Source organism: Phyllostomus discolor, chromosome 1 (genome assembly GCF_004126475.2).
Source record: "Phyllostomus discolor isolate MPI-MPIP mPhyDis1 chromosome 1, mPhyDis1.pri.v3, whole genome shotgun sequence".
In the NCBI taxonomy this organism is placed as follows: domain Eukaryota; kingdom Metazoa; phylum Chordata; class Mammalia; order Chiroptera; family Phyllostomidae; genus Phyllostomus; species Phyllostomus discolor.
The window spans coordinates 99,877,530-100,165,887 of NC_040903.2; the positions used below are offsets into that span (position 1 = coordinate 99,877,530).

The window sequence follows — 288,358 nt, forward strand, 5'->3', positions numbered from 1 at the left end:
TTGAACTGGGAAGAATAGGAAAAACAAAATAATAGTACCTTTATTTGAGCATTAATTTGTCCCAGGCACATTTCTAAACCCTCTTTAAATGCATTGTCATATTTTAATACCCGCAGGGGGATTTCTCAAAGTGGGAAATTATTAATCTTATACAGATAAGGAAACTGTGTAGTTAAGTCACTTGCTGAAGTCATACAGCTAGTAAGCTGTGGACCTGGAACCAAGCTGTTAGGCCCTAGAGCCCAAGCTCTCTTACCTGCTACAGGGCGAAAGATCAAACCTGTATCACTTCCTTGGACAGTGAGTGACAAACATGGGGCGAAAAATCCACAATGGATTACCCCTTTAACTAGTGGACATTTGCCTAATTATACAGTCATTTAGACTCTTGCTGTCTCCACACTCATTTAAAGGAGTAAATTAGTTGTACTTTATTGTGCAACTGAATTCAAGTGAATCCCACAGGGTAAGAGTATGGCCATCTTAGAACGTTAAGAGGACTGAGATATTCTTTTCAGGTTCTTCAATTTTTTTAAATGGAAGAAGAAAAAGAAAAAAGGCAAACAAGATTATAGGAACTGTGGTAAAGATTTACCTTAAACAAATGAATGCTTTTAACACACCCACTATGCCAACAGTGTTTGAAACCTCATTTTGTAGATAACTACGTAGGTCTCAGTCTAACACTGTATGGCTCTGAAGTCAGGCCTCTGGCTTCCTGGAAGCCGGAGATATGCCCTGGTGAAAACTCAAGGCACCCCCATTGAAGCATTGCTTTTGTTTGCCACGTGTAAACGCGATAGAACAGCCAGCTGAGGACACCGGCTGCGAACGGCGCTCTAATTTCCAAGCGGTGCCCCGGGAAAAGCAGTCGGGTCAGGAACGCCCTCGGAACCAAAGCGCTAGCTCCCACCAGTTGGGGCTGCGTTTGCAGAGCACCGAGGGGCGGGGCTTGGCCGGCTGGCTGGACGAGCAGGGATCAGGTTGAGTGCCTGGGCCTGGTGGAGGGCGGTGAGGGGCAGTGGCTGGCAGCCCACCATGCTGAGTGCAGCGTGCGGCAGGCTCGCCTTAGCGTTGCGCAGTACACGCGCGCTGCCGTCTGCGGTCGCCCGTAGGTGCCTGGGCGGGTCAGGGTCGCAGCGGTCAGCTGACCAGAGCGAGAGGACTAAGGAACTGCCCGGCGCCTTCGACCCGGCGCTGCTGGAGTTCTTGGTGTGCCCACTTTCCAAGAAGCCGCTCAGGTGAGCTTCGTCAGCTGCGGCTTCCCTTGTAGCGGCTGCCTGTTGCGGGAGGAGGCAGGTGGGCTGCGCGGCCGCTTACACCCATTGGGGAGTTTTTTAGGTTAGTCCAGGTATTCACTGCTGCCATTTTCTGGGGGCGCGTCTGCTCCCACGCTCCTCTCTCTGTGGCGGGAGGGGTGGGAGAAGGCCGCAGGGAAGCTGAGCCCCAGGCCTCCCAAATCAAACCGCCGACCGGCAGGGACAGATTGAAGCATTTACCGACTTGCCCATGGCTGTGCATTACAACCACCGGGGGACCTTTTTAAAAATGGCGATTCCCGGACAGCACCCCAGGTGGCAGAAACCGAAGGTCTAGGGCGGGGCCTGAGCCATTACCCATCTCTCAAAGGAGTCTACATGATTCTAATGTATAGCCAGGTTTACGCAGTTGTGAGATTTAGGACTAGTCCAAGGCATTAAGGTTTTTAAGCCAAGATGATGAAGAATACTGTAATATCCTGCAGGTCCTTGTGAAAATGCCCTGTACAACTGATACCTGCAGAACTCGAGCGTGTAAGCTTCATGTGCTGCTCTCCGGCTTTTCGTTCTGGACTAGCTGTTTTTTGTAAAGGCCTCTATCACCTTAACTTATAGTCCTTAGCATAGATAGCTCTCAGTTCCAGGCTACCAAAACTGAACGTTTACAACACGAATATTGCAGATCGGATATGCTAAATACCACAGTGTTATGTGTGGTACCATCTTTGGGTGGTAGGTTGCTAGTAACTTTAATTTTCATCTTTTTGCATTTCCCTTTCTATATTTTTTTCATACTGAGCCTATTAAATTTTCTTAAACATTGAAATTATCATTCGTCCTGCCTTTTAGTTAATTGTGTAACTAGCTCACTGCGGATTTGCAGTTTTCCAGTTTTCTCATTTCTGCCCTTTTATCTTTCTCAGACTTTTTTTTTCCAGTGGTTTCCTTCTTATGGATCAGTTGGTTTGGTGTCAGGTATTCTAAAATGAGGAAGTTGAATTTTTCTCTAGTATCTTTCCAGTAGTAAATTAACTGGGTTAGTTTTGGGGGTGACCAGAGTAATGAAGAACTAGTTGGATTGTAAGGGGAACCTTTTTCTGAAATTTTTTTAATTAAGATGTAAGTTGAGAATAAAGTGAAAAAACTGGGAGAACTAAAATAGGAACAATTAGAAATTCATTTTCTAAAAGAAATGATTCAGTTGGCTATCACTGCTTTTAGAATTAAATTTGTTCAATTCTGCTTTTCTGAGATTAACTCTGTATCAAGAATTGGATAAGTGGTGTTATTTATTGAATATCAAGCTCTTCTAAGCATTTTGTTTTTCACAATCCATTTTTTCTTTTTCCTTCCCTCAGATATGAAGCATCAACAAATGAATTGATTAATGAAGAGTTGGGAATAGCCTATCCAATTATTGATGGGATTCCTAATATGATACCTCAGGCAGCTAGGATGACACATCAGAACAAGAAGAAAGAAGATACGGAGCAGCATTAAATCATAATTAAAAACTACATTTTAAAAACTAAATCTTCTTAATACTGTCTACCTTTTTAAGAAGTCAGGGTGGCAAGTAATAAGTGGGAGAGAAGAATGTTTCTGTCTCTTCCTACATTGACTGTCCTTATTCCATTGGTCTCTTTAGCAGGACTGTTCTACTCAGCCTCTATGGAAGAAAACTTCCCGCAGGGCTGCACGAGCACAGCCAGCCTCTGCTTTTACAGCCTGCTCTTGCCCATTACCATACCAGTGTATGTGTTCTTCCACCTTTGGACTTGGATGGGTATTAAACTCTTCAGGCATAACTAATGCAACCAGAGTCAAGATGGTATATACATTAATAATAAGTCTTGAGCATCTGTCTCTGAAAGCTCAACTACATGGAAATACTGGAAACCAACTTAATTTTCAGGAAAAGATCCTATACCTTGCTTCTGTCAAAGGTTTAGAGCTATGGGAGGCTTAAGCTGCAGAAACTTCTTTAGTATACTTTGGTTCTGCTCTTATTTATTGAAAGTTCTAATTCATAACTGCTGTATCAGAAGCAATTCAACACTGTGGCTTGTTGGAAATGAACAACTCTAACCATCATCTAATGACTTTATTTCATTTCCCTTTCATCTAAAAGTTAATAATTTGAAATTTTATGTTTGTTTTAGAAACTCTGGTGAAGTCACATGTTACAGATAACTGAAATAATTCCAAAGGACCTGTGTTGCAGCAGTTGTAAAGAAATGCATTGGAACTACTGTGATATAAAACTATAATAAAATGGAAATTTCATGAACTTGCAAAAGTTCTGAGTTTGTAAAGTGACCTTCATTTCTTTGGTATCGAATGCTTACATTAGTAATAATAATACAAGGTGTTGACACTTTTCCATAAAACATTTTGCAGGGTTTTGTTTTTGGTCATAAGAGTGTGGTTCTAAGGAGGGAACATGTAAAAATATTGTAAATTTTAAAGTGTAGGCTATTATTAGACAGGTACTTATTACCCAAATAGAATACCGTATTTTGCCACATACAATGCGCTCATGTGTAATGCATACCCATGTTTTTGGCCCAAACTTTCAGGAAAAAATCTTTCAAATTTTTTAATTCAGATTTTTGTATTTGGAAACAAAATGATACACATATTCCAGGGTATTATTTTGCATATGGATACCATTATTGCTTTCTAGCATTACACTTTTAATGCATAAGCATAAGTAGAAGACTTAAAAACATTTATATAGATAATAGAATTATTCTACCCGTGTATAATGGTCATCCTTATTTTGCCCTAGAAAATTTGGGCAAAAGTGTGTATTACACATGGTAAAATATGGAAGTTTCCCAGGAAAGTATTTGCCTTTGGGTAGAGGTGGGGTATTATAGAAATCTAGCTGATTGTGTCCTCTTGAGCTTAGAGCTATGTTTTGAACCACATTTCAGTTTATTTTCTTGCCTTAGGAAACCAATTTAGCACTATGGACATGAGCATTTGACATATCAATAGTTCACAATTTTCCAGAGCTTTCAACAAGAATGACTGAGGTTAACATAACCATTTCAGAGGTATAACAAATATTTTTTGTAAAAATTTGTTTTTAGAGAGAGGAAGGTGGGGAAAAGGAGAGGAAGAGAAACAGCAATGTGTGGTTGCCTCTTGAGCGCCCCCTAATGGGGACCTGGCCTGAAACCCAGGCATGTGTCCTAGACTTGGAATCAAATCCATGACCCTTTGGTTTCCAGGCTGGCACTTGATCCGCTGAGCCACAACAGGGCTAACAAATATTTCAGTAGTTACCTATAGAAACCTAAGAATTGAATATACTAAACTTCTTACTAAAATCTTAAAACTAGTTGAACAGAAGCTTTAGATAGATTCTTATAAAAAAATTAGAATGTGATGTTAAATTTTGTATTGCATTAATTTCATATTGCAGTACAAACCACATTTTATAAATTTATGACAATCTACAAATAACCTAGAATCCTATAGAGATTCCTATCATTTCCTGAAATTACTATTAATTTACCCTAAATCTCCCTGTGGTCAGTGTAAATGAAACAACTTTGCTGATAAACATTGTATTCTGAAAAGTATTTCAAACTTTTGCAAATTCAGCATTTTATCAGGAAACAACAAGTATACCCCTGCAGGAGTTCAGTATTAACCCATCCCCTAATAGAATTTGTCCAGCAATCACATAGTACAAACTGTATACTAGGTAGTTTTAAGCATATTACACATAATCGTACAATCTAAGGGGTAGGGTAGGTAATAGCACCATTTTATAGATGAGGGAACTGAAGCACAAAGAAATTGAGTGACTTACCCAGGGTAACAGCAATAACTGGACTGAAATTGAAATATGGCAATGTGGCTTCAGTCTAGCTTCCTAATCACTAGACAGCGTTTATTTTGAGAACATTCATCTTTTATAAGAAACAATTAGGAATCAAAATTCTTGGATTCCAATACTTATTCAAGGCTAATGCCCTTACTGTTTTCCTAAAAACACTTAACTGTTTTACTTCTATTCTAGCACTCTGCACTGTAATTGCCTTTTTCTGTCTCATGTAGACAGTAAATTTCTCAACATTTTTTTGTCTAATGCTTAGCACAGAGCAGGCAGTAAGCCTGAAACTTAGAGGGTGTACTCATGGCTCTGACAAGTAGTATAATTTTAGGCAAGTTCATTAACATCTGTGAACCTCATCTTAAGGGCTAGAAATCCTTCCCCTGCTGCTTTTATACACTTGTGGGGAACAAATTAAATTACATGTGAAAGCATTTTGTAAAGTGCTTTCTAAAGTGCTTTCTAATTTAGACTAAGCAATAGTAACAACTGAAATGGCAGCACAAGGAACCCTGCAGTTTCCCAGGAAACAACCTAACGTGAAAATTCTAAACAAAACAACCATGTACAGTTTCTGGAAATTGTTCTAAGGGCATACAGCCAAATGAGGAACCAAGACAATCTAAAACTCGACAAGTAAGTAGAATTTGTGGCATTTGAACTATCACTCATCTTTCCCTTCCTCTCAGCTTAGAGTGAGAGACACTCCAGGAGGGTGCAGCCAAGAAGACAGGCTCCCTCTTCCTGTCTCCTAGTTGAGAGTTATGTATCTTTTCAGGAGGTGCAGGCCGCCAGCAGAGGAAAGGAAATTACATGATTATAAAAGTAAATGGATATCTTCTCTTTTTCTGAATTGTTTTGTAGAGCACCTATATAAAACAATATGTACAAAATTGTATTTTGGGGTCTATATCATATTGCCATTAACAGAACAAAGGAAATGGATGGGAACAAAGCTGTACTGGAGTAAGGAAATGATACCAAATGGTTAACTTGAATTCACAGCAACAAATGAAAAGCAGAAAAGGCACGTAAGATTAATATAACAATGTTATAAATATATACTTGTTCTCCTTACCTCAGTTTGAGACAATAAATAAATAATAAGAAAGTATTGTTGGGCAGTAACATGTAGGTGAAATATGCATGACAAAGCACAAAAAGGGGGGTAACTGCCTAGAAGTAATATTTGTTATTTCACTGGCACTCTTAAAAATTTTACTTATATTTATTTTTTATTTTTAAATATATTTTATTGATTATACTATTACAGTTGTCCCATTTTCCTGCCTTTATTCCCCTCCACCCCGCATACCTCTCCTACCCACATTCCCCTCCTTAGTTCATGTCCATGGGTCCTACATATAAGTTCTTTGGCTTCTCCATTTCCCATACTATTCTTAACCTCCCCCTATTTTGTACCTACCGATTATACTTCTTATTTCCTGTACCTTTCCCTCCATTCTCCCCTCCCCATCGCCACTGATAACCCTCCATGCCATCTCTATTTCTAGGAATCTGTTCCTATTCTAGTTGTTTGCTTAGTTCATTTTTTAGTTCATTTTTTTAGGTTCAGTTGTTGATAGTTGTAAGTTTGTTGTCATTTTACTGTTTATATTTTTTATCTTCATTTTTTAGATTTTTAGACAGAGGGGAAGGGAAGAAAGAGAGGGAGAGAAACATCAATATGTGGTTGCCTCTCTCGTGCCCTCTACGGAGCAACTGGCCTGCAACCCAGGCATGTGGCCTGACTGGTAATCAACCCACAACCCTTTGGTTTGCAGGCTGGTGCTCAATCCACTGAGCCACATACACCAGCTAGGGCTCACTGGCACTCTTAATAGATTTGCAGTTTTTAAAATTTCTCAGGCCCTCATACACTGCTGGTGAGAATATAAAATGCTACACCTTCTTTGGTAAACAGGTGATCCCCCCAAAAGTTACAGAGTTATGGTATGACCTAGCAATTCCTCTCCTCTAAGTATATGATACTCAAGGAAAATTTAGTCCACATGAAAACTTGTGCACAAATGTTCACAGCAGCAGCATTAGTAAGAACCAAAACCAAGCAAAATGTCCAAGTGATGAATGGATAAAATGTTCCATAAATACAAGAAATAGTATTTGGCAAAAAATAAGAATGAAATACTGTTGCATGCTACAACCTAGATGAATCTTGAAAACATGCTAAGTGAAAGAAGCCAGTTAAAGAAAAATCACATGGTTAACTTTATTTATATGAAACGTTCATCATAGACAAATCTATAAACAGTAGATTGGTGGTTGCATAGGGCTGGGGGTGAAGGGGAGATTGTGTTATGGCTGAAGAGTATAGGGTCTCTGGGGAGATGAAAATGTTCTGAAATTGTAGCAATCATGGCACAATTCTGAGTATACCAAATCCACTAAGTTGTATACTTTTGGGCTGAATTACATGCTATGTGAATTATATATCAATAAAGCTGTTACTGCCCCCGCCCCCACCAAAAAAAAAATATTTATCTAAATGTCCAGTGTATGGCACAGCACAGTGGTCCCAAGCTACTTGCTGGAAGTCAAATGCTAGTTAGAGGCATGGCCAAAAGTAGAATTAGCTCTTAAGGCTTCTAAATTTTGTAAGATATAACACCCTTTCTTGAAAATTCTCCATGTTTTCTGGTGATCTTCCAAGTTGAGTTCTTCACTAGCAAATCATCCTGGCTTCCAACCATTAATGGGGACTCGTCTTCCCTAGCTTCTTCACATAGCTCATGCCACATACACATTGACTTCACTATAAACCCACCACAGAAATGCTTATTCTTTCAAATTGTGACTCTTTCCCATTCCCCCTCCCCAATCATTAGCTGACTTCATAATGATGAGACCTCTTGATTCCTTAGAGCAGGGGTGTCAAAGTCATTTTCACCAGGAGCCATATCAGCCTCGCAGTTGCCTTCAAAGGGCCAAATGTAATTTTAGGACTCTATAAACGTGAACTACTCCTTAACAGTTACAAGAGAGCTCAGTGCTGCTACCAGGTAGAAACAAGGTGAAGGGCCGGATTCAGCTTGCAGGTCTTATATTTGCTGCCTGTGCCTTAGAGCCTCTTAACAAGACTATCTTCCCTAGTGTCCTTATCTGCCGACACTGACAGGGATCATCTTTAATCACCTCGTAAATAGCATCCTTCCCACTAACTTTGTAAGTGACAATTTCCCACACTGAGGGAGGGAGCAAAAAGGACTTATCATAATCTACTTGCTCTTCATTTTCTTACAGTCCTGCAAAGTGAGCTTTTAAGGAAGATTCTTTGAACTTCAGACTCTAATCTTTAAGATGAAAAGGGTGATACCTACTTTCATATCTGGCAGAAGTTTTAAGTGAGGTAGAAAATATGAAGTCACTTAACATAGCCAAGAAATAATAGTGGATTATCACTATGTGTAGTTGTGGGGAGAAGGGTCTATCTGCTTTCCAAGTTTTGTCCCTTTTAGTGAAGTGTCATTGGAACTATCTTTTGCATATGCCACTAGGTGGCACTTCTGGCTAACTGATGGAAGCACTGACAACTGAGCATGCAGAGGACTGTACCTGCAAAAATGCTGAGCTAGGTAGCCATATTCCACAATCACTAAACTCATTTGCATGGCATCTAAGGTCATGATAGCTGAAGTGAATCCCAAGGAACAAGTGGGGATAACTCAGAGGGGGAAGTGGAACCGAACACAGAAGGTGAAAGAGAGATGGGGGTAGGATGAAATGAGGGTTCCAGGCAGGAGAAAAAGCATGTGTGAAAAACAGGAGACTGGCCCGCTCAGGAAACTGAGACTGTTAGAAATGACGAGAACGAACTCTATGTATGCAGGGCAATGGTTGTAGACGGGGTTGGAGCTAATAGGAGGCGCATCAGGAAGGATTTTGTAGCTGGTCTTCACTGCCTAACTTTTCAAATCATTTAATTTGTGCAGCTGATAATTATGATGGCTCCTCTTTCCAGGAAAAAGTAAAAAAACATATTCAAAATTACAGGGGTTTGTATGTTATGAACTCCTGTGGTGGCGCATGTTCACATTTGCTTGCTGGTACAGTAGCTACCAATCATATGCAGTTACCGAGCACTTGAAATGTGGCTAGTGTGACTGAGAAACAGAATTTTAAATTTATTTAATTTTCATTAAAAAGCCACATACTAAACAGCATAGCTCTAAACTGTTTTTTCCGCTATTGTCAATGAACCTTATGTACACAAGGGTCCCCCTTACTGCACAGCACTAATATGGGAGATTTCCAGCCTCACAGAATGTTCTCCTGGAGTGTTGGTCTATGATGTAGACACTGACCCGCAGTGTCTGAGTCATTATGGATGAAATGAGACATTTACACCGACTGAGTCTGGTGGAGGAAAAGGGACAGCATGGCTTTTCTCTCAAAGAGAGCCAAAGCCTTGGCCCTTGCTGTGACCAGCCTTTATTAGGTTTCTCCGCCCATTACATGATGGTCCTCATTTACTACGCACAGGTTTGCTTTAGGTGATTACCTTTTACAGAAAACAAAGGAGCCAATGCTGCTAATCACATTACAGAAGAGGGATATTTGCAAATGAAAAGGCAAAAATGGTTGGCCTGGTTACACTCATCCTTGGAAGGTTTAGCATGGATTTTAGGAAGTTACTTTGCAGTAAGTGTCCTCAATTCAGGGTGAGGGAGTTTTTTTAGCAAGAGCAAGACTCAAAGCAGCCTAGGTACATTGCAGGCCTGATTCCTCACGGGAGAACCTATCCCATGAGCATGGATCCTGAGCATCTCTGAGTGGGAGCTGGGCCCATGCCATGCAGAATGGTCTCCTACAGGTCTAAATACAACACCATTTGAGAGATGACTGTTGCAGTGACTGGACAGATGATGAGAGCTTGTACAGTAGTGACAGACATTTAGAACAAGAATTGTTCGGATATTAATGATTATTAAGTGTGGGGGGATGAAGAAGAGGGAGGAAGGGAAGATGATTGTAGGCTTCTGTCTGGAGATATTGGTGGTACCACCCCAAATTGTGGAATACAGGAAAAACAGTAATTTTCTCCTTGAACATGTTGAGATTAAGGAGCCAAGAGGCACATAGGAAGAGACACAGGCTATGTAGAAAAACGGCTGTGGTGCTGGAACATACCAATTCTTGCAGATCAGAGAGAGAGATCTGAGTATCATCAGCAGGGAAGTATTAACTGAAGCCATGAAGTTGGTAATCAGTAGTATGTGGAGAGTGAGAAAACAGGACTGCACCAGCATTTTAGATCAGGGGAGTGTAAGAAAACATGCAAAGGAGACGAGAAACAAGCCAAGAAAAAGAAAGCCACAGTCTAGCAGTTCATGCCAGTCGAGGAGAAAGTAGTCAATAGTTTCAAATGCAGTAGATAAAAAATGGAAATGGGCAAGTGTCCACTGAAATTTGCAACAGAGAAATCACCTATAACTTATTACAGCAGTTTGAGTGGGAGAAGTACCACTTCAGTCCAGAACAAACTACCAAGATGTTTATGAGAGAAAAATAAACTTCTGTCTTATTAATGTACTATGCTTTGGGGTTGCCTTTTGTTTTAACAGCCTAATCTATATTACAACTAGTAGATCTTACATGCAAAACCAGCTAACCAAAAAAAAAAAAAAAACAAAAAAAACAAAAAACCCCCCCCAAAAACCCCACAGGTTGAACATACTGAATAGTTAGCAAGACTTTTAAGTTAATAAATTTGAGTTAAGTTTATTTTTTTAAATATTTCCAAAAGGGCATAGAGTGTGAGGTAGGGTCAGCCAAATCCTCTGTTGTTGTTGATGGCTACCTGAAGCGCTTCTTCCACTCTTGCCATTGTAGAATATTTAGGGAGGCAGAGGATGCTGAAACATGTCTGTGCTCTCATAGGATCTTTTTCATTCACATCTTCAGGACAACAGAATGTTATTGCCATGTTCTTTATACCTTTTACTTGGATTCTGTCAGTTCCTGTAAGAAATACTAAAAAGCAGAATAAAATTAAGTGATCTTCACAAATCACCAAAATTTATCAAGAAAATATATTTATTCTAAGCATTTATTGAGGGCTCATGTACAGAGCCTGACATCATACTGCACTGGGGACCATATTACAACTAAGTCTGACAGACAGTCACTGCCCTCAAGCAATTTACAGTCTGGTTGGAAATATTAGATTCCTGGGCAGAAAAAGACAAAAACAAGAGAAAAAGAAAAGGCGGTAAGGCAGCCAAATAAGGTGTCATAGAACTAAGTGCCTCTGAATGTAAATGCTGTGGGGTTCAGAACAGGGAGAGAGAATCAGTTAGGGATAATTAAGCTGGACATTTTAGGGAAAAAAAAGGGCAAAGGAAGTGGGTGAAGGTTCAAGGCAGGGCAAGGAGATTCAGAGAGAGCCTGGAAGTGAGAGGGTGCAAAGAACCACAGGGCCTGAGTAACTGAATGATGAATTGATTGAATTGACAACTACAGATGAAGAAAAGAAAAATTTTAAAGCAACAGACAGGGTTCAACTCAAAGGAGAAAAAACCTCTATTAACATTTATTTTTTGATGTTGCAACACCTGGGCATAGAGGACATTTAACTAGACTAGGAGTGGCTGCTATACTAAGTATGACTTGTTGCAAATGGTACCTAAAACAAACAAGATTTTCTTATTCCATGAAAAGGAAATGAGATTATATATCTATTCCTGATGTAATACTTACCAAGAAATTTCTTCTTTTCTTCCAAAGTCAATTTGCGTAAAGCCTTCCAAAACATGACTATGGTTGGATGCGAACTGTCATCATATCCTGGCCCACACTGTGCATTCTACAGAAAAGTGCAAAGAAAAAGTATTCAGGAAACAGAAAAGAAACTCAAGTTCAGACTACTTGACCTTTATAATGTACCTTTTCAAATGTTTCCCAGTCATAATCTGTATTTCCGATAATCACATCCTTTAGTTCTTCAGGATGGAAAATTTCAATAACCTCCTTGTCACACACTTTGTAAAATCCTCTTTGAAATTCTTCATATACTGCCCTTATGGAGGTGTTGAAGATGTAATCAACATACTTAGAAACATAGTCTGTCCTTTAATAAAACAAAAAATTATTTCAGATTACTGCAATACCCTGAACAAAATGGGAGGAAGGGTAGGAAGGAGGAGGCTAAAGAGATAGTACACTTAACAACTGAGTCCTTACCATGTACCATAGACTATTACAGATATTTTTCATATATTATCTAATTTAATCTTCAAAAAACTCTTTGAGGCAGATTCTTATATGACATTTTAGTGAGACGGAAACTCATTAAACTCACAGCAAAGTCACATGATTACTCAGGATCACAAAATTAAGAGAAGTAACAAAGGTTAGAATAGAAAGAGATTGGGAATCCAAGATGGCGGAAGAGTAAGTGGAAGCTACACTAACCTTCTCCTAGGATCAATCTGGAATTACAACTAAACCGTAGAGAAATCATCAATAAACAGCTGAACACTAGCTAGAAAGAAGCCTAATAACCAGGAACAGATAGAAGAAACTACTTCACCACAATGAGACTAGACCACCCAGCACTGGCCTGTGAACCACAAGGTCACTGGTTCAATTCCCAGTTGGGGCACATGCCTGGGTTGTGGGCCAGGGCCTTGATAGGGGGTGCTCAATAAGCAACCTCATACAAGTATCTCTCCCTCTCTTTCTCCTTCCCTTTGCCTCTTTCTCTAAAAAAGAAAAGAATAAAGATCAGAACAGAAATAAACAAAATAGTGTCTAAAAAAAACAATAGATTAATGAATCCAAGAGTTGGTTCTACTAAAAGAAAACATGATTGACAAACCTTTAACTAGACTCATCAAGAAAAAAAGAGAAAGGACCCAAATAAATAAAATCAGAAATGAAAGAGGAGAAATAACAACTGACACCAAAGAAATACAAAGCATTGTAAGAAAATATTATGAACAACTAAATGCCAACAAATTGGATAATCTGGACGAAATGGATAAATTCCTAGAAACATACAATCTTCCAAAACTAAATCAGAAAGAATCAGAGAATCTGAATAGATAGATTACACCTAATGAAATTGAAGCAGTAATCAAAAAACTCCCAACAAATAAAAGCCCTGGACCAGATGGCTTCACAGTTAAATTTTATCAAACGTCCTGAGAAGGACTAACACCTCCCCTCTCAAAATATTTAATTAAAATTAAAGAGGAGAGAAGGCTCCCAAACTCATTTTATGAGGCCATCATTCTCCTGATTCCAAAACCAGATAAAGACACTACAAAGAAGGAACTTACAGTCCAATATATTGCTGATCAACACAGATGCTCAAATCCTCAACAAAATATTAGAAATCTGAATAGAGCAATGCATCAAAACAATCATACATCATGATCAAGTGGGATTTATTCCAGGAAGGCAAGGTTGGTACAGCATTTGCAAATCAATAAATATCATGCACCACATAAACAAAATGAAGGAAAAAAATATACTAGGTGCCAAAGAGTAGTTTAGTATGGTGCCACTTAAATAAAGTTGGGAGTTCCAGCCAAGATGGAGGCATAGGTAAACACCTCACTTCCTCACACAACCAAAAGGAGCATAATCACCAATCTAAAAATCAATGAACAACTAAAAGTGCCAGAAAGCCAAAATGCATGGAACTCCGACAACCAAAGAATTAAAGAAAAAATCAGCTAGAACAACCAGAATGGTAAGGCAGCGGATCCCACCAGGCCAACTCTGAAAAACCTCATCGAGGGAACTGAGGGGCAGGGCTGGCTGCAGAGCTTGGCTGGGAGGGGCTGACATAACAGGAAAACCGAGACTCAGAGCTCACTGTGAGCTAAGGCTGGGGTTGCTGTGGTGGGAAGTACTTCCAGTCCGACATAAGAGTCTGTTGGATAGTGTGCTAGAGACAAGCAGGTGAGCTGCATGGTTCCCTCTCTGGCCCCTCCCCCACAGGCAGCACAGCAAAGAGGATTGCCCTGCCTGGGTGAACACCTAAAGCTCCACCACCCCCTTACAACTTATCAGGTGCGCTAAGGCAAAGAAATATGACCCAAATGAAAGAACACAGCAAAACCTCAGAACTAATAAGCAATGAGGAGATTGCCAACCTATCTGATGGAGAATTTAAAGCCCTGGTAATCAAAATGCTCACAGAACTGATTAAGCTTGGTCAAAAAATGAAAGAATAAATAAAAAATACCCAACATGAAATAAAGCACAATATTCAGGGAACCAACAGTGACAGGAAGAAAACCAGGATTCAAAGCAATGATTTGGAAGAAAGAAACAAACATCCACTCAGATCAGAATGAAGAAACAAGAATCCAAAAAAAGTGAAGAGAGGCTGAGGATTCTCTTGGGCAACCTGACATTCCAATATCCAAATGATAGGGGTGCCAGAAGGAGAAAAACAGCAGCAAGATATTGAAAACTTATTTGAAAAAATAATGAAGGAAAACGTCCCCAATCTGGCAAAGGAAATAGACTTCTAGGAAGTCCAGAGAATCCCAAAGAAGTTGGATCCAAAGAGGAACATACCAAGGCACATCATCATTAAGTTACTCAAGGTTAAAGACAAAGAGAAAATCCTAAAAGCAGCAAGAGAAAAGGAGACACTTACCTACACAGGAGTTCCCATTAGATTATCAGGTGATTTCTCAAAAGAAACCTTGCAGGCAAGAAGGGGCTGGAAAGAGGTATTTGAAATCATGAAAGGCAAGGACCTACATCCAAGATTATTCTATTCAGCAAAGCTTTCATTTAGAATGGAAGGCCAGATAAAGTGCTTCCCAGATAAGGTCTAGTTAAAGGAGTTCATCATCACCAAGCCCTTATTATATGAAACGTTAAAGGCACTTATCTAAGAAAAAGAAGATAAAAAGTATGAACAGTAAAGTAACAACAAATTCACAACCATCAACAAATGAACCTAAAAGAAAAGAAAAACAACAAAAACAAAAACTAAGCAAACCACTAGAACAGGAACAGAATCAGAGAAATGGACATCACATGGAGGGAGTTCAGTGGAGAGGGGGAGGGGAGGAAGGGGGGGAAGGTATAGGGAAGAAACAGCATAATTAGTAGGCATAAAATAGACAGGGAGAGATTAAAAATGGTATAGGAAACAGAGAACTCAAAGAACTTATATGTATAACCCATGGACATGAACTAAGGTGAGGGGAATGTGGGAGGGTTGAAGGGGGCAAGGTGGAGGAAGAACAAAGTGAGAAAAATTGGGAAAACTATAATAGCATAATCAATAAAAAATACTTAAAAAAAGATCCAGAGAAGTGGAACTATAAGTGGTTAGTGTATTTTTCATTATATATTTTTCTATTATCCAAATGGGTAGTAATGAGTTTATATTACTTTTACCACTGTGAGGAAAAATGAATGGAATAAGAGAATAGTATGCAAGAAAAAATAATAAATAAACAAATAAAGTTGGAATCATGGACAAAGAAAACAATAGAAAAAGTTGGAAGGCTCTTCCTTAAATGAGGCTCTTCCAGAGGTGACCTCAGAAAATGGTTCACTATTCGCTTGACCCAGAAAACCCACAAAACCATGCAAATCAACTGGTTCAAATCTCATGTTCACGTCAAGAACATTTATGAAACTACCCAGGCCATCAAAGCATGCAAATCTGAAAAGCCACCAAGTATTTTCAGGATGTCACTTTATAGAAGCAATGTGTGTCCTTCTGCCATTACAGTGGTGGAGTTGGTAGGTATGCCCAGGCCAAAGGAGTTAGACACAGGGTCAGTGGCCCAAAAGAGTGCTGAATTTTTGCTGCATGTGCTTAAAAATGCAGAGAGTAATGCTGAGCTTAAGTGTTTAGATGTAGATTCTCTGGTCATTGAGCACATCCAAGTGAATAAGGCTCTCAAGATGTAGTGCAGAATTTACAGAGCTCATGGGTTAACCACCCTTGAGCTCTCCCTGACACACTGAGGTGATCCTACTGAAAAAGAGCATATTATCCCTAAACCAGAAGAGTAGGTTTCACAGAAGAAAAACATATCCCCGAAGAAACAAAAACTTATGGATTAGGAGTAAATTCACTGTAAAATAAATACTAATAAATTTTTTTTAAAAGTTTGGAAGAATTAAACCTGACCTGCTAATAGTCATGTCTGGGAAATGGGCTTGGAGGTGGGGGAAATTTCTTATTTTATTTTATACTTTTTGGTATTGTCTGAATTTGTTATAGGGAGTAATTAACATCATTTGTGGTTAATACAAATAAAGAAGGGATTTATACTTCCAGCTCTGACAGAGTAGTTTGTAGCAAATGCTCCCAATTAGAAGAACTAGAACAGCAGAAAGAAAGAAGGAGCTCCTACCCTTTGCAATAGCATGGATGGAACTGGAGAGCATTATGCTAAGTGAAATAAGCCATATGGTGAAAGACAAATACTGTCTGATCTCACCTTTAAGTGGAACCTAATAAACAAAACAAACAAGCAAGCAAAATATAACCAGGGACATTGAAATTGAGAACAAACTGACAGTAACCACAGGGGAGGTGAGAGGGGATAATGGGGGGGAAAGGGAAAAGGGTTTTCAGGAACATCTGTAAAGGACACAGGGACAAAACCAAGGGGGAGTGGAATCAGGGGAGGGAGATGGGTATGGCTGGGGTGCCAGGGGGAGTGATAGGGGGAAAAGGCAGACAACTGTACTTGAACAACAACAACAACTAGAAAAGGGCAGCTAATATGCAAAAACACATGTAGCTTTAGGCTTCCAAATCTGAGGCAAGACTCAAGAGACCTCTGGACTAAAGAGAAAAGGGAAACTCACTGAGGTGAGTGCAGCATTTTACTTGTAGTTTTCCACTTTGGACACATTTGCCAATTCTTTCAGGGAAAGAGGCTGAGAAAAAAGTAGCTGAAAGAGGCAGAGAACCTTATTATATTCATGAATAATACTATGGATAAATTGTGGTATATTCATAAAATATACTATAGATCTGGAAATGTTCTATTTCTTGATCTGTACTCTTATCACTTGTGTACTTTTCTGTATGTTACACTTCAATACAAAGATTTTTAAAATAAAGATTAAAAACTAAAGGAAAATATTTGGCTTAGGCTATAGTGCTCACTAGGTATCTATTTGCCATTCTGACCAACTATCAAGGGAACATTCTATAATCCCACACTGTATTCCTTTAAATCCCACAAAGTGTTGGGAAGTGAAGATACCACAATATCATCTAATAACATTAACAAACACTAAGTGCTGCTTTGGACCAGGCACTAGTGTAGACAACTCCAAGTACTGGATACACAATGGTGAGTAAGAAAGACCCAGTCCCCATCATCATGTGGCTCATCATTGTGGGGAAAACACAGATAAGGAAATAAGCAAGTAAATCCTAAAGGCAGGAAAGTGTGATATGAAAAGAAAAAGTAAAGCAGGGTAAGGGGGTAGAGAGAAAAGGTGGTGATATAATAATTCTAGACAGGAGGATAAGGGAAGGTCTCTATGAGAAAGTAATTTTCTTCCCCATCAGAATATAAACTCCAGAAGACATGCATATATATATGCAACACAAAGCAACTCTCTATCCCATTAAAAAATTAATTGGCAACAAAACAAACAAGCAAGCAAAATATAACCAGACACATTGAAATTAAGAACTGAGAGTAACCAGAGGTGAGCAGGGGGGAGAGAAAATAATAATTGGGAATGAAAAATTACAATAACTATAAGAAATATTTAGAGCTCAGTGAAATATAGTGTATAAACAAAACAAATATTTACACCTTTTTTAATTTACTTACTTGTTAGTCTGGTTGACAACTATGTAACTTCCATCAGGAATTAATTCTACATCAGTTTTGTCCCAATGCACCTGTAACCACAAATGAACTCAAATAGCATCTCCAAAACAATCCTGAACATTCTATCATCAACAAAAACACTTTGAAGCATACCTCTTTTCCTCAAGAATAGGTAAAAATGTACATTTCTGTCACAAAGATTAGCAATGAGTGTACAAATAAAAATTACCATCTTCTGCAGAATGAAAAATGACTTAAAAAACTTGAATTATATTTAACTCATTATACTAAAAAAATTAATTAGAAAATTGCCACATTCAGTATTTACTTTATCCTGTATAGACCTAGTATGGTAGATTTGTGAAATTGGCCATAAATCCCTTCCATCCTGGTATTCACACCCCTTTGCAATGTGACTCTGCAACAACTCCCATCAAGAGGGGAGTCTGTTTTTTCAGCCCTTGAATCTGGATGTGACCTTGTGAGGTACTGTGGCTAATGGCATCTGACAGAAGCAAAAACATGAAAAGAAGCTTGTGTGTTGGGGCTTCCCATCTCTTTGCACACTGAGATCATCCTGTGAAGAAGCCTAACAGAAGAGGCTGTTATCATCTAGCCTGCTGGATGATAACAGACAGAACAGAGACAAGCTGTTTCAGCTGACACCTCATAACCAACCAGCCTGACAATAACCAAGTATGTGGGCAAGACCATTGTAGACCATCCAGCTCTGCTAAGTTGGCCCAATCCAGAAACGCAAAGAATTGTGTTATTTTCAGCCACTAACTTTAGGTGTTACCTGTTACACAGTAATATCGGATACACTCAGCTCATGAAAAATGAGGGAAAAAAACTTTAGCACTATGAACTTAATTTAGAAGTTTGTTTTTTCATTAAAGGGTGACATATTTAGGTGCATATGTAAAGGGTCAATAAGGATTAAATTTGATCTGTAATCTAGTTTTTATTGTTACTCACATTAAAATAGGTATAAAATTCTTCTTCAAAGTCAGCACGTTCATCTTCCAGAAGTGTTTGCAAACTCCTAAACAACAAATTTTGTTTTTTAAAAATCAATAATCACGATCACTAGATACATCTTATAAAATAAATTTCAAGTGCATGACTATCTTGAAGGCAGGTCAGATACAGCTCATTAACACCCACTTTTCCCTGTGTTGATAGTCTAATTAGCAGAACTCAATTATCTGTAATTGTGAGGTCAGAAGTTCATTTGCAGTTCTGCAGGCTTCCCACCTGATTCCAACTCTCCTCCTACTACCCTCACTTCCTTTACCTAGTGATTGTAGGTTTCTATTTAGAAAAAAACTGAAAACATATTTACTAACACAAACTCATTGAAACTGGTATTATCTTTAAGCTTTGGGACTTTACTTACAGAACTAATACTAGATCTCGTTTTAAATAGCAGGTACTACTTAGGAAATCTGTGGAGTAGATAGGTCAAAGGACCTTTTCTCATCTGCTATTCCAGTATTATCAAACTTAAGACAGACCTGAAATTTGACTACCTTGGAATCTGAGAACATAGGTTGTATCAGAATGATTGCAGCCTGTCTTTTTATATTTCCATCTTCTGTCAACCTATGGCACTTTATAAATACATTTAATGTAATATGCCCCATATTATATAATTTACTCCTTTGCTTCTTTATTCATTCAACAAACACTTATTAAGTACTTAACATGACACAAGGGATGTAAAGCTGAGACTAATTCCTTTCCTGTCAGTAAACCCTGAGACTAGTAGGAAAGGTGAGGAAGGTCTCACCCACAGTGAGGTAAGTGCAGTCAGAACCTATGTAAATAGTATAGGTATAACTTGTAAGAATTTGGTTTTGATTAACTCTTTCTGAAAGGAAGCGTCATTGGGAAGGTCTCCCTCTGGGAGATGGTGGAAACAAAGCTGACTCTTTTCCTCTTTGGATTTTTAATTTCAGTATTGTGACATAGAAAAGACAATCTTTTATTTGTTTTTGGGCAGGGGTAAAAGAGAGTAATGGGAACTCAGCTGACAAAACTGGATTCACCATTATACTCTCATTACATGTCCATGTGTGGCTTATTTATGGGTATATTTATGAAGAACACCTGGGAACCTGACCCCCAAAACAAGAACTAAAACATTGCTACTATCTTATACCTATCTATAGGAGAGACATTCTCTATCTCATTTTTCTTCAACCCCCAAAATGTGTTACAAATATCTACCAGTTGAACAAGTATATTTTCTCTTTCATTAAGGTATCTTTTGATGAACAGAGACCTTGTTTAATCTTACTGAAATTAAATTTACCAATCTTTCCTTTACTGTTGGTACTTTTTATGCTTTACTTAAGAAATCCAAAAGGTGAGAAAGATATTTTGTCCACATTTCCATCATTTTTACGTTTAATATTTAAGTCCTTCATCCACATAGGTTGATTTTTATATATAACATAAGGTATCTTCGCTCATTTTTCCTTGGATGCATTAAGTGAATGGTATTCCCATTCCCAATGATCTAACACACTGCTTCTAACCAAGTTCCACGTGTGCATGGCTCAGTTTCTGAACTCTCTATTCTGTTCCACTGGAAAACCTGGACCAATACCATATTGTCCTAATTATGCAGCTTTCTAATAATTCTTTTTTTTTTGAGATTTTTATTCATTTTTTTTAAAGAGAGGGGAAGGGAGGAAGAAAGAGAGGGAGAGAAACAGCAATGTGTGTTTATCTCTTGCACGCCCCCTACTGGGGACCTGGCTTGCAACCCAGTCATGTGCCCTGACTGGGAATCAAACCAGCAACCCTTTGGTTCTCAGTCCAGCACTCAATCCACTGAGCCACACCAGTCAGGGCTAAAGCTTTCTAATAATTATTGATATCTGGTAGGCCAAGTCCCCCATCCTTATTCATCTTATGGATTATTCCTGGCTATTCTTGGTCCTTTGTTTATCCACAAAAATTTTATAATCAGCTTGTCAAGTTTTATAGTAAGCTTGCTGAGATTAAAACTGGACTTTTACTGAATATAGAGATCAGAGCTTCTCAAAGCATTGCCCAGACCCACAAAGGATTTAAATAACAAAGGAATTATGTTTACTTACCTTCCCAAAACAGGACTGAGTTCTTTCAAGTCTTCCAATGACGGTGTTTGGTCCAAAAGTTTCTTAAACAGAGCCAGTGGGAAAGGGATGTCTGCAACATTGTAGTTGAAGAGAGAAAGTCCACACAGAATCCCAAAGTAAAAATATCTTTTCTCCTCAAATTTAGGCTGAAAAGAGGAAAAAAAAGTCTTATCATATTATGCATTTTTACCAGTAGAATGACATATTTGCATTAGGTAAACCAGTCTTTCCTCTGCCCTTTCATACAGTCAAATCACAAATTAAAACCAAGAATCTTGAGATAAAAATATTCAGGGCTTATCTACAATTATTAAGTCAATTTAAATCCCTTTCACAGTTCTGGTCACTAAAAGCATTAACAGACTAAGGGCTGAGGGAAGAGGAGAATGTTTGGTGGGAAGAACTGTACTAAGTAGTAAGTCCTAGAGATCTAATGCACATTGTTTATATAATATAAACAACAATATAATAATCACTACAGTGTTTGTATTATTTAATATTATATTGATTATAATATTGTTCAATATTAATTTTATATTAATAATTTGAATTATAATAATACAATGTGTTATGAGACTAAATCTTAATTATTCCAACCACTAAAAAGAAATTATAATTATGTGATATGACAGTGGTGCTAATTATCACTTTAATGGCAACCATATAATAATATATAAATATCAAATCAACAGGAACACCTTAAATTTACGTAATGATATATGGCACTTATTTCCATAAAAAGATAAATGAAAGAATGAACAAGAATAGAAGCACATTAGGCTCAGTAATCCTTATAAAGTTTTCCCAATTTCCTTTCACAGCCTTTGTCTTCAACTTTATCAGGAAAAAATGTAACTGTAACAAAGAATGAGTGCCTGAGAAAGAGGTTCATATCATCCATACATTCCATAAATGGTCAAAACATATATTACTTAATTTCTACTGTGTGGACATGAGAAACCAGGGAAAGTGGACCCCATTTTAGAAAAAAATCACCTTTTTAGAATTCAAATTTATCTCCACAATTATATCATCAATTCTTCTCCTAATACAAAACAGTCTAGACAACCTAATTTTCTTTGGTATGCAACATACCTTTTCTGTCAGGAATACCATAAGCAAAGTAAGACTTACTCTAACAGGAAACCACATGTAGGAAGACTCTTCAGGATACATGAACATCCCATATTCTGGCCGAGTCATCTCTTCAAACAGACAGTGGAAAAACTCTGCCCTGACTCCACCAAAGTCATGTTCAATTTCTCCCCTAAATGAAACCTGAGGAAACAGAATGAATAATGCATCGCTTCCAAGGCTGTGTATTGCTATGTATTAAATCTCATTTGACAGTAAGAGCTAACATTACCATGGGCCCAAGTATTTTGTGGGCACTATGGTAAGCATCATACTCATATCATCATATTTAATATCCTATTAATTCTACGAGGCTTGAAGAATTTAAATAACTTTCCCAAGGTTCTACAACCATTAAATGGTACAGCCCAGGTTTAATCCTATGTCTGTGAAACCTCAGAGCCTGAAGTCATTAACACTAAAGTGACTTCAACTGACATCATTATTAAGAGCTATGCTAAGTATAATAAAAATAAACATAAGGAAATTAGAAATACTAGGATTGTTAAAAAACCAAAAAATCAGAGCACACATAAAGCACTCACGGGCTTGTCTGTACTCCTTAAGGAGACAGCACCCATTCCTCCCCAAGATGATTCTATCATCTTTCCTTCTTCCACTATGCGCTCCATTTCCTTCTTAGAATCCTTCCCTTATGTGTGTTTTTTTTTTTTAAAGATTTCATTTATTTATTTTTAGAGAGAGGGGAAGGAAGGGAGAAAGAGAGGAAGAGAAACAGTAATGTGTGATTGCCTCTTAAGTGTCCCTCACTGGGGACCTAGCCCACAGCGCAGGCATATGCCCTGACTGGGAATTGAACCAGCAATCCTTTGGTTTCCAGGCTGGTGATCAATCCACTGAATCACGCCAGCCAGGGCAGAATCCTTCACTTGTGTTTACAAATGTGTTAAATTCTCCCTTATCCTTAAAAGTGGGGGAGGTGGGGAACCCTCAACACCCTTGTTTCAAAATTAGACATCACTGGCTCCTCCTACTCTAGGTTGCCAAATTTCAGAGAACAGTGTCATCAATTTCCAAGCCCATTTTTCTACTTAAATGCTTTTCTTCAACAGGACCAAGAACCAGGAATTCTCAATTCCAAGGACCTTTTCTGATGTCTCATCTCTTTAATTTTGCTAATTCATTTTATACTTGTGACTACCTCCTCTTTCTTCAAACTTTTTTCTCCCTTGCTTTCTCTCATGAAGCACTATTTAGGTTTTTATTTTTCTCTCCTCTTTTTCCTGCTCCTTTAAAACCACAAACTCTCTCTGTTCTTTCCCCATATTCTATTTTTTCTCTTTAAAACTACATTTATTACTTGCAAGCATATAACCTTCACACCCACTCATCTTCTCTCCTGATTAACACACACTCATTTCCAAAAGGCCTCCTCAACATTTCCATATGGATGTTCCACCAAAAAACTCCTTTCACTGGTTTATTTGGATGAATGCTTCTTCCATTTTACAGAGACGCAAATTTCAAACTTCAGTAAAGTATTTCAAATGGTTGTAAGACCAGGTGTTAAACCTGCCCTTGCCTATGGACAAGTTCCCTGATCTCACAAAGCTTTAGTTTTCTCACAAGATCATTAAAAAGCCTAAGTAACACATGGAAAATGCCTTACACCATTTGGAAAATGGTAACTGCTCATCGAATATTACCTAAATTTAAGTAATGAAAGAATGAAATATAAAAGTGGAACTAAAATAGCTGAGTAGTAGACTCACATGAGTTCATTAGATTTTTAAAAACTATTTGTGTGTAAAAATATATGGAAATCACAACTTTACCTGCAAATTCCACTGCAATATACTTTTAAAAATAGTATTTTGAAAAAAAAAAGTATTTTGAGCTTTAGTTAAGTCAATCTTCCTTTAATCTGAATAGGGTAAGTGAAAAACTATAGTCTCCCATCAAAAACACTCTAAAAATATTATCAAACAAATCTTTGTCTTAAGTGGAAGTCTAGTACCCGATAGTTGGGCCCAAATCCTGGCTGACCCTTATCAGTTGCATTACCCTTGGATTAATTCGCTAATAGTTTTGTACCTCAGTTTCCCCATTGTAAAATGAAGGAATAACAGAATCTTCCACAAAGCATTGTAGAAAAGTTTACACAAGTAAGTGTAAAGCCTTTACAACAGTTTCTGGCACAAGAAAAACATTTGCTAGATCTACCAGTCATTATTATTATTATTTTGTGTCAAATATACACTAGTAAGACAAGTTATATAGTTACTGTACCAAAGATCATTTGTAAATCTTTAGAACATGGTAATATCTACAGTTATACCCTCAAAAACTATGCAGTCAATAAACAGGAAGTTCCCTCCTCCCACAGCAGAATTTGGATTTGGGTCCCATATTTGAGCAGAAACAAACCATCAATTCTCCTCTGCATCAACCCCATCTTACTGGAACCCTTAAAAGGTGGTGACTAGCCAGGCTAAGTTGGGCGTCAGGAGAGACTGGACGAGTTAGGGTTAGTACTGTACTTTCTACCTGACCAGGTTGCGGGGGGGTGGGGGGGGGGACGGGACCATTTTTCCTACTGCCCCTTAGCTCAAGTGCACTGATGAAGTACCTACACCTATCACCTGAAACTGACAGGTAAATTCTAAACCAGGGGAAGTCTAAACCAGACCATCTCGGCAGCAAAGGAAGATCATTTCCCCTCTGTAAAGCCCACTGTTACATTATTTTATATTTTTCTTATCTTGGCATCGAATTATTGAAAATTGTACTTTACCATTAACTCGCCACTCAGATCTTCATTCTCAAATTGATTTAGTTGGTTCAAAACATCTTCAATTAAGTGACTCCTTCTAACAGTTAGATTAAAGGTAGGCAGCAAAGCTAAACTGGATCCTCCATCTTCCACAATCCCAGGCCACTGTTTATAAGCTTTAATCTTTTTGTCCTAGGTAAACAGAAATGATTCACTTCATTTCACCATGTGCTTTATTAAGTAGAAATTTATAAAGTAGAATAACTGGTTCAGTTTACTGTAAGTGCACGTCACAAACATTCGTATGAAGAGTCTTATATACACCACTGGAGATAAGCTGTACACTCAGCATTCACCCTCAGTGAGCAGAAGAATTATGGAACCTAAGAAATGGGAGCCAACAAGTGAGCAGGAAAGTGACCAACAGCAGGCTCCAATGGACCACTTTATGTTATAAACACAATTATTAATACTTCAGTTACCAAAGGTAATTATAATCAGGAGGCTAAGAGATTGATTTGTAAAATACCAAAATATAGTATTCTCATTTGAAAGAGAAGTTCAGAAGTTTAGAAAAAACAATCTGCAGGAAAAGTTCAGATATGAGAGACTTCTCCAAAGATACCCTATCCTAGGAAGAAAACCCAGACAGAAGATTTCAGGTGACAGGTAATGTAAGAAAGAAGTTACAGGGAGAGACAAAGAGAAAGACAGACAGAGAGACAACAGAAAGATAACAGACGAGGCTATCTAACTGAAACCAAATGGCAAGTTGGGATCATTAAAATCTATGGCTCTTAGCAAACCAGAGAGAAATCAGTTCTATAAAATTATTACTGGAAGCCTGTTTAAAGTCAGAAGAAAGGCATTAAGAGGTGAAGCAAAATGAAATTTCTTGTATCTTTTATTTTTTGAAAATACATATTTTATTGGTTATGCTATTATAGTTGTCCCATTTTTTTCTCTCCTTTAATCCCCTCTGCCTTGCAACTGCCCTGCCACCAGAATTCTCCCCCTTAGCTCATGTCCATGGGTCATACATATAAGTTCTCCATTTCCTATACTATTCTTTTCTTTTTTAAAAAAAGATTTTATTTATTTTATTTTTAGACAGAATGGAAGGGAGGGAGGGAGGAAAACATCAATGTGTGGTTGCCTCTGGCACGCCCCGCCCCCTACTGGGGACCTGGACTGCAAACCCAGGCTTGTGCCATGACTTGGGAATTGAACCAGCGACCCTGTGATTTGCAGACCAGCCCTCAATCCACTGAGCCACACCAGCCAGGGCACCTATACTATGCTTAACCGTGCCTTGTTTCTTTTGTATCTACCATTTATGCTTCTTATTCCCTGTACCTTCCCCCCTTCTTCCCCCACCCTCTCCCCACTGAGAACCCTCCACGTGATCTCCATTTCTGTGATTCTGTTCCTGTTCTAGTTGTTTGCTTGGTTTGTTCTTGTTTTTATTTAGGTTCAGTTGTCAATAGTTGTGAGTTTGTTGTCATTTTACTATTCATAGTTTTGATCTTTTTTGTTAGGTAAGTCCCTTACATTTCATATAATAAGGACTGGGTGATGATGAACTCCTTTAACTTGACCTTATCTGGGAAGTACTTTATCTGGCCTTCCATTCTAAATGATAGCTTTGCTGGGTAGAGTAATCTTGGATGTAGGTCCCTGCTTTTCATGACTTTGAACACTTCTTTCCAGCCCCTTCTTGCCTGTAAGGTTTCTTTGGAGATATCAGCTGATGGTCTTATGGAAACTCCTTTGTAGGTAACTGTCTCCTTTTCTCCTGCTGCTTTTAAGATTGTCTCCTGATCTTTAATCTTGGGTAATTTAATTATGATGTGCTGTGGTGTATGCTTCCTTGGGTCCAACTTTTTTTGGACTCTCTGAGCCCTTACTATATGAAATGTTAAAGGGACTTACCTGAAAAGAAAGAAGATCAAAACTATGAACAGTAAAATGACAACAAACTCACAACTATTGACAACTGAACCTAAATAAAAACAAGAACAAACTAGAACAGTAACAGAATCACAGAAATGAAGATCACGTGGAGGGTTCTCAGCAGGGAGGGGGTGGGAGGAAAATGGATGGAAGGTATATGGAATAAGAAGCATAAATGGCAGGCACAAAAGAAAAAGGGGGGGGGGATTAAGCATAGTACAGGAAATGTAGAAGCCAAAGAACTTATATGTATGACCCATGGACATGAACTGAGTGGGTGGAGAATGCAGGTGGGAGGGGGTATGCAGGGCAGATGGGAGTAAAGGGGGGAAATGGGATAACTGTAAGAGCATAAGCAATAAAATATACTTAAAAAACAAACTTAAGCCTTAGAAAAAGATAATGAAGTACAATACATTCATTGATGATAGTTAATTGAAAAGGGATACTTTCTACAAATCTTTATTATGGCACCATCACAGGCGTTCATTTGGGTCAAAATTTCAAGAATCCTCTGTCACCTCTATTCCTACTGATATGTTTCCATCACTAGATTGAACCTGCCTAAATGTTAGTGCTGATTCCAATCAAGTGCAAGTCTGCTATCTGTCTTTGAGTGTCATTCAGAAGACTACAGGGACCAACCTCAAGGTCCAAGCTCTACAACTAGGTCAGCTGCTACTAGGGCCCTAATATGCCTCAAGGCCACACCAACCCAAAAGACTCTTTCTTGCCTTCTTCATTAGAGTATAAGCAACTTGAAAGCTACAACCATTAGTTTCAACAGCGAATGACTCCCTTACCATCCCTAAAACACCATATGCTTAAGATATTTATCATTTCATTTGTTAATGAAGACAAAAAAATCAGCATACATACCTGCATTTTTAAATGTGAGTCTGCATGTAGTAGTTTAATTTTTGACAGAATATTAAAGATAAATGGAAAATGACTGAATATGACAGGATACTGGAGGTCTACTGGAGTGTCCTAAAAATGGAAATGAGAATAATTCTGATAGAGGTATCTTACGTCTTACCTCAGAGTCTTAAACCCCTAATGATTTAAGGTCTCAGTACTTACAATCAAGGCAATTCAAACTGCTTGTCAGTACATAAAATTCTAAGAAAATATTTTACATGTACCAATGAAAGGTATACAGACCTAGTATTTTTAGTGCTTATTTAATCTAACAACTAACTATAAACTCTGGACACTTTCCCAAAGAACCTGTTCTACTGTAACTTGCACTTCTGAAATGTAAATTAGTTCAGATATATTTGGTGAATATGGGAATAAAATAATGTGGGTAGCTGGTGAGCTCATACATTTCTGCCAGGCAAGGGTTTATGTGCTAGGAGTAGGATTATAAGCTTCAGAGGAAAGGAAAAAACCTTAAGTCAGGCAGCAAGGGCCTTTTACCTGTCTCTTAAGAAAATATAAAAGGAGTGCTTGCACACAGGGTACCTTCCCCAAGGTTGCAGCCCTATACTGCTGGCTCCTGGTGAGTCACCCTGCTGCCTTCTATGCCCAACTTAAGCAGAGTTCCACTTTCATCTCTTATGTCAGTACCACCAGTCCTCTAATTACAGCATGGATAGATTTCTACCCTTTTGTTTTTGCACATTTCCATATTTGCATAGCACTCTCCACAACATACTGGTCTGGTAGATCCAAGCTATCCGCCAAGGTTTTCTGTTAGTGCTCTGGCTACAAAACTGCATAAGTTTTAAGAGGCCTATCTTGCTTTTTCCATAAACCCTATTATTTCTATTACACAATTTTGCAGACTACAAAGATTTCTGGAAACTCACATATTATAGAAAGTTATACCTCAAATGCCTATATTAATTTACTGATGATCAAACTGCCATTTAAACATGCCATACTTACTAAGCTCATTTTCCAACAGGATCTTCTACGTGCATCTTCATAAAAATCAAGGCAGTGTGTGAGTTCACTTATTTGGAAAATATTTTCAGGCAGTTGACATTTAGTCTTGTTGACCTTAAATAGAATATAATCTGTAAGAATATGTCATACATAAAGACAATTTTAGGAGATCTGGACAGCTACATGCAAAAAATGAAACTTGATCACCAACTTACACCATACACAAAAATAAATTTAAATTAGATAAAAGACTTAAATGTAAGTCATGACACCATAAAAGTCTTAGAGGAAAACATAGGCAAAAAATCTCAGATATTCTACACAGCAGTATTTCCACCTATAAGTCCCTTAAAGCAAGGGACATAAAGGAAAGAATAAACATAATAGGACCTCATCAAAACAAAAAGCTTCTGCATGGCTAAAGAAAACAGCAGTAAAATGAAAATGGAACCAATCATTTGGGAAAATATACTTGCAAATTATACTTTGGACAAGGGTTTGATCTCCAAAATATATAAAGAACTCACACAACTCCACTCCAGGAAGACAAACAACCCAATTAAAAAGTGGGCAAAGAACCTGAACAGACATTTCTCCAAGGACATACAGAGGGCCCAGAGATATATGAAAGGATGCTCAGCATAATTAACCATCAGAGAGATGTAAATTCAAACCACAATGAGATACCACTTCACACCGGTCAGAATGACCATCATAAACAAATCAACAAACAAGTGCTGGAGAGTTTGTGGAGAAAAGGGAACCCTACTGATGGGAATGCAGACTGGTGCAGCCACTGTGGAAAACAGTATGAAATTTCCTCAAAAAAAACCCAAAAAGACAAAAAAACAAAACCCCCCAAAAAACAAAAAACAAAAACAACTAAAAATGGAACTGCCTGTTTGTCCAGCAATACCACTGCTGGGACTATACCCTAAGAATACCGAAACACCAATTCAAAAGAACCTATGCACCCCAATGTTCACAGCAGCACAATTTACAATAGCCAAGTGATACAAACAGCCTAAGTGCCCATCAGTAAATGAGTGGATCAAGAAACTTGTTCATTCACACAATGGAATACTATGCAGCAGAAAGAAAGGAGGAGCTCCTACCCTTTGTGATAGCATGGGTGGAACTGGAGAGCATCATGTTAAGTGAAATAAGCCAGAGATGAAAGACAAATATATGATCTCACCTGTAAGTGGAACCTAATCAACAAAACAAATAAGTAAGCAAAATATAACCAGAGACATTGAAATAGAGAACAAACTGACAGTAACCAGCAGGGAGAGGGACAATGGGGGAATACAGCGGGAGGGCCATCAAGGAACATGCATAAAGGACATATGGACAAAGCCAAAGGGAGTAGGTTTGGGGGTGGGAGGAGGGGATGGGTGGACAGGGGTTGTGGTGGAGTATAAATGGAGACAACTGTACCTGAACAAAAATAAAAAATAAATAAAAAAAAAAGATAATTTTGCTTAATGGCTATTAGATTATCAGGATAGATGCAAATTAAAGACTCTTAATAACCAGAATAAAAATCTACATCCAATTCCTCTACTGTCAAATCCCACACTTTCAGGCAAGCCCTCCACCACTGTTCATGTGTACGGGTCAAGTGTATAAGCTCTTTGGCTACTCCATTTCCTATGCTGTACTTTATATCCCGCATCCCCATAGCTATTCTTTATTATATATTTGTACTTCTCACTCCCCACACCTCTTCATCCATTCTTCCCCTCCCCCTCCAATCTGGCAACCACTGAAACACTCTCTGTAACCATGATTCTGTGTCTGGTCTTCCTGTTTGCTTAGTTTATATTTTAGATTCAATTGTTGATAAATTTGCTTTTTTTTTTTTTTTTTTTGCCATTCTATTGTTCATAGTTTTGATCTTCTTTTTCTTAAATAAGTCCCTTTAATATTTCATATAATCATGGTTTGGTGATGATGAATGCCTTTAGTTTTTTCTTGTCTGGGAAGCTCTTTATCTGCCCTTCGATTCTAAATGATAGCTTTGCTGGACTGAACAATCTTGGCTGTAGGTCCCTGCTTTTCATGACTTTGAATATTTCTTGCCAATCCCTTCTAGACTGCCAGCTTTCTTTTGAGAAATCAGCTTACAGACTTATGGGAACTCTCCTGTAGGTGACTAACTTCTTTACTCTTGCCCCTTTGAAGAGCTTCTCTTTATCTTCAACCTTTGGCATTTTGATTATGATGTGTCTTGGAGTGGGCCTCTTTGCATCCATCTTGTTTAGGACTCTGTGCTTCCTAGACTTGCGTGTCTATTTCCTTCACCAAATTAGGGAAGTTTTCTTTCATTATTTTTTCAAATAGATTTCCAATTTCTTGCTCTTTCTCTTCTCTATCTGGCACCCTCATAATGTGAATGTCAGGCCTCTTGAAGAATGTCAGGTCTCCTCTGGGAAGTTGTCCTGGAGGCTGTTTATATTATCTTCATTTTTAAATTTTTTTTCTTCTTGTTGCTCTGATTGGTTGTTTTTCAGTTCCTTATGTCCCATATCATTGATTTGATTCTCGGTTTCATGCACTCTACTGATGTTTCCCTGTAAATTGTTCTTTATATTTCAATTAGTGTATCCTTCATTTCTGACTTCTATGGCTCTTTTATGCTGGTGAGGTCCTTACTAAGTTCCTTGAGCATCCTTATAATCAGCATTTTGAACTCTGCATCTGATAGATTGCTTATCTCCATTTCTGGAGTTTTGATCTGTTCTTTCATTTGGGCCATGTGTCTTTGTCTCCTCGTTTTGGCAGCCTCCCTGTTTGTTTCTCTATGTACTAGATAGAGCCGCATTGACTCTGTGTCTTGGTAGTATGGCCTAATGTAGTAGGTGTCCTGTAGGGTTCAGTGGCACATCTTTCCCTATCACCAAGCTGGGTACTCAAGGTGTACTCTTTGTGGGCTGCATACACCTTCCTCTTGTAGTTGAAACTTGGTTGCTGTTGGCAAATCTATGGGAGGGATTTACCCAGGCCAGTCAGCTGCAAAAAAAGAGGTTGGCTATGACCACCAACCTCTGCTCTCCGTGGAGGATCAGCTGCATATGTGGCAGGATGGTGGGGTTCCAGCATGGTCTGTAGCTGTCTACTGAATGCACTGGTCCTGGGGTTTCTCAGTTGGCACAGGCCAAGGTCAGCCCCCACCTGTATTTTTCCCCGGGGGCTACCCTGCCTGAGCTATAAAGTCATCTGAGATGGCAGCTACTTGTGCTGGGCTTGGAGATTCCCCTGACAAAGACAAGCTGTGAATCTAGGCTGCCTGCTGCTTGTGTCTGGCCCCGGGGGTCACTGAGGCTAGCTATTGCTTATTTGAGAGGATTTAGGAAGTTGGGAATCATGAGCCAAAACCAGCCATTCATATGGAAAAACAGCTTAGGTGGGTCTGTAAGTTGGGTGAGGTAGAGTCTCTGGGGATCTTCCAGGCAGGTCAAACAGTGTTAGCCAGGTTGATGGAGTCTCAGATACAGCACCATCTTGCCAGGGTTTAGGAAAGTGACAACGGCCTCTGTTGGACTTGAAGACAGACACTTTAGTCTCTTCCTGTGTACCATTAGTGCCTTTTAAGCTGCTACTCTGGTGCTGGAGCTCAGAAGGGAGGGAGTCTTAGTAGGTGAGTCTGTGTGTGAGTTCTTTAAGAAAAACTGCTTGATGCTCCAGCAATTTCTTCCACCGACTCCATCCCCTCTGGTCTTTGCAGCCATACATTGTGGGGACTTATCTTCCTGGCACTGGAACCCTGCACTGAGGGGCCTGTTGTGGGGTTGGGACTCCTCACTCCTGAGAAATTCCTCTGGAATTTTTATCTACCACACATGGATGAGGGACCAGCCCATTCTGTGTCTGCGCCCCTCCTATGAGTTTGGATGGATGTGGTTTCTTTGTTTCTGTAGTTGTCAGGCTTCCACTCAACTCAATTCCTGATGGCTTTGAGTAATGGTTCTACATTTTAGTTGTAATTTTTATGTGTTTGTGTGAAGAGATGAGCCATGTCTGCCTATGCTGCCATCTTGACCAGAAGTCCTCCTAGTTATTTTTAATTCATAGAAAAGTTTTATTACACAATGGAATTCTATGCAGCAGTAAGAAAGAAGGAGCTCATACCCCTTGCAACAGCATGGATGGAGCTGGAAAGCATTATGCTAAGTGAAACAAGCCAGGCAGTGAAAGACAAATACCACATGATATCACCTTTAACAGGAATCTAAACAACAAAACAAAACAAAACAAAAAAAACTAGCAAAATATAACCAAAGACACTGAAATAGGGGATAGTCTGACAGTGGCCAGAGGGGAGAGAAGAGGGAATTTCAGGGGGGAATGGGTAGGGTTTACAGGAACAAATTTGGAGGACACATGGACAAAAACTAGGGGTGGGGGGGTAATGGGGGGAAGGGGGGAAGGTTGGGTGGGTGGGCTGGAATGGGAGTAGGGGGGAGAAAACTGTACTTGAACAATGATTAAAATAAAAAAAAATTAAAAACAAAAAACAACAAAACAAAACAAAACAAAAACAAACAAAAAAAGAAAAGTTTTAAAGAACTTTAAGCCAAAAGAAAAATACAGTGCACTATAAATCCAATGTACTGTAAGGCCCAGCACTGCATGTCATGTTATTCAGAACTTAACATACCATTTATAGATGTTTTCTCCAGCAAGACATGCATACACAGCACTTTTCCTCCTAAATCGTGGGAGAATTTTCAGCCTGCCATCCCGAGGTAACCAGGGTTATTATGAAATATACATGAACACCGTGGCATAGTGCAAATCATCAGTTAGTGAAGACATTGATAATGACACAAGTTGCTCTAGGCCTGAGTGAACATCAGTATTTGACCTAGATGAGCACAGTCTTGGCCTCATTAATTAATTCTGAGGAGGTCTTCTAAAAGCCCCTCCTTGGCTATATAAGCTAAGACCATTCATCTGGAATAGTCTTACACACTCTGGGTCACATGCCAAATGGTACAGGCCTCCCAGTACCACCACCTGAAGCATGGTGAAGCTTCTTCCCCTGTGACTATGCTCCTCTGGACCCTGCTGATCTCAGCCTTACCCTGTCAACAGCCTCACAATTGCACAGAAAATGCAAAAGGATCTACAGGTAAATCACTAGACATGTGAAAATTTAGCAAATCCACTAGCTATAAATTCAATATTCAAAAATCAATGCATTCCTACAAACCAACAGCAGATAATTTTTAAAATACCATTTATAAGATGCAACCTGAGAGAAAAATACACAGGCATTTTTAAACTACTAGAAATGCTTTCTTTTTCAACATGGGCAGTAGTTACACTGATGCCTGTTTTATTACTTTTCTTACAAACTGTCCATAGACGCTATGTATACTCCTTTAGATGCACAACTTAATTCACACACAAAAAAACAAAATTAAAAAAATAGCAATATAAACTTCATGTTTCAAGAATCTGCTTAAGATTCAGGCTACCTGAAAACTAAGGGAATTTTTATTATAAAATAGGGATATATAGGTTTCCAAAACAGCGAACCCTTACCCGGTGCAGCCTTTTCAACATTTCTAGGAGAACTCTGATGTGACAGTTACTCTCAGCACTTTGAGTACAGTGACACAGTTGAGCAGTGATGACTCTTTTAAACATCTGCACCAGTGTAATGAAGGCAGATTCTTGCAGAAACGCCCAATATTCCTCTAGAGAATATGAAAATTAAATAAATGTTAGCACGAAATTTCTCTTGAATTCTTAAAGGTAAAATGTGGTCCAAAACTGATAAGCATATTTTCTATATATATTTCTATATTATATTTCTTTTTATATATTTCTATGTTATATATTTTCTATATATATTTCAGTTACAAAAACGCATTTGTAATATATTTTTCAGTAAATATGATTGCAATTAAGTTTAGAATGTAATGTCTTCAAAAACAGATCTTAGAAGCATAGTCTTGATAATTAATCTGTGAAAAAACAGATATTAGTCATATTTTTATCCAGATGGAAGAGCATACTGTATTAAAAACTAGATTAAGAACTATTCCTAGAGAAAAAAAGCTATTCCTGATTGCACAAGTCTGCTTTTCATGCTCCCAGCATGAATTTTTAACTCTTAAAAGCACCTTTGGCATTGTAAAACAAAGTTTCAAACTAGTTTTCCATCATTTAAAATATTATCTAGATTTTACAAAATATAAAAAAAGAAGAGACTTAGTTGGGCTGAATATGCTATTTATTAAAAAAACCACAACTCATTAAATCTAATCAAGCCCTCAGAAATAACTTTCAATGTACTGGAAACACAAAGGAGGAAACAATTGAACAAGTCTATAGGTGGGACATCCTACAGGACACCTGACCAGAAGTTTTTAAAAGTCTCTGAAATACTTTTTGCCGAAATTTGAGTATGACCTGGATATTGGATATTATAGAATTATGGCTAATTTTTACTAGGTGTGATAATGATATCATGATAATGAAGGTTTCCATATTGTTACATGATGCATGCTTAAATATTATAGGTGAAATGTCATGATGTTTCCAACTTACTTTCAAATAGTTCAGCAAAAATATAACCTGTACTTAAGGAGAGAGGAAGCGCATATGGCAACATATTAATTGTTGCTGACTCTCAGGTAGGAGATATATGGGTATTCACTGTACTATTCCTCCAACCTTTGCATATGAAACTTTTCATAATGAAAAGTTGAGGAAAAAGGACCTCATAGCCAACCCACACATAGATCATTATAAGAACTCTAAAAAAGTACTAAAACAATCAAAATATATTTTGGATAAGCAGAGTAATTATTAAAGCACTGTTAGAATATACTAATACAAAGTAAAAAAAAAAAAAAAAAAAGAATGTTTCCAATATTTACCTAAGTTTTGCTATAACTTTACTAGGCACATCTTTCCATTGAGAGAGTGGTAAATATTTTCACATGTACATCATCAATCTTACCCAGAGCCCCTGAAGATTTATCACTCATTTTACAAATGGCCTCCGCAAATGGAATCACCAAGTTCTCCCAGTTGTTACAATCATGCATCATGGGACATTCTGGGAGAAGGAAGAAAACTCCTAAAGCTTCTTGGTGTGAAGGAAATGGAAGATTTTTGAGCAGATTATCCCTGAGACATGTGGTTATCTGTAGTCAAAAAGGATCAGGGAGAAGACACTCAAAACACAATAGGAACTGGGTGCAATTTACTGTAAATACAATAAAGTGTAGAACCTGAAGTTTCATTGCACTGTGAAACTGGACTAATCCTTTAGTCTAAAACCCACGTTTACATCCCATTTCACCTAGTCTCCCAATACCTGAGGTGTAGATACATGATAAGTATTATCCCCATTCAATTACTGGGGGTGCATGAAGGAGATAAAGAAGAAATTACATGTATAAGTTACACTGGAGGAACAGTGGGTTCAGAACTATTAAACAGCCCTTCCAATAATAAATACTACATTGTACCCTCTGGTTCCACAGTCACACCTAATTTTTTTAAAGAGAGGAACAATGTGTTAAAACTCCCAAAAGCAAAACAAAAATAAAACCTAAAAACAAAAACAAATGCAGTAAAAACCAACATGGTTTCCTGTCATCTTCCCAGAGGATCTCATCACCAACTCTAGTTCCAGCCCTTCCAATCTCCTTAGTTTCCCCAATTCAGAATTCAAGTGTTCAGGAAAAGTTCAAATGCAATTCTGAATTTTTATTCATCACATGTGCTCAGATAATGTTAGTAATTTGTTTAAAAACCCACTAAGAAGATAAACTAGTAATTTATGGAGTATTTGTCAGATGCTAAATGATTTACATAGGATTAAATAGGTCATTTAACCCCCTTTAATAGATGAGAAATCTGTATTTCAGAGAAATTAACTTGCTCAAGGTCACACTGCTAAGTGGGAATCTCTCCTGGATCTGACTCCAAAGCCCTAGTTCTCAGTCATTTCATAACTACTGTTATGAAACAGTAGTTACATGGTATCCCTAAATGTTTACATTTATAATTACTTTTACTTGTCAAAACATACTGGGCTCCTACTCTGTGATTCAGTCTTTGGAGTTACATATACCTGACACCTCTATTTAACAGTCTCCATAGCACACATCCTTCCTACCTCTTTGCTCATGACGAGCCACATCCCCAAACCTGCCAACCCACTCAGAACTATCACAATACTCTCAAGCCAGTAACACTGTTTTACATACTATGCCTTAGTCTATAGCTTTCCTCACTGCCAGAAATGCCCTTCCCCATGTAGGTACCTGGTAAACTCCTCCTTCCCCTGAGAACCTTGTTTTGAGTGCTCTAAGTAGAGCTGACTATCAACTGCCCTAGTAATGACTGAACTCATCCAAAATATAACGTTTGCTAAATAAACAAATGAACGCCAAGTCTGTGAATCCCTATCACAGAAACCTCAAAATAGAACCATTTCATATCTTCTGACCCAATTATCCTGTTTGAAATAAGAGTGCTCTTTGATTATGTCAGTTACACTTTATATTGTTCTGGAAAAACCACGGCATAATCAGTCTTAGTGATGAACTGATCCAACATCTTCCCTTCACAGATGCAGAAGTGGCCTTCTATTTTTGGTGACACTTTTAGTGCTGCAGAGTTCTGATAAAGATATATAATTAGGGATCCATTGTACCTCAGATCCCTAATTTTGCCATGGTTCTGTCAAACAAAGTTAAAAGAACTGAACCTTCCATCTTCCCCTAAGATACAGGAATGGGTGTTAGGGAGAATTGCAGCTAAGATACAGAATGCTAATTATCACAGAGCAACAGAGAAGTGAGGGAGTTGACAGGGAGGGAGGGAGATAAGAACAAGATTCAGAGGGAAAGAGAATGAGAGCTATAGAAACAGAAGACAAGATGAAAGGAGGGATGGAAGGGGAGGGGACAGAAAGAAGGTACATAGAGTGGTTAAGTAAGGAGAGAAGGGAAAGGGAAGAAAAGAAACGAAGGAGAGAGAAATAAAAAGAAACCAGAGACCCAGAAAGAAACAGATTGAGAAAAGTCCATACCAAGTACCACCCCTAGATCAACCAGCACAACAGAACAGGGAAATAAAATAATAAAGGCTGAATCAAGAAAGACTAAATTAATAAAGGAAGTATGTCTGTAACATCTGCAAGTGGGAAACCTGAAGATAGTAATGATAGTGCCATAAACAAGGAAGCTACAATCTCAAAAGGAACAAGAATATTCTAAAACCTACAGAAAAGGAGCAATGGAACAAAACGGACAGGAAAAATCCAGGCAGTCTTTGGTAAAGAGGATGTTCAAATCAGAAAAAGTGTCCTCATTTCTACATTCATGTTGAAAATAACTACAAATAAAATGCTCCTATTCTAGTGTACCAATCTCAACAAATCCTTTAATCATCTTCCTAAAGCTCTGAGTTGAAACAATTCCTTCTACAAGAATGTGTGCATGTGTGTATGTGAACTATTTAGACTATTTTTAACCTATATGATCACTATACCAACTATTTAGCCCTGTGTGAGCAAACACTTGAATACTTTAATATGGATATACTAAAGAGTCTCAGTCTCTCAGAACAAAATATATCTTCTGAAATTCTTAGTTCTTATAAAAACTGTTTTAGTGACTTTCTTTTCCAAACAATGTGAAGAATACCACCATGTTGGTAATACAGTCCTTCTGGGTTAACTCCTTAAAGGCATTTCTTGCTTTATTTAAGTCCAAATGAACAGACATCATTTCTGTAGCTATTCTGTGGAAGATAAATTTTAAAAATAGATAGATGAATAAGTAAATAAAAAAGAACAATTCAAAATTACATATTTTATTAGATTATATATCTAGATAAGGTTTTTTCTAAAGTTTGCTTTCATTTCAATAAAGTTACATTTTTTTCTCAACTTTACAATAACTCTAATAATTTGGCCAAATACAATTAAAAATATAGTGACAACATGATTACTTCTAAAATGCCACAACTATCAAAGATGCATTAACAATATATTCTATCCAACTTTAATTCAGACATTATCTTAAATGGGTGATCAAGAAATATTTATTTTCCAGGAAAAAAAAAGCCACAGTAAAAAGGAAATGGGTTTTCCTATTCCTGGGAGAATAAAAAAGACATTTCTCCCAGTTATATAAAGTGAAAGTGGGGACTAAAAAGCCAAAGATGTCTGAATAGTAAATTATTTGTATTCTAATAAAAACTACTAATGATGTATATTTTAAGCCATGAATGATATAATAAACGGAACACAATCAGTGCCTAAAAATACACATTCTTTGTAAAACAATCTATTTAATGTCTAAAAAAAGTCTTGCAAATAAAATTATACAAATGTTTAGGAAAAGAATTAAACAGTTTTTCCTTCATATTACTTAAAAATTCAAAGAAATCTTAATATCTTCTAACAAGGACATTTTAAAGAAAAGTATGTCCTTCCCATGAAATACCATGCAGTCATTAAAATGATGTTTTCACAGCCCTGACCCACGTGGCTCAGGTGGCTGAGTGCTGGCCTGCAAAGCAAAGGGTCATAGGTTTGATTCCCAGTCAGGACACATGCCTGGGTTGCGGGACGGTCTGGTTGGGGCATGTGCAAGAGGCAACCAAAATTATGCTTCTCTCTCTCTCTCTCTCTCTCTCTCTCTCTCTCTCTCTCTCTCTGCCTCCCTTCCCCTCTCTCCAAAATAAATAAGTAAAATCTTTAAAAAATGGTATTATAAGAAATGAATATGGAAATTGACATGATTTTCATTTTTTGTATGTGTAATACTGCTGTTGGCATTTTCTATAGCGATCATATAACAATAATTTTTAAAGTGATAAACACAGAGATAATTATTTTATCCTCAAACCATTTCTTTACAATCTTTCACAGTGCTTTTAAAATAGAGATATAATTGACATATATTAGTTTCAAGTGTATGACATGATGAGTCCATATAGGCATATATTTCAAAATGATCACAACAAGGAGTCTAGTTAACATCTATCACCACATAGTTACAATTTTTTCCTTATAACTTTTAAGATCTACTCTCTTAGGAACTTTCAAATATATAATACAATATCATTAACTATAGTCATAGTTAGTTTTAACAGAATTTTATAAATTTATTACAAATATTATATACATTACCTTTCCTTCACAAAACTTCCAGTCAGACAAGCAGGAGATGAGAATATCTCTCTGATTTCCCTATGTTAAGGAATAAAACAATGGTTAGAACAAATCATGATTGTGCCTCCTTATCGCCTGAGACATGATAAATAAAACATAACTGTCCCTTTCCCTCTCTCTCCAAATTGTTTGTTATTGCCTTGGGTATCTATTGTTCATTCCACTTATTAAATCTCAAAATTTCAGTGGCTAACATGGAAAATAAAAAGATACATATTCAGAGAAGCCACAGGGAAAAAGGAAAAGGCTTGACCTAGGGTATTTTCTTTGACAGATAAAAAACTCTCATCGTACCCAACTTTTCCCAGCTCTATTTATTTCTGTTCCACTGAAATGGAAACCAAAAAATTACCAGAAATTAAATTGGGGGAAGGGGGAGTATACTCAGTTCCATCTTACTAGTAATTGCACAAATAGTTCTTGATTGTATATGCTGAGCAAATTATAATTAAACTTTCCGTACAACTACTTTCCAGACTTAGAAAGCCATACCTAAAATATCTCTAAAATGGACATTTTTGTAAAAATTAAGTATAACCTTTATAGGTGGTAGTTGTTGTTCAGCTGTGAATACGAGGTCTACAAACAAGTGGTTCCATGGTCAAATAGGACTGGGAAACTGTAAGCTGTGCTTCCTTCTCAGGTAGTCAAAATACACACAAACATATCAAAGGCCCAGAGAAGTTCTGCAGTAAAGAAAGCTGCTCTCATGGCTATTACATGCTTGTTGTGATGATTAATTTTATGTGTCAACTTGACTAGGCAACAGTACTCAGATATTTGTTCAAACACCAAATTAGAGGGTAGGAGCTGGGTGGAGATAGGTAAAGGGAGGAAAAATGGGGGACATCTGTAATAATGTCAACAATAAAAAAAATCTAAGCCCCAGCTGGCGTAGCTCAGTGGATTGAGCATGGGCTGCGAACCAAAATGTCGCAGGTTCAATTCCCAGTCAGGGTAAAAGCCTGGGTTGCAGGCCATAACCCCCAGCAACCGTACATTGATGTTTCTCTCTCTCTTTCTCCCTCCCTTCCCTCTCTAAAAATGAATAGAGTCTTTAAAAAATATTTTTAAAAAATCTACATGTTGTAAAGCTATTAAATTAGATTACATTTAAATCAGCAGACTTTGAGTAAAGCAAATTATTTTCCATAACGTGGGTGGGCTTCACCCAATCAGTTGAAGGCCTTACGAGAAAAAGGTTAAGGTCTCGGAAAAGAGGAAACTCTGCCTTCAGACTGCTTTGGGACTCAAGCTGCAATATCAGCTCCTCCCTGGGCCTCTCCTGTTAGTCTACCTTCCGGGTTTTGTCCCTACCTGCCCTCTTAACCCCCGAGCCAATTCCTTAAAAATATCAATCAAACAAACAAACAATCTCTACACACACACACACACTCACACTCACTCTTTATTGGTTCTGTTTCTCTGGAGATCTCTGGCTAATGGGCCACTTAGTAGACCACAAAATCTTCTATTTGTGTATTGTGCTGAGCAAATGAAAGGGGGTGGGGGGAGATATAATTTTAGGGAACTGCATAAGCAGACACACAAAGTGTACCTTTTTGTATTTTGCCATTGCTTAGTCCCCACATCAGCAATCCACCTCTTTACAGTCCCTTCATTTAGTGTGGGAATTTTCCTCCTCAGATTAACATAGGGATTCTGTACACAAACAAGAAAAGTAAAATATAGTAATTTAGAAACAACAGAAACAGGAATCCAACTTTTAGGCATATTCTAAGGATAGATGGTAATATTGATTTTTAAATACGGATAACATAGCTCTGGGAAACTGTAAAGTGAAATTCTACCAATCAGTAATCCATCATTTGCCTGGTTGCCAATTTGGATCCAAATTTAGATCCAAGTAAATTTCTCTGAGTGCCCCCAACACTCAGCACTTCATACAGGTATGACTAGATTAAAATGAACATCACACAAGTCTGAGAGGAAGGAAAGGTCCTAAAAGGGCTGTGTATATAAGTGGGAGGAACGTGATTTGCCTTCATAAAGTAGGATGAGGACGTTATTCATAAGCCTGTGAACCCTCAGGTCTTTTTCAGTACTGGCTGGCAGAGCTACATTAGAATGGCAACATTGACCAAATGCCATTCGTTGTCAGGGAGCCTCCTGAAACAGTAAAGAAGAGTCTAAGGAAATCTCTCTAATTTGACATTTACCAGGTTTAAATCTGATTCTTGTGGGTATTTATGTAGTTTAGACAATAAAAGATCAGTAATATCTTACCTATTTCCTAAAAGTCAGCCTAGTTACCTGATGACTTTGGAATTCACCAAACTTGGATTCTGGAACTGTTTTACTTAAAATACCAAATTACAGAATTTCTAGAGATCTCTTTTTACCTCTTTTTTCATCCAGAGCAAAATGCTTTGATTTCCCCCAGCAATTAATATTAACTCCTTTTCTGAGTTATGGCTTTCTGAAAGGGACATACAGAAAGAGTTTAGAATGTCATTTGACACAAACATGCACACTCAATTTGATTTCAGATTATTTTTAAATTTAGTCCTTTTAGCTTTCTAATAGGCAAAGACTCAGCACATTTCCTATCCATAAAGCAGAAATATATATATATATTTACTTCAGGGTAAAGTCTAATTGACAAACAGGTGATTTGCAAGGTTGATATGTGACATCAGTTTAATATACATAATATAAATATTTATATATATATATACACACAACACAAATCAAATCTTTGATTAGTTAACTGTTTCTTGGTGTAATTTGGATCTTATTACTAAAACCTATATTCTACAACTCAAGATTTGATCAATGACTATTGGCTGTGAGGAAGGTAAATAAGTTATTTTAAAAGTCTATGTAAGTGGTTATAAAAATAAATATATGCACTGCTTAAGGAAATAATCCTACTGTTCATTTTCCCAGGAGAACTGAGAGAATTCTGGTATTTTAGGTTACCACTAAACTTTCAGAAACAGTAATAACCAAAGTGCTCCAAAGAACTACTTTTTTAAAAAAAGATTTTATTTATTTATGTTTAGAGAGAGGGGAAGGCAGAAAGCAAGGGAGAGAAACATCAGTGTGTGAGAGAAACACTGATTGGTTGCCTCTCACACATGAGGGACAAGGCCTACAACCCAGGCATGTGCCCTGACTGGGAATGGAGCCGGTAACCTGAGCCATGCCAGTCAGGGCCTGAGGCACTTCTAGAGTAGAGGGTTTCATAGCTCAGGCTCTGAGGTTACACAGGACACAGTTCAAATCCAGCCAAACTATTTACAGGCTAACCCTTTGCTCTCTAAGTCTCTGCACCTTTCATTAAAATGGGACTGAGAATACATGTCTCCCTGAACTGTCCAAGGAGAGGTAAGACAACACATCTTTTAAGTGTTCAGCACAGTTACCTCACATATGTCAGCTACTCTCATTCTGAGGATGTTACATGATTATGAGTCAATTTAACCAGGTAAGAAAACAAATCACCGTGAAACTAATAGGCCCCCCTACAAACTGCAATCAGAGGCCGCATATGCTTTTGAATCCATGTAGTCTATTTTTATGTTGTATCATTTTAAATCCAAATTAATCTTCATCTGAAGGTGTAAGAGGAAACTAAGTTATTTTGACTCAATAAATTAGACTGGATATTTTAAATTCTAAGTAAAATATGAAACCAATGTTTAGAGAAACTCCTTTCACAGGCATACATTTCTTTTCTTGCCACATTACAGTTTCTTGACAAAGATATTTATGCTAAATCCTGTGCTCCTATAGAATTTACCAAATCTGATTTCTTCATTTGATGGCAATTTCATGGGAAGTGGTATCAGCTGATTATGTGTTCCACCGTTTCCCAGCTGTCCTTCTTTTCCAGAACCAAATGAAAAGACCTTCCCCAAATCAGAAACATAGGCAAGTGTGTGCCACCTATTTAAAAAAAAACACACATATGGCCAGTTCTCAATTATCTACAACGAAAGTTCACAGCAATGCAGTAAACTGATAAAATTAGGTTATCCAATGAATGAAACTAGCTAACCAACTGCCAATGCATGAAAATTGCCATCTGGAAACTTAAGAAACCATCAATGTGTGATTGAGATGACTTTGGAATCCTTAAGTCCACTCAATACCATGATGCTGCACCTTGGCAAACGGTATTCCCTTCATCAGGAACAAGCATCTCCCTTTGCCTTTTCTTTCCTTTTTAAGCCTTGGCTTGAGAATCCCCACCTCTTAGAAGCCACCTGAGTCCCTCCTCTTTCCATCCTAGAAAATGGAATTAGGTGATCCTCTGAGTTTTCACTCTATTTCCCAAAGATTTTATCACACTGATTTTCTTACAACTTTGTTCAATGGTCTCTCCCACTGTATAGAATTTGGCCTTACTCAAAAAGAGGCTCAGCCTTTGTCCACAGTGCCTGGGAGGTAACCTCTAAACCCTTAGAATTAGCCAAGTGACAAGTATGTCTTTATTATTCCTGGCAGGCCCCTGAGACCACACTTAATAGTTTACCCAGACGGCTTATGGAGGGCCCCTCTGGCTGCATATAAGGCAAACCTAACAAGGGAGGGAGAGGCTGGACTTTGAATTCTACCTAGGCATGACTCCATCAATCACAACTAAGCAATGAAATTGCAATAACACTCTGGACTTTGGTGAGCTTCCTGGTTGGCATACTCTGCACATTATCATGTATCAGGCTGGGAAGAGGTAACACTGTCAAGGGGAGCAGATGCCTGAAGTTCCTTATTTGACCCCTCCTAGGCTCTGTCTATGCATATGCATCTCTTCCTTGGGTATATTAATGTGTATCTTCCTCCTGTAATAAATGTGACCATGACTATGATAGTTTTCAGTGGGTTCTGTCTTTCCAGTGAATTCTCCTGTGTTAGTAGGGGTACTGCCCTGGTTTGCATTAAGGCATCTCTAATGTGACAACTTCTCTTCAAACAAAAGAAGGTGTGTTATGAAGAATCCAATATGGTGATTTGGATAATAGTTTCTTTGAATAATGCAGACATCAGTGAATGCAGGAAATTATGCCATCCCAATAATTTGTGGTCTACCTTCACAATATTCATTTATGTAATTTCACTCTGAGATCATGAGTCTATTTATGTAGACTGAAAGTACATACACCAGTTAATAGCAAAGGTTGAGTAAACAAACAAATGAACCTAAAAAATTCAGTACAGTATGAATCTGTTTGTGGTTAGTGATGAAAAAAAAAACTGTTCAAAAGAATAGGTGTATCTGGGTGAAAATATTTCTTAACTCCAAGAACCAAGACACCACCCCTGGTGAGAAGTGGATTGAATGATGTTCAAGGAAGAAAATAATTACATAAACCAAGGAGTTTGAGAAAGTTTTTCTACTTTGTTTTTAAAAAGCTGTGAAAGTCAAACTTCTCAATATTTTACTCAAACCAATGACAAATTTGTCTTTGACTTGAAGGTGATCACTCTGAAAGAATTATGGTAATGAAGTATGATGGCCCCTGAGGGGTTGTGAGAAAGTGATAACAATTAATGGATTGATCGTTTGAGATTCATGCTTATTTTTTCACTGAATTCATTCAAATAACATTGGTTAAAATTATATAGGTTTTCAAGTGTACATTCTGTAACATATCATCTGTATATGTAGTGTATGTTCACCCACTCCAGTCAAGTCTCCTTCCATCACCATTTATCTCACCTTTGTTCTCTCCTACACCTCCACAACCCCCTTCCCTCTGATAATCCCCAAGCTGTTGTCTGTCTATGAGGGTTTTTGTTTGTTTTTTTTGCTTAATCCCTTCACCTTTTTCAACCAGCTCCCAAGCCCCATTCCCCTCTAAGAGCTGGCAATCTGTTCTCTATCTGTAAGTCTGCCTCTGTTTTGTTAGTTTATTTTTCCTAAATAAATGACATTTTTCTTAAAGACAAAATGCATTTGAACAGATACAAAGACATTTCACTGAAGGGGCGGCATCTTAGGAAAAAGGACTCATGGACATGGACAGCTGTGTGGTGCTTGCTGAGGGTAGAGGAATATAAAGGGGAAAAAAATACAATTAAAAAAAGATTTAACTAAAAAAAGAAAACAACTATGTGTGCTAAAATAAAAACTATGATTATCTATCAATAATAATGTAAATTAAGCATTTTCACCCATATGAAAATGTTTTAACACTTTTATCTCAACGAATGAAATCAATGGAAATTTTATTAAACTTCCCATCTACATTTATCTTACGCATTTGATCAACGTTCATCGACACTTTACAACTTACCTTCCACATGCTATCTGGGTCACTCTATTTCCAACAAGCTCAGCCACCAAACAGGGTTTTAACTCATTCTCTGTTGAATTGTGACCGAGCTGCCCGTATTTCCAGCACCAAATGTAAACAGGAGCCCATCCTAAGGAACCAGAACTTTGTATGAGATTCTAAAGAAATAAGACACAGAAGTTGTATCCACTGACACAAAGGCATCGGTGAATAATTAAAAAGCACTGTCAAGCAAAACCCTCAGTTATCAGGAAGACAGTCCAGTTTGTGGGAAATGATGACCCTCTCCTCCCTGGGGCTAATTTCCCTAGCTGCCCACACCTAGGTGTTCCAGTGCTTTCCCCACTACAAAGTGTTCTTCCAAAGTACAGTCAGGGAAACATGAGGACACGCACCTTTGTGAGCACGGCAGTATGAGAGCCACCACAGGCAAGGAACTCAACTTTCTGACTGTCTAGTGCTTCAATTAGGGAAGGAAAATCTTCATCTATACAAAGGAAAGAATAGTTGAAGTGACCAAAAGGAAATGCTGAATTTCACACTAGAGTTCTGTGCTACTGGTAAAAATACCTGGACTACTTCCTCTTAGAATAACAGCAATCGTTTCCAACACATTGTGACAAGAAAGGCTCTATGTAGGTGTATTTAGGCTTAAGGGTGGGATTAGGCAATGGTAAAAAAACCACATTTGGGGGTACTCACCTGTGGAAGTATCAAGCCACTTCCCAGAGCCCATTGTCCTCTTTTTAACTTAGCCTGATTAAATGTAATTGCAAGATATCTGATATTTTCAATTACCATCGAAAATTATCCTTTTTAATGAAAAGGAAATATCCTTTTTTTGTTTTAAATTCTCTACTATGGTGTCCTTGCCTCACCCTATACCTTCTTTCTTTCATGATTATTTTCTTGTCAAAACACTTAAGAGATTCAGGGAAAACAGTTTAACTGCCCTTTATTCCTTTGCCTCCTTTGAATATTTTTCTAACACTGACTTATTACTCTCCTGAGTAATTAGCATGGGACCACATCAAGCAGAAATGCAGTGTTTTGACCCTAACTCGGGAGGATAAGTGTACATTACCAGAGTTGATAAACCAATGGAGTCTCCTACATCTGAAAACTCTAACAAGGTATCTGGCATTGTAAGTTGTTCTGTCATCTACTATGTGGAGGTAGTTCAATATTGGGAATTATTGTACATGTTTTATTGTGTACACACCAATGTGTGTATGTGTACAGATGTAATTAATGGCTTATAGGATATGATTGGGATATGTGAGTTTCTAAGATAAAATGTTAGTACCTTTTGGTCATAGTATAATTATATTAATAGACACTTAAGTGCACATGTACCTTGAAGGTCATTTCATCCAAACTCATCACTTTACAGAAAAAAATAAGGCCTAGAGAAAAACTGTAAGTGACCAGATAAGGCCCTGCAGTTAGTTAACTGTGAAATGGGAACCACAATCCAGGTGTTCCAATTCCCAGTCTGAAATTCTTTCCCCCTTACCACAGTCCTAACATGTGTCTCAATTATAGCAAGGACTTCTTCCACACTATGCATGACTTTTAAACTGATTCTGTCCTGAACACAGAGAGATAATCAGGAAGAACAGTAAAAATAAAAGTAAGGACTTAAACCATTTTTAAAAGGAATGTCTGTGTTAAATTCATTACTTATCTAACAAATATATCTGTTGATAACATGAATTTCAAAATATGTTTCCATACTGTTGGTGTGGCCCAGGCCTAGTTGTCCAAAATTATTTCTTCCCCATGAATAATGTTTCCAGACATGGATAAAGCCATGCTGTGGGCTTTTCCCTGCAGAAATTTGAGCCAAGGGGACTCCAGAGAGGCGCTCCACAATCTGTGGTGTAGGGGTTGAGTCAAGTACTTTTCCAAGTCCAAGCTGGCCATGTAAGTTCTGTCCCCATGCAAAAAGTTCACCACCTTGACATAAACAAAGAAAATGCTGTCTTATTAAGTTTAAACACAGCAGAGGGCATTACCTATGCAATCCATATTACTGGTATACTATTAGAAACTCTTATATTCAAACTGACGGGACTTCTTAGATCCCATATTCTGAATCAGAAAACCAGAGAATCTTATTAGCAGTTAACAGTTATATTTCCTTACCTTGTACCTCAAAGGGTAGGGTTATAGACCTAAACAGCGGTGTCTTCCTCAAATTCATACACTGAAATCTTAACCCTCAATGTGATATTAGGAGGTGGGGCCTTTGGGAGGTGATTAGGGTTAGAGGAAAATTGTGAAGGTAGATAGATCTCTTATGAATGGCATTAGTGCCCTCGTAAGAGGGCACCTCAGAGAGCTCTCTTATCTTTTCTACTGGATAAGAAGATGGCTCTTCATCAGTCACCAATGTGCTGGCACTTTGAACTGGATTTCCAGCCTCCAGAACTATGAGAAGTTTCTTCAATATAAGCCACCCAACTTATAGTTTGTTTGTTACAGAAGACAGGCAGAATGAAGAAGCTATCTGAACATATTATAATTAAATTCATGAAATACTTATTTTTTAAAAACCCAGAGGATAGGCCTCTAGAAAACAAAAACATTTACATTTGGATAAAAACCTAAAACCTAAAATCACTCTTTTTTCTCTGTGTGAACCCCCTCTTCTTAATGTGCCTAAAGATCCTAAATAAACAATTAAAGATATATTTGATGTTACATTCATCAAAAGTCCATTCTTTTGTACTGTGAAGTGGTACTCCATAGTATGATATGGCAGTTTTTCTTCATTAGCTAGCCAAAGTACATTTGGGTTGTTTCTCATTTCTGACGATTCTGAATAAAGGTACTATAAATATTCATTTAAAAAATACAGTTGAAATTACACACAGTATCTTAAAAGAACCAGCACCTTCTTCCATTAGTTGAATGTATGAAATATATTTTTAAAGAAAGTTTTTCAGCTAATATGTAATAGAGTTAGTTGACAATAACTAATGAAGTCTGAAAATATATCAGAATTAACTCTTAACTAGACACCTCTTTGCAAGATACTATGCAAGATCTAGTGGCAGAGCCTGTCCTCCTAACATAATTATCATGACGAACCTTTTGGCCACCAAGAATATGATGATGAGCATGCAGTTTCATTTCTTCTTCCCCAACTATCCTTTTTCCTAGATGGGATTTACCAGCTATAAACCCTGAACATCCCCTTCCCCCCTACATCACTAGACCCTGGAGTTCTAGAAGGCACAGTGTGTCTGCATCATCTTCATAACCTGAACGTGGTAGATACTCAAAATTAAATGTGTGTTCACCAATGGATGAAGTCAAACCATCAGGTCAATTTTTTCCAATACAAGTTTATGCCCTGAAATTTCCATAGGGCCTTCAAAACAGGTCAAATAGTTGATTATTTACTTTCTCTGAATCCAGCTTCCATTCAGTTTATGTCTGTCCTATACATGAAAAAAAATGTTCTTTGATCCAAATTCTCTCTATCACCCTCCTGTCTTAATCATTCCTCCATGGTCAAGTGTCTTTAGGAAATAATCCATTATGGTGTCTGATAAGAAACAGGAAATAATAAAGGGCTAGGGAGAATGCCTGAATTCCAAAGGCAATATGAAAACCTATCAGGGGTCTGCTAACTGGCTACAGAAGCAGAGCCCAGGGATTCTGAGCTACTGCCATGGGTGTTGGAAGAGCACTAAGAAAAGGGAAAAAGGTTCTGGAAAAGGCTGGCCAGTGTCTGGTCATGAATCCAGAGAGAATGATTTGACTATTCAGAATATTTTCATTGTTTCATTTTTGAAAAATAAAACATGAAACTGTTGAAACAAATCTCCAGACCCAAGATGCAGCCACTCCTATCTGGGGTGCACGTCAATCAAATTTTCATGTTTCTATACATGCTCCACTTGACCAGAAAAACAGTCCATCCAGGCAGTTGATCCCCAAATATCAAGCCAACTCTGGGCTCTATACTTATTTCCTTGACCTTCCAAATAAGGTCAGATACACAACCCTAAGCAATCACTCCCTATTTCCAAATTTGGCTTCTAATGCTCTATAAAATTGCTCTTGCCCAAAATCCTTGGGAAGAACGCTCCATTGCTTGTGAGGAACTGTACTCCCCTATTCATGGATCCTTTTCCCCTAAAATAAAGAACATCAAACTCATTACTAAATTGTTTTAGTTTTTTTAATTTGACAGAATAACATATAGGAATAGGAATAATGGAAACCTAAAGACTTTATAGGTCCAACAGTTCTCTCATTATATCTCCTTTAAGAACAGTGCTCTGAACCATATTAAATTCAAAACCATATTTCTGTCCTGTTATAAAGTAAGCATTTCTATTACTTCTACATATACACGCATTTACTCCCTCTAAATACAATTAATATTGCAGAAAAGTACCTTTTGAGAGTGCAAGAGAATGATAATCTCCACATGTGATCTGAATTATATATTTTTCTGGTAAAATGCACTGAAGCCTGATGAAAGAAAATATATTTTATATCACCTGTGAATTAAAGTCACAACATCAATGTTAGAATTATTAACTGTGTTTAATTAGAATTGAAGCTCAAGAAAAAATTTACAGTGTTGTGCTTCACATTTAGTACATCTAAAATTATTATTAAAATGATATATTTTAATTAGTGGTTTCAAAGGAAAATAATGTGCATTATATAGTTATAACTGTAATAAGATGATTCTAAGATTTTTACAAACAATATAATTTTATGATGCAGGAATTATACAAGATAAAAAAGTTCTAATTCATAAGATTTACTAGGAAAAAGTATCACAAATCATTTCACGATAATGTATTTTTCCTAGGTTGAAAACTTTTATTCTAGAAATTTAACTGCTAGGATTATTATGAGTTAATAATTTGAAAAAGTCCAATTTGGGGCTAAGCAGACTAACCAAACATTTCCTTTAAATATCAAAGCAACACATGGTAAGTGCCCTAGCAACATAAATTGGTTCGTAGTTTACGAATGGTCAATTCAGAATTCATTGTTATTTACAATGCCACTATATACAGCAGGGGGCCTAGAATCACATAAATTAATATTTTACTACAGAATTATGATTGCCCTTTTAAGTAAAATTTAAACAATTTTTAATTAAAAACAGTTCCCTACCTTTCACATTCTATGTTATAGTTGTACTCAAATGGTTTTCCATCTGAGGATAGAATCAGCATGTGCTCTGCTCCTTGGTCCACGGAATGTATCTTCATTTTTTTTTTCCTAACTTAATGCACTCTGCAGAGCAAATCCAACCAGGAACTATCATCACTCTGATTATTACCCACTATTATCATTGATTTCATTGCAATAGACTTAAACAACTGGAAACAATTTCAACTAATGACCTTTGACTTAACATGATCTTGTCTTTAAAGAAAATTCCAGTACAGAAAGCAGACACATTAGCAAAGATTATTGCCTTGGACTTTTTTTAAAAAGTGGGAATGCATTGATCCATACTTTGTTATTGAGTATGTCTTTTAAAAAGCCAATTAAAATTTGATATTAGATTCCTGCTTAATAAATTGAGATGGAAAAACTAAATTTTAAGTGACAGCAATGAAAAACTCTATTAAGAAAATACAATATTTAGACAACATAGTCATTGTAGGAGCGAACGTATTGTATATCTAAGATATACTCTTACCAAAAACACAATGCCTACATTCTTAATATTATGTTTGAGGGTCCATTTTTAAAGAGGATGCTGATAACAATTTTTTTATTGGTATTAGTGCATATTTAGCTCTTTCTAAAAGTTAAGAGATTTAAAATTGTTCACTAGTTAACATTTACTCTTATCTCATTTAGTCTATCACAAAAATTAAAGTAGGATACAGTAGATTCGGGGCCTTGTTTCACAGTCTAGTTCCAATGAAGCAGGAAAACAGAACCTATTCATGTAAAATATCAAAGCACAAACCACCTCACATATACATGCTAGAAGAAACAAAATACTGTGGTAATAAAGAAAAAATGGTCTAACAGACTAACGATTTTTTAGAGACGCTGCACTTCAAACCAGTCAGAAAAAAAGAAGGATTATTCAAAAAAAAGGTATTGGGACACCTAGGTGGCCATTAGGGAACACAAATAAATCTACATCCACTACCTTACTTTCTTAAATTAAAATAACAGCCAAGATTATCAAAAATGTTAACTTTAAACTAAAACTTAAAATTTCTGTAGAGATGAGTGTATTAAAAAACGGTATGGATACCCTTCTAACATAACACAAAATCCATAAGCCTCCTTAAAATAACTGACTGATGACGCAGACGATAAAATAACATCAACTAAATGCAAGTTGAGAGAAATATTACAGCGTATATGATTGACAAAGGACTATTATTACTTAATGTTCATATAACTCTTTCAAATTAGTAAGAAAAACCCGACTTCTTAAAAGCCAGGCAAATACACGAACAGATGATTCACCAAAAAGGATAGCAAATGACAGAAAAAAAGAAAAGATGCTCCATTTCGCTCAAGTTAAAAGCAAATCAAACCAAAAGAACATCATTTTCTTCCCTCAACAGAGGGGCAAAATTTTTTCTGAGTGGGAATGCGGCCATTTGCTTTGGCCCACCTGTAAATCGGAGCCACAGTGCCCAACCCAATCTCTACGGAGACTACCCCCTCGGATAAGTGCAATTGCAAGCACTCTGTGAAGTGCTTGCTAGTGTAAGACACTACCGTCGAGAACAAGGTATTCTACAAAGCTGACAAATCGGAGTCGCTACGTTCTAAACAGGGGCAAGTGAAAAACAAATTTTGAACAGAAACCAACGAAAAAGGCAGACTGGCTAAAGTGAAAAATTCTGCCTGTACACGCTCTCCCTTCCCGCGGCTACCCTGCGGAAGAGGACCGTCCGGTGGTCGCGGTCGCCGCCAGCCCCGCAAACTCGACGCCATTGGAAAAGGGGACCTAGGGGAGCTCTCGGATGCCCTCAGGCACGGAACGCGAGGAACGAACCCGGCTCCGCGCGTTTCTGCGGCCACCACGGACCACTGCCGCTCCGGGTCCACTCAGGAGCTTTCCTCATTTAGAGAAGAACCTCACTCCCCAACTCCGGCCACCCTGGAGAGAAGTTTCGTTGCCGCTGCGGGCCCCAGGCCGCCTACCCTCACAACCCGTCCCGAGGCCTGAGGGCCGAACTGTCGTTGCCCGGCCCCACTCACTTGGCTTCTTGGCGCCGTTGCTCCTCACCGGCAGCTGGGCACCTGGACGCCGGCCCGCCGCGCTCCAGCACCGCCAGACGCCCGAGCGCACAGCACAATCTGGCGCGTTCCTCCTCCGTCCTCAGGGACAGCGCGATGCTGAGGCCGGGGGCGCTGGGAAAGAACCAGAACTGCGCGCCTTTCGGCTCTGCTGACGGCCGGCACGCGGAGGCGGGCGGACGGGACCCCGCCGGCAGACGGGACCCCGGCCTCGAGCCGCCCCGCAACATCCTCGGTGGCCGCTGTTCATCGCCGCTTTCCCGGTCTCCACGCAAGCACCTTCTGCCGTCCCGACCTTCAGTGGAGAGGGAAGGTCAGCAGACCCACCGGCAAAAGTAAAGAGGGGGTCGCGGTGCGAAGCCGCAGAGCTCACCGCTCTGCAGCGTCTAAGAACCGGAGCCGCTCTTCGTCTGCCGCGGCTCGGACGCAGGAATCCCTACGTCTTGTTTGGGGGCGGAGCCGACCGCTTCAGTGAGAAACGAAAGGGATCTCTGTGTTTCTTAAGGGGGCGGGTCCAAAACCGAAAAGGAAAATGAAACTGAACCGCCTTGGAAAACCAGGTGTGGAAGGTGTTCAGGTTGACGGTCAGTGCAGAGACAGTGTCCTTTGTCCCCGGGCGGGAGTGACCATTTGAATTCCTGAATCAAATGGCCTTCGAAGAAGAAACACTGATTTTTCTTTTAGACGGAGCTCTGACACTGCCGGGCTTGCAGAATTTCCCGGAACTATTGAGGTAAAGAAAGCTCAACTTTGAGTTAAACGTGAAAGGGAGAAATACATGTGCAGCCTGTCTGCAACCGCGGCGCCTGGCAATTAGTTCTTGTATTTTCCAGAATTTCTTGGAAGTGCAATAAAAAGTACGAAGGTGTTTGTGTATGCCTTTTTTTCATTTTGCACAATGCTTTTGAGATTCATCCTGTGAATTTCGTTGAAAGTTCTCTGTTAACTGTTGAGTGGTATTCCGTTATATGGGTAGACCACAGTTTATTTCGCAGTCGAAGGGCATTTCAGTCCTTTAGTTTTGACTACAGTTAATAGAGGTGCCCTGAAATATTTGTGAACAAATCTTTTAGTGGATAAATGTTTTCATTTGGAGAGGAAATACCTAAAAATGGAATTGTGATTGTGTGGTAAGTACATGAATGTCATTATAAGAAACTGCCAAACTTTTCCAAAGTGCTATACCGTTTTGCATTACCTCCAGCAATTTATGGGAGTTTGGGTCACTCTGTATCTTCACCAGCATTTGGTATTGTCAGTCTTTTTAAATTTTAGCTATTGTCTGTAGTGATCTCTTTACTGTAGTTACATTTCCATTTCCCTAATGATTAATGATGTTGAGCAACTTTTCATGTGCCGATTAGTGCTGACCTCTTCTTTGATGAATTGTCTGTTCCCATGGTTTGCCCATTTATTAATAAATTGCTTATTACCTAAAAGCTCTTGATAAATATTCTTTATGTTCTAACAAATTGTCTTTTATTACATGTTTTGAAATGTTTCCTATCAATGCCTTTTAATTTTATTAAAAGTGTATTTTGAAGAGCTGAAAATTTTAATGGGATGCCAATATATTTTTTTCTTTATAGTTCATGTCTTTTTTTTTTTTGTCCTGCTTAAGGAATTTTGCTTAAACCAAGGTTACAAATATTTCCTTAAATATTCAAAAAGTTTTATACTTTAGGTCTGTGTAACATTTCACATGAGTTATTCGTATGGTGTGAGAAAGGGTAGAGGTTTATTTATTTTTTCCTTAAAGATTTCCAATTGTTCCATCTTACCTTTCCTTCATTGAATTGCCTTGGCATCTGTGTCAAAACTCTGTTGATCCATATGATTGGATTTATTTCCAAACTTTTTATGTGTTCTATTGATGTACATGTTTATTTTTATTCCAGCCTTACCCTGCCTTGATTACTGTAGATTCTGAGTAAGTCTTAAAATCATTCAAGTGCTCCCCCATTGTCCTTCAGTGTGGTTTTAGTTATTCTAGGTCCTTTGCATTTTTCATATACATTTTAGGATCAGTTTATCAATTTCTAAAAAATAGACTGCAGGGATTTTGAGATTATGCTAAGTAAGATCAATTTAGGAAGAAATGACATGCCAATAATATTGATTCTTCTGTCCATGTGCATATGTATCTCCCTCTCAGTTAATTTAAAGCTTCTTTAATTCTTTCACCTGTATTTTCTAGTTTTCAGTGAATATTCTAACATATTTTGTAAATTTATCCTTAACAATTTTATCCTTTGGTATTTATTTTTGTTGATAATGCAAATGATACTTTTTCAAATTTCACTTATAAATATTGTGAGTACATATAGGAAAACATTTTATATATTTACCTTGAATCCTGATACCTTTTTATTTTTATTTAGTAGTTCTAATAGTTTTATAAATCCTTTAGAATCTTACACATAGATGACCAGGTAGTTTATAAATAAGATAGTTTTACTTCTTGTTTTTCAACCAGCATGCCTTTTCTTTTTTTTCTTTGCCCTATAGTACGGACTAGTACCGAACTAGCACAATGTTGAAGTGTTCAGAAGACATCCTGCCTTGTTCTCAACTTTAGTAGAAATTCAGTATCTTTCACCCGTAAGTATAAAGTTAGCTGTGTGTAAGCTCTAACAGGTTAAGTTTTCTTCTGATCCTAGTATGCTAGAGAATTTATCATCCATGAATAGCTATTAAATTTGTCAAAAAATTTTTTCTGCCTCTATTGAGGTAATTATATGGCTTTTTGTCTGCTATGGTAAAATACAATAGCTTTCAAATGAATTTCTGGATTAAACCCCACGTAGTCTCAAAGTATTTATCCTTTTTATATCCAAGGATAATAAGGATAATACTTATTATCCTTGGATATATTTGATATGTTACAGTTTTATAAAGGATTTTTGTGTCTATGTTCATGAGAGATATTTATAGTCTCTCCCCCCCCAAACACACAATGCCTTTGTCTGGTTTGGATATTAGGATAATGCTGGCATCATATAATTAATTAGGAAGTGTTTCCTCTTTTCCTGTTTTCTGAAAGAGTGTATAAAGAATGTTTAGTACAGTTCACCCATTTGCATTAGAAAAGTAATGTTGGGGATGAAAGACCTGAAGAACCACAACCCAAAAGTCAGAGGCCTGGGGATCCTTAAGACGTAAAAATTACCTTTTCCCTTAAAGTCAGGAAGAATACATCTCTGCCTTCATTCCAATCTGCTGTAGAAACCAGATCTGTCAAATTTACCCTGAGGATTTGCTGGGGGCTTATGACCACTTCACTAGTGTCTTCGGTGAATTCTTTATCTCTATTCTGTCTATCCTCAGGTGACCCTGTCCTCTTTCCACATTAGCACCTAATGTGGACTTCACCCTATAGGCTTTCCTTTCCCAAAACTACCATCAATACAAGGTTCTCTGTGTGGATTGGGATAACAGTAGGCATTCATAGTACAGCTTACAGTTTAAAACTTAAAATTTAATTGGTCCAAAAAATTCACTGGCCATAACCAACCATACTTATATCTTTTCTTTATTCTATAGCCATGATGCTGAAACATATTTCAGGTTCTTCTCATTTCCCTAACTATATTTAGGCAAGAGTTCCTTATTGGGCTCAGCCTTTAACCAGAATAATGATATCTGCACTTAGAATGATTCTTGACCTGGCTGGTGTGGCTCAGTGGATTGACTGCTGGCCTGTGAACCAGGGGTTGCAGGTTGGATTCCCAGCCTAGGACATGTGCCTGGGTTGTGGGCCAGGTCCTCAGTAGAGGACATGCAAGAGGCAACTACACATTGATGTTTCTCTCCTCTCCTTCTCTCTCCATTCTCCTCTCTAAAAATAAATAAATAGAATATTTAAAAAGAAAAAAGAATGACCCTTGGAACATAGTATTGAGCATAAGTAATTATTCAATGAATTAATGAATCTCTTAACATTTAGATTTTCAAATAAAGTATTCAGCAGTTAGTTAAAAAACTGGAGACATTTCAAAATATAAAGTACACATATATGTGCCTCAAAATTGAGTTGAATTAGTTTACATTTTTTATTATTTTTTCAAATTTTCATATTTGCAAGCTGTATTTATTAGATGCACAATATTTTTAAAAACAGCTATTAGCTTCTAGTTGGCTTATTTTTAAATGATAATTATTTTTCAGGAAATAATTCACTAAAAGACAAATATTCCAATAGCAATTCAGGAATTAGGAAATGATTCATTAAAAATATTATCTTGATTCATCACTTTGTTGCATATCTCAACATTTATATATTAATTCTAATTAAAAATCCATCAATCCCTTGTACTAATTAGACCTAAAGAAGAACATCAGAATGGAAGAGTGAGAGAACCTGAGAATCTGAGGCCTCATTGAGACTCTCAGAGGTCACTATTACTCCGTAACAAATCCTCTGTTGCTGCTGATGACTAATTTAAGTGCTTCCTCCACTCTTTCCATTGTAGAATATTCAGGGAGGCACAGAATATTATGACATACAAGTGATTTGGGGTTATCTCTTTCACTGGAAGTTTCAGGACATTGAAATATGATTCTCATTTGTTGTAATCCTCTTACAGTCTGCCTATCATTTCCTGTAAGAAAAACTGGAAAGGAGAAATCTTTGGTTAAAATATTTCTTAGCAAGAGCAAAACATTTTTAAAAAGGAAGAAATTAATCACTTCATTCAGTAAATATTTATTGGGTACCCTTGTGCAGAGAGAACTACACGGGACCATGTGGAGCATAGAAAAATCATGACATCTGGTCTTTGTCCTCAGAGAGTTCATGGTCTATTCAGGGGGAAATTACATACAAGTTGACCCTTGAACAAGATGGGTTTGAACTATGTGGGTCCACATATATGTAGATGTTTTTCAGTGAATACCATAAATGTATTTTCCTTTTTCTTAATAACACTTTATTTTCTTTAGTTTACTTTATTGGAAGAATACAGTGTATAATACATATAATATACAAAGTATGTGTTGATCTGTTGTTTATGTTATTGGTAAGGCTTCCGGTCAACAGTAGGCTCTTAGTAGTTAAGTTTTGGGGGAGTCAAAAGTTATACACAGACTTTCCATTTTGTGTTTGTGTGTGGCAGGGGAATTGGCATCCCTAATCCTCAGGTTGTTCAAGGCTCAACAGTACATAAAAAGATAATAGCAAGATACAGGAAAGTTTATTTTAGCTCAGCCAAGAAGTATGAGGTGAAGATCTTAATGAAAGCCCTAAGACTCCAGGCAGGGGGAGAGGTGCTGTGCTGGGGAGGCTTTACAGAGGCCACATATGGCTGATTAATTCTCAAGGAGAGGAGCTGAGTGACCTTTCAAAGCAGGGGAGGAACTCCTAAGGAAAAAGCTTAAATTAGGAAGAAATATGTGAACTTACTTGAGTGTACAGATATGAAGGTACACACAGTGGAACCACTAGGCTGAAGTACACTTTTCCCATTAAGAGAGAAGATTTTAAAAGTAGTTTGGGAGTTCCAGCCAAGGTAGGTAGAAACCCTTTGCTCCCTCACACAACCAAAAGGATAACAACCTATCTAAAATCAATGAACAATCAAAAACACCAGAAAATCAAACTGCATGGAACTCTGACAACCAAGGAATTAAGGAAAAAATCAACCAGAACAACCAGACCGGTAAGGAGGACTGCAAAGACCAACTCAGAAAAACACAGCATCGAGGCAGCTGAGGGGTAGGGCTGGCTGCCCAGCTCCACAGAGCTACATAGGAAGGACTGACTTAAGGGGAAAACTGAGACTCAGAGCTGACTGTGGGCTAAGGTTGGGTTGCCATCGTGGGAGATACTTCCAGTCTGACACAAGAGTCTGTTGGAAAGTGTGCTAGAGACCAGCAATCAAGCTGTGCATTTTTCCCTCTCTGGCCCCTCCCCCACAGGCAGCACTGCAAAGAGGGTTGCCCTGCCTGGGGGGAATACCTAAGTCCTGCCCCTTACAACCTATGAGGTATGCCAATACAAAGAAATATGGCCCAAATGAAAGAACACAGCAAAACCTCAGAACTAAGCAATGAGGACATTGCCATCCTACCTGATGGAGAATTTAAAGCCCAGGTAATCAAAATGCTCACAGAGTTGATTGAGCTTGGTCGAAAAATGAAAGAACAAATGAAAGATACCCAAAACGAAATAAAGCAAAATATGCAGGGAACCAACAGTGACAAGAAGGAAACCAGGATTCACAGCAACGATTTGGAACAAAAGGAAGAAATAAACATCCAACTGGATCAGCACAAAGAAACAAGAATCCAAAAAAATGAAGAGAGGCTGAGGATTCTCTGGGACAACCTGAAACGTTCCAATACCCAAATTATAGGGGTGCCAGAAGGAGAAGAGCAACAGCAAGAAATTGAAAACTTATTTGAACAAATAATGAAGGAAAACTTCCCCAATCTGGCAAGGGAAATAGTCTTCCAGGAAGCCCAGAGAGTCCCAAAGAAGTTGGACCCAAAGAGGAATATACCAAGGCACATTATCATTAACTTATTCAAGATTAAAGACAAAGAGAAAATCCTAAAAGCAGCAAGAGAAAAGGAGACAGCTAGATTATCAGGTGATTTCTCAAAAGAAACCTTAGAGGCAAGAAGAGTCTGGAAAGAAGTATTTAAAATCATGAAAGGCAAGGACCTACATCCAAGATTACTCTATCCAGGAAAGCTATCATTTAGAATGGAAGGCCAGATAAAGTGCTTCCCAGATAAGGTCAAGTTAAAGGAGTTCATCATCACCAAGCCCTTATATGAAACGTTAAAGGAACTTATCTAAGAAAAAGAAGATCAAAATATGAACAGTAAAAATACAACAAACTCACAACTATTAACAAATGAACCTAAAAGAAAAGAAAAACAACAAAAACTAAGCAAACAACCAGAACAGGAACAGAATTAGAGGAATGGAAATCACACAGAGGGAGTTCTTTGGGAAGGGGGAAGGGAGGAATAGGGGGAAAAGGTACAGGGGAGAAGAAGCATAATTAGTAGGCATAAAATAGGGAAAGATAAAAAGTGGTATAGGAAACAGAGGACTCGAAGAACTTAGTGAACTAAGGTGGGTGGAATGCGGGAGGCAGAGTGGAGGGGGGATAAAGGAGGAAAAATTGGGAAAACTGTAATATAATAAAAATACTTTAAAATAAAAAACGATGTTAAAAAATTTTAAAATGACAGTAGTTTGGCCTTGTGGAGAGGTTGGTTGGGTTTATGGAGAAGTTGGAATTGTCCTCCAGCATCCTCAGTAGCAACACAAATAGTGAGAAGAAAGTTGTGTATAATGGAAGGAGCTGAAAATGGGATGAGGTGGTGACAGAATGTCATTGTCTATTTTAGAGAACCCTTATGGTTCCCACTAAGAATTCTTATAGCCCAAGGCCACAGAACTTATTGGTCAATGGCCTAGGCTTTGGATCAGCCTTTTGGGTTCAAATTCTGGTTCTGACACTCACCAGCTATCTGAACATAGGCAAGCTACTAAATGCTCCAAGCCTCTTTTTCCTCAAACCTGAAATGGGAAAAAATAAGTACCTATCTCATAAGGTTGCTATTGGGATAAAGGGAAATAATAGATACAAAGTGGTCAGTATAACACCTGGCAAAGAATAAGCACACAATAAATGCTATTATTATTATTATTATCAGTGGTCACTGCTATTATTATTTCTAAAATATTATTAGAGATAGTTTACATTGTCTTAATTTCATAGGACTTAAATAATTTAATGAAGATGGGAATGTAAGATAAAAAGGCTTGATTAGGAGCCAACTAGACTGAGGAAAGTGGATGCACACTAAAATTGAAGGTGGAATTAGAGTCATTGTTAAGAATGTAGTAAAATAGTGATATCTTTAGTACCATTTTTTTATGGGGAACAAGCTTATGTAAAAGATCAAACATTGGTCTAGAAGATAGGGAACTTGGGTTATAAACTTGGGAACTTGTTTTGCTGTTAACAGAAATGAACCACCACAAATAAGATATTTACTTTTTCAAAAGATATATCTGGGAATGTATCTGAAAAAAAAAATCAAAATACTAATTCCAAAGAACATAAGCACTCCTGTGTTCATTGCAGCGTTATTTACAATAGTCAAGATCTGGAAGCAGCCCAAGTGTCCATCAGTAGATGAATGAATAAAACAACCATGGGACACTTACACCACGGAACACTACTTGGCCATAACAAAGAAGAAAACATTACCCTTTGCAACAGCATGGATGGACCTGCAGAATGTTACATTAAGTGAAATAACCCAATCAGAGAAAGACAAATACCATATGATTTCATTCATATGTGGACTCGAAGGAACAAACTGAACTAATAAGCAAAACAGAGACAGACTCATGGAGAGCAGGCTGACAGCTCTGGGTAGGGGGGTTAGGGAGTGGACGGGTCAAGGAGAAAGGATTCATGGACATGGACAACAGTGTGGTGATTTCAGAGGAGAGGAGGACTATAAGCAGAATAAATGGTAATGGAAAAAATACAAAAAAATTTTAAAAATAAAAAATATACATTTATAGATCCATCTATTACTGTAATACTTACAGAGGAATTTTTTCTTTTCATCCAGAGTTAATTTGTGAAAAGCTTTCCAAAACATCAGTATAGTAGGATGTGATTCATAGTATCCTTTCCCATACTTTGAATTCTTGAGAAAAAGAGGGAGAAAAATGGGTTTGAAGGGGAATATATAGCTGTTGTTCAGAAGAATTGGGGGCACTTTAGCTATTACCAACCTTTTCAAATTGTTTCCAGTCATAATCAGTATTTCCAACTATTGCTGTCATTAGTTCTTCAGGATGGAAAAGCCTAAGTATCTCCTTGTCACAGACTTTATGAAATCCTCTCTTAAATTCTTCATAAATGTCTTCTATGGATGTGTTGAAAATGTAATCAACACACTTAGAAATATAGTCTTTCCTTAAGAAAAACAAACAAAAAAGGCCAATAATATACTTTATCAGTGACTATTGAGAAAGAAAAGTAAATTACATCTGCATACCATACAACCTAGTACTACTATCCAGGGATATAAAAATATCTGCTCAGCTAGAAGAAACCTTGGAGAATAAATATAGCAGAAGGATTAAGACTTTGTTTTGCTCCCATTTTCTAGTTGCAGTCAGGATGATACTTTAAAAACACTAATCTGAATGTGTGGTTGTCCTACTTAAAATCCTTCAAAGGCGGAGCCCAAACTCCAGGGCAGAATGAAAAAGCCCTCCATGATGTGAACTTTGCCCTACTCTACAGCCTCTTCCCAATTCCATTTGAATCTTTGGCCTCAGGCTCTTGTTGTTAGGCCACAGCATGCAGTACTTCCTCTTTACCTGGCAACTTCTATCATTCATCAGAGTTCAGTATGCACATAACTTTCTCAGGGTGGGTCCTCTGTTCCTCTTTCCCTCCACGCTTACAATACATATCACTGTGTGAAAATTATTTATTCAAAGACTGTTGTCTCCACTACATGAAGAATTTCCTGATGGCGGGTTTGCTACTAAAGGTATTTGTACTAGATAGCCACCAGAAACATGAGTCTCCCACCCTTTGAGCATCCTTCCTGGACATTCCTATGGAAATCAACCCCTCTCTGCCCTCTCCTGTAACCAGTGGTGTGCTGGTGAATGTTTAACAATCAGTTTTCCAAAATGAAAGAGAAAAAGGGAATGCTCATTGGCACCACTTGCCCATTTCTGTGGTGTAAATATTCCCACCATGGCTGATTTCAAGCTACTAACATTTTAATAATTAAACAACTCCCAACATTTCCAAAAATTTAATAATCAGCTCTCAAGCTGGTATCAGTTGATTCCAGCATATTTCTACCTGTAACTCCCTAGTCTCTTAACTGGATTTAAGTTTCTTCAGAGTTTCCATCCTTATCTGATATTCTATTATGTAATCATAATTTATTCAGGTATTGTTTTTCTGTCTTACTGGAATTTAAGCTCGAGTCCTTTTTTACTGCTATATCTCCAATACTTAGAGTAAGGTCAGTTACAGAGTTGGGGCTCAAAAATAATCGTTAAATGAGTAACTAATGAAAAGTGCTGCAAAGAAAATACTTAATTCTGATCCTTTCTCCACTTCTCTTACCCTGTAACTTGTTTCTTCTTTCTAAAAGATGAGCTAAAATGATCATCTGAGAAACTAAAATACATTTATAAAGTAAAGTGATATAAACTTTGCTTAATGTGTATTCAAAGCAGGTATTCTAGTTCTCAAAACTTACTTATTGGTTTGGTCCACAAGTATAGTGATCTCATTTGTAGTTAAATTAACATCCTTTTGGTCCCAATGTATCTGTAACGAAAATAGATTCAGGTAGCAAACATGAAAGTAAGTCAAAATAATTAACCATAATACTATTATTGCCAATATAGTCTTCCCTATAAAATTTTAAATAACTTGGAGCTAAATAATTATTTATGTAGTTCAGCCTTTTAAATGCACATAAAAATTTTAAATCCACCCCACTATATGTTGTAAAATACTTTAAAGCATACATCAGTCCATTCAATTGTTTACATCAATAGAAAAATCACCTTGTATTTTTAGTTTGACAGAATACAGACATAAGGTATACAATGAGGAGCAGGTAGGGGGAAAATCTTACAGTACAGAGGTAAAATACATTAAAAAAAGGTATCCCATATCTGAGACATTGCTGTAAAATTATGTTTTAAAAAGATTAATGCTAAACTATAAACTGGTGTTCATTAGTACTGTGAACTCTGAGAAAGAAGGTACCTCCTAAGAAGGGCTCCTTGTGGCTAACTTTAAAAACAAAACAGCCTAACAGCCATTTCTACACAGTGGCCTGACCCACAAATGGCACTTCAGGGAGAAGCCTGCACTGAGCTAACCTACCTCTGCACTGAACTGCCTACTTACTGTGTTTCTGCCATCTGAGCCAGACCTTATGAAGGAGTTCCTGGAATCATATTCTAAGCAATAGGACTGAGTTTTCCATGTCTAATCAGAGCCACCGCAACTAAATCCCTATCAACATCTTTACCAACCAGTCAGGACAGTGCCTTTTGAACCAATCAAACTGCGATGATTTGGAGTCCTCTGGAGTCCTCATGTGCATAAGAATGGATCAATCAGGGACTAGGGGCTGGGACTTCTGTCTATACAAGCCACCTCCTGTGTGGTTCAGAGAGGGCGCTTTCCCTTTCCACTGAAGATAGAGTTTCCCTGGTTGAGTAGAAACACTAAAGATGCTTCACTGGAGCAGAGTGGAGCAGACCAGCACGGCACAAAGCAGACCAGCAAGAGGCAAAGCAGAGCAGAGTGTCTAGCTAGAGAGAGGCCTGGCCCCAGGGCTGCCTCGCAGCTGTGCTATATCACAATTGAGCTGTTTTGCACCAAATAAAAGTTCCCTTCACCACACCCCAAACTGGGAATTCCTGTTGGCATTGAATTGGCACCAATGACAATCAGTGGACAGTACTCACAGAAAACTGTAGGTTCAGTGCTTCTCCCATGTCATCAGCCTCATAATTTAGAATTTCTTGCAAACTCCTAGTGAAAATTTTGGTTTAAAAATTATATTAATTTTTATAACATTTCAAAAGTAATAAGTGTTCAATGGAAAAATTTTGGGCTCTACAGAAATATATAAAATTCCATGTAAATTTCTCCTCCACCTTCCTGCTCCTTCTTCCTAGAGTTAACCTCTATTTACAGTTTTGATTGGTTGGACCACTGCTAACACAGACACTGCTGTGTCTGGGTGGAAATGACAAAAAGGAACACCTTCCCCTAAACTGGTGATTCTTAACCAGGGGCTATTTCGCCCCCGGGGACATTTGGAAAAATCTGGAGACATTTTTTGTTGCCACAATTAGAGGGTTGCTACTGGCATCTAGTGGATAGTGGCCCCATGTGCAGTTCCACATCCTACAATACTAGCACAGCCTTCCACAACAAAGGATAATGCAGACAAGTGTCAGTGGTTCCTCAGACCCTGCTCTAGATTGTCAGGGCACAGTGTAAATCTGGCCAGTTTACTCTTCCACTAACAGTACATGAGAGGAGAATCCTGTTCTCCACTCTGTTGTCCACTCTATATTTTATGAAAAACTTTTTAATAGCTGTCAATCCATAAACGGAAACATATTTTTATTTGTATTTCCTTGATTATTAGTAAGGTTGAAAATATTTTCATTTTTTGATTAACTATATATACATATATATGGTAACACATATATAAAGGTTTGGCAAAAGCAGGTTTACAGCTGTGAATACACAAAACAGTTTTTTTGGGTATTATTATTTGTTAATTATTGTATGATTTATTTGTATTACTTGTCTTATTATTGTTCTTATTATTTCACATTCTCACTTATGATTTATCTTTTAGGTAATGATGGCAGGTAATTTAACCTACTTTTGCCTACCCCTTTATATTTATACATCAGAGATACTAATTCACTGTCTATCATGTTGCCAGTATTTTCATTACAGGATACGAGGTGGAACCAAAAATAAACCAAGAATTTACTTATTAAAAATTGTGTATTTATTCTTACATGTTTAAACTTCAGTCACCTTCAAAGTACTCTTTATTTGATGCAATACACCTATTGAGACATTTTTTTCCACTGCTCAAAGCAATTTTTGAACTCGTCAATTTTGATGCCTTCTAGTGCTTCTGCTGTTTTTTATTTCACCTCTACCACATTGGCAAAATATTTCCCTTTGAGGACTTTTTTCATCCAGGGAAACAAAAAAGTTACTTAGGGTGAGATCAGGTTAATAGGGAAGGTGGGGAATGTCGGTCATGCTGTTTTTTAGTCAAAAACTGCTGAACACTCAGCACATTGTGGACAGGTGCAATCATAAAGCACCCATCATGAAATGGGCAAATACTTTGAAAGAGTTAAAAAAGATTCACTGAAGCCAAATGCAGCCTCTTACAACACCACCAGCTGGTACACTGATACAGATGGGTTCCTAGAACACTCACCTAGTGGGGGCAGTCTGTACTACAAGGGGCCCACCCACCAAAAGATAATTCTGATTTTTCTGAGGGTCCCCCCTCATGTAGTTTGCCTTTTAACTTAGAACAATTTAATCAAAATCTGTGAGCATGCAGGATTTTCATTAAGAATATCGTGTATTATCCAAAGTAACTGTTTCCATCTGGATATATTGAAAAGACCAAGCTCTGTTTATTTTACTGGTTGATAATTAGAGGAACATTTGGCTTTTCTCTATTTTTGAAGGTTTACTTGACTATTAGTTATGCTAAAATTCAAATTCATCTAAACACACACATACATTATTGAAATTGAATACCTTGTATGTTTCTGCATGTGTAAAATCATTTATGCCTAAATAACTAAGACTCACTAGATAAAGTCATGGAAAGCCATTTACTTACTTCCCCAAAACAGGACTGAGTTCCTTTAAGTCTTCCAGTGATGGGTTTTGGTCCAGAAGTTTCTTAAACAGAGCCAGTGGGAAAGGAATATTGGCAACATTTAAATTGTATAGGGAGAGTCCACACAGCATCCCAAAGAGGAAATATCTCTTCTTCTCAAATTTGGTCTGGAAAAATAGAAGGGAAAAAAAACATAATGTACTTAAATCAGTTATCCAATGGGATAATTATATTAGTAAAACAATGTTTTTGGTTTCCTTTTCTAAAAATCACAAATTAGAAACAAAATGGACTTCAGGAAAATAAATCTGAGGTTCTTTATTTATTTATTTATTTATTTATTTTTAGACAGGGAAGGGAGGGAGATAGAGACAGAGAGAAACATCAACATGCGGTTGCTGGGGGTTATGGCCTGCAACCCAGGAATGTACCCTGGCTGGGAATCGAACCTGGGACACTTTGGACACTTTGGTTCCCAGCCCACGCTCCATCCACTGAGCTACGCCAGCCAGGGCTGAGGTTCTTTTTTTTTTTTTTTTAAAAAAAAAACATTTTATTTATTATGCTATTATAACTGTCCCAGTTTTTCCCCGTTTGGTCCCCCCAGCCCAGTACCTGCCTTAACTCAGCACCCCCCCCCCCTTAGTTCATGTCCATGGGTCGTGCATATAAGTTCTTTGGCTTCTCCATTTCCTATACTATTTTTAATATCCTCCTGTCTATTTTGTACCTACTAATTATGGTCCTTAATCCCTGCACCTTTCCCCCATTCTCACCCTCCTCCCAGCTGATAGACCTCCAAATGATCTCCATAGCTATGATTCTGTTCCTATTCTGGTTGTTTGCTTAGTTTGTTTTTTTACATGCAGTTGTTGATAGTTGTGAGTTTGTTGCCATTTTAAAATTCATAGTTTCGATCTTCTTTTTCTTAAATAAGTCCCTTTAACATTTCATATAAAGGCTTGGTGATGATGAACTCCTTTAGCTTTTACCTTGTCTGGGAAGCACTTTATCTGCCCTTCCATTCTAAATGATAGCTTTGCTGGATAGAGCAATCTTGGATATAGGTCCTTGCTTTTTATTACTTTGAATACTTCTTGCCAGTCCCTTCTTGCCTGTAAGGTTTCTTTTGAGAAATCAGCTGACAGTCTTATGGGAACTCCTTTGTAGGCAACTCTCTGCTTTTCTCTTGCTGCTTTTATGATTCTCTCTTTATCTTTAACCTTTGGCATTTTAATTATGATGTGTCTTGGTGTAGTCTTCTTTGGGCCTAACTTGTTTGGAACTCTGTGCTTCCTGGACTTGTATGTCTATTTCCTTCACCAAATTAGGGAAGTTTTCTTTCATTATTTTTTCAAATAAGTTTTCAATTTCTTTCTCTTCTCCTTCTGGCATCCCTATGATTTGGATGTTGGTACATTTGGAGATGTCCTAGAGAGTCCTTAAGCTATCCTGTTTTTTAAATTCTTTTTTTCTTCTTGATGTTCTGATTGAATGCTTATTTCTTGCTTATGTTCCAGATCATTGATTTGAATCCCAGCTTCCTCCCCTCCACTGAAGGTCCCGTGTAGATTTTTCTTTATTTCACTTAGTGTAACTTTCATTTCTTCATTTATGTTGTTGCTATACTCAATGAGTTCTTTGATCATCCTGTGTTTTGAAGTCTGCATCTGGTAGGTTGATTATCTCCATTTTGTTTAGTTCTTTTTCTGGGGTTTTGTCCTGTTCTTTCATTTGGGCCGTATTTCTTTGTCTCCTCAATTTGGCAGCCTCCCAAAGGCTTTTGTTTCTGTGTATTAGGTAGGCCTGCTTTGACTTCATCTTAGTAGTGTGGCCTATGGTAGAAAAGACATGTGGTAGAAAATTGTGTGGGGTGAAGACTTCGGTTTGCCAGAGTGGGCCAAACTGCTTCACTGCTCTGTGGCTCTATGTGAGCAGAGGGCTCAGAAAGGGGAAAATGCCACTGCCTGGCTTTTGGAGATTGCCTGGCACTCACCCCATTTCTAGTCACTTCACCCATTTCTTGTATACAACTGGTACCTTCCAGCTGTTGCTCTGGTGGTGAATCCCAGAGTGGGTGGGTTTGTGTACATTTTAATCTGTGCAGGCCCTTTAAGCCAAATCTCCTGAGAAACCTGAAGTTTATTCTGCCACCTCCACCCCCACTGGTTTTTACAGCCAGCAGTTATGGAGATTTATCTTCTCAGTGCTAGAATCCTGGGCTGTACCATCTGGCCTGGGGCTGGGATCACCTGCTGCCAAGGTATCCCTCTCAATTTTTGTCTACCATATGTGAATGTGGGATCATCAGTTCTGCCACTGCCTCTCAATGCCACACCCCATATTCACACCTCTCCACCCATCTCCGTGACTCCCCCCCTCCTACCCATCTGGGTGACTGTGGTTTCTTTAAATCCTTGGTTGTCAGACTTCTTCACAGGTCGATTTCCTGATGGTTCTGGGTATTAATTTGTTTTGAGATCTAGTTGTAATTCTTTCTATGGTGGTGTGAGGAGGCAAAGCATGTCTATTTACACCTCCACGTTGACCAGAAGTCACCAAAATCTGAGATTCTTAAACAGGCAATAATACAATTCAAAATTCTTCCATAAATTAAAAGAAACATTAAGAATTCACAATACTAAATGAATGAAGTTACTTTTTGTTAGTAACAGCATATCTGGCATATAAAAATATGCTCAGATAGCCTTATAAAGTAAGGTTTTCAATATTTAATTTTACAGTCTTTGCCATCAAATTCATGTAGAAAAATGACACTGTGGGAGGAGGTATCATGCATGTTGGGTATGTGCCAGATGAGTGGTATCCCTATGGCAATATAGCTTTCAACCTAGGTGTACTTATGGGGACAAGCATATGAGTCAGGGAAGGTGACTGATGCTGTTGACTGTGAAGTTGGTTGAAGAAAGAAGAGTCGTGATGATATTGGCTTCACTCTCCTTTCTGCACTGGCCACATCTGGCCAGGCCATCACTGCAGCCCAGCCATAGATGAATAGCCTGCTAATTCCTTTAAGATTTCTGTTCCAGTACCAGCTTTGCTGTTAGTAGGTGCATGACTCTGGGCCACTCACTTAATAGTCTGTGCCTAAACCTACGTGCCCTATTTTCTTCGTAGAGTAATTGTGAGGATAAATGTTAAAATGCCTTTGTATTTTGAAAATGCATTAAAAATACAACTCTCTCCAAAGGTGGCCTTTTCTAACCTATTTAGTGTTATTCCATGTGCCTGTAATGTATTCCCTGGTTATAGTTGATTTGTCTCTTCACTGAGCCATAGACAAATCAGACTTTTGTCTGCTTTCTCTCCAGCAGTATAACACTATGCATAAGAGTGAGGACTTTGTCCAGTCCTGAATTCATATCCTAGCTTTATCACTTACTAGTTGAATGTCCCTAGTTTATTTAATCTCTCTGAGCTTCCGTTTATCTGTAAAATGGGGACAAACCATCCACTTCACAGAGTTGATGTAAGGTTTTGTTTCCTCCTCCCCATCCCTCCCTTGCATCTCTTTGATCTATTTTGTCCCCGTCCTTCAATATCAACCTCAGATCTCCACTTTTCCATTACACTTTCTCCAATCACTTCAGTTCCCCTTGATTTCTTTTCATCCTAACAGAGAATCCCTTAAATTTGGATAGTGCCCTAACATTTTCATGGTGCTTTCACACTTAGATATATGCCTTGTCTTGTTTTATTCGCACAACAGTCCTGTAAAGCAGGCAGCACAGAATTTATGACAGCTATTGTATAGGTGAGGAAACTGAAAATTCAGAAGAAAACTGAGAAGCTAAATGACCCATCACTCAATTAGAATTCTGGGCTTCTAATTCTGCATCAGTGCTTCTTTCTCCACCCTACTGTGCTCAACAACTATTACACAAAAAGTCAGCAATCCCTAATTTAGAAACAGTTGCTAAAGTTCCTGGTGTTTTAGTCTTATTGCTCCATTGACATATACAAAAGGAGGAAAGACATTGTGTCATACTAATTTGAATCTCCCACAATATTCAGTATAATGTAGAAGCTCAAGAAACAGTCAATAAATGCTTGTTAACTGACCCATAAAAATCCTACCACTTGTATACCTTGGCCATTCCTATCTTTTAGAGGTTTATTCTTTCTCAAAAAGATACACAACACTTTTCAGTACTTTTTCACCCCATTCATCTTTCTCCTCCTTTTCTCTGTCCCATGGCTTCCAAACTTCTGCTGTAGGAAGAACATTTGGAAATTTATCAGAAAGGGGATCCAGAAATTGAGGGTCAACATGATTCTTTTCAGAATTTACTTATTCTGTGTCATTAATAGAGAAATGAAGATGTGTTTGTTGTTACTTTAAGGAAATGTTTACATTTTGAGGATTTTTGTAAAACTATAATTATTGCAGAAACAAATCGCCCTATGAGAATTAGCAATTATCTCTAGGATTCTATTAATAATTTCTCTCCTAACTGAAACATTCTAGATTACCACCTCTCAAAATTTAGGGAAACACCCAAATATCCATCAGAGGTGACGAGATAAAATATAGTACATCCACACAATGCAATACTACTCAGCAATAAAAGGCAATGAACTGTGGATACATGCAACAACATGCATGAGTCTCAGCATCATTCTGCTGAGTAAAAGTGGACAGACACAAAGATTACTCATGATTTCATTCATATAAAATTTTAGAAAATTCAAACTACTCCATAGTGACAGTTGTTGCTGGGACGTGAGGTAGGGGGCAGAGAGCGAGTAGTGAGGTTACAAAGGGATATGAGGAAACTTTGAGGGATGATATTTATGTTCATTATTGTGATTATGGTGAGAGTTTCATGGGTATATATGTCCATCAAAATGTGTCAAACTGGACAATTTATGTCCTGTTTATTGTATCTCAAGTAACTTCATTTAAGCTGTTTAAAAGTGTAATGTACATATGAATTACCTGAGAATCCTATAAAATACATGTTCAGATCTGGGGTAGGGCCTGAGATTTTGCTTCTCACACAGCTCCCAGGTGTTTGTGGAGCTGCTGCTCTGTGGACCATATTTTGTGTGGCAAGGTTCTCTATGACCTAATTTTACATTATTATGTATGGTTCTCATGGTGCAGTATATGGCATACTTTTTTTCTGTTCTGAAAAACTGTAAGAAAATAAGTAAAAACTCACATTGACAGGAAACCACATGTAGGAACCCTCTTCAGGATATATGAACAGTCCATATTCTGACTTGGTCATTTCTTCAAATACACAATGGAAGAACTCGGACTTTACTCCTGTACCCACAGAACGAATTTCTTTAATAAATTCAATCTTAGGAAAGAGAACAGTGCCAGGATTAAAATATAATGCCTTGACCTTTATGGAAAAGTTTCAAACCTCCTGCAGTTACCAGAATTCCCAGAATCCCACACCCCATACCTCACTGCAATCTGTACTCCCTCAGTTTGCTACTGAGCAACTGTGAACCTTACTGTCAGATTATTGTATATTGAATGCACAGGTCCTTTACACTGCCGCATGAATCAGTGAAGGGGGATTCCAGCAAGAGTCAGCATTCAACTGTTATGTTGACCAGCATCTTAAACCAGATTTTGATATGCTTCAATCCCCTGAGCCACCAAATCCCCTGATTCTCTTATCTCGCTGCCTTCATCCCTTCATTCAGACTTGTACAACTTTGGCTTCAGACATCAAACGTTATTTCTCCTGCCTCTCCCTCATTAGGACTTCTGATAAACAGCCCTTTGCAGGAACTATCAGACCTGACTATCCAGACCCCTGTTGTGGGAAATTGATATAACTAGTCCCTGTTTTCTGAAGTCTACTTCCTTTTCTGGCTAATTTCTTTTTATCTCTTTAGTATCAGCACCACTAACCTTGACTAAGCATTCTCTTTTTGCCTGGAAGATCTTATCTGTGGCTACTTTGATCCAATGATTCCTTGGCCACAGACCATCATCTCCAAGGGCCTGCCTCACATTCCATCTGGAAATTCTCAGTAACAAATTAAGCTTACTTCCGATGTTCTTATTTCTGCTCATTTACTCTAGCAGGTCTACCTTCAGTGTGGTCAGGACCCACTCATAACAGGCCTTGACAACCTTGCTTTGTTCAGTTTGTATTTTGACTGGATCTGTCTTGAAGTTTACCTTCTTACCTGATTGCCATCTACTGTAGGTAGGCCCCTTTTCTCTTCATTTCCTCATAATCAAGATTTAAAGGAAAGTAGGCACACCGGGAGACATAAAACTAGAGAGTCTGGCTTACAAAAGAGTTTCTTTGTTTCCCATTGGAGTCCCATGCTGGGAAATACCCATGCTGGGAAGTCTCACCCTCTAAGTTCTGGTTTCTTTGAGAGCCTAACTCTTCCACTCATGGCTGATACCAGGAAAATACTCTCCCTTCTGAAGACTATAGCGATAATCTACAGAGTTAGTCATTATTTTATGACCTCAATATGGCAGATAATCTGGGGCACCACAAAATAAAATTCCTCCATGTGCCCACAAAGGATGAAGTGAAGCATAGCTAGTTAGAACCAATACAGTAGTAGAAGGTCTATAACTAAAACTAGAGCCAAAATATGCAGGAAAAGTATTTGTTTCACCTGCTGCTTGTTGATTGTATTAACAGCCCCAATCTTCATTCCTTCTTGACCCACGTCTTTTGCATGTGACTTTGCAATTCTTCTCATTAAAGAGGCTAAGTATATTTTGCCAGCCCTTGATGTAGGTTCAGCCATGTGACTTGCTTTGACTAAAGCAATGTTTGTTTTGTGACTGGACTTGTTTTCTCATACCTCTGGCAGTGCTGTGAGAAGAACATGCTTGCTAGTCCCAGGAAGAAGATGAAAAACATAGAAAGAAGAGCCAGACTGCCCCAGCCAGGCCTAGCTTACATTGAGTTCAACCAGATGAATTGAATCTACATCAGCAAATCCTCAACTGAATTACAGATAAAATAAATTATTGGTGTTTTTAAGTAATTAAGATTTAGGATGGTTCACTATGCATTGTTATAGCCATACTAGTTAACTCATAATTCCAATGTTCAGTTAAACTCCCATAGCTTTTCTCTGAATGGTAAGTGATGAATTCTGGAAATCGTAAGGTTGATAACTATAGTTGCAAATGCATGCTCTTCCTTTGCTACATTATATAAATGTTTCCCTCCCACATTCGTAAAAATGTCTAATGAGACTTTTTACTGTACCACTAATTCTTTCTGGAGGTCAGTGTCTTCAGCTTGGCTTAACTGACGCAGGGCATCTTCAACTAGGTGACTTCTTCTGACTTTAAGTAAAAATAGGGGAGGTGTAAGGAATCCATTCTCTCCTGGTGGAATCATTTGCCCAGTCTTTTTTAACTTCAAGAAAAATAAATATTTTAGGAATCCTCGGAGGAATATAAGCAAGTATTTAATATTTCAAATAAACCTATTTTGTTTAACATACAATTATGCCTACCATTGCTATAGATACTTATAGTGTAATTATTTAAGGAAAAGAGCATCATATGTATACCATGGAAGATAAAAAGATGGTAGGATGTGTGAAACTATGGTACCTGGTAATTGTGTGTAGGGTATTAATCATCATGGATGTACAACCAAGTAATTAAAAGCTATCTCAGATCACTTAAACATGATCCTTCAAGGCAATAGGAGTATTCAACACACTGAGACATTTATCCACCAGTCTTAAGAGGCAGAGTGTTCCTCAAGAATGTTAAGGGCATTTAGGAGCTTAGGGATAATGTTAGGTGTGGGAAAAAGACTAGAGGAAAGACTTACTCAGAGAAGATTCACTTTTCTCCTTCAAATAACTATGATCCACCTGCTAAACATGCATGGAAACTCCCTAGAAACATGCCACTGGTGGCCTCATTTTGTACCTAGCATTGTTCTCTGTCACCCTATATAATACTTCATTCAGCTTTTCTGATTCTCAACATGTCCTCACCACTTTAGTCCCCTACCTTATTTCTGCTGAACTCTCTTGAATGAGATATCTAGCTTTGGAATTAGTATCCTTGCTTTGACTTTTAACACTTCTCTAGGAGGGCTTCAGCTCTATCACAAGGACAATGAAGGAGTATTTAGGACTTATAAACCAATACCACCACAGTGACAGCAAGACAGGTGGATATCTCTCTTATTCCAGGTTTCCACACTGGGTGTGGTCACCCATATTAGCACTCTACAAGCATCTCAAAGAAGTGTGCATGTGGTTCTAGGCTTGGAAAAACCCTGTCCCAGATCTCTGCCACCACTATATACTAAGAAATTGTATGTAATTCCACGGGATTTTTCTGGCTTATCCCTGAGATGTTTATTGTAAAGAAGCTCCACAGTTTGTAGGGGATGGAACAAGTGCCATTTCTGGTCTTTCTTGGTAGTGTGTCATCTCTTCCTATGGCCCAGGAATCTGCAGCTCTGGGACACTTCAATACTGACTGCTAAGCAACATGTTCTGTGCCTCTGAGAGACAGGGAGGCCAGCAATATCCTGCACTGACTATAGTAGGGAGAGGTGTAAGTGTCCTGCTGTAGACCCAGCCTTTTCTCACTTAATTAAGAATGGACTTGAAACCTGTATATCTTATCTTTCAGTTTCTCTACTCCCATTCTCCATGTATTGCTTTCCCATTTTTACATTCGTACATTTGAATTCATAATCTAGTTTGGAGCTTACAGTTTTAACTATGTCCATTATCTGTCCTCTGGGGGACAGGATTCTTGAGTCTGCTTGCTGACCTCACTCATGACAACTACAACTAAGAGTCTTCTTGTCCTCAGACATTTCCTAGTCCTTCATGATATGTAACCTGCCTGGGTCCACTCTCTACTCAACCCTTACTAAGAGAGTAGATGAGTTATACAGAAAATTGCTATAGAAGAAAATAATATAGTGGGAAAGATTCACTTAAAGGAAATGTAAGGGGAAGTTAGGTTTGGGAAGGAAAGAATGTATTTTCTCCCATTACCAGGAATGTTTGGGCAGGAAAAAAAGAGGTGGCTGAGAAATAGAAGAGATGAAAAAGTCAAATCTGAGGACAGATACTAATGATAGTAACTAGAGGGAGAGTCCTTACTGATGGAATGCTTTTAGCAGGATGTACCTTGTCCCTCTAGCTTGGTTACTATGAATAAATGTTGCATTTACCAATTTATCAGGCATGGCTCATTGGAAAATGCCATATAAGCTCTATAATTAATAGGGTATAAAAAGGAAAAGTTTTGTTACTGAAATGACTCCTTTTGTGCATGTGATATCTCAGGCTTTTCCATGTTTCACTTAGATGGTCCATGTCCTTTGAATTACTAGCAAAACCAATGGGTATATTTCTGATTCCTGTGAGTCTTTAAAGTATAAACATGTTGGGAACCGCCCTGACTGGTATCAGAAGCTGAAACCCCCACCTAGGCTAAAGCTAAGGGAATGCCCTTGGAACCGTAAGCCAGCAAGGAGACAGAAGCTTATCTCCCTGGCAGCAATGCTGCTTCTGCTGCTTTATTCATAACTGAACCCCCAAAAGCTTGGTCGGTTAGCCAAAGACGGGTAAGATTCCCCACGGAGGGAATGACCTAAGACAGGCATGATCACTTTGGGAGGCCCCCCAGAAGAAGGACTTTGGGGGCTGCAGCAAAAGGGGGTGATGGACCCTCGCTCCTTGGCTTTGACATAGCCTGAGTTCTCATTGTCTGGGAGAAAATCTCCTTATTGTCTTAGTTCCCCTGCTCCAGCTAAGCCTGAAACAATGACAGGGTGGTGCAGCTCTGTGCTGAAAAGGGCGGATTCCCAGGGTGATCAGGCCTAAGAAAGAATATGTAAATTACTGTGAAACCTTCTTTGTTTAGAATGCTCTCAGTTGAATGAGAGGGGTCCAAGGAGGAAGTTAGTTTGTTCCTCAAAGTCTTACAGCTCTTTTACCCTGACTCAAAATAGACCAGCAGAATTCCTCGTTCCTTACTTCCCCCTAATGAGTACTGTACTTTACCTGAATTATTATGCAAAATGAGCCCAATAAAAGCAGGTATGGACTGTAAATCAGCGCGCTCCCCACTAGGGGGGTGGCCATTTCATCCCTACTTCCCCACAGAAACTAGTTTGTCTCTGTGCATGTGTTTGTTTCTCGCGTGTTTTTCGGCAAGCCATCAGCAGCGTTCCGTGGTCACTGCTGGCCGGTGACCCACGTGCAACATAAACATAATAGAAAATAGGTACGAACCTTTCCAAAGGAATGGCCTAGAAAACAAGACTCAGCAATCAAAAAATGGTTGGAAAATCTTTAGCATAATGTCTGGGCACAGGGTGAGCATAAATGAGAACTAAGGCTGCTGGTGATGGACAGAGAAAATAGCATGTAAGTGTTATATGGGAATAATACAACTACAAGAAAAAGAACAGAAGGGAGAGAGTAAATGGAAAATAGAATAAAGTCACTGGAAATAAAAGAATATCAGTTGGGGTTTACAAATCATCTCTAAGACTCAGCAGATATGAAAATCCAAAGACTAACAACTAAGAACATAGTATAGTCACTAAAACTGGATAGAGGAGAAGAAAAGAGCAGCTCCACAATTATTTCAGTATCGCTCATAGTAGGAAAATAAGGGATATTACCTAAAGAAAGTGAGGACTCAGGCATCATATAATAATGGGGAATGCAAATTAAAATTAAGTTGAAGTATCATGATTAGCCCATCGAATTGGAAAAGATCACAGAGCTTGGTAACATTGCATTGGTGAGAGAGTAAAAGAAGCATTTCATACATTGCTGGTAGTAACATAAATTGGTACAAACTCTATGCAGAGAACATTTATTTTTAAAATTTTTTAAAAAAATATTTTATTTTTAGAGAGGGGAAGGTAGGGAGAAAGAGAGGGAGAGAAACATCAATGTGGTTACCTCTTGAGCGCCCCCTACTGGGAACCTGGCCCACAACCCAGGCACGTGCCCTGACTGGGAATTGAACTGGTAACCCTTTTTGTTTGCAGGCTGGTGTTCAATCCAGTGAGACACATCAGCCAGGGCAGAACATTTAATGATTAAAGAAAAAGGATCAACCATCGTTCAGCTTCCCCATGTGAATGATTTTTCAGGGTAACCAAACATCCCTGATAGATGAGGAAAAGTTCTATACAAGATTCAATACATAACTTTGGAATAAATGGTAAAAGAAATATTGCTATTTTGCAAACTTCAACCAAAACAATGGATGGAATTATTAAATAAAAGGTCCATGGCCTGGCTGGTGTGTCTCAGTGGACCAGTACCAGACTGCGAACCAAAGGGTCACTGGTTCAATTCCCAGTCAGGGCACATGCCTGGGTTGCGGGCCAGGTCTACAGTAGGAGGTATACAAGAAGCAACCACACATTGATGTTTCTCTCCCTCTCTTTTTCCCTCCCTTCCCCTCTCTAAAAATAAATAAATAAATAAATAAATAGACCATGGGAAACGTTACAATGGAAAAATCATGTGGTCACCAACCGAACCCACTGAAGAATCTCAACATAAATAAGAGTAAAACAACCAGAAATAATGCACTGATGCATGGAGAGGTGAAAAGAAAGTGGGCCTGGGATTTGCTTCAAAATAATTCAGCAAAAATACTAACAACTGCAAAAACAACAAAAGTAATAAATTGAAGTGTGGCAAAATGTTGGTGACTAAAACTTTGTGATGGGGTTCATTAAACCATTATCTCTATTTTGTTTATGTTTGACATTTTACATAATAACAAAAAGGTAAAGCATATATTACCACCTTTTTTATGTTGGAATCAGCTTGCCATAATTTCATTTTGGATAGAAAATTAAAGATAAATGGAAATTTACTGAGAATGTGACAGTTTCTTTCAGGTATCTAAAAAAAACACACAAAAAGTAACAGTTTTGATAATTAAAAGAAGAGAAAAACTTCATTCCTTTACTTTATCACTTTATTTTCCTTTAAACTTTTTTGGAATCTGTTTTTAAGACTCCAAATTACTTAGAAATAAATTTCTAAGAAAATGTATTCATTTTGTGAATGAAAGATATTTAAGTTATCAGTGATTATCTGATTTAGAGAATTTTGCTTTGCAATAGGATATTTTCAGATATTGATTTATCAAAGAGATACCTACATAGTTACTAATATGTCCCCTTTAAAATGTGAAAATATTCAGAAGTAAAAATGTTACTCTTACCAGGTTATTACACATAATGGACATTATTTTTATGATTTATAATTGCTCACCCAGTCAGAGAGTTCTTTTATGTTGAAAGTATTCTCTGGTAGTTGACAGTTAGCTTTGTTTACCTTAAAAGAGAATATGAACTATGAATACCATTTTCTATCAATAAATTATGTTATCTATTATATATGTGGCTATTATATAGGTAATCAGATAGAGCTCAATAAACCAATGCATTTATCAATGATGAAGTAAAGTTCTATAAACTTCCATTTTTTAAATCTATTATTTCTTCACTTTTTGCAAGTATTTAAAAAGATGTAAGATGTTGCCACTGGAGACAGCAAAGCAATTCTTAGGGCACAGGTTTACTGGATACAGTTTCTAGACTTTGAGAATAAGAGCACTATAGAAATCCAAGGTACTTTTGACAAATTCAGCCCTTTTCCACTAATTGATGAATATTAATTTAGCATACACTATTTCCCAGGTGTGGGACAAAACATAAGCTAAAAAATTGTCCTGGTTACACATAGTTTAGTGTCTAATATAATAATCAGCAAACTCTTAAATCGAGATAGTAAATATTTTGAGATTGGGGCCATACAATCTCTGGTGCAACTATTCAACCTTGCCATTTTGTAGCACAAAACAGTCATAGACAATATATAAACAAGTGAGTGTAGATGTGTTTCCATAAGCTGTCTATGTGCCATAAACTGCCAACTGGCAAAAAAAAAAGTAAATCAGGCATCCAGGATACAGTTTCTCATTGGAGTAGTACTTACAGGTTTCAGGAAGGCCTCTTAGAGGAAGCATGCTGGAAAATCAGTAATCTAAAGCTCCGTCAGATCAAATGAATTCAAAAGACAGAAGGCAGGAAATAAAGAATCCAAGAACATAAATTAAGGAGAGGAAAACCAGATATACAGGGGAAAGGATCAACAAATAAAATGGGGGATTCTTGGGTACTTGAAGCAGTAAGGCGGGGAACCACTCTGTAAAGTACATGATTTTCTGACCTCTTTGCTGTACATCTGAAACTCATACAGAATAATATTAAATGTAAACTAATCAAAAAAAATAATAAATAAAAAAAAATTTAAACGTCGATTCTTAAAAAAACAAACAACAACAACAATAATAAAAAAAAACAGCTTCCTGATAAGACTAATCCAGGAAAAAAAAAGGGCAAATAACTAATATCAGAAATGAAAAGTACACATCACAGAGAGAAGTTTTATAAAACATCTTAAATCCTCATGGTGTTTCTCACTTTGAAATCCCCAAGTATTTTATGCCAAACATGTCCCTTTTATACACTACTTTAAAAAAAATATTCAACTCCACTTGATTCATATTTGTCTTCTTAAGACTCTAACTGGCCATTCACAATAGCATCAAAACAAATGAAATACTTAGAAATCAGTTTAACCAAGAAAGTGAAAGATCTGTACACTGGAACTATAAGACTTTGATAAAAGAGCTTGAAAAAAAACCCCAGAAGAAAATGTAAAGATATCCTGTACTCATGGGTTAGAAAACTTAATATTATTTAAATGTCCATACTGCATAAAGTAATCTATAGAGTCAATACAATTCCTCTCAAATTCTAATGGTGCATTTCACATACATAGAAAAAAAATCCTAAAATTTGTATGAACCACAAAATACCCTGAATAGTCAAAGCAATCCTGAGGAAGAACAAAGCTGGAGGTATCACACCTGCTGACTTATAACTATACTACAAAGCTGTAGCATTAAAAACAAAAATAGTATAGTACTGGCATAAATATAGACACACAGACCAATAGAATAGAATCAAGAGGCCAGAAATAAATACTTGCATATTTTTAAAAAATATTTATACTTCAGAGAGGGGTCGGGAGAGAGAAAGAGAGAGAAACATCATTGAGCCATTGGTATGTGTCCGGACCAGGGACTGGAACCCACAACTCTGGCATGCGCCCTGACCAGGAATCAAACCAGTTACCTTTCGCTTTGCAGAATGACACCTAATCCATTGAGCTACACCAGTCAGGGCTAAATCCTTACTTATTTGACAAGGGAGCCAAGAATACTTAATAGGGGAAGGAGAATCTCTTCAATAAATGCAGCTGGGACAAGATAACCACATGCAGAAATTGGACCCCTATCTTATAGCACTCAGAAAAAATTAACTCAAAATGGATTAAACTCTTAAACATAAGACCTAAACCCAAAAAACTCCTAGACGAAGAATGGAGAAAAGCTCCTTGGCACTGATCTTGGCAATGACTTTTAGTTTTTTCCTTATTATTGAATTTATTGGAGTGACATTGGTTAACAAAATTACACGGGTTTTCAGGTGCACAATTCCACAATACATCATCTGTACACTGTATTGTGTGTTCACAACCTGAAGTCAAATCTCCATCCATCACCATTTATCCCCCCCATACCTTCTTGCCTCCTCCCTCCACTCCCCCAATCAATCACACTGGTCTGTGTCCATGCGTTTTTTTTTTCATTAGATTCCACATATGAGTGAAATCAGATGGTACTTGTCTTTCTCTAGCTTATTTCACTTAGCATAATGCTCTCCAGGTCCTTCCATGCTTTTGGAAAGGGTAAGATTTTCTTCTTTATTACGGCTGAATAGTATTTCACTGTGTAAATGTACCATGGCTTTTTTATGCACTCATCTACTGATAGACACTTGGGCTGCTTCCAAATCTTGGCTACTGTAAATAATGCTGCAGTGAACACAGGGTTGCATATATGCTTTAGAATTAAGTGTTTCAAGATTCTTCGGACATATTCCTAAAAGTGGAATCCCTGAATCATAAGGCAGTTCCATTTTTAATTTTTTGAGGTAGCTCCATATTGCTTCCCACAGTGGCTGTTCCAATCTTCATTCCCACCAATAGTGCACAAGGGTTCCCTTTTCTCCACAACCTCACCAACACTTTTTTATTGATTGAGTGATGACAGTCATTCTGACAGGTGTGAGGTGATATCTCACTGTGGTTTTAATTTGCACTTCTCTGATGATTAGTGATTTTGACCATCTTTTCATGTCTGTGGACCTTCTGTATGTTTCTTTGGAGAAGTGTCTATTCGGGTCCTTTACCCATTTTTAATTGTTTTTTTTCCATGTTCAGTTTTGAAAGTTCTTTATAAATGTTGGATATTAACCCTTTATCAGGTATATTGGCAAATATATTCCTCCATTCAGTGGGTTGTCTTTTTATTTTGTCAATGGTTTCCCTTGCTGTGCAAAAATGTTTTAGTTTATAGTCCCATTTGTTAATTTTTTCTTTTGTTTCCTTTGCCTGAGGAAATATATCAGATAAAATACTGCTACAGGCAATGTCTAAGACTTTACTGCCTATGTTTTCTTCTAAGATTTTTATGGTTTTGGGTCTAACATTTGAGTCTTTAATCCATTTTGAATGTATTCTTGTGTGTGGTGTAACAAGGTGGTCTAGTTTCATTTTTTTGTACATATCTGTTCAATATTCCCAGCACCATTTATTGAATAAATTATTTTTAACCCAAACTATCTTTAACCCATTGTATGTGCTTGCTTCCTGTCGAATATCAATTGACTGAAAAGACATAGGTTTATTTCCGAGCTCCCTATTCTGTTCTGTTGACCTATATGTCTGTTTTTTATGTCAGTACCATGTTGTTTTGAATATTATTGTCTTATAATATAGTTTTTTTTGATATTACATAGTGTGAATCCTCCAACTTTATTCCTCTTTCTCAAGATTGCTGTTGCTATTTGGGTTTTGTTTTTTTTTTGTATCTGGTAGGAATTGTGTTGAATCTATAGATTGCTTTGGGAAGTATGGACATTTTAATGATGTTAATTCTTCCTATCCATGAACAGTATATGCTTCCACTTGTTTGTATCTTCTTCAATTCCTCTCTTTAGTGCCTTATAATTTTCCAAGTATAGATCTTTTACCTCCCTCATTAAATTTATTCCTAGGTATTTTTTGAAGCAATTATGAATAGGACTGTTTTCCTAGTTTCCATTCTGATAGTTCATTATTGGTATATAAAAATGTGACTGATCTCTAGATATTTATTTTGTATCCTGCTACTTGACTGAATTTATCAGTTCAAGTATTTTTTGTGTGTGTGGAATCTTTAGGGTTCTCTACATACAATATCATGTCATCTGCAAATAATGACAATTTTGACTCTTTCCCAATTTGAATGCCTTTTATTTCTTCTTCTTGTCTCATTTCTTCTTTTTATCCAGTACTGTGTTGAGTAAGAGTGGTGAAAGTGGACACCTCTGTCTTGTTCACAATCTTTAAGAGAAACACTTTAAGTTTCAGCCTGTTGGGTGTGATGTTAGTTGTGGGTTTGTCATATATGGCCTTTATTATGTTGAGGTATGTTACCTCTATTCTCACTTTGATAGAGTTTTTATCATAAATAGGTGCTAGATTTTACTGAATGCTTTTCTACATTTATTAATATGGTCATGTGGTTTCTATCCTTCATTTTGTTTATGTGGTGTATCATGTTTATTAATTTGTGGATATTGTACTAACATTGCACCCCCCAAATAAATTCATTTGATCATGGTATATGCTTTTTTTAACATATTGCTGGATCTGGTTGCCAATATTTTGTTGAGAATTTTAGCATCTATGTTTTTCACGGATATTGGTCTATAATTTTCTTTCTTTGTAGTGTCTTATCTGGTTTTGGAATTAGGATAATACTGACCTGGTAAAATGAGTTTGGAAAGCTTCCACCCTCTTGAATTTTATGAAACAGTTTGGGAAGGATAGGTATTACTTCTTCTTGGAATGTTTGTTAAAATTCACCTTCAAATCTGTCAGGTCCAGGGCTTTGGTTTGTTGGGAGTTTTTTTTATTGCTACTTCAATTTCAGTAGTTGTAATCTGTCTATTCAGATTCTCTGATTCCTCCTGATTTAGTTTTGGAAGACTGTACATTTCTAGAAATTTATCCATTTCATCCAGGTTGTCCAGTTTATTGGCATATAGTTGTTCATAATATTTTCTTACAATCCTTTGTATTCCTTTTTATTTATTGATTTAATTTTTATTTAAACATTTTTATTGTTCAAGTACAGTTTTCTGCTTTTCCCCACACCCTTCCTCACTCCCCAGCCCTCCCCACTTCCCTTCTCTGTTTCCACCTCCCCCTTGTTATTCTCCATGTGTCTTCTATAATTGTTCCTGCAAACCCTTCATCCTTTTTCCCCTGTAATCCCCTCCCCTCTCCCCTCTGGTCACTGTCAGCCTGTTCTCAATTTCAGTGTCTTTGGTTATATTTTGCTTGCTTGTTCATTTTGTTGATTAGGTTCCTGTTAAATGTGAGATCATATGGTATTTGTCCCTCACTGCCTGCCTTGTTTCACTTAGCATAATGCTCTCCAGTTTCATCCGCTGTCACAAAGGGTAGGAGCTCCTTCTTTCTTTCTGCTTCATGGAATTCCATTGTGTAAATGTACCATAGTTTTTTGGTCTATCATTTACTGATGGGCACTTAGGTTGCTTCCAGCACTTGGCTGTTGTAAATTGTGCTGCTATGAACATCGAGGTGCATAGGTTCTTCTGCATTGGTGTTTCGGGGTTCTTAGGATATAATCCTAGCAGCTGACTTGCTGGGTCAAATGCAGTTCCATTTTTAGTCTTCTGAGGAAATTCCATACTGTTCCATAGTGGTTGTACCAGTCTGCAATCCCACCAACAGTGTACTAGGGTTCCCTTTTCTCCACAATCTCTTCAACACTTGTTGTTTGTTGTTTGTTTATGATGGCCATTCTCAATGGTGTGAGGTGGTATCTCATTGTGGTTTTAATTTGCATGTCTCTGATAGCTAGCGATACTGAGCATCTTTTCATATGTCTCTGGACCCTCTGTATGTCCTTCTTGGAGAAGTGTCTGTTTAAGTCCTTTGCCCATTTTTTAATTGGATTGCTTGTCTTGTTAGAGTGGAGTTGTGTGAGTTCTTTATATATTTTGGACATCAAATCCTTGTCTGAGGTATCATTGGCAAATATGTTTTCCCATAGGTTGGTTCTCTTTTCATTTTAATACTGTTTTCTTTAGCTGTGCAGAAGCTTTTTATTTTGATGAGATCCATTTGTTTATTCTTTCCTTTATGTCCCTTGCTCTAGGGGACATATCAGTGAAAATATTATTGTGTGTAATATCTGAGATTTTCCTGCCTATGTTCTCCTCTAAGACTTTAATGGTATCATGGTTTATATTTAAATCTTTTATCCACCTTGAATTTATTTTTGTGTATGGTGTAAGTTGGTGTTGGAATTTCATTTTTTTGCATGTAGCTGTCCAGCTCTCCCAACACCATTTGTTGAAGAGGCTATTTTTACTCCATTTTATGCTGCTGCCCCCTTTGTTGAATACCTTTGTATTTCTTTGGTGTCAGTTGTTACTCCTTTTCTTTCATTTCTGATTTCTTTTATTTGGGTCCTTTCTCTTTTTCTCTCTCTTTTTTTTTAAAGATTTTTTAAAAGATTTTATTTATTTATTTTTAGAGAGGGAAGGGAGGGAGAAAGAGAGACTGAGAAACATCAATGTGCAGTTGCTGGGGGTCATGGCCTGCAATCCAGGCATGTGCCCTGACTGGGAATCGAACCTGTGATGCTTTGGTTCGCAGCTCGCGCTCAATCCACTGAGCTACGCCAGCCAGGGCTCTTTTTCTCTTGATAAGTCTGGTTAAAGGTTTGTCAATCTTATTTACTTTTTCAAAGAACCAGCTCTTGGTTTCATTGATCTTTTGTATTGTTTTCTTTTTTAGACTATTTTGTTTATTTCTGCTCTAATCTTTATTATTTCCTTCCTTCTATTCACTTTGGGCTTTGTTTGTTGTTCTTTCTCAACTTTCTATAAGTATAAAGTTAGATTGTTTATCTGAGATTTTTTTTTCTTGAGATGGGCCTGTATGTATGAATTTCCCTTTTAGAGTGCTTTTGCTGTGTCACATATATTTAGAGTTGTTGTATTCTCATTTTCATTTGTTTCGAGGTATCTTTTTATTTCTTCCCTGATCTCATTGTTAACCCATTCACTGTTTAATAACATGTTATTTAGCCTCCATGTCTTTGTGTGTTTTTCAGTTTTTTTCTTCTGATTGACTTCTGGTTTCACAGCATTGTAGCAGAGAAAATGCTTGATATTTCAATCTTCTTAAATTTACTGAGGCTTGTTTTGTGTCCTAACATGTGCTTTCTCCTAGAATATGTTCCATGTACATTTGTAAAGAATATGTATTCTGTTGCTTTAAGTTGAGATGCCCTAAAGATACCAATTAAATCCATCTGATCTAGTGTGTCATTTAAGGCCACTGTCTCCTTGTTCATTTTTTGTCTATCCATTGATGTCAGTGGACTGTTAAAATCTCCTACCGATCAGCACGGGAGTTTTGACCTGCTCCGTTTCCAACCTGGGCCAGTTCACCTTTCCTTAGGCAACCTGGTGGACCCCAGCTCCTGGAAAGTCACCATATTGATGCCGAACTTAGTGTGGACACCCAGTCAGCGTAGTGCACTGCAGCCCAGAACTCCTGGGCTGAAGTGATCTTCCTGCCTCAGCCTCCCAAGTAGCTGGGACTACAGGCATGCGCCACCATGCCCGGCAGAATCCTCTACTATGACTATTACTTTCAGTCTCTCCCATTATGTCCATCAAGATTTGCTCCACATATGTAGGCGATCCTTGTTGGGTGCATATATGGGATATATTGTCTCTTGGATTGCTTTTCATCATTATGTAGTGGCTTTCTTTTCCACTTACTATAGCCTTGGTTTTAAAGTGCATTTTATCAAATATAAGTATTGCTTCTGCATCCTTTTTTAAAAATTTCCATTTGCATGCAATATCTTTTTCTATCCCTTTACTTTTAATCTGTACCTATTTTTCATTCTGAGTTGGGCCTCTTATTGACAGCATATATCTTATTTTCTTATCTAGCAGCTACCTTATATCTTTTGATTGAAGCATTCACATTTTAAAGTGATTATTGATAGGTATGTGTTTATGGCCATTTTATTCTTTTAACTATGTTCCTCTGTTTTTTCTCTCTTCTTCTCCTTCTTAAAGCAGGTCCTTTAATGTTTTTTGTAATATTGGTTTGGTGGTAACAATTCCTTTAGCTCTTTCTCATCTAGGAAGCTCTTTATTTCTTCTTGAATTTTAAATAACCTGCTGGGTAAAGTAGTCTTGTTGTAGGTCCTTGCTTTTCAGCACTTTCAATGTTTCATGCCAGTTCCTTCTGGTCTAAAACATTTTTGTTGAGAAATCATCTGACAGTCTTATGGCAGTCCCTTGTAGGTAACTGTCTCTTGTGGCTTTTAAGATTCTTTCTTTGTCTTTAACTTTTGCCGTTTTAATTATGATGTGTCTTGGAGTGGGCCTCTTTGCATCCATCTTGTTTGGAATATTGTGTTTCCTGGAATGTGTGTCTTTTTCCATCACTGCCAAGTTAGGAAGTTTTCGGTCATTATTTCAAATAGGCTCTTGGTCCCTTGCTCCGTCTCTCTCCTTATGGTATTCCTATGATGTGGATGTTGTTACACTTCATGTTGTTCCAAAGTCCCTTAAATTATCATCCTTCCTTTTTTTCTTTTTTTTTTTTTTGCTGCTCTGATTGGGTGTTTCTTTTCTACCTTGTCTTCCAAATCACTGATTTGAACCTTGCCTCACCAAACCACTGTTTATTCCTTTTCAGCATATTCTTCATTTCAGATATGTTTTTTAATACCTGATTGGCCCTTTTTTAATGGCTTCTATGCCTTTTTTAATGTTGTTGAGTATACTTATAACCATTACTTTGAACTCTATATTTGATAAATTTAGATGATAAACTGTACATAATATTTTCTCCTATTGGCTTTTTATCTGGAGATTTCTCCTATTTCATTTAGGAACCGCCTCCCTATTTTGCCTGCCTTTTTGTGCTTGTTTCTATGTGTTAGATAAATTTGCTACAATTCCCAGTCTTTGTGGGGTGGACTTATATAGTAGGCATTTTGTGGGTTCAATGTTGCAGTCTCCTTGATCATCTGAGCTGGGTGCTCCAGGAATGTCCCTTGTGTGGATTCTGTAGGCCCTCCTGTTGTAATTGAGTCTTGATTGCTGTTGGCCCATTTGTACATGGGATCGACTCTCAGGCTGGTGTGGGGCTCATTCCCAGCCACGGTGTGCAAAGTACTGACCACATGAAGCAGAATTCACCTCTGCAGTGTTTGGTGCCTGCTGAGATCTCACTTTGAATATGCTGTTTGTGAAGCTTACTGGATACTGCTTTGACGTTGTCTGAAGCTGGCCACTGTGTGTTGGTTCTGGGCCTCTTGGGAGGTATGCTGGTGCAGACCAATGAAAGATGCTGCCTGTGAGTGGCCTTCAGCAACTAGTTTGGAGCTACAGGTGGTGCACAGTTTGCAGCTGCCTCTGCTGGACCTGGGTGTGTGCAGAAAGGACCAAGCTGGTCACCAAGGCATGCTTTTACCAGCACCAGGCCTGAGGACACATTCACCTGCTGGCTGGTTGTTAGGTTCAGTTACCCTTCCATGTGGATTCTGATAATACGTACAAGCCTAAAAGCTTGTCAGTGAATTTCTTGATATGACACCAAAGCACATGCAACAAAAGAGAAACTAAAGAAATTAACTACATCAAACTAAAAAGCCTGTGCACAGCAAAAGAAACAGTCAACAAAATGAAAAGGCAACCTGTGAATGGGAGAAAATATTTGCAAATCATATATCAGATGAGGAATCAATATACAAAATATATACAGAACTCATGTAGTGAGCAAAAAAAACAATCTGATTATAAAATAAGCAGACGAACTGAACAGATATTTCTATTCAAATGGCCAACAGGTCCATAAAAAGGTGCTCAATGACACTAATCATCAGGGAAATACAAATTCAAAACCACAAGGAGGTGTCATCTCACACGTTAAACTGGCTATCACCAAATGCCAAGAGATAACAAGTGGTGGTGAGATGTGAAGAAAAGGGAACTTTATACATTGTTGATAGAAATGTTAAATTGGTGCAGCTGTTATGACAACAGCATGGAGTTCCTCAAAAAATTAAAACAGAACTACCATGTGATCCAGTAATCCCACTTCTGGGTATATATCCAAGGGAAATTAAATCACTGTCTCAAAGAGATATCTGCAACCCCATGTTTATCACAGTCATGTTTACAGTAGCCAATACAGAGAAACAACATAAGCATTCATGGATTGATGAATGGGTAAAGAATATGTGATAAACACACACACACACACACAACACACACCACACATATATATTATTTAGCCATGAGAAAGAAGGAAATCCTTACATTTGTGACAACATGGATAGACCTCAAGGACATTATGTTAAGTGAGATAAGGCAGGCAGAGAAACAAAATTGTATGAATTCACTTATATGTAGAAGCTAAACAGGCTGAACTACTAGATACAGAAATTAGAATGATGGCTGTCAAGGGTTTCAAAGTATACATACTTCCAGTTATAAAATGAATTAAGTTCTAGGGATGTAATGTACATCATGGTGATTATAGTTAACTGCACTTTACTATATACTTGAAAGTTGCTAAGAGAATAGCTCTTAAGTATTATCATCACAATAAAGAAATGGTAGTTATGCGAGGTGGTAGAAGTGTTAGCTAAAGCTATGATTGTAATCATTTTGTAATACATAAATGTATCAGATCAACACACTGCACACCTTAAACTTACACAATATTATACGTCAATTATATCTCCATAAAGCAGGAGAAGAAATATACTTAGAAATATCAGTAATATATTAGTACTTCTGAAAAGCACTAACTCTTGTACATATTTTTTCCTATTGAGACTGATACTCTGTGGTGAAATTTGCTTTGATTGCCATTTAGCAAATTATATTTGTAAAAGCATCTTATTTGGCTAATTTTTTAATCGAACATTATCAACTTAAATCTCGTTTTATTTAAAATGCTCTGGCTCCTTCTTACCTCCAACAGTCATTAAGTTTATTAGTAGACTAACCTTAGGTTACTTCTAGATTATGCTGTGTACTCTATTGAAAATGCTAAATCATTCTCACATTTGAGTACAGAATGGGACAAAAATAGGCTTACAAATTGTGAGTATGTGGAACACAGAGTTTATTCTTGCTTTATTATTTATTAATTATTGTGTTTTTTTCAATTCAAACAACTGTTAATCTACTTTTGTACCACTCTATATTTGTGCACCATATATATTATATATAATAGTATATGTTATATAATGGTATAATTACATATTATACCATGGTATAATATATATGATTATTATAATAGCATATATTACATGTAATATATAATGATATATAACATATATACAATACTATATAATGTGATCATGGTATTATATATACAATATATAGTATAGTGTGTGTATACATGCATACAAAATATATGTGTATATATACACAATATGTATTGTATATTGTGTGTATGCAATATTGTATACAATACAATATTGTTATATATGTATATTATATGTCATATTTATTATGTACTACATATACACTAATATGTATAATATATCCTAAATTGTTGTATTATTGTATTGCATATAATATAATATGTAATTCAATATAATAATACAATATAAAAGTATATATTTTTCCTAGTCTATCCTGTTAGCAAAACAAGCAAAATTTTGAATTATTAAGGGCTAAATAACATATTTTATTTCTGTTGTGAAAAATATAATAAAACAAGATTCCAACTGGCTGAAACCTAAGGAGATGTTGATTTAGTAAGTGGTATATACATCCCTTTGGAGATGAACCCTTACCTTATACACTATTTTCATTACTTTTAGAAGATTTTCAACATTGCGGTTACTCTGATCTTTGGATCCCATTGTACAACTGAGCAATGACGGCTGATTTAAGCATCTGGACCAGTGTGTTGAGAGTAGATTCTTGCAAAGATGCCCAGTATTGCCCTGAAGGTGTAAAATCAGCCATGATAAATATATACTCCTCCAAAGGCCCCAAAGAAAACTTCCTCAGTTTCTACTGGGTTCTTCATGTGAGAATAGATAATATTTTCCATTTCTGATAGAACACTCCATAAAATATGTTTTCCTAAGGTTATCATCCTGGGACATTTGTTAATCACAGATAACATTTTTTTCATGATTAAGTATCATTGGAATTAAAAGCTCAAATTCAAGATTTTGAAGAATGGTATTTATGCCTGATTACTTGATTGATTTCATGATTTTCAAACTGAAATTCTATGGGTTATTTATAAAATCTGAAACATACATAGATGAAACACACACACATATACATACATACACAAAGCATGTCATCAAAGGTATATATTTTAATCTGTAAAAAATAATACCTATGTCTTCACACTTTATGAGCACCTGGTATTTATGGATATATTTTTAAATAATATCAGATAACAATATTTTAATAAAACTGATGTTAGAACTCAGATATTGTACCTTTAAAGGACAATTCTCAGGAAACAAACCTATCAAATGTTAAAATATATTGTCCATCTAATGTAATTAAAATAGTATGACTGAATGTACAAATTCCATACATGGATCCAAATGCACATGAAACCTTAGTATATGACGAAGGTGGCATTGCATATTAGTGGGAATGAAACAGATCATTCAATAAATGTCTGTGTACAGATGGAAACTGATCCAGAAAAAAATTTAATCAAGATAAATTTCATATGGATCAAAGATTCAGACATAAAATTGAGACAATAAAAATTCTAGTAAGAGCATGGGAATGTCTTTTTTGTTTGTTTCAGAGTGAGGGAGGAGTCTTTTTGAAGTATGACCCAAACTCAGAAACTATAAAGGAAAATGTTAATATAGTAGGTTTCATAAAATGTTTAAAAATTATGCATGGCAAAAAATACCACAAAGTAAAAACTGTTTTAAAAACCTAAAAAAAATTTGTAACTCATGTTTATTGGTAAAGAAACATTTGTAGCATATTGTTAATAAAGGATTAGCTGTCTTAGTAGTTTAAAACCTCCTAAAGATAAAAGAAATACTAACAACAAATGGAAAAAAGGGCAAGAGGAGAGAACTGATAGTTCTCAGAATATGATATACAAATGGAACTGAGATACAAGAAAACCAGCACAGCCTCATTCACAATGAGTAAATTAAAATTAAGAGATTCTTTTCATACTGGAAAATACCAAAGTTCAATAACACTGTAGAAAAATGCATGGGCTAATGCTCTCATATTTGTTCATGGGACATAAACTGATAAATCTGTCAGGCCTGCCATGTTGCCCAAACTCCAGGGGTGCAATTTACTTAGACTATAGTGTAAATGGTGGCCACTTAATGTTGGGCAACATGGTGGCCCAGACTTCTGTGGAAGTCTGGCCAAATCTCTTAAAATTTAAAATGCACATAAAACTTGACTCAGTAATTTCACTTTCTAGAATTTTCCCTGCCTGTGTAAATTTATATATGTACAAAGAAATGCATGTTAGCATTATAATAGCAAAAGTTTAGAAACAACAATTCATAGTATATCCTCCCAACAGAATACTATTCAGCCATTAAATATTATAGAATAAGGCAGTTCCATAGGTCTAATAACAGAATGCTCTCCGTGATATACTGTTATACAGGAAAAAGCAAGTTGCTAAATAATATGAATGGTATGCTACCATTAAAAAGAAACAATACATTCTTTCAAAGGCTGCACAAGGAACTACATTCTGTAATGGCTTTCTGGGAAGGGAACTGGGTGGCTGATATTTCACAGTGTATATCATTGGTACCTTTTTAAGCTTTGGATCTTGAACATTAGCTTAAACTTGTACAAGGACATCTTATAGCAGTGAATAAAAAAATAACACGAAGCTTAATATTTCTTTTCATCACCTCTTTTAAAAATGTTTAAAGTTTTATTTAAAACAACATGAGCAAGAAGTTTTAAAATGGATTGTCTTAACTGGATCCTCTGGTTATTAAGCTCTGATGTCAAAGCCATATCTAAGTCTAAGAATTAACATGCCTTGTATGATAACAGTAATGTTTGTAATAGTTTTAGGGTTATCTTTTCAGTAATTCACATATCCTGTACTCAAATATTTTTGCATTTTGAAATCTTCTATCCAAAATTTGCTACAACCTGTACTTCAGACAGTCTATTGAGAGTACAGATAAAGTGACATGAAAGTAATCAGACTTACTCAGGATGTCTAAAGATCTGTCACTCATTTTACAAATGACCTGTGCAAATGGAACCACCAGAGTTTCTGAATTCCCAAAATCTTGCATCACAGGACATTGTGGGAGCAGAAGGAAAATTGATACTGCTTCTTGGTGTGGAGAAGCATGTGGAAGAGCTCTGAGTAGATTCTCCTTGAGACATGTCATTATCTGCAATTGAAACATGATCAGAGAAAAGCCCCTGGTAAGTTTTGGGATCTTGGATTTGATTCCATCACTTTCCAATTGGAATGATTACTTTAGTTTTCCTGAAACCTGTTGTTCAGCACTCCTTACGTCCCAAATGTTTCTAAAGTAGTGTGTGAGAGCCATCCGCCCTATTTTATATTGAAGTGCATGAGGAAATAAAAGTGAATCATGTGCATGTCATACTGAGTGAGTCATGAAGGTGGCTCAAGTTAGAAAGTGGCAGAGTAGGGATCCATACCCAGATCTATCTCACCTAAAATCTACATGGCAGAGAAAATGCCATATGTTCACCTCACCAATCACATTTCATCTTCCTCCTGGGTCCACAAAAGATGTTGTCTTTCAGCCTCCCCTGCAAGTAGATGGGTCCATGTGACTGAGTTCTAGCTGACCCAATGTGAATGAAGGTGATATATGACACTTTCAGGCACAGCGCCCCTACATCCTCTCATATGACCTTATATACTCTCTTTCCTAATCTGCCAACCAACATAAAGATCTACTGAAGGATTTAGTGGTTCCAGAGCCTAGAACTCTAGAAAGAAGGAGCCCAAGTCACCCCTGCAGAGATGGGAAGGGTAACAGAATATGCCATCCCAAAATATGCCCCTCTGGGATGAGGATCATTTTGAGCTGAAGACAAGTAAAAACAAAACAAAACAGACAGCAAGCTTCCGGCTTCCCTCTGTCTACCTGAAAACAGAATAGAGATTCCTTTTGTGAAGATGGCTACCTGCTCCCAACTTCCTGTACCAGGAAGGAAATAACAACCATATCAGCAGAGATGATCTGGATGATCTGTCACTGAAAAAGAGTCTACACAAACAAACCTCACTAACCCTTTTCTACCATTAGTGTCCTCATATATTTGCCTTTCCACAATTTGGTGCCTCCAGAAGCTCAAAGTCCTTTTCCTTTGTCTTGTCACTTCTCTACAAAATTATTGTACTAAGAATCATATAAACCAAAGTTCTAACTGCCTTTAAATTTCTTATCATTAAGTATATATGAAGGATGCACCCATGAACAAACTTCTGTTTGTTTTTCACCTATTAATCTGTCTTTTCTCAGTCTAATTTGTAGGGCCCCAGCCAATGAAACTAAGTTTTCAAACTGTTTCACTAAGAACCCTTTCTCATGGAGCATTCTGTGTAAATAATGTTCTTTGGAACACACACTGGGAATATAGCACTGCAAGTCATCCCCCTTATCACCTAAAAAAATTTGGTTTTAAAATACACTTGATAAAATCTATTCTTTATCTTGAAAATAAAAAGGTAGTGTCCACTACACATGAAGGAACACCCTCCTCTTTCCCCTTCAGATGTAGGGACCCATGATGATATAAAGATAACTTTAAACTGAAGACATTTGAGATACAGCTGATGCAGAAAGAAGCCTTCAGAGGTTCTCTTATCTGACTAAAGGCTTCCAAGTGTAAAACAGCCATAAACCCCAAGCTTCAGTTGCACTTGGATGAGAAATTGCAAAAACAAACACTATCACAAGCTGTCATATCTTCCATTTGTCCCCCCAGAAGCCCATTTGTCTCCCCCCAAACTCCACTTATTTTCTTTCTCCCCCCTCCCTTTCCCTATTAAATTGGTATATAAGCCCTCATCACTAGCTATTCGTGGAAACTTTTCATCCAAACACTTCCGCATGCATGGGAATAAAGCTTGTTTTCTGTGTTCCTGTTAATCTGTCTATTGTCAGTTCTCAAGCGCCCAAACATACTGAACCTAAATTGGTAGAGGGAAGATTTTCCTTCCAACACCACCCACAACCAGAAAGTATTACATTGGAATAGACCTTAAAGATGAACTCAACTTATATAGGTAAATAAAGTGTGACCCAAAGATTATAAAGGACAAAGGATTTTGTTATCCTGCTTCCCAACTAGTGTTCTTTTCATGTTATGCTAGAAGTTATTTACCTCTCAAACACTAGTTTTCTCATCTTGAAAATAAAAATATTGTCATGTGTACATTTAAGTGCTCAAACATAAGAGCCAGCGCCTAATGATGGGGGGCTCAAGAGTTGGGAAATTTCAGTTTTAGGAAATAGTAAGCTTAGTAACTAATGCATGTAAAAAGCTATTGATTCAGGAACTGAGGGTATGACCCACTCTGACTCTGGGAAACCACAAGCAGTTCCACCTGTGTGCCCCAGGAGGCCTGCAAATGATGAAGATGGTATCTGAGCCATTGCGTTCCAGGGAGAGATGCTCACTGCCTAGGTAGACAGATAAAGAACTACCCATCAACAAATGAAAGAATGCTGCAGCTTTTTTTCTGATTAAATTTTTCCCTGAATGCCAAACCCCTTACTTACACCTTTCTTCTCCTTATAAAAAGGGTTGGTTTGAAATGGAATTTAAGATGGTCTGTTAGGGTACATAACCCACCATCTTCTCAGATCTCTGGTCATCTGAATAAAGCACCCACAGAGATTCAATCCCTGTCTCTGCTTATTGGTCTGGTAGCGATAGGCAGCCATGAAAGCCAGCTTTTCTGGTTTCCCACTAATACAGTGTCTGAAATACAGCAACCACAAAATGAACACTAGCCCCTGCCTATCAGGTCCCCTGACTCAGTTCCCAACAAAATTAAACTATAATCATATTGGTTTCTATAAGGAAATCCTATTACTCTATTTCTCAAGTAAATATGGACAATTACCATCGATGAAATCCAATCCTTTTTTGTTAACTTCTGGAAGGTATCACTTGCCATTTCTAAGTCCACATCAATGGAATTTATTTCTCCAGATTCTCTTTGGATTAAAGAAATGCAAAAAACCACATAAATAAATGGAAAGGAACATTTTTACACTTCATATGTCATTATTTAGTTTTATTTTATTACATGTCAGATATAAACTTTTTTTCTTAAAGTTTGCCTTTCAAAATAACCAATTTACTTGGCACAAAAAAACACATGAAATTTATGTTCTGCTAAAAGAGAGTAACAATGTATTACCTCCAGAATAGCTGCAATAACATCAAAATTTTATATGCTGGGTCCGAGAACTGAAAGCATTTACCCCCACTCTCATCTTGCAAAGAACTGAAACTACTTACTCCCCGACTCCAATACCCCCACACATTCCTTACCACGTACATTTACATTACTGTGGGATTCCACTGTTTCATTAGCATGACTTTACTATTTCAAGAGACACTTGCCCAAGCAAATGGTTTGATTGTTCATTATGGGAACTTCCTGAAAAGACCCATTAACTCTTCAATGAAAAGCATCCACAGTTTATGCCAATTCTTTGATTCTCTTGCTTCACAAATCATATCCTTGCTGTTTCCATTCATCTAGGATCCTAGTATCTTTTCCCAATCATAATCAAGCCCTCCCCTTCCCATATTGTAAAACTTGCCTTAAGCCAAACTGCCAATTCTTTTTTTAAAAGATTTTATTTACTGATTTTGAGGAGAAACAGGGAGGGAAATATCAATGTGTGGTTGCCTCTCACGTACCCCTACTGGGGACCTGACCCACAACCCAGGCATGTGCTCTGACTGGGAATCAAACTTGCAATTCTTTGGTTCACAGGCCAGCACTCAATCCACTGAGCCACACCAGACAGGGCCCAAACTGCCAATACTCAATAAATTCCGACCTGGCCTCCCCTCTCAGAAACACTATTAAAGCTTTGTATAGGTGTGGTGCTGTTCTTCCCTGGGTCATGTTGGTGATATCTGAGAAACCTGCATTCTGCCAAACAATTTGTCGTTATAATGTTCTATCAAAAAATACTTTATACTTTCTGGATTAGCCAACAATAGTAACCTCAGGGCTAAAATGTTATGCAAGTACTAAATCAAAGACTATATTGTTAAATATACTCTACTTTTCAGCCTTTGACATTGTAAGACCGCACCTTGAGGTTCATCACTCCTGTGAGGATACATGTCTACTTTAAAAGATGATATTCTCAGTGTAGAAAAAGACTAGAGCAGAAAAGAAAGAAGGTACTTTGTATGGTAGAGCCCTTAATCCCATCCTGGAAAGATGGCAAAAAGAGGACAGCAAATGGGAGAAATGGCAGAAATTAGGAAGCAGTGTCCTAATTTCTCTTCTCCTGCCTTTGTCCGGGATATGCAGATGTGGACAGGGATGCTTTTTTGAGCTCTAGAAAGATAGTGCCCCATGAGCTACCAGTGGGAGGCCATGACAGTGAACTTCCCTGGGCTTCTCTGGCTCCCAGATGAAGTTGTTGGAGTGGCTGAGAATGCATTTGGCTTAGGAACAAATGGGACAATAATACAAAACAATATTCAGTGTAAACTGTAATTTTAAAAATTAAAAAAAAAATACAGTAAATGTGGGGTGTGTAGGGTCAAGGAATAGCTGCAACAGGGGTTAAGCCAGCACCACCTAGTGGCCAGGAGGGGTTGGTTACCAGATGTGTATCATTTGAACCAATGAGCCAACTTGAGGCCAGCTCAACAAGGGGAGGGACAGGACCTGACTTGGTGAGGACTGAAATGAGTTATATGGGCTGCAGATTGACCAGCAGGGGACCAGCCTCCAGAGAAGGCAGAGGGCAACCTAAGGGCCCCTTCATGCTGCTATCTTCTCATTCATCTTCTCCTTTCTATACTGTTAAATTAATTAAACAAGGAAACTGTTAGACTGTGGAGGCTCTAATGCCATGGAGGCCTACATAAACAGACTAAAACCTAAGCTTGTAAATGCTTTAAAGTTATGAAATCAAAACCTAAAGACAACAGTCACAAATAGCTAACAGTTAAGATGCTTATGCTACAAAGCTTTTCTTATGCTTAAAGCTATAGCCAATCAAATAATTTCCTTTCTTTGCTTCTGCACTATCACTACACCAATCTCTCCCCTGGCTCCTATCAGCAGAATGCACCTAACCACTTCCAGTTTGGCACTATCCCATTTGAATCAATATTTGCTCAAATAAACTCTTAAAATGTTTAACATGCTTCAGCTTATCTTTTAATCGTTCTTAGTCACAGTACTGATGAGTATAGAAGGAGGGGAAGAAATATAAGACCATATGTTGAACATTATGCAAAGGAATTGTTTAAACTACTGGGTTATACCAACTCTTAAACCAAACAGATTTTCTTCTATAATAGTAAGACTAAAGATAAATAGGGAACTGCAAAGTACACCCTTGGACTTTAAGTACTAAGGCAATGAAATGATACCCATAGAAACAAAGATCCAGGAAAAAACCACCATTCCTCCAAGTTAGAGAACAAAGGAGGGCAGGATAGAGGAAGTAAACAATGTGAATTAGGTATTACAACTTAATAGTGGTCTGATATATAATTATCTTACAATATGGAAGAATTCTGTAATAACCTGTGGAGTTTTGTGTTGGGCTTTTTGTTTGTAGATAGCAAAATGCACAAATTGAACTGGCTGACTTCAAAGATTTCATTTAAAATATTCCCCAGTGCTTTAAATGAAGGTAAATCTCATGTAAATATTACCTTTTCTTTAAAAAACTTGCAGTCAGACAAGCAGGAGATGAAAATATCATTCTAATTTCACTGCAAAAGTAATAACATAAAGATTAAGTCATAACATACTCTAAAGCTTGCCTCCTCTCATGTCTGAAGATAACTGATGATGTGCAACCATTAATAATGAAAATAACAATTCTGCTAAGAGCCCTCCAAATGCTGGTTATACTTTGTGCATGTGACTGCTGAGTCTCACAACGGCCTTCCTAGCTGATTTGGTCAAGTCACCTAGACGTAAACAAAATCCATCCTTCTGAAAACATAAATTATGGAGCTCCAGAGAATAAACTATGAAGATATTTCATAGTTTAAAAAGTTCACTTTAGGGAAGATTTTGAGAGTCAGAAAGCATTTCTAATTCTCTCCTACATCTCCCTCACCTATCAAGGTGCCTGGAATATTGTGTGTCCTCAATACAGAATGGGGTAAAAGTAGGTTTACAGTTGTGAGTATGCAAAACACATAGTTTATTCTTGTATTATTATTTATTAATTATTGTACTATCTTCCATACGAACAACTGTAAACCCACTGTTGCCCCACCCTGTATACCTCTGTTAAGTGAACAATGAATCAATGAGTAAGTCAATGACTTTTTCAAACTAAGAGGTGGCTGAAAGGAATCATGGGAAATGCAAATGCCTTCATAACAAAGCCAAGCCCTCTCTCTTATGTCTAAGGTAAAATGACCATGGCTTCAGAATTAAATAAGAGTGGTTTATAATGATCTGACAGAGCCACCTCTTAGCCACTTCATGTCCAGTACTTCCAATTGTCACTGCCATCCATTGTTCCACCTGGGACTGGTTAATTCGGCTTATTTCTGGCAAGGTTTTCCTGGAAACATCTGTGGAACTAGTATCCTTCAAGGAAGAAAAAAAAAAGAACAATCAGGAACACACTCACACGTGCAGAGTAACAGATAACCCAGTAAAGCTGGTAGATAGGACCAGTGCTCTTAGACAGTGGGGTTGGTGGGAGGAGATATGGTATCAGATTGGTCTGGTTGTTCTAGTTCCTAGCTTTGGCCACTTTGCTTGGTCTGAACCTTAATTTATCATTTAAAAAAATGGGATAACACAAATGTATTAAAAACAGGAACTCAAACAGATAATCTGTAGGCCAATATTTAGTGCAGCATTATTTACAATAGTCATGTTCATTAACAGATGAATATTGTATATATACATACAATGTAATATTATTCAGCCATAAAAAAGAAGGGAATTCTGATACCTGCTACAACATGAACTTTGAAAATATGTTAAGTGAAATAAGCCAGACACAAAAGGACAAATATTGTATGATTTCACTTATTTTAGTAGAAACATTTACATGTACACAAAAAGTAGATTACAAATTACCTTGGGATGGGGGTGGGAGGTAATGTGTTACACATTTAATGTGTTTTCTGTTTGTGGTGAGGAAAAGCTTTGGAGATGGACAGTGGTGATGGTTGCATCCAACAACATTGTGAATGCAATTAATACCACTAAACTGTTCACTTAACATTGGTTAAAATAGCAAAGTTTGTTACACATATATTATAGATATAGATATGTAGATATATATTTTACCACAATAAAAAAGTGAGGTTACAATACCCAATACTTACCTCCCTGGGAGGTAAGTAAATACTAGTTTCTTTCTCCTCTTTAACCAGCCACAGATTTTTACTTTTATATCAGTAGTTTTCAAACTTCAGTGTACAACAGAATCATCTGGTGATCTTGTTAAAGCATAGATTGCTGGACCCATCCCCACAGTTTCTGATTCAATATAGCAGGGGTGGAGCTCAAAATTATATATCTGGTGAATTCCCAGGTGATGCCAATGCTGCTGGTTTGGGGACCACACTTTGAGAACCATGGTTCTGTACAACACTTGAAACCAAATGGTTTAGCCAAAGGTGTCAGAAATCACCATCTTGGAAAGAATAATCAGTCTCTAATATAGTCTTTCAAAGACATTAGTGTTCCCCTCTATGTTATACCTTGGTCTCTACTGAACTTGTGATGAGTCAGGAAATCCTGCATCACTTTTGTTTAAATAAAAATATTTTGAAAAAAATGTGTAACCATGACTCCTCAAGTTCCCTCCAGTTTCTTTATTTGAGTCCTGGGTATCCCCTGTAGTTCAGTCATGAAGAAGCTTTTTTTTCTTCCACGTGCCAGGAACTTTAGGACAATAAGGTACTCCCTATTGGCACCTACATATCGTTTCTTCCACTTTTGCTTCAAAATTCTGACTCCTTTGGAGGGCATGACATCAGACTATATCATCTGCCTCTCCTTCTATAATCATCTCCCAATGTCCTCGTCACTACCCTTCAGTCACTGAAAACTCTAGCACCTTGCTGACTGTCTTTCTCAACACCACTATGCCTGCCATCATTCTTCCTGTCATTCTGGGCTACTTCAGAATTGATTAACTCATTTCCCACCTCAATCTCTTAGTTCTTGATCTCATCTCCAATCTTCTCCTCTGCTCCACCTCAGCCACTCATGCCCTGGATCAGGGTTCCTAAAATGGCGCTACTGGTATTTTGCATCAGATAATTCTTTGTTGTGAGGGCCCGTTTTGTGCACTGTAGGATGTTCAGCAGCATCCCTGGCCTCCACCCACTGGATGGCAGTAGCAGCCACCCCCAACACGCATGTCTCTCTCTACAGTTACGACAGTTGTTCACTTTTTCTCATGCATCATTACTTTCTCCATATGAAATGGATCATTCTCACTGGCACACAAACATACGTTACTGTTACCTCTCTAGACAATAACAAAACCCTCCCACAGTTCTCTATTCCCCTTCAAAATAAAACTCAGAATTGTCACAGCCATTGTTTGTACTTGTTCCTCTCCTACTCTTTGTCTATCCCACTAAGTCAGGTTTCATCCATTCTCCCTTGAGATGGCTCAGTCTTAACAACGTAAACAGAACTCTGCTCATCTTCCTCCATTCACTTCTCCGAGGTACGTGACAGGACTGGCACTTCCTCCTTCTAGAAATAGTTCTTTATCTGCTCTTGGCTTGATAAGGCATCCTCCCCTGGTGTTCTCCTACCCCAGAAACTGGTCCTTCTCAGTCTCTTATTCTGGCTCCTCCTCACTGCCTAACCTCTACCTGGAGAAGCCCTCAAAGCTGGATTTTGTTCCCTTTCTCTTCTCATTTTTACTTTCCCTCTAGGTAACCTTTTATCCAGGCCCCTGGCTTTAAATATCATCAAGAGCCTTGGCTGGTGTAGCTCAGTGGATTGAGCGTGGGCTTGCAGACCAAAGGGTCACTGGTTCGATTCCCAGTCAGGTCACATTCCTGGGTTGCGGGCCAGGTCCCAATAGGAGACATGTGAGAGGCAACCACACATTGATGTGTGGTTCTCTCCTCTTTCTCCTTCCCTTCCCCTCTTGCTAAAAAAAAAAAAATTAAAATTAAAACCTTTATAAAAAATAAATAAAAACTATCAGGACTTTGATACCATATTTGTATTTTAGTGCTGACGTCCTCCCTGAGCTCCAGATTTAGACATCCAACTAAACTCGTAAGTCCTCTCCAAAGACATTTCAAACTGACCTCATCCCACATACTGACCCCATTACATCCCTGGCTCCATCTCATGGAATTCTTCATCCTTTCCTATCAAGCTGTCTGACGGGCTTTCTTTCGGTTCCTCACACAGACTAACTGTATTCTTACACTAGGGCTTCCTATGTGTCCTCCTCTCTACCTAAAATGCTCTTTCTCTGAATCTAAGCTTGGCAAAGATTTTTGCTCAAATGCCACAGCCTCTGTGAGGTCTTCCCTGACTGACATTTCTAAAGAAACCCACCTCAAACGACCCATTTTGTTTTCCTCAGAGCACTTGTCACACTCTAACAGAATCTTATTTATTTTGCATTTTCATGTTTATTATCTGTCCTTTCGTGTAGACTCCAAACACCATGAATGAACGCAACCTTATCGGATACAAACAATAGAATCCTTGTATTATTTACTTTCACCCCAAGCACCTTAAACACAGGAGACATTTTTGATTGAATAGCTATGACAGCAAGTACAATCTCCTGACTATCACCAGCAACACAGACACCTCCACTTCTCACCATTTTCTGTCCCAGGGAATATAGTAAGGGTCTATATGAATGTCAAATTTAAAACATTCCTCATCATAGAAAAAAGTACAGATTAGGAAAATAACAATTACATGTATGCCTTTGTCTCCACAAAAACACTTCAGAATTCACCCAGAAATATAATAATAAAGTCCTCTCTGTTAACAATTAACAATTAGCAAAGCACTAGTATGGTGGGCAAAAGTGTCAACTTTGAGGCTGGACTGCCTGGCCTCGAATCATCTCTGCCACTTGTTAGCAAGGCAACTGTGGGGGAGTCTACTCTCTGAGACTCAGTATTTGTCATCTGTAAAATGGACGAAAGTAACACCAACTGGAGTTGATATGAGGATTAAACCCATTGATCCATTTGGAGTACTCAGATTGGTGCTTAATTCATGATGACGACAACTGACATTATTCATTGCCTTTATTATCATTTTTAATATTCTTACTTAATAATAAAAAGTTAGTGGGAAGGCAATGAATTTGGGGGTCTCAGCTACTAGAAAAGCAAAAGAGAAAGTGAGAATTACATAATATTTTTTAAAAGCATTCTATGAGAAGGTCTTATTATTTAAATAAGAACTTGAATACATACACATGATACAATATTTCAAATACTACTTTGAAATCTAGAGGAGAAAATTGATTTTTAAAAGAAACAAAGTATAATAGATACCTGATAAGTTGTCACAAAATTGGCATACGTTCCAGCAAAAATGTGTTTGATTTGAACATCCACAAGGTCTAAAAGAAAGTCATAAATCCATGCTTATTGTTTTATAAGTAAAAATTTTTTGTTGTAAACCTAAAACTACTCTTAAAAATAGTCTTTAAAAAATCTAATGTATTCCCAAGCCAAATTTACTTATTTATAGGCAACTTATATTCTTCTAAATGGACATGGACTACGAACAGGAGAAAAGATTGTGATCAGGTTACATATCATATATTCACTTAGCCAAAAGCTTAATTTTCATGCACTTGCATCATGAAACCATGCTGATGTGCTTTAAAAGAGGTTTGATTAAATATATTAAAGTGTATTGTTCTGATGCTTAAATAGCTATTTTGGGACCTTCTTTTGTATTACCTTAATCTTTAGACAAGATTACCAAATACTCCGGGAATCACAGCATAAGTAAAAATGTATATTTTACAAATGAAAAAAATAAGCATACTAGATGAACTATAGTTCTGTGCACTCCTTTGAGAGAAAGCTGAATAATACTTTTCTTCTCCGGGGGCATCAATGAACAGAAAATCATGAGTTAGTGGGACCACTCATACCATCAGCAGTAATCAGGCAGCTAATGCCAAAGTTTTCCATCGGGGCCTCCGGATGAGTTAGGCTGTTTGTGCAACTTGATCCATGACCAAAAGATACCACCTGACCAGTAGTGTGGACGTATGCAAGGGTGTGATAACTGTCAGAGAGAGAATACATAAAGCAAAGACCAGGATGCTTACACTTTTTGAGAAAGATGATGTCTCTTAACACACACAAAAATAGACTTATTTTACACTAAGTATGCAGATCCCTTATCACAATGTCAGGGTTAGAAGGTACCAAATGGTGTGGCTAAACAAATGGTAGGTGAATATTAATTTATTACTAACCTTAAACATAGAACATTATCGATGGGTCTTTACTATGGTTTCTATCACTTGTGCATAAATGCAGGTGTTTTATTTTATGAATTAGGTAAATGATACTCAAAGTGTCCTCATAATTAGGTTATATGAAGCTCTGAATATATATGCAAATATACATCATCTTCTACATGCATGAACATGAGATTAATTTTTTTAATCACCTTAAGTAGACAAGTACCACTATTTATGTTATAAACCCACTCCCTGCCCTTGCACCTAGTTGGGCAGCCCATATACAGTAAACTTCCAATAAATTCCTATTAAACAAATTAAATGCCTAGGATGAAAAAGAAATGGGAAAGTTAAACTTTATTTGAAAAGTAAATTTCAGAAAAGAAAGTTATCTATATTTTAGGGTTTTAAAAGTTTTGATAACATTCCATATGAGTTATTTCTAAGTCATAAAATATAACAGTTTCTACTCATGCTAAAAAAAAAAGCCTATTACCTTCCACAGTCTATCTGCGAAACTAGACCATTAATTCTTTCCACCTGTTGTGGACCACTCTTCTTAGCAGTGGGGCTGTGTCCCAGCTGTCCCCAGCTATTGTCTCCAAATGTGAACACTTTCCCATTCTGTCCAAAAAAAAAAAAAAAGAGCAAATTTCAAGAAAGTAACTAAAAAAAGATATGTTTCATAACAGAGTTATATGAGAGCACAGTGTGAAATAATGAGTATATGAGCCCTGCAGGAGGGGCACTGTACTTACTATTTCTAATGATGAATGTAGAGTTAACACATTATACACAAAAAAATCACTGGCACTCCATTAAGAATTAGGAACTTAATACATGTTTGTAGAATAAATGGATGGACAAATGAACCAGTTCAAAAGTAACACTAACATTTATTTATTTGTGCATTCCTCTGAAAATAATCTTTTTTAAAAAGATGATTTTTTTAAAAATTTATTTTTCAGTTACATTAGACATATAATATTTTTAAAAATATTTTATTTATTTTTTAAATAAAAAGGGGAAGAGAAGGAGACAGAGAGGGAGAGAAACATCATTGTATGAGAAACAGTTGACTCTCACACGCCCTCAACCAGGGACCTGGCCTGCTTCTCGGGTATGTGCCCTGACTGGGAATTGAACCAGTGACCTTACAGTTTGCAGGCCAGTGCTCAATCCACTGAGCCACACCAGCCATGGCAGGTCATATGGTAGTTTTCAGTATATCAGCTATCTCCTGCTATTGGGTTCTAATGGGTAGAGGCCAGGGGTGCTGTTTACCACTTTCCAATGCATAAGACAGCCCCATGGCAAAGAATTATTTGGACAAAACATGAATAATACCAAGAAACTGCCCTGGCTACTGTAGCTCAGTGGATTGAGTGCGGGCTGTGAACCAAAGTGTCGCAGGTTCGATTCCCAGTCAGGGCACATGCCTGGGTTGTAGGCCATGACCCCCAGCAACTGCACATTGATGTTTCTCTCTCTCTCTCTCTCTATCTCCCTCCCCTCCCTCTCTAAAAATAAATTTTAAAAATAAAATCTTTAAAAATAATAATAATACCAAGAAACTTTGCAAATCACTTTTGACACATTCAGTCAGTCACAGTACCTTCTCCATATACTGCACAAGCTTTATATATGTTTCAGTTATGTTTTTACTTTCCTTGAGACAATAAAGCATAATATGCCAAAAATGTTGCATATTTTTTTCCGTCTTCAATATTAAAATGGCTGCACAAAAATTCACCAGTTTTGATGTTTTGTTTAATGCACGGTGATATGACAACTGTCACAATACAATCTAACAAAATTGGCCCTGACTGGTGTGGCTCAGTGGATTGAGTGCCAGCCTGTGAACCAAAGTGTTGCTGGTTTGATTTCCATTCTAGGGCACATGCCTGGGTGGCAGGCCAGGTCCCCGGTGGAGGGCATGAGAAAGGCAACCACATATTGGTGTCTCTCTCCCTCTCTTTCTCTCTCCCTTCCCCTCTCTCTAAAAATAAATAAATAAAATAAAATAAATAATCTAACAATATTGTTTTGAATGAAGTTAAAGACAACTAAGTGCTACTAGAGCCATCTTATGGAAAAAAACAAACGAACTTTTTGGCCAACCTATTATCTGTCCACTTTCCCCAACATCATTTATTGAAGAGACTATCTTTACCCTATTGTACATTCTTGCCTCCTTTGTCATAGATTAATTGGCTATATAGCCATGGGTTTATTTCTGAACTCTCTATTCTGTTCACTGAAATATGCATCTGTTTTGATGCTAGTGCCATGCTATTTTGATTATTATAATTTTGTAGCATACTGTATTTTGTTATGTGTATAATGCCCTCCCATGTATAACACACACACATGTTTTTGGCCCAAACTTTCATGGAAAAAATCTTTCCTTTTAATTTCATAATTCAATTATTTATTTATTTATTTATATTTAGAAACAAAACCAATTATGGTATTCCAGTGTATTATTCTGCATACTGATGTCATCATTGCTTTCTAGAGGTACACTTTTAATGCATAAACATAAAAAAAGAACTAAAAACATTTATATAGACATGGAGTTAGTACTACCTGTGTGTAATGTGCATCCTTACTTCCCTCAAAAATTTGGGCAAAAAGTATGTATTATACACAGCATAATACAGGTAATTTGATACCAGGTAGCATGATACCTGCAACATTTTTCTTCTTTCTCATGACTATTTTAGCTATTCAAAGTCTTTTGTGGTTCTACATAAATTTTAGGATTATTTGTTCTAGTTCTATAAAAAATGCCATTGGTATTTTGATAGGGATTGCATTGAATCTATAGATTGCCTTCAGTAGTATGGACATCTTAACTATGTTAATTTTTCCTACCACTAGGACAGTATATACTTCCATTTATTTGTATTTCCTTCAGTTTTTTTCTTTACTGTCCCACAATTTTCTGAGCATAGGTATTTTACCTCCTTTAAACTTATTCTTAGGTATTTTTTTGATGCAATTGTTTTCTTAATTTTTCTTTCTTATAGTTCATTATTGGTGTGTAAAAATGCTACCAATTTTTGAATATTAATTTTGTATCCTGCTAAAACTGAATTCATTTACCAGTTCTAATAGTTTTTTGTTGGCATCTTTAGAGTTATATCTATATAGTATCATGTCATCTATAAATAATGACAGTTTTACTTCCTTTTTTCTGATTTGGTTAAGTTTTATTTCTTTTACTTGTTTGATTGTTGTTGCTAGGACTTCCAGTAATATGTTGAGTAAGAGTGGCAAAAGCAGACATCCCTGTCTTGTTCCTGATCTTAAAGAAAAAGCTGTCAGCTTTTCACTACTAAGTATGATGTTAGCTATGGGTTTGTCATCTATTGTCTTTATTATGTTGAAATATGTTCCCTCTACTCTACTTTGCTAAGAGTTTTTTATCATAAGTCAATGTGGATTTTTTAAATGCCTTTTCTGCATCTATTGATACAATCCTATGATTTTTATCCTTCATTTTGTTTATGTGGTGTATCACATTAACTGAGTTGCAGATATTGAACCAAGTTGGCATCCCAGGAATAAATCCCACCTGATCATGGTGTATGATCTTTTTAAGATATTGCTGAATTTGGTTCGCTAATATTCTGTTGAGGATTTTTCCATTTATATTCATCAGGGATACTGACCTATAATTTTCTCTTTTTTTGTAGTGCCTTCGTCTACTTTTGGTGTCAGGGCAATATTGGCCTTCTCACCTTTTCAAATTTTTGCAATAGTTTAAGAAGTACAAGTATTAATTCTTTGAATGTTTGGTAAAACTCACCTATGAAACCATCTGATCTAGGACTTTTGTTTGTTGGGAGTTTTTTGATTACTGATTTGATTTCATTCGTTGTTATTGGTCTGTTCAGATTTTGTTTCATCCTTGAAGATTATATGGTTTTAGGAATTTATCCATTTCTTCCAGGTTATCCAATTTGTTGGCATATAGTTGTTCATAGTATTTTCTTATAATCCTTTGTATTTCAGTGGTGCTACTTGTCACTTCTCTTTCATTTCTAATTTTATTTGAGCCCTCTTTCTTCTTTTCTTAATGAGTCTGGCTAAAAGTTCATCAGTTTTACCTTTTATCTTTTTACCTTCCAAAGAACAAGGTCTTGACTTCATTGATCCTTTTTATTGTTTTTCTTTTAATATCTATTTCACTTATTTCTACTCTTACCTTTATTATTTCCACCCTTTCTACTCATTTTGAGTTTTGTTCTTCGTTTTCTAACTCCTTTAGGTGTAAGTTTAGATTGTTTATTTTAGGTTTTTCTTGTTTCTTGAAGTAGGCCTGAATTACTATAAATTTCCCTCTTAGACTGTGTCTCATAACTTGGGTCACTGTGTTTTCCTTTTTATTTGTCTCAAGGTACCTTCAAAAGATGATTCTTGATTAAAACAACTCTAGCTTTCCCTTGTCAACTAAGAATAATGTAATCCAAACATGCCTTTAAAATAATAAAACTTGTTTTAGATATTTAGTTTTTAAATAAACATTACAACTACGCAGTTTTCAAATTTATTCCTTATGGCTATGGAGAAAATCTATCACAACGGAATATACTGTATGGTCAGTACCCGAGGAGGAGGAAAACTTTCAGGAAGCCAGCTCATATCTAACGATTGAGAAGTGAAACAAAATATGTTCTAGTCGGTAATGTGGGTTATTGAAAACTGTAAAAATTACTTTCTGCTTCTATAATCTTATCTGTGAACTACATTATGAATAATTGCTAATAGGACTATCTCCTCTGTTAATCTAATTTAGTGAGTACCTAAAAATATACTCTAAAGCTGAAATTACCTTTTGTTATAGGATCTTGAAAACATGGTTTATACTGGGCTAACATCTTCTCTCATATATTTGTACACTGAATGGATATGCTGAGATACTGATCCACATCTTGTTTTCAAAAATAATCAGTAACTGTACCTTATGGTAACATTTGTCTTGGGTTTTAAAAAATAGCAAGACATTTTTGATTACCTGGGTAAGCACTGCAGTGTGTTCATAGCCACAGCTGATATAAATCACACCTAGACTCTTCAGTGCACCAACTGAATAAGGCTTGTACCTTTGCACTGCTGAAAGAACGCAGAATTTTTAGACTATAAGAAGCAGAATCAGATATCATGAGTTTTTATATTATTATACTTTTCATAGTTTTATTACCTTATAATTCATTAACATAATTTTTAGAAGTATTTTTAATCAGAAGTATTATAAAACAAAGGGAAAGCCCTGATTTAGAAAAGGAAAGGAAAGAAAAGAAAAGCAGTCTTTTAGCATTTATTTCTGGAAACTATTGGGTTGGCCTAAAAGTCTATATGGTTTTCTCTGTAAAATAAAAGACACATATTTCATTTTCACCAATAACTTTATTGATTTGGATATTTTGAGATATATTGGCTATCTACCACATGGTATAATGTTGATTGTTCTTCATTAATGTCTCGATTTGATCCCTATCAGTTTCAACTTGTCTACCTGACTGTAGACCATCGTCCAGTGAGAAATCTCCACCAGGAAACTTCACAACCACTTTAGACACGTTTGTAGTCACAGCACCTTCTCTACACAATGCACAAACTTTTTTACATTTCAGTATGTCTTTACCTTTCTTAAATAATAAATAAAGTATAATATGCCTAAAATGTTGTGTATTTTCTTCTATCTTCAATATTGAAATGGCTACACAAAAATTCACCAACTTTGATCAGTTTTTTTAAAAAAGCACACTGATGTGACAGCTGTCACAATACAATCCAACAAAATTGTTTTGAATGAAGTTAAAGACAACTAAGAACTACTAGAGCCATCTTACAGAAAAAAAACAAACAAACTTTTTGGCCAACCCAACATTTACTCTTCAGGAATGCTTGAGTCTATTGCCCTGGAGAGCCAAGCTTCAAGACCTTTTTCCTAATCATAGTGTTATCATGTTGTATTCATTTCTGTCACACAGTACATATTCTGTGAATATATAATAATAATTTAGAAAATACAAGAACCTAATTCATTTTGACAATGTTAAATGAAATTAGATGTAAGTGCTCAGCATGGTACTAGCACTTAACCGGTACTAGATATATGTTAGCTAAATGAAGAAAACTGAACAGGGAACAGGGTCCACGGGGAAGAATTCACAATAAGTTTTGTTTAAAGTACAGGTGACAAACACAAGGCCTGTGGGCCAAGTCTGGCTCTCCACTTTGTTTTATCTAGCCCGGCACCTTGTTTTTGCTTGGCAGCAGTGTTGAACTCTTCATTTAAATGTTAAGCAGTAGTTACATTTATACAGTCCTAAAATTACATTTGGCCCTTAAAAGGCAACCGTGAGGCTGATGTGGCCCCGGTGAAAATGAGTTTGATACCCCTGGTTTAAAGGTTTCCAGAGGAACTGGTTGCTTCCCCTACCGCTAGCAGGCTTCTAACCCAGCGGTTCCCAAACTTTGCTGCACATTGGAATCCACCTGTGGGATCTTTATTAATGATTGATGCCTGGCTTCCATCCCCAGACATCCTGATTAATTGGTATAGGGTCCAATGCAGACATTGGGATTTTGGGATGCTCTTGTGGTAGACAGAATAACAGCCTCCTAAAGATGTCCACATTCTTTTCCCAGAGCCTGAGAGTATGTTAGGGTGCATGTCAAAGGGGAGTTAAGGAAGCAGATGGAATTCAAGTTGCTAATAGTTGACCTTAAAACAGGGAGATCACAGGGTCATTTCACTGAAGAAAAGGGAAGTTGAAGAGTCAGTGTTAGAGTATGTGACTTGAGAAAGACTTACCCAGCCATTGCTGGCTCTGAAAAAGAAAGGGGGCTGTAAATGAAGGAAGCAGGTAGTCTCCAGAAGCTAGTCTAGAGAAGGCAAAAAAAATGACTCCTGTCCTACAGCATCCAGAAAGGAACACAGTCCTGCTGACACCTTGATTTTAGCTCAGTGAGACCTGGGTTAGACTTCACACCACCAGAACAATAAGAGAGTAAATCTGTGTTGTTTAAGCTACAAAAGTCTGTGGTAATTTGTTACAGCAACTATCAAAAATTAACATCGCACTGGCTGGTGTGGCTCAGTGAATTGAGTGCTGGCCTGTGAACCAAACGATCACTGGCTCAATTCCTAGTCAGGGCACATGCCTAGTTGTGGGCCATGTTCCCAGTAGGGGGCGTGTGAGAGGCAACCACACATTGATCTTTCTCTCCCTTTCTTTCTCCCTCCCTTCCGCTCTCTAAAAATAAATAAATGAAATCTTTAAAAAAAATTAATATAACCCTCCAGGTGATTCTAATGTGCCATCAAGTTTGGGAACCATTGTTCACACCATCGATACTGCCCCTTGCAGAGTTGGTCCTCCAACCAAGAAGAAAGAATAATTTAGTGCAGGAACAAGACTATCTCCTTACCTGGGGCCTTTCCCGTAAGGGCCAGCTGCCCTGCATTGTTGTTTCCCCAACCAAATGAAGTCCCAGAGAGAGACAGAGCAAAGCTGTGGCTCCCTCCTGCAGCCACCTGAGCCAGTGGGATCCCCTCCAGGGACCTCACCCTCTGCGGGCTGGCCTGGGAGGGAACCTCCCTCCCCAGGCCCAGCTGCCCATGGCTGTTTTTCCCCCATGAAAACACTTGGCCATCTACAAAAATAGAGAAGAGAAATTCAGAATTGCACACACTTTGGAATACCAAATTCAAATAGAAATTACCACCCTAATTCTAAAAATCTTTAAAGAATAAAACAGGGATAAAGGTTAAAGTGTTCTGATTAGAGGCAAGGGGGATGGATGGTCAAGATCACCTTCAAAAATCTCTTCCAACCACATCTGCTCCTCTTCTTCCAAGTAAAGGGCACCTGTGCTCTTTTAGGTGCTCTGGCCAAAAACCTTGGGAGTCATCCTTAACTTTTCTCTCTTTTACACTCTCCAACCCAGCAGATCCTAAGCCTCTACCTTCAGAGTTTATCCAGAATCCAACCACTTCTCACTTCCCCACTGTTAGCATCTTAGCAGCCAGGTCACCGTCATTTACATCCTGGAAAATTACAATAGCACTTCGCTGGACTCCCAAGTTCCACCTTTGTCCCCAGCAGTCTGTTCTCCAAAGAGCAGCCAGAGTGATCTTTTAAAAATATGTCAGATTGAACACTTCAGGAATTTCTAGTTTATTCAGTAATAGTCTGATTCTTACCATGGCTCACAAGCCCTGCGTCCCCATGACTCCCCACAACCTCATCTCCCCCCTTGCTCCTGACTTTCCAGATCCCCTGCTGTTGCTGATCACACCACTTGGCATCACCACCTTTGTGTTTGGATCATTTTTCTGGATCACGGCCTTACCATCATGTTTCCCTCCCTCTCTTCCTTTTAGTCTCTGCTCATATAAGAGCTTCCCTGACCTCCTTTATAAATAGAAAGACCTATTTCCTATAACTAAGTACTTGCGCTCTGTCCCTTACTCTGACTCACTTTTTTTCATGCCTCTTATCTCTGTCTGTTAAACTATATAACTATTTTTCTCTGTGTTTAAGGTTCATTTCCCTACTTCCCCTCAGAATGTTAGCTCCACAAAAGCAGGATCTTAGGTTTGTCAACTGCTATATTCCTCTTTGCTGGAAACATTGTAGGCATTTGATAAATATTTGTGAAATGACTTTACAGGGGGGGAAAACCAACATTTTATGTTGAATTTGACCAGAGATGGATAATTAATATCACTTCAAAAATAAAGCTGTTCTAATGCTTAATTAGTTGCCTAGAGAAATGCCAACACATCTCAGGTTTTTATGTTATTATATCTAATTTTTATTTTGAACTCTTCTAAGTTACTTGTATCACTGAAAAGAATTTTTGACAATGCACCGAAAAGAATTTTTGACAGTGCACTCTCATGAAAGTGTATGAGAACTCACAGTTCACCATCGCAAATGCATCAGGTGCTGGGTTCTACACAGCTTTTACATTCCAGACCAATGTGAAGACTAATCAGTACTCCAGGGAAATAATTCAAATCATTTCAGTAAGTAAGAAGGACCATTTGTGACAACATGAATGCACTTTGAGGACATATGCTAAGTGAAATAAATCAGACAAAGACAAATATGGTAATCTCACTTATAATGTGGAATCTTTTTTTAAAAAAGCTCAAGGATGCCAAGAAAAAATTAGTGGTTGCTGAGGGTTGGGAGTAAAATGGGTAAAAGGAGTCAAGGTACAAACTTCCAGTTGTAAAATAAGTCATGAAGATGTAATGTGCAGCATAGCAACTAGAGTTAATAATACTGTATTGCATATTTGAAAGTTGTTAAGGGAATAAATCTTAAAAGTTCTCATTATAAGAAAAAAAATTCTGTTACTATGTATGGTGACAGATATTAGCTAGACTTACTGTGTACAAAGTCTTATTTGTTTACAGTGTGTACAAACTTTAAATTGTTATGTTTTACACCTGACACTAAATAATGTATGTGAATTATACCTCAATAAAAATATAAATTTTCTAATTTTCAAAAAGAAGAAAATAAACTAATATTTATTGTATTGTGTACCTTCCCTCACTAAATCTTTTTTTTTCTTTTTTTTTTAATATTTTATTTACTTATTTTTAGAGAGGGAAGGGAGGGAGACAGAGAGAGAGAGAGAGAGGGAGAGAGAGAGAGAAACATCAATGTGCGGTTGCTGGGGGTTATGGCCTGCAACCCAGGCATGTGCCCTGGCTGGGAATCGAACCTGGGACACTTTGGTTCCCAGCTCACGCTCAATCCACTGAGCTACGCCAGCCAGGGCCTCACTGAATCTTCTTAACAACCTTTAATTAGGCATCAATTTTCCTACAGATGAGAAAATTGAGACTCAGGAAAGTCAAATAACTTGCCTTAGGTCAAAGAGCTAGAAATGGTTGGTAGAAGGAATCACACTAAGCCGTGGATTGTCCTGGTTGCACAGTCTACATGGCACAGTGATTAAGCACTTAGGGTTGGGATATAAACAAATATAGGTTCAAATCCCACCTCTTCTATTAGTGTGTGACATTAGGCAAATTAGTGCATGTCTCTGAACCCAAATGTCCTCATTTCTGAAGTGAGGATATGAGTAATACCTAGCTTCTATGTTTCAGGTGATTACATGAGAAACACATGGAAAGCATTTAACAGTGACTGTCACATAGAAGGCAATGGCCCCTGCAGTACAATTGCAATTATGCATAAGAAACCACCCAAGGGGCATGCAAATGATACATGTCTCTTGACGGGGAAAAGAATATGCCACTTTGGGATAAGGATTATTTTGAGCTGAAGGCAATTGAGAATTAATGGATGCAAAAACAGTTCTCTGCCCTCCCTTTATCCACCCAAAACAAGGCACCCATTTCCTTTTGTGAAAGTGTCCTCTCCTGTCCCAGGAGTGGGAGAAGGACTCATCACAGAGTTGAAGAGTCAGCACTGACATGAGGGTGCACAAACAGTCCTGACCAAAATAACTCTCACTTTCCATTAGTTTCTCCCACATATTTCCAAGTCAGATGCCCAGTTTAGCTCTCCTAACCCAAACCTCCTCTCCTTTGTTAAAATGGTATATGAGCCCCAGAACTTAACCACATCTTGAGTATTACTTCTTTAAGAAGTAAAGTACCAATAAAAATTTTATGCCTTTTCTGTTAGTAATCTGTCATTTCTTAAATTTGTAGCCCCCTGGGTTCTCAGCCTAAGAAGGTGAAGGAAAGTGTTTCCTCCCTGGCACTCTCCATTGAGAAATTTGGCCAGAGAATGGTCAAAGGATTGGGGGTGTTGATAGAAAAGATGTAGAGTCGTGAGTTTGACATCTTGACCTCTCTTTCTTTGATCCAAGTATTGTACAAAATATAAATAGGCCTTTGCCCTCTGAGTTTGCCAGTGTAGACAAGCATTCAGCATAAAGGGCAAAGTGCTGGAAATAAAACCACTTCTGAGTTCTGAGAGAATCAGCCAATCAGGTCATATAAACAGAGACAGCAGTGAAATATGAATTAGGCACTACCTAGAGTATAACACAAAGAAAATTGAAAAAATATGAAGAACAACACATCTTATGAAATCTGAAAAGTTAAAATCTTCTTAATGTGTTAAAATGAACCTCAATACATCAAAAATCAACAGATATCATTTGTATTCAAAAAATTATTTTTTAGTGACACTTAGGAGATCCAAAAAGCCTTTTTTTTACCTTCTGATAATGCCAGGGAATGGTAGTCTCCACAAGAAACTTGTATTATTTTTTTATCAGTCAGAGTTTTTATCTTCCTATAAGAAAAATGATATAAAATCTATTAATCCTTCTTTAGATTGGATTGTCAAGTGAACTACAGATCTCAATACATTTGGTGTAGGAAAACAATTTTATGTTCCTGTATTTCTGTAGTAGCTTTTTTCCAAAAACTCTGAACTATTTTTTTTTAATTTATTGATTTGAGAGAAACAGAGACATCACTTTGTTGTTCTACTTTATTATGCATTCATTGGTTGATTCTTGCATGTGCCCTGACTGGGGATAGAACCAGTAACCTTGGCATATCAGAACAATGCTCTAACCAACTGAGCTACCCAGCCAGAGCAAGCTCTGAACTGGGTAGTTCCAAACACTGTTTTTAATACAACATCAACATGTACAAAGGTACAGGGCAGAATCCAAAACAGTATGTAATGTATAAGTGATTTTTACTGGACTTTTAATGTATTATTTACTGTACTAACTTATATACTTATTGGCCTAAAAGAATAAATTTCTTCACACACATATAGCACAGAACTTTAGATTTTAGAGACCACTGTCACCTATGTCGCCTAATCTAAGTGCTGCAAGATAAATAAACCATTGGGTTGAATTGTCATTTTTATGGATCAAAACATAACTATCAACTATCAGCACTTTCATATGATTGAACCTAGTAGAACTCAAAGAGGTCAAATAAGTTTTAAACTATAGAACTAGACTCAAACCTTGTTCTTTCCATTTCAAGTTCAATGATCATTCTCCCAAGCCACAGCGATTTCTCACAAGATATTAATAACCACAGGGAATAAAAAGGTAACTTCATAGTATTAAAAAACATGCTTTTGAACACTTTCAAAGCATGTAATTCATGAACACAAAATTCAGACTGCTTGTCATAGTATTTGCCCTGGAAATCTCTTTGTGAGGATATAATTTTTTCTCCATTTTACTAAGTAAGATATTGGGACCCAGTAGCTTATAACAAAAAGGTTACGTTGGGAGAAAAACTTTTTCATTTCCAGTCTGGGTGCTGTTATTGGGGACCTGCAGTTAATTGACCATAGACAGATTATCAGGAGAAAAAGACATGGTTTATTTATATACACATGTGGGAGCTCCCAGTAGTAAAAACTTTGTGGAATAACCTGAGTAAAGGTTTATATATTTCAACAGAGCAAAAACAGGGGTTGGGGGTTAGAACTTCCATGGGAGAGTGTTGGGAACTGCCCTGCCTGGTTTCAGAAGCTGTAACTCCCCCATGACTAAGGCTGAGTGAGTGACCTTCGGACCAGAAGCTGGTAAGGAGACAAAGCTTATCTCCCTGGCAGGAGTGCCACTTCTGCTTCTTTTACTTCATCCATAACTGGTCCCCAGTGCTTGATTGGTTAGCCAATGATGGGTAAGATTCCCCAAGGGGGGAATGACCTAAGACAGGCACAATCCCGGGGAGGCCCCAGGGAAAGACTTGGGGAGCTATGGAGAATGCGGATGATGGACTCTTGCCCCTTGGCTTTGACAAAGCCTGAGTCCTCAGTCTGTCTGTGAGACATCTCCTAATCTCACGGTTGCCTTACTTCCCCTGCCTGACTTAAGCCTGAAACAATGACAGAGGATGGTGCAGCCCTGTGCTGGAAAGCGGGGACTCCCCGGGTGATCAGGCCTAAGAAAGAATGCATAAAATCCTGTGAAAACTGCTTTGCTAAGAATGCTCTCAATTAAATGGTAAGGGTTGGAGCAGGAAATGAGTTTGTTTCCCAAAGTTTTGTAGCCCTTTAGCTAACAGACCCTGACTCAGAATAGGCCCTCAGAGTTCTCTGTATGTTATCTATTGTTTGATCCTTACTGCCTGACAATGACTGATGAGCTTTACCTGTATTCCTGTGCAAATTGAAAGCCAATAAAAACCTGTCAAGGCAAGGATGGGGGCGCTCTCCTCTTGAGAGAGTGGCCAGGCTGCTCTGAGGCACTCTCTGCTTGAGAGAGTAGCTGTGCCATCCCTTTTCCTCCACAGGACTCAGTAGTCCGTGTGAATTTGTCTCATATCTCATCCATAACGCCGTGGACATTGTGGGCCGGTGACCACATCAGGAGAGTATGGAAGGTTCCACTGGGCTTTTGGATGCTGACTGGACAGTCTGTCTTCATAGCTGCTGAATTCACAGGAAACTTCCTGCCAGAATGGTTAGGGGCCACTGAATTTTAGTAGGTACTGTTTTTAGTCAGAAAGGGAAATTCAGATAAGATTGCTTTCTGCATCTTCAGTAGCTCAAATGTTTTCACTTTAAAATAATCTTCACACAAACTCTGGGAGTCCAAGTGGTATAAAGTTATTTCTAATAGATTAGATTATGTTCAAAGGGTCACAGTTTCTCATTTCTCCATGCCCTTCTCCATCATAGGACTCTAAATAATAATTGGTGTTTTAAGTTTTTTCCTGCCTCCTTCCTCACTACACTGTAATGGTTGAGGTTAAAGACTGTGTTTGTCATGGTCATCTTTGTACCCTGGCATCTTGCATGCTGCCTGGCATGTGGAATTCAAAAATATTGACTGACTGACTGGATGGATGGATGGATGGATGGATGGATGGATGAATGAATGAATGAATGAGTTGAAATACTTACTTAGGAGTAAAAATTATTTCCTTAAATTCTTCAGTCCCCAGCTGTCCTTCAGAACCAGCTCCCCATGCAAAGACCCTTCCTTTGTGACAAACAGCCAGGGAGTGCTCCTTCCCGCAGCTCACAAGAACAACCTGTAGAGTTTCTAATGCCTTAATGAGCCCTTTGGGAACAAAAACAAAACAAAACAAAACTAAAACTCCACAGATTAATTTAATAGTAAGTTTAAGACAGTACTTATCTTTAAAAAGAAGGGTCATTCGGATTGCTTGTCTCTTCCAATGGGCTTTTAAATCAAGGCTAAAGTCCATGCTAAAGGTGGGAAGGAATTAACTTATTGTGTGTTATACTGTCTTTATAGGAATATAATATACCTGATATTCAGAAGAGTGGGAGTAGTGAAGGAGGGGAACCTGTAGGAACTAGGATACTTGAGCTAGTGTTTTTTTCTACCATGGTGGTAGCAAAACCCAGCAAAATAAAGGGAGCCGGAGAGAAGATGGGATTGATTCCACCCTACTCTTCAGGATTCCCTGCCTTGAATAGTGAGAAGAGGGAATCCCTTGCTCAGCAGGAAGCAAGCAGGATGCTTGTCTCAGGAGTATGGAGAGGTAGACACCAGATCTTCTCACAACAAAGAGTGCAGTAACATGCCTCTAAATGAGCCAGATGTGCCCGCCAATGAAAACCTGATCACATTTCTCGACAAGCCAGTCTAGACTGTCTCCCAAAGTGTTGTCTCTGAATTATCAAAGGTTTGTAGTTAAGTATATCATTATCAGTAAAGTTTTAGTTAACACTTAAGTTTTCTTAAAAATTTTGTGATCTTATCCTTTTCAATGGCTTACTTTCAAACTGTGCAACAGTAAAAAAATTCCCAAAGATTTATGCACTCACCGAGGTAGAAACTGGTACCACCTTCCTGAAGAACACCTTGGCATTAAATACCATGTTGCCCCTCATTTCCACCTGAAGGGGATCAGGGTTTGCCACACAAGAATATGCCACTTCAGCATAAGGATTATTTTGAGCAAAAGGCAATTGAAAATCAATAGATGAAAGGAGTGTTCTCTTCCCTCCCCTTATCCTCCTAAAAGAAAGGCATAAATCTTCCTAGTGAAGGTGTCCCCCTCTCCTGCACCAGCAAGAGTGACTCTCATCATCAGAGCTGGCACTGAGATAAGTCTGTGTAACAGCCCTTAGTAAAATAACCTTTGTCTTCCACCAGTTTCCTGCATATACTTCCCCACAATTGATCATCCCTCAAAGCCCAAACCCCATATTTTTGTTAAAATTGCAAATAAGCCCCTGGGTCTAACGATTTCTTGAGTTTAATTTCTTTTCTGTGAACTTCTGTGCACCAAAAATATTAATGAAATTGCATGGCTTTTCTCTTGTGAATTTGTCTTTGTCATTTTAGTTTGCAGGTCCTTATGACCTGAATTAAAAGAATGGAGGAGAAATTTTTGCTCCCAGACAGTACTCTTAAACTTTATTCTGAGTATGTAATCAGAAATTTTGTCAAATATTTACCTACACTAATGTCGAACAGAGTATTACTTATAAAAGCCCCTCATGAAAAAACAAAACAAAACAAAACTAATTTCCACAAAAGGACAATAATTAGGCCCTGGCTGGCGTAGCTCAGTGGATAGAGCGCAGGCTGCAAACCAAAGTGTCACAGGTTCGATTCCCAGCCAGGGTACATGCCTGGGTTGCAGGCCATAACCCCCAGCAACCGCACATTGATGTGTGTGTGTGTGTGTGTGTGTGTCTCTCTCTCTTTCTTTCCCCCCTTCCCTCTCTAAAAATAAATAAATAAAATCTTTAAAAAAAAAGGACAATAATTAAATTGTACTCTGAGAGCCTGGAATGTTATGCAACAATTTAAAATACATTTTCAAAAATACATAATGAAAGGCAGTTCATGATACTATATTTGGTGAAAATGCAGTTTACAGAATTGCAGAAATGCAGTATACAATATAAATACTGAGTATACAAACTGTATAATGACATGATATTATAAAGATTAAATATATAATGCAAAGAAGCAAAAAGGTAATCCATCAAAATATTAGGAGTTGTTTTTGGGTGTTGGAATTATAGGCAATTTCTTCCCCTGTGTTTCTACAATTATTAGTAATGATAAAAATGCTATTTTGTACATTTTTTTAATATTAAGAAAAAAAAACTGGGAACCAAAGTGTCCCAGGTTCGATTCCCAGCCAGGGTACATTCGTGGGTTGCAGGCCATAACCCCCAGCAACCGCACATTGATGTCTCTCTCTCTCTCTCTCCCCCCCCTTCCCTCTCTAAAAAAATAAATAAATAAAAATTAAAAAAAAATATTAAGAAAAAAAGGCGCCCTAGGGTATTTGTGAGGGAGTTACAGGTGCAAAACCCACAAACCACATTTGAAAGGTCACTGCTTCAGAGATTCGCCGCAGGCAAGGATTAAAAGGCAAGTGGGAAGTACCACATCGTTGATCAGGGGAGAGCGGTCCTGTTCGGCTGGGCACACAGTTCCTCTTTCAGTTTTTCTTTGAAGAATTGGAAACCGAAACTAACCCGAGGATTGCCGGAAAGTGAAACTGCAGGAGTTGCGCTCCTGCCGGAGTTGGTGCTGAGAGCGGTTCTGGCCAGCTGTAGCCCCAGAGGACCCAAGGGTCCCAGCGCCCCCACCTGCCTGGCGCCGCGTCCCACACCACTGTCCCGGTGCTCACCTGGATGGTCACCACGCTCCACGCCCCTCCGGCCCAGCTGGCCCCGGCTGTTGTCTCCGCACGAGTGGACCGTGCCATCACTCAACAGTAGCAGCGAGTGGCGCTCCCCGCAGGCCGCCTGCCGCAGGTCGGTGCCCCGCATTGGCGCCCGGCGCTGCAGCTTCCTGGAGCGGGCGCCCCAGTAGAAGTACATCCCGCTCCCGTGCCGGGCTGCCTGCTCGAGTCTGGCTGCTCGGTCTCCACCGGCTCCCGAAGACTAGTGACAGGTGGTAGGATGAGTCAGTCCTACCCTGGCCTCACCCTGTGGTGGACCCTCCCCAAGAGGACTGCCCTGGCGCCCTACGTCATCCGGACACCTCCCCGCTGATGACTTTCGGGGCACAAATACTTAAAGCCAGGAGCGCCAAGTGCTGAGGAGCAGCAGAGAGCGACTCCGGAGGAAGAGTACCTCGAGTTACACCCTAGTAAGCCACTTATGAGCTGTGTGACATCGAGCAAGTGACTTCATGACTCTGTGCCTCACCTACCACGTCTGTGAAACGTGGACAGTAAAACAGCAAGTCTAATATGCTAGGACAATTTAATAGATAATTAGTAATGTTTTGGAATAATTACTAGAATGCTTAATAAAAGCATCTAAGTGTCAACGCCTCTTGAAGGCCGTTTTTGGCAATGGAAATGCAAAATCTTCATCGTGCTTACATTCTCCTATTTATAAACAGATAACTAAATACTTAGCGTAAGGTCAGGTGGCAACATGAAGAAAAATAAAACAGTAAAGGAATAGAGGGTGGGGACCGAAGGAACTATTATTTTTTATAAAATATCAAGTAAGATAGGAAGTGACATTTGAGTAGAGAAGGGGGAACTTGGGAAATGCGAAAATGAGTTATGTTGTCGTCTAAGGGCAGAGGTTGCAGGGGAGCAATGGAAGGGCTTTGAACAGAGAAGTTATATGATCTGACTTTAGTTTTAAAAGAAGCATTTTGGCTGCTGTGTAGGAGATAATAGAACAAATGTGGAAGCAGAAAAACCGTTAGGAGTCCAGGTCGCAAGGATGATGCTGGCCCTAAGGTGATGTCCTAGCAGGAGGAGAGAAGAAACAATTTTTAGGATCACGTTCAAAATGTTTTTAAAGTCAGAGTCCGCAGACTTGCTGATGGACTAGAAATGTGAGGAAATAAGGGAGGAAAATTAGGGTTTCTGCAGGGTCAACTTGAACAAGTGGGTGACCAGTGGGGTACCCTGAGGGAGGTACAGTTTGGGGCTGGAGGATGGGAACTCCAGTCTGGTGATAACTGAGAGATGCTTGGTATGAAAGGAGGAAATAAGATTAACTATTTAGAGTTATGGAGAGAAACCAGGGTGGAGTCATAGGCAGTCCTCAATGTAGAGGTGATACTTAAAGGCAGGTGGTTGACTGAGATCCTCCAGGGGTGTGAGTATGGCTCATATACAACAGAGAATTGATCCTAGGAGGAAAATCCAGAGGGCTGGTGTGCACAGAACAAGTGAAGAATAAGGGAACGACTGTCAATTGTTTGTCGAGCAGGTTGATCTTTAGTTGGGCAAAATGGAGGTCACTGGTGACTGACAGTGTTACCCCTTTTCAGCATTATTATTTTTACTTTTATAGTAGCCACTTATATACTCTCAGCTCATCTCTCTTTACTACTGCATTTTAAGTTCTCTGAAGATGAGAATAAATGTTGTTTGTTTTTTACTCTTAAGAGTGCCAGGCCCGTGGTAGATGCTAATAGGTATGTATTAGACAAATGGCTTGATGAGTGGTGAGTAAATGAATAGCCTTCATACTTCTGGCTCCATTTTACAATATACCATTTACTACCCACCTTTTTCTGAATAGTAATTTCCTAAATGTTTGTTACTTTCCTCAGTTGTAAACTGTGAGGATTTGATATTACAGCCTAAGACACTGAGCCTTTATTTTATTTTTTAAGAAAAATTTTACTGAACTAAAATGTATTGTGTTCATTTTGTATCCCTACCACCTAGTACAGTGTCTACCACATTAAAAGAATTAATTAAATGTTAGTGGGTTGAGTGAATAAAACATAAATTAAAGAAATTGTACTGTTATTGCTTGAGAAAGATAAAATTATCCATTCATTTGTGTTTATGCACTTGGAAATAACAGCTCCCATTTATTGAATATTTACCACATGTTGACTATTTTATATAAAATATCTAATTTAATTAGTCCATCTGCTTTTCTTAGTTAAATAGGTTCAGTTGCAAGTGACAAAAAATATGACCTAAGCTCATTTAAGCAAAAGGGAAATTTATTGATAGATTGCATTGTTTTTCAAAAATATTTGCTGCTGCGCTCCTCCCTATGGCTTCAAGCTTGAGCATCTGAATTTGTTCTGGCCAATGACATGCAAGTAGGAAGCATCTTCCAAGCAGATGGTTTAAGGACCATTACTTACTTTCCCTTCTTCCCCCTCTATTACAACAACTGGTGATTATACAGATAGAGATTACTCCATCATCCTGGGTCCCAGATTAAAAACAATAATTTAGCAAAATTGCAGCTAATCTATGTAGCAAGAGTGAGAAATGAATCTTTGTTGTTGCTGGGGAGATTGGGGTGGGGGGTGTTTGTTATTACACAGGTAGCATAAGTTAGCCTCTTCTGACAGTCACGTGTCAGCATGGCTGATTCCAGGAATTGCTTCCTGGAATAAGGACTTACTGTCCTAATGACTCCATTTCTCGGTGTTCCTTTACTCTGCCTCTCATTATGAAGGCTTCATCTTCAGGCTCCACAGTGTACTCCATGGTTCCAGAATCTCCTCTGAGGTGGCAAGTTTAGCTGTGACGACTTCCATGCCCCAGTTTGGGTCACATGCCTACTCCTGAGCCAGTCACTATGAATGCAAGAAGATGGGAGTCAGTCACTTGGCAGGTCTCTCTGCAAGGTGGGGATGGACTAACCCATGCTCAGGTTCTGAGAGTAGGGGTAGGCAGACTCCCAGATGAAAACTGGGCCTGTTGCTAGAACAAGTAGGAGATGGATGCTAAGGACATAAGCAACATGCATCCTCTACATCAATCATGTAGAATAAGTATTAATGTAATTTCCATTTTGTGGGATGGAATCAAGGGTCCAAGACTTTTGGTAACTTGCTTGAAGTTCCATGGCAGGTGAGTGGCATAATTTTAACACTAATCAATTTGACTAGGAAGCCTATTTAATTTACTCTTTTTAAAACAGGTTTTATTTATTTATTTTTAGAGAGGGGGAAGCTAGGCAGTAAGGGAGGGAGAAAAACATTGATGTGTAAGAAATACATCAGTTAGTTGCCTCGCACATGCCCCCAACTGGAAACCTGACCCCTGGCCTGCAACCCAGACATGTGCCCTGACTGGGAATTGAAACCCAGTGACCTTTCAGTTCGTGGGGGTGGCGCTCAACCCACTGAACTAAACTATTCAGGGCTAATTTCTATTGGTCCCTGATTTCTAGTGTCTTCTTCAGGTTAATGGCATATTTTCATAACCATCCTATCTAGAAAATGTCAATCCACCTTATATTCCTTCCCCATCGCAAAACCCTCCCCTAATCAATTAGCTGATGAAGGATGTAGGCTCATTTCAGCAATACATCATTTTCTATGTACTTTATATCTCCGCCACTCCTACCCAGTTCAGGTGTTTTGCAATAATTTATGGCATCTCTAATTGATCTTTTATGCTGTCCTAAGAGTTATCTTCAGAAAACATAGGTTTGATCACATCACATACCCTCTTTAATGATTGTAGGCCTGTTGATTGGAGAGACCTGGTTCTTCTTGCTGATGCATGTAAAAAATGACAGATCAGCAAATTTATTAGCATGTACTCAGTTTATTAGTGATCTATTCCCATGGGAGAGAACGGGACTGGCTAGAGTGAGGGGTGAAAGGCAAAGTTTCAGGGCAAAGTAGGGTGGCAAAAGTAAGAGCAGCTGAAGACCAGGGTGGCAAGCCCCCAGGTGGCCTGAGGCCAAGTGGCTAGAGGCCCAGTGGCCAAGGAGCCAAGAGTGCCAAAAGCCCCCCAGAGAGAGCAAGACCTTTGTTCTGAGGACCTATATAGTTAGTGAAAAAAGTTACATATTGATTAACGGGTAAATGTGGTGCCAGCTTTCCTGGGGAAACGTGACTAACTACACTTAGGTATGTGTGGGGGTCTGTTAGCCCGAATCCTTATCTTGCTCCACACTCCATTTGTTCATCTTGTTGTAAAACAAATATGTGACAAGAGGTAGTTAATTAAAATTGGAGCACTTTCCAAAGTTATTTATGGGCTCTTTCTGTAAGCATCAGGGACTCCCTCGTAAAACAGTGACCAGAGGTAGACAATTAACCAAAGTTGTTTTATGGGCTCCTTCTTTGGGCACGTGGACCCTTTCCCACATTCCAGGGCCTGGGATGAAAGCACACATTCAAGGCCTTCTTTCCCAGATAGTGGAAATGCTACATAGAATTTCAAGGACTTCCCTTCTTTCTTGCTAACATAGTGTTTCTTGTGATGTTGGAACACCTGGCAGTATTATCAGACCAGGCTCAGGACTACTGAGTTAATGTGTGAGACATGTCTCCTTCCTCCTCCCTGCCTCCCTTGGTTTACTATTCATTCTACTTAAGTGGTAAAAAGCATTTCCTGGCAACCAGGATGCTAGACTCTGGCCAGTAACAGCAGTGCAGTCTCGAAGTTCTTCCTATGCTGTCTCCTGCCTCAGGCCTATTACTACAGAAACAATAAATACAAAATCCTTTGTGTATAATTTAAGGCCCTCCATGATCTGCTTCTGACTGATCTTTCCAGCTGCATTTCACCAACAATTACAGGCATCAGGTTCACACACACACACTACTGTTATAATGAACAACTTGCCTTTTCCTACTTGCTTTTTTCCATAGCCATGCCTTTGTTTATTCTGTATCTTCTGCCTAGAATTTCCTTTTCCCCATTTCTGTTTGCAAAAATACTAACATCTCAAATACCTCACCTCTGTGAAGCCTTGGACTCCACACATCAATTATTCCTTTCTGAACTCCTCCAGTAAAAGATGTCCTTATGTCACAGGTGTGCACAGGTAACCAGGTTCTTAGTGATCGAGGACAAAGAATTGAACCGAACACACAAAGTTTATAGCACAAAGAAAGAGGGAAGAGTTATTAAGCGATAGTACACCCCACAGGACATGGGAGTGGGCCAACTCTGAGCAGAGAAGAGACACGTGGGCTGGGGGATTCTATTCTTATAGGGCAGAAGCCCCCTTGCTAATCTTTGGCAGGCTTTTCCTACACAGGTACAAGGAGTTGGATTTCAAAGCTACTGCGCATGTGTGGTTTCCCATGATTTTCTTGATTGGCTACTGGAGAAGGGAGTCCCACAATGGTATTTCATTATAATGATATTATAATGAATCAGGGGTAGTGCGCAGGCGCATTCTGTGATTCAGAGTTATCCCAGAAAACAGGAACAACCCGTCTTAGGGGGTCTTTGTCATGTATACATGTTTTCTACCTCAGCCCTGTGGGGCCTCTGGAGCTTCCTTCCTGACTATCTCCTGCCTCAACTTCCCCCTGAGAGACATGGTTCTCAAAAATCTTTTTGGGGTTGTTGAAGGATGAAGATCCATCTTCCATAGCTGCTTCAGGCTTGGATTGGACAGTAGACCCTGCCTATTGAGAACCACGGAACTCTCACCCATTCTATCTAACGGTTGAAGAGGAATTCCTGAGGCCACCGCAGATGCTGTATGTTGGTCAGCTTCGACATCGTTCTCAGGGATTGGTTGGAAACCTTGGAGCATCATCAGTTTGACGTGGAACTGCTTAAGCCTAGAAGAAACAAATTTAACAAGTAAATTAAATAAGCAAGGTCCTAAAAGTAGTAAAAGCAGCAGTGTTATTAAGGGCCCTAAGAAGGGTAATAACCATGTTAAGCCAGGGAACCAGGAGGTTAGGGCTTCCTAATCCCTTGGCCCTGTTGATTATACTTATGTAGCCATTCTGCCTGTTCATAAATTTTCCTTATGTTAGTTTCAATCATTCCAGAGTTATTTACATAGGTGCAGCAGGTTTTATTGATAACAGCACATACCCCTCCTTGTTCTGCTAGAAGATATTCAAGGGCAAGGCGGTTATCCATGACTACATTTGCCAATGAGTCTACTAATCTTGAAAGTCCAGCTAGAGTACCAGCAGTATCTTTGGAGATTTCTTCTATAATCTTAGTGAGTTCCCTTAGAGTGGCCTCATGATAGGCAAAGCCTCCCCAGGGGGCTGCAGTGGCTATAGTGGCAGCAGCTCCAGCCACTACTAGACCAAAAGCTCATTTTTTTCTGCTGAGAGATGGACTCCCAGGACCCATGGTTATATTTATAATGGTAAGGTCTTGGGGTGCCAAGGTCCCTAAGGTACAGTCACTCCCATGTTTAGAGTTGCTGAGATGAGTATAAGCAATAGCTTCTTGAAATTCTGAATGATCCGTTAGCCAGTTATTGGGAGTCCCACATAGCCAGACGAGCCCCAGGGGTGCTGCAATAACTGTGGCATTAGTGGAGATATATTTGTTAAGGAGGGCATATGGCAAGGGGGAAAGGCAGTCCTTAAAAGGGCCTAAGTTATTTCCCTGATCTTCCCCCCTCCAGGAGGTGGTAGAAATTTTGCTAATACTCCTTGAAGAGATTGGTTTAATTTCCAAGTAACACATTTAGAAGTATTGTTTGTATCTGCATTGTGAGTTTTGTCAAAGCAACAATGGGTACTATTAGGAATACAGTTAGAATCATAATTCGGGTAGCATACTATATGTGACCAATTTAAAGGTTTGAAAATTTCTTCCTCAGAAAGATTCTCTAGAAAGCTGGAACTTGAAAGAGAAGCCAGGGCTTTAAATGGGTCAATGGTCCTTGTATGAGTATTATTATAACATGAGGTGCATCCCATCATAATGTCGCACTTAAGAGAGGTGCTGGAGTAATTAAATGGCTTTAATTCTAGTGGGGTCATGCGGAAACACAAAGGAGGATTTCGCTCCCATCTGACTCTTAAAGAAAAAGAGGAACGTGTGTAATTGGCAGAGGAATTCAAAGCACTGATTAAGGATTCATTAGCTATTGGGTAGGCTTTTTTATGAGTATTATATCTGGAAGGAGTTTCCGGGTTAGGATGACATATCCAACATTGGGCCAGGTTTTCTCCTGCTGCTAAGGTCCGAGAAGCATTCACTAAAAAATTTTCATCCCATTCCGTTATACAGGGTGCAGGTGAATAGAGAATGGCTAATAGAAACAACAAAGACATTTTCATTTTAGACAATCATAGATATGATTCCACCCAGAAGGAAGTAAGCAAGCCTTTATATGAAGCAGAGGACCAGTACGAATATGAAGTTTTCAAGAAGTGCAACTATCCAGAACAATGGTGATCTTAGTGCACTGTTATTGGTTATTATCTTTTTAGGGCTTCCTCCTTTTGAACAGGAACCTGAGGTCCTCCAGTGGCTCGCAGGTATAGTCTGGGCTTTGGGTCTCCAGCTGGTCCTGAGTCAGATTGGGATCCGTGGGGGCTAGTTTTACCCTGGAAATATGAACCCAACTATCGACCCCTAAGAGTTTCACAGCCATAGGGGTACTCAGGGCTACCTGGTAAGGCCCTTTCCATTTAGGGTTGAGTTGGTCTGCTGGTGATCCCTCCTTCCAGGTTTTAAGGAGTACCCAGTCCCCTGGAGATATGGCAGCTTGAAAATTCCCTTTTGGGGCTGGTAAAACTTTATTTCCATATTCCTGTAAAGCTTTCTGCACTTGTCCTAAGTTTATTATATACTTAATTGCTTGATGGGTTTCTGTATCAAATATTAGATTTAGAGTCAAAAAGGGCCGGGCATACAACATTTCAAATGGACTGAGTTTAGTATTGGCCTTAGGGGAGCCCCTAATTCTCATGAGGGCTATAGATAGTAACTTAGCCCAGTTTTCAGAAGTCTCTTGACAAAGTTTTGCTAATGTCCTTTTTAAAGTTTGATTTGCTCGTTCTACCTTTCCAGAGGACTGTGGTCTCCAAGCAGAATGAAGATAATATTTTATGCCTAGAGCTTCAGAAAATGCTTGAGTGATCTTAGAAGTGAAGGATGGCCCATTATCACTTTGTAGGGATCGTGGAAGACCAAACCTGGGTATTATTTCCTTTAGAAGAGCCTTTACTACTTCTGTGGCCTTCTCTGTCCTTGTCGGAAAGGCCTCAGTCCATCCAGTAAAGGTATCTACCAGGACTAGTAAGTATTTGTATCCTTTACAAGGAGGCATTTTGGTAAAATCAATCTGCCAGTCCTCTCCAGGATAGGTCCCTCTTCGCTGAATAGGTTCTATCAGCGGGGGCAGGGATGGCTTTTGCCCAGGGTTGTTATAGGCACAAAGAGTACAAGCCTGGCAAATATTCTTTATGGTAGTAGCTATTCCCCTACCTATGAATAATTTGTTAACCATTGTCATTGTAGCATCCCTTCCAATGTGGAAGGAGTCATGCAAAGCCTTTAAGAACTTCCACTGGGAGGCTTGAGGAAGGAAGAGCCTCTGGCCAATATATATCCAGGGTCCTTCATGGACACCTCCTTGCTCCAAAGCCCAAGATATTTCCTCAGATGTATAGTTGGGCTTGATATCTGAGACATTTACAGGGGGGAATAAAGCCATTTGTCTATCAGTCCCTAGTGCTGCTTTCTTTGCTTCTTGGTCTGCTCTCCTATTTCCCTGAGAGATATGGGACATATCCTTTTGGTGGCATTTGTAATGCATAACTGCCACTTGTTTAGGGAGCCTAACTGCTTCCAATAAATTTAAGATTTCTGGTCCATGTTTAATAGGGGAATTCTTAGCGGTGAGGAGCCCTCTTTCTTTCCATATGGCAGCATGAGCATGCAGAACAAGGAAGGCATATTTGGAGTCTGTATAGATATTGACCCTTCTTCCTTGTCCTAGGATGAGAGCTCAGGTAAGGGCTATAATTTCAGCCTTTTGGGCCAAGGTTGAGGGTGGAAGGGGTTGTGCCTCAATAGTGTTATATAAACTACTGCATATCCTGCATTTCGCTGCCCATTCTGTACAAAGGTGCTCCCATCAGTGAACCACTCATCATCAGGGTTTTCTAAGGGCTGGTCTAATAAGTCAGTCCTGCTCGATTGAGTAAGACTAATAACGTCTGAGCAGGAATGGATCAAATCTGGGGATGATTCTGTAGGATTAAAGAGGCTGGGTTTAGGGTGTTACAGGTCTTTATAGTTACTTTAGGATTGTCTAGAAGAAGGGCCTGATATTTGGTCAGTCTATTTCCTGGTAGCCAGAGGTGCCCTTTCATTTCTAACACCCCTTGTACCTGATGTGGAGTTAAGACTTCTAACTTCTGCCCGAAAGTTAGTTGACTAGCTTCCTTGGTTAGCATGGCTGTAGCTGCAACTGCTCTTAGACATGGAGGCCACCCAGCTGCTACAGTGTCCAGTTTTTTTGAGAAATATGCAACTGGTTGAGGTTCATTCCCTAGTCGTCGGACTAAGACCCCTAAAGCTATTCCTTGCTTCTCTGCTATGTATAGAGAGAAAGGCTTGTTTAAGTTGGGGATGCCTAAGGCTGGGGCTTCGACTAGAGCCTGCTTGATTTTATTAAAAGCCTGATCACATTCTTTTTCCCATATAATGGGTTCAGTGTCTGGACCCTTAGTAGCTTCATACAGAGGTTTGGCGATTAGCCCAAAGTTGGGGATCCAAATCCTACAGAATCCTGCCATTCCCAAAAAGGAGGGAAGCTGCTGTTTGGTAGCAGGTGGAGTTAATTCAGTAACCGCTTTAATTCTCTCCTGTGATAACTGCCTACATCCAGGAGTCAAAATATACCCTAAGTAATTTACTTTTTGTTTGGTAATCTGAGCCTTTTCTTTGATACCCGATATCCTCTTTCAGCTAGGAAATTCAGAGTCTGGATGGTATTTTGATCAGAAGCCTCCTTGGAGGGGCTGCAGATTAGTATGTCATCTACATATTGTAAAATGGCCCCTCCTTGTAGCTGTAAATCTCTAAGATCCTTTTCTAATACCCTAGCAAAGAGATGGGGACTGTCCCTAAACCCTTGCAGCAATACAGTCCACATCACATACAATACACATATTGCTGATGTGTCATCGTCTTTGGATCAGTCCACTCAAAAGCAAATAAATACTGAGAGTCAGGATGCAAAGGGATGCAGAAGAAGGCATCTTTCAGATCTAATACTGAATACCACTGAGCATCATCTGGTATCTGCGAGAGCAAGGTGTAAGGGTTAGCTACTATTGGATGTAAAGGGACTACTGCTTCATTGACTAACCTTAGATCCTGGACTAGCCTGTATTCTCCTGTAGGCTTCATCACTGGTTAGATGGGAGTGTTGCAAGGAGACTGACAAGGGACTATGAGCCCATGTTGTATAAATTTAGATATGATGGGCTGTAACCCCTCCAAAGCTTCTTGTTTAATAGGATACTGCTTCCTGTGAGGGTAATCTGACCTGGGTTTTAACTGGATTTTAACCGGTAATGCAGTCTTTGCTCTTCCAGGAATCCCTGACTCCCAAACTAGTGGGTTTACTGCATCTAGAACTGAACTTGGGATTTCTTCCTGATGTCGAACACTACTGATTATCATCACCTTACTTAAATCAAATGGCACTTCAGGGAACAACAAGATGGTTCCCATCCAAGCTAAAAGGTCCCGGCCTAACAGAGGAATAGGGCACTGAGGAACAATTAAAAAGGAGTGTTTGAATATTCGACTCTCAAATTGGCAAGTGATAGGGAATGTATAGCAATATGTCTTAGGATTTCCTTCAACCCCCATTACCTTAGCTGATTTGGAGGAATGAGGTCCAGAGTAAGAGTTAAGGACAGAGTAAGTGGCCCCTGTATCAACAAGAAAGATGATTTTCTTACCTGTCACATCTAGAGTTACCTGGGGCTCCTTGGTAGAGATGGGAATATGAGTATTCCCTGGGGCCGACCTGTTCCCCGGGCACCTTCAGTCCTCAAGAGTAGCCATGGCCTTGGGAGATGACCCCTTTCCACTATGGGAATGGGGCAATCTACCTTCCAGTGCCAGGGATCAGAACTGAAGTTCTTGCATAGAGGACAGGGCCTCAGAGGTGGCTGAGTGCAGTTCTTTGACCAGTGTCCAGGGTGTTTGCACTTATAACAGGTCTGATCCTTTTGCCCCTGATTCTTTTGAGGCCTCCCCGAGCTCCCCTGATGGGGCTGGTTTCCACCAATGGCACTACTAAAGGCTAGTACAAGGAGCTCTGCTTGCTTCTCCCTTTCCTTCTTTCCCTGTTTTCTTTCCTCCAAATCCCTATTGTTAAAGACTGAAAAGGATGCATCCATGAGCTGATCTAAGGGGGTCTGCGGGCCCATTTGTAATTTCTGAAGCTTCCTGTGAATATCAGGGGCACATTGACTTATAAAATGCTGTCCTATCAAGATTCGACCCTCCGGGGATGAAGGGTCCAAGTTTGTGTATTTTTGGAAGGCTTCTACTAATCTGTTTCTGAAGAGAGCTGGGTGCTCGTCCTTGCCCTGAAAGATTTCCCTAACCTTTTCATAATTTACAGGTTTCTTGATGCAGTTTCTCATTCCTGCCAGTAAGCAATCTATCATTGCATCCCTACTCCGGATCCCTGCCTGAGTATTGTATCCCCAGTCAGGTTCCTGGTCCGGGACAGCTTGGGCAGCTGGCTGGTTAGTGCCGGGGCTGGGTATGCAGCTGATCTGCATACTTACGGGCCTCCTCCCAGATCCGCTGTTTCTCATCTGGGGAACAGCAGGTGGTCAGAATTATGTACAAATCCCTCCATGACATACTAAATGCTAGAGTAAGAGTCTGGAAATTACTAGTAAAACGTGAAGGGTCCTCTGAAAAACTCCCTAGCCTGTCTTTACATTGTTGTAAATCAGTTATAGAGAATGGCACTTGTACCTTTATAGCACCTTCAGGGCCTGCTACCTCCCTCAAGGGTAGGAGTGCAGGAGTGGTAGGGAGATAAGAAGTACCACTTCTAGTATGTCCTGCAGGGCTGGGTTTTTCCTCAGCTGGTGGCTTTAGGTTGTTCATAGCATAAGGTGGTGGAGAGGTTGTTCCCTCTAAGGTAGGGGCAGAGACTCCAGAACTCTGGAGTTCCCTTAATCTCCCTTGAGAGACAGGTGGGGAGTTAAGGAGGATATCTTCTAATTGATCAACACTTGAGCCTATAGGTTTTGTCAGGGTGGGGCTGGAGCAAAACGAGGGATCTCGGTACAGAGCCATAAATGCCTGCACGTAAGGAACTTCAGACCATTTGCCTTCCCTCCGGCAGAATAGATCTAGCTGTAGGATAGTATTATAATTTTTGCTCCCATTCTCAGGCCATATTTCTCCATCCCCTAATTTATACTGGGGCCAAACAGTGTTACAAACGAAAACTAATTTCTTCTTTTTAAAATTTTTTGGGTCAAATTTATCCGAGTTGCTAAGAATGCAACCCAATGGTGATTTGGAAGGGATGGAAGATGTAGTTCCCATCTCGACTGCGGTGATCCTAAGAGAGAAGGAAAAGAAACACAAAGATACTCCTTTGCAGACTAGAGGTGCCCCTCTCTTTGCTGCCCTTAGGAGATTCCTGGTGGGCCATGGGCGTCCCCTGGGATCCCACCGAACTACCAGACGTCTCTGGCGAAAGAAATCCTAGTGAGTGTCGGCCGACAGAAATCTAAAAGACTTGCGAGAATCACCACAGTCTACTTTTGTCTCTAACTATTGGGAAGGAACTAGTCCTGCATTCTTGAGCAATTGCCTATAATCCCGACAATCCCAGACTCTACCCTCGTGGCCCTAGTACATTTCCATTTCTGTATTCTTCATCTATGGGGACCCTCATTTTCCTGTAAGCTTTAAGATCTGGGGCAAAGGAAGTGTCTTACTAGAAAAATAATTTCTGGCCCTGTAAATCATTAAGAGGAGCACCAAGATGATCTTATTATAAAATGACTCTTTTCCAGATCATAAAGAAGACCCTTAAATATTCCATGTAATTTTCCACAGCTTTAAGAAATTGCACCTGCATCTGAAATCTCCCAGAAGGGACCTCAAGAGGTGTCTAAAACACCACCCTTCATACTGGAGGCAGATCTCATAGAGGGACAATGAACTGAGAGGGGGAAATTAAAATACCCTTATAGGAACAAGTAAACCACCTTAGAATTCCAAATTCAATTAATTAGGTAAGAGTGGCTCTACGCAGCCATTCTAGTAACCAGCGACCAGCAGGCACCTGTTGTGCAGTTCTGAGCGATGTTGCTGCTTACAATGATAATATACATGTGGCAAAGATGGGAGTGGCTCATTCCTGCAACTGTGCTTAGCGCTAGCCTGTCAATGACCCCAAAGTAGATATCTTAGTACAAAGACAGCAGGAACCCTTCATACATAAAAGGCAAGTAGGGTATGAGTGAAGATATAAAGACCAGAAGTCAGTGGGGGAGGAAAAGCATAAAAGACTATCTGTGGGCCTGATGAGGAGACTGCAAAAGGAAGTCATAGCGCAGGTGAGGTGGTGACTGATATCCCGCATGGAAGGTCCGACTATGCCTATTGGGGGAGTGGCCACGGGGTGGGGCAGTGTTTTGTTCTTTCCACAGTGTGCCTGACCGTTGTGCGGACATTTTCTTGTACCTGGCGGGGACTAAGGCTAACCCCGTTCCGCATCCAAGTTATCCTATCACAGGAGTCTTCAAGAGGCAGGCGCCCTTGTGGCTTTTAACTGCCCGACCTGTGCCCACAAATTAGAGGCCGACCTTCCATCATGGAACATCAGGGTCACCGAAACAGAATAGGTGATAATGGAAAAGGGCATCCCGGGTGTCAGAGCAGCAAAGGGGGCTTACCACTCCGGTGTCTTCTCCTGGCTGGCTCGCCAAAAACTGTCACAGGTGGGCAGAGGTAACCAAGTTCTTAGTGATCGAGGACAAAGAATTGAACCGAACACACAAAGTTTACAGCACAAAGAAAGAGGGAAGATTTATTAAGCGATAGTACACTCCACAGGACATGGGAGTGGGCCAACTCTGAGCAGAGAAGGAACACGTGGGCTGGGGGGATTCTATTCTTATAGGGCATAAGCTCCCTGGCTAGTCTTTGGCAGGCTTTTCCTCCACAGGTACAAGGAGTTGGATTTCAAAGCTACTGCGCATGTGTGGTTTCCCATGATTTTCTTGATTGGCTACTGGAGAAGGGAGTCCCACAATGGTATTTCATTATAATGATATTATAATGAATCAGGGGTAGTGCGCAGGCGCATTCTGTGATTCAGAGTTATCCCAGAAAACAGGAACAACCCGTCTTAGGGGGTCTTTGTCATGTATAGATGTTTTCTACCTCAGCCCTGTGGGGCTTCTGGAGCTTCCTTCTTGACTATCTCCTTCCTCACTTAGTCTGAATATGCTCCTCAACATGATATGAATTACACTCTACACTGCTGTTACTCGGTGCCCAAAACCATCTCTGTAGCCTCACCAAAGCCTAGTGAGGTGTCTCTTATACAATACATGCTAAATATATAGTGCCTGGCTGGAAGAAGGGGATGGGTGCTCAGGAGATACTTAATCAGCACTCAGTGACTATGAGGTGAGTTAATTAGGTGAAATTTATGGTTAATACATTTTTTAAATCCTTACTGAATGCCCACTATGGGTATGATGTGAAGCAAACAAAATATAATAATTGTTGATATTAGTATTTTCTTTAGACTTTGCAAAATCCTTCCAGCTATTTTAACCTCATAAGCTTAGAGGAAGTGGCATGAAAGGGAACACTGTTCCTATTCAGGGATAAAGAACTTAGGCTTGGAGGGTGAAAGTGATTGGTCTCAAATTACAGATGAGTGAGTACAATAGTCCAGTGGCTTTTCTTTCCACTATATGTATAACCTTGGCTGATAAACTTCTCCTTCTTGGAGAACACCCAGGTTTTCCAAATGGACTGTCGTTATGTCTTTAAAATCAAATTTTGAAGATTATTTATACTTAATATTTCATGTAAATAGCCTATTTTTCTTTTTTACTAATTTTTTTCCTAATTGTGATTTATGGAAGACAGGAGAATGAGAGAAGAAAAAGAAAATACAATTTTCTAACTACCTACTGCACACCAGTTTCTTTTACTGAACATTTCCCCATTTAAGCTTTGCAACACCCTCTATGATGCATGTTACATATCTGTTATATACAGATGTGACTAAATCGAAAAACTGAACCAACTGGATTAAGAAAACCACACCTTCCTTCTCTACTTTCTTTCCACCAACAGCACTGACTCTAAGTGAGGTGAGGATGTTGGAAAGGGGATGAGAGGAAGGAAGAGCTTACAAAAGGTCAATGTGAAACACGGTGGGGTTCAGGAAAAGACCAAATAAACCAGAGAGAAGGTGGGGAAGTAGGTCTGAGGTCAATCCTTGAGGGTCAGCTGGAAGGACCTCTGAGAAGAGGTAGAGACCTTGCAGCTCTATTGCTTTCCTCTGCCATCCCTTCATAGACCCACTTCTGCTTTAACTCCCTTCTGAGTTCAAAGCCCATCCTCTGTGCTATTTAGCCAAGACAGCCCATAGACTGACAAACGAAAAGTGGAACGCACTCCATGTCTTAGCTTGATTTATGAGGACACTTCATCTGCCATCCCAGTTACCTCCTGGTGTCAACCAGCGATTCTTCACAATGAACGATAAATTAGGATAGCCAGTACAAGTTAGCAGGCAAAAAACAACCTGCTCCACCCGACCTTTCAGTCTCCGTATAGATAAGAAATAGTAATTTTGATGTTTAACTCTAGATGGCGGTATTAGTCATCTTGAGTGCTTTAATCTTAGGAGACAACTTAATTTTTTTTCAAGGTTGATAGATTAAGGTTGACACCTCTTTTCTTTATGTAGTCTTATAATTATCCACAAGGATTTTTATGATTTTCTTTTTCATGCTCATTGGAAGCTATTGATGTATAAATTACTTAGAAGAATACAAAATGCTATACCCACACGTTATATTATTACTATATCATTATCGTAACACATTGCATTATAACACTGCATTTATCTGTCAGCAACCTCAAAGCTCCAGAGCACAGCCCTGAACTGGGAAAAAAGACAAAAGTACCTCTGAATCTTAGAAATGGTTGCCACTCAAGCCCAGGGCTTCTAAACATGTTACCCAATAACAAATTGAGGACTGAGACTTGTATTTAAACATTGTTTAACTTAATATATTAGCTTATGTGAACTAGTGGAGTGTTCTTTGTAAATTAGAATTCATTTCACCCGCATGTGATAACACCGTGGTAATGGTTTAACAAGATGCAAGTTTATTTCTCTCACACATAAAAAGTCTTGGGGTAAGCATCTAAGGCTCATGCAGCAGCTCTGTGGTTTTGCAGGGACTCAGGCATCTTTTATCTGTTCATCTGAGAACCTAACTTCCACCTTCAAGCACATCTTCAGGAACCTAACTTGGAACATCACCATGTTCCACGATGACTACTGGAGTTCTAGCTACACAACTCTATTTTAAGCAGCTAGAAAGGAGGGATTAGGCTGCTATTCAAAAAACCCATACAACACTTCTGCATATATCTGATTAACCAAAATTTGTTCATGTGTCTATAGGAGCTTCAGAAGATGCCAAAAAAAAAGTCTTTTTTTTTTTTTAGCTGAGTACCATATAACCCCAAATAAAACGAGTTCTGTTACCAAGGAAGGAGAGAATTATTAGGTTGCACTGAGCAGTCTCTCCACAACCAGCAAAGAATTTGAGATGTTTGGTCCCAGCACGTGGGAGGTAGGGTGGCTTCCAGTGTGTGATCAGTGTAGCTGGTCACATAGGCCCTGCTTTCAGAAGGCCTATGCTTAGTTTAATGTTCTTCTGTCTGTCTTGAAATGCTTAACAATTTTACCTTTGAACTTGCATTTTATAAATGAAGTTTGATGGGACACTAGATCATGTGTGTGAGCAGAGCAGATATGCCCACCGTGTCTGCTATTTTTGGCCACCCTATTTGCATATGGTATTCAAGATGCCCTGTGAGCACAAAACTATTGCATCAACAATGTGTGAGTGTTCAATGAGACTCCAAGCTAGTATAGGTAAGTAGGTTACATCTCCGACTGAGTAAGCAAGGACAATGACAACCCCTAGAGGCCACACTTTTTGTTTGAATAGAACTTGGCTTCCAATCCAGAAAGAAGGCAAGGGACCATATCACACCCTTTCTTACTCCTGTTATTTCTCAGTATTGGCCATGCACTTGTGCCAAAAATAATGAAATAGAAAAATAAGGCAACCCATAATTCTTTTTCTTCTCAGGCTCTCTTTATCATTAAGCCAAAATTACAGTGTTAGTAGCACATGCAGGTATCAAGAAGTGGAATAAAACCATTGACTTAGTTTTGTGCAGTATTCCATCATTCTGATGAGGATGAAATACACATGTACACAAGAACTACAGAATATAAATTGCATAATTTTGATGACTGCTTACAAATTAACAGCTTATGTTTGCATTTAACACAGGCATTGCAATTTAAAAGTGAAGGTAAAATTCACACTAATAACTTAAAATTCTAATGTTCTTTTAGTTAGAACATTAAATAGCAAATAAAAACACTATGACAAATTGAAAAAGAGGCTGTAGAATAGAAAAAGCTTTATATTTTAATAATTTTAATTTCCTTTTCTTCTACATTTTGAACAAAGAGCTCTGCATTTTCGTTTTGCACTGGGCCCCACAAATTATGAAGCTAGTACTGATGGCAGGGTTTAAGAATTCAGTCATACTACTCAAAACATTTATTTTCTAGAACTTATCCAAACTTATATTCAAGCCTCTGTGCTAGCAATTGGGCAGGGATTTTAAATTTAGCATTTAACACTCTCCATCCTTTTTCATTTGAACTGTTTATTTTTTCAGGTAAATACTCCATTTTCCAGATGTTTTCTTCCTTTCCACTCCCCTTGCCCTGTTCATTATGGGAACTACAATGAAAAGTTGGAGGGAAAGGATAAAGCAATGTATTCAATTTGAAATAAGAGACTGTATTATAGTGTCTACCAGGAGTGTTCATTATTGTGTCATGAAGTTTACAATAATTTTCTTCATGTCTGTGTCTCTTACTACTACTTTCTAATATGTAGGAGAAGTTGAATCAGACTACAGAAATTCTGAAAGTTGAGTTAATGGAAAAATCATTGAAAGGATATATAGAATTTTTTGGACTGTAAGATGCACTTAGGTTTCAGAGGAGGAAAATAGGAAAAAAAATTGAAGCAAAAAATGTGGTAAAATATTTAATAACATAAATAACATAGGTCATCACCCCCGACCCCTGCCCCCAGCAAGCCAGTTCAGCTACATTCAGACTGTAAGACACACCCCCATTTTCCTCCCAAATTTGGGGGGAAGGTGCGTCTTATAGTATGAAAAAAATACAGTAATAAACTGCCTCCTGTTGAACTCCGAGGAACTCAAACCATGATATATCTTACTTCTGCCCACTAGTTAATATTTGTCAAGTGCCTTCTAAGTGACAGGCACTGTGATCAGAGTGTTACATGAAATATTCTGGTATATCATGCAACACTATGAAGTAGATACAATTATTATTCCTATTTCACGAAAGATGGAACTGAAGACATTCAGGAGTAATTTGCCTAAAGTCACACAACTAAGTGGTATGGCTGCCATATCAACCCCAGCAGTCTGCTTCTAGAACCTTCGTCCTTGAAACGCATAAAGCATCCTGATTTTCTCAAGGAAACACAGGAATTCATTTATAATTCAATTAAACTTTTAGAAGTCATTCCCATTAGTGAATTGCCTTGACTGCAATGGAATCTTAAAAGTCTTGCAGAGGTATTTGATGGGTATGAAAATTATGTTATCGAAAGAGTCAAAAGTGACTCACATTTTTAATTTATGGGAACTTCCATGAGAACGCAAACTTCAAGATGCACTTAAATCATCAAGCATCTTGGGAATTTTGGACTTCAGGAGTATCAGTGAGGGCCTGAGGGTCCCAAGGAACCAGAGTAACTTTGAACTGATAGAGACAAATATGGAACTGCCTAAAAATTCTAGTGTGTTTCTAGTTTCATAAGAATTACATTATTTTTCTTGAAATTTCTTTAAAAACACTAAGAACCACTACCCATGAGATAAATGTGGATTCAGAAAAGGAATGTGCCTGCATGTCTCAAGAACAAACCAGTCTTTTAAACACTACTACCTGTGTTGCATAAAATTAAGCCTAAATTGTATAATTCTATATCAAATAATGGATTTCTAATAAAATACTCTAGGAAAAAATTGGGTGCCAACAACATACATACATTGGAACAGATGTGTAGGTAATATAATTATCCCCAGTGACAATACAAGTGGAAACCCCCAAACCCTGGAATTTATTTATGAAAAATTGCACATTCTTACATGTTTAAACTTCAGTCACCTTCAAAGTACTCTCCATTTGATGGCAATACACCTGACTTTTTTCCACTGCTCAAAACTGTTTTTGAGCTTATCAACTGTAATGCCTTTTAGGGCTTCTGCTGTTTTTTTGTTTCACTTCTTCCACATCAGCGAAGTGTTTCCCTTTGAGGACTTTTTCATCCAGGGAAACAAATGAACAAAAAAGTCACTTTGGGCAAGATCTAGTGAATAGGGAGGGTGGGGCACGGGGGTCAGGACAGGACACTTTTTTTTTGTCAAAAACTGCTGAACCCTCAGCAGTATGGGCAGATGGGCTCATAAATTCCCCATCATGAAATGGGCAAAGACATTGAAAGTCTTCAAAAAAATTCACTGAAGCTAAACGTAGCCTCTCACAACAAAGCCAGTTAGTACACTGGTACAGGTGGGTTCTTAGAACACTCACCTAGTGGGGGAAGTCTGTACTACAAGGGGCCCCCTTCAAGATGGTATTCTGGTTGGGTGTCCTCCCTGGTATGTATACTATGTTTCCTGGCTTCAACTTCAGTTATGATTAGCACGTGTCTCCTCCATCTTGGATCTCTCTCCATGTTCAGCATAACTCTGTTTACTCTTAGTTATAAATGAGTAAAGAGAAACAGAATGTGCCACCCCAAAATATAACTGACAGTTCAGGACATGTCACCTCAAAATATTGGCACTTTGGCACATTATTTGGAGCTGCAGGCACTTGAAAAATGGCAAATGCATGGAGGGGCTCTCTCTGAACTTGCTAATCTGCCGAAAGACAGACCCTCCAGAAAGAACCAATTGTTTTAAATCCCCCTCCCTGAAGTTTCACCAACCAGGGAGCATTGATTCTCATCACAGGAGAGACTAGAAGGGGACACCACATCCAGATAAACCTTGTTACAAACTATCACATCTCCTTTTTGGTCTCCTCAGTACCCATTCTTGTTTCCTGAAATTCACTGACTCTCCACTAACAGGCCTACATTCTCCCCTCCCTTTCTCTGTTAAGATGGTATTCAAGCCCAAATTCAAAGCCACCTCAAAGAGTTACTCATCTTCCCCTGGGTATCTCCCATGTATATGTGAAGTGTACATGGTAATAGCCCTATTTTTGTTTTTCACTCATTAATCTGTCTTTTGCTACAGGTGTCTCAGCTAACAACTCAGGGGGGTCAAGGGGAGATTAATTTTTCTTTGTTACATGAGCACATAACCCAACTGGACAAATTATGATGCTAACTCTCCTGGCCTCTTTAGTTGGTTCAAAGAATGGATACAAAACCCAAATGAGGCCAATCAGAGTATTTTTTCTTGGGATTTGAAAAACTTAATGCTGGTAGGGAAGTGAACATTTCTCCTAGACTGTAGGACTTGCCTCAGATTGGCTGCCTGCCAGGAACACTAAAGTCCCTGGGATTCCATGCCCAGGGGCTGCCCTTAACTAAGGACTAGAGAGAAGAAAATACTTCAGTTCCCTTAGCCTGATCAGTGTTGCTGAGGAATCGCCTAGACTTGTTCTGTCCAATACAGTAGCCAACATGTGTGGCTACTGAGCCCTTGAAATGTGGAGGGTCCATATCATGATGTTCTGAAGGTATAAAACAGACTTGATTTCAAATAATTGGTACGAAGAATGTAAAGTATCTAGCTAATAATTTTTATGATGATTACATGTTGAAGTGATAACTTTTTATGTAGGGAGTTAAGTAAAACATGTTATTAAAATTAATTTCACCTTCTTTTTGAATTTGGATACTTCAGCATTTAAAATGGCACAGGCACCTTGTGTTGTATTTCTTTTCAGCCGCCTTGGCCCCTGGTGTCTCCAGGACTCCTCATGGGACTGAGCCAAATTTACCCTCCATTGGACCTGGGCAATATCTGTCCCCTCTTGGCCTCCCATTCCCATTTTGTCTTTCACCTTCTCATGGAGTATTCCTGGGACTCTGCCACAAGTCACTTTCACACTCTTGATCAGAAACTGCTTGCAAGACAGGAAAGAGAGAAGTGGGATGGATTTGAGGACTCATCTAAAACCAGTCATATGTAACAAGCACTGCCATCCACATTGTGATCAGAGCTCAATTTCCTTAAAATAATGTTCCCAATACCCTTGTCATCAGAAGTAGGTTTGTGTTTCCCTAAATTGTTACATCAAAAGCTGGGAATTATTTCTTCTAAGACCCACCTGTTTGAAGTGCGGTCTTATTATTATTTACTCTTCACTTTCTTCTATTTTAGAAGTAATGCTAAAAACTGAAATATCCTTGCATTCTGATGAGCTGACAAAACAATGCGGTAACTTTACTTATTGCAATTATTTGCAGTAAATAAACTGGTCGACACTTATTCTTTTTTTCTCAGCTCCTAAATTGAACTTTAAAATATTTCCCCCAAAATTTCAGATTCCATCAAAGATTGTTTCGTAGTTAAAAAAACAAACAAAAACAACCCCCCACAAAACCCCATCACTCTCTCCTTAAGGAACTATTGGCCGTCAGGAGTTTATAGAGTAGTTTAATATCTTTTTTCTAAAAGGGGGAGAGAACTGCAAACATCATTTTTGTGTTCACTCTCCATTCATTCATTTAATTCTCATTTGCTGAATTACCCACTTACACAAGGCACCGCTTGAGAAACTTTATGAAAGTTCTGCTTTGAGATGATTAAATCTAACAGACCAGATGAAATAGGGACACTAATAACTATGGTAAAGGTTGTATATGAAATCTGTCATGACTGGGAGCAAACAGAAGCTCTGGGCCCTCAGGGACAGGATGGGGGATTATTTTTTGCCAAAGAGGTCAGGTTAAGTTTCATAATGTTGCCACTGCAAAGTATGTTAAGCAGTATGCAGGATTTCAACTGACAGAAATGGATGCAAAGAAATTAGAAATGGAGAAATGGCATGAACAAAGAAACACAGGTAGTGAGATACATAGAGTGGTTTCCTAAATAATATTTAAGCCTCAAAGTAAAAAAGTCAAAGATCTTTAAACCCTTCTGTCTGAGGAGGTTGACTAGCTAGACCAGTTTGTCTGGGGCCTAGAGTAATTGTGTTGCAGGTGACCAGCTGGGAAGACAAGAGGCCATGGTAGGTGTGATAGGCCAGGTCCTCAACATGAACTTTATTAAACCATAGGGAACCATTGAAAGGAGCAGAACACAAGAACACCATGATTCAGTCAAATGTGAGACCCAAGTATTTTATATTGTAATCTAGAGAAGTTTCTCAAATGTCAATTTAGGTCAACAAGAATTTGCAGAGCAAATGCTGGGTTCTGGGTTATGTGCTCTGGTGTGTATACGTTTAAATACTTGCCCTTTTGACTTCCTACCATAAATGTAATTTTATGATCATAATATGAATTACAATTTAGATATGGGTTTGAAATAGCCATTCAATTTTTAAGAGGTATATAGAGTTTGGGGAATAGAAGTGGAAGAGATTAGGAGGAAAAAACACTTTTAGAGTATTTAGAGTATCATGTGTCAAACTCTGTGCTATGAACCTTACACGTCATCTCATAATGCAGCTGTGAGATGCTGCATTTTTTGAGGATAGGAAGGCCAGATACAGAGATCAGGCAAGAACAGGAAGAGAGCTGACTACCTCAGTCCTATCACTGATGTTAAACCTCTTAAAATTCCTTTATAGTTATGTACTGAGTCATTCATTTCCTATCTACCACTTAGGCTCAGATGACTTACTGAAGGTTTCTGAACCTCCATCTCCTCCTCTGAAAATTAGGAATAACATTCCTACCTTGTGTAAAATTGCTAGCAGACTGCTTGCCATCTAAATGGTGTTTAATAAAATCACTACTTCTTTTTCCTTGTGTATTAACTAAAAGTGGTCAAACAAGTCTTGTTTCAACTGAGGGTTTCCTTTTTGTTGATTGGTGAATGAGGGGAAAGTAGGGCAGCACATCGAGAGGCAATGTGACGGCAATCGAGAAATGACATGGAACAAAAATGCCACTAACCACAGGATGAAGGTGCAAAAGAGCACAGATGATCTATGCATCCAACCAAAATGATCACGCCCAAAATTCAGAGTGGTGAGATGTGAGCTGTCCAGTTTGACTATTCAATTTTAAGAGAAGAGATAATACTACTAGGTAGTATTAATTAGCTCCTGAGTGAGTATCAAGCTTCTACCACGTGCTCAGCTCTGACCTATGTACTCTAAAGGATTTACAGAGGATAAGTGGTCTCATCTGGAGCACAACCCATACACATGTAAAACAGAGAAAAATGAAAATACACTACAATTAAGACAACTGCTGTAGGAGTTCAACAAAAAGAGGAGGCTGCTAGTGACTAGTGGAGTCAGAAAAGGAGGATGACCTCGCAGGGATGTTGGAGAGAGAAGGGATGGTGGGTGCTAGAGAAAAAGAACCACAAGGTCAAAAGCAGGTAGCAAGCAGTGAACCTGGTTTGTTTAGAGGATATTGAAGAGACGAATACCTATTCCACACAGAATAGGTATTTGCCGGAGGAGAGGTTAACAGATTTCAGTAGAAAGCTTGGGCCAAAACACAGAGGCCCTGAGTTTGCCTTCAGCCTGGTTGAGTGGAGGTACTTGAGTAACTACATGCAGTGAGAAAACAGTATTTTGGGAAGAGCCTTCTCAGGCTATCTACAGCTTAGACTTAAGCTTCCCATCCTGGTTTGCCCCCTGCTGTTGTATGGCCCCAGAGCTAGGAATTATTTTTACATATTTAAATGATTGGGGGAAAATACAAGGAAGAAAAATACTTTAGGACACATGACAATTACATGAAATTCAAATTTAAGAAAGTTTTACTTTGCTGATTTGCAACCTCAGGAGCTTCCCAGATGAAATCTGCAACTGGCTCCTGTTCACAGAGGGAATAGGGAGACTGAAGAAAAAGGCAGCCACTCCGGATTCAGTAGGTGGCAGGTTTGATAAGCAAGGGAACTTACGTACAAGGCTTGTATTGGACAATTGCAAGACAGTAGATTTCTACACCAAGAATCTCCAAAGCTTATTTAGAGGCTATAAAGGGGTTTAGCTGCATGTATAGTGCAGGTGATCTCAACAACACATTGATCTCTCAGGGTTGCATCCTTAAAAACGGTTCTCACAGTGGAAACAGTGAGCAGAGTGTACATTCCAAGGACAGGGGAGGAGGTCAGGAGCCTCAGATTGCCCTGGTCTGGCCAGAGGCTCAATGTCTTCACAATGACCTTCTCCAACATGCTGGAACACAGCCACTCTCATCTGTTTGCTTATAATCTATGGCTGCTTTTGTGCTCCAATGGCAGAGTAGGACAGAAACTGACAGTCCAAAGAACCTAAGCTGTTTACTATATGGCCTTTGCAGAAACTGTTCACAGGTCCTCAGTTGAGACTGATGCTGGGGAAACCAGGAGAAGAAACGACGTCAGAGTCTCTTAGAAGAGACTCTCTTAGCCTGGGACTAAGATGAGGTGAGTGAGGCACAGGCTTGCGCACAACATTTAAGCGGAAGGGGTGCCAAAAAAAACCCAGTACTCAAATAATGTTTAATGCTATATTTTAAATATAAAAATTAATGTCTATTGTCCATGATTAACAAAATACTAAAATTTACACAAAGATAGGTTCAGTAACCGGGCTGCGCTATGCCATATCAGAAACCGAGGCAGAAGGATAATCAGTGACAACTGAGATTTTGGGCACACCTTTTGCCCCTTACATTTCACATGGGAGGCAAGCGCTTCCTTCCTGACTGTGGCCCTGGTGATACAGTGATATTCTAGAGGGGGGATGATTAGGGACAAAACAGAGTGACAGAAAATATGGAGATTTAGAAGTGGATTTCAGATCTTGGATCTCAGATTTCCACTTAAGGAAGAATTTCACTCCTTTTGCCCAAAGTAAAAGCCAAAGCTTAAGAGGTTCACAATCCAGACACCAGCCCCTGAACTCTCCAAACCCTTCCTAAGTACTCTCCTCCTTGCTTGCTCCCCTCTAATCACCTGGACGTCTTATAGGCTCTACAATGCCAGGCATAGTTGGCATCTTAGGAGCCTTTGCACCAGAGCTTCTCTCTATCTGGAGTCTTGTCCCTGACATGCACAAAGCAAAGCTGTCACTTTCTCCATGAGGCCTCTCCCCACCATGCTATTTAAGATTAGACCCACTCCTTCACTGCCATCCCTCCCTGCTTTATTTTTTTGCTATCGCATCTATCAGCTTCTAACTATTGGATGTTATAGAATGTACTGATTTACTGTGTTAATGGTTTCCTTCTCCCACCCAATTGCATGCTCTGAGAATATTGGCTTTCTGGCTGCTATGCTACTGGGACTGATGAGAACTGGCACCCCATCAATACGTGTTAGCCATATGAACACATCTAGAGCACCTTATGGCAATAGGAAAGGAGGGATTGTTCTCTTTTAAAGTCTAGGCTAGGGTATTACTTATTAATTTTTATGGAGAGGGGAAGGGAGGGAGAGGAACATCAATGTTTCTGATGTGTGAGAGAAACATGAGTCAGTTGCCTCTTGTACATACCCGGTCCAGGGAACAACCCTGAAACCCAGGCATGTGCCCTGACCAGGAATTGAACCAGTGACCTTTCACTTTGCAGGACAATGCCTGACTAACTGAGGCACACCAATCAGGGCTAGGGCATTACTTCTACTTAGAGTGAACAGATAAACTTCTTAAACAAAAATGACAGGGTCCAAAATGTGAAAATTCTCACAACTGCCCCCTCTGACCTGTTGACCAGTTCTCCTATATACTCATTTTTCCTGATTCTTGATATTCTTAACTTTCTGTAAAATCTTAACTTAATTACTTTTTTAAATTTTGTTTTTCAGTTGCAGTTTACATTCAATATTATTTTGTATTCATTACAATTGCTTGTTTGAAGGACAACTGTAATCACAACAGTCAACATTAGACACTTCTAAGGAAAAAGGAAATCAGTTATTTTTCTGTTTAGCTATTAAAAATATGGATTTTTTCCCATTGGCATTCTCCTTGGCTCCATTATCATGCACACTTTTGTGTTCAGAGCTAAGGAAATTCATCTGCAATACAATATCCTCTTGCTGATTCTGCCAAGTGTTAGTCATCAGTCAGTCAGTCTGCTAACTTACGCTTTTTAACAAGTGCCTTCTCACACTAAGTCCCTGTTTATTTTTGCCTGGTGTGCAGAGTAACCACTGGATGGTGGCCCATCTCCAGGAAGCTAAAGGCATTATGGGTAGAGCAGACACAAAGGAAGAAGTAAGCTGAACTTGACTCTGAGATTTCTGTCCTTATTCCAACAGTTAAAGAAACAAAATTTTTCTTTTCTAATTGCAACCTGTTCAAAGAACATACCTTCCCATCACCATACATATTATTCCTATGCTGATAATTATTAAATCAAAATTATTTTTATACAGAGGGAATAATTAAAATATGTACTTTTGCAATATGTCCTTAAATATATCCTCAAATTCCTTAGCTATTATTTTTTCTCTCTCTTGCTCTAAATATATATACACACACACACATATAGTATATATATACATGCATGCACAATGGTTACTATGCTCATTTAATATATATTATATATAGTGTATATGGTATAATGTATAGTATTATAGTATATATAATATTGTACAATACTATAATTATAATTATAGTATATGTATTATAATATATGGTATATATGTATAATTATAGCATCATATACATAGCATTATATATAATATATAATATAAAGTGTATCTACTATATATACATATATGTATACACAATGATTACCCTGCCCATTTAATAGCAGTAAGAGAACTCTACGTCAGGGGTCCATAAACCTACTTCTACGTACTGAAGACTCAGATATAGGACCAGATAGCAAATATTTTGGACTTTGCAGGCTATACATTCTATGTCATAATTATTCAGCTCTGTATTGGTAACATGGAGGTAGCACAGACAGTATATAAATAAATGAGTATAGCTGTGTCCAATAAAATTTTATTTATACATGGAAACTTACATTTTGTAAAAATTTCATGTGTCATAAAATATTATTCTTTTTTAAAAAATTGTATTAACAATTTAAAAAAACCCATTCCTAGGTCACATGCCATATAAATATGGGGAAGTGGGAAAGTGGACAGATCTGACTTACGGGCCATAGTTCGCCAACCCTTGGCCTAGGTTTAAAAGTCTCACAAGACAACCACCTCAGGGAGTCTGTTCCGTAGAAATACAGGCGTGTTGTTAAGTAAGAATATTTGTATAAGGATATTGATTAGAACTTTTTTGAATTATCAGGAGAAAGAAGAAAACTGAATGAAATTTGCTTTAAAGAGCAGTGATTGGATATGCCACAATAGATGACTGTGAAGTCGTTAGAAAGTGAGTTAGAGCTGTACCACTGCTGTTGGAGGGATTTCCATGGCATATTTCTACGTGAGGAGAGCAAATTGGAGAGAAGTGATTTCTCTTTCCTGTTTTTGTAAGATAAACAATCCAAGGTTTTATGAAATAAATAATGGACCTCCTGTTCACTTCCAAATACAAGATATATTGGAGAGGCAGAGAATGAAGAAAAGAGGCAGAGACATGAGATTCCATTTATGTGAAATAATATACATTGTATATGTGTGGTTGAATAAAAAGGGCATAAAACTGTGATCAGCAAAGTATTCATTAATGGTAGTTAGTACAGGGCAGTAGAATTTCAAATGATACTTTCTTCTACATAATTTCATGTATTTCTTGATTTTTTTAAAATAGTAAGCATAGTTAGCCCTGGCTGGCATAGCTCAGTGGATTGAGCGTGGAATGCGAACCAAAATATTGCAGGTTCGATTCCCAATCAGGGCACATGCCTGGGTTGCAGGCCACAGCCCCCAGCAACCGCACATTGATGTTTCTCTCTCTATTTCTCCCTTCCTTCCCTCTCTAAAAATAAATATAATAAAATCTTTAAAAAAAGGTTTAAAGAGACTTTAGAGTATAGCATATAAAAAAATAGTAAGCATAGTTTACTTATGCATTCTGGGGGGAACAATAATACTATTTCCACTTCAAACAAAAAGTTTGATGTTATTCAAGTGCTATTTCTAATATTTAAAAAACTGGAAACAACCTGAAAATCCAATAATAGAGAAAACACTGCTAAGTATTTTGGTACAGCTATGCAACAGAATACTGACTGACTTTTAAAAACATGTCAGTGGTAGAGATTGTTGGCATTAGAACTGGATAGACCGGAATATAAACTCAGATTTACACATTCCAGCTAAGGATCTTAAGAATGTCTTCTCAGATCCCAATGAATTTCCTTCATCTATAAGATTGCCATAGTAATACAATGTTGTTAGTTCAGCATTTCAATATGGTATAGGCTCTTTATATGTTATCTGTACACTAATTATTTGGGGGGTTTGTATGGAATTTAAAAATATATAATGAATACATATTTTTCATAAGGGAAAAGAACTATTTTTTATTATAATGAGTTTACTTCAAATAGAAATGGTTTCTAAAAGTCCTATTTCCTATGGAATCTATAGCAGGCTACTTGTTGCAATAAATGGAGGTCAGGCTTGGGAGAGAAGGGCTTGCTTGGGATATCAGTAGCAGGTGACAGTAGCAGGTAAAATTTGTGTGTCTGTGTGGAGCATCATGGAGAGAAGCACTGGACAGGCCGGACTATGGAAGGAGAGAAGACAGGAAGATGCCAGCTTACATAGTCATCAGAGAAAAATCAGTCCATTCTGTAGTAGACAAAGGCAAGACACACCACTCTAAACAGCTGTGGGATGGACGGATCATTGTCAAGGTTGTGCATTTATGATTGTTTGGATCATCGAAAATGAATTATGAAGAAAATCCTTCATTTAACAATTTTGGAGAGGATGCTAAATTCTGGAGAAATTGTATGGGGGAATATTTGTAATCCAATTAAAGACTGTATGGCAGTATAAATAGTGGGTGCCATTCATTTATTCAATAAATATTTACCGAGTGCCTATATTGTGCCAGCACACATGGTGTACCAATCACACATCAAGACACGTCCTGTTTTGAATCTGGGTAACTTTGCCATCTTACCCAAGGTACATGATGTCCTTGCTCACAGTGTGTTTGGAAGTTTAAGAGAGTCATTTAAATGGTCTTTGGTGCTTACCCAAGTGGATGAGAGGCTAGTGAGTTAAGACCAGTAAGACATCACTGGTGGTTCCTAAGCAGTGTGATGCCACACCTAAAGGTGTGGGCCATGGCATCAGACTACCTGGCTTCAAAAATTGGGCCCTATAGCATTAGGTAAGTTTCTTTTTTTCTTTTTCTTTTTTAATGGTATTTAAGCCCCCAAGTCTAGTTGCTTACATCGATTGGTTGCCTCTCATATGCACTCTTACTGAACCAAACCTGCAAACTAGGCATGTGCCTTGACCAGGAATTGAACCCACTACCTTTCAGTTTACAGGACGACCTTCCAACCAACTGAGCTACATTGACCTGGGCACATTAGGCAAGTTTCTTCATCTTGCCAAACTTCCACGTTCTCAACTATAAAATGAGGATAAGCATTTACCTGAGATGTTTCCTTTCTCTAATTAAGAATTAGTGAAATAATTATATAGAGAATGAATAGCATAGTGCCTGGCAATAGCAAACACTAATAGCCAATAAATGTTAGCTCTTATCATTTTCTCAGGCCTGAGCTACCTTTCACCCTTGTGTAGCACTATAAAGAATGAGCAAGTTAAAAATGGGGCAACCTAGAGCCAGGCCTGAGAAAAAGGCAGTCAAAGTGCCAGTACATCAACCTGTCTGACATGCCCTGATCAAGGCACACTTCAGTGATGAAACTCTCCTGCAGAGATACTTCCAGTGGGCATTACTGTTTTGTATCTTTAGGTTTGGCCATATGTAGGGGCATGGTTCTCTAGCCATATATCTACTAGAAATAGTCCTCTCAGGGAGGACCTACACAGAGAGAAGGGGATAATCATCAACATCCTAGAGAAACTTAGTAAGGTGTCTATGGTCAGGAAGGCTTCCTTGAGAAACACCCATTCTTGCCTTCTCACTAAGTACTGCTGTCTGACAGAGGGTAGAGGCAGCTGCGGACCATGTCAGAGAGCCCCAGTGCTTTGGAACTCCTCACAGGGCACAATAAGAGTTCTTTTCATTCATTCAATTTGTGTTTTTTGAATACCTATTTAGTGCCAAGCAAGATGTTGTGGGCAAAGACAGGGGAACAATGATCCCATCTTCCCTATCTCATGCATTTACAACCAAGAGAGAGAAAAAGACATTAGTCATGTCGTTCTTACCTAAATAAATATAAAAATATAACCATGATAAGTGCTGTTAACAAAGCCATAGGTTGCTCTGAAATCATGTAATAGAAGGACTTGATCTAGTAATTGAGACCATAAAGGCTCCCAGTTCATGATGGGAGGAATCAATGTTAAAGAAAACACAGTGAACATACTGTGCAAAGGTCCTGTGATAAAAGGAAGTATAACACTTCTGAGAGAAAAATGAGTGACTGAAAGAACTAAGATGTGCTAGTAAGAGCTAACATTTGTCACACACCTACTAAGCAAGTCCTAAGCACTTTACATTAATCCTCCCAACAATCCTAAGTGGAAGATACCAATATTATTTTCATTTCACAAATGAAGAAACCAAGGAACAAAAAGCAACATATATCCAAGGTTAATACAGTTAGTAAGTGGCAGAGTGGAACAAAGGTTAGTTTGGAGAAGTAGAGCAGGACCAGAACATGCAGCAATTTATAGGCCACATTAAATTTTTTTATTTTTATAAGAGTAAAAGAAGTCAACTAAATGTTAATGAAGGAGATCTGTGTGTGTGTGTGCGTGCGCGTGTGTGTTACATGAATATATCTGCATTTCAAAACAATCACTGGAGTGGTAGTCTGAGAACCAGTTGGAAAGAAAGAGAGTCATGCTGAGCAACCAGGTAGGTACGAGGTAGCTGCTGTTGCACAGGGAAGAGCAAGAGGTAATTGCAGCAGGACTAGGGAGCTGGCCCTGGAGGACAGAGTGAATGTGTTTGAGATATAATCTGGGGAGAAGGTGGATGAGGAGTGATGAGGGGATGAGGGGAATAACATGTCAAGAGTGATCCCTTGGTGTCTGGCTTGTGTAACTGAGTGGATGGTGGCATCATTCTCTGACATAGCAAACACACAAGAGAAGCAAATCTGAGTGTGGTGAAAAGGTCATGAATTGGAGGCATTTCAGACATGTCCACTTGGCAACGTCAAGAAGACAGTTGTATGTATGGATCTGGAGCTCAGATATGTCTGTGCTTAAGTTTTATTTTAAGTTATCTGTGATGAGTGGTAATTGGAGACATGGAAATGGGTAAGATACAGTAAAAAAATAAAGAGGAGACGATTGCTCAATACACAGTGAGGAAACCAAGTTTTCCTTGGCTTTGATTCAACCTGTTACGTTTTCTTTCACTCACTGATCCAAACCTTATCTTCCATAAGAGCAAAACCAGTCCAGCAGTAATCAGAAGGAGAGCCATATCAAGAAAATGACATAATAAATTGAGTTAACACTTGGGATACTTCCATTTGTTCCCTTTTATCCAGTTTGAAGCATTCCTTCTAAAAGGAAATAATTAACCTAGCAATACTACTATGCCTTAATCCCTTTCGTATATGCTTAATACACACAAAAAAATTCTTATAAAAAGAAAACATAGATTAAGCATACACAAAAAGTAACTAGCCAAGTAATGCTCCCAAAAGCTTGGAAGAATCACTTCAGTTTCTACAGGAGGTTTGTCTAAAAGATATGTAATAACTAGAGACCTCAGACAAGCTGTTTTTTTCCCCTCAAAGTTGTGAATACCATAGTTATTGTTTCATCCATTGTCTGCCAGGCACAGAACACACACTAAGGAAAAATACACATTAATCTCCTATGGCACCTATTTATGCTATTATTAAAAGAACTCTGGCACAGATACTTATGTAACATAAAAATTTTCATAAGATAAAAATTTGAACTTTAAAAGAAAGCAAACTCTTTTCGTTTATAAGCCTCTGAGGATGAACTTTGTCATCTAAAGTCATTAGTGAAGTTTCTTTCTCATTCTTTTTTTAAATGTTATTTATTTATTTGTTTTAGAGAGGGAGGGAGAAGAGAGGGAGAGAAACATCGATGTGCCAGAGAAACACTGCCTCTCACACGCCCCCAACTAGGGATGGAACCTGCAACCCAGGCATGTGCCTTGACTGGGAATCAAACTAGAGACCTTTAGCTTTCCAGGATAATGCTCAGCCCACTGACCTACACCAGTCGGGGCTCTTTCTCATTCTGACAGGGAATTGTGAAGTAACTGAGCAATGCAGTGATGAATACTAGAGGTGAGCTGGGCGCCTCCTGCCAATGTTTTCTGGGCCATATAACCATCAGTATCAACAAGGCAAATGCTTTTAAGTCAAGTTTTGTAACAGTCTGGTTACATTTAGTACCTGTATGTAGACTAAATCAGCAAAACAGGAAACAGATGGGTTGTTTAAATTAAAATAGCCCAAATAGGGTCATGAACAGAACAGGGACAGCACAGTATCTTGGGGCTATTACCCACAGGCCTGAAGGGACCTCCAAGAGATTGGTTAACCAAACTCAGAAAGGAGAACTCAAGTGTAGTAAAGGTCACGTTGAGAGGAGCTATGACCTTTAATGAAGTGGCATAGCCAGCTTTAAGTGATACTGCAGGGAGACAACCAGGAGAGTAAATACCCTGCCTCCTTACTTCTTCCCTGCTGGGGGCTCCATTAGCCAAGAGCTAATTTAGTCTATTCAGGCCAGCTTCCTGGGTCAGAAAGCAGGGTGGGCAAGGGTGGGGAGGAACTGGAGAGAGAAACAGGAGACAATGAGCACAAAGAGGAAGAATGGCAAATAAATAACTAAAATCAGAGGACAGAAGTTACTGGAGTGGGGGTGGGGTGGTGGCAATTGTTTCATAAAAGGAAGCCCGAGGACCTGGCTCAAAAACTCACACATTAGTTTTATGTATCCATAATGAATATGGCAATAGCAATTCTAAAACCAGTGGAGTGATCCTACTACAGGTGGATGGCTGTTGTTATCAACCCAAAGTCTGTGTGCCCGCTGCTTAGAAAGGGCAAAATGCAAAACGCCAGTTTGGAGGAAGGAAAGTTTTATTGGTCCAAAAAGTGCCAATCGCACCAACCAAAAAGATGGTAGTTCCTCACATCCATCTTAAGAAAGTATAGAGTGCACACTTCTTTTATGTCAAAAGAAGAGCAATGGAAGGGACTGTTTTGTGAAACCTCAGGCGGCAAGCAGGAGCTACTAGCCTGAAGGCCATGGCAACAACACAGATTTGGTGAAATTGAAGAGATGGAGCACTTCACTGTGTTATACTATCTCTTGGAAATTTTATAGAAATTAGGCAAAACTGTTACTTCCAAGGTCCCTTTCAGGCTTTTGTACTGTGATCCTATGTTGGTTGAATAGAAAATCAATGTCTTGACAAAGGTCCCGTAGGAGCTCAGAACCACTCACTCCAAGATGTGCCTCAGTGATATGTGGATTATTTAGTGGTAAAGACCACCGAGCCCCTGCCCTCAAATGTATTTTGAAGAGTTTAATTAGGAGCCGGGGCCATGATAAGAGCAGTCACTAGAACTGACTTTGCACCTATCTTCTCTATAGCAGGGCAAACTTACAATTACTGACCAAGTGCTCTTCCTACAATTACCTTCCGAAGCTGCAAGGTGCCATCCTTCAATCCTAGCTCAGTGTCCTCAGTTCCACTTCTGTCCCTCTGGTGCACGTGGGAGTCTCTGACTCTCACGTATGTGGGGTTCCCATACATACATATACATTAAATTGGTTATTTTCTCCTGTTAATTTGTTCATGTCTGTTTGATTATAGACCAAAAGTACCCTAAAGGTAGAGGAAAGGGTGCTCCCTGGTACTAAAAGAAAGAAAGACTGGGTTTTCTTTTTTTTAGTAAAATGGGTATTTGAAAACCCATTTACCACACTGAAAAATCCCCATATACCAATGTGTCATGACACCAAAGAGCAAAATGCTAGAACAAACTTCATTTCTAACAGTTGGGAAGTAATTAAGAAAACTGTAGTATGTTTTTCAATGTGCTATTATGTAGGATCAAGTAATTATAAATGCAAGGAATCATAAAACAGCATGAAAAATACCTATGATATTGTTACAGAACAGACCTTGTAGGGGGTGAACTATATACTATTACTGAATGGACCCACCCTTGTGCTCCGGGGATCCCCTACCCCCATACTAGGTTCACCTTGCCCGCTGCCAGGGAAAGACATCTCTCAATACCAGAGATTGGTGAAAAAGAAAGGGATTATTTAAAAAGTTATACAGACTTATTAGAGTAATGACTTAACATCTTCATTAAAAATACTAAAGTCCTTTAGAATACCCACAAATGCACAGTCCTTCCTTCTCCCTCTGCCCAGTCCAGGGTACCATGTCTCAGGAAAAGAAGTAGAAGTCTGTGGTTCAGGCAGCCCCTCTGTTCCAGCACCATCAGCTGTGTCGCTGCCGAGATCTCCAATTAATCCAAAATCATTCGGCACCTTCTCATGGCCTACCAGCAAGAATCCTTTCACCCCTTTTCTTCCAGGCAAAGTCTCTCCTGCTTCCTAAGCCATGTGGCAAAAAGGGTGCACCCTGAAGCTGCATAGTTCCAACTTTCGCCAAAGCCTTATGATCCCAAAAAGCCCCAGAATGGCTGTTGTGCCTGAGTTTTAAATCCCAGCACAAATCTTCCTCTGCAGCCCCATTTCCAACTCCTCCCACAATCAGTCATACCTGCCAGCATTCCTGTATTCTGGCTTTACTGGGCTGCCATAGTAAGTCCGGGCAGGTGTGGTCCCATGGTGTGGAGCCAATCATCTCCAAGCTCTCCTGCAGGTGCTGTAACCAGGGGGAGTTGCCTCCCAGTTGCATCAAGGGTTAAAGTCACTCCCATCCCCCTGGCTCAAAGCATGGCCACAGCTATCTATGACACCAGTTAAAGGTTATAGATATGTTAAATGACCATCCTAGAGGTTAGCTGCAAAACTGTTACTATGCAAAACAGTTCTCAATGGCCCTGCTCCATGCGTCCCATCAGACTGGTGGGGGTGAGGGCATCCTATATATGTATTTTTCTAATATTTCCTGGACACCGAGTTCTGGACCCCATTACAAATCCCTATCTGGGACCTCCTTGGCTGTAGCCTGTTATAATATTATGTTAGGTAAAAAAGCAGGATTTGAAATTTTATATATACTGCTCTGCTTACAACTTAAAAATGCATATATGAAAAAGACTTGAATGAAGTTATTGGAAATTAAAATATTTTTATTAAGGTGGCAAAACAATGGTTCATTTTTTTCTTCTCTTAAATTTTCAAGTTTTCTGTATTGAGATAGAACATGGGAATTTTTTAAACATAGTTGTGAGATTCAGATATGCTAGCTACTCTGTGTTTGTTTCTTTAAAACGAGAGTTCTCAAAAATATCAGTCTTCTCAATGGAAGTTTTTTTCTTTGTTTAGTTTAAAGTTCCAAACTTTTGATGTCCATTTTAATTTCTTAGTCATTACTGGAGAAGGCATGTCAGATATCTTAGGTTATGAGTAGAAATCTCATCCAAAGGCCACTTGTTATGTGGACCCTGGCTCATGGGGTCCACCACATTGTGAATGATATATGAGACAAATTCACATGGACTACTGAGTCCTGTGGAGGAAAAGAGACAGCATGGCTTTTCTCTCAAGAGGAGAAAAAAGCCTCAGCCCCTGCCTCAATGGGCCTTTATTTCCTTTCTCGGCACATGACCTGATGATCCTCATTTACTATGGACAGGTTCACTTTAGGTGGCTACCTTTTACACAAAACAAAGGAACCAATGCTGCTAATCACAAACATCACAAAAGAGGGATGTTTGCAAATGAAAAGGCAAAAGTGGTTGAACTGGTTATGGTTACACTTGCCCTTGGAAGGTTTAGCATGGATTTTAAGAAGTTACTTTGTAGTAAATGTTTACTGCCTCAATTCAGGGTGAGGGAGTTTTAGCAAAAGCAAGTCTCATAGCAGTCCAGGTGCAATGCAGGCCTGATTCCCCATGAGAGAACCTATCTGTGGGTGTGGGTCCTGTGCATCGGACCTTGCTTTCCACTGGGAGCTGGGCCCACGCCACGCAGAATGATCTCCTACACACTTGACTAGAGATATTACCTGATGAGTATGTTCTAGTTCAAACAAAATGTGAATTTGAGGAATTGTTTTCATGCATAGCTTAGTTTTCTTTCTATGACCTGGAATAATGCCCAGTTGGAGATGTAGAGTGTCAGCATAAAATGAGAAGTCATTCTGGTCAGTAATATCTCAAGGGAAGTTTCACAAAAATCAAGGGTAACTTGGGCTCTTTACATATGCCGAGTCTTCAAACAATATTATTGATTAATATTTTCACTTGATCTTAGCCAAAGGGCTTTGAAGCAATTAGTAACTAATATTTTTAAACATGTTGTACAATAATTGTGAAGAATGAGAAACATGGGAGGTAAGTGATTTTTCTTTACAAGCTTATAGTGAAAAAGTCTTAAACTTACAGTGAAAACCAAGCCAAAGCTACACTGATTTTCTGTGATCTTCTTAGGGAAAGTATGGGGAAAAGAGACCACTTTTCCCTCACTTATGTAATTATTACCATCATTCATTATTTATCCATTTTTAAAGATTTTATTTATTAATTTTTAGAGAGGGAATGGAGGGAGAAAGAGAGAGAGAAACATCAATGTGCAGTTGCTGGGGGTTGTGGCCTGCAACCCAGGCATGTACCCTGACTGGGAATCGAACCTGCGACACTTTGGTTCGCAGCCCACGCTCAATCCACTGAGCTACACCAGCCAGGGCATATTTATCCATTTATTTAATAACTGTATGTCAAGTACCTATGTTGATGGGAGACTTCTTCTTGCTGGCGCTTGTGAAGAATTACAGATCAGCAAATCTATTCACCTGTGCTCAGTTTATTAGTGATCTGTTCCCATGGGAGAGAATGGGACTAGCTAGAGTGAAGGGTGAAAGGCAATGTTTCAGGGCAAAGCAGGGCGGCAAAAGTAAGAGCAGCTGAAGATCAGGGTAGCAAGCCCCCAGGTGGCCTGAGGCCAGGTGGCCCAGGAGCCAAGAGCATCCTGAGCCTCCAAGAGAGTGAGTCCTTTGTTCTGCGGACCTGTATAGTTGGTGGGATGGGAGAAAAAAGTTACATATTGATTAACAGGTAAATATGATGCCAGCTTTCCTGGGGGAACGTGACTACCCACACTTAGGTAAGTGTGGGGGTCTGTTAGCCCAAATCCTTATCTTGCTCCACACTCCATTTGTTCATCTTGTTGTAAAACGAATACCTGACAAGAGGCAGTTAATTAAAATTGGAGCACTTTCCAGAGTTATTTATGGGCTCTTTCTGTAAGCATCAGGGACTTCCTCGTAAAACAGATAGTGACCAGCGGTAGACAATTAACCAAAGATGTTTTATGGGCTCCTTCTTTGGGCATGTGGACCCTTTCCCACATTCCAGGCCCTGGGATGAAAGCACACATTCAAGGCCTTCTTTCCCAGATAGTGGAAATGCTACATAGAATTCCAAGGACTTCCCTTCTTTCTTGCTAACATAGTGTTTCTTGTGATGTTGGAACACCTGGCAGTATTATCAGACCAGGCTCAGGACTACTGAGTTAGTATGTGAGACATGTCTCCTTCCTCCTCCCTGCCTCCCTCGGTTTACTATTCATTCTACTTAAGTGGTAAAAGGCATTTCCTGGCAATCAGGATGCTAGACTCTGGCCAGTAACAGCAGTGCAGTCTTGGAGTTCTTCCTATTCTGTCTCTTGCCTCACCTACTCTGCAAGAGGAATCCCACTTGGGAAAGAAGGTAAGACACAATTATAATATAGAGTAAATAAGAGGGCTAGAATAAGGGTAAGCAGGGGCAAAACTATAAGTGATCCTCCTAACCTGCAATATAAGGAAGTATGGAAGTTAGGGAAGTTTCCCAGGAAAAATGACCTCTAGAATATTCTCATTTAAATTGGTTGAGCACAGAAGTACATAAAGGCTGTTCTGACAGGGGAATTTAAATCACACTCACGCACAAGTCTGAATAGGCCTGGGATGTAATTGTGAAGTCATAATTGCATATTTATGCAATTATGTCATGGAGAGCTAAGGAAAGCCCAAGACTCAAAGTTATTCACTCAGTGTCAGGTGGTAGAGGGCAACATGAAAGGTATGTCAGGATTCCTGTTGTGAGCTAAAGGAAGCCAACTAAATTGTTTAAATTAGAAAGGGAATTGGTTGGCTTAATACCTGGAATCTTACTGAATGAACTTCAGGCAAAGTGTGATCTAGGCACTCAAATGATGTCCTCAGGACATTGTCTTTCCCACCCATCTCTAGCCTCTATTTTCTCCCTTGATAGCTTCATTCTGTAGTAACTATGAAGTGACTTCAAGTTATAAAATTCCAGTTTAGTGACACCAACAGAAAGGGCTTACAATAGTGCTAGGAATGGCACCCTGCCCATCCCTACCCTCTCCCACTCCTATCTCAGCTTAGCATATATGCACACCTCTGAACAAGTAATTTTGGCCCGCATTGTTATCCTTCCAAGGCTGGCCTGAATAGCATTCTCACTTGTAGAGCCAAGAGGTAGAGTTAACTCCATCTGAACTATGTCATGTAATACAGGGAGGGAGCAGTTTCCACAGGAAATAAGGAAATTGAGGTGATTTTAGCACAAGTAGGACTAAACATTAGCCGTGCAAAACAAGCAGTTGTGTAATACACACAGATTAAGAAAAAACACATTCATGTTTCTGGTATACAGTGAGCTGTGTTGCTCTATTCAAGGTGTACTAGGTATTGAGAACTAGGTGCTGCAAAAGATGTGAAGACAAGCAGACACAGCGCCTACAGCTTCAGTAGCAAGTCTCTAGATTAGAACTTTGCCCTCAAACTTTAGTATCCATCATATCTTGTAGGATCTTAGATGCAGATTCTGGACCCTGTTTTAGATTTATTAAATGAGTATTTGGCCCTGGGGTCTGAGAATCTTCATTGTTTTAAGGGAAGTGATTCTAATATAGATGATCCCTGAATAATATTTTGAGAAACACGTGTCTAGAACACGTGACCCATAAACACACACACACACACACACACATGATAATGCAAGGCAGATGAGGAAATACTTGAGTTTTGAATTATGTGCCAAGAGTGTAGAGCAAGCAGGGTTTAGTCTTAGCTGTGAGAAATTAGTGAAAATCTGGTGGCCGTGGAGAGTTATAGAGGGTCCGGCACAAATAACACCCCTTATTTATTACAAAACCTTTTATTATAAAATCATAAGTATGTAATTCTGTAACATAACCATATCACAGTCAAGCACAACATATGACATTTTTTGTGAAATGTTCAAATTAAAAACTGTAAATTATGAAGAAACAAGAATTCAAAAAAAATGAGGAGAGGCTTAGGAACCTTCAGGACATCTTTAAATGTCCCAACATCTGAATTTTAGGGGTACCAGAAGGGGAAGAGGAAGAGCAACAAGTGGAAAAGTTATTTGAACAAATAATAAAGGAGAACTTCCCCAATCTGGCAAAGGAAATAGACTTCCAGGAAGTCCAGGAAGCTCAGAGAGTCCCAAAGAAGTTGGACCCAAGGAAGCATATCATAATTACATTACTCAAGATTAAATATAAGGAGAGAATCTTAAAAGCACCAAGAGAAAAAGAGAAAGTTACCTACCAAGGAGTTCCCATCAGACTGTCAGCTGATTTCTCAAAAGAAACCTTACAAGCAAGAAGGGACTGGAAAGAAGTATTCCAAGTCATGAAAGGCAAGGACCTACATCCAAGATTACTCTATCCAGCAAAGCTTTCATTTAGAATGGAAGGGCAGATAAAGTGCTTCTCAGATAAGGTCAAGTTAAAGGAGTTCATCATCACCAAGCCCTTATTTTATGAAATGTTAAAGGGACTTACCTAAGAAAAAGAAGATCAAAAACATATACAGTAAAATGACAGCAAACTCACAATTACTAACAACCACACCTAAAACAAAAACAAAAACAAACTAAGCAAACAACTAGAACAGGAACAGAACCACAGAAATGGAGATCACATGGAGGGTTATGAACAGGGGAATGGGAGTGGGAGAGAGAGGGGAAATGTATAGAGAATAAGTAGCATGGATGGTAGGTAGAAAATAGACAGCAGGAGGGTAAGAATAGTATGGGAAATGTAGAAGCCAAAGAATTTATATGTATGACCAATGGACATGAACTGAAGAGGGGGAGTATAGGTGGGAGGGACTGGGCAGGGTAGAGGGGAGTGAAAGGGGGAAAATGGGACAACAGCATAATCAATAAAATATGTTTAAAACACTGTAAATTATTACACCCATATTGTTACCCTACCAACCATACTCAAGCAGGCATTACTTCTGCCGGACCCTGTACTCAGGCTTTAATAGGCAGGTGAAAGAGCAAAGCATTCTAAGTGAAGGAAACAGTGTGAGCCAAAGCACAGACGTCTCAGGCCCCAGGGTTCTGTTTTCGGGAATAGTCCGAATAGTGTAAGATTTGCATTCATGGCAATAAGGCTACAAAAATAACTTAATGCCACTGAACTATACACATCAAATTGTTAAATGGTGAATTCTGTCATGTACATTTTACTACACTTTTTAAAAAGTAAGTTAAGGCCAATTGATGGAGGGATGCTATCTATACTGTAGAAACCTGGTTTGAGTCAGAAAGCCTTGATAGTTGGAATCCTCTCAACACTTAACACGTGACAAATGATCCAGGACAACGATTTTCAGCCAGTGTGCCACAAGAGTTTTTAAAACCTGCAATTCCTGACTATTTAGTCAGAGGTACTGATCTCTTTTCCCTTAGATTGTCAAATAAAAATATAGCAACAACCAATAAAACAATAGCCATTCAATGTGAATGAATCAAAATTATACCTATTTTTTATCAGATTGGCAAAAAATAATAGTTTTTGGTGTGCCACAGAATTTTAGTGATTTATGTGTGCCTCGAGATGAAAAAATTTGAAAATTTGCTGGCCTAGGACATCATCTTTATCAGCAAGGACAATATGCAAACATTGGCTTCTTGCTTTGGCGCAGTCTTCAGAAAGGACCCAGGGGCCCTGTTTCTAGGACAGGATTCTGGAAGGTCCCTGAGGTGGCAGCTGTAACCCTTCTGGCAGAGGTCCCAGGGGAGGGACAGGGCAACTGGCCAGCTCAGGGGAACAGCTGCTTTACCAGCTGCAATGGAAATGTTTCAATATTTTCAGGACTATATCAGTGTAAACGCTTCCGACAACATTCATGGGTGTTTGTAAGCATTGTGTTCTACATAGCACAGATTTAGCTGCAGGAAAACTACAAATAGAGAAGACTAGATTTGTCTTTTCCTACCTTACAGAAATTTATCTCCTCCTCTGAGGTTTCACTTTTCCTCCTCTCCAACCTTCCTACCTGTCAACTACCCCCACACACGCACCTCTAGGCATCCAGCTCCCATGAGCACACCTGGATTTCCTTCAACACCACAGCCGGAATATGTCCCCACTTCTTCCCTATCTTTCCAAACCAGTCCTTCAGCCACTCCCTTACACACCTACCCAAGCCTTTCCTTTTTAACCACTTGCTTGACAATCCACTGAACAAACAGACCTTATAAATTTAGATGAAGATTTGCAGTTTTAATGAAGACATATGGAAGCATCTTCTGTCCAGAGCGGTGAGCAAATCCCTGTGGTTGTAATATCCAGGAAAAGGGTTTTTGGGTAGGAGTAATTTTTGGAAATGGAGTCATGTCTAACATCACTCACTTCTCAAATCACAATATGATGATTTACATTAACAAATGGTATTTTGGTACAGCCACACCTCAAATAACTTTGAGGTAGAAGGATGATTAAGTAAAATAACATTCACCAAAAATCCCCAGATTCCAATAACTGCAACTTCATTTTGCTAACATTATCTTGAATATGTGTTCTTCCTCTAACCCATTTTACTTCCAACAATCTTTCCTGGAAAGGCAATGATACAATGGAATTAAAAAGGTAAATTAACTAAATGAAATCATTATAGGTAGATAGTCTGTCTGGAGCATTGGGGAGTCTCCCCCATTGACCAAGATGGTGACAACGGGAGCATCTTACACTGAGCATGTGGCAAGTTAGAAATATCAATGGAGAAAGACTGAGCACAAAAAGCTAACAAGATAATTGGGTAGAGAAAAAAGGCCTCCTGCTTTCACCACCAGATTAGGGGTAGAACCAGGATAAGGCAGGCACATGGACCCAAGAGGCCTATCAGACCAGCCTGGGGAAGGAAGGTATTTGTTGGGAGGTGGACCCATCTGAAGCACATGAAAGTATAGGAAGTTGATTGGTCATTTTGAGAAAGCATGTAATTTGTCCCACATACAAACTAATATAATCCCAGAGGAACAAAGAGGCTTGGGGCTTGTGACTCATTCTTGCTGTGACATGAACTCACATGGTGTGCTCACTTGTTCTCTCCATGGGGCACATAGCTATTAAGACCACATGGCCCCTGGCTGGCGTAGCTCAGTGGATTGAGCATGGACTGGGAACCAAAGTGTCCCAGGTTTGATTCCCAGCCAGGGTACATTCCTGGGTTGCAGGCCATAACCCCCAGCAACCGCACATTGATGTTTCTCTCTCTCTCTCTCTCTCCCTCTCTCTCTCCCTCTCCCCCAGGTGGCCCCCCTCCCTTCCCTCCCTAAAAATAAATAAAATCTTAAAAAAAAAAAAAAAAAAAAGACCACATGGCCCATGGCCTCCAGCAGGGAGCCTCTCTCTCTCGCTTACCTGGTGACGCACTCCCAGGTGTGTACGAATGTTCTCCCAGGGGTACGCAGCCACATGGCCCATGACCGTGCAGGCTCCACACACAGACTCCTGTGGGGAACCTGAAATGAACAATAGCCAGGAACAAGCTAAGCTGCCTGGATGGGGACTGTGACTGCTTAGCAACCGCCTGCAGGCTCCAAAGGACTGTATTTTAAATTGGAGCAAGAACTCTGGACACTGGCTTTTGTCTAGGTCATGCTGAGGATGGTTGGGCTTTTTCAATGGCAGAAAGAGAAGATGGACTTCGAGATAGAGTCTGCCATTCTCCCAGATCACACAGCACCTGAATAAAACCCTTTCCTTTTCACCAGCATTTGCTTTGACTTGGGCTTTTGTGGCAACAGGCAGCCAAACTCCCGTTTTTTGTTCAGTTACAAAATGAGGTATCTTGAATTGGATTCTTCCTGAAACATAAAAAGAATTAGTGGAAAAACTAGTAAAATCCAAATACAGTTTGTAGTTAATACTATTATACTAATGTTAATTTCTTAGCTTTGATAAACATACCATGTTTACATAAGATACTAACATAGTGGGGAGCTGGGTAGAGTATATGTAGGAAGTCACTGTATTAACGTTGCAACTGTTCTGTAAATCTAAAATTATCCCCAAACAGTTTGTTTTGAACAAAAGTCAAGAAAGAACATCTAGTCCATAATTAGCCTCAATTCAAGGAGTGCCTATATTCCGACAATACCACTGACTCCCTCAGTGTAAAATCTTCCTCTAGTTAATTCAAAGCAAAGGAAACTGGCATTCCAGTGTTTTAGCAACATTTCACCATACATAAATGGTTTAAAAACATTGCACACACACACAAAAAAAACAGTCTGAAAAAACCATTAGAGGCTCATTTGGTACATAGTACCTCTTTTGTGTAGCAGCAGATGAGGAGACTCCAGTGCTCACCGTGGTCCACAAAAAGCCCAAGGAAGGGATCAAGAATGAGAAAATAATCATATTAATATGAAGGTGGTAGGCAGGATGGTTCTATGGTGCAGTTTAAGATTCAGAGGCACACATTGTCCCACCAATGAAAGAGACACACCCGCACATTTGGAAATGGTGGATGGCGTGTGCCAGCAGCAGACAGGAGGTGTCTACTAAAAGGTGACCTTGACACTTTACCCTGCTCCTCCAGACTAAGAAGAGGTTCTCAAGTACAGCACTATAATTTGAGGCCACCGCATTGACTGCTATGGTACAGTTTTTTCCTACTCTTTCATGTTTTCCTCCCCCATTCCTTTATTGTGCATAAAGTAACTGATGTACGTGCACAAGCATTTGCATTTTTTAAAAATAAATGGACAATGATACGTTTTGATCGGCATTAAATAGGAATAAGATGGGAGAAAATACTGGTTCTGTGAAAATACCTTCTTTCTCCGTAGTGACATGCTTGTTCGGCACTTACTTTTATATTCCAGTAAGTGATTTTGCTCTCACTGCTTAATAAAAAAATAACATAAAAATCCTTGCATACCTTGTTTGGTTGGGAAACAAAATGTTTTTCATTTATCATTATAAAACCAAGGATAATTTTATAACTTTTTTGTACATAGCTGCTACATGTAGAACACTCTGTCTCTGAGTAGCGTAAATAACTCTACAAACAATGACTTCTAGACAATTTCCCTTCAAGTCAGGCATTTGTTTAAATATACTTCTTGTTTGAAAAAAGAAAAAGAGAAAACCATCAGAAAAAAACACTAAAACATTTTAGAAAAATGTGTTCATTTTTATTTAGATTACAGGTATGAGAGAGAATAAGTAGCCCCAAGAATTGCTTTACTTTGGGAAAAACTTGTGGACTTAATCAAACTGTTGCTTAAATGACCTTGGGGAATGGGGCCAGGGAAAGGAGGGTAACATGTTTTTGCTTCTAGACACTTTGTTACTGAGTGACTTTAAAAAAAATGTTTACATTGAGGATGGACTACTTTTATAATTTTTAAACAATTTTTTAAAGTAAGAGGTTATGTAGAAGAAATAACTATGTTTGAAACACCAGAAATAATTATAACTGTAAAATAAAAGAAATGCAGTGATCAAAAAAAAAATAAATAAAAGGATGGAAGTTTGGAAGAGAATACACCTAAAATGTTCATGGTACTTATATATAATATATTTTAGGATGAACTTTTTAACTTCTGTATTTTATGTTGTCAATAGTCACCACGCATTTTTTCATAATTAGGAAAAAATTTAAATAAGATTACAAACTTTTCATGCATGTGTTTATCAAGTTTTTTGTACATATATCATGATACACGTTCCTATGTGGGTCTTACTCATGAGCAAATGGCAAATTCCAGAATATGGATTGTAAACTACCTTCAGAGAAAAAGCCCATAAAAAATAGGTCTCACAATCTCAGCCACTGATGCATAATTGGTTTAGTTTCTTTTTCAAAGTTATTTAGAAAAAATATTTAGCTGTGTACAGGGCTACTTTTCAAAATACCAAAAATAATGACCAGGGAGATGCTGTTGGACAATTCCTGTGTAGTGTCTGAAACCAAACATTTGTTAAGTATTTTCAGAAGAACTTCAAACCTCTGAGTCACTCTCCCTGTATTTTCTTTTCTCAGCTCCACTGGATTATCCTTGAGTAACCACAAACAAAACAAGCCCCAAATCAAATCCAATATCTTAGCTCTTTCTCACTCCCAGACTCCTCCTTCTCTCACATCTTCCCCCTGGAATTAAAATCAGAGCTTGATTCTCTCCAGAATAAACAGGTCTGGAAAGGATTTCGCTTCTCCTAGGGAGGTCAGGAGGCTAGGAGGGGCACATTTTCCAAAGTGGAACATCAGCAGCCATGTGGAAGAAGGAAACAAAAAGAGCAGTGTAGCAGTCATAGCCCAGTAGAGCAGAAGAGAGAGATTAGCAACCACAGTGAGTGTAAACTTTGGAAAGAGAGAGAGACGCTGAAAGGGGATTTGTAGGAAAGTTGCCTTCACTCAGTCCCACCCCCAGCACAGCACTCCACCCTCATTCCCAAAGGCTCCAGCAGTGTGCAGATGGACTGCTGGGTTTGAGACCTGACTCCATCCTCTGGCTCAATGGCTTTAGACCAGTTAGTGTACCTTTTTGTTCATCGACTTCCTCATCTGTAAAATGCTGGTGTGGTCATGCGTACTTTAGGGGAGATGTGAGGATTAATTGAATTAATCCTGCTTCATAATTGAAACAGTGCCTATGTTGTAAGTTATATAGCTATTTATGTGTAAGTTAGCTATCATTTTTCTGATGTCCAACTCATGTTGCTTCAATGTAACCTGAGCAAATTGTTGCTCAAAAGAAATCTTGTAGTATGTGAGATACTTTTGGCCGTCACCACTATCTACCCTGTCACTCAGTCACTCCTTTCTCCTAGTCTTAAATAATCCCTAAATTCTGTTGTTTCATTTTCCTAACTATCTCTTAAATCCATTCTTTCCTCTCCAATGCTTTAGTTGATTTCTTGACTTTCATGTTTAGATGGTTGCAATAGCCACCAATTGGTTCTTCCTTCCTTTAGGAACTTCTAGTCATGGCATTTTTCAAAATGGGACCAGATTCTCTAAAATACAGAACGTATACACAAATCTTCAGCTTCAACCCCTTTGAGCGTGGTTAACAGTCCTTCTGTTTCCAGCTCAATCCCTTATCCTTAAACCCTTCTGTTTCTTTCCCACCCATCTACATCATCATGGCCAGTACCACTCCTTGCACTGACATGACTCCAGGCCCTTCCATGTGGTCTCACCTTTCTTTGGATTGTTAAGTCGGAGTCGCTCAAGAAACCAGACGGATGCAGCAAGCCAGGAGCAGGGTTTATTAGCAGGAATAAGAAGGGAAGTAGAACCAACCAAGGGAGGTTAAGACTCACTTGGTTGTTCTTAGGGCAGGATTTTCAAGTGCAAAAACCCGCAGAGGGTAACTGGTCGGGGTGTCAGAGTCTGATTGGCTAGAGCTGGTTGCTGGGTGCCGTCTCTGTTGACCATTGCTCTTAATACATCTTGTCAAGCCTCGGGTTAAAGCTGCATCCTGTTATGCTGGATAGGCCGGCCCCAGACCCCAATCTTAGGCGAGCATCTGTTTGTGCTGAGTAGGGTCGGCAGGCAGTTTCCCAGGGTACAGTTTCCCGCCTGGTGATTTTCCATTCCTCCTAGGCCTGCCTAGGTCTGTCATGGATTGATCTTCCTATTATTCTTTAACTAATGAGCTACTATTTAGCTTTAAATACACTAATAATAAAAATGTTCTCTTCTGTGAAGTCTTTCTCAGCAACCCCAGGCAGAGTTAGTCATTACCTCCTCTCTGTTTCCATTTTACTTGGTACATAGCCCCTTCTTTGCACTTAACAAGTTGCGCTGTAATTATATGTTTAAGGGTCTGACTTTCTCAGTAAACTGTAATCTACTCAATGACAGAGACTGTGTCTAATTCTTTGTTTGCCCTGAACCATGCCAACAAGTCTGGCACATCAAAGATATTTAATAGCAGTGTGATGAGTGAGTGGAGTAATAAAGGAATGAATTAGTATAGCATCTCAGGTGACATCTATATTGGTAGGAAAGTAAGCAGAGTAAAGGAGAGGCAAATAGTCCACAGGTTCCACTACTGTAGCTGTGTGACTCTGGGCACATTTCTTACTCTCTCTGTACTAGGGACTTCTTTTCCCTCAAGGTCTCTAATCTTTGGGCAATGGCATTGGGAGTAGCCCACAGCAATGCCGGCTGCTTCTTGTGTGGGCCTGCAGCAGACTGGGGGTGAAGGACAAGAAGGAGCAGGGAACAGGTGGTCTTGGGTTGGAAGATGAAGTGCTGCGGGGCCTGGAAATACGATGGTGTGTTCCTCTCAGATTATGGCTTTACCACCTTTCTTTCCTTCCACGCATTCCAACATGGATGTGTCTGCTTCCCTTTTATTTCCACCATCTTGTGTTCTGACCAGAGTCTGTCTCCTCTGTAACCCACTGGAGGACAGACAAAATAAAGTTTCACAGCTTTGCCTATCCTTGAAACACGCAGTCCATGGAGGACTTTTAAAAGGGTGCAGACTGCGAGTAACGGTTCTGTGAATTTGCGGCAGTGGTTGGGGTACCAGATATTTTCTAGGTATCCAGGGTGTTCGGTCTGAAAGATCTGGTATTGGTTTGCATTAAGCTCACCTGCATGTAACAGAAATCCCAATATGATTGTTGCTTAAATGGGAGAGGTCATTTCTCTCATGCATCATAGATGTCTGGTGACGGGCAGTGCTGGTGTGGAGGCTCTGCAGTCATGAGAGAGCCAGGCCTTTCTGTCTTTCTGCCCCAGCCCCAGCACATGAACACCAGTGGCAAAATCATCTGGCATCTAAGTTGTAGGGAACACCCATTGGCAGCTTTTCCTGGGCTCTAATTCTAGAAGCCAGAACTGGTGCTCTGGACCAAAAGTGTGGGAGGGGGTGAAATAAACAGCTATATGGCTAGCACATTCCTGCTCTCTCCAGGAATATTTCCTTCCTCTTTCTCTGAACTCTTCCAGGCTGGCCACTGAAGACCAGTCTGAGCCACCAGGCAAGCTGAGAGGTCACTGAGTATTGGGTGTGGGCCAGAGAAGGAAGTGGGAAGAAAGGAGGTAAAATTTTTCAGAAGCAGCAGGGATGACTGAAAGTCTCCAAACACCAGAGTAGTTTTTCTGGGGACTGTTTTGGTGTAAGATCTGTATACACATCCGGTATTTGCCTATTCAGCATTATACTTGTCAGAAAACTGGAGCCCTACTCTGCCAGCACCTGGATGTGTTCAACTCAGGGGTTTCATTATGTGAGCATGGCTGATGAATCACTAGCCCCTGCGATTAACTCCATCTCCAGCTGAATCCTCTGCCGGAGGTCAGGAGGTGGGGCTGAAAATTCCAATCCTCTGATCATGCTTTGGTCTTTCTGGAGGCCAGCCCCTATCATAAAGGATCTAGAGACCGTACAGGGTGGGTCAAAGCACGGTTTAAACTGTGAGCACACAAAACGCAGAGTTTATTCTTGTATTTTTATTTATTATTGTATTATTTTCCATATACACAACTATAAACCCTACTTTTGCCCCCACCCTTAGCACACCCAGCTTCAACAATGAGAGCTCTGGCCAATCTTTTTTTTTTTTAATTCCTTCACCTTCATGACCAGTTTTGCTTCATCTATACCTCTGCCCACTTTTCCTTCACTCCCACCAGACTATATGGAAACAAGCCAAGTTTCAAGATTTCATTCGTAATATTTCAATATTTATTTTTTAAAAGATAAGAACTATTTAACAGAACAACAATTCTATTACCACAGGTTTTAAAAAAGTCAAAAATAACCCAAAGGGTCTGTGCGTTGAAACTGTTGTGCTGTTGCCACATGTTGCTAACATTCCCTCTTGGAAGACCAAGACCAGCCTGCTGGCAAGGACCTCAATTAGGAAGGAAAACAAAACAGAACTCACCCATTCTGCAGCCTTGGGGCCACATTGAAATTAGGTGAATTTACTTTCTCTTGTTTTCACAGTGGCTGATGTAGAACGTTCTATTCCAGGAGGAGGATGGATTTCCATCTGCCAGTGGGAAGGCAGGGCACACAGGGCTGCGTGTTTACTGTAGATAAGGATCACAGGAGAGCAGCTTGTCGACCGGGAACCTTTGCCGTCCCGGAACCTTTCACCTTCCTTCTTAACTCTCGGACTAGACTGGCGGCTCAGGAGAGGACGGGCCCAGGAGTCTTTTCGCTTGTCCAGAAGTTAATCTGACCAGAGGAGTTTAGAGCTCAGAGGTACCTCTTGTGAGGGTTCAGAACAAGCCATCTCAAAATGTGCCTCAGTGGTATGTAGATTACTTTACACTAAAGGCAATTTTAGCTTCAACTCAAGAGAAACTTCTGACCTTCCCTTTAACTACCTAGAAGACTTGAATTAGGGACCTTGCCCATAAAGAGAAATGCTGAGTAACTTTTTTTGACTTATCTATAAGGCAGGGCAAACTTTGTTTACAAAATGTCTGCTTTTCTTAACTTCCTGCAATAACTCTCTGAAACCCCCAAGACACCTTACCTCATCCCTAACTCAGAATGTCTCATATACCCATGTTTCCTTTCTGTCTCTGAACCTGTCCTGCATGTGGGGTTTCTGACTCTCTCATGTATGTGGGGTTCCCATACACATGCATGTATTAAAGCTGGATATTTTCTCTTGCTAATCTGTTTTGTGCCTATTTGGTTATTAGACCAGCCAGAAGAATCTTGAGGGTCGAGAAAAGTTCAATCTTCTACACTTTGAATTCATTTCATCCTTTTCTCCTTCATTTTTTAGAACGTTAAATGCAAACTCTGAGAGGTAAAGAGACTTCCCCAAGACCATAGAGTTGGTAACTACAGTCTGATTATAGGCCAAATTTCCAGCATCCCAAGCAAGCCCTAATTCCACCTCTTCACACCACATGTGATCATAACTCAAAAAAAAATGGCAGTAAAGCTAGGGATTCTATTATAGACTTGCCAATTTGTAGGAAAGCTCTGCAAAATTAGAGGTATTTCTTCTGCACTACTTGTAGGGAAGGCACTAGGACCGTAGGAGGATTGGCTCTGGGCAATATTGTGAAGTAGGTGAAGTGTGAGTTCAGTGGCCTCATACTTGCCTCTTCTGAGAGGCTGCGTAATGTAGTGGTGGATGAGAATATGACTCTAGAGACACTCAGTCATTTATAAACAGTGACCTTGGGCTGGTTTCCTAACCTTCTTATGCCCAATTTCCTCATGTAGGGATGGAGATGTAGTATTTCTCAAATCATGGTTTGGGGGACTGTTAAATAACTAATGTGTGAAGTATCTAGAGTTGTTCTTGGCTTTAGACAACCTCATAAATGGTAGGAATTTTTATTAGTTGCTGTTATTTTCTGGGACCCTACCTTGTTTTGGGCTTGCTCTCCTCTCAATGTTGTCTCCTGCTCAGAATACGTCTCTTCCTTCTCCTCTCCTCTATTAAAACTCTCTTTCCTTATTTGTTCAATAGTGGCTGTTTACTCACTCAAATACTATTTATTTAATGCATATATATGGACAAAGTAGCTTTCCATATCAATATAGATAGATTAATAGATAGTAGCTATTGCACCTGTGTCAGGGTAGGAAGTATGTGGGAAATCTCTGTACCTCTCACTCAGCTTTGTGGTGCACCAAACTCTGCTCTCAAAAATAGTCTATTTAAATAATATTTAAAGTTGATTCAACAGTATGATTTAAGAATTTAAAAATACATGTTTACAGAATTGAATCTAGGATTATACTTTGTTAGATTATATTTACAACATATTTTCATAGTGTACTCAATTAAAAATGATCTAAATATGAACATTTAATATATAATTTTAGATAAGAGCTAAGCATGTCAAATACTTTTTTAAAATAGACTTCTCTTTAGAGCAGTTTTAGATTCTGAGCAAAACTGAATGGAAAGCATAGGCAGTTCTCACCGAGCCCACGCCCTGCACACACGCGCACCCTCAGTCTCTCAATCATCAGCATTCCCACCAGAGCAGTACCTTTGTCACAGCCAATGAATTTACACGGACACATCATTGTTGCTCAAAGTCCATAGTTTACATTAGGGTTCTGTGGGGGAGGAACAAACTTTCCTCTACCCTCATGGTTCTTCTGGCTGGTCTAATAATCAAATAGATGTGAAGCAGGGAAACAGTTTAATAACAGAGATGTGAAACAGAGACATGAAACAGTGAAGCAAGAGAAAATAACCAAATTTAATACATTCATGTGTATGGGAACCCCACATGCAGAGACCCCACATGCAGGACAGGTTCAGAGATAGAAATGGGCGATTGAGCTAGGGATGAGGCAATGAACCTTGGGAGCTTCAAAAGGTTATTGCAGGATGAAAATAAGAACAGAGGTTAAGTACATAGAAGTTTGCCCTGCTCTATAGATAGGTCAAAAGAGGTCACCTCTGATAATCTTGTGTTATCAGAGGCAAGGTCTCTAACTCACGTTCTTCCAGGTAGTTATAGGGAGGGTCAGACATTTCTCTTGAGATTGAAGCTAAAATTGCCTTTAGATCAAAGTAATCTGCAGAGCACTGAGGTACATCTTGGGGTGGCTTGTTCTGAACCCCCACAGTTTATTCTTGGTATTGTACATTCTGTGGGGAAATGGCTGCATGGATTACCATAATATGGATTTGCCATGAATAGTTTAAATAATTACTTGAAAATAAAGTTCATTTGAAAGGTTGTTTCAGTTGTATACAATACAGAATGAAACATGTTGAAATTCTCTCTGTTTCAACATATCAATCAACATAAAATGGATGCATAGATAAATCAATACAGCACATGAATAGGCAAGTTATAGAAGAAATATGTGACTTCTTTTTATAGAAGAAAAAATGAGAAGTTGCTTGATCTCGTTTGTAATCAAAGAAATGAGATTTAGAACAAGACCATTTTCAAGAGACTTAGATTGGTAGCGATGAAAATGACTGACAATATCAAGGCTGGCACTGCTATAAACTGAAGCTGGAAGGGTCATTTGCACATTGACCTCTCAGGTGCAATCTGTAATCTGCTCTTCCTCTCACTTTCTGCCACTCTCATCCTTCAGAGTGAGGGATTCTCCCCTTGCATTTTCTCTAAACATACAGGCCCCAAACAGATGATACTATTTAATCTCTACCTGATAAGACATGAAATGACCTTTTTTCATTTTTTAGCTGCAATCTATGTTTATTCTTGGTATATGAACTACTAAGAATTTATGTCACTTGTGGAACATATCAAAACAAACAACCAAATTTTTAAAAAGTAATTTAAAGTCTTTGAAACAGAAATGAGCAGAAACATCTTAACATTGATGAACTATGTACAGTGAGACAGTGTGGTTAAGGGGATTGTCTTTGAAGATCGAGGGTTCTGGTTTTAAATCCTTTCCATTCCACATATTACTGTGTAGCCATTCACCTCTCTGTGTGTCAAAATTTCCTTGTCTGTGAAACAGGGATAATACCACCTACACCAAATAGCCACTGTATGGACATATGTAAGTTGACATCTAACAGCTGTTCATGGCAGGCAAATGAAGGTGTCTATGGGGCAGTGGGAAGAACACTGAGTTCAGCTTTCACTTTTTTTCTTGAAAGTACAGTATTTAGCCCTGGCTGGCGTAGCTCAGAAGATTGAGCACGGAATGTGAACCAAAGTGTCGTAGGTTCGATTCCCAGTCAGGGTACATGGCTGGGTTGCAGGCCATGACCCCCAGCAACCGCACATTGATGTTTCTCTCTCTCTCTCTATCTCCCTCCCTTCCCTCTAAAAATAAATAAATAAAGTCTTTTTAAAAAAGAAAGAAAGTACAGTATTTAAAATAGTACAGTATTTAAAAACATAAACTCTGGAGCCAGGTGGAAGGACTCAAGTCCCAGATCCATCATTTATGCATTTATGTGATTTCAGGCAAGTTACTTACTCTCTCTGTGCCTCATCTGTGAAATGAGGATGATAATAATAATCCTATCTCATAGGGTTGTTAAGATTACTGAGTTAGCAGTGGCTGGTGTGGATTGAATGCTAGCCTGTGATCCAAAAGATCACTGGTTCAATTCCTAGTCATGGTACATGCCTGGGTTTCAAGCCAGGTCCCCAGTAGGGGGCATGTGGGAGGCAACTGATGGATGTTTCTCTCACAAATGGATGTTTCTCTCCCTTTTTTCTCCCTCTCTTCCCCTCTTTCTAAAAATAAATAAATAAAATTTAAAAATTACTCTCCATTTAAAAAATTACTGAGCTAATATAAGTATCTAGCCATGTAATATGAAAAATAGAGACATTTATTGGAGAAGATACCAGATACAAGAAATATTGTACATAGAACAATGGTGCCTCTGTCCCATTGAAAGTAGGCAGCTTGGGACCTCACATAGTTCTCCCAGTGTCTTTTCCACTGCTCAAAACACTCTGCAAAATCTTTTCTTAGAATCTCCATCTTAGCTGCCCTATCGTATCTTCCTGATGGTATTTTCCATTGATGGTATGAAATCTCTTCCCTTTCAAAGGTGATTTTTAGTTTTGAGAAAAGTCAGAAGTCACAGGGTGCTAAATCTGGGCTGTAGGGATGCTAAGTCACCTGGGTGACTTGATGTTCGCCAAAAAACTCTGCACAAGATGTGATGCATGAACGGGCATGTTTCGATGAAGCTGCCAATTACCAGTTGTCTATAGCTGTGGCTGTTTTCAATGTATTTCATCTTTCAGCTGTTTTCTCTTTTTTAAAAATATAGGTTATTGATTATGCTATTACAGTAGTCCCATTTCCCCCCTTCATTCCCCTCCACACTTCACACCCTCTTCCACCCGCATTCCCTGCCTTTAGTTCATGTCCATGTGTCATAAGTTCTTTAGCTTCTACATTTCCCATACTATTCTTGCCTTCCTTCCATCTATTTTCTACCTACCATCTATGCTACTTATTCTCTATACCTTTTCTCCCTCTCTCCCACTCCCATTCCCCTGTTCATAACCCTCCATGTGATCTCCATTTCTGTGGTTCTGTTCCTGTTCTAGTTGTTTGCTTAGTTTGTTTTGGTTTCAGGTATGGTTGTTAATAATTGTGAGTTTGCTGTCATTTTACTATACATGTTTTTTATCTTCTCTTTTTTAGATAAGTCCCTTTAACATTTCATAACATAGGGCTTGGTGATGATGAACTCCTTTAACTTGACCTTATCTGGGAAGCACTTTATCTGCCCTTCCATTCTAAATGAAAGCTTTGCTGGATAGAATAATGTTGGATATAGGTCCTTGCCTTTCATGACTTGGAATACTTCTTTCCAGTCCCTTCTTGCCTATAAGGTCTCTTTTGAGAAATCAGCTGACAGTTTCTTGGGAACTCCTTGGTAGGTAACTCTCTCCTTATCTCTTGCTGCTTCTAGAATTCCCTCTTTCATTTTTACCTTGAGTAATGTAATTTTGATGTGCCTTGGCATGTTCCTCCTTGGGTCCAGCCTCTTTGGGACTCTCTGAGCTTCCTGGACTTCCTGGAAGTCTATTTCCTTTGCCAGATTGGGGAAGTTCTCCTTTATTATTTGTTCAAATAACTTTTCCACTTGTTGCTCTTCCTCTTCCCCTTCTGGTACCCCTATAATTCAGATGTTGGAATGTTTAAAGATGTCCTGGAGGTTCCTAAGCCTCTCCTCATTTTTTTGAATTCTTATTTCTTCATTCTTTTCTGTTTGGTTGTTCGTGTCTTCCTTCTGGTCCGTTCCATTGATTTGAGTCTCAGTTTCCTTCCCATCACTATTGGTTCCCTGTGCATTTTCCTTCATTTCACTTAGCATAGCCTTCATTTTTTCATTTAATTTGCAACCAAATCCAACCAATTCTGTGAGCATCCTGATGACCAGTGCTTTGAACTATGCATTTGATAGGTTGGCTATCTCTTCGTCGCTCAGTTGTATTTGCTCTGGAGCTTTGATCTGTTCTTCCATTTGAGCCATTTTTTTTTGTTTTTGTCTTTCACTCCTGTTAAGTATGAGGGGTGGAGCCTTAAGTGTTGTTGGGAGCCGACCAACAGCTGACCTTTGACACAGTCAGGTCGGATGAGACGCATCTGTACAGCAGAGGCGACTGTGGCCGGATCTCCTGTCTATCTCTTCCTGTATGCCTGTCCCTGCTAGCAATAGGTAGTAGGATTTTTGGATACCTGTGCGTTATAACAAAAAATCTGCATGATGCCTCTGATTCTGCATGAAATGACTTGCTGACCACAGAATAGAGACCCCTAGCAACTCTAAGGTTGCCTGCTTCCCCCACCTGGGAAGTTAAGGACAAAATTAAACTTGGGCAGACCAACTGCCAGAACACTGAAGGAAGCTGTTGCTAGGAATGTTTCTTAGGGAGTCACCACTTGAGAGCTTAAGATTTATTAGAGCCACTACCCCTCCCATACCCTGGACAGGAGTGTATAGAAGCAAGGAGTTCTAGTTGAAAATAATAATCTTAATACATGGAAATGAACACAAAACATGGCCTCCCCAAGATGTATAATCAAAAAACCTAGGCAAAAAAACAGTTACCTAACCAAGATAATTTTAATCTCAATGGATAATACTTGATTTCTATATACCTACAAATCACCCCTTGCACCCTTTTAATTTAGACCAATTCCTAGAATTTTAATAGATACCTAGTTATTAATTGCCACCTGAAAGTTTATCCCTGTATAGCTTCGTTGGCTAACTGATTAATGACCCTCTTGGTCAAAATAACCTTTGTTTAATATGGTTAATTTGTGGGACTTCCTGTACTTTTCAGTTATGTCTTTGTTTAATATGATTGATCTGTAAAACCTTCTATGTTTTTAGAAATTATTCCTGTGGTAACCATTTTTGTTTTAATAATCACACTATGCATTGAATGTTGTATAACCTCCCCTATAAAAATAAAGATTGATTTTTCTCGGTGAGTCAGTCAAGCCCAGAAAGCCTGGCTGTCCTCCGGCACCCCACCGGGTGTCTCGCTTCAGTTTCTTTGCCTCAGCTGTGCATCCTTCGGGGACCTTGAGACCCTGCCAAGGCTGGACCTCAGCAAGGTGTTCACCAGGCTGAGGCAACCCACATAGCTGGGTTGTGACACTATATGTTGGGGCGGGGTCCGAGAGGGAACAAAAGCGCTTGCTCCGCTGTCTGTCGGATTTCAATCCCTTCCACCACTTTCTTCAAGAAAACTGGGCCTTTCTAATGCTGATTCCATGTGGGTGGGCTTGTGTACATTCTAGGACCCTGTGGGTCTCTCCAACGCACTCTCCTGTGAGGCTGGGAGTCTCTCCCCGTGCCTCAACCCCCACAGGTGTCCCCAATCAGTGCCTTGAGACTTTATTTCCTGGTGCTGGGACCCTGGGTTTCAAGGTCTGTCTCGCTCCCCAGCCTTGCCTGGCTTATCTGCACTGGAATGTGGGACTGCCCAGTCAGCCAGCCACCTTGCATGCAGTGCCTTGCTTCACAGTCACTGCGTTGCTGGGTCTGCCCATTGCCACCCCGCATCTGGGGTCTGCCAGCCGCCGCTTGCATGCCCAGGTCCACTAGCTTCTGTCTTGTGTGCCCGATGCCACTGCTTTTTGTGCCGCAGCCCCTCTCTGCCTGGCCGCCCTACTCCACCCCTCCTATACCAGTCTGGATGAATGTGTCTATTTTAACTTCTTGGTTGTCGGACTTCCATACAGTTCAATTTTCTATCAGTTCTATCAGGTTGTTATTTTGTTTCTAAGTTGTTGTCCTTATTTTGGTTGTGTGAGGAGGCACAGTATGTCTACCTACACCTCCATCTTGGCGGGAAGTCCTCAGCTGTTTTCATCACATTTCATCTTTCAACCGACCAAGAACATTGAGGTGGTACTCCTTATTAATTGTTTGGCCTGGAGGGGCATACTTGTGATGGACAACACCCTCCCAATCAAAAAACATAGTTAACATGGTCTTGATCTTATTGCAACTTTGCCGTGACTTCTTCAGTCATGAAAACCAGATGACTTCCATTGGGACGACTGAGTCTTCATTTGAGATCGTAGACATAGACCTACAATTCGTCTTCAGTTATGACCTTCTTCAGGAAATCTGGTTCATTGGTGATGGTTTGAATCAAGTCATTAGCAACTACAGCACAACGTTCCTTCTGCTCTGGTAGTAGAAGCTGTGCCATGACACATTTCATGCCAAGATCTTGTGTCAAACTCTCAGATCTACTCTCTACAGTAGTTTTTGGAATCCCCAGATCAGTTTCTAGTTCTCACATTGTCAGTCGTTGATCTTTGTTGATTGCAGCCATCAACATGTTCATCATTCTCAGGTGTTTTGTTTGCTGCAGGCCTCCTAGAACGTGGATCACTTTCAACAGATTCTTGGCCGTCCTTGAAGCATTTGTGCCACTTTTATTTGCGCTGCACTCATTGCATCATCCCTGAAAGCCTTCTGAATCATCTGAATAGTTTCTGAGGAGGAATGTTCAAGCTTAACTAAAAATTTGATGCAAATTCGTTGCTCTACTCATTCAGTTATTTTTATCACGATGGCCACACAGTACAATAATGTCTACTGCACCCATGACTAATAGTGAAATAATCATTGTTTATGTGTCCATATTCCAGTACACTCTCCTTGGCTGCTAGGTTACATTGATGTTGTACAAACTGTTCTCATTATATTAACAATGGCTGGAGTTTTTCCAGACAGACATCATATGTAAAGCTGTGCCTGATCCGAATAATCAGTTGTACAGGTTAAGGTAATGGTTAACTTTATGGCAGTTTTACCAGGCCAATCCACCCACACATTTGGTCAAATATCAGTCCAGATGTCTCTGTGAAATTATTTTTAGATGAAATTAACATTTAAATCAGACTTTGAGTAAAGCACATTACCTCCCATGGTGTGGATGGGCCTCATTCAATCAGTTAAAAGCCTTGAAAGAAAAAGAGTAGTAGAGGAAGGGATTCTGGCTCCAGGCTGTGTTGGGACCTGAACAATAACATCATCTCTCCCCCAGTCTCCAGCTTTCTACTCTGCTGCAGGGCCATTGTGCTTGCCCCTTCCTCTGCCAGAACACTTTTCCTTCAGATACATACATGGTCTGTTCCCCTGGTCCCTCATTGCAGATTCCAACTTGCCAGCCCCTACATCTCCTGAGCCAATCCCTTACACACTTGTCTTTCTCACTATTCACACACGCAACCCTCTGGAGGACCCTAATACAGGTAGCAATTATGTTTGTTTGCAGCACAAAGTGATACTCTATTGTGCTTCTTCAATAAGAGCACAAGCAACCGGTCATCACGAGGCAACCTTTCACTTTAACCCTCCTGATTCTGAAGATTTAAGACAACTGAAAGGAGAAATATTAAGTTTTGCCTTGCAAAGAGGTAAGGAAACAAGGAGGCAAGAAGGCTCATGGCACATTTAGGAAATGGCGAATGTGGCTGGAATGAAGGTCTGATTAGGAAAGTAGTGGTTATAAGGCTGAGCAGTTGATGGAAATGTTTGACTACCAGCCTTACAAATTTTGGATTTTTTCCCTCCTTTTGGAAGTGGAGAGCTAATGAAGCATTGTGAAACAATACTGTAAAATGAAAAAAGTATCAGTGTGTATAGAATTAGGAGGAAGGAGGAAGCAGAGAAAGAGAGAACAGGTAGAAAACAGTGTGCAGCCTTTCATTACGCCGTTATACACAGAGTATGAGTAAAGAGCACCAAGCATCTGTTTCCTTACTATTTTCACTGGGTTACATGTCAGGCCACACAGTGGTCCCTCAGGTGCACAGGCTGATATCCCTCTCTTTGTCCCCTTTCCTTTTTTTCTTTTGTCGTAATTCTGCCCTCTCCTAGGTTTTAGTTTCTAGCCCCTTCCCTATGATATGTACAAGGTTGGGTGGGGGCAGGGAACACCATTTTGGTTGCCCTTAGTAACCTGAGAAAATCCAGCCTTCAACCTTGGAGGACTGTGAATTCTGTTTTCTTTATATTAAAGTATTTGTAACAAAACTGATCTCTCTTTTTTACTTTTCATAGCATAACCATTATGTGCTATTAGTTTACTTAAATTTTTAAAACTTTTCCTGGGATATTTTTGTATATACAATCTAGATTACCCAAAGCCAAAGTAACTTTTAACCCGTGTACTGCTAATTCTGTTTTTAAAGTCTATATTTAACACTGCAGCAGGTGGGGGTAGTGGAGTGGAGGGTGGGGAACATATTTGGATACTTTCCCAGAGTATGCTAATTACCTCAGAATACTTTCTTTTCTGCCATTGGAAGAGAAACTAACCAATAGAAAAGCAATTCAGCACCTACGCCCACACTGTGGACAAAAAAGGGAGGTGTGTTTGTGCATACCAATAACTCAAGCTTTTGGTTGCCTGACAAACAGTGACAAATGTGCCTTTCATCATCTCTTACAATATTACCTTGAGATTCTCAACTTTACATGAGACTCAGAATAAAAAGGTGAGTTTCAAAAATCACATTATTTTCATCAGGTCAAAAGTGTACATACACACTTCTGAAATTACAGATTTCAAAGACAATGGTAATTTTTAATACTGCATGCATTTTCTGTTGTTTATTCACTTATATAAAACTAGTTATTTGTACATTCACTTCATTATACTGACAAGAAAAGTACTGAATATTTTTTATGAAAATGACAGGGGAATTTTTGGCCTGTTTCTGCCACATCCTAATAGCAGTATATTAGCAGATATGACTTGGCAAAAACACTGATATTTACATTATTGAAGGCATAATTTTCACAATGTCATTCTGTACCATTTCCCAAAGTGTACAATATTAACTTTAATGTGTTTATATGTTGCTTTATAGGTGGGCCAAATATTTTCATTATTTTTTTTAAACGGGCTATTCATAGGCTCCTCCAATGCACTGTAAAATCTTTAAAGAAGAATAACACTATTTTTATGGGAACTTACATTCTCTGCCTAATTTAATTCTTGAAGTAATTATGTAAGTCAGCCAGGGAAGGTTGTATTTAGTACTACTTTACATCTACTGAGACGAGGCATAGCAAAGTTAGCTACTTGTCTGATGCCATACATTGGTCAAAAGCAATTTTGGAGGCCAAGTTCAAGGTGCAAGCAAGGTACATTTCTATAATGCCAAGATACTTTTTGCCCTGGCTGGCGTAGCTCAGTGGATTGAGCTCGGAATGTGAACCAAAGTGTGCAGGTTCGATTCCCAGTTAGGGTGCATGCCTGGGTTGCAGGCCATGACCCCCAGCAACCACACATTGATGTTTCTCTCTCTCTCTCTCCCTCCCTTCCCTCTCTAAAAATAAATAAATAAAATCTTTAAAAAAAAGATACTTCTCAAGAGTTAGAAATGTGTTCTTTTCTCTCATTCTTCCTAGGTAGCCTTGCATATTCAGTTACTGAAAAAGCCCTAATTTAGAAGAGAGGCAGACAGAAATAGAAAGGAGAAGATGAACCAAGAGACTGCTAGGTTAATACTTAGAGAATGCCATACTTTTCCAGGTACAGCATTCATCATATTCAGATATATGCCTACTGTCCCCTTCTCAATTATCCTGCTAGCAGAGACCAGTTATATTGTTCATTCATTGCTATAAACCTAGAGACTAACTACATAGTACGTGAAATACAGTAGAAACTTCATGAAAACTTATTGAAAAAAAATAAATAAAAAATTCTCTTTAACTAAAATTGGCCTATGAAAAATTTAACCAAATAATTTTGAATTGGAGCTGTTGTCTGTATCAGTTGTGATAAGCTAAGTTATGTTAGCTCAAGATACAGTATTAACAATATCAGTAACTTAAAACAACAAAATTTGTTGTTTGCTTGTGCTATACAGCCATCATGAATTGCAGCAGGATTCTGCTATTCATAGTCACTTATGGACCCAGAATGAAGGAGCAGCCACTCTCTGGAATATTGTTGGTTGCAATGGCAGAGGGAAGTGGCCCTTAGAAATGTTATCCATGAAAAATGAGTTCTTATGGTGTCACAATGAAAATAATTTCCAGAGAACTCCATGGGAGGATGGGGTTCTGTGGTGAACTTTTTTGATAATGTAAGGAGGTTCCACTCCTCACTTCCCAATGCACCATTTCATCTGTCTTGCCATGGAAAAGATCTAATCTTGTCTTCAGTAGGGCCAGGATAAAGGCCACTGTCCAGACTTTCTGTTCCAGCATCTGGCTAGCTTGGCATGTGTTTCATGCTGCACTCCATTGCTATACTGCAGGATTCTGGCTTCCTCCTGGAGCCTGCATGCGGAGTCTGCACAGACATGGAGAGGGAACATGTTAGTGCACAGAGCAAGTGTGTTATGGGATAGAGAAAGAGAGCTTCTTTGTTCCTCTGGGGCTATATTAGCTTGGGCTTGGGACAGACCAGCATCTTTTCAAAAGGAGCAATCAGCTTCCCAAGCTTTCTTCTGGCTTTCTGTTGGCCTACCCCTTAGTTATACGGACAGGCCTCTTTGGTCCAGCACGTCCCCCGACCCCAACTATCTAGTACTGGATGGGAACGGAAGGAGTGTTAATTCCCTTGGTGGAGAAATGCTGTGGTCTCCTCCAGTGTGAAGCTGCAGCTTTCTGGTGGTGCAAACAGGCTTATGCCCCAGTTTATTAAACTCAATGTCTAACTCTCTTGGCCCCCTTTCATTTGTTAATATCTAGCTAAATCCTGACAGTAACAGAAGGTCTTCCACAGAAACATTGAATGCTCCAGATCAGAAACCCTGTCTGCTCCACACAATCCATTGACCTTAACTCCTCACAGGTGCCCCACCTTCTCATAGCGCCACCCAAAAGAGGACCAGAAACTGCCTGGATGGTGGAGAGCAGGAAATATTTGGCTAATGGTACTAATGTCTATCATATTTCATCTCCTTGATTTTGAGCTTTTGTTATAAATAACAAAGAACAATTTGTTAAAATTTTTTCTGTAATATGCACTTATACAATACAATTTTCCTCATAACAGCCTTATATGAGAATAGTGCATAGTAATGTTAAATACTTTAATAAGGTCAAATAGAAAAAGTCAGAGATGGTAATAGAAAGATAATTCAAATATTTGTACCACTGGTATTGGATGAATCCATTCATTCCATATTCATGGAGGTAAATTACACATAGGAATAAAACAATAATTAAATTTTAAGATAAAATCATTGTTACAAGTTTTAGTTGGGTCCAAGAAAAGATTTAAATTTTTTCTGTGTTCCTGTTTTGGCAATTATTCTGGTGACACAGAGAAGCAGTATCTGACCTAGAAATTCTGGCTAAAACAGCCTGAACTGTGGAAAAATATATCCTAATATCCTTGGCCTCTGTGTTTAACATGAGGCCAAATGTAGCATACAGATATTTACCTGGAAAATTGCTGATTCTAATGTAGAAGAAAGAGAAATATTTTCCGTCTAACATTCTCGGTTAACTGGCTGGGACCCTGGAAATTAAACTGATAAAAGACAAATTAAAAATAATTTAATTATGTAAGTATGCATAGAAATTTCACAGAAAAAATAAGACACTAGCAGGCAGATGATTGACGTTAATATACCTTAGACTAAACAAAGGAAGAGGGATTTGGGACTTCTGGGTGAGGAAGACAAGTTATGGAAGTAAGGGGAGGAAATGTATGGTAAATAGATGTCTCATTATGCAGATAAGAGTCTCTTGGGTGATAAAAAGTTATCTCTGGGAGTAGCTCTCTTCCTGGTACTTCCTAGACTCACCATTATAAATGGAAATTTCCTTCATAAATGTAAATTTACTTTACAAAAGGAGAAATTTATACTCTATCCTTAGGCAGGGGGTGGTAAAGAACTTTTTCTGCATCTCCTGGTTCTGAATTGCCTTTATCTCAACATAATCCATATGTCAAAGAGGCATATTTCAGATTGCATACTGTGGGACACTTCATGAGTATACAAAAATATCCATTTCTAATTTTTACGTAAGAAAAAAATAATTATTCACTAGTGAATTTTAATTAAATTACTGGTCTTGATAGCCTGGCCGGGCTGCGGGGAAAGGAGGAGTCCGCCAGCCGCCCAAGGCTTCAGGTGAAGTTTCGTTGCCAGGGTAACCAAGCCAGCGGAATTTTCCGCTGATCCTGTGCTTCCCGCTCCTGAGGACAGATCGCCCCACTCCTGGGCAAGATGGTGGCAGGGGGAAACATTGCACTGAGCTCACGCAAAGCCAGCAAAAATCACTGGATAAGGGAAAAGCCCTGCCATCCCCTTCCGGTCCCTGACTGGGGGCGCGACCGGGGAAGGCAGGCACAGGTGTCATAGAGGTCAAAATGGCCGCAGGGGGGAGGTGCTGTACCAGAAAAACCTGTCAGTCTAGCCTGGGGCAAAGAAGGGATTGGTTGGGGGGCCGGGCCCTGCTAGGGCGCGCAAAAGTTTGGGCTGAGAAAAAGCCCCTGGTCTGGCCCACATGGGTAATTTATATAAACTCAGGGGGAGGAAGGGCCAGGCTCTCCCCACTTGGTGGAGGTTTAGGCCGGTGTTCGTGGGATCTTCTGGTCCTGGAAGCCACGTGGCCAATGGTGGCGCCGGCAACACGTGTAGCCTTTAGGAGGGAGCCCTAATGGACAGCTGCCCGCTTAGCGATCTCGGGCTCTGAAAGACAAGGATGGAGCAGAAAATCTGTGCACTGCCTTCCGTTTTGGTCTTGCTGGGGCCTGCTCGGTATTGCCTGTGTTTTTGCAGAAGAGATGAGCCTGATAAACGTGGAGATGGGAGTCCCTCCATTCATTGACCATTTGAATAAAGACCTCTTTCTCATGAACCCCTACCTCTGGAAATTGCCTATTCGTGGCAGCAGGCAGCCGACTCCCACTTCGGTTCAGTAACATTATCAGTTTATTATTACATACTATATGGCTTCCGGTAATATTAGCAACTAATTAGGAAAATGGGTAGTGTTAGCTTATAAAACAAGGGGCCATTAGACTCAGATGACATTAATGCCTTAGTAGCTCACTTAAGTAAACCAAAACTTAAGCCTATATTGCCTTAGATTGAGAAATAGAAACCTAAGGACAACCAATCACAAACTAGACTTTCCTAAGTAAGATGAAGAAGAAAAGCTAAGAGTTCTTGCAATGAAAAGTACTTTCTTAAGATGAATCAGCCCTGAATTCTTAGCTGTAGGTTGGTCCAGGACAGTTATCAGTCAGATGTTCAATGGTCTGGATAATGGATGTAAAGCGGATGTTAGGTGGTCTGGATACTTGAGTCCTTCAGGGGGTAATCAGGATTATCTGGAAGTCTAGTATGTGTCCAGGTATTGACACACACGAGCGCACACACACATACACACACACAAACTAAATAGAGGCGTGGAAAGTTCAAACGTTTAAGTTTCCAGGCTAGTTAAAATAGGAATAGAATCAGCCTTGGTCAGTGTGGCTCAGTTGGTTGGGTGTTACTACACAAACCTAAAGGTCACAGGTTCAGTTTCTGGTTGGGACACATGCTGGGTTGCAGGTTCTGTCCTCAGTTGGGACATGTGCCAGAGCCAGCAAATTGATGTTTTCTGTCTCACATTGATGTTTCTCTCCTTCTTTTTCCCTCCCTTCCCCTTTCTATGGAATCAATGAAAGAACAAAATTTTTTTTAAAGAATAAAACCATTTTCCCATGCCTCGAGCTATTTGCTTTTAGTAATTTAGCAGCTTGACTACAGTGACTCCATTTTATTTTTTTCACTCTGTTCTTCAAAGGTAATTGCTTAGGCTCTAGCCAATCAAATAATTTCCTTGTTTTGCTTGTGCATCTTCTCTATAAAATTTTACTTCTAGCTTCTGTTGGTGCAGTGCTCCTAACCACTTCTGATTTAGTGCCACCCAATTTCAACCAATATTTGCTCAAATATACTTTTTAAATGTTTAATATGCCTTAGTTCATCTTTTAACAGGTTCATCATGGTAGTTCATTAGCCTAAATCTCAAGTGGTTTACTCAAAACTTATATGTCCTCATTTTATTTTTTATAAGCTCCCATGCCATGCACCTACACAAAGCCTTATGACTTGTTCTAGGTATAACTTCTTGAGAGTCACTATTATAAAGTGGTTCAATTCTTTAAAATATAAGTGAAATAAAAAAGGAGCTCAAGTTTTAAAAACCATGGATATCAGGTTCACTTGTTTCTTTGGACATTATATGGTGATCTCTCATGCTGAGTAGATGTACATTTGCACTACATTAAGCTTTGGTGCAGAGATTCGAAGAGCAGAAGAATAATTCAAAAGAAGTAAACTGCTGGCTTCATTTGTAATAAACTCTGGTATGATGTGGAGTGGTATGACTTTCAAATATAATTCCAAAAACTGTATTAGCATCAAACATACTCTATATTCTTAGGATGCCTAACTGCTCTTGCTTATCATATGACTGTGGATTGTATATTATAGTAAAAGAATGTAGCAAAGTCATGATGTTCTCAAATGCTGAGCATACAGATTGCAAGTGCTTTAAAGGGAGGTCAAACAAGGAAGGATGATTCAAAATGTTTATACTAAGAAGCTTAAAATTCACATGTTTACAGTTTCTTATTGTTGCCAAGAAGTCAAACACAAAAGAATTCATATTGTGTGATTCTATATGTACATATATATCAAGTACAAAAACAGGCAAAACTAATTTGTATTGTTGAAAGTCAGGTAGGCAACGACTGAAAGGCAGCATGATAGGGTCCCTGGTGTTAATAGTTTTTTTCTTTCTTTCTCTTTCTTCTTTTCTTTCTTTCTCTTTCTTTCTTTCTTTCTTTCTTTTCTTTCTTTCTTTTCTTTCTTTCTTTCCTTTCTTTCTTTTGTATTCCTTCTTTCTTTCTTTGAGACATCAATTTGTTGTTCCACTTATTTATGCATTTATTGGTTGATTCTTGTGTACCTTGACAGGGAAAGAACCTGCAACCTTGGCTTATGGGGACAATGGTCTAACCAACTGAGCTACCTAGCCAAGGCCAATAATGTTCTATTTCTTGATCTGGGTGCTGGATACACAGGTGTATTCAGACTGTGAAAATTCATTGAGCTGTATAAACCTGGGATATGCATACTTTGCTGTATATGTATACAAAAGCACACATGTAAAATACTTTAATAAAAAGTTAAAAACAGAAAGACAATTTCAGAAAGCCCATGAAAAATATATTTCAACACATGTAATAAGTCTCAAATATCATTACTACAATTTGTGAGCCATCAATGTGGGAATCACTCATCTAACAGAGTATTCAATGAGCTGGATTCAAAACAGCTTTGGCCTGTGGTGGTAAACACAATATATATACAGATGATGTATTGTAGAATTGTATACCTGAAAGCTGTATCATTTTATTAACAAATGTCATCCCAAGAACTTCAATAAAAAAAAGTTGTCTTGGAATCAATATACCTAATATGTCAAAACAAGATAATAATTATCTTTAAAATCTCGAATCTCTCTTTTTAAAGATTTTATTTATTTATTTTAGGGAGATGGAAAGGCAGGGAGAAAGAGAGGAAGGCAGACATCAGATGTGTGATGTATTGCCTCCCCAAATGGGGACCTATCCTGACCCAGAGCCCTGACCAGGAATCCAACCTTTTGATTTGAAGCCTGGCACTCAGTCCACTGAGCCATACCAGTCAGGAGGAATCTCTCTGCTTTTCCCTACCTCCGGTGAACCACGGGTTAAGACAGGTCATTTCGTACATTGTGTCTCATTTGATATAGTCTCCTACTCAGTCTCCCAATAGCCTAGTCTACCTGTTCTCAACACAGTAACTGAAGTGATCTGAATCTTAACCAGATTATTTTATTCCTTTCCTTAAAGTGCCTCAATAGAGTCCCATTATATTTAAATTTTTGAAAAAATATTATTTATGATGTGTTTGTGTGTGAGAGAGAGACATTGATATGTCGTTCCACTTATTTATGCATTCACTAGTTGATTCTTGTATGTCCTAAATGGGGGATAGAACCCACAACCTTGACTTATGACACTCTAAAACTGAACCCAGCCAGGGCAAATTTAGAATTAATGCAAACTCCAAGACTTGGCTACATGGTCTGGCTTCTGTCTGCCTCATCCACCTACTGTCATACTCTCTCCTTAACTCTATACTGGAGCCACATTGACCTTCCTTCTGTTCTTCTAAAACGGCAAGATGTCTTTGCTCTGATCTCCCCTCTTTCCTGATTTTGGGGTTAACTGATTCTTTCTTACTCTTTCAATTTCCATTTAAATATTATCTTGTAAAGTTCTCTTAGAACAACCCTCCATATCTAATGTCAACCTCCTAATATTCTTTATATCCATACCATGTCCATTTCCTCCCTTGCCATATGTTATTTTATTTGCTTGCTTACCTGTTTGCCCATGAAGGCAGCTATCATGTCGATTTAAGTTGCGATTGTATCTCCAGGGTTTAGCACAGTGCCTGACATGCAAAAGATCCTAGATAAACAAATACTTGTTCAATGAATGAGCGGACATTCCCAAGGGGTCACAAGATACCTGTTTAGTTATGCCGAACGCTGCATGTTTTTCAAAGAATAATAATAAACCAGAAGCCTTTCAAGCGCCTTTGCGCAGGCAAAGTGTTAGCATTCCGTTTGCAGTTTTCAAGTTGTCACAACCGCCGCCCCTTTGCCCCAAAGTACACCCCGGCTGCTGGAGTCTTCGACACTGTCTTGGTACTAGTCTCTTGACCCCACCCACCACCGAGTTCCCTCTTCATTGGCCGGCGCGCCACGGCCTTGGGGGATGTCACTGCGAGCCGCTACTGGTCCTAGTGGACGTCGCTCCAAAGTACACAGTTAGAGGACAGCCAAGTCAAATTGTAGTTACGGGGAGGCTCGTTTCCGTCGTAATCTGTGATTGGTGTGCCCCTCGTCAGGAGCACGGCCCTCCCAGCGCGGATTGGCTGGAACTGCTGTCAGTCGGCGAGAACAAACTTCCCTCCCCTCTCTCCTCTTAGTCCTGCGGACTGCGGGAGACACATTCTCCGGAATTTCCATCCAGGGAGCCAGGGACTATTCCAACTGCTTGTTCAGGGGTCTTATATATCGGAGAAGGCTATTTTATTTACAGACCAAGAAAGCCCTTCCCCCGACCTCCGTTAGCTAATTAAAAATTTTCCAGGCACATAACCATCACTAGGTAAGAGCCTAGAGTGCACTTCATTTATTTCTCTTTATCTTTTATAATATTATTTATAGGCCGGGTCGCACCCCACCGCTTCTGGACCGTGGAATGGAGAGTTAATCGGGCAGGGTTTCCCAGGGAGGTAAGGGGAAATACAGGTTTAGGTTTCCCAGCCCTCTCAGTCGAGCCCCATCGTCAGTGTCTGTGTTTTCTGCGCCGCTTTCTTTCCTTTTGAGGACAGAAGCATCATGTCACGGCAGGGCCCACCCGGCTGCACCGCAGGCAGCGGCTGTTTCCTTTCGATACCCACCGCTCTGCCTTGACTTAGACCGCTGGCTGGAGGCGCCAGCCGAGCAAGTGCTGTGGGCTGTGTCCGAGGGGACCACCGAAGGTTTGGTAGAAGGGACGCAAGGGCTGCCCTCAAGCTTTTCTCTTTAATGAGGCCTTTCGTCGCCCTACGCAACCCGGGGACAGCGGGGAGAGGGAGACGCGGGCGACACCCCGGATCTGTAAGTTGAGGGGGTGGCTGGGAGGTCGAGACCCCGCGGCGGACTGTGCTGGGGAAAACCCAGCCGGCCGCAGTGCTACGCGGGCAGGAGGGTGTGCTTCCTTGTCATATGTCAAACTGGACATTCATTTGTTACGGTCAGCGAGCCGAGCCCATGATCCTGAGACGTGCAGGTGCTAGCTTTTCAGGGGCTTAGAATAGAGAAGCATGCAGACAGAGCCTTGGTTGGTGTGTGTGTAGAAGTGAAGACGTGGGTTTTACTTTGCCAGGAAAGCATTGTAACCTCAAGGAGTGTGACTGGTGATGTCTTTTTTAGCTGCCGCTTTAGATTAGAGTTTTCACAGGAGGTGGCAAAAGACGATACTATGGGTGGAAATAGCCAGGGAATTTGGAGTTTCTGAAGCTCCCTTAGCCTTTCTGAGCTTTAGAATAGAGATGTGCAACAAGGCCTTTTAGTCCGTTTCCCTCCGTCAGTGAGGTGGAAAGAAGGAGGTTACCTGGTGGATTCTGAATAAGCGATTCAAGTGACAGGTTGTAATTTACCTGGAAAAAAAAAGCAATGGTTTTGTTGTATTCTAGGGAAAGAACAGATGCAGCTCTGTAATAAAATACCTTAGAAATCGTTTTTGAGCAGTGAGATCTCGCTAATGATTTTTTTTTTTTGTCTTGCAACCTTAAGGAACTCTATCGACCGCTAAACAGCATCTCCTTTGGCTGGAATCTTAGAGAAGGGGAAAGAAGAGGGGAGAGGTGCTGGGGGTATAGAATAGAATGTAAAGGACAATTCTTCAATGGAGTGTAAAGGTACAGGTTTGAAATAGTCTTTGAGTTATATCCACATTAACTAAAACGGTTTAAGAGATATCTGTGGAATTAGAAAGAGTACTTTTCACTGCTCCCATACTCTTTTCTCTATTCACACATTAAAGGTTCCCATCAAACCTAAGGGAAGTCACTGGAGTTTTTGTTGTTTCTTTGTCCCTTGGGTAGACATTGATTTTTTTCCTTTCCTCCTAGCCAGTGTACTGATAAAGAAGATATTAGAATCCAAGTTTTCTGAAATACACCCTGGAGCGGTCCGTGTCATTTGAATTTATTGTGGTGTATTGGTTGATTTTAAAAGAATTAATAAAGAAACATTTAGCTCAGTATTGAAATTAGCTCATTTCCATTATGGAAGTTAGGGATGTAAAGATTACCTAAGTATCACTTTATGATAGATGGATTTGAATACTTAAAAATATTTTTGCTGGAAGGATAAATCTAAGCAGGCTTCAGTAGTACTAATTCTTAGAACTCCTGAATAACTTTGGCATGGATTTAAAATGACAACATAAACCACCCTTTTGACCTGCTTTCAGCAGTCAAGAGCAGTGTAACCCAAACCCCAAGTACACTCTCCTGCCAGAGACAGTGAATGCCTCTCTTCTCCAAAAATAAACTTGGACTACCCTGAGGTGTTTAAACCATTGAGGGATTATAAAATGGGAGAAAAATGAAGTGTAAAATTGGCATAGCTATCTTGTAGTTTGTATGTGTGGATTTCTTCACACCATCCCCCCACCCCTTGGATTTGTAAATCAAATATATGCTTCAGAAGTTTACTACAAACTAAATGCATTTTTTTCTCTTTCTGGTGCTTTTCACCTGAGGTTTCCTACTCTCAGGATGTGGGTTTTCACCAGCAATCTTGTGTAGAATTTGTATGCTTCTCACAACTTATTGCACTTCCATTTAACCTGTTGATGAGAATATCCTCCCTCCCTCCCACAGTCAGAATTGTTAAACCAACCCTTTTCACTATTCAGAGATCTGTGTGAGGACTTCAAAATATCAGATTAGCTAGCAAAGGCACTGAGGAAGATGGGGCAGGCCTGGCCACAAAAATCAAAGTGAAACTGATGAAAAAGGAAAGTATTTTCAGTTTATTTATTGACAATGTATAGAATATACAGGGTTTTGTGTGTGGATTTTTTAAAAATTCATATGATTACAGTAAACTTGTGCCATACATAAAAAGGATTGGAAAACAGCTTGGGCTAAGTGGAAGACTGCCCTTGTTTCCCCCTTTTGATCTGTGGTGATCGAACAGTTTATGTTGTTTTATCTTATAACATCTGTTATGTAGCTAGGATTCCAATCAATTTATTTATCTTTATTTTCTTGCTTAGCATAGTTTTTAAATTTTATTTTTGCTAGTAGAATATGGTGTATTAGCATAAGGTGTTCTTGTGCTCCTAGTCCATTTAATTTTTTGTGACATTTCTGTGTCTTCAATGGCTTTCAAGAAAAAGTTAACTTCTGTCCTGTGACCCTTTTGGATGACCTTGACATTTGGAGGTTGAATATAAATGTTAAAATGGTTTATAAAAATGAACTTGCATTGATTTTTGATTGAGAGATTGACATAAAGGATTCCTGAATAACTTTTTTAGTTAGCAGAATGATAAATTCATGCCAATTTATAATTGCTGATCTGACAAATAATAGAAATGTTTCTTCATTTGTCAGTTTGCTCTCCATTCTTTTCATTTTAAAGAACACTGATTTTTTTTTAAAGATTCTTGTATGTTGTTCACTTCATAAATTCTACCCTTTGCCTGCTAGTTGGTACATAGACAGTTCCATGGGCTGTTGGAGAGCTGGGGTCTGTGTTGGCTGATTCCTGGTGTGAAGCAATGGAGGAAACATTTTTTGATTTGCAGATTTAGTTCAAAGCTGCTATTTAGCTTGGGAACACAGGTCCCATTTAAATAGCTTCCTTGGTAATATGGGGAGATTAATATGATTTAGTTTTTGCCTATGGAAAAGAAGGTGGAACCACGTCTCAGACAAAGTTTCTAGCTTGCATAATTGATGCTGACCTAATTATGTAAACTAGCTATATATTGGCCTCATATTTCATCTATGCCAATAGTAGGCCTTAAAGGAAATGTTTGTCTATGACTGTTCTGCTTACTTTCTGAGATGATTGTGCAGATAATCAATGAGGAAGGAGACCAGGTTGATGATTAATTGTAGTAAATGTGGGCTTAAAGAAACAGCCCAACTTGCATTTCTCATTTCATTCTTTTGTAATGTTTCCAGTGGGTATTTGTTTCCTGCTGAGAATGCAGGTTTGTTTTATTTTGTTTTGTTTGTTTGTTTGTTTACTTGTTTATTATATTTGGAGGACAGAGATGGGGGCAATATCCTATACAAACTGAAGAAGAACTTTATCCAATATTTATTGTTTATAATTTTAGAACTATTGTTTAAGGTAAGTGCGTGGGTGCAAAATGGCTTAAGGCTGAATATGGCATACATGCTTTCAGACTGAAGCCAAAAGAACACTTTGCAATTGCTAGTGCACTCTGAAAATATGAATGAGTTTTCTAATCAATGCATTTAAAGTTTTTACTTTTCCTCCATCAATAGTTTTTGAGGAGGAAAAGTAAATTATCTCCATCAATGATTTTGTGCTTTGTGAATTATCTCCATCAATAATTAGTATTTAGTTCTCTTGTTTGCTAGATTGCATTGCGGTTTGGCATTTCTCTGCAACTCCTCACTTTTATTTGACATTTATTATTGCTGAATAAAATATAATCTTCAGCAGAAAGAAAGAAGGAGCTCCTACCCTTTGCGACAGTGTGGATGGAACTGGAGAGCATTATGCTGAGTGAAATAAGCCAGGTGGTGAAAGACAAATACCATATGATCTCACCTGTAAGTGGAAGCTAACCAACAAAACAAACAAGCAAAATATAACCAGAGACATTGAAATTAAGAACAAACTGACAGTAACCAGAGGGGAGGGGAAGAGGGTAATGAGGGGAAAGGAGGGAAGGGTCAGAACAACTGTAAAGGACACATGGACAAACCCAAGGAGGGGGGGAATCAGAGGAGGAGGGGGGGAGAGGGCGGGGGGGGAGCGGATGGGGGGGAGAAAAGGCAGACAACGGGACGGAACAACAAGAAAAAGGGGGAAAAAGAAAGAGGAGAGGAAAGAGAGGTAGAGAGAAAGAAGAGGAGGAAAGAAAGGGAGGAGGGAAAGAAAGAAGAGGAAGAAAGAAAGAAAAGAGAGGAGAGAGAGGAAAGGGAAGAGAGGAGAGGAAAGGGAAGAGGAGAGGGAAAGGGAAGAGGAAAGGGAAGAGGAAGGGAGAGAAGAGGGAGAGGAGAAGAGAAGAGGAGAGAGAAAAAGAAAGTGGAGGAGGGAAAAAAATAAATTATAAATAAATAAATATTATATATAATATATATAAATATATATTTCTTTATTTATATATATATATCCTGCAATCAGAAGCTAAGAGGTAAACACCTTTTTTTTTTTTTTTGGTAATGGAATATGTTACTTTTCTTAGATACTTGATAACCAGAGATGGTGTCTCCACCACCTTTAACATTGTCATAAAAGAAGCGAGTTTCTTTTTTAAGCACGATATCAGCTAAAAGACCAAGAAGGGATGGCCTCCTCAGTCTTTTATGATAACAGTCATTGTCTGGGCGCCATCTTCATTCTAAATCCTATGAAGGCAGGGCTCATGACTTCCATTGCTTAAGTATCTACAGGTGTACTTTGGAACCTTATGTTTTCCTTTTACTGCTTTACTCACTGAAAGGAGTAATGACTCTTCTAATACATAGCTACACTGATTTCCAAAAATGTATTTGAAAATGATTGTTTGAAATCTGTAACACATTTTCTTACAGATTTACCCAAACTGGGCTTTTTTTTGTTGTGTATGTACATTTTGGGGGGGATCTATTTTTTCAGGCTCATATTTTTTTGTGTGAAATAATTCAAACATACAATTGAGAAGAACATCTCATACCCTCCACTAGAATTACCAAACCTTAACATCATGCTATGTTTTCAATTCATGAAATAACTAACTAAAGTACCTGGATGAACTTCTGCTTAGAAGCTAATCTGTATGGAAAATGGCCAGAAACAGCCCTTCTAGCAGGAGGGGCTACCCTAGCAGGGATATAGGAATTCCCCCTGTCCACACACAGAAGAGCTTTTAGGATTTAGCTTTGGGGCAGAGTCCAGAAGGGAGGGTGCAGAATAATTATTTCAAAAAATGTAGTTCATACTCTGCTTTGATCTCCTGCTGGAGGTGTAGGCAGTGAGTGTGGGTGGGCTCCTGGGGCTATGTGAGAAAAGGGTAATGGCGAATGTAAATGCACAGATCTGTTGCTCACAAGTCAGGGGTGCTTGTCAGAAATGCAGTGCCCCTCAATTCCTGAGTTCACACACCTTCCCCATGAGGGTCTACCGCAAAGGGAAACATCTGAACTGGCTTATCCTTGTACTTCTGGGAGTGTTTGCGTGAACCAGTTTACATATGTAAAGTTTAGTAAGTGGAGAAATCTTGAAACAAAACAAAGTTTAGATCCTAGGTGTGTCTTTGCTAAGACTGGGATGCTCTTTGGGTACAGAACTATCATAAACATTCTATTAGCCAGTTATCCTTTCTTCTTTTATTTCTATCTCTTGTAAGAAATTTTGTTAGTAATATTTGCCTCTTTTCTTCAGAGCAATAGCATTAATAAAGGGAAGAATATTAATTTATACCTGTATTTTATATTCTTGCTACTCAAAGTTTGGCCTGCTAGACTAGGCAGGCATCACCAGGAAGCTGTTAAAAATGCAGACAGAGTCTCAGGCCCAATTCAGACAGATTCAGAGTTTGCATTTTAACAAGATCCCAAGGTGATCATAAATTAAAGCTTGACTATATGATGTGTACACATTGTCAAATTTTTATAGAATTTAAACTCTGAATGGCATGGGAAATAGTGAATTGATGTTGATGCACTACCCTTAGAAGCTGGCTGTTAGGTGCCACATTCTTTAATGTCTTCAGTTTTGGTAATGTCTGATAATATATGCTATATTCAAAATTACTGATGGAGTCTTTCTTTCTCTTGATCTCTCCCTCTTTATTCAGTTGCATCATTTTTTTGGAAGACATTCCATTATTGTTCCATTGGCCTTTCCCTGACTACCGAGTCCTTTGGATTTGAGTTATGTCAACAGCTGCCTTGATTACTTTGGTTAGAAGTGGTGGGAACCAGGTGAGGAGAGTGCTGCTAAGCTCCCGCCTGCTACAGGATAACAGTCGGGTGACACCCACACGCCACAGCTCCACTTCGGAGCCCAGGTTTTCTCGGTTTGACCCTGATGGTAGTGGGCGTCCAGCCACCTGGGATAATTTTGGGATCTGGGATAACCGCATTGATGAGCCAATTCTGCTGCCGCCCAGCATTAAGTATGGCAAGCCCATACCTAAAATCAGTTTGGAAAACGTGGGCTGCACGTCACAGATTGGCAAAAGGAAAGAGAATGAAGACAGATTTGCCTTTGCTCAGCTGACCGATGAAGTCCTGTATTTCGCGGTATATGATGGTCATGGAGGACCTGCCGCTGCTGACTTCTGTCACACCCACATGGAGGAATGCATCATGTACGTACAGTGACTTTCAGTCTTGACTTTGCAGTTGGCCTTATGCTTCATGTTTAAACTTCCACTTTTTGGCTGAGATATTCAGTCTTAATGTAGTTATTTGAGTGGTTTTATAATTGTATTATGAACAAGCAGTAGCTTCTGCATGTCTTGTATTGCTGATGATTATTAATACTGATGATTATTACCATTCAGAAATAAATGTTTCAACTCCTCTGGTGGAGCATTGATGGTGTTAAATAACAGAAATTCAACCAAGCACATTTTAAATATCTAATTGGCTTTACTGAATAATTCCTACATCTAGCAACCCATCTAGCAAATGGAAAGGAGCTTGGAGGAGCTCAACAAAATGGAAGGCTTTGTAGGCAGAGGGGGAAACAAATAGGGACAGAGCTCATTGCTTCTTCCTCTGAGGGATGGGAAGGAACTGTGAGACAGGTTATCTCACTGGCGCTAACCAGAAAATTCTGGGCCAAGATTACTTAGCCCGGTTAAGATTACTAGTAATTTGAAGATTACCGGTTAAGATTACTATTGCTGGGAAATGTTGGTACTGCAATCAGGTAAGGTATTAAACCTTGGTTTGGTGATGTGGGTGGAGCACAAGTGACTCCACTTTGGTCCTATTGTTTCATTTTAACAACCAGAATCCATGGTACTTGATTTGGGATCATTCAAGGGTGTCCAACCCGCAGCCCACAAGCCTCATGCGGCCCAACACAAAATTGTAAATTTGCTTAAACCATTACGAGATTGTTTGTTTGTTTTCATTAGTGTTTGTATATTTAATGTGTGGCCGAAGACAACTCTTCTTCTTCTAGTGTGGCCAAGAGACGCCAAAAGGTTGGACACCCCTGGGGGATCTCATGTACTATGAGAATTTATGAGAAGCATTTATTCCTTACTCAGTGCATGGCTCCTAATGCATCAATAAATGGTAATTATATTCTCAAGTGGCATGTGAATAGCTTTGGATACTTGTTGATAATAACTTTAGATAGTTATCATTAGTATGGGGAAAATGCATTTAATATGGGTATTTTGGAGGTTTTTACATAGTTTAATGCAATTATTACAATGTATTTTTGAGGATCACACTACAGCTAGCATTAAAAGAGGGGGAGAACATGTGACAGAGTTGTAGCCATGGCAATTTCTTGCTTTCTTGTGTATAATTGTTCATACTGTTCGTTAGTCGATTTAAGTATATTTTGCCTTATTCCATTCAGTGGCTTAATTTAATACAAAGGAACTCTCGACCTCTAAGAGTTGCAGTAGTGAGGATTAATCATTTAATATGGGAACTTGGACTTTTTTTTTTAATTAGAGAGGGGAAGGGAGGGAGAGAGAAGGAGAGGGAGAGAATCATCAACATGTGGTTGCCTCTCGAGTGCCCCCAACGGGAGACTTGGCCGCAACCCAGGCATGTGCCTTGACTGGCAATTGAACCGGAAGCCCTTTTATTCATAGCCTTGCACTCAGCCCACTGAGCCACACCAGCCAGGGTGGAACTTGGACTTTTATTTTAATGTCCTTAGTAGCTTATCACTATGCCTCTAAATTAGTAGACACTTAATGAGCACCTAAAGGCAAGCCACAGAGGGCCATTGTGTGGAGTGTGCTCACTAGAATGACCAGGAGGAGAGGAGATAAGAGGAAGAGGAGGAGACATCTATTATAATATGATTTGGGGGGCTTTTTTTTTCTCCCCATAAAGGGATTTGCTTCCTAAGGAGAAGAACTTGGAAACTGTGTTGACCTTGGCATTTTTAGAAATAGATAAAGCCTTTTCAAGACATGCCCACCTATCGGCTGATGGTAAGTAAAACAATCACATTCCTTAGGATCCTGGGGAATGCCTGGATAAAATGGAAACAGTTTAAGCCTTTTGGGGGTGGAAATTTTAATGTCAGTTTTTTTGTAAGAAGGTTTATGTGGAAAATGATTTTAGATAAAGAATTACTTTAAATGCTGTTTGGAATCCAAACTAATGTTAGCACCTTTTAAATGAAATGTATTACAGAATTTTTCAGAAATTGAAACTCCAAAATGGTTTGTATATTGCATTTCAATTTTAAAAAGATTAAAAAAATTTAAAATCTGTTTGATTGCACATTTTATGGATAAGATATCCATACTATGAGGGTGTTTATTATTTTTGTTTCTTTTTTTTAGATGAATCTGATGAGCAAATAATGAAATACACTACAGGATAATCTCATCTAGCTAGGACAGTACTTGGTCAGGCAAGGAGAAAATTACTAATTGGTCCTAGGCAGGGAAGGATAATCACTAATATATACTACTTTGTATAATTAGAATGGGTATTTTTTCTCCTACTTCTTAAAAAACCTTGCAGCTTTCCTGCTGTAACTAGTGGTTTTTTTATTTGTTAAACACAAGGTGGATTTATTTATTTATTTTAATATAATTTATTGATTATGCTATTACAGTTATTCCATTTTCCCCTCTTTATTCCCCTCCACTCTGCACACCTTCTCTCACCCACATTCCTCTTCTTCAGTCCACATCCAACGGTTGTACATATAAGTTCTTTGGCTTCTACATTTCCTATACTATCCTTAATCTCCCCCTGTCTATTTTCTACCTACCATTTATGCTTCTTATCCCCTGTACCATTTCCCCCTTTCTCCACCCCGCCCACTCTCCATTTCTGTGATTCTGTTCCTGTTCTAGTTGTTTGCTTAGTTTGTTTTGGGTGTTTTTTTTTGGTTGTTGATAGTTGGTTGTTGATAGTTGTCATTTACTGTTCATATTTTCATCTTCTTTTTCTTAGATAAGTCCCTTTAACATTTCATATAATAAGTGCTTGGTAATGAACTCCTTTAACTTGACCTTATCTGGGAAGTACTTATCTGCCCTTCCATTCTAAATGATAGCTTTGCTAGATAGAGTAATCTTGGATGTAGGTCCTTGTTTTTCATGACTTGGAATACTTCTTCCTAGTCCCTCTTGCCTGTAAGGTTTCTTTTGAGAGAGTAGGTGATAGTCTTATGGAACTCCTTTGTACGTAACTCTCTCATTTTTTTCTCTTGCTGCTTTTAAGATTGGCTCCTTATCTTTCATCTTGGGTAATGTAATTATGATGTGCCTTGGTGTGTGCTTCCTTGGGTCTAACTTCTTTGGGACTCTCTGAGCTTCCTGGACTTTTGGAAGTCTATTTCCTTTGCCAGACTGGGGAAGTTCTCCTTCATTATTTTTTCAAATAAGTTCTCAATTTCTTGCTCTTGTTCTCCTTCTAGCACCCCCTATAATTTGGATATTGGAATGTTTGAAGTGTTCTGGAGGTTCCTAAGCCTCTTCACTTTTTTTTTTCAATTTTTCTTTCTTCATTCTGTTCCGTTGAATGTTTATTTCTTCCTTCTGGTCCCAAATCATTGAGCCCCAGTTTCCTTCCTTCCCACTGTAGGTCTCTGTACATTTTCCTTTATTTCACTTTTCATAGCTTTCACTTTTTTCCCTATTTTGCAACCATACTCTACCATTTCTGTGAGCATCCTGATTACTAGTGTTTTGAACTGTGTATCTAATAGGTTGATAAGTTGGCTATCTCTTCATTGCTTAGTTGTATTTTTTCTGGAGTTTTGACCTGTTCTTTCATTTGGGCCATTTCTTGTTTGTCTTGGTGTGCCTATTACATAGTAAGGGGCAGAGCCTTAGGTATTCACCAGGGCAGGGCAACTCATGTCACTGTTATGGTGTTGTATGTCAGGGGTAGGGGTCCCAGAGGGAACAATGCCACTTGCTCAGCTCTTGACCTGCTTTCAGTCACTTCCCCCGCTACCCACAATCAAATTGGGCTCTTCTGGGCTGATTCCTGTGTGGGTGGGCTTGTATAGTTCTAGGACCCTGCGGGGTCTCTCCATTGAACTCTCCTGTGAGGCTAGGAGTTTCTCCTGTGGCCTCAACCCCCACAGGTTTTTTTTCAGTGAGAGATTTTGAGGCTTTAGTTTCCTGGGGCTGGAACCCTGGGTTGCATGGTCTGTCTCACTCCCCAGTTGTTCCTCCCAATTTATCTGCACACAAATGTGGAGCGCTGACTCTGCCAGCTGCCACTTTACCCCCCCTGGTTCTCCAACTGCAGCCTTGCCTCAAGTCCTGTCTTCTCGGACTGCCCATGGCTCTGCCCCTCCTAGAGGTCTGGATGAATATTTCTTCTCTTAATACTTGGTTGTCAGACTTCCATACAGTTAAATTTTCTGTCACTTCTGGTTGTTTTTGTTTGTAAATTATTGTTGTCCTTTTGTTGTGCGAGGAGATACTGTGTCTACCAACACCTTGATCTTGGTTGAAGTAGCACAAGGTGAATTTAAAATTTTGTGGTACTGGACTGCCTTTCCAGCTGACCCTTCACCTTATGAAAAATAGGGGTTGAGAGAAGATAATTTTAGGCATAAGATTTATCTCTTGTTCTCAAAGGGTAAAATATATAAAGGAGAAGAGGACATTAAAACATTTTCTGATCATTTTATTTTTATAACTCTGTCCTTAAATTTTGAAAGTAAAATTTCTGCTTTTGACTAAATTGATCAAAACCATTTCAGGAAAATGTAGTTAATGTTTTCTAGTTAGCTGCCCCCCATAGCTTTTGCTCACAAAATTAATCTTGAAAACTTCTGCAACAACTATATAAATGTATGCATACAGAATGAACATGAATCATGCAATAATATTAATCTATGTTTCATTCATCCTTTTGTTTAAAGGAGGCCAAAGGGCACCACAGAAATGTCATTTTCACAGTTTCAATTTGAACGCTGGTGGGAATCCTCCCCAATTCCCAATAAGGAACTGAAACTCAAAGAAAAGTAAAGGGTAGTTGCTAGGGTTTTCATGGCACCCACTGTGGCCTCTCTCAAGGGAATATTTAATGATAAGAATTAGAGAAGATGTCTCTAGGATAACTCATTAAAAGGCTTCCTGCAATTTTTTGAGAAACTTCCGTTATCATATGCCTCAGAAAATCATTAGAGTCAATTTCTTTGTTCAGATTCATTTTCTCGTTTGTATATCACTCAGGCCCACTTTCTCCTTCATTCCTTTGGACTTCCTTCCAGCTGACCCTTCACCTTATGAAAAATAGGGTGAAACATTAAAACATTTTCTGATCATTTTTTTTTATAACTCTGAATATTGGTATCCATATTGGTATGCTTCTTTCTCTCATAGCCAGGTTGGTTGTGTCTCATGCCAGGATGTTTATCAGCTGTAGTGCAGGTGGTGTGCCCTAGCTGTTCCTAAACAGGCAGGACTTACTGGGCAACGTTTCAGAGGAAATGTTAAAGTTCATCTGGGAATGTGGCCTCAATCCAAAACATAAACCCTTCATGGATGCAGTCATCCCTTTCTTAAAGGATCTCATCAACAAAGATACTTAAAACAATGATAGAGTCAGTGTTAAATAAAGGACCCCTGTCATTTATTGAATAATAAATTATAACTAAAGGAAATTTGAACTGAGGGAGAGAGTTTACTTAACTTGCTAATTTTTAAAAAACTTACTAAAATGCCTTTTTCACATAAACAGAGATTGTTCAAAGAAATTAATTATAAGAATAGAATCCATTTCTAATAATTAAATTAAATATATTCATTTAATTTAGTTCATCTGTCACATGCTTTGAGTTAATGATCAAAATTTTCATAAGATTCTAAAATTTGTTTTTCATTTAATGGGCATTTGTTTGCAAGTATGATGGAGTAAGACAGATTATGCTTAGTGTATTAAAAAATAAGGTCTAGATGATATTGCTGTTCTTAAATCTTATTTTGTATTTTTTTAAAGATTTATTTTTTTATTTTTAGAGAGCATGGAAGGGAGGGAGGGAGAGAAACTTGTGTGGTTGCCTCCATGTGCCCCCTACTGGGGACCTGACTGCAACCCAGGCATGTGCCCTAGACTGGGAATCAAACTGGCTACGCTTTGGTTTGCAGACCAGCACTCAGTCCACTGATCCACACCAGCCAGGGCTTATTTGTATTTTTATAGATCAATTAGTTGTTTTTTTTTTAGTAAGTATTTGAGAACAATTTAAAATTTTTCATAAGTTTTCAAAAATTTTTCTAAAGCTTTAAAAAATGGCAAAATTTGCCTTTAGATATTTAGGATCTATTTTATCAAATATATTAAACCCACTAAAGATATAATGCTTAAACCATTTAGATTTCAAAGTTACTTAAATTAAAACTTTTTTTAGGTTTTCTTTTCTTTTAGTTTTCTGTAACAACTAAAACAGTGTCAGTATTGTAAGAGTAAATAATATTCTTCTTGGCATAGACAGGAATAGTACCAGTTTTAGTTAAATAAAATTGTGAAGTAATTGCAGTTTGCACTCGCCAGTTTCTTTCATCTTTCTTTTAGCAGCAGCCCCCCTTTTCTCCTAGGACAGTTCCTGTGAGGACCTTGCAGGCAGGGACCATGCTTATTGAGTTTTCAATCCATCGTTCAGCATCCTGCATAGAATCTGGAAGGGGCTCAGTTGGTTGAACTGCCTACTTGTCCTCACCAAAGTTATTATAGTTTAATCCTTGATCATACTATAGCCTATTTAACAAAATTATTAGTGTAATGAGTATATTTCAGTGAGTTATACTCCTGAGTGGATATGAATTTTAAGCAGGAAAAACCTGAAAAAAGATTGGTTTAAACCATGTGAATGAGTCACCATTAGTGGAATTTCAGGAATTGCACTATAGGGAAAGTAAAAATAAAACATTTTCATCTTTTCAGGACTTCAAAACTGTCACATCTGGACTTCCGGCCAACATAGACGTGTAGGTAGACACACTGTGCCTCCTCGCACAACCAAAATAAGGACAACAACAATTTAAAAACAAAAAAACCAACCAGAACTGACAGAAAATTTAACTGTATGGGAGTCTGGCAACCAAGGAGTTAAAATAGACACATTCATCCAGACCAGCAGGAGGGGTAGAGTCAGGGAACCAGGACAGAGGGGGTTCTGGCAGGGTAGCTGGTGGACCCCGGCACACAAGGTGGCAGCGGGCAGACCCTGGGCATGCAGGGCAACAGCTAGTGGACCCAACCCAGTGAGGGAGCACATTGTGGAGGGGCACAGTGTGCAAGGTGGCTGGTGGGCTGGGCGATCCCACATTCTTGTACAGATAAACCAGGTGAAACTGGGGAGAGCAAGACCACACAATCCAGGACCCCAGCGCTGAGAAATAAAGCCTCAAATCACTGATTGAAAACACCTGTGGGGGTTGATATGCCAAGAGAAACTCCCAGCCTCACAGGAGAGTTTGTTGGAAAGACCTACAGGGTCTCAGGATGTATACAAACCCACCCACATTGGAATCAGCACCAGAAGGGCCCAATTTGCTTGCAGGAAGCAGAGGAAGTGACTGAAATCCAGCAGAGAGCAGAGCAAGTGCCATTGTTCCCTCTCGGACCCCGCCCCCACATACAGTGTCACAACCCAGCTACATGGGTTGCCCCTCCCTGGTGAACACCTAAGGCTCTGCCCCTCATTACCTAACAGGCGTGTTAAGACAAAAAAAAGAAAAATGGCCCAAATGAAAGAACAGATCAAAGCTCCAGAAAAAATAAAACTAAGCGACGAAGAGATAGCCAACCTATCAGATGCACAGTTCAAAGCACTGGTGATCAGGATGCTCGCAGAATTGGTTGGATTTGGCCGCATATTAGATGAAAAAATGAAGGCTATGCTAAGTGAAATAAAGGAAAATGTACAGGGAACTAATAGTGATGGGAAGGAAACTGAGACTCAAATCAATAGTAGACAGAAGGAAGAAAGAAACATCCAATCAGAAAAGAATGAAGAAACAAGAATTCAAAAAAATGAGGATTTGGAACCTCCGGGGCATTTTTAAATGTTCCCGGAGGTTCCAGAAGGGGATTATAGGGGTACCAGAAGGGGAAGAGGAGAGCAACAAGTGGAAAAGTTATTTGAACAAATAATAAAGGAGAACTTCCCCAATCTGGCAAAGGAAATAGAATTCCAGGAAGTGCAAGAAGCTCAGAAAGTCCCAAAGAAGTTGGACCCAAGGAGGAACACACCAAGGCACATCATAATTACATTATCCAAGATTAAAGATAACGAGAGAATCTTAAAAGCACCAAGAGAAAAGGAGAGAGTTGCCTACAAAGGAGTGCCCATAAGACTATCAGCTGATTCCTCTAAAGAAACCTTACAGGCAAGAAGGGGCTGGAAAGAAGTATTCCAAGTCATGAAAGGCAAGGACCTACATCCAAGATTACTCTATCCAGCAAAGCTTTCATTTAGAATGGAAGGGCAGAAAGAGTGCTTCTCAGATAAGGTCTAGTTAAAGGAGCTCATCATCACCAAGCCTTATAACATTTTATGAAATGTGAAAGGGACTTATCTAGGAAAAAGAAGATCAAAAACATGTATAGTAAAATGACAGCAAACTCACAATTATTAACAACCACACCTAAATAAAAACAAAAACTAAGCAAACAACTAGAACATGAGCAGAACCACAGAAATGGAGATCACATGGAGGGTTAGGGACAGGGGAGTGGCAGGAGGAGTGGGGGAGAAGGTACAGAGAATAAGTAGCATAGATGGTAGGTAGAAAATAGGGGGAGGGTGAGTATAACATGGGAAATGTAGAAACCAAGAACTTATAAGTATGACATGTGGACATGAACTCAAGGGGGGGAATGTGGGTCGGAGGGGGTGCGCAGGGAGGAGGGGAGTGAAGGGGGGAAAATGGGACAACCTGTAATAGCATAATCAATAAAATATATTTAAAAAATTCACATCTGTATAAAGTACTTCAAATAACCTCATTGGCATTTAAAATATTTACGATTTCTGTTTAGACTGGGGGTAGTTAGAGGAGAGTAAGATCAGAATACCACTTATCAAGAAAGGGTGAGTCTTACCCCTAAGAAATTGCTCAATATTCTTATTGATTTGTTAATGAATTTTGAATTTGTCCTTATTTATAAATAGGTAATTTCATCACCTTTGAAAATTTTTATATTCAATTTATACCAGTCATGTATATGTTTACAATTAAACAAACAGCCAATAAATTGAAATGACCCTATTAGTGTATTGCATATGAACAAACTGTCATGTAAACCAGATGGTAGGAAACTTACATTATAATCCTATATACCCTATAAACTCTTCAAAGTGTTTCTAGATAGCTTAAGGTTTGAAAGCAACAAAACTCAAGAGACAGAAGGACAAAGGAGAGAAGATTTCTCTGACGGTCAGAGTTGGGGATGGTGGCAGCATTGTGAGTCCCCTGGAAACTTCCGTGCTGTTCACACTATGGGATCTCTGTGGGCGAAATTAAACTGTAAAATAGCCAGTGTTAGACAATGTTTTTGAGTACCTGTCTTATGCTGGAGGGAACAAAAAAAATAGAGATGGCACTGAAGAGATATTCTTGTGCTGCTACTGCTCGCAGCTTGTTACTTTGAGCTCCGTGCTCGTGAGTCACACCTGCCTGGAACACCCATTTTTAATAAATATCGAAACTGCATTGTTTATACACATTGCTGTTTACATAGTTGAATAAGTACTGGGGGAGGTGGGTGTTACACCTGGAAAAGTACAGCTTTTACTCTTTCTGTTGCCATTCATTCCAAACCGTGATCATTTTTGTTGTGATGTGTTGGCCTGCAACACTGGGGGAGAGAGAGAGCTGCAGAAACACGCACCTTGTGAATTATATAAAGTTGTAAACATAGAGCTCAAGAGTCTTCCTAGCTTTTATTTGAACAATCATTATAACTGAAAAGATGATTTCACATAATAAATGCCTGCATTGAGCTCCATAACAAGTGTGGTACTCCTTGTATCTGGTATAAAGGTGCTTTGAGTCCTCCTGGGTATTTATTTCAATCTCAGTAATTTGGTGGTATATTGTAGTTCACATCTATTTGTGTATTGCTTGTCAGATTTGACAATATTCAGTAATGTACTCTGAATTTTCCTTTCTGGTATTGTAGCAATTCTGGTGTCACTACCAAATGAATATAAAGTGGATTTTTTTTGCAATTCAGTAAAGGTACTAATTCACTCTTCAAGACTGCATGTGGGTTCTGTGGGAGAGTATGGGAGAATGTAGACATGTGTCTGTGTCACCATGGCTTTGGTACACATGCCTTTGTACTGGGTTGGCCAAAAAGTGTGTTTGTTTTTTTTTTCTATAAAATAAAAGGCACATTTTTTCATTTTGCTTTACCACTAAACCAATAACTAGCTTTATTGATTTGGATATTTTGAGTATGTCAGCTAACTCCTATGTAGTATAACATTGATTATGAATTAATATCTTTATTTGATCACAATCAACCTCAACTGGTCTACCCGACTGTCAATTGTCCAGCGAGAAATCTCCACCTTGGAACTTCAAACCACTTTGGACAGGTTCGATCAGTCACAGCGCCTTCTCCATATACTGCACAAATCTTTTTTCATGTTTCAGTTGCAATTTTACCTTTCTTGAATAATAAAGCATAATATCTCCATAATGTTGCTTATTTTCTTCCTTCTTCAATATTAAAATGGCTACACAAAATTCTCCAATTTTGATAAGTTTTTTAATGCATGTTGATATGACAGCCATAACAATACAACCTAACAAAATGCAAAACAAACAAACAAACAAACAAACATTTTGCCAACCCAGTATATGATTTTTCTTACCTTGGGAAACCATGAAACTAAGAAGTGTTACTCTGTGGTTAGAAAATAGACTCGACTACAAAATACCATCAACTTGGGAAAACTGAGTTTTGCAATCTTTGATTTGGCATCTCCTGGAATATCATGTAATTTGCAAGTAAAATCTTCACCAAAATAAAAACCCTTTCCCTTATTTTGCAGCTCTTACTCTGCCCTCCCCTGTGTTTCAGGTTTGTAATGTTTGAGCACAATTCCTGGGGGAGTTTCCCATTTGCCTCTGTGTGTGTTATTTGTGGCAGAGAACTGTGTCCGGTCAGCAGCTCTAGACCTGGAGCCTGTGGACACTATATGCTGGGCTTCAGTGGAAAGAGAGATCTGCTTAACTTTGTCCAAGGTGAAGGAGTCCAGCGGTTCCTAGCCTGAACTACTGGAAGGTTCCCACATCCTCTTTGTCCCTTTAGTTGAGATGATTGGCAGTAGAAAATGTCCAGTGAGTGTTAAGAACTTATTGAAAGATGTCTTAGTTTTATAGTTTTATTGTTAGGGCAAAAAATGAGAATAATTTACTTCTATGATAAAGGTTAAATGAGAATAAATGTCAATTTAATATTTGTATTCTTAGATGCTTAGCAAACCAGACTCAACTGTTAGTTTTGAAAATTTCCCCTTAGATTCTGGGATTTTGGAACTGTGAAGCTGGGTTGGTAAAGATGCAAGCTCTTTCAGCTTCGTAGGTGGGCAGAGCGTGAATTATAACCCTGAACAGCTGAATTTGAAATTGTCATTTATGCAATTGTAACTCTTGGTGTAGCCAATTAAAAAGCACTTTTTAAAAAGCTGCTCCTTTGTTTAAACAAAGGAGAGGAAACTAATCTCCCGGGAAAGGTAGCATCTGAGTAAATAAAATCCCTGTGGTGTTCTCTTGTCAGGCTCTTCCCATCATTTGAAAATACCACACTAGTTAAAATGGGAAGGTTCCATTGTATACTGTTTTGGAAAACTCAAGTTACCATCTGTAACATAAACATCACTGAGAGTTATGCTAAAACATTTATGTTATACAGTGACAGATATGTTACCATTGCCAAGATATTACTGCTTTGGCACAACAGTTCCAAAATCAAGAGACAAATGGGAAGATAGTAGATAGTATAACTATAAATGCTATTTCTCAATAAAGTAAATTTAGCATGTATATAAAATATTAAGAAGGTTTTACTATAAAACCTTCCACTTTAGTTTTTCCACTTTACTTTTCTCATTAAAGCAGGCATTTTAATATACTGATTGGGGGAAAAAAAAAGTATGTTCCTTTCCAAATTGCATTACTGGTGAACTTTTTAAAAATGTCTTTAAAAAAATTTTGGGGGCAGATTGATAAGCCTTAGTGAAATTGGTAGCACTTAATTTTTCCTAAATCTACCTTGAAGTCAAAATTATATTGGATAATCATTTGAATATTTTGTTTATGCTCTAAAGAATAACCGCATTACAAAAGACTATACCTGCTTTAAATCAGTTACCTTTTGCAATTTCTTCCAATTGTTTTACTTTTTTAGCCCATAATTTCACAGGATTTTCTCTTTGGCAAGGCTCAATGTACCTTAAATTTTTTAAAACAAGAAGTAAAGAATTGAGGGTAGATGCTGTTAGAAAAATTTGAAGGAAGATGAGCAAATGTAGTTTGGATTTGGATGGAGGAAATGGTGGTGACCTCAAGCCAAGTACCATTCATTTTGTTACTGGTCAGAGAAGATTAATAATCTGAAGACTCTCTGGGTTCAGGACACAATCACAGGAGCTGCACTGGGCAGCACTGTCCTGCACTGGGACTGCACTGGGACACAGGTGGCTTGTGTCAGACCCTGCTGGAGCTAGGAGTGCTAACTAGTGCGCCAGGCTCACAAGAAACCCAAGTGAGTTTTGTTCCCTGCCCCCACCCCCCAATTTTCTTCCCTAATAAATGATGGCTGTAACTTTGTTTTCACATCTGAAATCTACAAATATAAACAGGCAAGAATGTGAGCCTTAACCATTTTAGGATTTTTCTTGGTAAACCTTTATAAAATTGAAACAGTTGTAGATTAGTAAAGAATATACAATATAGCTATTGAAAAAGCAAATGATATGCCCTCGTCATATTTTGCTTAGCCTATTAACTGATAATACTTCTACAAGATAGGAGTAAGAAATGGAAGAGAAAACTTTCTGAGTTCACAGGTTACGAAAAGTTGGCTTGGCCTGAGTGGGCTCAGTAGACCTAAGGCACCCTGACTTACTAGCCAATCTAATTAAAATCAATGCTTTTTAATTTGACACCTGATGTACACACAAAGGTGTCACGATAATTAATAAGTCTGTGTCAGTTCTTACTTGGTATAAATAGACTTCTGGGGACAGTGATGCATTATTTACAAAATTAGAAGAGCAACTTTTTTTGTTTGCATGGAGCCTTGTTACTGAATCAAATACTTCTTTCTCTGCATGCTTTTCTTATATAGTTTTTATTTGCATTTTATTTTGCCTAGCTCTAGTTAAATCAAACTAATACATTTCAGTATTAGTTTAAACGTGCCTATGTTTTATTTTGTTAATAAAAATTCCATCTCCAATCATATGAATATCAGTAATTTGTACTCTTTTTCATAATGTCTACAGCAACTGTTCTGACATCTGGTACAACTGCAACGATAGCACTGTTGAGAGATGGCATTGAACTGGTTGTAGCCAGTGTTTGGGGACAGCCGGCTATTTGTGTAGAAAAGGGAAAGCCATCAAGCTGACCACTGACCACACTTCCAGAAAGTAAAAGATGAAAAGGAAAGGTACCACCTCCAACTCATGAGGAGTTCTTTTGTATCTACGTCATAGAAATGATACATTGCCTTTTTAAACTGATTTAATGATTTCAAGTTTAAACCATGCCTGGTTTTCTGGTCTTAACTTCTTTTTTATCAGGATCAAGAAATGTGGTGGCTTTATAGTTTGGAATAGTGTGGGACAGCCTCATGTGAATGGCAGACTTGCAATGACAAGGAGTCTTGGAGATTTGGATCTTAAAAACAGTGGTGTGATAGCAGAGCCCGAAACGAAGAGGATTAAGGTAAGAAAGGACTTGTTAAACGCATTTCTTTTTTTTTTCCCATTTTTATTTTATTTTTCTTCCAATTTTATTTTAATCATTGTTCAAGTACAGTTTTCTGTCCTTTACTCCAATCCCACCCCTCCCTCCCCACCTCCCTCCCATTTCCGACTCCCCACCTAGTTTTTGTCCATGTGTCCTTTATGTTTGTTCCTGTAAACCCTTTCCATTCTCCCCTGAAATTCCCTCCCCTACCCCTTCTGGTCTCTGCCAGCCTGTTCTCTATTTCAGTGTCTGTGGCTGATCTTTTGCTTGTTTCTTTTGTTTTTGTTGTTTAGGTCCCTGTTAAAGGTGAAATCATATGGTATTTGTCTTTCACTGCCTGGCTTATTTCGCTTAGCATAATGCTTTCCAGCTCCATCCATGCTCTTGCAAAGGGTAGGAGCTCCTTTCTTTCTGCTGCATAGAATTCCACTGTGTAAATGTACCGTAGTTTTTGATCCATTCATTAACTGATGGGCACCTAGTTTGCTTCCAGCACTTAGCTATTGTACATTGTGCTGCTATGAACATTGGGGTTGCAAGGTTCTTTTGGACTGGTGTTTCAGGGTTCTTAGGATATAATTCCAGCACTGCAATTGCTGCGTCAAAAGGCAGATCCATTTTTAGTTTTCTGAGGAAGTTCCATACTGTTTCCACAGTGGTTGTACCAGTCTACTTTCCAACCAACAGTGCACTAGGGTCCCTTTCTCCACAACCTCTCCAACACTTGTTGTTTGGTGCCTTTGTTTATGATGGCGATTCTGACCAGTGTAAAGTGGTTATCTCATTGTGGTTTTAATTTGTATCTCTCCTGATAGCTAGTGATATTGAACATTGTTTCATGTGTCTTTGGTCGTCTGTATTCCTCCTTGGAGAAGTGTCTGTTCAAGTCCTTTGCCCATTTTAATGGGTTGCTTGTCTTCTTAGAGTGGAGTCCTGTAAGTTCTTTATACATTTTGGAGATTAACCCTTGTCGAGGTATCATTGGCAAATATGTTTCCCATTACAGTTGGTTCTCTTTTTATTTTGATACTGTTTTCTTTAGCTGTACAGAAGCTTTTTATTTTGATGAGGGTCCCATCTTTTATTCTTTCCTTTGTGTCCCTTGCTCTAGGGACATGTCAGTAAAAAGTTACTGTGTGAAATATCTGAGATTTTCCTACCTAGTTCTCACTCTAGGACTTTAATGGTGTCATGGTTTATATTTAAGTCTTTTATCCACCTTGAATTATTTTTGTATAAGGTGTAATTTGGTGCTCTAGTTTCATTTTTTTGCACATAGCGTCCAGTTCTCCCAACACCATTTGTTGAAGAGGCTATTTTTACTCCATTTTATGTTGCTACTTCCTTTGTCAAATATTAATTGACCGTAGAGACTTGGGCTTATTTCTGGGCTCTATGTTCTGTTTCATTGGTCCATGTGCCTGTTTTTATGCCAGTACCAGGCTGTTTTGATTACAGTGGCCTTGTAGTACAGTTTAGTGTCAGGTATTTGTGATCTTCCTACTTTACTCTTCTTTCTCAAAATTGCAGCAGCTATTCAGGGTCATTTACGGTTCCTATAATTTTTGAAGTGTTTGTTCTATGTCTTTGACATAAGCCATTGGGTACTTTAATAGGTATTGTATTGAAAGTGTAACATTGCTTTGGGTAGTATGGACATTTTGATGATAATAATTCTTCCAATCCATGAACACGGTATATGTTTCCATTTGTTTCTGTCTTCCTTGATTTCTTTCCTCAGTGTTATGTAGTTTTCTGAATACAGGTCTTTTACCTCTTTGGTAGGTTTATTCCTAGGTATTTTTATTTTTCTTTTTGCTATTTCAAATGGGATTTTTTTTCTTGATTTCTGCTTCTGCTGTTTCATTGGTGGCGTACCAGAAATGCCTTTGATTCTGGATATTGACTTTGTATCTGCTGTTTTGCCAATTCATTTATTAGGGTCAATCAGCTTTTTGCCCGAGTCTATAGGATTTTTCTATGTACATTCTCTTGTCACCCTGCAAACAGTGACAGTTTTGTTCCTCCTTCCCAATTTGGATGCCTTTTATTTCCTTTTCTTGTCTGATCGCTGTGGCTAAAACTTCTAGTATTATATGAATAAAAGTGGTAAAAGTGGGACAGCCTTGTCTTGTTCCTGATCTTAGTGGAAAAGATTTAATTTTTGCCCATTGAGTATGATGTTGGCTATAGGTCTCTCATATATGGCCTTTATTATGTTGAGGAATGCTCCCTCTATTCCCACTTTGCCGAGTGTTTTTATCATAAATGGGTGCTGTACCTTATCAAATGCTTTTCTGCATTAAATTGATATGATCATGTGGTTTTTGTCTTTGCTTTTGTTATGTGATGTATTACATTTACTGATTTGTGAATATTGTACCATCCTTGCATCCCTGAATGAATCCCACTTGGTCATGGCGTATGATCTTTTTAATGTATTGTTGGATGCGGTCTGCCAGTATTTTGTGAGGATTTTAGCGTCAATGTTCATCAGCGATATTGGTCCTGAAGTTTTCTTTCTTTGTTGTTGTCTTATCTGGTTTTGGAATTGGATGATGTTGGCCCATAAAACGAGTTTGGGAGTCTTCCATCTTTTTGGATTTTTTGGAATAGTCTGTGAAGGATAGGTGTTAACTCTTTCTTAAATGCTTTGTAGAATTCTCCTGTGAAACCATCTGGTCCAGGGCTTTTGTGTGTTGGGAGTTTTTTGATTACTGCTTCAATTTCATCTGCTGTTATTGGTTTGTTCAGGCTTTCTGCTTCTTTTTCATTGAGTTTTGGAAAATTATATTTTTCTAGAAATTTGTCCATTTCATCTAGGCTTTCAAATTTCTTGGCATACAGTTCTTCGTAATAATTTCTTACATCCTTTGTATTTCTGTGGTGTTAGTTATAATTTCTCTTCTTTCATTTCTGGTTGTGTTTATTTGGGTCTTCTCTCTTTTTTTTTCTGATGAGCCTGCTTAAAGGCTTGTTGATTTTGTTTATCTTTTCAAAGAGCCAGCTCCTGGATTCATTGATCCTTAGAATTGTGCTTTTAGTCTCTGTGTCATTTAGTTCTGCTCAGATCTTGGTTATTTCCTTCCTTCTACTTGCTCTGGGCTGTCTTTGTTGTTGTTCCTCGAATTCTTGTAGACGTAGGTTAGGTTGTTTGTTTGAAATATTTCTAATCTTTTTTAGTTAGGCCTGTATTGCTATTAACTTCCCTCTCAGGACTGCCTTCACTGTGCCCCATAAGTTTTGGGTTGTTGTGAGTTCATTTTCATTTGTTTCCAGAAACCTTTTGATTTCTTCCCTAGTTTCATTCTTGACCCATCATTGTTTAATAGCATGCTATTTAATCTCCATGATTTTGAGTGTTTTGTTTTCTTTTTTTTTTCCTTGGGATTGGTTTCTAGTTTCAGTCCCTTGTGATCTGAGAAAATGCTTGGTATGATTTCAATTTTTCTTGAAATGTTGAGGCTTGTTTTGTGTCCTATCATGTGGTCTATCTTTGAAAATGTTCTGTGTACATTTGAAAAGAATGTGCATTTAGCTTCTTTGGGATGGAGGGCTGTATATATATATCAGTTAAGTCCATTTCATCTAGGGTATTGTTCAATGCCACAATATCTTTGTTGATATTTCGTTTAAAAGATCTGTCCATGTTTGATAGTGGGGTGTTAAATCTCCCACTATAATTGTGTTGCTCTCAATATCTTTCTTGAAAGTCCTCTAAGATTTTCTTAATGTATTTGGGTGCTCCTATGTTGGGTGCATATATATTTACAATATTTATGTCTTCTTGGTGGATCGTTCCCTTGAGTATTATGAAGTGACCTTCTGGGTCTCTCCCTATGGCCCTTTTTTGGAAGTCTATTTTGTCTGATATGAGTATTGCTACCCTGGCTTTTTTTCCTGTCCATTTGCTTGGTAAATTTGTTTCCAGCCTTTCACTTTCAGCCTGTGCAGGTCTTTTATCCTGAGGTGGGTCTCTTGTAGGCAGCATATGTGTGGGTCATGTTTTCTGAACCATTCAGCTATTCTATGTCTTTTGATTGGAGCATTTAATCCATTTATGTTTTAGGTTATTATTGATAGGTACTTATTCATTGCCATTTACGTACCTGTGTTCCTCTCTCTCTCTTTTCCTTCCTTTTCTTAAAGCAGTCCCTTTAGCATCTCTTGCAGAGCTGGTTTGGTGGAGGTGTATTCTTTTAGACTTCTTTTGTCCGGGAAATTTCTTGTTTGGCCTTCTATCTTGATTGAGAGCCTTGTTGGGTAAAGTAGCCTTGGTTGCAGACCTCTGGTTCTCATTACTTGGGTTATTTCTTGCCATTCTCTTCTGGCTTGGAGTGTTTCCATTGAGAAGTCAGCTGTTAGCCATATTGGGGCTCCTTTGTATGTTACTTTCTGTTTTTCCCTTGCTGCCTTTTAGATTCTCTCTTTGTCTTGAAATTTTGCCATTCTAATTATGATGTGTCTTGAGGTGGGCCTTTTGGGTTGATTGGGACTCTCTGTGTTTCCTGGATTTGTGTGACTTTTTCTCTTAACAAATTAGGGAAGTTTTCCATCATTATTTTTTCATATAAGTTTTCTATCCCTTGCTCTTCTTCTTCTCCTTCTGGTATCCCTATTAGATGGATATTATTATGTTTCATATTTTCTTGCATTTCTTCCCTCTTCATTTAATCCCTCTTCATTCTTTCTGGGCTTCTTTTCCTTTTCTTGCTCCTTCTGGGTGTTTTTTTTCTACTTTGTCTTCCACTTCACTGATCCAATCTTCTGTTTCATGGATCCTGCATTTGACTCCTTCTGCTGTGTTCTTCAGTTCAGAAATTGCATTCTTCATTTCCTCTTGGCCCTTGTTGATAGTTTCTATTTCCTTTTTCATGCTGATATACTTTGCAGTGAGTTCCTTGTAGCTTCCCTGTAGTTTCTGGTAGCTCATTGTGAGCTCATTGAGCTTCTTGATGATCATTTCTTTGAACTCAGTATCTGATAGTTGAGTTGCCTGTATTTCATTTAGCATTTTTTTCTGAGGCTTCCTCCTTTCCCTTCATTTGGGGATTGTTTCTTTGTCTTCGCATTGTTTGTGATACTCTTCTTGTTAGCCTCTGTTTCTTAAATTGATGTGTTCTGGTTCCCTGAGTTTATAGTGTGAACTCCTGTTGTCATAGAATACCTGTGAGATTCAGTGGTGTAGTCTCCTTCAGGTATCCTGGTGTTCACAGCTTCCCCCTACTGCTTTTTGTGATCAGTTGGAGGGATAAGGCAAAATGGTTTAAGACAGTAAGAGAGTATTGTATGATATTTACAGTAATAGCCAGTAGAGAAGAGATAGGAGATCCTTTGGCTACATATAGTGATAACTGTGATCTTCCACCCCACTAGCCACTTTTTAGAAAGGATGGAAAGAAGATAAGGCTCTTATTGGGGAGGAAAGGATTAGGAGTTGAATCTAGAAAGCAGTGAGGTTGTGGGAGGTGAGATTCTGAGGTAGGGTGAGACTAAAGAATTGTAAATAGGTGTAGTGTGTGATAGAATAGAGTTAACCACTACAGTAATAGAGTTCAGGAAGCCGTGAAGTGGGCTAAGATGTGAGAGGGGTGTTGTGTAGTATTTACAATTGTGTGGAATAGCTATTGTTTACAGTAGTATTAGAGCAACAATCATATGACAGAATCTATGAGATCTAGATAACAAGAATAGGGAGTATAGAACCTTGAGTAGTGTGCTAATGGAACACAAATAAAGGACAGTAAATTAGCAATACACAATGAATGAGATAACAAGGGAAACCTGTCAAATGATACCAGCCAATCAAAGAAGTCTATGCAGAAAGAAGAGGAATACCAAGATACTATTAAAATAAAAATGTAAGAATAATGAAAAATGATAATACAAATATGCAATAACTTGCCAGTTCAAAAAAAGAAAAAAAGTAAAAAGTAGAAGATGGAAGGAAGAAGAGATAAATTTGGAAAGAAAGGAAGAAAGAATAACACTAGAAAGAAAGAAAGAGAAGCATAAGGAATTGAGAGGTATAAAAATAATAAGAATTAAAAAATAAAAAGTTACTTAAAAAAAAAAGACAAAATAACAAAAAAACCTCTTGTTGGTTTCCAACTGGCCAGACCAGTTTTCTGGTCTTTCTGGCTTCTGCAGGCAGAGGGGCGGTTGGTATCTCTTTTCTCCTTTCCTGTTCAGCACTCAGTCAGCCTCTCGCGTACTGTCCCTAGGTCTAGCCGCTCATTCCCTCCAGAGCCAGTCTGGTGCCTCTCGCAGGGCCCTGGGTGTGGGATCTGGGTCCTCCTAAGGACGCTCTCCAGAGCTCACGGCTGTTGGCTGCTGGATCCTGCAGAGTGTGGAGTGCACTCGCCTTCCCCGTGTTCACAGTTGTGTGCGCTGGGGATCCTGCGGAGCACTTGCACCATTTCCGGGTTCAAGGTGTGAGCTCTGGGGATGCTGAGGGGTGCGCACTTCCCCCAGGTTCACGGCCGTTGGAACCGGTGATCCTGCGGAGCACCCGTGCCTTTTCCTTGTTCACGGCTGTGGACTCCAGGTCTTCCACAGAACCACACGTTCTCCAGGTTGTGGGTACTGGCATGGCGCCCGACCGGGACGCCCTGTGTTGCACAGGCTCTGGTGCACACTCTTCCCAGGGCTATGTGTGGGCGCTCACAGCCCCTGTGTGATTTCCACTCAGTCCTCACACCCCTCTCTGTGCCTTCAAGCAACTGGGCTTCCCCTGATGATTCTCAGTCCTTGTTTGGCAGGGAAGGGAGCGGTTGACCCAGCGCTGGGAGTGCGGGGACTGGGGCTGCAACCTGGCCCTGGCGCCGATCCCTGGGCCCTTATTATATTGAAGCACTCTTCTTACCTTCTGGTTTTTCATCGTCCGCTATAATTTTTGATCTACAATTTTCATGCATGATATTGTTGGCTGTTTGCTCTAATCCTCCGCTGATTAGCTAGGTTTTCCGACTGTGTGTAGCGGAAGTAGAATCTGCTCCCTCCTACCACGCCCATAAACACTTTTCATATACAGGAAGGGAATGAATGCAGGGTGTCTCCAGCTACAAGCTTTTTTGGACGCCTTAAGTGAAGTCAAAATTGCTTTTGAAAGGGAATAATTCAGGAAAGGATAGACAATCTTTTCAGACAAAATAAGATACTTCCTCCAGGCCCACTGTACGATGACGTTTGGTTTGTTTTACCCACTGTGGAATTCTCCTGGTAGAATGGCGCTCCTGCCCGTCCTCACCTGCACATGATCATTTGCATCACCACTTGAAACTGACCCTGACTTTCCTTTTCCACCAAGCTAAATAATTGCCTCACCTCTATTTTTTTGTGACATTATCCTTTGCATGCTACCGATTAATGTCCTCATTACCCTGCACTTGCCCCAACATGCCCAGTCATGAGCCAGCACTGCCTTCCCTGCAGCCCCTGTCCTACTCTAGTACATGGCACTGTGCAGTGTAGGCTTCCTGTGATGGCTGCAAATGCTTGTTAATTAACGATTTTGTGTCTTATAGATAGCCCACTTATATTTATTTCATCTAACAAGTAACTTACATAAGGTTTACTATGTGCCAGGCTGTGTTCAAAATAGCTACTACCGCTCCATTTTACAGAGAAAACGAATGTAGAGCAGCTAGAGCGCAACTTACCTATGTTTGCCCAGCTGAAAAATAGAGGCAGGCTTCAAACCCAGGAAGCCTGGCTCCAGAGACAGTGCTTTCAACCATTGTATCTTGCAGCTTCTGGCATTTTGCTCTCTGGCTGTTTTCTTGGTGTGTTACTAAGTAATGATTTGGCTTGTCCTTCATGGTTGAAGCTAAATGTTGCTACTTTTGCCATAAATATAGGACTTCCATTTTCACTCTGTTTTGCCTACAAGCCACAAACACAGATGCCCACTCAACAAAATTTTAAACAGATAAAATTTTCGAATTGTGAAGATTTTACACTCAGGCTGAGTGTAGTTTTAATCCTATGAATTTGGTTCTGATTGCAGCTACATCATGCTGATGACAGCTTCCTGGTCCTCACTACAGATGGAATTAACTTCATGGTGAACAGCCAAGAGATTTGTGACTTTGTCAATCAGTGCCATGCTCCCAGTGAAGCGGCTCATGCAGTGACTGAACAGGTGACACAGCAGAGCTCCTGCTAGACAAGTCCCAAGGCAGGGAGGAGAGGACAGACCCAGGTGCAGGTTTTGGTACAGCCTGGAGGAGTCACACAGGCTTGATTTCTTTGAAATCTTGTGTTTTTGCTCCAGCTTTACAATGAATTTTATGCTTGACCCCATAATATTTCCAATTAAAAAAAATTTGACAATTCTCCCAAGTAGTTAAGTAAAATCGATATGCCAAGAAAATGCGCAATGTGTATTTTTTGGCTTTGTACACATCTTGAGATAATAGTAGCAGCAACAGTAAGTTATAATAATAAATAATATTGCTTACTCTATGCCAGATACTCTTCTGTTTATATATTTTTGACTCACGTAATCATCACAGCTACCCTCTGAGGTTGGAGCCAATATTTTCCCTTTTTTGTGGATGAGAAAAACTGAGGCACAGAGGCTGAGAAGCTACGTAACTTATTCAAGGTTACAAAACAAGCTGAAGAATATTTACTGTGTGTTGGGCTTCAAAATGATAGCCAATTTCCTAAGTCCAATCACTTGACCATTAAAGTCCATCACGTCAACTTCTGGCTTCTGAGAATGAGTGTGTGAAAAAACAAATACAAAAAGTTGTCTGGGTGTGTTGTATGCCACTGTGCCAGAACTAAAATTTGGAAGCTGGATAATACCCAGTACAGACCATGTAAAATTTCCATGTTTAATACTCCATTTGGATAGATAGCTTTTACAAAAAGATTTTTATAGAGAGAGAGAGAGGGAGAAAAGCAATCAATTTGTTGTTCCACCCATTTATGTACTTATTGGTTGATTCCTGTGTGTTCCCTGACTGGGGGTTGAACCCACAACGTTAGCATGTTGGGGTGACACACTAACCCACTGAGCTACTCAGCCAGGGTAGATAGGTAGCTTTTTTTTAAAAAAAGATTTTATTTATTTATTTTTAGAGAGGGAAGGGAGGGATAGAGAGAGAGAGAGAGAGAAACATCAATGTGCGGTTGCTGGGGGTTATGTCTTGCAACCTAGGCATGTACCCTGGCTGGAAATCGAACCTGGGACACTTTGGTTCCCAGCCCGTGCTCAATCCACTGAGTTATGCCAGCCAGGGCGATAAGTAGCTTTTTAAGTTAGAGCCATCACTGACCATTAGAGGCACAGTTTAATTCAACAAGCTATATTTTCATTTGTGTATTTTTACATTTTCAATTCTAGAGCCCAATTAGGCCCAAACTTTTTTTTAGAGTTTAAAGTGAAAGAGTTTATTAGTAAAGCAGTGGGACAGAGAGAAGGCTATTCCCTAAGCAGAGCAGCATGGCTCCAGCTTTTAAGTACTACTATTTGTAATGAAGACATAAGACACTACTTGCTTGGAAATAAATGGGGAAGCACAAATTATTCACTTGGTTACTATGAGTGCTCATAAGATTAAGGAAATGAGCTCAGTTCCACTGATGATCACTCCTTTCCTAATTTCAACTACTCTTTTGAGATAATGTGTTCTAAGTCACGAGGGCAATGATATTTGTGATGACTGTGTAGCATTCTGTTATATTTATGTGCCATAATTCATTTAACAGTTTCCTAATCAGCAAATTTAGTTTATATTCACTTTCTCCTATTATAGGGGAACACTATATAATAAACATTATTATATCTATTTGTTCATATCGATTTTCTTCAGGTATTGTTTTCTTAGGTTAAAGTCTTTTAAGTAAAATTGCTAGGTAAAAGAATACAAAGTATTTCAAAGCTGTTAATGTTTGCCAAACTGCCCTCCAGAGATACTATTCCACTTTACATTTTACTAGCATGTTTTATAGCGTTTATTACTCATCTGCGTATGGCTTGTTTTTTCATTATCTTATAGGCAGTTTTGTATTTTTTATGGTTATTGTAAGAACTTAGTATATGTTAAGTATATTAGTCCTTTGTCTGATATTGCAATTTTTTGTCTTTCAACTTGTTAAACTTTTTTATTTTTTGAAGCACTTTTATCAGATATTTTAATCAACCCTTTCCTTCACAGTTTTAGCCCGAGGCTGTGAGGTCTTTTGCAATACATTTGCTGTTAAATATAATCCCAAGTACTACAACGCTGACTATCTCATTTGCTGTTTGGAAATTTAGCTTATGCCCCTTTTCCATTTTGTAGGGGGTATAATGAACTTCATTTGTTTTAAAGGTTTGATTTGTTTATTTTTAGTGGGGAAGGGAGAGAGAAAGAGAGGGAGAGAAACATCAATGTGTGGTTGCCTCTCACATGCCCCCTACTGAGGACCTGGCCTGCAACCCAGGCATGTGCCCTGACAGGGAACTGAACCAGTGACCCTTGTTTTGTAGGCCAGCATTCCATACACTGAGCCACACCAGCCAGGACATGAACTTTCTCATGGTTATATCTTTATACACATCCACTTCCTTAGGTTATTATCTCTTTAGACTAAATTTCTAAAAGCAGAATTGCTAGGTAAGGACTAACACCTTGTAACTCTTTACCTTGTATTAGTCTCTATGCTAAATGCTTTACAAGTATTTTCTTCTTCAAGAGCTGCATATTTTATATCTTAGTCTATCAGTGTTTCTATTGCCAAAATTGCTGCAGTGCAATATAGTTAATATGGTTGTTTTGGGTCATCTGCAATTGGATAAACTGGGCATTGACACATGGTGAAAGAATCACAAACCACTATGACATAATTGAATTAGTAACTATGTTAAATCAGTTTGACTTTCCAGAGGAAGAATGGTTTCTCTTTGTACAGACTCTGATTTCCAGTGTTTTTCTCTTCCCTCCTGCCAAACCTTGCAGGCAATACAGTATGGTGCTGAAGATAACAGTACTATAATAGTAGTGCCTTTTGGTGCTTGGGGAAAATACAAGAATTTCGAAATCAACTTTTCCTTCAGCAGAAGCTTTGCCTCCAGTGGACGATGGGCCTGATTGCTTGCTGGGATGTTTGAGTCTCTGTGCAACAGTTTTTCACCAAGTATATCAAGAAACTGATCAGATCAAAAGGTCAATGGTACCAGAGTGACCCTGTGACTCACTAGATTAGTACACAAGCAATGTCAACATAGTAACCATTCATGGAGTAGTTTTTCAGAAATGCCCATCATGTTTATGTTCACCTGTACGTACTCAATATAAATATATGTGTAATTACAGCTACTGGGAGTCTCTACTTTGAGTGAGCATATGAGAAGTGATTTTGATATACTTGCTGATGTTAAATTTTTAATTTTAAAAACTCTTAGGCAGCTATGAGCTTCTTTTGATTATTTTTGTTTATCTATTTGAACAGGTTCTCCAGGTTTTTTTAAAGTAGTATTTTGACAGTTACCCAATGTGTTATCAGCAGGTATTTTAATTTTTAATAATTATAACAAGGAATAATTGTGAAAACTGAGTTCACTATTATTGTATTTTGTATCCTGGACCATTTCACTGATAAATGTAATAATGCAAAATAAATTAATTCAGATAGTATGATACTACTAAATTATATACATATTTATAAATGGTATACTTGTATATTTCAACTCTGTGAGCAGGTTCCTCCCATTCCCCAATTCATTCCTATTCTGTAGCTAAGAATACTATAGAGATAGGACTATCCCTTCATATCATAAAAGAATGCACAGTGTGAGAGTCCTTTTGGTCAAAGCTATACAAAGTTAAATACCAATGGTATCAAGTATCTTGTGTAAACTTTCATTTGTTGTCTCTAACTCTTGTACATAATATGTTTATATCACTTTTTGTATAGAGTAAGCAAGTTGGATAATTTGTCAGTAATAATACCATATTGAGGGATACTGCTTGAGGTTTATGTCTCCTTTTTGCCTGTTTCTAAGACTCATAAAAAGGATAAATCTAAAACATTAAAACATTCTATATTTCAGCTTGCTATGTAATTTAGGAGTATAAAACTATACTTCCTTATATTTGCATATAAGTTTGCTGTTAAAATGTGAATTTCTAAATCTGTGTTTGGAATTATATCTGCAGTTTATTTTTGCAGGCAGTGTAAATTTGTTATATGTGTGAGTGTGTGTATATGTGTATATTTTGGGGTAACATAAAATTTAAAGGGAACAATGCTGCATAGCTCCTACATTAGCTAGCTTTAAATTATCTATATGTTTATACCTAAGGGCTCTTGACAAACTGGGTACAGTGTGATAGTGGCAAACCAATGGTTATTGACAGATGAAGAATCATTAAGAATGGCTTTAGGAGATATTTTATGGTGGGTACTTATGTGAAAAACCCAGGAAGAGAACCTGCCTGTTGAAGCTATATTGTTACATGGTAATTTACATATAAAAGAGGATGTGAGAAAAATGATGTATGTTCAGAATGACATGGAGTTTTGTTGTAGAAGAAAAGCCAAAAAGATAAATTTGGTATACTATGTATCTTCAACTCTCATTTTTCAGGGTTGACTTTTTTCTTTTAGTTTTATCTAAAGGCTTATTAGAAGGAAGAGGGCTCAAGATACATGTTCACATTTTCTCACTTTTTTGAGAGTGGGAGAGAATAAATCTTGAGTTTTCTAGCTTGTATTAATCAGGAGTTGTCCTTTGCTCGGGAGGGGGGCCGTAAAGAAATATTTCAATTTTTTTTTCAAGAAAGTTTGGTGAAACACAGAAAAATATTACGGGAGAGAATATAGTCTTCTATTTGTCTGAAAAATGAGGACCCAAAGGTAGACTAGGAAAGTTGGAAAACTTCCTTCTTCTGTCTGAGTCAGGTCCTGGATCATAAATATAGAAGCTACACTTAGGAATATGGAGACTTTCTAAACAGCCAAACAAAAACTCTAAAGCAGAAATGATATTTAAAGGTGTAAGTTTCATTTTTGTTTTGAATTCTTCACATTGCTATTCCTCTTTTACTTTAAAAACTAAGGATGGTAGTGTTGTTATCAAGTTCAAAGGTCTAAGAGTCACTGATGCATTGAGGTGGATTGCCAGGTTTGACAAAGAGAAATTTGTAGGGTGTATAGGTGTTGATCAGGCATTGCTCTGCTTCACCTCAAAAGCTTGTAAAATGCAAAGCCAGTTAACTTTGACACAACTAAAACATACTTGTGTTTGATTTCCAAGCAACAGTGTCAAATAACTTGAAGATTGTTTGCTTCCATAAAAGATAAGCATACATGTATTAGGCTTCTATGTCTACTATTGGATATTATACAAATGGTAGTGAATAAAAGGACTTACATAGTTTTGTTTAGTTATAATTACCATGTAGATTTAGGTATGGTGTAAATTATACTAATGTAATTAAATTTCAGTCGATTCTATGTAGGTTTGCCTTTCATTTATATGTAGCATATAAAATCACCTTTGTAAAATGTATCGCCAAACTAGTTGCCAGCATTTATTTGGCAAATGATCTTGAAATTTGTTATTTTTTACAAGTTAAGTACCTTATATATTCAAAAGTAAATGCTGTCCTTCTTTCCATCAGCTTTTCATTTGTTACAGATCTTTGTGTTTAAGTGCTTCAAAGTCTGCATTTTTTTCCTGAAAAAAAACATAGTTTTGGAGGGATCAGTTTGGAATCTTTGTACTCTATGATATGAACTTATCTTGAGATCCAGCCTTTTAAAAAATTACTTTGAAGAATTACTAGGACATAATCTAAATAGAAATTATTTTTTCAGAGTGGAATTTGACTTTTTTAAAAGAGTCTTGGCAGAGAATCTACACTAACTTTTAAATATCAGACAAGATATTTAGGTTCCTCTCTAGAAATAGATAAAAATTTAATTTCATGGTATTATGATGGTAGGAAAATGCTTCAAAGCAGGGTGGTGGGAAGGGATGGTTAAAGTTTAGCATTTAACAGTTCAGCATGTATTTTCCTATAGCACCTCAATTGTTCACATACCCATGTCTGAAAATTGACATACACCTTTGGTTGGGTTACATGTTATTGTGTTAGATTCACTTGTCTGGATGATTTCAGCAGAGACAAGAAGCTGAATTGTGACTGCCTGCCCGCTACATTGGGCTCTGGAGTGAGAGCACTTGGCTCTGGCAGCTCCCGTTGGATGGTAGGTGGTTGAAACAGTTCACTGACGGTCATAGTGATTGTTCTGGGCTGTGAAACGTGGAGCTCCTCCACCTCCAAGAATGGCTCATCTGCCATTGGTTTCCTGTATGTCAGAGAGCAGTGTGATATGTCCAAAATTAATTTACTGTCTGCTGAAGTGTCCCAGTCCACATTTGTTTTATAATTTACCAAAGTGCTACTTAGGTATATAGCACTTCCTATAGTGAGCTGGTGTAATTGCTGCTTGTAGCATTGTTTTAAATGTATGTATTGAGTGACCGAACAGGCTAAAATCACATAGCTCAGTGTACAAACACCGTTTTAATAAAGTGTGTGCATTAAACACTTCAAAATTGAATGATTTATTTGACCTCCGGACCTGCCAAGATTAATTATGTGACCATGTGAGCACTAATATAAGAGTCAATGAATGGTTGGAAATTGCTTTTAGTGGACAAATTCTAGATGTCTGCAAAATTAATGTGAAGAATCTTTGAGAAAGTATTCTATCTATTCAAATCTTTTTGATTTAATCTAAAACAACACTTGTCTTTTTTTCTTCTCCCAAAATATTTGTTGGTACATCAGAGGAAAATGTTCACGATGATTTCTACCTTATTTTGCCTGTTGTATATTTCACTGCAGCATATCCATACATTAAAAATTAGAAACAAGTGCTTGACAGCGATACTGCAGAACTCGACATTATTCATTTAACAAACAATTTTTGATGTCGTGTCTGATTGAGTACCAGGCAGTGGCTGCAGTGCACTGGCATGAGGGCCTCTTCTAGAACGCATCCCTTCAAAGTGACTTTGTAAACTGTGGCAGCAGAGATCTGTCCCGTTTTGTTCAGACTCCATACCTGATACTTACATGTTTAGCAATGAGGAGAAAATGCTTGTTGAATCATTAATCACTAATGCTTGTTGAATGAGTAACTTAAAGCAATCAATTCGTTTTCTTAGTGGGGAAATGGGTATTAGATCTTAAACAGTAAGCTAATTGTATCTTACAGTGAAGGGATGATCTCACCTGTTTGTGCTTCCTTAGACAATCAGAGCTTTCTAAAGTGTAAGTTACGGAAATAAGGTTCAGAAGCTTTCCGAGCCTAATGTGAAAGGGCAGTGCTGCATGAACGACTAACGTTGCTTCTTTAGAAGATGGAGAGAAAAACGAACACCAAGGGTCTCAGGCTATGCTTCTTTGCATATATTATCTCATTCTTCACAACAACCACACAGGGAAGCTCTTTTTTACATGTTTCTCACTGCCTTTGATCACATTTTTATTCAGAATTATCTGTCCAAAGTGATTTGACCTTTATAGAATAAACAAATTTAAGTTTATGCATCAGGCTTCTTTTATTCTGTGGTAGATTTCTGCTGGCTTCTCAGCTGCTGTGTTTTTGGTAAATGCAGCCTTTTTTCCCACCACTGACTTCTCTTTCTACCATCAAGAGCCTTCTTTCCTTCCCTTTCACAGGCTTCTTGCATGGAACCTCTTCTCATCTGATTTGGCTTCTAGTGCTGCTGCTACTTTATCCACCCAGAGCCTAGAGAATTCTTATTCAGGATTCTGCAATGAATCTAACTGTGTGGTACTTGGAGGGCTCTTTGGATCTCTGGGCTTTTCAAGATCCTGCCAAGGTCTGTACTGAGTGTCACGTGTGTGTGAAAGTTGTAGTTACTCTGGAAGGAGGCAGCTCTACACCAAATGCCACAGAGATCATCTAAGTTTCGAAAGCACTTTCAGTCCAAATGCAGACACGGCCCACGTGCCCACCAGGAACAAGTTTCAGAATGCTCAGCTTGCTTACATTAAGCAGAGTAATTCCAGGGATGTTTCTGAAGGCTTTGATGATACTGTCTGTTGTCCTTGTTACACAGGTGGTACCAGGTCCCATGTGCTGGACATGATGACAGTTTCTCATTTTGCTCTTATCAGCTCTCCTTCACTGAGAGGCATAGATCTTTGTGGTATCATTCCAGGCCTTAAGTTTCTTAAGAAGCAAAACAGCCTCCTTGATTTTCCTATAGCCTTCAACTTTATCTTGAACCACCAAAGGGCATTCAGGAACTTCCTCAGTGTGATGACCTTTAGACATGACCAGTGCTTGTTTGGCCGGGGCAGCTGAGCAGAGCAGATGGTGTATCGCTTCTGTGTTGACTTCACTCTGTGGTGCCAATAGCACCAGGTTTTGGTCAGTGCAAATATGCAGCCCCCAGGACGCATTTCCAAAAGCACCCTTGCTGGAAGGATGAGTCCCAACACCTTGAACTCTGGGAATTCAAACCAGCTTTATCAGCACCCAAGACTCAGCAGTGGTGCTGATGACCTGCCAGCTCACTGACAACACAGGGCTGTCTATTGTTTTTGCACAAGTTGGTGTGAACTTAGTTTACAATATCTTGTTGAATGGGAGCCTAGAACATAGCAGGACAAGTGACATTTCTGCCAGATGATTCCCCCTTTTCAGAGTGCACTGACACCAGTGGACAAGCACATGCGATGGCGTGGAGAAGAGGCTATACTCCTCTCACCCTGGTGGCCCCCAGGAAAAGCCAGGGAAGCCTTTTTGATCATTGTTTTTATTGATGAGGAACTGGAACTTTCAAGCAGCTAATAATAGCAAGATCCAATCCAGACCCCTTTGACTTCAGTCTATGTCCCTTCTATTCTACCGTACCTCCTTTATATATTAGCAAAAGCAAAACCAGTTCACTACTGTCAAGACATCTACTAATATCCATCCACAGAAGGATCTTTGCTGGACATGAAAAAGTTATACAGACATGATTCAGAAACTCTAACTTTGTGGGTGGATAAACATATTAAGGGTAGTAACTGAGCATATGCCATCTAAATAAACTAGGGTAGGGAACTAAATTATGTCCAAGCCAAATGAGCATAACTGGAGAGCAGATGTGAATGACTGGATACAGAATGGCTGTTTTAAATAGCTCGGGATCAGATGATCACTTATGAAAGCCCAATAAATGAGCCTATCAATGACAAGCATTTATTGAGAACCTACTGCCTATGTCTGCGGTGACACTAGGGTGGGTCTTGCAGGGCTTGGGGATGGTAGTGGCTGATTATCTCCCTGGAGAAGCTTTGTGCAGGGACAGGAAAGTTATATCAGAACACAGCAGTGTTCACCTGGGCAGGTGAAGCAAAGACCTGGGTTAGTGGCAACCAGTGTAACCAGCCAAGTAACAGCCTTTGGTTTCATGTCAAAAGTAAGTTCTTTCAAAGACTAGGAGACTCAAGTCATGTCTTAGAAGGCAGATGGCCAAAGGCAGGACTACTTGCATATTTTTATGCAAAACAAAAATACCAGGCCCTTATTAAAAAATTATGGGGAGCGGCTGAAAGCCGGGGCAGAAGTGCTGGTCTGGGTCCGCGTTCCAGTCCCCGTTCCCCCGAGGCGGTGGCTACGGTAAGAGGAAAGAGGTGTTGGACACGCCGGCCCTTCGCCGCTACACACTGCAGCCTTACCTCAGCTCAAAATGAACTACATGCCCGGCACCGCCAGCCTCATCGAGGATATCGACAAAAAGCACTTGGTTCTGCTTCGAGATGGGAGGACACTTATAGGCTTTTTGAGAAGCATTGATCAATTTGCTAATTTAGTGCTACATCAGACTGTGGAGCGTATTCATGTGGGCAAAAAATACGGTGATATTCCTCGAGGGATTTTTGTGGTCAGAGGAGAAAATGTGGTCCTACTAGGAGAAATAGACTTGGAAAAGGAAAGTGACACACCCCTTCAGCAAGTGTCTATTGAAGAAATCCTGGAAGAACAAAGGGTGGAACAGCAGACCAAGCTAGAAGCCGAGAAGCTGAAAGTCCAGGCCCTGAAAGACCGAGGTCTCTCCATTCCTCGAGCAGATACTCTCGATGAGTATTAACTCTCGTTCAGAGGCCATTGCTCTTGGGGAGCAGGGGCTGCCACTGAATGAAAGTGACATTCTGGTCACCTCACACATTTGACTAGAGACTAGAATTTTGAAAAGCCATTTTTCTTTTGAGTCTTTCACATATGCAAAATGAAAAAATCATGTAACAGGGTTTTTTTCCCCCTTTTTAATAACAAAATCATTGTTTAAAGAAACAGCTGGATGGACTTCTTCACTCATCACTATGCAGCCAGCAACTACTCTCCCTATTGCTCTGCCCATCCCAAATTAGAGTTTACAGGGGACATTCTTCGTTTGCTTGTAAATAAAGTATGAATCTCAAAAAAAAAAAAAAAAAAAAATTATGGGGACCTATCAGGTGGCAGGGCTGAGATGACTTGCATCATAGAAACTGGCAGTGACATAATTTTGGCAGGGGCTCCTATTCATTGCTCTTGCTTAACTGTTTGGCCTGGGTGACCATGCCTGTATCAACTGGTACTTCTTTCTGTTTGGACATAATCTTGAATAGATCCAACCTTTAGCTAGTCAACAACCTATCAGATTCTTCTAAAAGTCCATGCAAAATGATGTTCAGGCTCTCTAGCCGTCTCTTAGGAGGAGCTAGGATTGAGAGGTCATGTCAAACTGGCATGGCCATTTCTAGATAATGTGCATACTTTTGAGTATGCAGAGAGAAAATACTTCCCCAGAAAGGGACAGAGAAGTGGAGAAAAAAGCTGCCCCTATTCAACAGTCTCAATTCCAACCCATGGCTAGTTTGATAGGATTTCTATACAGACCAAAACTCCTGCAGATACAAAATATAAAAAGAAACTACCCACACAGGAACAAAATCAGGTATGAAAGAGATGTTACCACAGACATCACAGAAGTGCAAAGAATAATACTAGAAAACAAAGACTATAGGCCACCAAATTCAATAATGTAGAAGAAATGGATAAGTTCCTTGAAATATATAACCTTCCAACACTGAATCATGAGGAACTGCAAAATCTAAATAGACCAATCAACAGAGAGGAAATTGAAACAACCATTGAAAACCTTCCAAAAAGCACAAATGCAGGACCAGATGACTTCACTAGTGAATTCTACTAAACATTCAAAGAAGATCTGGTATCTATCCTTCTCAAATGCTTTCAAAATATTAAAGATGTCCTGGCCAGTGTGGCTTAGTTGGTTGGAGCATCATCCCATAAACTGAAAGGTTGCAGGTCCGATTCCTGGTCAGGGCAAATACCTAGGTTGTGGGTTCTGTCCCAGCTGAGGTGTGTAAGAGAGTCAACTGATTGGTGTTTCTCTCTAACATCGATGTTTCTCTGCCTCCGCCTCTCCCTCCCTTCTCCTCTCTCTTAAAATCAATAAGCATGTCCTCAGATGAAGATTTAAAAAATGAAGAAAAGGCAATACTTCCTAACACATTTTATGAGGCCAAGATAAGCCTGATACCAAAACCTGGCAAGGATAACACACACACACACACACACACACACACACACACTACAGATCAATATCCCTGATAAATACAGATGCAAAAATCCTAAATGAAATACTAGCAAATCAAATACAATAATACTTTAAAAAATAACATGTCATGATCAAATGGGGTTCCTTCCAGGGACACAAGGCTGGTTCAACATACAGAAATCAATCAATGTAATACACCACATCAACACAATAGAGGATAAAATAATATAATCTCATTAATAGGTGCAGAAAAAGCATTTGATAAGATGTGTCATCCATTTATGATTAAAACACTCAATAAAATAGATATAGAAGAAAAGTACCTCAACATAATAAAGGCATATATGACAAACCCTCAGCTAATATCATAGCCAGTGGTGAAAAACTAAAAACTTTTCATCTAAGTTCAGGAATAAGACAAGTATGTCCACTCTTAATCACTCTTATTCAATATAGTAATAGAAGTCTTAGCCAGAGCAATCAGAGAAGAGAAAGAAATAAAAGTCATCCAATTTGGGGAGGAAAAAAGTAAAAGTGTCACTTTTTTCAGATGACATTTTTATATAGAAAACCTTCAAGACTCTACAAGAAAACTATTAGGAACAAGTGTTACAGGTTCGATTCCCAGTCAGGGTACATGCCTGGGTTGCAGGCCATGACCCCCAGCAACCGCACATTGATGTTTCTCTCTCTCTCTCTCTCTCTCTCTATCTCTCTCCCTTCCCTCTGTAAAAATACATAAATAAAATCTTCAAAAAAAAAAAAAAAAAGAAAGAAAACTATTAGGAACAATAATCAAATACAGTAAACTTACAGGAAACAAAATCCACTGCATTCCTAGATACTAACAATGACATTTTGGAAAAAGAACAGAAAAAAAAACAACAATTTCTTTTGCAATTGCAACCAAAAAAATAAAATACCTAGGAATAAACTTAACAAAGGATATGAAGAACCTATATACTACAAACTACAAAGCATTATTAAAAGAGATTACAAAAGACACAATGAAATGAAAAGATATTTTGTATTGATGGATTGGAAGAATCAACTTAGTTAAAATGTCCATATTACCCAAAGCAATATACACATTTAATGCAATCCCCATGAAAATCCCAATGACATTTTTTAAGTAAATAGAACCAAAAAAATCATCAAATTTGTATGGGACCACAAAGGACTTTGAATAGCCAAAGCAATCCCATGGAAAACAAAAAAAAACAAAAAAAAAACAAATGAAGCCAGAGGTATCACACTCCCTGACTTAAAATTATACTACAAAGTGATCATAATCAAAATAGCATAGTATTGGCAGGGAAACAGACACAGACTAATGGAACAGGATTGAGAGCCCCAAAATAAAACCACATGTATATGGACAAATAATGTTTACAAAGATTTTATTTATTTATTTTTAGAGAGAGGGGAAGGGAAGGAGAAAGAAAGGGAGAAAAACAAGCATGAAAGAGAGAAAAACATCAATTGGTTGCCTCTCATATACAACAGAACCCACCACTTAGGCATATGCTCTGACTGGGAATTGAACTGGTGACCAACGCCCAACCAACTGAGCCACAGTGGTCAGGACTGGGAAAATAATTTTTGATAAAGGAGCCAACAAACATACAATGGAGAAAAGAAGGCCTCTTCAATAAATGGTGCTGGAAAATCAGAAAGCCACATGCAAAAGAATGAAACTACTGGTAGACTGTTGTTTCTCCCCATATATAAAAATTAACCCCAAATAGATCAAAGACCTAAATATAAGTCCTGAAACAATAAATTACATAGAATACAACATAGGTACTAAACTTATGGACCTTGGTTTTAGAGAAAAATTTATGAATTTGATCCCAAAAGCAATGAAAGCAAAGGCAAAAATAAATGAGTGGAACTATATCAAAGTAAAAGCTTCTGCACAGCAGAACAAACTGACAATAAAACAAAAAGCTGATCAACAAAATGGTAGAAGATATTTGCAAACAACAATTCTGACAAGGGTATTAATAATGAAACTCTACAAAGAACTCATACAACTCAATACCAAAGAATCCAATTTAAAAATAGGCAGAGAACCTGAACAGACATTTTTCCAAGAAGACATACAAATGACCAACAGATATATGAAGAGATTCTCAATTTCACTAGCTATTAGAGAAATGCAAATTGAAACTACAATGAGATAATTCCTCACACCTGTTAGAATGGTTATTATCAACAAGTTTTATAACAACAAGTGTAGGAAAGGTTATGAAGAAAAAGAAACCCTAATTCACTGCTGGTAAGGATGTAAAGTGGTATAGCCACTATGGAAAAATTCCTAAAAAAATTAAGAATAGAGTTACCATATGACTCAGCAACCCTCTTCTGGGTATCTACTCAAAACATTTAAAAAGATTTACTTGCAAAGAAACATGCACCCCTGTTTTTATTGCAGCATTATTCATGGTGGCCAAGACATAGAAACAACCAAGGGTCCTTTGGTAGATGCTTGGATAAAGAACGTGTAGTACATGTATACAATGGAATACTTCTCAGCCATAAGAAATGATTAAATACTACCATTTTCAACAACATGGGTGGACCTTGAGAATATCATGCTAAGTCAAATAAGTCAGACAGAAAAAGTTAAGAACCATATGATTTCACTCATATGTGGAATATAAAACTGAAAGTAACACATGAACAAACAAGAAAAACAAAGACTCACAGAGAACAGTATGGTAGGTACTGGAGGTAAGGTACTGGAGGTGAGGGTTAGTAAAGGGTAAAGGGGTCAAATATATGATGATGGAAGATGAGTTAACTTTAGGTGGCACACAATGCTATATACAGATGATATATCATAGAATTGTACACTCGAAACCTATACAATTTTATTAACCAGTGTCACTCCAATTAATATCATAAAAGGTTTGTAAAAAGCAACTACCTAAGGATGCTGGCTATGGATTAAAACCCAACCCTATTTCATCCTTAAGTTAGTTGTTTTCCCCTTTGGAAGTCAGATAAGACTAGTGGGTGTGTATACATTAATAATTAGACAGAGAAAAACACTCCAGAAGGAACCTGAGAATTCTGTAGCTATTCACTGAAAACCAGATAAAATGGAATAATTGGAAAATGTGTGGGAAAAAATAAGAGGATGTAGCAAAAAAGTACACCAAGATTAAGTCTAAGACCAAGACAAAATGGAAAAGTTAACAAAACATGTAGACTGCCTTCCTGACTACACCTGTGGTTCCAACTTCCCCATCTCTCAGGCGCTCCTCCACTCACAGCACTCTGTCATCTGACTCCACCGCACTGATGAAACATCCATCTCAAAGATCCACAAGGACCTCAGTGAGCACAGTGATTCTTTTTATATTTTAATCTTATTTGACCTTTCTTCAAGTATTCAACATTCCTGGATATTCCCCTCTCATTGAAATAGTCTCCTCTCCCAATACCTTTATGGTTTTCCTTCTAAATATCCAGCAGCTGCTTCTCAGTCTCTTGACCTTTGGTTGTTGGTGTTCCCAGGTCTACCTCAACTCTTCTCTCAGTGTGCATTTTCCATGTGCAAACAAGTACATCCTTATGACTTGTATACTGGTCACTTCCAACTGTACTCCTGGTCCCATTTTCTCTCTAATATCCAAGTGCAAATATCCAGGCATAGACTGGAAACATCCACTCAGAGGTCCTGTGGGCACCTGTAGGGTAAACACAGACAGTCAGGCTCCGTCACTCAGATGTCTAGGAAATGAAGATAAGTTGTGTTCTCAGCCTTGAGACCAGTCTGACAAACAGCTCCCATAACACTGAGTGGGCTCCCATAACATTGAGTGGGCTCACAGAATCTCACTATGTTACACAGTGTATTCTGGCTCCCTGCAGGCTTTGTCTGTATTTAGTATGTAAGGGGGCAGGGGCTCCCTGCTGGGGACATGCTGCTTGCAGCTGCATGGATCACCCACCCTTGAATAAAGGCATGTCAATCATCCCCACAGCTTCATGACTTTTCTTCTGTCTGCCTGAATCCCAAGTGAACCTGCCTGGCCTTGACAGGCTGCAAGACAGTGCTTCAACTTCAACATGTCCAAAATGGAATTCCCACCCAAATCTATTATTTTTAATCCGCATGTCTTGATGAATGCCCCCTCCTCCCACTCAGACCCCTTTCCTCCTTCATGTCTGTAATATCTCCTCTGTTCTGTCTTTACTGACCTTTCCATAGACCGCACTGACACTGTAGCTTCCCAGCTGATTTCCCTGCCTTTAGGGTCACCGTTGTCCATTCTCACACCCCAGTCACTGCATGCTCATGTTGCCATTCCATCAATCTCAGCTCCTAGATAAGTCAAAAATCTCTAGCGTTGCACAAGAGACTGTTAGTTTGTCCTGCCACTTGAGCATTTCTTCCACTTGCAACCTTCCTCCCTAAGCTTTATCCCAATGTGTGTACATGTTTCTCTCCCCTTGTTAACTCATCTCCCCACTTCTTTCTCTGGTTAGCTTCAACATTTAGATGTCATTTCCTTTGGGGTACTTGTTCTGAAACTCTTCCAGTCTAGATTGAGTTTCCCTTCTATTTTTTTCTTATGACATCCAATACTCACTTTTTAAATTTATTTATTAAGTTTAGAGAGAAAGAGGATTGGCAGGAGAGAGAGAAAGAGAGAAACATTGATTTGTTGTTCCACTTATTTATACATCCATTTCTTGATTCTTGTATGTGCCCTAACAGGGAATCAAACCCATGACCTTGGTTTATTGGGATGATTCTCTAGCCAATTGAGGTACATGGCCAGGGTCACCCAATACTTACTTCTGTTCTAGCACTAACCACCCTATATCATCCCTCTTTCTTCCCCCTTAGGTTGTAAATTCCTTGAAAGCACAGGCTAGGTCTTTTTTCTAAATAACCCTAATAGCACACGGTCTGGCACATAGTAGGCATTCAAAAAAGTTAGGAATGCATGAATGACATACTTAGAATAAAGGAAAGTTATCTCATTTCTGAGCCTTATTTTAAAACTTGAGGGTATACCCTTCCAGAAAGGGGAATTATAGGAAGAATACAAATAACTGTGTTACTAAGAGAATAGGAGTAAACATACCACAAATCCATCTCTGGGGGAGTCTCATGGCCATGAAGAAGATGGAAAAGACCACCATATATTAATAAACAAATATTATAACAAACCTTCTTATCTCCAGTTTTTTCTTCTAAAAACCCACTTGTCTTTCCCACAAAAAACTATTTGTTCTTCTCACAGAAGCCTTTTTTCACTCCCTTCTCTTCCCTACTAAGCTAGGTGGATATGCCTCAAAATTGAACCACTAGCTTCTAGTTACTTCCATAGGAATAAATATTTTTTTCTCCTGTTAATCTGTCAGGCTAGTTCACAGGTTCCCAGGAACTACACCTAAGAGAGTGGAGCAAATGTTTTTCTCCTCCCCAGACAGTGTATATGCCATGTATCAATATAGACCATGGGTGGCAAACACAAAGCCCATGGGCCAAATCCGGCACTACCTTGTTTTATCTGGCCGGCACCTTGTTTCTACCTGGTGGCAGTGCCCAGCTCTCGCTCAACTGTTCAGCAGTAGTTACATTTATACAGTATAAAATTACATTCAGCCATCTGAAGGCAACTGCAAGGCTGATGTGGCCCCTGTGAAAATAGTTTGACACCCCTGGGCTAGACCATGACCGTGCAGATGTTTGCGATTGCAGTATCATATGCCGCAGCTTGTCCCATGCTTCTCTTGTGAAGGGACATCAATTGTTTCTAATTTTATTATTTTTAAATCTCTCCTTGGTCATGCCACTTTCCCTTGCCTTCTCTGCCACAGAAGATACACAGAAACATACAAATGCATAATTATGTAAATATACAAAATTTACTGTTTGTCTACATCTTGAAAAGAAGACTCAAGCAGTGCTGTGTGTCTGCGAGTTTCTCCTCTATGGAGCTAATCTAGGCACCAGTCACAGACTTCCTGCACCTACATCTCTCATACTGAACGCTAACAAACACCAGCCACTCAAACCCGCCAGGCAATAAAGAAAGCTGAGGTTGGTCTGTCCAATAAAAATACTTGCTTTGATTTGAGCTCCCTTCTCCTAGAACTTTGCACATGATATGTATGAAGAGTTAAACAAGGAAAATTTGTCATAGTTACTAATTTTCTCTTGTGGTGCTTGGTTTTTAAAATTCTGAAGCAGCCATTGAAGTGGATTCAGCATTTCAAAGCTCTGCCACATGTTGGGGCCCGCCCTGCCTGGTCTTAGGAAGCTGTAACCCCCCATGACTTAGGCTGAGTGAGAGACCTCCGAACTAGGAGCCACTAAGGAGACAAAACTTATTTCCCTGGCATGAATGCTGCCTGTTCTGTGCCTGGCCTCCTATGCTTGATCAGTTAGCCAATGACAGGTAAGATTTCCCATGGGGGGAATTGCCTAAGACAGGCATGATAATGAGGAGGCCTGTCTCAGGAAGTGACCTGGGGCTGTGGAAATGAAGGAGTGATGGACATCGACCCCCACCCCCTCAGCTTTGTCAAAGCCTGAGTCCTTGTTCTAAGTTGTGAGAAATCCAAGTCTCCTGGCTGCTTTTGTCTCCTCTGCCCAACTCAGGCCTGTGGAAATAACAGGGGCGGTGCAGTCCAGATCAGAGTCAGGGGACCCCTGGGGTAATCAGGCCTGAGACATAGAATATGCAAGATCCTGTGAGATCTGCTTGCTGGAGGAGTCTATTGAATTAGAATATGAAGGCATGGGCAGGAAACGAGACTAGCCTTTAAGGTCCTGTAGTCTTTTAAAGTGATAAAACACAAACTCTCTGCCCAGAATCCCAGCGGGAGTTCTGTCAGCACCTTTGAAAATCACCTATCCCTTTTGATCTTCCCTGCTAGACTGGAATCCACAAACTGTGTCTGTCTTCTTAATAAAAGCCTACTCAGGCAGGGGCTCGGGGTGCTCTCCACTAGAGAGGGTGGCCGTTTCATCCCTAATTCCCCACAGGACTCTGTTGTCCCTGTGTATGTTTTTCTCGTGTTTCAATGAGCCATCCGCAGCATTCTGCAGTCACTGCAGGCCGGTAGTCACGTCAGCCACAAGTATGGCTTTGTTTTTTTTTTAAGTAATGTTTATAGGCTTGGTTTATATTATCATTTGGTTTATAATGCTGACTCTAAAGCCTTGATTAAGCAATTACTGTGTGAACAGCACCACACTTTTGGACTACAAAAGGCTAACATGTGGCCCTTATCTCAGAAATTTATAATATAGTTGGCAAAATGAGAAACCCAAACTTTACTGAGGAACTTATAATCATTGTGACTCTTGATAATAAAAACATCAGCCATAGAGTATTTACTCCTTAGTGAACAATTACTAAGACTTGCAGTTTCTTTTAAGTCTTAAAGAAATTATGGAGCAATTTTTCTACAACCTGGAACATAGGAATAGATGATCAGAAATTTGGAATCATTTCAGAGAATTCTGAAGACTCCATTAGAAATCAATGCAGCCTGGAGAACGAAACAAGATCCAGGTGCCGGAAAAGGCCCTTCCGTAATTTTCAGATGGCTGAGCTAAGAAACGCTCTCTGCTACTGCCTTTCGGTGCACTGAGGAATGGTCAGGGTCAGGGAAAATAGGACTGGCAAAATGTTTACCTGAGGCACCGGGGTACAGGTAACACCCCACTTTTCATAAAGGTTACAGTCTATGGAAGGGCACATTGTAAATAGGCATTATTCAGGAAAGTATTCTTTCCCTACCTCCCATTGTGTTAATTTGGCAGGGCGAGGTCCGGGGCGGGGCTTCCTCCCCGCTTCCTGCTACTGCATTGGGTCACCATCACCTCCAGCTGAAGGACTTCGCTGCTCTTAGAAGCAGGTGCTGAAGCTGCTAGTTAAAACCTTTCTTACTTCCCTGTTTCAAAGAGTTCAGTTTCTGCTCAGTCAGATGGGATTAAATTCCATCTGCATCCTTAGGGATTTACATTTTTTGAAAGAAATAAAGAAAATCTCAAAAAATTAATAAGCATGATTTTTGTTACAACTCTTCACCTTTGGCACAGTGCTGACCTTATAACATATAAGAGCCCTTCACCGGCCCTTTGCCTCTTTAAAGGAATTGCTGAGGATTTCACAGAGGTTCCTAGGAATGACTGATTTATTCTTAGTTGTTTGAAAAAACAGATATTCCAGGGAAAGATATTGTGCATTGTTGGAGAGTGTGCCTAAATCAACAAAAGGTCTTCCATTCAGTAAGTTCTTTCCCATAAATTCTGTCTTAAATCTAGCTTTGAGCCATACATTTTCAAACCTTGTTCCACAGAGTTTAGGAGGTCCTCAAACATTTTACTCTCACTTTTTAAATTTGTTTTTGGTTCCTGAGATTGGTGGTTATCTGTGATTCCTAAAAATCATGTATAGAAAAAATATATGAGTATATTCTTGTGAATAATTGTGAATTGATTAATACAGTTTGTCAAGGAACTACTGGTATATGAGGTGCAATTCTAGGGACTAAGGATATAGCAACAAACACAGCAAATAAAAATCCAATAAATAAGAAAATCACATAATATGTTAGAAGGTGATAAGTGCTGTCAACAAAAGTAAAATGAGGCAGATCAAGAATGCTAGTGGGAAGAATGGCAATTTTAAGTTTGGAGGCCTCACTGAGCAGTTACCATTTGAAAAAAATATTAGAAGGGAGTGAGGGAATAAGCCATATAGATAAATAAGGAAAGAGTATTCTGGGTAAAGGGAATAGCCAGTGCAAAGGCCATGAGGTAGGTCAATGTATGTGTATTTGAAATACAGGAAGGAGATGATCCGGCCACATTAGAACCAGTAAAGGGGAAAGGGAGACCAGAGAAGCAGGGGTGCAATATGCTGATTGTAAAGGTCTTTAGCTTTTACTCTGAGAGAAATGGAAAGTACATATATGAATGCAAGTTGGGAAGTCTTTAAACATTAGAGGTATATATTTTCAACACAGCATTCCTATCTCCTCATCCCATATTTCCCAGAGATTGCTGCCATTTTGGGTCATGTCTTTCCAGAGGTTTTTCTGTGGGATTATATACATAGATGGGTACATATAAAAATACATAGTTTGTTGTGTGATGGGGTATGTGAGTGTCTGTCTCTGTGCATGTCTTTTTATTTTTATATGCTCTGTTTTAATCAGAAATTTTCTTTTCACAATGAATATGTCTTGAAGATGTTTCTTTTTCAAGACAGTACATATGTTTCTATTTCATTCTTTTTAAGTATTTCATAATATTCCATTATAAACACATGCTACATTTTATTTAACCTTATAGTAAATATTTAGGTTTTAATTTATTTTCCCCCTTCTTTCCTTCCTTCCTTCCAACTTCCTTTTCTTCCTCTTCCTTTTTCCCCTATATTGAATTACTGTTGTCTTAATGTTATATTTAACAGCATAAAATTACATGTTACAGGAAACAAAACATGAGAGGAAATTTGAAAACTAAAGTGTGTGTTATGTTCTGTTAGAAAAGCAATATATCTCCCAGGCAGGCCACATACCTGGGTTGCAGGCCATGGCCCCCAGCAACCGCACATTGATGTCTCTCTCTCTCTCTCTTTCTCCCTCCCTTCCCTCTCTAAAAAAATAAATAAATAAAATCTTAAAAAAAAAGAAAAAAGAAAAGCAATATATCTTTTCTAAATTGGAAGCACTTAGATTTGCCTCCTTAGAAAAGAGGCTTAGTTTACTTCTTAAGAAAGGACTTACCTAATGTTTATTGTTCTGGAATAAATGGAAGTCAGGAGAGCTTGAACATAGTTACTCTGAACTTTGCTAAGAGTTCACTTGGTCACCTTAGCCAAGTCAGTCATAGGTCTACAACAATGGGAAATAAGGAGCCTATATCCACAACCTGCTTCTTCTATGCTGGCCTCTCTTTTCCTACTACCTACAACCTGAACCAAGATGGCATCCAGCCAGCACTGTTGTTAGGTCATGTGTGTTAGTCTGGTCAGCCTAACTTTGATGTCAGCCCCTGGAGGGTAGGGTCCATGTCTCACCTTCCTTTTTTCCCCAGCAGACCCAAGCTGCTCCTTAGAATCATGGTTATTTATTTTAAATATATGTTTAATTATCCTTAAACTTTTACTTGCCAGGTTAGCTTTACTTGGTCTAGAGTAAACCTTGGAATAAAAGTTCTGCCATCTCTATGTATATATCTGCACTTCTTTGAAGTGTGCCATTGATTAGGAAGTTCTTAATGTTGTGCTGGTCTGGGTCCCGCCCCCCCACCCCCAGGTCTTGCTGATAGAGACAATGCATTAGTGGCAGAATGCACACACACTTTGGTCAGTTAAACAGCAGAGAGACACAGGTTCCTCTGCTTTGCCCATGCTTACTTACATCACAAAATGGTCAACTGTGCAGTCACTAGGAAAATTATCACAAAGGATCACAGTAGTATCGTGTAAATAATTTCATCCTTATTCATGTTTACAGTAAAGATTGAGATGAGACACGAGTCCCTGCTGGAACCCGGGGGTGTCAGTTCGTGCTACTTCCTCTCTTTCCTTCAAAAGGAAATAATTGCTGTATGAACTTAAGTTGTTTAAAAGGTAGAACACATTTAAAAGTTCATATACAGGGTGGGACAAAAGTAGGTTAACAGTTGTTCATATGGAAAATAATACAATAATTAGTAAACAATGCAAGAATAAACTCTGTCTCATGTGCTCACAGCTGCAAACTGACTTTTGCCACCCACTGTATATTCACAGACATGGCAGCAGTTATTGCAACGTTTGTGTTAGATTTTGTTTCTAGTTGGAATGAGAAATAATTTCACACACATTTCAAAGATTAAAATGCAAATTTATTTAAGGGAGTCATCTCTGCTATTTTTGGGATTTAAGTACAATATTTTCTCTCTTGGGATACTCAAAGTGAAACTACTACTACAAGAAAGAAGGGATTCCCCCAAATTAAAAAGCGATCCTCACCTTAAAAAAAAACCTGGAGGACTTATTTCTTAATGATTACAGAGTTTCTGTTTGGAGCGATGAAATGTTTTGGAAATAGAGTGATGATGGTTACATTATATTGTGAATGTGAGTACTGCCACCAAATCAAACACTTAAAGTGGTTAAAATGGCAAATTTGATGTTATAAATAGTTTACTATTTATAAAAAATAATAAAAAATAAATAATAAAAAATAATATAGATGGAATTTCTTAGCAATTCAAGATTTTTTAAACTTTCATTTCTTTTCAATAAATACTTATTGGATGCTTCATTGTGCATAATAGAGGGATGATTCAGGACAGTGACTTACATATAAAGACAACTTAGAGAATGGCCAGTTCAGTAACCAGCATTTCACGTGTCTCATATTACCATGTCAATTTTGTAAGGAAGGAACTACTATTATCATCACTTTATATTTATTTTATAGTTGAGAATGTTTGGATTAAAAAAAACTTGTTAAGGCTGGTCAAGAGTGGTACGAGAAACTCTTTCTTTGTAAATGCCACTATTTCACTTGACATCATCATGCTTTCAGAATATGAAATGCCTATTTAATGCAGTCATAATTTCCTGGTTTAGAAGAGAACATTGAGACTTCTAGTCAAGATGGAGGCATGAGTAGACATGCTTCGCCTCCTGGCATAACCACAAGAAGAATTACAACTAACCTCAAAACAAAAATGCCCAGAGCTGCCAGAAAATCAAACTGTATAAAGAAGTCCAACAACCAAGGATTTAAAGAAGTCATATTCATCCATATGAGTAAGAGGGGTGGAGATGTGGAAATGGGTGGAGAGGCGGTGTGGCTCAGAGAGGTGGCGAGAGGTGACAGTGTCAGGGGTGAAACAGGTGGTCCCACATGCATGTGTGGTAGATAAAAATGGGAGGGGCTCCTAGGGAGTGAGTGATCCCAGTTCCAGACTGCACAGCCCAGGGTTCTAGCACAAGGAAGATAAAGTTATAACTTCTGGCTACAAAATACAGTGGGGGTTGGGGTGGTGGAGGAAACTGCTAGTTTCTCAGGAGTGTCTGTTTGAAGGTACCATGTGAACTTAGAATGTAGGCAAACCCACCCACTCTGGGATTCACCACCAGGGAAACAACTAGAAGGGCAACGATCACATACGGGAAGTGGGTGAAGTGAATGGAAACAGGGCGAGTGCCAGGCAAACCTCCAGCAGCCAGGCAGTGTCACTGTCCCCTCTCTGACCCTTCCCCTCACAGAGAGCCACAGAGCCACAAAGCCTTGAATTGGGTTGCCCCACCCTGGCAAATACCTAAGGCTCTCTGCCCCATACAATTTAACAGGTGTGCTAAGACAGGGAGTCAAAGCAGCTCTATTAAATACACAGAAACAAACACAGGGAGGTTGCCAAAACAAGGAGACAAAGAAATATGGCCCCAAGGAAAGAACAGAACAAAACCCCAGAAAAAGAACTAAAGGAAAGAGACAGCCAACCTATTAGATGCAGAGTTCGAAACACTGGTGATCAGGACGCTCAGAGAACTCAATGAGTATGACAAAAACATAAGGGAAGGAGGGAAGGTTACACTAAGTGAAGTAAAAAAAAATCTACAGGGAACCAACAGTGAAGGGAAAGAAGCCGGGATTTAAATCAATGATTTGGAACAAAATGAAGAAATAAACATTCAACCAGAACAGAAATAATAAACAAGAATTTTAAAAAAATGAGGAATGTATAAGACGACTCTGGGGCATCTCCAAAAGTTTCAACATCTGAGTCATAGGGGTGCCAGAAGGAGAAGAGAAGGAGCAAGAAACTGAAAACTTATTTGAAAAAATAATGAAAAAAAAACTTCCCTAATTTGGCAAAGGAAATAGACATAAAAGTCTAGGAAACACAGAGATTCCCAAACAAGTTGGACCCAAAGAGGGTAACACCAAGACACATCATAATTAGAATGCCAAAGGTTAAAGATAAAGAGAGGATCTTAAAAGCAGCAAGAGAAAAGCAGAGAGTTACCTACAAAGGAGTTCCCATCAGACTGTCAGCTGATTTCTCAAAAGAAACTTTGCAGGCAAGAAAAGGCTGACAAGAAGTATTCAAAGTAATGAAAAGCAAGGACCTACATCCAAGGTTACTCTATCCAGCAAAGCTATCATTCAGAATGGAAAGGCAGATAAAGTGCTTCCCAGATAAGGTAAAGCTAAACGAATTCATCATCACCAAGCCATTATTACATGAAATGTTGAAGGGACTTATTTAAGAAAATAAAAAATCAAAACTATGAACATAAAAATGGTAACAAACTCATAACTATCAACAACTGAACCTAAAATAAAACAAAAACAAAAACAAACTAAGCAAACAACCAGAGCAGGAACAGATTCATAGACATGGAAATCAACTGGAGGGTTATCAGCTGGGAGGGGTAAAAGGGATAATAGGGGAAAAAGTGCTGGGATTAAGAAGCATAATTGGTAGGAACAAAACAGGTAGGGGGAGGTTAAGAATAGTATAGGAAATGGAGAAGCCAAAGAATTTATATGCATGACCCATGGACATGAACTAAGGTGGGCAGGGGTTGTTGGAGGTTGTTGGAGGGAGGAGGGTTCCAGGGTGGAGGGGGCAAAGGGGGAAAAATGGGACAACTGTAATATAATAGTCAATAAAATATACTCTAAAAAAAAGAGAACATTGAAAAGAATAGCATGTTCTAAATATAGCTTCTCTCTCATCTTCAAATCTGTCGGGACCTTTGCACTGAAACTTAACGCTGTCTTGGTTTGGGTTTCTTTCACTTCCTTTCCAAATCTGTGTTGCCTTCCTGCCTATAATTTTTTGCTAGAAGGCAGGGCCTATGAAAGGAGACCCCCAGTTACGTCAGAGCTAGCCAAAGGCAGGAAGTTTATATTAAACCTACTTGCTAGAATTGGTTTTGATCTTTCTTAAAGTTGTTAGCTTTAGAGACGCTGTCATCAGGACTCTATGGCACAAAGAGGAAGGTGTAAAAATACCTCTCTGGCGTGTGAATTTCGTTCTGCTTCCCATCCCCTTGCCAGGAACGCTGGAAAATCATCCCCAGCAGACCGGGTCACCAGTTTGAATCCCAGTGGTTGAGAAAGATTCGGGAATAATCAGCTAATGGAGAAAAAAGGGATTCCACGAGATCTGAACACTGTCCTTTTGACCCTGGACATTTCCTCAAGGCTGGTTTATTTTTGGAAAGCCTCAGTTCTTCTGGTGTTGCAGGACCTACCCTGGGCTGATAAGTTTCCTTTTTGATTCCATTTTCTCCTGAGAGCTGACAGAGGGCACTTCCTGGACTTTAAGGAACATAGATCTTGGTTGAAGTCTCTCCAGGGAGATTTGCAAGTGCAGCACCACTGCCTTGTCTGGTTGGGTTTGGGCGGCTTTTTTACCAGCGTCACGCACCGTAACTGAGGTGAGTTGTTTGCCTGTTTTTGTTTTCCCAAATGTTCATACTGAGCACAGAATCTTGATTCCTTTTTTTGGTGTGTGCTTTAACAACCTTAAATCTGTACTTCTCATTCTTGTTAAAAACCAGGCCCTTCAGAAGTCAGTGGGTCTGGGATGGGCCTGGGATTCTGCATTTCTGACGAGGTCTCAGGTGACTTCAGGTCTGCTGGTCTAGGAGCAAGGCTGTGAGCAAACAAGGGCTTCAACCCCCAACATGTTTGCTTCTGGGGGTGAAGTGGGTTAGAGGGGGGCTGTCAGAATGAAGGAATGTAGCCAAGCACATGCTTTACATAGGGTGCCTGAGGGGAAAAATCATACAGCATCCCGCCCTGGTTGTACCTCTTTTGGTGGGGCATCTCTAAGTGTGGGAGTTCCTGTTAAACAGTTCCTGGGTGTGGTAAACCAAGTCACCCCAAGGAGAGAAGATGTAAGGCAGCTCCTTAGGTGCCATGGGCCACTTTGAGAAGAGCCCGAAGTCTTTCTGTGACTTTTATAATCTGGGGATTAGGTGTCCATTGCATGCCTCACACTGGTGTCATCAGTGATCACGCTGGACTTTTCATCTTCAGTTAAAAATTATGTATGCCGAGAAAATAACTCATATCTTCCTCCTACTATTTGGAAGTGAAGATTGTACGCATATGAATCTATTACATTGTTTAGAATCAATTTGAGTAAGGAATATATGTTTTATCTTCTTGTGAGAGGCCTATGTTCCTCTTTAAACCAAGTAGCTTCCTGTTCTAAATAACATATTTTAATCTGAAAGTAGCTTTTAATCCAAAGACAAATGAAGAAGAAAAAAATATAGATAGATAGGAAAAGTTACCTATTCTGTCCCTATTTGAGGGGAGAAAATAAAAATGGATGAAAGAAGGGGAAAAAGCATGTTGGCTGGGAAAGTCATGCTTTGTAAAATGAATGAAAGAAACCTGGCCCAGAAGTAGAATTCTTTCCCACACATGCATGGGAGTTGTAGGCTAGTAGCTTGTGTTTGCTCAGCTGGAGAAATGTGCTTGAGACAGAGCAGGTAAATTATCAATTTTGTTACCTTAGTAAACATGCTGAAACTATTTGTCATTAAGTCGAGGATTATGCAATGGAATGAAGGGTCAGAGGTGTGAATGGACCTCTAGAGACCTGGTATGAAACCATGAAACCATCCCAGACAGAGGGGAATTGTTTCTGCTTGAAATAAGCTTCCAATGACATTCCTTTATGTCATGGCATATAATGAGGAGTGTTATTAAAAAATTTAACAACTTGTGTGGCACAAACATTGACCAATCAGAATAGGAGCTATTGTAAATAACCCACACCATAGCAAATCTCTGGTAGGCAGTAAGAACATACAGGGCTGAACATTAGCCTAAGCTATCCCAGATTTTAATTAAACCTTTTTTTTTTTTTTTTGTGGGGAGAAATGATAAAGCTCCACGAGTTGAGAGACATATATAGTAAATCCTCATATAACATTGTTGATGAGTCCTGCGACTTTAAGCAAAATGATGTATAATGAAACAATTTTATCATTAGCTCACTGATATAATGAAAAAGAGTTAAGTTCCTACGGTGTCTCATCAACGTTATAATGGAACGACTTTGAACAAGATGACATTATTTGTTATTGGAGGGCCTGGCAAACCGTGCCAAGACTCTGTCCTCATTTAATTAGGTGAGGCCATTCCCTCTCTTTCCAAGCCCAGAGCAAACCATGATTCCAGCTGTAGATCTTCTTCAAACTGCACTATAGAAAGCACAGTTCTCTTAAGTCACTGCAAGATTCAAAATCCTCTTTCTTGAGTAGGATTAGGGAAAATGCGTATGTTCTTTTGTAAAGAGTTACAGCAGAAAGTGAAATTGATCACCATGCTCTCCTACCATACAGAGCATTATCCCACTTGATTTTTCACAACCATCTTGGGGTACAAGTCATGGGGGTTATTATTTTAACCTTTCAGTGAAGAAACTGAGAGTCTGGATAAGCAATTTGCTAAAGGGCACAGGTGTGGCTGGATAGTGGGTGTACCTGATTTAATCTTGGGTTTGTTTCTCTAAAGTCAGGTTAATCCTGTCCTTTCCTTCAGTGTCTTCATGAGAGCTCTAACAATCTATGTTGTTCTCTACTAGGGTTTGTCTTCTTTTTATGTCATAATTTCAAAACTTTGCGCATTAAAAAGGATCCTTTTTCTATTCTTCTGTCAAAAGTATTCATGTGTTGTCTTAGCTTTACCTCCATTTAGGCCTTTAATCTCCAGAAATAAAAGTTTAAAAGCAGGTATCATGCTTAAAAATCACCTGGGGAGCTTGCTGAAACTCATATTGTGAACCCCAGTGCCAGAAGTTCTGGGTCAGTAGGCTGGGGCTCAGGTCTGAGAATTCGTATTTCTAGTAAGCATTCAGATGATCTTAGTGCTACCATTCGGAGACCATGCTTTACAGGCACGGCATCAGTCGATAATTCAAAATAGCATCCTTATAGTTTAGTGAGGGGACTTAGTGTGCTTAACTACAGATTACAGAGCTAGACTTCCTGGGTTTGAATATTGATGCCATCAGACATTAAATGTGCAATCCTGGGGAAATTAATCCATCTGCATCTCAGTTGCCTAGTCTGTAAAATGGGTTCAATGATACTACCTACATCACAAGGTAGTTGTGAGGATTAAATGGCTTATTACTTAGTCTTATTATTATTAAGTCTTGTTCAATTCATAATTGTACTTTGCAAAAGAAATACCAACAATAAGAATTCACACAGATGCCAAATGCTCTTCTTTGATGTAGATGTTACCCCAGAGTTTAATCATGAGATAAACATGTTCTTTTTTTTTTTTAAAAAAAAAGAAGATTTTATTTATTTTTAGAGAGAGGAGAAAAGAGAGAGAAAGAGAGAAACATCGACTGGCTGCCTCTTGCATACCCTCAACCAGGGCTTGGCCCACAACCCAGGCATACACCCTGACCAGGAATTGAACCGATGACCTTTTAACTCTCAGGCTGGTACTCAACCCACTGAGCCACACCAGACAGGGCAGATAAACATGTTCTTGTGTGTGTGTGTGTGTGTGTGTGTGTGTGTGTGTGTGTTCTGGGCTATCACCTAGCACTTCCCACCACAAGGAGAGAGAGTAAATGATGCTGAGATTTTGACAAACGCCAATCACATAGGGCCTTATATACTCTTCTATAACCTTGGATTTGGCACTGACAAGGATGAAAGTCATTAACATAATTTGAAGCTGAGGAGTGCAATCAGAATGGCATTTTATCTGTCTATCTATCTATCTATCTATCTATCTATCTAATCTTCACCTGAGGATCTGCTTATTTTTTTAAAAGATTGTATTTATTTATTTTTAGAGCGAGGGGAAGGGGGGGAGAAAGAGAGGGAGAGAAACATCAATATGTGGTTGTCTCTTGTGCACCTTCTACTGGAGACCTGACCTGGCCTGCAACCCAGGCATGTGCCCCAACTGGGAATTGCACCCATGACCTTTCGGTCTGTGGGATGAAGCTTCAACCAGCTAAGGCACGCTGGCCAGGAAAGGGTTGCATTTTAGAAATGTTTCTTGCTACAGTATGGAGGCTAATTTGGAATAAGAAGAGGCTAAAGGCTGAGACCTGTTTGAACAGACTATCGCAGTCTTCCTGAGAGAATTAACAAAGCCTTGAACTAAGGCAGTAGGGTAAAGCACAGAGCAGAGATCCCATGGTCCAGCTGATGGCATGGAGCATGTGCCATGACTCAGAAAGGAAATATGGTACTGTATTAAAACTCCCTAGTTTATGCCCCTTCTTTATATCAAAGCTCCATGAGGCTGAGGGAAGCCTTACTCCTCTGTAGGAGTGCCTTACTCCTTACATAGACCAAACCATTAGCTCCTAATAGCCCATTGGTGGGGGCCTATTTCACTTGTTTGTAAGTGAATTGGTGAGGGAAAATAAATTAAATCTTCTCCCATCTCATATCCCTCCTCTCTTGCTTTTGCTCTTATCATACTGACCTTCCTTCAGGCCTTTGAAAATGCCCAAATGTGACCTCCAGTCCAGAGAGTGTCAAACTATTGCCTTTGGGGAAAATTCATACCGCCACCTAGTTTTTACAGGTAATTTTATTGGAACACAGCCACACCCATCAGACTGTGTATTGTCTGGGGCTACTCTAGGGCTGTAGCAGCAGAGTAGAGGAATTGTGACAGATACCACATGGCCTGTGAAGCCCTAAATATTTACTATCCGGCTCTTTACAGAAGAAATTTGCTGACCCCAGCTCTAGTTCTTTGAAATTGCTGACTTAATCCTGGCTGGCATAGCTCAGTGGATTGAGCGTGGGTTGGGAACCAAAGTGTCCCAGGTTCGATTCCCAGCCAGGGTAGATGCCTGGGTTGCAGGCCATAAACCCCAGCAACCACACATTGATGTTTCTCTCTCTCTCGCTCTCTCTCTATCTCCCTCCCTTCCCTCTCTAAAAATAAATAAATAAATAAAAATAAAAAAAAAAAAAGAAATTGCTGACTTAAAACACCACCCTCAACAAAGCTATATTAATCAAAACTGTGGTACTGATGTAAAGAAAGACATATAGACCAATGGAATAGAATAGAGAGTCCATAAATAAACCCTCATATATATGATAAAATTATTTTTGTCTAGGTTGCCAGACCATTCAATGGAGGAAAAGATAGACTTTTCAACAAATGGTGCTGGGAAACTGGATAGCCAAATGCAAAAGAATGATGTTAAATCCTTATTTTGCACCATATACAAAAACTAAGTAAAAAGGGGCCAAAGTCATAAATGTAAGAGCTAGAGTATAAAACTCTTAGACAAAAACATAGGGGAAAAGCTTCATGACATTGAATTTGGCAGTGATTTCTTGGATATGATACTAAAAACACAGGCAATGAAAAAAACTAAATAAATTGGACTTAATCAAAATTAAAAACTTTTATATGTCAAAGAACATTATTAAGAGAGTGAAAAGACAGCCTGCAGTATGGCAGAAAATATTTGCAGATCATGTTTCTTTTTTTTTTTTAAAGATTTTATTTATTTATTTTTAGAGAGGGAAGGGAGGGAGATAGAGAGAGAGAGACAGAGAAACTTCAATGTGCGGTTGCTGGGGGTTATGGCCTGCAACCCAGGAATGTACCCTGGCTGGGAATCGAACCTGGGACACTTTGGTTCCCAGCCCACACTCAATCCACTGAGCTACACCAGCCAGGGCTCAGATCATGTTTCTGATACAGGGTTAATATCTAAAGCACAAAAAGAACTATAGCTCAAAGACAAAAGCCAAACAACCCAACTGAAAAAGGGCAAAGGACTTGAATAGACATTTCTCCAAAGAAGACATGGCCAATGAACACATGAAAGGATGCTCAGCATCATTAATTATTAGGGAAATGTAAATCAAAACCACAATGTGATATCACTTCATACCCACAAGGATGAAAAAAAAGATATTATTTATTTATTTTTAGAGAGAGGGGAAGGGAGGGAGAAAGAGAGGGAGAGAAATATCAATGTGTGGTTGCCTCTTGCGCACCCCCTGCTGGAGACCTGACCTGGCCTGCAGCCCAGGCCTGTGTCCTGACTGGGAATGAACCAGCCACCCTTTGGTTTGCAGGCCAGTGCTCAATCCACTGAGCCACACCAGCCAGGGCTAGGATGAATTTTTTAAAAAGGAAAATAACAAATGTTGGCTTGGATATGAAGTACTAGAACTTTTGTGCTTTGCTAGTAGAAATTAAAAATGGTGCAGCTGCTAACACAAATAGCCTGACCATTCCTCAAAAAATTAAACATGGAATTACCATATGATCCAGCATTTCTGCTCCTGGGTGTATGCCAAAGGAATTGAAAACAGGCACTCAAGGAGAGATCTGCACTCCCACATTTGTGGCGGAATTATTCACAATAGCCAAAAGGTGGAAGTAAAATTTAAGTGTCCATGGACAGATGACTACCACAAAATAAGGTATATGCATATAATAAAATATTATTATATTATTCCACATTAAAAAATGTTAAGATATTATTTTATTTTTAGAGACAAGGGAAGGGAGGGAGACAAAGAGAGAAACATCAATGTGTGGTTGACTCTCATGCACCTGCAACTGGGGACCTGGTCTGCAACCCAGGAATGTGCCCTTACTGGGAATTGAACCTGTGACCCTTTAGTTTGCAGGCTGGCACTCAATCTACTGAGCCATACCAGCAAGGTCTACTTTAAAATTTTCAACATGTGCTTCAACATGTATAAACCTTCATGGCACTATGCTAAGTGAAATATGCCAGACATCAAAGAACAAATACTGTATGATTCCACTTATAGAAGATACCTACAGTAGTCACACTCATAGAAACAGAAGGTAGAATGTTGGTTGCTACTGGGGAGAGGAGAGAGGGAGAAGTTATGTTTAATGGCTACAGCATTGTAGTTTGGGAAAATGAAAAAAGTTCTAGAGATAGATGGAGGTGACAGTTGTACAGCAATGTGAATGTTCTTAATGTCATAAAACTCTGCCTTTAAAAATGGTAAATTTTATGTTGTGAATATTTTACCATGATAAAAGAAAAAAGAACTCTACCCTCATGTCTTCGCATGGCTAGTACTTATTATTATTCAGTTTTCAGCTCAAATGGTATCTCCTCAAGGAAACTTCCCTATACTCTATGTAATTTCCTTGTAAGATATATGACTATCTGAACTGTTCTTACTTACTAATTTATATAAATATTTATCATATGTCTTCATCAGAATGTCAGCTTGCTGAGGATAAGGTCCTATCTAATTCAAAGCTGTATCTAACACTTAGTTCTTGGCACATGGTAGATGCTCAATAACTGTGGAATACACGAATAAAAACAGCTTAGTGAGAAAAAGATGTTCCACCGGAGGTTGTACTAGTGCATATACTTCATGGGAAATTTAAATGTACACTGAGTATTCAAAGACAAAGTGAAACTGAAAATTTAACTTCACCAGTATTAGCTGGGTGGTGGAGTGAGAGGGCATGAAGAAGAAATGAATCGATTATATTTGGTAAAATATTTCCTTTCATTGGCTTTCCGTATGACCTCCCTTCTCCACCTCCCGATTCCCAGGACTTCAGCAAACCCTCTTTCCTCTTTGTGCATCACCTGCCCATGCCTGCTGTCTGTGGCTGCTTTTGTGCTGCAGTGCTAGAGTACAGTGGTTATAACAGCAGCTGCATGGCCCATAAGGCTAACATCTGTACTATCTAGCTTTTTACAGAAAAATTGCTACCCAAACTCTAATGTGGATAAATATAACAGACAAGATATGTTTGTTTACTCTTTTCCAAGAACTCTTGTGATACTCACTCAAGTCAATCTAGAAATACTTATTGAGCACCTACTATGTTTTAGGCACTGTCTTAGGCACTGGGGATAGAGCAGTAAATGAACTAGAACCCTGCTCTTGTACAGCTCACCTTCTAATGGGAGAAGAGAGATGGTAAATAATGACCAAGTAATATAGTATGTTAGGTGAGAAAGGCTAGAGAGAAAAAATATAGTAAGGGAAGAGGTAATCAGAAAGGCTCAAACGTGTTTTGCAACTTTATTTAAATAGAGTGGAAGAAAGTATTTGGGGAGAGGCAATGGAGGCAGACGTGTGTTTAAATGTTAGAAAAATACCTAGCAGGCCAGTGTAGATGGAGGAGCTGTTTCTCTCCATGGTCTCTACACCTGGGCATTCTGGCTCTGTGCAACGTTAGCTTCTCGTTGAAGGCATATGCCTCGTGCCATAGGACAGAAACCCAACCTTCCACAGTGTCCCAGCTGGCAGTATAACTGAGCCTTCAACAGGCCAGTTTGCTGTTCTGTCAAGCCAGCTGCCTCTGCATGAGGAGAGTATGTAGTGGATAGTGAGAGCATGAGCCCATTTTTCAAACCTCCTTGGTCGTAACATAGACCCATGGTCAGAGCAGGGTTACATTGGATACCATGGCCATAGATGAGCCATTCTCTAACTTCATGATAATCCATTGTGAGAAGCTCTGCAGGCAGGGAGAGTAAGTGTTTACCCAGAATATGTTGCTATCCCTGAGAGCAAAAAGAGCTGTTCTCTTTATGATGGGAGGAACCTACCATAATTAACTGCTATGAGGTGGCCAGATGTTGCCCTGGACAGAGGTGCCATATCATGGCTTAGTATTGGCTTCTGCTGTTGGCAGACTGGACACTCAGCACTAGATACAGACAGACTGGCCTTGGGGAGGTGAGACCCATACTATTGCTCACACTTCCTTCCATACCCCGCTGTTACAATCACTTGAATACGGAACCACTGAGCAAGCACTGGCATGCCTGAAGAAAGAGGCATCCTGGCATTCACAAAGTAGATCCTCTTGCTTATCTGCTGTTTGACAGGCCCCACCATCATGGGTCCTCTCTGATGGGTATATACACAACACACAAATATTTTCACACTTTGTGCCACTGCAAGAGATCCATACACAGTGCATCTTGTTACCAATTTTTCAAATAATTCTTCTGAGTCTCCAACGAGCTGGACAATCCAGTAGCCACTGCCCACAAATCAATATGGATATCTCAGGCCATGAAATAAATAGCCAACTGTATCCATCAAAGTTCTGTCCACATGGAGGGTTTCCCTTCTGCATGGTCCTCTGTGGTCATGCTTGAGTGCCACATCGGTCAGTGTGGCACCATTTGCGGATCCATCTGAGAACTAGACCTGCACTTTATTCTCCTCTGTGAACTGCTCACTGGGAATTCCCCAACAGGACACTCATACAGGTTGGAGGAAAGGTAGGGAAGTGTTAGGATAAGGTACTTGGTAGCTGGAGCCAGTCGGTCATACATATGACTGTGCCTCCTGGACCTGCAGGTGCCTGCTCTCCTGTATACTGCTCCCATGTTATGAGAGGAAAGTTGCTGGATGTGTATGTCTGGTCTTGTGGTTCTTGATGGGAAATTCAGGTTGCGTAGTCACTCAGTGCCATGTGGTCATATTTTCAGTCTCAAAAACTAGGGCCACAAGCTGCTTTTCAAGGGGAGACTATTGGTTATCAGAGAAGGATATGGTTTTCCCAAACCCCTGGAGGTCTGTGCCATGGGGATCCTACTAAGAATTCCCTCCAGCCATACCATACACAGTCCCTGTCTGCAGCACACCCTTCTAATACCATTTGGTCTGCCAGGTCCCAGCGCCCAAGTAGCAGAGCAGCTCCTCTTGAAGCCTGGAGGCCTTTCTTCACACCTGGTCCCACTCAAAAATGGTAGCTTTACAAATTATCAAATGAATGGGTTAGAGCAGCTGTTCAAAGGTTGCATAGGTTGCCTTCACATTTGAAAGAGGCCCACCAAGTATGGGATGTGTTTTTTTCCTGCATGATGGGAGTGCAAGATACTGCAACTTGTGTCTCATTTTCAAAAGGCTGCCTTAACATGTGCCAGACGGTAAAGACCTACTAAATTTTGTAGGGTTTAACCCTCACCCCTTTGTACCTAAATATGTAAATATGGTATTTTTGATGCTTGTTTTTTTTCTGCTTACCAGATCTAATTGGCATAACGATGTTAATATACAGGATCAGCATGACGTCCTCTGGGATATCAGGATCAAGGTCCCTCTTAACTATATTATGATGATGAGAGAGAGGACACACATATAAATGTACACTGTTGTTTCTGCTATGTATATGCAAATTGCATTTGACTTTCCATATTGATTAGAAAGGAGAAAGCATTTGATAGGTCAGTCATTGATTACTAGACATCAGGTGCTGTATTGTTTCCACTAAAGATGCCGCATCTGAACTGCTGCTGAGATCGGCATCGCCACCTGATTAAGATCACAATAAATGACTGCCGTTCTGTATGATCCATCTGACTTATACCAGGTAAGAAAGGTGAGTTCGATGGGGAGTTTGGAGAAATCGGTGCCCCTATATCATCAGTCTCTGTTGTCAGCATTAGTCCCTGCAGCTCTCAGGGATGTGGTATTACATTTGGGTTCCTGACTGGGTAGAGGGGAGGGAGAGGTGGGAGGGCAGTTCCAGGGGATTCCACGTGATGCTTCCTACCGTAACAGCTGTCACTCCATGTGGGGGTCCATTGTTAGACTAACTTAGGCCAAGACTCTCCCCTATCTGCTGATCTCCACAAGTTTTCCAGTGCTTCTGTGGATTATTAGATATTACCTCTGAAATTACACTGACCCTCAGCAACACAAAATGCCACCAGGTTAAACAATTCAGAAGAATGACTTGTGGAGATCAGCAGACAGGGGATCTAATAATCCACAGAAGCATTGAATATTTTCTTTGCTCAAGTGTATAGTCACCCAGCAAATTTTTCTGGGGAAGCACTACTTAAGATGAATCCCTAGACCAGAAAGATTAGCAACACTTGGGAACTTATTAAAAATGCAAATTCAGCCCTGGCCACTATGGCCCAGTTGGTTGGAGATCATCCTGAAACTGAAAGGTTGTGGGTTCGATTCCTGGTCAGAGCACATACCTAGGTTGTGGGCTCAGTCCCCTGTCTGGCAGGGGCAGGATCCCTGGTCTGGATACATAGGATCCCCGGTCTCAGTGTGGGAGGCAACCAATGAATGCTTCTGTCTCACATCAATGTTTCTCTTTCTCTCCCTTCCTCTCTTTCTAAAAGCAATGAAAAAAAAAATGTCCTTGGGTGAGGATAAAAAATGCAAATTTATAGGTATTACTCCAGTTATACTAAACCAGGATCCTGGGAATAGGTCCCAAGAATTAGTGTTTTAGTGAGAATCTCAGCACATTAAAAGGTTGAGAAGCACTGTCTCAAATCAGTGGTTCTTAACCAGGAGTGAGTTTGCCCCTCAGGGTTGCCAAACAGACAACGGGGTACCCAGTTAAATTTTAATTTCAGATAAACAACAAATAATGTTTAGTATGAGTATGCCCCCATGCAATCATTTGAATCTGAAACTCAAGTTTATCTGTATTTTTATTTTATTTAATTCTGGTAACCTGCCTCCCCACGGAGGACTGGGCAATGGTTGGCAAGCACTTTGGCTGTCCTGGCTGGGGAAAGGGATGTATGTGAGCACTACTGACATCTAGTGGGCAGAGACCAGATACGCTGCTAAACATCTGGCAATGTTCAGGACACTCCCACATCAAAGAAACACCCAGTCCAAAGTGTAAGCAGGGCCATGGTTAAGAAACATGGGCTTGAAGGAAGATTTATGGTACACACCTATGGCTCTATTGCAAGATCTTTTCTTGAAAATACTCAGATTTCCCCTCAGAGGGGCTCTCAGTCTCTAAACTGACTCAGGTCTGAATGTTGGGTACAAGGCACACTTTGGCAATTTCAGTTAGGTTCTGCCTAGCAGACAGATTTTTTTCACCTACAGATGTTGGGCAGCATCTTAGTAAGCTGTCAATTTGTGATTCCTTGGGGCACCATTATCAATTAGTCATTGGCACAAAGCACAGCAGGTCAAAACACCGATTCTGTGCTCCATCCCTCTGGCCCCCTTTGGCAGTTGCACTAGACCTGGCCTTTACCACGCCGAACACCATTATTCCCACTGAGGTTAGGCCAGAGGCCTCACTCACCAGGACCTCTGACCTACAGAGCTCTTCAAGGATGCTGGTATGCCTGCCTCACAAATGTATTTCTAGTGTCTTGGTGACCTCCCTGGAGAGATCTGGTTAAGAGGTAGCTAAGTAGGTTGTTTGTAAGGGTCTATTTCTGTATCTCCAAAACTTTTTTTTTTTTTTGCTACAGCATGCTAGGCAATTGCTGGCATTTCAACTTTATTAACACGACACTATCATTGAGTGCTGGCTTTTGTCAGCTAATCTTTTCAAACTGTTAGCACTATCCTCCATGTTCCAACCAATGCATTATACTCCAAAACCTGGGTGTATTTACCCAAGTCAATGTGTTCAGTTGAGATTTTTTTCTTGTTTCTTGAGGTTGGCCTCTGTATTTCTGTGGTGTCAGTTGTCACTTCAACCTTTTCATTTCTGATTTTATTTATTTGGGTCCTCTCTCTTTTTTTCTTGAGTCCGGTTAAAGGTTTATTAATTTTGTTTATCTTTTCAAAGTACCAGCTCTTGGTTTCATTGATCTTTTGTATTTTGTTTATTTCTGCTCTGATCTTTTTTTTTCTTCCTTCTACTCACTTTAGGCTTTGTTTGTTGTTCTTTTTCTAGTTCCTTTAGGCACATAGTTAGATTGATTATTTGAGATTTTCCCACATTCATGAATTTGGCTTGATTATTATATTGGCTTGATATTTGGCCAATGGAATTTATCTCCATTGGCTTGACACCCTTAGAATCTACACTCTTGGCTCCTCCCCAGGCTTCCACAGACACTGGCGGGCAGCCCCCAGTTCTTTCCAGTAATCTGTGCTTGGCTGGTAGGCCTCCTTCCTGGCACCATCAGCTGTGTCACCAGGATGTCTGCTTTAGCTGGGTAGTGGTTCCCCCTTCTAAAGCTGTGGGGGTCCCCACTCTGGCAAAGCTGCATGGCTTTCCTTTCTATTGCCACAGCCACATGATTCTCTGCAGTGCCACAGCCGAGTGGTCCTCTCTCTGCACTGTCACAGATGTGTGGTCCTCTCTGCACAATGACTTCGTGAGTCTCCATTCTGGCAAAGCCACATGGTTCTTTCCTGCACTGGCTGCCACATCTTGGTTTAAATCCCTGCACCAATCTTCCTCTGCAGCCCCATTTCCCATTCATCCCACAGTTGGCTACACTTGCCAGCACTCTCATATGCTTCCAGCTTTACTGGGTTGCCATCATGAGCCTGGGCAGGTGTGGCCCCAAGTCATGGAACCAATCATCTCCGAGCTCCCATGCAAGCGCTGTAACTCAGGTGACCTGCCCCCCAGTTACATCTTGGTGGGGAAATTACTTCCATTCCCCTGGCTCAGAGCATGGCCACAGCTGTTTAACATATCTATGCAACCAGTTAAAGGTTATAGATATGTTAAATGACCACACCAGAGGTTAGCTGCAAAGCTGTTGCTATGCAAAACAGCTCTCATTGGCCCTGCTCCATGTGACCCTTCCCCCAACCCAGACCTGTGCGGGGGAGGGTGAGGACATCCTAATATTTCCTGAACACCTTGAGTTCTGGACCCCATTCCAAATTCCTATTTGGGTACCCCCCTCTTGGCTGCACCCTGTTACAATACTATCTATATATCTGATGATGTAGAAGAGAAAGGGGAAAGTTGTTCTCACTGAATGAGGAAAGAGGAGATGGGATTTACTGAAGAGAGAAGACATTGCCTTTGGCCTTAGACTGGAGCATGGGCACAATAATAGGAGGGAAGGAAGGCTGTGCTTGTAGGTGAGCACGTATATTGCAGGGAACCTAGAAGTCTCTTCCACTTGCTTGAATTTTCTTAGTAAAATAGGGAATAAGGTTATCAGCTGAGAATGACTATGGGAGAGGGTACTGAGGAGGAAGAAATCACGACATACTAAAAGAGGAAAGTAGAAAAGGGAATGGGATAGGGAAATAGGGTAAGAGTTGCTGGGCACCATTGAGAAGTCCCAGCATTAACATTCTTGATCATGAAGTTTAAAATCAGACAAATCATTATTCTTATGTGTTTTTCTCTACCCACATTCAGCTGCAGAGATGTAGGCCTAGAGTGGGGGAGATTTTAGCTAGAGTTTGAAGTTTTGCCAAGCAAGTGTCAATACAAAAGGTGAGTGAGGGAGTTAAGGTTGTTTGTAAGGGTGCTACTATAATGAATGATGTTGAAATTTCAGCTGGTATGGAGACTGAAGAGAACAGTGAAGGATAAGGCATTGTAAAATACTAGTAAAATTAATGGATAGTGAATCCTGTGGGGGCCAAAAGTTTAATGGAGTTGGGTTATTAGAAGGACCTAGGCGGAAAGATGAGATCGGGTAGTCAGGGAGTGAGATACACAACATAAAATTGATAATGAGAATGTCTGTGTTATGTCCTGGGAGTGCACAGCAGAGGCAGGGTGGGAAACAAAGCATTAGAGAAGTTCAGGGTAGTCAGAGGCCAGAATACTGGGAAAATCACCTATGTGTCTATTGAATGCACCAAGAAGTTAGACAGAAGCAGCGTTAGAGAGTGTGACAGTGTACCAGATAGGGGAAGAGGGTCCTGGAGTCCAAAGTTAGCAACAACCGTCACGGACATTCAGTGATTAGTCTGAAGACATGAAATTCAAAGCTGAGATCTTCTGGGGGGAAGTGGGTAGGTGATCCACTTTGGGATGTTCATGTTTTCATGGTGGTTTCTCCTCTCAGAATAGCGTATCAGAATGTGAAATCCACCAAGGTAACCTCAAAAAAACGGTTTTTTTCCTGTAAAGACTTTTCATGCTTTAATCAAAAGAGGGCGCCAGAGCCTAGCCAAAAATTATTTGTGTTTTCCTCTAAGGCTAGGGCAACCATATTTACTTTTAAAATTTATTTATTTATTTTATTATATTTTTATTGATTATGCATTACAGTTGTCATGATTTTCTTCCTTTGTGCCTCCTCCACCCAGCGCCCCCCACTCCCACAGGCAATCCCCATACCATTGTTCATGCCTGTAAGTTCTTTGGCTACTCCATTTCCTATATTTAACTTACATCTTGCCATATGTAATGCACACTTTTTTGCCCACATTTTTTAGGGAAAAATAAGGAGGCACATTATACATGGGTAGTACTGATTCTGTATCTATATAAATGTTTTTCATTATTTTATTTATGCTTCTGTGTTAAAAGTGTGGCTCTACAAAGCAATAATGATATCCATATGCAAAATAATACCCTAGAATATGATAATTGGTTTTGTTTCTAAATATAAATAAATAAAAATTTGAATTAAAAAATTAAAATGAAAGATTTTCTTTCCTGAAAGTATGAGGCAAAAACATGGGTGTGTTCTATACACAGGAGCACATTATACATGGCAAAGTACGGTACCTATTTATACTTCTTAATCCCTCACATCTTCATGCATTCCCCCATGCCCCCCTCCCATCTGGCAACCATCAAAACACTCTCTATATCTATGACTCTGTCTCTGTTCTTCTTGCTTAGTTTGTTTTTTCTTTTAGATTCAATTGTTGATGGATTTGTATTTTTTGCAATTTAATTGTTCATAGTTTTGATCTTGTTTTCTTAAATAAGTCCCTTTAATATTTCATATAATCATGGTTTGGGATAATGAGCTCCTTTAGTTTTTTCTTGTCTGGGAAGCTCTTTATCTGCCCTTCTATTCTAAATGATAGCTTTGCTGAGTAGAATAATCTTGGCTTTAGGTTCCCACTTTTCATGACTTTGAATATTCCTTGTCAATCCCTTCTAGCCTGCAAAGTTTCTTTCAAGAAATCAGCTGACAGTCTTACGGGAACTCTCCCGTAGGTAACTAACCTCTTTTTGCTTGCTGCTTTTAAGATTCTCTCTTTACCTTTAATTTTTGGCATTTCACTTATGATGTGTCTTGGAGTGGGCCTTTTTGCATTCATCTTGTTTGGGAATCTCTGTGCTTCCTGTACTTGCGTGTCTATTACTTTCACCATATTATGGAAGTTTTCTTTCATTATTTTTTCAAATAGACTTATAATTTCTTGCTCTTTCTCTTCTCCTTCTGACACCCCTTTGATGTGACTGTTGGACCTCTTGAAGTTGTCCTAGAGGCTGCTTATACTAGCCTCACTTTTTAAAATTCTTTTTTCTTATTGTTCTGATCAGTTAGTTTTTGGTTCTTTATGTTCCACATCATTGATTTGTTCCTCAGCTTCATCCACTCTACTGTTGTTTCCCTATGAATTGTTTTTTATTTCAATTAGTGTATCCTTCATTTCTGACTGGATCTTTTTTATGCTATTGAGGCCCTCACTAAGTTCTTTGAGTATCCTTATAACCAGTGTTTTGAACTTTGCATCTGATAGATTGCTCATCTCTATTTTATTTAGCTCGTTTTCTGGAATTTGGATCTGTTCTTTTATTTGGGCCATGTGTCTTTGTTTCCTTGTTTTGGCAGCCTCCCTGTGTCTGTTTCTATGTACTAGGTAGAGCTGCTAAGACTCTGTGTCTTGGTAGCATGGCCTAATGTAGTAGGCATCCTGTAGGATTCAGTGGCACAGCCTCCCCTATCACCAAGGTGGGTACTCAAGGTGCGCTCTTTGTGTAGGCTCAATACACCTTCCTCTTGTAGTTAAGCCTTGGTTGCTGTTGGCAGATCAGTGAGAGGGACTTGCCCAGGCCAGTCAGCTGCAAGGACTGGCTGTGACCACTGAACACCAACCTCTACCCTCTGTGGAGGATCAACTGTGCAGGGGCAAGGTGGTGGTGCTCCGATGTGGTCTGTAGTTGTCCATTGGGTGCACTGGCCATGGGGTTTCCTGGGTGATGCAGCCCAGGGTTAGCCCCTACCTCTGTTTTGTCCGGAGCCACCCTGCCTGAGCTATAAAGCAATCTGAAATGGTTGCTACTTGTGCTGGGCTTTGAGATTCCCAGTGAAGCCAAGCTGTGAATCTAAGCTGGTTGCTGCTAGTGCCAGGCCTGGGGCTCACTGAGGTTGGCTATTGCTTGTTTGTGAGGATTTAGGAAGTTTGAAGCATGATCCACTCACATGGAAAAGCAGCTTGGGTAGGCCCAAAGGTTGGGTAGGGCAGAGTCTCTGGAGATCTCCAAAGGGGGTCAAACAGTGTTAGCCAGGTTGATGGAGTCTCAGATATGGCACCTGCTTGTTGGCTCTGTGGGGTGAGGCTTTAGAAAAGGGACAATAGCCTCCGTTTATCTTGATGCCAGACACTTCAGTTTTTCCCTGTATACCACTGATGCCTTACAAGTTTCTACCCCAGTACTGGAGCTCAGAGGGAGTGAGTTTGAGTAGGTGAGTCCATGTATGGGTTCTTTAAGAGGAACTGCTTGGGGTTTCAACTTTTCTTCCACGTGTTCACTCCACACTGGTTTTTGTAGTCAGCAGTTGTGGGGGCTTATCTTCCTGGCACTGGAACCATGGGCTGGGAGCCTGGTTGGGACACCTAATTCTCTAGATATCCTTCCTGAATTTTTATCTACCACACATTGGTGAGGGACCAGCTCATTCTGCATCTGTGCCCCTCCTATCAGTCTGGATGGATGTAGTTTCTTTAATTCCATAGTTGTCAGACTTTCATTCAACTCAATTTCTGATGCTTCTGAGTGATGGTTGTTTTATATTTTAGTTGTAATTTTGATGTGGTTGTATAAAGAAGTGAGCCACGTCTGCCTACACTGCCATCTTGACTGGAAGTCCCACCATATTTATTTTTTAAAGATTTTATTTATTTATTTTTAGAGAGAGGGAAAGGGAGGGAAAAAGAGAGGGAGAGAAACATCAGTTGCCTCTTGTACAAGCCCTGTTGAGGGACCCAACCCACAACCCAGGCATAGGCCCAGATCTGGATTGAACTCATGACCTTTTGCTTTGCAGGATGAAGCCTGACCAACTGAGCACAGTGGGCAGGGGCCATATTTACTTTTTAAAGTGAAAGGGGACACACTTAATAATTACTTTAGGCAATATATTTAAACTGGGACTTTCCCATGCAGATTGGGACATGTGCTCACACAGTGCCCTACACATTGTGAGCACAGTCAATTTAGTCATGAGCTAGCTGTATGCTGACAGCTCTAATTCCCAAAAATCACTATAAACACTTTTGACATACAAATTAGGAAGAGAAAAATGACCAAACCTGATTGTATCTTAAAGAGAATATCAGGAAAGACTTTCTTCTCCAACCTACCTCCGTAATTACATTTATTGCCTATCCCATTCACTCCCCCACCTCAATGCAATCGTAGTTTGACAATATCAGCTTGTGAGAGAATTGATTTATTCCCCAAATTATCTTGGTCATTTGAAAGTATTCTGAAGTGTTCCCTAAATTCTATTAATTCTCTGTTTTTTAAAAAAGTTTTATATTTATTTTCAGAAAGAGGAGAAGGGAGGGAGAAAGAGAGGGAGAGAACATCATTTGGTTGCTTCTTGTTTGTTCCCAGTGGGGACCCAGCCCATAGCCCAGGCATGTTCCCCAACAGGGAATTTAACCGGTGACCTTTCAGTTTGTAGGCTGGCGCTCAATCCACTGAGCCACACCAGCCAGGGCTCCATTAATTCTTTATTGTATTTATATTATATTATATTATATTATATTATATTATATTACATTATTTATTAAATGGTAATTATTTCTTCTTTTGGACATCACTTATGTGCTGAGGACGCTGAAAACCAGATGTTGGATATGGCTCTTAAGTGCTCTGTCACATTCTCTTTCTTAATAAACCAAACTGTTCTCTCTTCTTAAACTCAAATAAATCAATTCTTGCTGATGCTATTCTTTTTAAAAATGTATTTATTTATCTCTAACTATTGGTAGCACACTTTTCTTCAAAAACTTTTTTATTAATGTGTAGTTGGCACACAATATTGTATTAGTTTCAGGTAGCACACTCTTAATCTTACGGGATTATTTCCACCATTCCTTTTGCTTTGAAGCTGCATCCTAAATCACTGAAGTGACTCTAAAAACTAAGTGGGAAGTTAAAGCTGCTGGGGAGAGCATTTCAGAATCAGTTACAAATGGGTTTGCAATTTGTTTTTCTCCCCTTAACTAACACAAAAATGTTGGATTACTTACATTCTTACACTTAATCATATCTGAGATCAAGCAATATTTATTTACCAATTCATACGTGATTTGCAATGTTCTATACTTGTCTGGCACACCCATAAAGAAATTTTCTTGTGGAGGGTGTTTAAGTTTTTAAAAACAACATGTCTTTTTAAAGATGTGTATAAAGAGGGGCCTACCAGTTAGGCACAAAACATAAGAAAACTTTTCAGTCCTATTAAAACTGGGTCAAAATTCATTGACAGCCGTGGAAAATGATGAATACCAAAAGAGATTTTTGTTTGCATGTTTGTTTTGTTGTTAGGTTATCTTTTGGCAAGAAAAAACTCAATATGTTGCTAATACCATATTTTCTTGAATCTAAAATTCATTATTATTTTACTATTATTTTCTATGCCAGCACAATCCCTGCTAATTAAACCAAAAAATGCTTTCCTTTCATTTAGAATTTTTATTTTCTACTTATTGAAAGAGCTCTAGAACTCTAAGAGCTTTGTTAGAGATATGTTACTTGATGCATTCCTAAAGAGAAAAAAAAATTAATTGCTTAAGTTATTCCTAAAACTCCTTCTTCTCCATATACTACCTCCTCTGAATAACTTTGACTTAGTCACAGATGTCTTCAGTCTTTCACATAATAGTGACCTCTGTGTCTTCAAGAGTACTGGGATACAGCACCTGCTTAAAATAATCCTTAAAGGCACTAAAAGCCACTGTTGCCAGGCTCTTAAACTGCTTTACAGAGCTGGCCCACACCACACACTCAGGAACATCACTAAATGTGTCCAGTCACCTCCTTCTAGGAATTATGTGGTTCCAAGAGGTGAAGCATAGTCCACTATTGTTTCAGTGATTTTCATTCTCTCTCCTAATACCCATTCTGTGAAGTTTTGATGCTGATGCTTTTTAGGCTCAGGCCTAGTAAAGTTACAAGGTTGAAAGAGAAGCAAAAATGAGTAAATAATGAACACATTGTTTATTAAAATATCTACATATTGAAAATAATTGTCATTAAATCCAGATTATCCAGTTATTAGACATAAATGAATTAGATTTTTCAATGTACCTAAGATAATAATTTTTTATAATAATTGATATAGAAAATTCTTCCAGATAATAAGTAGATAGCAAACACTGTATTTTAAAGCCCCTCAAAACAATAAAATTATCTTGTCTAAAGAAAAAAGGCTAGTAGACTATTTAAATAGATCTACATTTTAAAGAAATCGGGTCAATAACTAATAAGCTTTCAAAACAGTAAACACCATGCCCAGAACTCCACTGGGAAATTCCACCTAACATTTAAGGGAAAAGTATACTATTTCTCTATGATCTCTTTTAGAAAATGAAAGGCAAGGAAATATACTTCCTAACTCCTAACGCATTCTTCGAGACAAGCATTATCCTAACACCAAAACCATTACAAAGACATTACAAGGAAACTATAGACCAATACCTTTCATGACATAGAGACATATATTCTCAACAAAATATTAGCATATTAAATATAACAATGCACAAAAAGAATTACATGCATTTGGGATTGTACACCAAAAATTATATACCAAGTGGGATTTATCTAGGCATCCAAGGCAGGTTCAACATTTGAAATAAATTAAGGTACTCTATTACATCAACAAGCTAAAGAAGAAAAATTATATACTGCTACCAATAAATGCACCAAAAGGATTTGACAAAATTTAACACTCATTCACGATTAAAACCTCTCCTCAAACTAGGAATAGAGGAGAACATCCTCAGTTTAATGAAGTTTAATTAAGAACATTTATGAAGAGCCTACAGCTAACATTGTATTTAATGGTAAGAAATTAGAAGTTTTCCCATGAAGATAAGGAAGAAGGCATGGATGTCCCTCCTCACCGCTTCTTTTCAACATTGTGTTGGTGGCTGACACTACCTGAGTTCAAGACTTACTATAAAGCTACAATAATCAAGCAAGTGTGGTATCAGCAAAAGAACAGGCAAATAGATTATGGAACAGAAGAGAGAGAACTCAGAAAATATCCACCTAAATATAGTCAACTGATCTTTGACAAAGGAGCAAAAGCAAAATGGAGCAAAGACGGTCTTTAACAAATGGTACTGGAACAAATGGACACTCACATACAAAAAATGAATCTGTACACTCTTCGTACCCTTCAGACTTCATACCCTTCACAAAAATTAACTCAATGTGGATCATAGACCTAAATAGATAGTACGAAACTAACACACCCCTTGAAGATAATATAGGAGGAAACATAGATGACCTTGGGTATAGGTCACTTATACTAATGACTTTTTAGATACATCATCAAAGGTATTACCCACCAAAAAAATAATTGTTAAGCTGAGCTTTGTTAAAATGAAAATATTTGATCTGTGAAACACACCGTCATGGGAATAGGAAACAAAATACAGACTGGGAGAAAATATTTGCAAAGGATATCTGATAACAGACAGTTAACCAAAATATACTAAGAACACTTAAAACTCATCAATAAGAGAACAGCCTGATTAAAAAATGGGCAAGAGACCTGAACAGACCCTCATCAAAGAAGATATATTAATACATATAATAATACATATAATAAATAAGCATTTCATATGCCATCGTGGAATTACAAATTAAAACAATGGACACCATTATACAGTTATTAGAAAGACCTTAATCCGGAACACTGACAACATCAAACACTGGTCAGGATACAGAGTCTCTTTCATTCCTGGAGGAAAGCAAATTGGAACAGCCACTTTGGAAGACAGTTTGGCAGTTTCTTTTCTTTCTTTAAAAAAATTTTATTTATTTGTTTTTAGAGAGAGGGGAAGGGAGGGAGAAAGAGAGAGAGAGAGAAACATCAATGTGTGGTTGCCTTTTGAGTGCCCCCTACTGGGGACCTGGCCTACAACCCAGGCACATGCTCTGACTGGGAATCGAACCAGCAACCCGTTGGTTCACAGGCCAACACTCAATCTGCAGAGCCACACCAGCTAGGGCAGTTTCTTACGAAATGAAACATACTCTTACACAGATTCATCAATCACATTCTTTGATATTTACCTAAATAAGATGAAAACTTGTCCTCACAAATACCTCAACATAGATGTTTGAAGCAGCTTTATTCATAATTGCCCTAATGGAAGCAACTAAGATATCCTCCGGTAGGTGAATGGATTAACTATGGTACATCCAGATAATGACACATTGTTCAGTGCTAAAAAGAAATGAGCTATCAAATGATGAAAGCCATGGAAGAAATTTAAATGCAAATCATTAAATGAAAAAGTCAATCTGGAAAGCCTACATACTGCATGATTCCAGCTATATGACATCGATGAAAAGACAAACTATGCAGACAGTAAAATGATTGGTGGTTGCCATTGGATTTTTTAGAGCAGGAAAAATATTTTGTATGATATTACAATGATGGATAACATGTCATTATACATTTGACAAAATCCATAGACTGCACATGAAGAGTGAATACTAATATAACCTACAAACTTTGAATGACTGTGATGGTTGATGGAGGCTCATCAGTTGATCAATGAGTCACCACTCTGGTGGGTTGTGTTGGTGGTAGAGGAGCATGTGTTTGCTGGGGAGAGTAGAGGATATATGAGAAATCTCTACACCTTCTACTCAGTTTTGTTGAGAACATAAAACCACTCTAAAAAATAGGGGGAAAATGACTTTGAAAGTTGTGACCACATAGATAAAACCATAAGCAATGAATATCTGATACTCAATATGATATCATTTCTGTATCTAAAAAATTGTGGCCCTACAAGACAGCAGGAATATGAAAGAATAAAGACTCCATTATATTCAAAAGGCTTTCACATGATGATTACATTAAGTTCTCCTCCCATTATTAAAAAACAAAGCAGTACCTATCAATGCTTAATCTAGAATAAATGGCAGAGGTCAGTTGGCACTCAGAATTATTCTGACATAAATGCCAGAATATCACAACAACTCATCTTGGAGTTACCTATCCATCACAAATCAGGGTCAGGGCAAGAAATCACTTCCTGTAAAAATCTCCAGTTTCCAGATCATGCTATGTCAAATGTTAGGATATCTGCCAACAGTGCTAGTGTGACATTTAGTTTCTTTTACATTAAAGCATCTTTCTATTCTAGGAAGAGTTGAGATTAGTCACAGAAATGTTTAAGATAAATTCATGTTAACATTTTTATATTAAAGAATTTCCTCCTCTTTGTTATTTGATATATTTATATTATTGAATAGAATTTGGCCTATTCGTATATAAGACCACTTTTACCTGTCCAATTGCAAATGTGTAATTAAATAAATGATTTACATTTTTTATTTAAAGTTGAAATCTTACTAAGTTTGTAGAAAATTATGGCACATTTAAAAGAACTAAGGTTGAGCATATTTATGATTTTAATTATTTGCTTTATATGGGTCATTCGAGCACTTGGTAAACTTTTGTTTGTTAAATTAGAAAATGGGAGTACCTTAGTGTGCAGAAAAGAGTTAACACAGCAAGTGGGAGACTGCTATCCTTAGAAAGACCTGCTCCCGAGGTTGGTCCTTGGCTGGCATCTGGCAAGTTGGGTCACAGAGTGTTACAGCTAACAGTTAACTGATAAGAGTGCTTCAATTCACTTAGACTGTTTGTGCAAACAACATAGTTTATGCTGACTGTCTGCCCACCGTTTGGGAGTCTGAAATTTTGATATGTTCTAGGCAGCATGTATCTACATACCCAACCTCCAATAAAAACCTTGGGCTCCAAGTTTCTAGCCGGCTTGTTATTGAATTTTCATTGCTGAGAGGAGTGTGCTCTGTGTGACCTCCTGTTGGGGTGGGGGAGGGGTGGGAAGAGGGCACAAGGAAACTGAAGACGGAGCCTCGAGACTCTGCCTGTGTCTTTCCTTTATTACCCAGCTGTGTGTACTTACTGCGTCACTATAAATCTTAGCTATGACTAGGGATATACACTCAGTTCTGTAAATCCTTCCATAAATGTGAAATTCTCTCATGAATCTCTGAATGTGGGGGTGATTTAGAGGGACCCCCAGCACACTAAGGAAAAGTAAATGTTTTTCTTCCAAGTACAGCTTAAAGTGGGAGTGTTAAATTGACTGAGTTTTAGATTAGAGCAAACATTATTATTGAAAGATCTCTAAGAAGGAAATAATAAAATTTGCAAGACTTACAAATAGAGCAATAGCATTTGCAAATTGAATTTATAGGTTTAGGGAAAAGTAGAGTCTTGAGTTTGTAACTTTATTCGCTGAATATTAATTTTTAAAACCCAAGTGAACTTTTTTTAAGTAGGAGAAAATAAAATTTTAATGTGTACATATGGGGAATTCACATAAGCATGACACTTCCCCAAATAAACTTTTGAATAGGATTTTAGCCCACAAAAGCACCCCTGGAAAGGATCAAGAAAACTTCAGTGCAGTTATCTCATCAGCCCATAACAGATTGCACGTCCTTCTGGTCTCAGTGGCAGAAGAGCACTTGTTCAAATCACCGACAACTCCATGTCACTAAGATTTTGGTTTAAAAGAAGTAGCCTAGGATCCAGCTCTGTTTGTAGTACTTGGTAGTAAGCCATACTACAGAGTCTGCTTCTGATAGTGATATTAAAATGGGTTTTTTAAAACCACACCAGTAGATAGGGCGTCCAGTTGAACTCATATAATCTTTAGTCATTCTATAGAGTTAAAGACCTAAAAAATGTACATTAATGCCCTTGACAGGTTTCTCCATTGGGTGAAGAGTGTGGCAGCATCTCTAGTAATCAAGTTGTTATGAATTGACAAAATACTGCTGTGAGATCCATAGTATAAGGAGAAAACAGTGACTTCTCCCCACACCTAGCATAGTACCTGGCACTTAGTAAACCCAGTGTATACAGGGTGTAACAAAAATAGATTTATAGTTGTGAGTACACAAAACACAGACTTTTTTCTTGCATCATTGTTTATTAATCATTGTATTATTTTCCACATGAACAACTATAATCTACTTATGTTCCACTTTTTGTTTGTTGATTAAACGGAGGAGCTAATGATTTCATTGGGGGAATAAGATGTAAACATCTCAAAGTTAAATGACAGAACAAGACAGTGGTTTTGGAGACATATAAGAGACAGCAAGTTATTAAGATGCCAAAGGAATGGAAACATGAATGTGTTAAGAGCTCAAAGTAGGGGGAGACTATTGTAGGCTAGAGTGGTCATGGAATACCTTATGGAGAAGGTTGGTCTTTAAAAAGTCTTGGCCCTAAAAATATCTTGGATTTGAAGGTGTGAGAGTGGGGAAAGGCCCGAGAAATAAGCGTGTGAGCAAAGGGACAGAAGTGAGGAAATGAGAGGTAAGATTAGGAGATGCATATTGGCCCTCTAGCATTGCTCATGGCTGTTTTAGAAAAGAAGAGTGGGGAAAGGTCTCCCCCATACAAGGCTGTGGTTGCCGTGCTTCTTTGCCTCAGAAGTCTGGAGTTGATTCTTTCAGAAGGGAGAAGGACATACGGTGTTTTGACAGGCAATGATATGACAGGCAATGGTGGTTCTAGAATAAAGATTATACTGGGAACAAAGTGTAGGGTGGTTTAGGTTGGATTAGAGGAGAGAGAGAGTGTTGTTAGCAGAGAATAGCTAGAAAATAATCCAGAAATAAATAATAAAGGGCTATGCTAAGATAAGGTCAGTGGGAATGGAGATTCTTAAACATTGTAAAGAAAGCAGTGATTAGACTGGTGACCACATACAAAGGAAAGATAAGAGTATATTTTATGAAAGCGAAAGAAGGTGACATTTCAGAATGAAGTGTGCATCTGTGGGTTGTTTGTATTATATTTGCATGGTTGTTCTTTTTTAACCCAAGTGACTTGGAATCAGTGTGTATATTGGAAGGTAGTATGAAAAGAAAAGTTTAGACCTTGACTGTTCCAAAACAGAAAAGAACTTTTGCAACTCAAAATGTAACTGGAACACATACCCTAGGGGTTAAATGCTTACATAATTTTTAGAATCCTGGCTTTACCTAGAAACCTCATGCCTAGAGGAGTAATATGCATAGTGATGAACTGAAATGTTGGAATCTCCTGGGGTCTTTGGAAAACTTTTTAAACATTTCATTAGAGAAGAGCCCAAGACACAAAGAGCTTTGAGGGCTGTACTTTAAGAATGAAGACAAGCTGTCAGGTTTTCTGCTAGTGGAAATCAAAGGAAACAGAACTGCAGGAGTTTTTTTAGATGTTTCCTGGTGTGTCCCTGCTAGTAGCCATGCTTCACGAAAGGATGAACAGCTCTTGGCCAAGGAGGAAGCAGCTTTGAGAAAGTAAAGCCAAAACGAAGAATTGGCAGCACTCTTAAGAGGCTTTGTAGCATTGTTCAGGCCAACCTGACCTTCCTGTTCTGTGGGATTTGCAAACATATTTTGTATTTAACTGATAAAGATTGTGGCAGCTTAGGTCCCAGATTTCAAGTCTGTTTCCATGCAGAACCCATTACTCTAATTATAAAACAAATACTCCTATAAATGTCCTAATCCCCACAGCCAATGCCTCCAAAACAATGCAATTAATCCTTCTCTGATGGAGAGAATAACCAATCCCCTTTCACAAAAAGCAGCCAAAGTCCTTTATTCCTTTAAAGCACTGTCAACTATGCCCTTTTATTGTAGGCAACAGAGGAAATAAATAAATAAAATGGAGCTTTCTTGCTCTGCCAAGTAAGGCCAACTGATCTAGAACCTAAAATGTACTGAAGATGTGCAAAACTTTTACATACACGTGAGCCCATGTGACAACTGAGGGTGAGCCACTTTATGCCCATGCTGTTGGTTTTTGCACATCTATAGCAAAGTCCTTGCCTGTGTCCAAATGGTGCCCTAAGCAAATGTAGTCAGTATCTTTTTGTAGCAGGGGACTGACTTGCTTGAATTCTTTCTAGGTGGGGCATGTTGGCTCTTTTAGAAGTAAAATCCTTTCCTACTTGAGGAGAAGAAAATTAGAGAAGCAGAGAAGAGGAAAGAAAAGATTTGCAAAGTGATTAAAAGGGAATAATTATTTGCAGATGATTACCTTTCTTTTTAGGTTTTGAACTGAAACACCTTTGGTCCAGTTTCTGCTTTAAGACTTTCTGGTACAAAAATAGAGAAAAACTATCTCAGGTTAATCTGTAAAAATTAACCTTTTGCAAAATTTCTATTTTGACACCATCAGTAACAGTCAATTGCTCCTTTTCTTTCTCTAGTTTAAAGAAAAACTAGTTTCTTAGGTGTAGCTCTCAAGTTATTTGGAGCTCAAATATTGGAACATTCTAATTAAACCACTTTGGCAAAGTAGTCCTACAATTTATTAACAACAACTTTCTTTGGAAACTAGCCATAGTTGTCACTTAGCTGCAGCCCTGGATCATCAAATCCATTTGTTAGAATCCAATTGTCATTAACAGTTCACAAAATCAGAAAGAACAAGTGATACTTCCTTACTCTGGCCTTTCCCTCAGTTCTTTTCAGGCGGTATAGTAAGAAGCTAGGAAAATTCCTTGGCGAGTGGAGTGGGCAAACTGAGACAGACAGCTGAAAAAAACTGGCCAAGCAACTTATAGCCAGATACAGAAAGTCATCAAGGCCCAGGGCAGAAGGCCCCAGGTGCTTATTAACAGGCAAAACTGGTGCCGGACCTCTCCCCAGGGTGGCCTTTCCTCCACTGACATATCACTGTTCAAGCAATTTAGACCCCCTGACCTTTCCTTCCTGGAGATAACATCTAGGCTTCTCCTCTCTTTCAGTTCCAGGCCCAGAAAAGTAGCAAAAACCAGGCTGGTGATACCAGGAGCAGCTGCAATAACAAATGACCCCCTGCCCTGGTGCTGACCAATCACTGGAGACCAGACCCTAAAAGGACACACCTGGGAACTGATGAATATTCTATTGAGATTCTCCCTTAAGATCGCCCTAAACTCCCAGTCTTTAAAAACCCTCAAAATAAAGGGCCCAGCCAGTGCTCTCTTCCTGGGACCATGCTTGTACCTTTCCCTTCTTCCTTTTCTTCCCCCTCAGGCAGGCATCTCCTAAACTCTAAGAGTCCCCATGAGACTTGCAACCAGGGGAGCAAGGGGCAGTGGCAGTTTGTCTTAGCCTAACCCCCTTTTCTCTGACTCTCCAGTGAGCTGACAGCAGCCCCACCTTGGCTCACATCTTTCCCATAATGATTCTAGAGAGACAAAGCAGCCCTGTCTAGTCTCTCTCCAGCTGCTCCTTCTATCCTAAGCCCTTCCTTGTTTCCCTGTCCCCAACTTTAATAAACATACTCTCAAAATCACCTGGATTCATGTTGTGAAATCTTTCCTGCATGATATAAGAACCCTTACACAACTGACAAGCCTGAGGCAGACGGGCTTAGCACCTGGTCCCTGTCCAGGAATATTTTCATCTCTTTACCGCCTCCTCAGTTTCTTCCCCTATTCTGTTCTCATCTCTCCAGTTCCTAAATCATCTGCTATACAATTTTTTAAATCACCTTTAGTATTTTCATTGGTTATACTAACCTAAAAATTAAAAAAAGTCAAAATGAGAGGCAACAAACAAATTAAAATCATAGAACAGCTATTCAGCAACCACTGATTCAGGTAGCGAACCAAAGTGTCCTGATGATGGCGTGAAGGCAAGGGGTTTTTATGAGAAAGGGAAAGGAAATAATTGCATGAGTAAAAGGAAGGAATTTCTATTGGGTGCTAATAAACTAAGGACGCTAATTCTAAAGAATGTCTTTTACTTTTAGTCCTGTGGTGGTCAGGATGTCTGCTTTCCTGTTAGCTTTACAAAGAGCTGTTTGAAATACAGTGTTCCTCTGGCTGAGTCCAAAAGTTCTTTTGACCAGTTCAAACATTCCAAAGTTTCAAGGAGCAAGACATGCAAGGCATTTCCCCCAGAACAGCTGCCCCACCTCTATTTTAAAATGCCTTCATTTATGCCAACTTGTCATAGTTATAAATGGAATCTCATTTTACCATTGCTTTCCTGAAGACCATACAGTTTCATTAAAGCTATATGTAATAGAAAACCTACCCTCTTAGGATCAAGAATTTGGGGAGGAGGGTGAAAGAGAAAAGGGAAACTAAGGAGAGGCTTATTCTACTAAACTTCTGAAACAAAGCATTCTACAAATATAATCTAAATTTGTTGAGGGGCATTAGTGGATATTTTCTAATGTTGGGGACAGCTCATAGAATACTGCATTTAATAAGACCACTTGAACCAAAAATGATACTACTACACTTATGTTTGTGCTGTGACCTTGGACTCTAAGGTTTCTTTACAAATTTTGCTGAATTTTTAGTAGCCTGCAGAAGCTTAAAAAATCTCCAAATCCAGGCGAACCTATATGATTAAATCAGAATCTCTTCCAGAAGATTCCAACATACAGACAGGTTGAGAACCTTCTCAACCCTTAATGTGCATGTGAATCACCCAAGGATCTTGATAAAAATGCAGATTCTGACTTTGTTTATCTGTGGTGCTGCACAAAATTCTGCATTTCTACTTCTGGCCAAGATGGAGGTGTAGGTAGATACAGTTTGATGCTTTGCACAACCAAAAGGACAATGACAAATTTAAAAATAAAAAGTGACCAGAACTGCCCCCAAAATTGAACTGTATGGGAATCTGACAACCAAGAAGTTAAAGAAAAAAACATTCATCCAAACTGGTAGGAGGGGTGGGGACAGGCAGCCATGGTGGAGAGGACTCATGACAAGGTGGCAGCTGGAGGACCTGGAAGACCTGGGTGGGCAAGGCGGCTAGCAGCTGGGTGATCTTATATTTGCATGTGGATAAACTGGGAGGAGCAACTGGGGGGTGAAACAGATTGCAAAACCCAGAATTCCAGCACAGGGGTAATAAATCCCCAAAACCTTTGGCTGTAAAAATCTGTGGGGGTTGCAGCAGCTGGAGAAACTCCCAGCTACACAGAAGAGTTCATTGGAGAAACCCACAAGGTCCTAGAACGTACACAAACCCACCCACCTAGGGAATTAGCACCAGAAGGGCCCAATTTGTTTGTGGGTAGTGGGTGAAATGACTGAAAGCCAGCTGAGAGGTGAGCAAGCAACACTGTTCTTTCTCAGACCTCTTCCCCACATGCAGCACCACAACACAGGGTGGGTTATCCGCCCTGGAGAATACCTAAGGCTCTGCCCCTTACAACATAACAGGCATGCCAAGACAAAGAAATATGGCCCAAATGAAGGAACAGATCAAAGCTCCAAAAATATAACTAAGTGATGAAGAGATAGCCAACATATCAGATGCAGAGTTTAAAACACTGGTAATCAGGATGCTCACAGAAATGGTTGAGTATGATCCCACAATAGAGGAAAAAGTGAAGGCTATGCAAAGTGAAATAAAGAAAAATATACAGGGAGCCAACAGGGATGGGAAGGAAATTGGGACTCAAATCAATGATTTGGAGCAGAAGAAAGAAAGAAACATTCAAACAAAACAGACTGAAGAAACAAGAATGCAAAAAATGAGGACAGGCTTAGAAACTTCAAGGACAACTTTAAACATTCCAACATCTGAATCATAGGGGTGCCAGAAGGAGAAGAGGAAGGACAAGAAATTGAAAACATAATGAAGAAGACTTTCCCTAACCTGGCAAAGGAAATAGACTTCTAGGAAGTTTAGGAAGCTTAGAGAGTCCTAAAGTTGGAACCAAGGATGCACACACCAGGGCACATCATAATTACATTACCCAAAATTAAAGACAAGGAGAGAGTCTTAAAACAGCAAGAGAAAAGGAGACAGTTACCTACAAATGGGGTTCCCATAAGACTATCAGCTGATTTCTCCAAAGAAGCCTTACAGGCAAGAAGAGGCTAGAAAAAAGTATTCCAAGTCATGAAAGGCAAGGACCTACATCCAACAATACTCTATCCAAAGAAGTTATCATTTAGAATGGAAGGGCAGATAAAGCATTTCCCAGATAAGGTCAAATTAAAGGAGTTCATCATCACCAAGCCCTTATTATATGAAATGTTAAAGGGACTTATCTAAGAAAAAGAAGGTGATCAAAACTATGAACAGTAAAATAACAACAAACTCACAACTATCAACAACCAAACCCAGAAAAACAAAAACAAAAGCAAACTAAGCAAACAACTAGAACAGGAACACAATCACAGAAATGAAGATCACATAGAGGGTTATTAGCAGTGGAGTGGGAGGAGGATAGAGGGGGAAAAATACAGGGAATAAGAAGCATAAGTGGTAGATACAAAATAGGGGAAGGTTAAGAATCATACAGGAAATGGAGAAGCCAAAGAACATATATGTACAATCCATGGGCATGAACTAAGGTAGGGGGAGGGATGCTGGTGGGAAGGTAGGTGCAGAGTGGAGGGGAATAAAAGGGAAGAAAAAATGGGATAACTGTAATAGCATAATCAATAATATATATTTTAAAAAGGATTCTGCATTTCTAACCACCTCCCAGGTGATGCCATGCTGCTCCTCCCTAGTCCTTGAGTAGAAAGGAAGTGATTAAACAGGTGGTCTAGATTAAGTTTTGGACCTTATCACAATCACCTGGAGAATTTAGAAAACTATTGTACGAAGGCTGAAACCCCTTCTTTCTTCAAGAAACCTAGGCCTCGGTGTTCATTATCAGCTTCCAGGGGGTTCTGCTGCACAGCAAGGTACAAGAACTTTGGTCTGGATTGCCAGTCCTCAGCTATGTAATCTCTGGGCCCTGCCCATGGCACTTTTCTTATTGCCTCTCTTGCTTCCTTTTCCATACCTTCTTAAATCCTAGTATACCTGAAGAATTACCAGAAGAAACTAAAAAATAAAAACAATGGTGTCTTAATATACTTGTAGTCTAACACTGGGTATACAAAATACATTAATTAATTTTAAAAAGAAAGTCACACACTCTTTCTTGCTCTTGAGCACACCCCCTTTAACCACCCACTTCTTTCACCAGAGTGCTCTCCCCACCACCACCTCTCTCCATCTCTCTCTGGACCAGGCCCAGGTCTCTTCCCCTAGTCTATGCCCCTGGCGTGGTTTCTTTGCCTTTCTTTTTCCTAAGTTCCAAGGGCCCTTCTTTTGCCTCTGCATCTTGTTTCCTGAACCCAATTATTGCTTCAAATATTGCTTTGTTTTTTCTAGTGAACCCAGTCTAACTGGCTCACTTCTTCTATCTCTGTGACTTTCTAAATAAAGTATACTTGCAAAAAAAGAGAAAAAATAGTTCATATAGCAGATATGTCCTGACAGACAACCCAGTCTAAGGTTCTCTGGACTAATATAAGGATGTTTGATATTTTATTTGCAAATCTCACTTTGACTCATGATATGCAATAATCTTTATTTCCCTCAATTTTCATTGTCTTGTACCTCCTCAACTTGAACCTCATACTTATGTATGGTGTTTCTGCATATTTTAGGGATGATTCTGCTTAAAACTATGACAATGTCACCAAATAACCTTATTTAATTAAAAATATCAAAAGAGACTAGCTGTTCTATGGATCATATTTTGTCATATCTGCTATTTTCTGTTTCTAGAAGATTTTATTTATTTATTTTTAGGCAGAGAGGAAGGGAGAAAAAGAGGGAGAGAAATATCAATGTGTAGTTGCCCTCACGTTCCCCCTACTGGGGACCTGGCCCGCAACCCAGGCATGTGCCTTGATGGGAATCGGACTGGCAACATTTCAGTTCACAGGCCAGCACTCAATGCACTTAGCCACACCAGCCAGGGCTATTTTTATTTTTTTGTTAGCTTATATAGACGCTTAACAATTTTTAAACTCTTTTTATAGAAACAACTTTTGTTCTGTTATTAAGTTTTTCTATTTTCAATTTCATTATTTCTACTCTAATTTTCCTTTTTCCTTTTTATGTTTTACTTATTTTCTCTTTATTTTCTAGTTTCCTATGGTTGGAATTCAGATGACTATTTTAGATCTTTCTTTTCTTCTAATGTCTACATTCAATGCTATAAATTTTCCTCTAAGCACTGCTTTTACTGCATCCCACAAATTTTGATAAGTGTATTTTTATTTAATTCAAACTGTTTTTAGTTTCTATTGAGATTTTTTTTGATCCACTTGTTATTTAAAAGTGTGCTGTTTAAAAAATGAATTTTAATAAGTTTATTATTTAAATTCCAAATATTTTGGGATTATCCAGTTATCTTTCTTTTATTGATTTCCAGTTTGAACCCATTGTGGTCTGAGAGAATACATTATATGATCTCTAATCTTTTACATGTCTTATGATGTGTTATATGACCCAGAATGTGATCTATATTGGCTAAAGTTCCACGTGAGCTTGAGAAGAATGTACAATAATGCTGTTGTTGGAGGAAGTAGTTCATAGTTCAGTTATATCGAGATGATTGATGGTGTTATTCAGTGCAACTACGTTCTTACTAATTTTCTACTTGGAGGATATGTCCATTTCTAATAGAGGGTGGAGCCTTTATAAATGTGATTAGTGCTCTTATAAAAGCAGACATGAGCTCTTTCTCTTACTCCCTGCCATGTGAGGATACAGCAAGAAGACTGCCATCTACAAACTGGAACACAGGCACTCACCAGAACTAAATTTGCTGGCACCTTGATCTTTTATTTTTTTGCCTCGAGATCTGTGTGACACATCACACACTTTGTTACAGCAGCCTCAGCTGACTAAAACATGTGGTTCAGTGTCTGACCTTAACTTGGGGGAAATTCTCAGTCATGATTGCTTCAAATATTGCTTGTTTTTTTTCTCTCTGTCTTTTCCTTTTGGTATTCCCATTATGTGTATGTTATATCTTTTGTAGTTGTACCACCTTTCTTGGAGATTTCCCCCCTTTTTTAGTCTTTTTTTTTCCTTTCAGTTTTTATTGACACATCATCGAGGTCAGAAATTCTTTGCTCAGTTGTATTCTGTCTATTAATAAGCCCATAAAAGGCATTCTTCATTTTTGTTGTAGTGTTTTTATTCTCTAACATTTTTTTATTCCTAGAATTTCCATCTCTATTTGTTCTTTCATATTATCTACTTTTTCCCATTTAGAACTCTTAGCATATTAATTATAGTTTTTTTTTTTTTAAATTCATGGTCTCATAATTGCAACATTCCTGCCACATCTAAGTCTGGTTCTGTTGTGTGTTCAGTCTTTCAAACTGTGTTATTATATACCTTCTAATTTTTTCTTGAAAGCCATCAGGGTAAAAGGAACCCTAGTAAACAGGCCTTTAATTATGTGGTGGTAAGATGTGGGGAGAGGGGTAGCATTCTGTATTCCTATGATTAGTACTTTAGTGATTGTGCACTCCTAGGCTGAAACTTCACAAGTGCTTATCATCCCCTGCCTCCTCACCCCAACCTTAGATAAGACAAGATAGCTGAAGAAGGCTGGATTTGGGTCTTTCCTTTTTCCTGGGTCACTTTAAGCTTGGATAAAACCCAAACAGGTTAAGCTCTGGTGAAATAGCTTCCCTTGAGTACAAACTTTGTTAAGAATAAAATGCTCTGGTTTGCTTCAAAATGGTTACTTTTCTGGGGGAGAAGATCAAAGAGATTTTTCTCCTTATTATCTGTGAGAACCTGGTAGAACTCTGGGAGATACAAAAATCCTTTGGAGTTTTTAGCTCATAGATTTGTCTACTCTGAGCCTCTAGCAAGTCACCAGTTATAATTCAGGTTTTCCTACCTTGGCACTTATTCAATAAGTTGTGATTCTTTACTTGCCTGTCCCTTCAATTTTAGGGGAAGCAGTTTGCCCCATATCTTCACTTCTGTGTCAGATCTAAGAAAAAGCTCTTGAGTTTTCCATTTGTTCAGTTTTTTTCCTGTTGTTAGGTCAGAGTGGTGACTTTGAAGGTCCTTATGTGCCTTACTGGAAAATGAAGTCCGACTGACTGGCTTTAAATGCCAATTTCTGTCCTCAACAGCCATGGAAAACACATTTTGTTGTAGTTTTTGTTGTTGCTGTTGTTTGTTTGATTTTTGGTTGTTGCTGTTGTTTCTATGTTTGAATTAATTCTCAAATAATAAATTGCTGCTCAAGTGGAAGTAATTGGTGCTGTGTAAATAGTACTGACATAAGATCAGCCCACGTGAGAGGCTGGGTCTCACCTGCATGGGGCCAGAACCTAGATCTATGGAGTGTTCATGTATTGATGGGGCTCATAGTCGCTGATTTGTAATAATTAAGCTCATGAAAATATTAGGGTATAAATCAGAATAAATAATTGATTTTATTATGGGAATTCCTTTCAATGATTGAGTTACTCAAGTCTCCTAATTGGATATCAGAATAAAGACAAGTGGATTATTAGGAGCTTTTTCATATGAGGAGAAAATGCTAGTGGGAGCTGTCTCCAAACAAAACAAAGTAAATCCTCTTTAGAGCCTGGAAATTTCATATTGTCCTTATTCTGTTTTAAAAGTGTGTTTGACAATTTTCAAACTCCAATAATTGTGACTGATAATAATAAAGGCACCATTTATGCAATGCTTCTTCTGTGCCAGGGACTATGCAAAGCACTTAGTCCTCACAGAATTCTTGGAAATGATGATTACACTTTGGTAGGTTAGGCAAGTTAAATGATTTAGTCAAGATCAATCATTCACCTGGTTAGTAAAATCCAGACACAGGATTCAAATGCAGAGCTCCCTGAGCTGACCCACCACATGGATTCTCAACAATTCTTGGGCTTATTTTTTCACTTTCTATATAGACCAAACCCTTTGTGTTAACACATTCTTTTTTCTGATAGGTCATTCTAAACTAGCTACAAATGTTAACTTTGGTCAGTTAATAAAGGCAATTGTAGAAACTTTTCTGTGGAGTTCTGGCCAAGATGGAGGTGTAGGTAGAAATCCTTCACTTCCTCACACAACCAGAAGGAGGATAACAACCAATCTAAAATCAATAAACAACCAGAAGTGCCAGAAAATCAAACTGCATGGAAATCCAACAACCACAGAATTAAAGAAATACTCAAACAGAACAACCAGACTGGTAAAGCGATGGACAGAGAGAAACCAAGGCAAGGCAGCAGACCTCGAGGGCAGGGCTGGCTGCAGCAAGACGGTGGGTTGCGTGGGCAGGGCTGACTTAAGGGGAAACTAAGACTGAGAGTGGGCTGTGGACTATGGCAGGTGCCTTGACGGGAGAAACTTCCAGTCTCACATGAGAGTTTGTTAGAGAGTGGGCTAGAGATTAGCAGGTGAATTGCACTGTTCCCTCTCTGGCCCCTCCCAGAAAGGCAGTGCCACAGCACAGCAAGGAGGGTTGCCCTGCCCTGGTGAATACCTAAGGCCCCACCCCTTTAAAACTTACAACTTAACACGTGCCCTGAACAGAGAAATAGGGCCAAAATGAAAGAACAGAGCAAAACTTCAGAAAGAGAGATAAATGAAGAGGAGATAGCCAACCTATCTGATGGAGAATTTAAAGCCCTGGTAATCAAAATGCTCACAGAACTGATTGAGCTTGGTCAAAAAATGAAAGGACAAATCAAAGATATCCAAAATGAAATAAAGCAAAATATTCAGGGAACCAACAGTAACAGGAAGGAAACTAGGACTCAAATCAACAATTTGGAAGAAAAGGAAGAAATAAACATCTGGAACAGAATGAAAAACAGGAATTCAGAAAGATGAAAAGAGACTTTGGAACTTCTTTGACAACTTGAAATGTTCCAACATCCAAATCATAGGGGTGCAAAAAGGAGAACAACAGCAAGAAATTGAAAACTTATTTGAACAAATAATGAAGGAAAACTTTCCCAATCTGGCAAAGGAAATAGAATTCCGGGAAGTCCAGGAAACCCACAGAGTCCCAAAGAAGTTGGACCCAAGGAAGCACACACCAAGGCACATCATCATTAAGTTACCCAAGATTAAAGACAAAGAGAATCCTAAGAGCAGCAAGAGAAAAGGAGAGAGTTACCTACAAAAAAGTGCCCATAAAGCTATAAGCTGATTTCTCAGAAGAAATCTTGTAGGCAAGAAGGGGCTGGAAAGAAGTACTCAAAGTCATGAAAAGCAAGGACCTACATCCAAGAATACTCTATCTAGCAAAGCTATTATTTAGAATGAAAGGGTAGATAAAGTGTTTCCCAAATAAGGTCAAGTTGAAGGAGTCCATCATCACCAAGCCCTTATTATATGAAATGTTAAAGGGACTTATCTAAGAAAAGGAAGATCTAAAATATTAACAGTAAAATGATGATAAACTCACAACTATCAACAACTGAAACTAAAAAAAATAAAAGAAGGAAAAACAACAAAAACAAAAAGTGAGCAAACAACTAGAACAGGAGCAGAATTACAGAAATGGACATCACATGGAGGGTTTTCAGTGTGGAGAGGGAAGGGAGGAATATGGGGGAAAGGTACAGAGAAGAAGAAGCATAATTGGTAGGCATAAAAAAATGGGGAGAGGTCAAAAATGGTATAGGAAACAGAGAATTCAAAGAACTTATATGTACAACCCATGGACATGAACTAAGGGTGGGGGAAGCTGGAGAGTTGGGGGCGTTCAGGGTGAAGGGGAGATAAAGGGGGAAAATTGGGAAAACTGTAATAGCATAATCAATGAAATATACTTTAAAAACATAGAAAAATAAAAGGAGTTAAAAAAGTTTTCCATGGAATGTTAAAACCTAAACTATTTTAAACATATATAGGAAATGTAGACATTTACATACCCACTGTAAAAATTTTTAAACATTAGTATCAGTCTGTTCTTTACAAAGAGATTCTTTTAAAATATAAACCTTTCAGGGTGCTTTCTTCTTAAAACCCTCTGATGGTTTCCCACATCTAAATAAAAGCTCAAAGTACCAATGAGCCACTAAGCTCTATACTATCTGGTTCCCTGTTGGCCCTCAGCCCATCAACTACATTCTCCCTCCCATCACTGCTCCCGCAGACACACCTTGCTATGCCTTGAAGGTGCCAAGCACTTCCTGTCTCAGAGCCTTTGTGCCTATCACTCCTTCTATCTGCACCACTCTGATCTCTGTAGACTCATTAGGACTAAGTATAATTGAAGGACAGTGGCATTAGAATACATACATTTCTCTCTCATATTCAAGAAATCTAGGTAGGCATTCCAAAGACAGTGTAACGAGAACCCACATTCCAGGACCCGCATTTCTTCTGTCTCGGTGCTTTGCCACATGAGGCCTCCACTCTCAAGGTTGTCTCACAGTCCATGACAGGAGCTGCAGTCACCACGTGTGGACTGTAGTCAGCAGGAAAGAGGAAGAGGGAAAGAGCATTCCGGGTTTCTATGCCATGTTGGGTAAAGGAGGAAATGGAGCACCTAATTTTTTTTTGAAAGTTTTTGAAGTTAAACCTCTGTTGTCTAAATGAAATCCGACTACCTTCACAGGAGTCTTGGAGGTATTCTTTTAAACTAGACTTGTTTCTAAACAAAATGTAGTTGAACTTGATCTTTTTGTGCCACCTGTGGTCCAGGGTCATTCAGCTTTCTTTTGTTTTAGAGACAGAAACCTTTAAAAAATAAAATAAAATTATAATTTATAACTCAAGTACAAAATTATATTTACTATTTATATATTAAAATTTATAGTGTTTACTTATTAGGAAGTTAGTCAATAAAAACAAAGTAGTTTTGATGAACACCAAAATATTATGAAAAGGGCTTGTTATAGTTGCATAAAACTTCTGAGATACATTTATTTCAGCATTTATTTTAGTTGTACGGTATTGAGAAAAATCTAATTCACATACTAGTAGTTGGAAATAACTTGTTTTTTAAATTATTTTGTTCATGTGACAATTTTATGATTTTCTCTGATTAAACAAAGATGACAAGAAAAGATTTATTCTGAAATACATATAAAATAGCGTAAGTTAAAACATATGCTTCCAATCTTAACTTGAGTAGATAGTATATGAAAGGACACAAGTATATTTTTGTACAGTTTCTTAAATGTTGTATATAAATAAGTACTTTCTATATTTAGAATGAACACATTGTTTATTGGCTATTAAAAGGTACTTTATTGAAGTTTATTTACCATAAGTTTTAATTGCACCATTCAAATAATTTTGGTAAGTTTAGAGTTGTGTAGCCATTACTAGTCCAGTTTTAGAACCTTTCTATCATCTCAAGAAGCTTCCTGCAAACCTGTGCTTACTGACTCCACTTGTGCCCCCTGTACCTCCTCCCTCTTGTCTCCTGGCTTCCCAGCTGAGAAGAGCAGGTGGTCTCCTGGAAGCTGGTGTGTTAGAGTCTGTAATATCTCCCTGGACTGTGCGTCTGTGAAAAGTGTCTGGATACAGCTATAGAACTTGGAATGAATGATAAAAATTAAAAGTGATTTTGTCATTGAGAGGCCTGTGTCCTGATTAATTTTATGAACTGTATAATAAAGTACAATTGGTATTAAAGGGCATTGAGCCAGGATGTTTCCATGGTATTAGAGAACAGTTCTTCTGATGTGAAAGTTCTCACTGTACAATAATATCTTGTTAATTGGCAAGTTGCAGATGGCATTATCAAAGGTGTTCATCAGAAGGGGAAGTTAAATTACCCAACAAGCCCTGGCGGGGGTACCTCATTTGGATAAAGAAGCGTCCTGATATGCCAAGGTTGTTGGTTTGGTCCTTGCTAGTTATGGTACTTGAAATGATGTAAGTGGGTTCACACACAAAATCCCTTGTGTAGTCAAAGAACAACTGCTGTCTGCAAGTTTGCTGTCACAAACTCCAGGATCTTGTTTCTGAGAGAGCACTTGTTGCTGCTATAAAACTGCAGCAAAAGTTGGCCTGAGTCTTTCATTAAAAGAGGCAACACTACATAAGAATTTTCCCCTCTTGCTTTTGGCAGATTGACTCTGTGGATTTAAAACCCCCTTTTCTGGTGCTGATAAGGTAACAATGCTCCTCTGAAAAAAATGCAGGTGAAAACTATCCTTTAGGTTTCTAAGCAAGTGTAGACTAAGTAGGTCCTGTGGGAGAGTAGCAGACCTCATTGATCAAGTGTTTGATGACAATAGGTAGTAGTTATGTTAAAATGTACTGAAGTCTACTCTTATAGTAGGTTGGAAAGAAGTAATAACATAAAGAATGGGTTTGGTCAAAAGTCCAGTGAGGCTATAGAAGCTTTTTCCTTGACTACAAATAAAGGAGCACAGCCCATCGTGCCCAGGAGTGGAGATAACATAGTTCTGCATGACTGACCCCGTGTTGCAAGCCATTCTGGCCTGACCACATTGCTTAAAGAGGAGACTAAGAGGAAAGGCCCCTTGTAGAGACCTGTTCTAATCTTGCTGAGAACTTCAGGCTGGAGTTCACCTAAGGAATTCAGCACCACCTCTGACCCAGAGGCTTCTCCTTTCAACAAGAAAAAGGCCTAGGGCATGGGTTGAGGCCTCTCCTCCACATGGAACTGGAGGATTTTATGCATTGGTCAAGCTATGTTGGGGATTTGATGGCACTTAAAAGTTGTCAAACCTATTAGCCCTTAGTGACAGTGAGACACAAATTACTGTGGTTTCTAGAAAGCTCCATTGGTACAGTTGAAATTTACTTTGGATGTGGAAACAAATCTTAAATTAGACAATGGACTGATGATGCAAGTGTATGGGTGGACTCTTTTGAGTCTATTTATAAGATGTTGTAATTGATTATTGCTGAATGTATTATAAGAAGAGTTATGTTAAAAAGAATTCCTCATGCCTTTTGGCATGCCTCACATGGTAAATTTATGTTTAACTTTTAAAGAAACTGCCAAACTATTTTTCAAAGTAATTGTACCACTTTAGATTCCCACCAGTACTGTCTGAGGATTCCAGTTTTCTCCACATCCTCTCACCAACGCTTGTTACTATTTTCTTTTTGATTATAGCTCTTCTAGTGTGTAGTGGTATTTCATTGTAATTTTAACTTGTACATCCTAATGACTAAAGATGTTGAACATCTTTTCATGAGGTTATTGGTTATTCATATGTCTTTGGTGAAATAGCTATTTAAACCTTTTGACCATATTTTAAATGTGCCATTTACCTTTCTGGGATTGATTTGTAAGAGTTCTTTATATATTCTGGATACAAGTTGTTCTTCTATCCTATAAATTTTAAAAAGGCATGTGCAATATTGCATTTTTCATTTAATTTATAGAATGGAGCCAAAATGTATAAATGTTATTTATTTATTGGGAAAAAATTCATGTTATAGATAGAAATTTTTATCAGATATATGATTTGCAAATGTTGTCTCTCAGGCTGTGGCTTATCTTTTAATTTTTCTTAAGGGCTAAAATGTGCTCAAAACGGTATTTACATGAAAGGCTGTGGAGTCCTTGAAGCCTCACTTCGGTTCAGTGGCATTTAACTTCAGCAAGCTTAGTAAGTCATCTTCAGCAGAATCACAGACTGGTAGAGTTGAAAGGGACTGTACAATTAACCAAATGCCTTAACTTTATAAATACCTGCCTGTTTGAATGACTTACTTGCAGTGCCTGCATGCAAGGTCTGACAGGGCACTGGAGGCTAGGCTTGGATTTGAGGACAAACAAAAACATTAGGAGTCCTGAGTTCAGTTCAGGCAGGAGTACAAAGTGAGAAAATCAGTATTTCCTGATAAGACTAGAGATTTATTTGCTGGCCTACGATAAAGAAATTTAGGCATCAAAGAGAAGTGAGAAGGAACTCTGTAGAAACCAGGCCTTAATAATAGAAACCCACATCAATGCCTGCTGTTTTAAATAATAACAAAGGAAAAAACCCCATGCTGGTGTGTTGTATTGTGTTCAATATATAAAGGCCAACTTAATACACTTACTTCAAACCACCTCAGGCTTCCTTTGCATTTCTGATTTATGTATGTTTGTGTTTGTATACCCATTTAAACTTATCTCATTCATGTATTTAACAGTGAATTTACTGAGTATCATAAATCTAGAAACAACTGGCCTTAAAAAGTAATTTATACTCTCATAAGGAAGATACCAAAGTAAGCAGTTATAAAATTATGGACTAAATACTATATCATAATTTATAAGTAGGCATATTTATAAGTATAAAAATAATTCCCTGACACCAAAACTTGTTTATTGGAAAAGATCAACAAAATTGACAAACCTTTAGCTAGATTGACTAAGGAAAAAGAGAGAAGACTTGAATTACTAAAATCATAAATGAAAGTGGAAACATTGCTCCTGATTTTATAGGAATAAAAAGTATTATAAAAGAATACTACTAACAATTGTCTGTCAACAAATTGGACAATTTAGATAAGATGGACGCACCCCTAGCAATACAGGACACTGTCAAAACCAACTCGTTAAGAAATAGAAAATCTGAATAAATCTGAATCAGTATTCAAAAACCTCCCAACAAAGCAAAGCAATGGACCAAATGGCTTTGGTCCAGAATTTACAGGTAAATTCTACCAAATATTTAAAGAAGAACTAACATCATTTTAGTGGAGGAAACATCTTTTTACTCATATTGTGAGTGAGCGTTCCCCTGATACTAAAGTCACACACAGACACTACCAACCCCCCCCCCCAAAACAAAAAACAAACCCAAAACGAAAACAAAAAATTAGAGACCAATATCTTCTGTGAATATAGATGCAAAAATTCTCAACATTAGACTACAAACTGAATTCAGCATCATATTAAAAGGATTGACACTATAACAAGGTAGGATTTAACCCTGGAATGTGAGGATAGTTCAACACACAAAACAAATCAATATATAAAAACACCACATCAATAGAATGAAAGGAAAAACTATATGATCATTTCAATTGATGCAGAAAAAAAGCATTTTGCAAAATTCAATAACCAATCACAATTTAAAAAAACAACACTCAGTAAACTGGGAATAAGAGGAGATTTTTTTCTACATGATAAAGGCCATATATGAAAACCCACAGCTACCATAATACTCAGTGGTGAAGGACTGAACACTTTTTTCCCTAAAATCAGGAGCAAGCAAAGATACCTACTTTTACTACTTCTATTCAACATGGCATTGCATGTTCTAGTTAGAACAATTAGGCAAGTAAATTAAAGGTATCCAAATTAGAAAGAAAAGTACAATTATCTTTGTTCACAGATGACATGATCATATATATAGAAAACCTTAAAGATTCTAGACACACAAGA

General features: G+C 38.9%; 6 protein-coding genes, 1 long non-coding RNA gene and 1 pseudogene across 7 annotated transcripts; 4 read left to right on the forward strand and 4 right to left on the reverse strand.

Moving 5' to 3' along the window:
* Window positions 1–934: 934 nt before the first annotated feature.
* PYURF (PIGY upstream reading frame) lies at window positions 935–2,819 on the forward strand. Its single transcript, XM_028506564.2, has 2 exons — window positions 935–1,241; window positions 2,618–2,819. Exons 1-2 carry the CDS (start codon window positions 1,039–1,041, stop codon window positions 2,757–2,759), a joined length of 345 nt encoding a protein of 114 aa, XP_028362365.1. The 5' UTR covers window positions 935–1,038; the 3' UTR covers window positions 2,760–2,819.
* PIGY (phosphatidylinositol glycan anchor biosynthesis class Y) lies at window positions 1,103–3,549 on the forward strand. Its single transcript, XM_036026652.1, has 2 exons — window positions 1,103–1,241; window positions 2,618–3,549. The coding sequence occupies exon 2, from the start codon at window positions 2,856–2,858 to the stop codon at window positions 3,069–3,071; it is 216 nt and encodes a 71-aa protein (XP_035882545.1). The 5' UTR covers window positions 1,103–1,241; window positions 2,618–2,855; the 3' UTR covers window positions 3,072–3,549.
* Window positions 3,550–10,821: 7,272 nt separating this feature from the next.
* HERC5 (HECT and RLD domain containing E3 ubiquitin protein ligase 5) lies at window positions 10,822–53,908 on the reverse strand. The gene is given in 28 exon segments (XM_028506249.2): window positions 10,822–11,100; window positions 11,827–11,932; window positions 12,013–12,196; window positions 17,916–17,986; window positions 18,894–18,960; window positions 21,026–21,192; window positions 22,181–22,324; window positions 24,936–25,106; window positions 27,747–27,857; window positions 28,761–28,874; window positions 34,314–34,468; window positions 35,740–35,926; window positions 38,444–38,537; window positions 39,934–39,993; window positions 41,534–41,637; window positions 42,339–42,415; window positions 43,742–43,887; window positions 46,239–46,338; window positions 46,341–46,368; window positions 46,634–46,725; window positions 47,976–48,029; window positions 48,032–48,068; window positions 48,070–48,197; window positions 50,653–50,729; window positions 51,390–51,493; window positions 51,496–51,512; window positions 53,460–53,497; window positions 53,499–53,908. Coding segments are annotated over 28 exon segments (3,069 nt in total). The 5' UTR covers window positions 53,729–53,908; the 3' UTR covers window positions 10,822–10,894.
* Window positions 53,909–57,637: 3,729 nt separating this feature from the next.
* Window positions 57,638–121,797, reverse strand: HERC6 (HECT and RLD domain containing E3 ubiquitin protein ligase family member 6). Its single transcript, XM_036026668.1, is given in 25 exon segments — window positions 57,638–58,111; window positions 62,078–62,180; window positions 62,269–62,452; window positions 63,768–63,838; window positions 64,996–65,062; window positions 66,927–67,093; window positions 72,113–72,256; window positions 74,159–74,314; window positions 78,714–78,815; window positions 79,141–79,157; window positions 79,160–79,253; window positions 90,976–91,033; window positions 91,035–91,128; window positions 93,375–93,564; window positions 96,285–96,378; window positions 99,086–99,145; window positions 99,859–99,980; window positions 103,910–103,977; window positions 104,521–104,657; window positions 105,335–105,462; window positions 109,862–109,956; window positions 112,285–112,509; window positions 116,071–116,147; window positions 118,743–118,902; window positions 121,466–121,797. Coding segments are annotated over 25 exon segments (3,018 nt in total). The 5' UTR covers window positions 121,659–121,797; the 3' UTR covers window positions 57,638–57,899.
* Window positions 121,798–186,404: 64,607 nt separating this feature from the next.
* Window positions 186,405–190,226, reverse strand: LOC118500140. Its single transcript, XR_004902673.1, has 2 exons — window positions 189,914–190,226; window positions 186,405–186,746 (listed from the first exon to the last, which is right to left on the reverse strand). It is a non-coding gene; the product is annotated as an uncharacterized LOC118500140 (long non-coding RNA).
* A 5,327-nt stretch (window positions 190,227–195,553) lies between these two features.
* On the forward strand, window positions 195,554–226,017 carry PPM1K (protein phosphatase, Mg2+/Mn2+ dependent 1K). Its single transcript, XM_028507710.2, is given in 9 exon segments — window positions 195,554–195,753; window positions 197,139–197,654; window positions 199,375–199,475; window positions 210,989–211,078; window positions 211,081–211,136; window positions 211,139–211,155; window positions 211,289–211,433; window positions 219,466–219,600; window positions 222,410–226,017. Coding segments are annotated over 8 exon segments (1,113 nt in total). The 5' UTR covers window positions 195,554–195,753; window positions 197,139–197,217; the 3' UTR covers window positions 222,542–226,017.
* Window positions 226,018–226,949: 932 nt separating this feature from the next.
* Window positions 226,950–229,023, reverse strand: LOC114491990 (annotated as a pseudogene).
* A 13-nt stretch (window positions 229,024–229,036) lies between these two features.
* LOC114492696 (U6 snRNA-associated Sm-like protein LSm1) lies at window positions 229,037–229,757 on the forward strand. Its single transcript, XM_028507158.2, has one exon. The coding sequence runs from the start codon at window positions 229,177–229,179 to the stop codon at window positions 229,576–229,578; it is 402 nt and encodes a 133-aa protein (XP_028362959.1). The 5' UTR covers window positions 229,037–229,176; the 3' UTR covers window positions 229,579–229,757.
* Window positions 229,758–288,358: the final 58,601 nt, after the last annotated feature.

Excerpts from the sequence above, each read along its gene's own strand:
- PIGY (XM_036026652.1), top strand. The coding sequence starts at position 2,856 with ATGTTTCTGTCTCTTCCTACATTGACTGTCCTTATTCCATTGGTCTCT.
- PYURF (XM_028506564.2), top strand. The coding sequence starts at position 1,039 with ATGCTGAGTGCAGCGTGCGGCAGGCTCGCCTTAGCGTTGCGCAGTACA. Across the intron at positions 1,242-2,617 it reads CTTTCCAAGAAGCCGCTCAG|ATATGAAGCATCAACAAATG; the intron begins GTGAGCTTCGTC and ends TCCTTCCCTCAG.
- LOC114492696 (XM_028507158.2), top strand. The coding sequence starts at position 229,177 with ATGAACTACATGCCCGGCACCGCCAGCCTCATCGAGGATATCGACAAA.